Genomic DNA, 243,793 nt, shown 5'->3' with positions numbered 1-243,793 from the left:
ACTTGGAAGGTACCACAGATGGCCTGTTGTTCTGAAAAGGGACCCCAGTATATCTGTAGGTATAATGTGTTTGAAACAGACACTGTTTTGTGTGGACTACAGGGAGAGAAAGCACAGAATTCATCATCGTCATGCCTGGTGAGGCTGACCACATGGAAGACTCCGATGGAGAGGGTGACCTATGCTGGAAGGAACCAATTTTGCGTGGTTACCAACCAAAAGAGGTACCAGTATGGTCCCTTGGAGTGTCCTGTCACAGAGCCAAATTTCTGTTTTACCCCAAAGCAACCCACGGTAATAGGAAATCAAGTTATTTCCCCTATTCCTATTTTTGAGAACATTACCATTATTCAGTCTAACCCTGATTACCAGAATTTAACTATTCAAAGTACATCTACTTTTCTGGCTTATATTCCACCATTAGGGTTGCAACTGAAATCCTTAATGACTCGTAAAGAGACTCACCTCATTCAAATTACTAACAATATGGATGAAGCCCAACAAGTTATTACCCAATTAATGAATGAAGGGAATGAGCCTGCAACAACTTCTAAAGAAAAATTCGGATTAGAAGTATGGATAATTATCCAAGGAATTGGGATTGTGATTAATTTCCTTATGTTAGGTTATATGCTGTATAAACGCAACAAACCCAAGCCAAAAACTAGGCAGAGACCTAGACAGACACCCAAACAATCACCTAAACAAATGCACAGACGAGCACCATCTGGGGATAAAGATGAATATATATACATGGTGCCCATTCCTGATACCTACCAAAATTTGCCCAGGTATGAAACTAAAAAGGGCCCCACAGATGTTAAGTCCTAGGTGACGGGGTTTCTTTATGTAAACCACCCCGTCAAAGGGGGGCGTGTAGCCCTGAGGATTAATCTGTTGGTCTGTATAAAATGTCTTTTTGATAAAAGTGTGTAGGCTGCATAGATTAATAGAATTTGCAATAGCTGTAAACGCAAGATACCTAGAAGCTTCTAAACCAGACATCCTGGCCTATTTCCTCTGTGATGCTGAAAGCAACCTTTAAGACCCTTACTCAGAAAAGTGATAATAGGAAACAAACCTACGCAAATTGTCTAGGGACTTTCTGAATATCTGCTAACCTTTCACCTAGTTAGGTGCAAAAGGACCTAACAAGTACACCACAAGATACGTAGATAGTTGTCATTAATACGTATACAAAGGTCAGCCTATGAAAACAGGTACCCTCACCTTTCCATGGGGAAAGCCAAATTTGGGCGTAAGAGGAAGGATTTCTCCCTATAAAAGGTGTGATAATCCACCATTAGGGCAGGCGATACACCCATCCTTCTATTCTCCATCGCCTCACCCTGCCTACACCTACGAAAGCTGTCAACTAATGATAAGTCGTAGTGTTCTGTCCTTTCACAGCTGTAAGTATGAAATAATTCTTAATTTCTACTTCACCTCTAAAGCATCTATGCTAAGAAGGGTTTAATTCATAACCAGTTTCTTTATAACTATACTTCCTCTAGCAGAGGTGTGAAATTCACTCTAGTACTATTTGCTGCAAAGTGCATTAGATATCATATATCATATCATATCTCTTAAAGAACTGTGATATTTTGTAACTTTGTAATCAAACTGCTTTTAACATTTTACATTTACTTCTTGTTTTATTGGTTTTAAATAAAAGGTCTTGTTTGACTAATTCTGTCTCAGTATAGTTTTTCTGTCACATAACCCAATCTCCTTGTATAAATTCTGTGAAGCCTGATTCAAGACGAACTTTTATCTTCTGATCACACATATTGGCGAGCCATACCCATATTATTAATACTTATCACTTATTACTAACATTATTAATTAATTAGAAAATTAATTATTAAATACAACTAAATTAAGTGGATAAATTCCACTGTCCCTACTAACCCTCCCCAAATCAGGCAACACTGCTTCGCCTCAGAATGGCTACTGCCCAGTCATGCTCTAGCCCCAGCTCCAGGGACAGACTGCAGTATCCGCCTTCTCATCACAGGCAAAGGGGTTTGGACCTGGTGCTCTTCCTACCCCTGGGTCGCCCCTTGCAACCCCCAGTACCTGTGGCCTACCGCTAGGCTGCAGCCTGGGGTTCTTCTGGCTTGAGCTCCCCAGCTCCCTAGCCTGTTCCCAGCCCTGCTTCACCCAGGTACTTTAGCTCTGCTCATAAGCAGCCAGGCCCATCCCTCTCTGAAGGCAGAGAGAGACTGTCTGGGCTCTGGCTTCCCTGCCTTCTTATAAGCCCCAGGGCTTCAGTTTGGGGCGTGGCCCCAGCTGTGGCCACTTCCTTACTCAGCCCAGCTTCCAGATCCACCCCTCTCAAGCCCTGGCAGGCAGCTTTTCAAGCCCCTCTGGGCAGGAGCAGGGTCCACCCTGCTACATTCCCATTATTTTCTTTAACCCTGACATTCCCAGGATAACGTAGATAAAATAATACTAATAAGTGTCATCCATTCATTTACTGTCTGATACCTGTCTCCACTGGAGAAACTGCAAAGGAGCCAATTTATGACATGCAGATGATCCATACACTATTCACACATGTATGAAGCTCACTACTCATTACGTAAATATGCGAACAACTCTACTGCTGTATAGCTCTTCATTTAGTGGTCATTGCTGATGTATGCCCATATGTTTCTGTAAGGGGTGGTGGTGAAATTAATGCTTATTTAATAATAAAAATAACTATGTTTAAAGGAAAACACTGTCCAATTTGTTTATAGTGCCTGAAAAGCAATGCCAAAGCTCTTTGGGACCTAATGGGGACTTCCACTCACAACTGTCTAATCTTTCTATCACAGGGATATTGTTTGGCCCTGTAACAGTCCGGTGCGGGGGCTCGGCCCTCTCAGGTGCGGCTGGGAGCCAGGCCGACTCACTACACGGCCTAAGTTCGTTATCAGTCTCCGAAGGTCCAAGGGTTCCGCCCCTCAGGCGGGCTGAACAAAAGGCAAGCAGTCAATAAGGCCCACGCCCTCCGTCAGGGCGGGGCAGCAAATAACAGTTCAAGGGGCTCAGGTCCTTACAGCAGGAGCTGAGCAATAACACAGTCAGAAAGCCCAGGCCCTCAGTCAGGGCGGGGCAACAAACAGCAGTTCTAGCCCAGATCCTTACAGCAGGAGCTGAGTAACCAGAGTCAGAGGTTTAAGCTCCAAGCCCTCAGTCAGGGCAGGGCAACAACCAGCAGTTCTAGCTCAGACCCTCAGGCAGGGGCTGAGCAGACAGCATTAGTCCAGGGCTCAGGTCCTTGGAGCAGGAGCTGAGCAAGCCACAGGTAAGTGTAGGCTTCTATGCCGGAGCGCTGGTTTGAGGGGGAGGCTGCCACCCGTGAGTGGGGTGGCAGGGGGGACACAGGCCCACCCACTCCACTGTGTCCCAGCCCGGGGCCCTAGCAGCGGCTATCACTGCCGCTGGTCAGTGGGGTCCTGACCGCTCCCTACAGTCAATGGCTGGGTGCACTGCAAAGGGGGGGACCCAGGCCCGCCCTCTACTCTGGGTCCCGGCCCAGAGACCCTCTGGCATCAGCCTCGCTGTCCTTCTCTCCCCTTCCGCTGTCTGTTTCCCTGGGCCGCTTCCCCTACGGCCCCTTGCACCCGCTAGGCCCTTCCCTTCAGGGGCCTGCAGCCTGGCAGGCTACGGGTTCAAGCTCCTTAGCCTCCCTGAGCCTGGCCAGCACTGCGCTGTCCGCGGTGCTAGTCTCCTCCCTTGGAGACTGACCTTCCCCTGTCAAAGGCCTGGGACAGACTGACTGTTCCTGCTCTGGGCAGCCTTTATATACCTCTGAGCCTGGCCCTGATTGGCTGGCTCTAAACTGGGCCCTGATTGGCTCACAATAAGCCCCTCTCTGATTGGCTCACAATAAGCCTTGTCTGCACAGGCACCCTGGCCTGCCACAGCCCATTCTCACAGGGAGTGGGGCAATCCACCCCACTACAGGCCCCCATTACCATCATATTTAAGCACATCACAATCATTAATGTATTTATCCTCACAGCTCCTCTGTGAGGTACCCTGAGGAACTGAGACACAGAGGGTAAGATTCACAAGCTTTTACATGTCCTGCTGAGGACAGACTAGATGATCATAATGGTCCCTTCTGACCTTAAAGTCTATGAGTCTATGAGGTGCCCATGCTCCCTATACAATGCATAGGGTGAGTTATGTACCAAAAACAGGGATTCACAAAAGCCAGCACACTGAGTGGGGAGCCATCTAAGCTAGCCAATAGGAAATGTTGATGAGATGGGGCTTAAAACCAACCCCTTAAAGAGATTTAGGTGCCCAACTCTGGGCACGAAGGAGGTGTCCATCTCTGCTTGACATTCACAGCCATGAATCTTCTCCTAGGGTTAGGTGCTTGTGATGCATGGCCAGACAGGGTTAAACATCCTGCAGGATGAATGACTCAGATTCAATCCTTAAAGACATATGGGGAGACAATGTTTGTTTTTTTGTGTATTTACATATACAGTATATGGGTAGTGGTCAACAATGTAATCAACAGTCCCTGTCTATGCTGTAGTCTGTTAATTCAGAGATCAAAAGAATATCCGAGCATTTACATGAATTGTAAACACAGGATGTGACGGGTTGGATCGCAAAACCCCCCTTGGGAGCTGCCACCTGCTGTGCCAAGACTACTTCTGCCCCCGCTTTCCTGCCCCGTCAGCTTAGGATGTCAGTGCCCTGCCTGGTTTAAGCCAGACTCACTAACCTGCTGCAAACCCAGACCCAGGTCTGAATCATGTCCTCTAACTGCTGTAGGCTTACCTGAAAGCAGCTAACAGAAGTGTTCTTGTCTTTAACACTCAGATGCCCAACTCCCAATGGGGTCTAAACCCAAATAAATCCGTTTTACCCTGTATAAAGCTTATACAGGGTAAACTCAAATTGTTCGCCCTCTGTAACACCGATAGAGAGATATGCACAGCTGTTTGCCTACCCAGGTATTAACACATACTCTGAGTTAATTAATAAGTAAAAAGTTATTTTATTAAATACAGAAAGTAGGATTTAAGTGGTTCCAAGTAGTAACAGACAGAACAAAGTAAGTCACCAAGCAAAATAAAATAAAATACACAAATCTATGTCTAATCAAACTGAATACAGATAATCTCACCCTTAGGGATGCTTCAGTAAGTTTTTAATCTCAGATTGGACACTTTCCAGGCCTGGGCACAATTCTTTCTCTGTAGCATTTCAAGTGTAGACAAGCCCTCAGTTATCCTACTAAGGCTTCCTTCTGAACAAGATTGGGAAACGCTACCACTGGTGTTTGGAGCTTGCTCCATTGATTCCTGTGTTGTACCTGCTCTATGGATAACTGGAGGGATACAGGCCTAAAGTTGTTCAAAAGTTCTCTCTTATTCTAGGTGCCCAATTTGAGACATCTGGGCCCAGTTCCTCAAACATATTTAGTAACCTAACTACGTTTGAGGATCTGGGCCCTATTGCCTCATTTACAGAGCTGTTGAACATGGGAGTTGCAGGTGCTCAGCGCCTCTGAAAATTAAACCCTAGATGACTCAAGCTGGGTATTCAAAAAGTAAGTCACCCAAAATGAGACCTTATTTTTAAAAATGTTGGCCTTGGTATCTAGGATTGTTAGACATCATTCACAAGAACTAAAGTCACTAGTTTTTTTTTAAAAATCATGTACTGTGGTTGTGATTCACCCCACTGGAAATAGCACAAAGAATAGTTTGTATCACAAAAGTCCATAGGAATATGGAGCACTGTGGAGAAGGGAAAGAATTAAAGACTAATTTGAATGTTTGTATAGCAAATGGCAGGATTGTGCACACATACTATAGTCATCAACAGTAATTGAACCTGGAATCTCCTGTACCAAGAACACAAAAGCCTATTGTTTGAGCTAAAGAAATGTATTCATTAAATGCCAAGGTAGAAAATTCCAATCCCACTTGGATATAGCAAACCACACACACTAAGGCCCTGGACCTGCAATGAGCTTTATCCTACAAGTAAGACCCCTGTGCCCAAGGACTCCCCCATTGATTTTGCTGAGGCTCTGCACAGGCACAGTGGACTGCTCACACAATATTCCTTGCAGAATCAATGGCTCTGTCAGTGTACTATATCCTTTTGTAATGTAATGTTGGTGCCAAGAAGATTCTATCTTTAATCATCTAACTTGGTAAAGTGTAAACACATATAGACTAGTAAGTACTAGTAACTACAGCTAAACTGCATGGCCCCAGTCCTGCAAGCTCTTATCTAAGTGAGAAGTCTCACTGAAGTCAGTAGGACAATTCCCACATATGTCTTAGAGTCTGATTTACCATAACTTATTTAGGTTTCCAATAATAAAGTTCAGCATTCAGATAATAATAGTTCTATACTTTCAATTATACAACTAATGGATCAGAAGTAACAGCCATATTCTATGAGTCCTTACAAAACTATAACTAAGTGCTATTATTTCTTCCCATCTATGACCTTTGTCACCTGTAAAATAGGTCTTAGAACAAAAATTCTTAGAACAAAGTTGATTAATCAACAGGCAACAATACCAAACATGTAGGGTCGGATTTTCAAAAGTGGTCAGAGTTGGCCTAACTCTTTTCACCTTGTAGTCTAGAAGGATTGTATCATTGCATGTCAAGTACTGACAAGGATTTATTCTCATCATTATCAAGAGGAAAGGCCAAAATAAGTTCAGAAAAAAACAAAACCAGCCTGAACCTTCACCTGTACCTCAAACTTAATCCTTTCTTCAGATCAGATAAATCTGTAGTTCCAAATGAGTTTCTTGGATCCCTTCCTGGCACCTCCCACCTTTGCAGATATGTGGGCAGGGCCTCTTCTTCTTTAAATGTCTGATGGATCTTCTGGGAGAAGTGTCTCCTTTCACCCTTTAGCCAATTAGCAAAATCTTCAATGCTGCGTGGCCCCTCTCCTATGCATCCTTGGGGGGAGACCGCTTTAACAAGGGCAGCTGGTCAAGTGGCACAGCCCAACAGTTTGAAGGCCTCGCTGCTGCTCTCTTTCATATTTGGCCTGGTTTGGAGCTCCCCCTTGAGTTATACCCCAGTATGCATGGCACACATTTGAGAAGTTCTATAGTGCGTAAGGTCCCTGCTCTGAAAGATTTTCCCCATGAAAGCTGTTAATCTCATAAAATGGCAGGGACCTTATGAGCTCTAGGTTCCTAGAGATAGGTCATGCACCTTGGAAGAAAGTGTCTTATAACATCATCTGATGTAAAACTGAGCATTGTTTCAGCAGAAACAGTGATACTGTACCACCAGCAGCAGCACAAGAATTCATAATGTTTCTGGGTTTTTTTTTTAAATCTGAATACAGATGGAGGAGTTGGCTGTTCTCCACTGAGTGGCAAGTAACTAATTTTTTCTGTGCTGATTGACTGCTCTATAATGTTGTGGTCTTATTTTTTTTCCAGATTATTGCTGGCGAAAAGGTCTTCTTTACCAACAACAAGTTGTGTTGTCTTGGTATTAACCTGATTATTGTGGTATTAGCATGACAATTTTATACTTCCTCTTCCAATTTTTGCTAACCTTTAATTTTGTTGGAGATAATTTCTAATATGTATATATTAAAATATTTTAATTACATTTCTTTAAAGTCAATTAAGAAAGGAAATTTGAGCATCAGTGCAATGCAAAAATATAGTGCTTCCTTTCTGTACTGCAGAAACGGTATCCATCTTGAGCCTAACTGGCATGTAGAAGGATGAGAGAAAAAACCTTCAATGCACAAACATGATTCGCTATTTATGAAGTGTAGGTATAATTTGTGCTAGATGCCAGAATTAGGGGTTCCTCTTTCATTCAGCATTCAGATTTCCCAACAGAACTTTTGTGACAAAGAAATAACTTAATAATCAAGCAAATTGCTATGCTTTTCCAAAGTGATCTCTGCTAACTAAACTGCTTCCTTATATAAGCTACACAGCAATGTTCACATTTATTACTTGGTCCAATTCTGTTTTTTCTTCTTTTGTTTCTTTCATTATTGATTTAACATTTGCTACTCTATATTTCATAGTACTAGTAGGAACTAATATTCTGTTATCTTTAGTTCTCATCAGTATAGACATATTGACCCTGAAACTCTCCCCACTCAGATAAAATTTTCCAATTTTAGTTTGAATAACCTTCAAAAATCTTTCAGTCATAGCTGCAATAACTGAAATTAAAAAAAAAACTTTGAAAGCATATTTTGTTTTTTTAATAACATCAGAGCTTTGTCAATCTGAAATAATGTGATATGTACAAGTCATTTAGGGCCAAGAATGGGGATGAGGGCAGGACTGGACCTGTATTTTCTGGAATTATTTAATAGGTAAACATTTTTACTAGAGCTATGAAATGTACAACAAAGAGAAAAAAGAATTAAAATCCATGTTGCTGACATCACAAGCAGCAGAGTTCCATAACTCACACAGTGACTTTGCTTTTCTGCAGTCATCTCTGTTCTTGTATAATAAAAAACAAAGTGGAAAAGCCTTATACTACTAACTTTTATAGAGCAACAAAATCATTTAAAATCTCTTCAGTACTAATCTAAATTCTGTTCAAGCAAGGAATTATCTCTCTGCATTGCACAGAAACCTGTTCATTGATAATATAGACTGAGTTCACATACTAGTGTAACATGGCACAGTTCCATTCACTTAAATGGAACTTACACCAGCAGTGAATTTGGCCCTCTGTTTGTTAAGTTACAAAGGCCCCAGCTCTGCAAAGATAAATGCATGTTCTTAAATTTAAGAACATGAATAATCCACCTGACATCAATGGGACTACTCACATACTTAATGTTAAGCATATGTGTAGGCTTTCTATCTCCTTGCAACCCCTATGGAGCCCACTGACTTCAATGGGACTCCCAACAAACAAGATTCCTCTATAACAGTGGTTTTCAACCTTTTTTCATTTGCAGGCCACTACGTATTTTCAAATGGTGGTATGGACCCCTTTGGAAATCTTAGGTATCGTCTGTGGACCCCAGGTTGAAAATCACTGTTCTATAGTATCGACAACGTTTTACGCACCCCAGACAGTCAGCAGATCCCCCAGGGGTCTGGAGACCACAGGTTGAAAACCACTGACCTATAATGGATCCACTTGCTGGATTGGGGCCTATGCTGTACATTGAAAATGAGCCATGACACTTGCCATGGCCTCTCATCACTTACCACATCACTGACTGAGACTAAACAGATGACCAGATGACAGAACTAAAACAGAATTCAAAGGACTGGAAATGGCCACAGAGTGAGTGAAGGCCTGTACAAAAAGCTGCAATGAGCAGAGCAAGGCTTGGAGAAAGCCAGGATGCCTCCTAAAAGTTAGCAGCACTTTTTAAACAATAAGCCTTAACTACACGTATATTTCTAAGGCCCGGCTTCACCCGTAGGTTTCCCTACAAGACGGACTCGAGGAGTCTGTCTCACATGGCAGGCGCCCCAACTTTAAGCTGTGCCAAGTGATGCCAGACACCACAGAGCGCTGGGGGGAGAGGGGGGCGCTGTCTGTGGAGAGTTACACATCCAAGGGGGCGGAGATCCACCCCCGCCCGACCCTCTCCTCCCCCCGGGGCAGGTGCACGCCCGGCGGGCTGCCAGCGGGCCCCCCGCAGCTCGGCGGCGCGAGGCGCTAGGGACCATGCCCGGGGCTGCCTGGTGCAGCCGCAGCTCCCCGCCCCGCCTCCTGGCCGCCGGTGCCCTGCCCCCTCCTCCCCCCGCCGTGCGGCGGGCGGCTCGCAGGGAGGCAGCGTGAGCAGCGAGCGAGCGAGCGAGCGGGCGGGGGTTAAAGGTGCCGCTGGAAGGGAAGTTTGGAGAAGGTCGTGCGGTGTCTGTGCGCTCCGGCAGCATCATGGCGGAGCCCAGCGACTCGCCTGTCCACCTCCAGCAGCCCCCGCCGCCGGCCGCTCCCGCCGCCTGGCCCATCTGCAGGGACGCCTACGAGCTGCAGGAGGTTATCGGTCAGTGGGGCTGGGGGCCGGGGTGGGGGGCCGGCCCGCCCTGGGGAGGGGGCGGGCAGGGGGGATGCGCCGGCTGCGGGGCCTACCGGCGTTTGCTCTCCGCAGGCTTCTCTCACTGCGGCGGGCGCGCCCGGCACTGCAGCGGCTGCAAACTTTATTTCCGAGGCGCCGGCTGGGGCTGGCTGCCCCGCTCTCCCCACGCGCGGGGGGCGGGGGGCGTCCCTCCGTGGCTGCCCCGCTCTCCCCACGCGCGGGGGGCGGCGGCTCCTGGTGGGGGTGCAGTGGCAGCTGCCCCAGCCCTTCTGCGGGGCCGTGGGGGTGGGGATGAGCCCCTAAGCATCGGTGGTGAGCCGCGAACTGTAATTAACCATTGGCCTTTCCTCATCTCTGCTCTCGCCTGCTGTAACGGTGCACCCCGTGTCTTGCTCTATCCGTTCAGATTAGTCTGCATCTTTCCGGTGGTTTTCTGGGGGAGGAGGGATTAAATCTCCCCATCTGCGGCTTGGGCTGATTTCCTTTTTGAAAGCCTTCATTTCCTTTTGCCCCCTCTGCATCGCTTTAATTTTTCCCCATCTCTTTTCACCCTCCCCATCACTCTACTTTCCTATACACTATTCTCTTACCGCTGTTGTGATTATGGCTTAATTTCATTGGTGCAAACCTTCCCCTTCGGTTTAAGGTTTAATACCCCTCCCCCAAACATACAGGCAGTGTGTGTTGTGCTTGTGCATGTAACAGTTAATTGCCATCAAAATGTGGCTGACTTAGTTTTCCTCCAATCTGTGTGAATCAGATCATCATGAATCTTGCAAGGTGAAAAGATGACCAATGGTAACAATATGTATAATGGAAAGCTCTACTCCTTTCTGATCCAGATGCTATTTATTGCTAGTTAATCAGTTCAAGAATACTCATTCTTGTGGTTTTATTTTTATCTATATCTATATCTATGTGTGTGTATATATAGATATATAGACATTTAAAAAAAAAACACAATAAACCTGCAGAAACTAAAGGCCAAGTCCAACATTGCAATTGTTACTCCTTGAGGTTTAGGCTACAATTCAGTTACCTCAAAAATTCCTGTAGATTTGCTTTGCGTTGCTCTTGTAATTAGTGGTGCTTTTAACATTGCTCACCAATTGGTGATTACTGTGACAGATGACATTTTTAATCAGGGTTGTAAATCATGTACATTCAGCTTTGTTTCTGAGGCTATTTAGTTTCCACAGTCTGAAACTAAGCGTTGCCAAGGAGAAAAAACTTGTCCCTTCACTCAAGTTTTACCAGGCTTCTGTTTTACTCATATTCTTTCCCCTTTTATTCCCCATTCCTCCACTTGAACTGCACTAAAATGGAGAAGGCTGAGGCCTGGTCTATTTACATAGCTATGCCAGCAAAACTTTTAAATGTGGAGTGTATTGGAGGGGAATCACACTTTTAACTGTGACATAGCTGTGCTGCTGAAAGTGCTAGTATGGATGCAGGCCTCTTGCCAGTATACCAACAGAACTTGAAATAAGCTATACCAGAAAAAGAGTTGTTTTGCTGATACATTCCCAGTAGCTGGGTCTGCTGGTAAATTATACCCAGAGATCCTTTCTGCTGTAGAAAAGGCCTGAGAAAGGTGTTAATCTAATCCTTATCTGCTGTTGCAATGGGAGTCTGTAGTATATTTCTTATTTAAGTACTGGTTGTCCTCCATTGGTGCAGTTGTAGAATGGCTGAAAATTAGGGCTAGTCTACACTGGCAACGCTAAAGTGCTGCCGTAGCACCGCTTAAATGTGGCTTGTGTGGTTGCGGCAGAGCGCTGGGGGAAAAAAACACCTTCACGAGCGGCATAGCTACCAGTGCTGGTGCACTGTCTACACTGGTTCTTTACAGTGCTGAAACTTGCTGCGCTCAGGGGGGCGATTTTTCACCCCCCTGAGCGAGAAAGTTGCAGCACTGTACATTGCCAGTGTAGACAAGCCCATAGGGCTTGGAGGGGGAAAGAGTGTTTACTTCTCAAAAAAGCAGTTTAGAAAGAGTCTAGAGTGTTCAAAAATGTTAACTAGGTATAGTTTATCTATTTATTGATACAAATGTTTCAAGTGCCCATAATTGCAAAGATGAGACATTCTTGTGTAGATAGTATTCAATTACCACAGTAAAGTGACAGGTCAGTTTCTTGTAGCATAAGAATCACTACTTCTGAGTGTCTGGCTACACTTAGCGCTTCAAAGCGCTGCCGCGGCAGCGCTTTGAAGCGCTAAGTGTAGTCAAAGCGCTAGCGCTGGGAGAGAGCTCTCCCAGCGCTGTCCGTACTCCACCTCCCTGTGGGGAATAACGGACAGCGCTGGGAGCCGCGCTCCCAGCGCTGGGGCTTTGATCACACTGGCGCTTTGCAGCGCCGCAATTTGCAGCGCTGGAGAGGGTGTGTTTTCACACCCTGCTGCAGCGCTGCAAATTTGTAAGTGTAGCCAAGCCCTTAGTGAGAAAGGTAGAGTTCTACTGGAACGTGATCCAGTAAGGTGCAGAGTGCTTTCGTGGATGTGCTGAGTATCCTCAACTTCCATTAAATTATCATTACATTTAGTTTAGGCACAGTGACTTTTTTCTAAATGCCACAAGAAATATTTCCTATCCGCAAAATAGCCTTTTATTTATAGCCTCTCAAATACAGCAATATATTGGGGGGGGGGGGGGTTGTCTGAAGTGGCGGACTGCTATGACATTTTCCCTAAATGACTAAAGTAGATATAATGAATGTTTTTAAAATGTTTATTTTGCATGAAAATTCTGTGCAAATGAGTAAATATGGATATAATTTTAGAGTTGCAGGATCAATGCAATATTACATAACATCTTCAAATGAACTTAGTTATGTAGGGTTGCTTTTGTATACCTTAATCTTAGTATCCAGGGGAAAATAATAAAGTTCCAGTGTCTGACTGCCACTCCTGTTCAGTCAGCAGCATTTAATCACTGAAGCTCTTAAAGTTTAATCACTTCATGAACACGAATACTACCACTTATTAAAATAAACTTTCCACAGGTGACTAGTTTTAAGTACACACAAAGCTATCTACAGGATAGGAGCCTGAAGGGATATGTTTTGTTCTAATAGTCCTTTGCCAGCTAAACCAGGAAAAGTACAATATATTGAGGCATCTGAGTGGGATTTTTAAGAAGAAAGACATACCAGTCTTCTTTAGCACAGACTTTCATAGGCTTACATAGTATGGAATATTTCTCAATGTAACTAAAGTCACCTTCTATCTGTAGACTAAATCTAATGTCTTAAGAGAGATTTCAGGGTTTATTAGTGATAGCCATATTGCTGAAAAGTACAATAACCTACTTTTTGGAACTGGTCATGTTTGATTTAATATGGTGAGAGGGTAATCGGTTTCCATCCTGCTCTTGTAGGGTAAGCAACTGGAAATGGTGCCACTGTTTTTAATCAAATCTCTGCTTACTGTTAAACCACTTCCTACCTTAATGGCAATTTAAAAACGGCCTTTGAGCTTCCATATAGCCCGTGTCATAAATAATGTTTTTTCACCAATCATGTAGCTGTGGCTAGCTGAAGGCCCAAATGCCCAGTAGGGGAAAAATTGGTAATTAAGATATGAGAAGCACTGTTTCCTCTAGGAACCTTAACAACAAACAAAAAAAAACCTGCCCATTTTGCTAAACAAAATAACTTTTCTTGTAAGGTTGTGTCAGCACTTTCATTGCAAATTCCTACTGTCATGAGTTGTTAACTTCATTAAAAAATAATTGTGGGTTGAAACCTGGTATGTAGATTCTTGAAACAGAAGGAAATAGCTTTTATCTGTACCATGAACATATTCAATTAAACTGTCTGGTGGATTTGGTCATATTTGAAGATTTTATTGTTCTTGCAAGTCTTGGTATAGTTTGAGATTTACGAAAGGCTACTGATTATAAGCAAATTATCTTTAATAGAAGTAAATAAGATTCAATATTCTTGTCAAATTGGGCTCTTTCATTGTGGATTGGCTCTGAATAAGATGACTGAAATAAGATGACATCTGATTTTTCTGTCACTTACTAAAACTTCTACATATCTTCCTTTTTAACATATAAGAGAATTTGCTTTAAGGATTTGCTAACTGAATTTCCTTGCTTTTGTTTCTACAACATTTTTATATAATTCTGTATCTGCTTAGTTGTATTGAGTCTTATATCAAATGGATGAGATGCTACCAAAGATAAAGCAATGTTATGAGGAGCGTGATAAGACTTTCTGAATGCTTTTGAGCAAATTGCTTAAGACTCCGTGCCTCAATTTCCCTATTTGTAAGTGAAAGGCTAGTTCTGTCCTCCTTCCTGGCTATTTTGAGCGCCTTGGATGGAAGGTTCTGACCAAGCTTGAGTTACTTTGAAAGGAAAGGATTGTGTCTACAGAGTTTGAAGAGAATTGAAGCATATTTTATGTTACAGATCATTTTAAAAGGTCTCATTTGACTTTGGTCTAACATTGCCCTGTCACCCTCCAGCTCAAAAAACTTGTGACATGTAACACCGAACTTCCAGTGTAGCTAATTTCCTCTAACTCATGGACTCTAACTTCTGCATAAAGCAGATAATTTAGCAAAACCTATCCATTTTTGTTGTGGATGGTTTTGTGGACAACATGCTCCTGATGGTAGGGTCTTTGGTGCTCCCCCTTCCTCCCCGCCTCCCTTGTGCCAGTGACTTCACTGGAAGCAGGGCCATTTACTCAGTGTCTATCTAGTGTCCTGTTTTAGCTGAGAGAGAATGAGCACTTCTGTAGATTTGAGCTAATGGAGATCTTCATTTAACTCAATGTTACAGGCACGTGTTACAGGGAAGTGAAGGACTGAGGTTCCAGTGGTGCATCTGCAAGTGTTTGCTGTCTTATAATGGAGAGAGGAAAGAATTTTTTGATAGTTGTGGATGTAATTGCAGTGCCTTTTTTTTTTCATTGTCCTTCCTATAACTAAGAGGGTATAATCACTGACTACCAGAATACCTTAGAAAACTTTGGTTAAACCTGAGCAAGTACTCATTGAGATGAAAATATTCAAAGGGCTTCTTTTTGAAGTGGTAATGCAAAGAAACACTAGCCACTTCCAATCTGCTCAACAAAATGTTACACCACAATATTTGAAGCCCAGGTAGATCTTGACACTAGCTCTTGCAAGAGGCTGTTCAAATACATGAATTGTAAAATGTTTAAGAAACTGCATTATTTGAGAACCATTATTTGAGAATAGTGATGGTCATGTTTAGAATTTTTCTGTCCCCAGAAATGTTAACTTTAAGTATAAAGAAATGTATATCTTACTACAACCTTAACTCTGATCCAAATCAAGTAGTGTACTTTCACCACTAAATCTCAAACAACACTGCACCTTTAAACATGAAAACTATATAATGCCACTGATCAGCCTAAACTGAAGTCCACATAAATAACTTTCTTGTCTGTAAGTTTCTTTTCTTTTAAGCTACATGTTTCTCAGGAAACAGTTACAAATACTTTTCCAAAAATTTCTGTCAATTGATAGAACTTCCCATTTAACAGTTTGACTTCTCATTTCTTAAAATAGAAAATACATAATACAGAGGAGGGGAAAAGACTAAAATTAATGACAGGGCTGGCTCTAGGTTTTTTGCTGCCGCAAGCAAAGAAATTTTTGGCTGTCCCCACCCCAGCCCTGGGCTCTTCTTCCCCCCCCCCCCCCCCCCCCCGCCCCGTGCTGCCCCAGCTCTGGGCTCTTTCCCACTCTCCTTCCGCCCCAGCCCTGGGTCACTGGTAACTTGCTCCCAGGGCTGGGAAATGTAGTTCTTTCCCTGCTCCAGGGCTGGCTCTATAGGCAAGGAGCTAACCAAGGAACTACAGCTCCCAGGGCCCCCTGATGGTTCTCAGCTCCCAGGCTGGATCCCTGTGGGCTGCCGCCCCTGCAAATGGGCTGCCTCAAGCACCTGCTTGCTTTGTTGGTGCCTAGAGCCGCCCCTGCCCAGCATTCGCTTGGCCGCTATCAACAGGAAAGGGAAGGGGAGGGAGTATGGTAGCTGAAATCTCATGCTGCAGCTTGCTGTGAATGGAGAGCTCACTGCTAGAGTGGGGTGGCACTGTGAATGGGGAACAAGTATGCCCAAGGAGTAGAAGGCTTTGGCCCAGATATCCCCTTCAAAAGACATCCCCAGACTGGATTAGGGATACTGGTGTGACCTCACCTTGCAGCCCTCAAAGAAGGAATTGGGTGGACTAAATGGACAGTGCCCCTCTCTATCTGAAGCCTAGCAAGGGAGGTATGTGGATCCCACTAGAATTTAAACTGAAAAGTAAGGGAGGGGAGGCTATGCTAGGGGACTTCGGCAGCTTTAGATACAGCACCAGGCACATAGGAGGATTTCCACTTCTGAGCCATGGAAGCAGAAATTGACTTTTCCTTTCCAGATTTAGCTAATATCCAGAAAGAGAATCTAGCACCTGCCTTCCAGATTTGAACACCTCAAAATTCAGGAGTGCTCAAGCTCAATTTGGGCAGCTGTTACTTCATTTCTCCCAAATCAAATATACTGATCCACTGTAACTTGCTGCAGAAAAAGTAAGATAAAATTGAGCAAGAAATGCTTCCCAGTGGTTTTTAGGACTGGAATGGCTATTTTCAACAGCCATTGCCTTTTTAGTTTTATTTGTTGAAAAGGAACACAGTGATATTGCATTTGCAAATTCCCCATAGAAACGAAGAGTGGAACAAAAGAATAATAAAGGCACCTCAACTTTTCCTCATTTATGTAGGACAGTCTTATAATATGCATCCAGATATCCTCCAATCACACAAGCTGAATTGTTCCACTTTACTGCAGTTCTGTAACCATATGGGAACCAATCCTGTCTGTGTTCTGTGCACATCCAAAATTCCCTCTGAATGACCCACCCTGGGAGCAAGTTACCAGTGACCCAGGGCTGGGGCAGAAGGAGGGTGCAGGTGAGCGGGGGCAGGGGGTGTGGGTGGAGGGGGCAGAGCCCAGGGCTTGGGCGGCAGGGTGTGTGTGGGTGGGCAGGCACTGGTGGGGAGGGGAAGGGGGTTCAGAGCTGGGGCAGCATGGGGTGTGTGTGGGGGGAGAGCCCAGGACTGGGATGGCAGGGGGGTGCGGGTCAGGGTGGGGGAGAACCCAGGGCTGGGGCAGCAGGGGAAATGGGGGGGCAGCCAAAATTTTTTTTTTGCTTGGGGCGGCAAAAAACCTAGAGCCGGCCCTGATGCTGGGAAACATAGTTCTTTCCCTGCTCCAGGGTTGGCTCTATCGGCAGGGAGCTAACCAAGGAACTACAGCTCCCAGGGCCCCCTGTTGGTGCTCAGCTCCCAGGCTGGATCCCTGTGGGCTGCCACCCCTGCAAATGGGCTGCCCCAAGCACCTGCTTGCTTTGCTGGTGCCTAGAGCCGTCCCTGATTAATGAGTCATAGTCAAGGTGGCTCTATTGTGATGAAACTTGTTTCTTTATAATTTGGTGGTGGTTACATGGGCATGTAGGGTTCTGGTCTATAATCGAAAGTCTTACTGGTATAGCTATTTTGGTTAGGGGTACAATTAATTAACCAAAATAGTTATATTGATAAAACAGTCAATTGCAGACGAGGTCTTGGTTATTGTTGCTGTCTTACATCTAAGTTATGAGTTTTGTAAGTGATGTGGTTATTAATTCACCATTACTTAGCAAACTTGTGTAACTGTTTTTTTTTGTTTGCTAGAATATCCTAGAGTGATATCCCCTCCAATTCAAAAAAACTTGTAAAGCTTCGCACCAGAAATCTGAAGGCTATGAAAGTAGCCAAAAATTAATGCTCAAGAAGAGAAGGAACAAACTAAAAACTGGATTCCCTACATATTGATAGTAGCAAAACCAAGGTGAATAAAGCCTGGTAACTTCAAACTAATCTAACTCTTAAACTGGAAGTCAAAGGTGTATAAAATGTTCGACATGCTGTGTGTTCACCTGGTGCTGTGTAACGATAACTTGCAGAGAATTACATGCCCCAGTTTTCCCCTCTCTCCAAACTGCTGTGCAGCTACTCAGCCAGCTCCCATGCCACTTTATCACTCATTCCCAAGGGTTCCTTGAACTCTGAGGTGCAACAGCTCGGCGATCTGAACAGGTTTAGCTCTGGGTGTGTGTGTGGTGGTGGTGGGGGGGAGGGCATGTGCTTTGAGAGGAGCTGTTGTGCAGGGCAGTGTTGGGAGTAGAAGAAGTCTGGGAGTCAAGAGTAGGTACTCGTTTGAGTGTTAGAAAAAGCTGTATTGAAAATGTATTAAAATTGTAATTGTAAAATTTATATTTCCACAGTTTTACCCTGGTCCTGCTTTCAGGCTATGGGCCTCTAGGGAAGTATGCAAACTGGGCCTAGCAGAATGAGTGTGCAGCCAGCCTAGAGTTAAGTGTGGTGAGTTCAGCCTCTCTGTTTTAGGGAGCAGCCTGCTTTGTGTATCTGTTTTTGGGTTCTTGTGTTATGAATTCCAATAAATAAAGTAGGGTTACACTGCAACCTTCCAGAAAGAGCATTTTTATATTTATCTAACTTCTGTGAATATGCTATGTAACAATGCTTGATGAGGACCTATTGTGAAGACCCTAGAAGAAATTCCATTAGAACTCTTCTACGGGTCTCTTTTTTTTTTTTTTTTTAAACTACTGGAGAGCCACTTGCCCAAGGAACTGGTAGGCCAGCAGACAAATTGCATTGATCCAAAGTCTCCTTGCCATGTGGAACCAGAAACTCTTTGAAATTAGAACCATCCCCTCACTCACTTAGTGGAAGTAGCTAGTTACACAAGGGAAGAAGCAGGTGGTTATTACACAGCAATGCCTGCTTTGGCCTCTGCAACAGCTCCGTGTGCAGCGCTGACTCTGAGACCCAACTTCATGTTTTAAAATGCTGACTTTGGCTGTGACCCCTCTTCAGCATGACTTTTGGGATGGAAAGGGGTAGATGTCTTAGCCTTCAGAACTGAATGGCCGTGGCTTTAAGTTTTATTTTTTTTTGTCATGTTTTAAATAAATTCTCAGTTCTTAGGCTTTTAGTGTCTTTAAGCCTCACCATTTTACAGGAGTTTCCCTTGGTGACCACCAAAGCTTGCTGGAGGCATTAGGAAACCTATAAGCAGCAATGGAGGCATGGGTGCAATCTGCCTGCAGAGATAGGAAGATAACCATGGCATTGGTTTACCCTTTTGGTTTAACTTTTGGAAGCAAATCTTCACTATCAGAAGAGCTGGAAACTTGTTTACTTTAATAGAAAGCATACATTCTGTGGAGGTTGCTGGCATTTACTCCTAGCAAGCAGTAAATATTTTTTGTTTGGGTTTTCTGTATTTGTTTTTTAAGTCTGGTTTATAGCACTGGCTAGCAAACTGAAGAATTGACAACTCCATTAGATTGTGGGTTTTTTTTTGTTTTGTTTTTTTTGGGGTTTTTTTTTTTGAGGTTTTGGAGTGCTAATGCAGGGGTAGGCAACCTATGGCACGCGTGCGAAAGGCGGCACGTGAGCTGATTTTTCAGTGGCACTCACACTGCCCGGTCCTGGCCACCGATCTGCATTTTAATTTAATTTTAAATGAAGCTTCCTAAACACTTTCAAAACCTTCTTTATTTTACATACAACAATAGTTTAGTTATATATTATAGACTTCTAAAAACATTAAAATGTATTACTGGCATGCAAAACCTTAAATTAGAGTGAATAAATGAAGACTCGGCACACCACTTCTGAAAGGTTACCGACCCCTGTACTAGTGTATGATTTATCTTCTGGAAAATATTATTGCTTAGTGTCAAGACTATTTTAATGCAAGATAAAACAAGCTGCCATGGTCATGGTTTGTAAGTATGAATCTCCTATGGTGATTGAGGTGAGGTGGCAAAATAGTGTAGGGGTGATGTGAAATAGCCTTAAAGCAGCTTCTTTGCTTAGCACTTGTGGAGCTGTAGAGCAATGGATAGCTGAAAATCTTATTGGGAGGATCTAGGCAAGTTCACTACTGTAACCATGAGGATGTGTTTCTGAGTACTGTGGAGTTCTGCGTAACTGATTGGTTGCTGACTTACAAGGGGGTGTATTCTATGTTGGTGCTGACAGCCCAAGGACTGAAATGAGCAGACATTCTATTCTGTGTTCAGTCAACTAAGGCTTACTTGTATCTTGTATTTCATAGTCTTTTATATACTGATCAGCCAAAAGTGTTCGTATATCCTCTTTCCCCCTATTCCCCCCCCCCCCCCAGCCTGTCCTGGGATTATTCCCTGCCAGCTCTTTCTCTGAAGCACTACAGGCAATTGAGGAGGGGAGGGGAGGCAAGGAGGAGGCAGAGCTGGGAGTTCTCTGCTGAGAGAGAAGCAGGTGTCAGGGAGTGAGATGTAGGAATGACCTGCTGAGAAGTCTGCACCTGAGAGGTAATTGTTAATGAAGGGGAGAAGCCAGTGGAGAAACAGGTCAAACTCATGGGGACGGAAGGGAGTAGAGCCACTGAGGAAAAAGATGGGGAAGATGCCTGGTGTTAGAAAAGGGATGCTTTTTCTTGGGTCTGATTTCAGATAAGCCAGAGAGCTGTGGAGTTTGGTGAATTTTAGGTAGTTCTCTGCACTCATCCCTCCTCCTCCTCTTGAAGAAGAAAGTAGTCAAAAACCAACTTCCTCTGGGATCTTAGTAGCTCCAAGACTTCTGGATTACATGGTGAAACAGGGTCTCTGACTGAAGTCTTGGGATATTGACAAGTACCTTAAAGCCTGGAGGATTTTTAGGATCCCCCTTTTTTTGGTCTGTTTTCCTTTTTAGAGAAATATTCAATAGATGCTGGCAGTGTCATACCTTTCAGGGATGTTCTCAAAGGTGCCTCAGTGAAAAGATTTAATCATCAGCATTACTCAGTAATGAATTATTAATTTTTATGGAATCAGTGGGGTTAATATTTCCAACCTTTGGTCCCTAGATGTTTGACCTAATTTAACTAGTCAGTGGGCTTCTGAAAGCCTAATATAATAATCAACATTGATTAATTCTTTTATGGTTAACAATATGAATGACTCACTTTGTTAGACTAATTATTCTTCAAAACACGGTGGATCACTGATGCATGGGCTTCCTGATCAGAAGTAAAATTCTGCTGGGAGTTGGGTGTCATGAAAAGCTGGCTTACTATGGACACAGGTATGCCACCAGTTAGGCGCTACATAGAACGTCTAAAAGGAGACAGGTAGTGTAGAAATAGAAAATTGAAAGGAGAAGAGGTAGTAGGCAGTCTTGTCTGATCATGGCTACTGTGGATGATGTGGGTTTTTTTTATTTTTTAAATGGATCTGGTCACATGCTCAGTTGTGTGAAGCTTTGTTCATTGATCTTAACTTTAGAGATCATATGTTTGGTTCAAAGTTGGGGTTGATGCATTTTACCTGGACCAATACATTTTTAGTATAGCTGCAAGTAGTGTGTGTGCATATGCATTTTATGATGAGGATAAAAACATGGCTCTGTCATTTAATAGGCCAGAAAAGTATAGGGCTTGTATATTGCAAAATGTGCTCTGATATTTTCATTTGTGGGTATTGCTTCCTATTTTGTAAGGAAAAAGTAGGCAAAGCACATGGTCTTGCTGCCATAACTAGTTCTGAGGAATAACATACAGTAACTCCTCACTTAACGTTCTAGTTATGTTCCTGAAAAATGCTACTTTAAGCGAAACGATGTTAAGCGATTCCAGTTTCCCCCATAAGAATTGGGGGGGGGGGGAAGGGAGAAGGTTCCAGCGACATTTTTTTTTCACCAGAGAAAAGACATTGTATACATATACAGTATAAGTTTTAAATAATTTTAAACAAACTAATACTGTATTCACCAATGATAATTGCGAAGCTTGGTTGGGGGGGGGCATAGTGGGGTCAGGGTGCAGGGGCTTGCCCCACTCTGCCTGTCCGGTGCTCCTGCCGGGGAGTGGGGTTGGAGGCTTTCCCATTCCCTGGCTGAAGTGGGGTAAGCCCCCGTGCCCCGACCCTGCTCCCTAGCTGGAACGCCAGGTGAGCAGAACGGGGCAAGCTCCCAGTCCCTGACCCTGCTCTCCGGCTGGAACGAAGGGCGGGCAGAGTGGGGCAAGGCCCCCACGCCCCGACCCCGTTCCCTGTTAGGAGCACCAGGTGGACGGAATGGGGCAAGCCAAACAACCTTATAACGGAACGTTGCATGACTTTAAATGAGTATGTTCTCTAAAAGATCAGCAACTTAATAACAAAACAATGTTAACTGGGACGACTTTAAGTGAGGAGTTACTGTAGCTTAATTATAGCACATTGGGGTCTAGGCCTAGGCCCCATGGTCATAGTGCAACTAATAAAGATGCTTTCTCCTAATGTATTTCCATCTGCACCCTAAAAAGACTTAAATTACATTATGCTGAATTTATAATTAGATACTCACTCTTGCGTATTGCTGTCTAACATGCTTGATCTTTCTGAGGATAGACAGAAATGGCCTTACTACTATCTTAAGGCCACTTAAGGGCAATTTAGCAAAGAGGAAAGTGAAAGCTGCTTGTAACTTTTTTTTTTTTTAATTGTAAGAACAATGCCTAAAAATTTCGTTTTTTCCTCCTTTGTTGTTAGTCTTCTGGGGATCATTGTAAGGAGTAATTTGTTGCTAATGTCCTGTCATGACAGATTCTAACTTTTTATATTTAAAAAATAAATAAATAAAAAAGCTAACTGGAGTAGTGGGAGCTGGCTGAAGATGCTCTGTAGTTCAACATTCCAGCATTAACTGGAGACATTGGTGTCAGGACAGCAGCAATGTCACACACTTCAGTTGAAGGCCTGTGGCTGGCCTCTGTCAGCTGACTCAAGCTCACTGCATCTCAGGATGAGGGGCTATAAAATGGCAGTGTGAGAGTCTGGGCTCAGGCTGAAGCCCAGGTTCTGGGACCTTCCCTCACTCCATTTATTTCCTGAGCTCGGAGAGCCTGAGTCTCCTGACACAGGCCAGCCGGGGGTATTTAATTGTAGTGTAGACCTATCCTTTTTTTTTTTTTTTTAAATGAGCTGCTCTTAGTTTGGTGCACTCAGCAGTGACAGTCAGAAGACTCTGAAAATGCTACATTGATGTTTCTGTGCAGCTATAATTGTTTTAAAATGTTTACTTCCAAACTGAAGGAAGAGCAGGGAAAACATGCCTAGTAATTAAATCAACATCACAATTTTTCTCTATTTATGATGCTGCTTTAAAGGTAAGCTGTAATGCTTCCCAAAAGCTTGTTTCTAGGCAGTGTCTTTCTGTATAACTTTTTAAACTATCTGTAATGTAACAACCTGAGAAGTGGGGCTGGTGGAAGTAGGGCTTGGGACTTGATCCTGCATAAGCATTTGATATTGTAGCTATGCAAGATAAGGGCCTTAGATGTCAATCGCTTGTATGGCTTCCTCATTCCGCATGCTAATGAGGGAGAATAAAGCATTTTGGAATTCAACGTTGTTTTTCTAAAGGCACTCTTAAAATGTATATTTTTCAAAGGAAAACTCCAGAGGCTAGTTACATTTTAAGTAACTAATTGTTTAGCCATGTACGAAAATAATATAATTCCTCTTAAGCATCTTCTTCAGTAAAGGGTCTGTGGTCTCTGGGGGTGCCATTTGAATGATACTGCCCAGCAGGGATTTGGGTCTGAAAACTGGCTTTCCTGTGTTAGAATACTGGAAACCAGAAGGTTTCAAAGTTGCTGTAAGTTCTGAGACTTGTAAAGAAAACCAGCATATATTTTTCGTGGATTTGTGTAGTAGTTGACTTAACCAGAATATTTTTGCTTCCTAATCTCCTCTGCCCCCGAGGATTTAGAAAAGATGACTATTTTATCTTTTTTTTTTTTTTTTTTTTAAATCTCTGTTGCACTAACAATCCTTTCTCAAATCAGCAGTTTGCTGGTCTCCCCCCACGTTTTTTCCCTTTGTGCCTTAGACCCTGATTCTTCAAAATGTAAGCAATTGCATATGCACTGATCATACTGTTACTTAAGCCATTAGAATATTTTTGCAGTTTCACTAAAGCTTTTAAACTCAAGGCCAGCTGTAAGCACAAGTGCTGCAAAGATCTGATTGGAGCCTTGCCCTTTCAAAGGCCATGTGTCATACTAATTCTGCAACTTGGTCTTGTCTCCCTTGTCAGTAGTGGGAACTGATTTGGAGGCAATTCATAGGGTGTGAACTATGTCAATATCTTCCTCTTTCCAGAATTTTGGGAGTTCTATTCAAATAAGTTGCTCCTTTTTTTTTTTTTTTTTTTTTGATTTGTCAGCTTTGTCTTTTAATGCTTTCAGATTTGCTTGTCTATGGTTCTGTTTTCTCTTTAACCTATTCTTTTTCCAACATCTCTCTTGCCCATGAATAAGAATTTTCAGTCAAAATTATTTATTACATTGTTGGCAGTTTTGTGTTTCAAAGATAACATGTTAAGATTTTCCCATAAAACTCTTCTGTGGGCTATTTTATATGGAGTAACTCTTTAGACCTTGGAAACAATGAATTCTGCATCAGCATTTTTAAGGGAGGCTTGAACACCATTTACCATTTCTGTCTTGGATTGAACCACTCTAAAACTAATCATGATGTACGTACCGTCTGCCATTCTTTTGACTTGGAGCCAGGTGCTTTTGTAGAAGTTTGAGTTAGCTGAATTTGAATAAATGCTAAAACATCTAGTTTAGATGATGTACTCCTCTGTGTGTGTGTGTGTGTGTGTGTGTGTGTGTGTGTGTGTGTGTGGGCATTTATATTATTCTGTGCTCCAGGTCAGTGGCAAAAAGACAGAATGCTTCCTCTGGCAAGCTTCCTGGATGTCTAATTAGATAGAGGAGGAATTTGTAGATTACTAGCAGAAAAGTAGAGAAGGAGAAAATATTTCCCTTGAGGATGGTGTGGACGGGGAAAGAACTACACTGGAAGCAATTATCTTATTGTGGAATTAAACTTGCCAAATAAGAGCTCAATCCCTTTTTGAGCCACCTTAGGTTTTTAAGTTTCCTAGTCTTTGAATGCAATGCAAGAATGCTGGACTTCAGGCACCCAAAAATCATAAAATTGTCCTAAATCATGAGATGTCACAAATAACTTTGGGGTTCTCTTTGCTTGCCTAATAGTGTCTTGAACCAATAGGGTTCATATTTTCTGACAAGAGCAAAATGAATTTTGTTAAACTCAGGAGGTATTTATACTAATAAGGGATTGTCTACACGAGGAAACTGACCAGCAGAATTATAGCAATATGTTGCTATAGAATAGCTCTGCTGGCCAGCTTCCCCGTTAGACCAGTACTTAAGTGTGTTAGTTGTAAAATTTCTGAAGATGGTCTGTTAACACTTCCTTACAGTCATTAATTTTGCCCCAGACTCTTAGGATTGTAGAACAGGCTAGCATTCCTTTCTCTCTCCAGGGCACTGCTATATCCTTGGTGTAAATTGATTGGTGTACTTAGCATATGTTCTTCCCACACTTCATCTATGCAGAATTTGAAAAATGCACTACTTGGCTGCCTGTTAGGGTGACCAGACAGCAAGTGTGAAAAATCGGGACAGGGGGTGGGGGTAAGAAGAGCCTATATAAGAGAGAGACCCAAAAATCGGGACATCTGGTACCCTGCTGACTGTTAGAGTAAACATTCTACCACTATGGCTTTTTATGAAGACGGGGGACACCCCTTCTGAGGTTCAGGGGCAGTGGTCTGGTGATAAGCCTAATGCCCATTGCCCTGACTCACAGCACCTGGGGAAGGGAGAGTGTTGCGATTTCTACAGGGGTGAACGTGGAGATTTTGTATCACTTCTGTAACAAGTCCACACATTCCTTATACTATAGCATGTAATGAGTACTGTTGATGGCGCAAGAAACCTACCCTTCAGCTTGGAATGCATCTCCTAATGCGGTTATATTATTCCTGGGAACTCCATTACTAACCTATATATCCTTATTGCAGTAGTGCTATCTAGGATATGGCCTTGTTGATGGATGAGATTTCTGGTGGGGTGAAAAATGACTTGGTTCATATAATGACAGTGTAATAGGAATATCAGTATTGGGAAATACTTCATTAATGTAGGTACCCAAAATGTACTAGGCACTGTACAGAGGTATTGGAAACAAGAGCTTATGATATACTCCACTTTTACCCATCTTTATAAGATACAAGCAACTAGTTAAGGTGGTGATTGGAATACGTCTTAGTTCCATTGCTTTTTTGCAATTATATAAGAATTGCCCCTTAATGTACTATTTTCTTTATTTAATAAGAATGACTTAAGTTTCTCCACAATTCTTGACATTGGCCATTGAAAAGGCTGGGAAATTGTTTTGTCCTGTGCAATAGGAATCTTAGCTATGTCTTCTGTTGTTTCTGATGTCTTGTTAAGGACTATTTTTTGTCTTCTGTACTACTAGAACATATTCTGTACTAAACATAGGATGACATAAATTACATAGCAGAATTTCAAATGGGACAAACTATATGAGAGCTGTGGTGTTGGTTTGCTTATTGACGTGTTTTCAGAGGCATAATTGTTTTCTGTAAACCTCAGGTGAGTCTTCTGTGTGTAGAATATATTCCTTGGTAGTTTTGCACTGACGTATCTTTATTTCCAATTGGTACCAATAGGAAGCATGACCCTAAATCACCAATACTAGTTCAGGATTCATCCCTGCTATATAAACCGGGGGCATGTCTCATAGTGTGTTTGTTTGTTTGTTTGTTTGCTTTCTTTAAACTAGAAGGAAGGGAAAAAATAAAACCAAGGGTAAAAACCTCTCTTCCACCGTAGATGTGTGTGATGACTGGACTTCTCTCCATCCCTTGTAGGAAAGCTATCTCATCTCATACTTTTGGAGAGGCTATAACTAGGTGGAGTAAATAGAAGCTAGTCCTTGCTGGGAGTACTAAGGCAGCAAAGTCAGACATTATGCCATTGGGAGAGGAGGAATGACACTTTGCTTTTTCCCTCCACTCTTCTATCATGGAGCGGAGGAAGATGGAAAGGTAAAAGGTGACTATTACACTCCATGGGAATTAATTGAAGTCACTGACTCGAATCATAATTTATATGAACAAGCAGGAAACCTTGTTTTAAATGTATTGTAATACTGTTCTGCAATTGTACTTAGTTGCTTTCCTAAAGAAAGGTTTATTCTGATTGGTAGATATAACCATTAAAATATGTTGGCTTACAACTTAATACAGCCTTTGCACAATTTGGTGGTACTTTTTTGCTAACCAGGACAATACTATATCCATACACACTTATTTAAGCAATTAACTTACCCTAATTCAGATTCTTAACCATTTTCTAACATAATACAAATGTATAAGTTTAGTTAAAAAATTCTTGTAATTTGAGGCAAGCTCTACTTGGATGCAAACTTAAAATGAAAAATGTACAAACCCAGCATTTTAACTTTATTAGTGAAAACACCTTTAAATAATTTTAAATGCAAAACTTGTTTAGATAAGAAAAAAAAGTGTTGTTATCTGTAACTAAGGTTGCCAGGCATCTGGTTTTTGACTGGAATGCCCGGTTGAAAGGGGACCCTGGTGGCTCCGGTCAGCATAGCTGACCAGGCTGCTAAAAGTCCAGTTGACTGCAGTAGGGTAGGCAGGCTCTGTATTGCTCCTGGGAGGTGGATGGCATGTCCCTCTGGCTCCTAGGTGGAGGGGCAGCCAGAGGGGCTCCATGCGCTGGCCCACCTGCAGATGCTGCCCTGAGCCCTGGGAATTGCAGCCAACGGGAGCTGTGGGGACGGTGCCTGTGATGGGGGCAGCGTGTGGAGTCCCCTGGCTGCCCCTCCATCTAGGAGCTTGAGAAACATGCTGCCTGGGAGCTGCGCAGACTTCCTCCGTCCCCAGGAAATGCCGGGACTGCCTGAGGTCAGTGCCTCCTGGAGTCTGCACCCCTGCCTCATCCCTGAGGCCCTCCCATACTCTGAATTCCTCAGCCCCAGCCTGGAGCCCTCTCCTACATCCTGAGCCCACACCCCTAGCCGGAACCCTCACCCCATCCCACATCCCAACCCCTGCCCCAGCCCGGTGAAAATGAACAAGTGAGTGAGGTGTCGGAGAGCCAGTGGAGGAGGGGATGGAGTGAGCGGGAGGGTGGGGCCTTGGGAAGGGATGGGGCAAGGGTTTTTGGTTTTCTGCAATTAGAAAATTGGCAACCCTATCTGTAACAAATTAATTGAGCTGATAGATTCTAAAATCTTGAACAATGTTTTGACTAGAAACAATTTTTTTTTATTCAGGGATTATAAGAGGAAAACAAAGTTCTTCCTTTCCTTTTCAACTGTTGGTTCAAAGTTAAACAAACTTGTAATTGAACTTTGTGAAAAAACTGAAATGAAGAAAATATTCTCTCTGCATTGGTGGAAGAGGCAACTATTGTCAAAAACTAGTTTAGCATTTGGACAAACACTGGTTCCAGGTTCTTAGCCAGTGATTTCCACCAGTTCAGTAGCTTGATTTTCTTTAAAAGACCCTGGCAACAAACATCTACTTCTTAAATTAAAAAACATTAATTGAAATGATTAATAGATTACAGTACATTTTGGCCTTAACATATTTTCTCAAAATTTACTTTAAATACATTTGTTTTAAAAATAACCTTTTTTTAAAAATTGATTTTATCAACCCTGGGATTAGCATAGTGGAATGTGCTTACCACAGTCACTATTTGCTATTAGCAGAATGAAAGTGCAAAGAAACAATAGAGAGAACTGTATATGTATTGTCTTTAAAGTCAGCAATACTAAAACTCTCCTTTATAGTTATCTGGTGCGTAGATACTAATTGGTACAGGATGCTGGCTTTGTGCATGGGCTTTTGCTGGAGAAGATGATGTAGTCCTAAACTTCGGGTTTGAAAACACCACTTCAAACCCGACATGGTTATGTCAGCTCTTCATTCCAAGGCAGATGCATTTCTAATGATCTTTGTAAGAATAGAGATCTGTCCAGGGTCCTTAGCCAAAAGTTTTTCTTCCCCATAATGCAGGTTGCTACTTTCTACCATAGAGGAGGCTGCATTTTAGAGGTGGTGAAATATGTAATTTCTAAAGTACATGATGCTTTTCACCCCAAGGGTTCCCAGAGTAACATAAAATACATCAACAATACCACCACTGTTTGAATGATATAATAGAGGAGATGGATGGTTTATCTAAACTTTATATGGATGGCTGAAAAACACAACCTTGGGCATTTGGCTGAAGAATGAATATGCCTCATTTCTACTTCTGCCCTCTCCTTCCTTAAAATATTGACTTCATCTCCTGGACTAATGATGTGTTAAAAGAGCTCTAACTCTACCTCTTCCTGTACCCCTTTAACAAGAATACAATTTTAAACTAAGCAGACTCCTGCATTTGTGTTCTATAAAACAAGATACATGTGAAATGTTTAAAGGACAAGCAAAATTTCCAACACAATGAGGGATAGAAAATGACAGAATGGGTGCAACTTACTCTTAGTGAAACACAGTATGCCAGTGTTCTATTGTCTTTTAATGTGGCTGGCACTATGATCCCTAAAACATTTACTTGTGCCTTGGAGATACACCCAGTTCTATCAGTAAATATATGTCAAAAGAAGTATTGTATAATGATACCTCCACTGTGATATTTCTTCCCTCTTCTCTCTTCTGTGCCGTGCCCCGCTCCCCCTCAGGTAACCGTACAGTTATGCCTTTACAGTCTGATTCTCTCAGCCCATAGGCAGACTGGTTGGTTTTCTTTTTGTTTTGTTTTTTGTTTTCCCAGTCTGACACATGCTGTAAGAACTTGTCTCTTCCAGTGAATCCCTAACAGCTCTGTGGACTTGCTCAATCCTGCCTCTCTGAGTATCCACCTACTCTCCTGTTTCAGACTTTGCTGATCTTTGTCTCTTGTCTGCCCCGTCTCATCTCTCTCTCTTTTCAGTGAGGATTGACCTTTCACTCACAGTCACCTATATTTGGAATTCTTGTCTCTTTCTTATTCTTCTCATCTGCCTTAAAAAATGATTGTCACTTCTTTGAATCTTACTATTTCTATATCTCCTTTACCTTTTTGAATAATTCCCTTCTTACTATGTTCTGTAATACAGTATTGGATGGATGCTATATAAAATCAAATTGTGTTCTTTAACTGAGAGGCAGCATGATGCCAGATTGACTCATGGCACTTCAGTAGATTCTTATCAGGGTCACAAATTTTGATGTGTTGCATGTGAGACCATGATGCATTATTCATCCTGAAGGTACAGCCACTTCAAGCAAATATACTGATGTTGGTGTCAACACAATGGCTGGTTGCATCATCGTAGTACCACTGCCCTTGCAGTGATGTGGTAGGTATAGAAATGAGGTTCACGTACAGTACTCTTCAATGTCAAAAAAATCCTTTGATACTGATCCATAAAACTCATTTTACCTAGGATAGGATTTATTGCAGAGTGAATAAGGGCTGTTTTGGGCAAAATGTCATGGCCAACTGGGTCAGGCAGGAATTTCTTCATACTTCTACCGCTCTGGGCCCCTTGTGCAGGAGAAGTAAGCTGTTGAGAAAGAAGGCAGGGAGCGAGAAGAACGGTGTGTAGGAAGGCCGCATAACTGGGGGTGTTCCTTGAGATACTTGGCTGTGCAAGCACAAAAATTAAAATAGTGAGTATGGGGAGAGAACACTAAGGTTGGGGGATTAAAGGGGTGGCCAACTCTGTGAGTCAGAGTGAGTAGATCTAAAGGCAAGGATGCCAGTTTTAATAGGAAGGAGCAAAGGTGAGGAGGAAAGCAGAGTGCTATGTCAAAGGCTAAATGGGTAGATGAAGAAAATAGTTTATTATAAACTTGTGTTACACTGACCACCCAGAGATCTCAATCAGGATCATAGCCCCGGTGTGCTAGGCACTGTACAAAGGCACAGCCAATACTTGCCCAAAGAGCATATTACCCCCTTATTGGGTTGCCCCACAAGGACAACAGTGATGGGAGCATGTAATTACATAGAATAGCTCACTACATAGTCAGATGGCTTAGTCATTAAATCTCTTAATTTTGAAGGTTAGTGAAATGATGGGAGAGTAAGCAAGACTAAAGGAGAGCAAATGGACAGAAGCAAAACTCAGCTGTGTGTGTAAGAAACAGAGCAGTGTTGGTAAAGTCATATCATATGGTAGCAATTCGGTAAGGGAGTTGGACCAAAACTGGGGCATGAATGAGGCTGTTAGTGAGCAGTGAAACTTGGAGGGTCATTAAGGTGGAAACTGAAGTTGTCATCAGTCTCCCCTTTCCCTTCTAAGAAAGGTGAGAGACTTTGTGGGTGAGTTGGTAGGAGAGGCAGGAGCTGCCCTAGCCATCTTGTTGGCTCAGTTGGGAAAGATTTTCTGCCTCCTTTCCAAAAGGCTGAGCCATGCTGTGCTCTTGCCCCCCTTCTCCTCCCCAAAATAGCTGGCCAACCAGAGCTGAGATTTTTCTTTTATTATAATAATAATAATAATAATAATAATAATAATAAAGAAAAGTCAGGCAGGACAGTGGCCAGGCAGCCTGTAGAAGTTGGCATCCAGGGCAACAGACCTGCTCGCTCGCCTGCCTCAGAAGCAGCACTGAGATTAGGAAGAACGTGGGGGAGAAAGGAAGGCTGCTAGAGTTGCAACATGGAGGGAGAACAGGAACCTGGGCAAAAGTCAAAAATCTGAAGTCTGACCCAGAAAATGTTTGCAACAGCAAAATACTGAAAAGTTTTGGGAGTATTTCCACCCTCGGAGCAAGGTGAAAATGACAGGTAAGATGAAGAGGCCTGCCTTACAACTGGAACCGCTGAGTCAGGAATGAGAGGCCAAGCTGAGACCCATGACAGAAGCTGAGACACTGGGAGAGACCCAGGTTCAGGTGTCTACAGGAACTGAGATAGAAGTCATGGAAATTGGCAACTTCAGTGGGAAAAAGACAAAGGAAGGCCAATATACTGGATTGTCAGGATTAGTTGTCAGTTTGCAGAGGAGAGGACAGGCATTTGGGTTAGAAGGAGATGTCACCAGAGATGACAGAGAGGCAAGGAATGATGTGGAAAGAAGTGACTATTTCCATGCAACAATATCTTTCCATCATAGATGGGATGCAGCTGAAACTTTGGAATGCAAATTTGAGGTTGCATTACTAGAAAAGGTAATGCAAGGAATTGGTCTGAGGCATTGCCAACTTCTGTTATATGAAGATGTCTGTCTGTCAAGACTAATGAGCTCTGGGCTAAAGACTATTCCAATTTTCCATGTATGTAAGGCTGATGCAGTTATTATAAAGTCTCTACCCATCTCTTCCTAAAAATATTGCTGTTCAGTACAGCACTTTGAGATCATTGGAAAGTGTTAGTGCAAAGAATTGTCCATTTGATTCTTTAGCTTTCTGTTACGCTTGTCTCAGCTTCTTAAGTTTCATGCAGCACTGTGTTGAGTCCCTGTTGTGGCCTCTGTCCATCATAGCCTGGAGATTTTTTTCAAATGTTTTGGCATTTCGTCTATTGGAACGGAGTTCTGATAGAACAGATTCATCTCCCCATACAGAGCTCAGATTCAGTATCTCCCATACAGTCCATGCTGGAGCTCTTTTTTGATTTCTGGGACTGCATGGTCACCTGTGCTGATCAGCTCTCCACACTGGGCAAACAAGAAATGAAATTCAAAAGTTCGCTGGGCTTTTCCTGTCTACCTGGCCAGTGCATCCGAGTTCAGATTGCTGTCCGGAGCGGTCACAATGGTGCACTGTGGGATAGCTCCCGGAGGCCAATACCATCAAATTGCAGCCACACTAACCCTAATTTGAAATGGCAATACCGATTTGAGCGCTACTCCCCTCGTCGGGGAGGAGTACAGATATCGATATTAGCCCTTTATATCGAAATAAAGGGCTTCGTTGTGTGGACGGGTGCAAGGTTAATTTGGTGTAACGCTGCTAAATTCGAGATAAACTCATAGTGTAGACCAGGCCTAAGACAAGGGACTAATCTATGCCTTCCCAGCCTGTGTGGTTCTGTTTTACTTTGTCTTTGAGTGCTCCCCCTGCCTCTGCTCAGTCTTCCCCAGGAGTAGTAGCAGCATCTTACAATTGATTCTGGATGGGCTTATAGCTGGATTCTGAATAGCAGAAGTGAAACCAATCAGAATCTTGTTAATCTTACTCTGCTTGGCAAAACTCCTGAGCAGCAGTAGAGACGTGACCTGAGTAGTCTGTCTCCAACCTCCAGCACAGCATTAGCTTGTACTAGTGTTCTCATTTGGAAGGCTGTCTCTGCAGCCCAGGAGGGCTAGAATCTTAACTTTTGATTTCTACTCCCTCAGCTTTGCAGATGATTTCCTGTTTTCTCTTCCTATTCCCTTCTGGTGAATTAAGATTGTTCTTTAGTGGTCCTCTTGCTCTTCCCCTCCCCATCCCACACGTTGGATGTGATATCCTCTTGCAGGAGTATTCCTGGCCCCGCCTTGGATTTCGAGCATTTTAGAGACCTACACCTGTGTGACACACCTTACAGAGCTCTTCCCTAGTCAGTGAATGAACATGAATGATTTTTTTAAAATAGCATTTTCACATTCAGTATACAAATCATTTTGACATATGCATCCTGCATGCATTTTTGATGCCTTTCATGCACATCATTGGAGCAGTTTTGCTTTAATTGATAAGTAGAAATAGCAAACTCCCAAATATTCTGCATGTTTATTTTGCTACTGCAAACTTTTAAAATTAGACTTCAGATGTTTACTATTTGAATCTTATCCATATCATTTGATGTCTGTAGTAAAAAAGTTGTTTACATGTTGAGGTGTGATGTTTTGGGACTGTTTTGCACTTCTCCTCCTCCTCCTCCTCCTTCTCCTATCTTTGAAAAGGTCAACTGAAATTATCCACAAGGAAACTGAGGTTCTGGCTTGGAAGTTTAGGTCTGGAACACAATAACCTCTTATCTCTAATAGGGAGGGTTTTTGAAAGTTGCTGAGACAAAATACACTCGTCCAAAAATTTAGCTTTGGAGTAGTCTTTAAATTGATGTAGTAAGCATAACTATATTTCATGGTCAATTTCTTGTCTTCTACATTCCAGATTGAGAGAGTCTGCTTCAAAGATACTAACAGAGTATTTGGTTTAGGGCTTTTTTGTTTCTAAATTCTGCAAGGAATTTTTAAATTTTTTTGTAGAGCACTGAATTTAGAGTGCAACTTAACATTTCTGACAAAAATAGGTAGGAGGAAGTGGTGGTGTCCAATGGCTAGTATTAGTGACTAGGTGTCCAGCCTCCTGGAATTTTGTTTCTGGCCATACTACTGACTCAAGCAATTTAAGCTATCCCTGCTTCCATTTTTCTAGCTGTGAAATAGAAAATATGGTGGTGGGGGTAAGCAAGTGTTAAATGCTTTAATTGAAATATTTATGTATTTAAAGGTTGAGGGAATTGGCTAGCACGTTCCAAAGGAATTAGACTAGAGCTCAGTTAACTCCAGAGCACAAGACTTCACTATTATGATTTTAATACATATGAATATCTTTTTTGTCTTAGAATGCTGATGTGATGCAGTCCGAAGAGAACCCTCTCTTCTTACTTTCAAATTTCAGGTCTCAAAAAGAATCTGATGCATGTATAAATGTTGTTATAAGTACAGAATGTTGGTCTTGTGGTTGGTGATCACCATGGTGTAGCGTTACTTCCTCTTAAGTCATATTGTTGGGAATAAACGTCCCATTTTCAGTGTTTGTTTGCTTTTTACTAGGTGCCAGCAAAAGTGACACAAGCTTGCATTCTTCTCCTGTAGGTGTGGGGGGCAGGGAGAAGGAAATGTATTGAAGATTGATGTTGGCTTGTCTGCACTTATACAACCTCCTGTAGTGCTTTACTGAAGACACTACCTGTGCCGATGGGGAAAAGCCTTTGTTGGCGTAGGTACTCCACCTCCCCAAGAGATGGTAGCTATGATGATAGGAGAAGCCCTCTCCAGTGTAGTGCTCTCTACACGAGGAGTTAGGTCGGTATAAATGCATTGCTCATGGATGTGGATTTTCCACCCCTGTGCAACATAGTTATACTGACATGAGTTTGTAGTGTCGACCAGGGCTGAGGGACAGGTTGTCTTTAATTAATTGAAAACCTAGTTTTAATTACAAATACTGATCAAAACAGTATCCTACTTCCTGTTGATGGCTCCTTGTTTGACAGGCACACTCAGATTTTCACATATCTGTTTCACTTAAGAAAAATGCCAAAGATGTAGAAGAATTAGATTCAGAGATGTGGGGAGAGGGGGATGACTTGTAGGAGTTGTTTCTTTTGCCAAGTGTAGGATTTAGATGTATATCTGTGACTAATTTATACTACTTTAGAACCATGGATTTCCCTTAACTACCATACATAAGGTTTGATTTTTAAGCTTAGTTTTGCTGACTGTGGTAGAAGCTATATGGAATCTTAACTTACTGAGATTTGGAATTATATTTGCTACAGAGTTCATTAATATATTAGACTGCAAATGCTCTTAAAAGTAGATTGTAATTGACCTAGGCTGCACAAAGGTGGAAAAGTTTCTATTTTGCATTCTCTAAGATTCATACTTTCCAATATGTTTTACATGCACATCATATTTGAAAGAATTTCAGACATGGGAGCAATTTTCCTGGTATTTAATGCAAAAAACTAAGTTAAGAGAACACTTAAGGTTACCCATTTAATTGCTCATAATCCAGAAAACAGTACAGCTGCAGTTGTATGTGTAACTTTAACATGTTCTTTGAGCTGATTCCCAATGTAAATTACAGGAAACTCTGTTGAACTCAGTGGACTTAAACCAATATTAAAATGGTATAAGCAAAGTCAGTCAAGCCCAGAATCTTAATTAAAAGATCTCCCTAATTCTGAAATAATAAAATATATATATCCTAAATCCTGCTCTCACTCTCTCTTTTAGAGGGAGAGCAAATACTGGGCCCATAGCCTGATGTCTTCTACAACTTCCTTGCCTACCGTATGCAGATCATGTCCAGCTCTGCCATTTCATCCTCCCCCGACTGATAGATGCAACCTTTTTCTTCACAAACAGCTAAAACTTTCCAGTGCTGTCATCACTATCTGTTTTGACTTCTGTAACTTCCCTGGTGTGGCTTCCCAAACATCTACGTCACCCTCATTCAGTACATTGAAAACACAGCAAGTGGGTCCATTGGTGGTCTATAAGTGGGGTGGGATAGGAAGGTGGTCACAATAAGTCTGACAGTATAGTTCTTTGCATTACATCAATGTTGCCAGAGATCACTTGCTCTCTAACAGCTTCCAGTGTAGATCTTGGGCCGACTAGCTTAAGATTTCTAATACTTTTTTTGTTTTTTTTTTTTTGTTTTTTTTTTTACAGCCACTTCTGTATTTATTCACTCCTATTTAAAAAAAAATCCCACAATGCCATCTTTTTGGTGTTTTATATTAAATAGTCCATCATGAAAACCATAGGGTTTAATGCCAGACGGGACCACTAGGTCATCTGGTCTGACCTACTGTATATTGCAGGCCATTACATTTCACCCAGTTATCCTATATTGCTCCTAATAACTTGTTCTTGGATAAGGCATATTCTTGATTTGAAGACTTGGAGAATCCACCACTTCCAATGACTGATAATACTGCGGGGAAAATTTGTGCCTAATTTCTAATTTGAATATGTCTCGCTTCAGCTTCCTGCCACTGGTTCTTGTTAAGCCTTTCTCCCCAGGTGAAAGAGCTCTTTAGAACCCTAGTGTCTTTGACTCTTGTGACAGCTGTGACTAACAAATGTCTAATTTCCTCAGAAGCAAGGCAAGTAGTTTTTATGGTAGAGTAGTTGAATAGTATCGCAACATTCACAGATAGCTGGTAAAGTAGTCTTCTTTCCCTCTAAGAATGGGCTTAGCTTCTGTATTCTCCTTTTGTTTGTTTTGTGGTCACTACCCAAATAATTTGTTTTTTGTGATGGGCAGTTGTTTCATGTTAGACTAAGTGACTTCCTAGTCCCATGTGCTTTTGGGGGAACAGAATGTGTGCAGTTCGTTATCCTATTCTGCAGACTTTTATAGGGGCTGGCAGCAGGGGAGTTGTGACACGATTGCAATGTTCCTTGGTGAAAGTGGAAAATATCTTAGTTCTGTAATCTCTTATCGCTTAATAAATATCAGACATGGCTAATCTTCATCATAATTCTTGACGATGGTGCCTGGAAATAATGACTCTCTTCTGCAGTTGAGGGCTAGAACCTTCGTCTTTTCTAATTTTGGTAAATGTAGGGGTTTTTTATTGCTGATCCATTTTTCTTTTCCTCTCCTCTAAGAATGGTGAATTTTTGTCCAATACCCACACTTCCCATCAGATTTTTCTGCCACTCTTCTGTCCTTATAGCACATGCTTGTTTAAAACATTAGAAACTCCTCATGAAGGTTTTTTTAACAGTATTTTAGTTATGGAGAGAGGGATGCATGTTCCTTATCTAGGACTGTAGTGGGATTAAGAGAATATTTAATTAGAATATTTCAAATTTGAACTCATTAGGGTTCTTCTGGATTGCATATATAGAAAATAGAGCATAGTAATATTGCTAAATTGCAGAGATTTGTGTCTAACACATTCTTCACTCAGCTATGTAAAAGCAAAAATTAATCACCCAGTGGTGTCACTTTTTCATGGCAATTGACATTTGGAATTATTGCAAGTAGGAATTATCTCATCTCAATTGCTTCCATATGGCCATTCTGAAGCTACTCTGTCACTTGAAATGTTTGTGTTTTGATCTATTGCATGAATCTAGAAAAGAGAAATCAGGAGTTTTCTGTCAAGATGCTTAAACTTTAAATAGGATTTTTAGAGATGGGGTCATTTTGGTCTACATGTAAAGTCCAGAACTTGACTTATATCTATTGTGGAAGGAAATGGGTAACTAAAATTGAAAGCACTCCTATGTATGATAGGACTGAAAAAAGTCCTGAACAAGGATTCTTTGACTACATTCAGCCTCTTATTTCTTTAAATTGGAGTTACCTACCAAATGGGCTCTTTGTGTTTTGAGCATCACAATCATTAGCTGGATGTGTGACACAATAAGGTACTGAATAACTTCTAGTACATTAACATTTCCATAGTTATTCCACAATCAGTTGGAGGACTAGACAGTTTCTAACAGTGATGTGACCATTAGAACTTATAGAGCAAATACATTTTATGACCCTGATTTGGACTTGAGCCAGCCTACATTTGCATAGGCAGAGTCTCTGACCAGAGTCACTTGGGTTTGCTAATGATTTGCAAACAATCCTTTGGACACAGAGTATTCATATTGCACTTGCAGGTGGGGGTATGTGGATGTGAGGGGGTCAGGGGAGAGAGAATAGTGTACATGAGTCGCATTTTGAAAAGAGGGATCTATAAACTGAGACAGGGTAACTAAAAATATTTAAGAAGTCAAAGTGCATCTCCTCCATCTCTACAGATTTTGCTCAGCCTGTGAAAAACAGTAGTTCATCTGACTGTAATATAATCTGATATTGAAGGAAAATTTTCTCTATTCAGAGATGCATAATGTCACTGATACGATCTGTGGCTGCATGTGGATTTTTTTGTTTATGATAACCGTAACCAATTAAAATCCAATGGGCAGTATCACTTCTCTAGTGCAGTGCTTTTCAACCTTGTTTCATTTGCAGTCCCCTAAAAAATTTCAGATGGAGGTGTGGACCCCTTTGGAAACTTTAAACATAGTCTGCAGACCCCCTGCAGGGTTAAAACATCCTAAATTGTATGTGTTTACAATTTGCCAGTTTTGCCAAAAATTTCAGTACCTTCCTAGTGGCTAATAGGCATACACACATGAATACACAACACATCATTCCTCAACAGACTTGCATGTACGCTCCTCTCTCTCACCCCCTGTGCATTCACTTATTTCTGTTCTCACACACCACCCTGCCATTCATTTACTCCCCAGGGGTCAGGAATACACACCAAGGCTCTGTCACTTCCTGTGATAAATGAAGGGGGAGGGGTAGCTCCCTTTTATGGACACCTAGCCAGCCAGTTAGCTATGAAGTCCCTCTTGGTGGCTGTTCTCTGCTTGCTTTACCTGTAAAGGGTTAACAAAGTCCCCCAGGTAAAAGAAAGGGAGTGGACACCTGACCAATAGAGCCAATGGGAAGGCTAGAACTCTTTAAAACTGGGAGGGAAAAGCTTTCCCTTGTCTGAAGAGACAGGGGCAGCAGGAATGCTGTGTAAAGTTTGAACCAGGTATGAACAATTATCTTCCATACCTAGAAGGAGTCACTGGGACAGGGAATGTTTAGATAGATACAGTCAGGTTTATTTCTTTATTTTGGCTTGTGCATTTCCTCTGTGCTAAACTCAGGTATTTTTGTTTTCTTTTGTAATGTTAAGCTGGACCCCAGGGAGCCATTCCTGGTGTTTTAACCCCTTTTCAGTTGCTTTATAACATGTAGCCATAGCCTGATTTTCCAGATGTTTCCTTTCTTCTTTTTAATAAAATTTACTTACAAAAACAACCAGGTTTTTTTTTTGTCTTAAAAGGTCTGTGCATATGTTTTTCAGTTAGCTGGTGTCAACAGCTGGGTTTCCCTTTTGTTTGTTTTCTTTCTCGGCTTCCCCGAGGGGCTTCAGGGAAGTGAGTTTTTTCCGGGGTTCGCAAGAGGCAGTTTTTCACTTGAGTGGTGGCAGCGTTTACCAAGCCAAGGTCAGAGAGAAGCTGTAACCTTGGGAGTTTAATACAAGCCTGGAGTGGCCAGTATTAATTTTTAGAATCTATGCGGGCCCCCACCTTCTGCACTCAAAGTGCCAGAGTGGGGAATCAGCCTTGACACTTTCTTATTCATTCACCCAGGGTTTAATTATTTTTCCTGCCCCTGCTGAAGTCATCAATTCTTTTTCCTCCCCTCTTTCTGTCCCCTCAAACTTTAAAATGAATCCATCTCAGTCCATGTCAGTATCCCCTCCATTCCCATTTGATGACAAGTAAAACAGACATTTAGAAAGAGTGTTAAGCAGTTAATCCTGTCTTGTGCTGCCATCCGTCACTGTGGTATCTGAGCTTGTTACACAACTCATAAAAAGTTGAATTGAAGCAAAATGACAGCCCATTCCTCCCTTTAGCCAGGTGGTTCCTTTAGGGCTCCATACTGTGCATTCCACACTCCTCCAGCTTTCAGCATTTTTAAGTGTTCTGCCTAGTACCTTCAGTTATTTAGTTTTGTGCAGTGTAGAAAACTGAGTGAAAAGCTGTGATTATTGGTCACCGTACCATGTTTTATCTATCATGAAGTGACAATAGTCACCACCTTCCTGAAGAAGAGCAAGTGTTAAGTTGGAATATTTGCATTGAGCTAGAATTGAAGATTCAGTGATTTATTTGTAAGTGTCTTTATATATGAAAGCCAGCTCTTGTAAAAACACTAGTATTTGTCAAGGATTTATTAAGCCTAATTTGATAACTTCATTAAAGCTAATCTAAATCTGATGCAAACAGATCTAGCTTTTTAAACTCCTATTTGGGTTCTGTGTAAAATCAGCCTTAAAGTCCCAGCCTGCTGTTTGCAGGGAGTAGGGCACTCGATCTGCAAAGCCATCAACTTCTCCTGAATTTATGTTTTTATTTAATTTAGCCTTTGTTAGCAAAGAAGTCCTTGAAATGCAAACTGAGCGCAATCGATGCCCGTCAGGTAGATGATAGCAGCTGTTGCCATAATAGGGTCAGGCCTTGCTAAGCAAGCAGAGGAGCAGCTGCAGTGGCCCACACTGAATCCTCTGGGCTCAGAGGAGAAGTGACAATTAGCATCTCCTCCAGGCTCTCCCTCCACAGAGCCAGACCTTTTTCTAATCCTCCCTCATGGCCAGCAGACACCAGGCACAGAGCTGTCCTGTCCTGTAGTTCCCACATCAGCAGGCACTAGCCTCTTTCTAAGGAAGGAGAAGAGAAGATACATGCTCCTTAATCTAATGCACCTTTAGGGAGGGGCCTAGGATCCCGGTATAGCCCTCTTGGGGTGCTGGCACGTACAAGGTGCACAAAGGGGCATGCACGGTCCCGAAAGAGAAATAAGCGTTTCATTAAAGATAACTTTGGAGTAATCCAGTAGGTCTATCAGCAGGTGTGACAAGACTTTCAACAATGACCCTTTTACGTTTGAGTTAAAGTGCCTCCAAGGTCAAGAAGATCCCTAGGGCCTCCAAACGGTTAAGGACATGATGTGGCAAGTGGAGAAGTGAGGCACCTGCCATCAGAGAACAGGTGCTGATATGACCTCTGGAACTTGCAAAAGATGCTGCTGAAAGGCAATAGTTTGGTGGGACAGGGCAGAGAACTGTCTTGTTTCACTGTAAATTATGCAAGTGACCAGTGGCAATTTGAAAACTCTCCATTCTACACCTCAGTGAGTCCCTGTGCCGACCAAAGCTGTCATGAGGGAACTTGCCCTCTCTCTTAACCCTTTTCACCTCCCCTTCCAACAATGGAAGAAAATCACTCTGGACTTGTCTACATGGGGACATTCAGGAAAGTAAATTTAACTAAAAGGTATCATTGGGATTTAAAGTAGTTCAGTTAAACTGCATTAAACCCCTGTGTGGACACTCTTTCAGAACTAGGGCAGGTCTGTGCTTAAAATGCTGCATCGGCACAGCTGTGTCATAGCACTTAAGTGAAGACGCTCCTATGCTGATGGGAGAGCTTCTCCCATTGGTGTAGTTTAATGAACCTTTGCAAGATGGGGAAAAGCCCTCCTGCTGACACATCCCCCTCTGTAAACAGTGCTAGGTCAGTATAACTACGTTGCTCAGTGGTGTGGATTTTTCACACCCTTGAGTGACATAGTTATACTGATATAGGTGTGTAGTATAGACCTGGCCTTGGTGTCCAGACAGGTTTAATGCAGTTTAACTAAGCCACTTTAAATTCCCACCTGTTTAGGGCTTGCCTACACAGTGCAGTGCACTCTACAGAGGTGTAAATTGTAGTGCATGGTAACATTGCAGTCTAAGTGCCCTGTGTAGAGCCTGCTGGCATGAGCTAAAAGGTACCCAGTGCTCATTGATGTAGTCACCAGGGCTGGCTCCAGGTTTTGGGCTGCTTGGGGCGGCAGGGGGGGGGGGGGAAAGCCGCGGCAGTGCGATTGCTCCACTCTTTGGCGGCTAGTCCCTCTCGGAGCAAAGGACCCGGACGTGCCGCCCCAATAGCGGCCGGAGTGCCACCCCTTGGTATTGGCCGCCCCAAGCACCTGCTGCTTTATCTGGTGCCTGGAGCCGGCCCTGGTAGTCACATATGAAATGAGACCACGTAATCTGCTAGGTGCTGAACTGTCTTGATGAGCTGGCCATATAGCATCTAAACACTGTGAGGGCGCTGTGCCTCTCCCTGAAAATGGAAAGGAAACTAAAAATAGTTAGCAGAAATGGTGGTGGATTTGTTTTATTCTAAACACAGAAGGCCACCTGAGCAATTGTCACTATATATCATGGATAACTTTTGTCTCTGGCATGCTGCTGAAGGAGACCACAAGTGGTCAGTGGCTGGTAATTTTGGTTTGTGCTGGAAACGGTGATATAAGAAGTTCTTAAACTGGACTTCAAAGAAAGTTCCTTAAGGAACTTGCATCAAATACTAGTTCAGTAGGCACAGGGCAGGAGAAGTCTTCTAATCATGCATAATGCAGAGGATTGGATTGGAGTTGTGGGGTCGGGGGGCCTCCAAACAATCACTGTATACTCTTGGGATCCAATCCTGCAAAGACTTAAATTAAGCACATGCTTTATACACACGACTACTTCTGGTGAAATCAATTATATAATTCCCATAGCTAAGCACATGACATGCATAAATCTTTACAGGATTAAGACCTGGGTCTATAATTGGGAACAACAAACCTGGATATCATGCTCCCTAATTTTTTCTCAGCAAGTTTAAAGAGAGAAACAACTAAATCAAATTCAGGTTTAAATTAGAGTAAATGGTGGATTCTCTGTAACTTGAAATCTTTAAGTCATGGTTTGAGGACTTCCGTAATTCAGCCAGAGGTTATGGGTCTATTTCTGGAGTGGGTGGGTGAGGTTTTGTGGCCTGTGATGTGCAGGAGGTCAGACTAGATGATCACAGTGGTCCCTTCTGGCCTTGAAGCCTATGAGAAAAGGAAGGGGAGAGAGTGAGTAGCACCCAAAAGGGGTGGTGGGGGAGGAGGGAGTAGTTGGAGGTGGTAGGGGTAGATGGGCGCTCTTGAGTTGTCAGCATCCAATAAAACTGGTCATATCCTGGTCCCAGTGTAGTCAGTGGGAGTTGTGCTGCTGACATTAGTGGGGCCAGGATTTTACCCTTGGAATCTTCACCTAGCAGGAAAGTGCAGATTTGGGTAGCTTCCCTCACTACAAATTAACTAAATTCCTGGCATAGGAAAAGCTACATAAAGGGCAAGCTTTTTCTTTAGTTCCTGTAGCCTGGCTTCATTCTGCAGCAACTCTTCCAGTACGTAGCTGAAATATAATGACACACGTTGTGTACTGATGTTCATTGAAAAAAATTAACAAAAACCTATCAAACTTGGCCTTTGGGGGTTGGCCTTTCATTTCCTGGGGTGTCTATTTAATATCACTTAATTCTTCTGCTGGATGCCATTGCAGGAACAGCTTAAAGACATGTTTTTTTCCCCCAAGTTGACAGAGCAGATTGCAACAATATTTGTCAAAGGCCACGTCCTGCAAAAGCACTTCTGACTTGTCCTGTTGCAGGTTTTTTTTTGTTTGTTTTTTTGAGATCAGCTTTATTTTGTAACCAAGTAGATGCACTGAGCTAAAAGCTTTTGTTTTGAAGCATGATGTGAACAAAATTATACCAATAAACAATACATCTAAATAAGTAAACATCATTATAACATACACAGTAACTTCTAGTCATGTGGTATTGTGTCAGTTCTGTTTTCAGATAGGAGGAGGAAGTTCCCTATTGTTCTTAAGCCAGCTGGTAACTGACACCACATTTTATGGAACATAGTAACAAAAGGCTTTTGTTCACAATTTGTATTCCTCTAGAACATACCAATTTCAAAGCCTAAGTAGAACATAATGTATGAGCAGGCCAATTTGAATAGAACAATCTGGTGAGTTCAATGAGTTGGTACAAATCCATAATTTTAAATTAAAATAAAAAATGGGACTACAGGTAGTAGTTACTCAAGAGGATTACAGTTTGCAACATGAATGGACAAAATGCTCCCATCACATCTTGCTCCTCCTGTATAAGGGCTCACTCTGATCTCTTTCTCTCTGAGCGGGGGTTGAAAGGAATACATTAATTTAGAAACAACTGAAATTGCAACTGAGGTGTCCACTTGAGGGCAAACAAGCCCAGAGAGCTCTTGGTAAAGGAAGCAATGGTACTGTCTAATCCTTCTGACAAAACAAAACACTTCCTGAAAACAAAATAGTGTTACTCCATGCAAAATACCATTGGTCACTTCTAATACAGTATTGCTGTGTATGAGAACTAAAAATGGTTTAGCCATGCTCAACTCAGTTGAGACTTAAGTCCAGTTTTTCTGTAGCCTAGATATGCCTAATTAGGATCCTCACAGGGAAGCAGTATTTTGTCCTAATGTGCTGCTCCCCAAAGTCAGACCTCACTATTGAGTGCTCATCCACCTCACTGTTAACAAGCAGGAACACACAGAAAACTGCAGAAGTTTTGGCGCACTCAGTTGTATTTGAATGTCCCTCAGTTCATTACATTGCATGGACAAAATCCTAAGAAGTTTGGACTGTCCTGAAACAATTGAGGGAAGTAACATTTTGTAAAAAAAATATATATATATTTTGGTTTTCTTTGTAGTAATGGAAGGTTTAAATTCTTGATTTGTAACTGACATGTTCCAGGATGAGGCCCCCATCTTCTTAATTTATGTTGTTTAGGTGACTCCATAGTTAGGTTGTGGTCATCCCATTTTATAAATGTGGAAGATGAGAGAGAACTGTTTCTAGAAATTAGAATTTATGAAAAAATTAAGATTTAAAAAAAAAAAAGTGAGCCCTTTCTCACTGAGAGTCTGTTCATTTTTGGAATGTCCAAATTGACACACAAGTAGATGCCAACTTTCTAAACAAAAGTTATTTTCTTCAAACTTCTTAGCTACTGACTAGCACTTGATTCTTACGCGTGGCACTTTTTAAAAATTAACTGTAAACTTGTGGTGTTTATATATGTAAGCATGTATTCCAATTCTGTTCTTTTTCAGGTAGTGGTGCTACAGCAGTAGTCCAGGCAGCACTATGCAACCCCAGGCAAGAACGTGTAGCAATAAAGCGAATCAACTTAGAAAAATGCCAGACCAGTATGGATGAATTGCTTGTAAGTAAATTCAAAGAGGAAAAATGTTGGTGGGCAGCTCTTCTTTTGCCTGATATGAGATTTTTATGTAGAAAACAGGATAAAAAGGGTCTGGGAGACATGTGCCACTGCACTAACAAATGAACTGTATCCAGATCATCCAGTAACTATACTACCGTACAATATTTCAAATGTGCAAAAACAAGACATGCAAAGATCGGATATTTCAGGACTGTATGTGTTGAGGCCTTTGAAAGAGCTACTCTAAGCCTTAGCCATTTCTTACAAGTGACCCTGTCTTCAGGAGTTTGAAACTTGACCATAAAAATGTTTTGAACTTCATATGTTAAGACTACTCACAAAAAGAAAGTCATGTCTAAATCAAAACTGTGTGTGTGTGTGTGTGTGTGTGTGTGGGTGTGTGTGTGTGTACACACTATTTGGGTTAAAAATCCCAATGAAGAATGGCAGCATTTGGTATCTTTTTAAACAAACAAAAAGCCCATTGAAGTTGCAAGTTTTGGGGGAAAAAAGTCTATATTTGGTGTTAAAATGAATTACAGCACACTTAAGAGCATATCTTTTCACATATCAGGATTTTCATATCACAGACCTAATATGGGTTTGTGCCATTTAGCTTTAATCCAATAGACCATACCAACTGCTTTAGAAACTCTTGTTTGGATCACTGATCAAAGGAATACAGACTCATTTTTTTTTAAAGTGGGTTTTTATACAATAGCCACTTTAGAATAGTAGGAGTTTATCAGGTTAATGCGCCAGTGATGGCAGTCTATCAGGTTAATTTTCAGAGTAGCAGCCGTGTTAGTCTGTATCCGCAAAAAGAATAGGAGTACTTATGGCACCTTAGAGACTAACACATTTATTTCAGCATAAGCTTTCGTGGGCTACAGCTCACTTCTTCGGATGCGTAGAATGGAACACACAGACAGGAGATGTATAAATATCTCCTGTCTGTGTATTCCATTCTACGCATCCGAAGAAGTGAGCTGTAGCCCACGAAAGCTTATGCTGAAATAAATGTGTTAGTCTCTAAGGTGCCACAAGTACTCCTGTTCTTTTATCAGGTTAGTGAGTTACTGAGAACTCTTTTAGCAGACTTTCATAACTCTTCTTCTAGTCTTATAAGACCAATCACCATGCTATCTAGGCAGCATGACAAGAATCCAAGGATGCAAAATGATTCCAAAAGAGAGAGTGCTACTTTCTGCTTCTCAGGTTGCTGTTACTGGGAGGGGGTGTATTTATTTTCTAATGAAGAAACTTGTTGTTCTTCAAATGCTGTTCCCTATGTATGTTCCACTGTGGGGTATGCATATGCTCAGTATGCTGGCGGTTCTTCAAGATGTGGTCCGCAGGGCTGGCTCCAGGCATCAGCTAAGGAAGCAGGTGCTTGGGGCGGCCAATATCAAGGGGCGGCATGTCCAGCCGCTACTGTGGCGGCACATCCGGGTCTTCGGCGGCAGTTTGTCAGTGGGTCCCTCAGTCCCTGTCGGAACAAAGGACCTGTCGCCGAATTGCTACCGAACAGTGGAGCAGCGCGATTGTGCTGCCGCAGCTGCTTTTTTTTGGCCGCTTGGGGCGGCAGAAAACCTGGAGCCGGCCCTGGTGCTCCACTACATGCCCTCCTTCCTTTCTGCTTCGGATTATTCTCTGATTTGTGGTGGAGAAGGAACTGGAGAGACGGGTGGTCCGCCCTGCCTTTTATCCCTTGGTCAGGGGCACGAGGTGATCAAGAGATACTGCTTTCAAAGTTTTCTGGCTCCAGGCTCATGGAGTGCTTGCCTACCCACAGTGGAATGCAGATAGAGACCACCTATCTTGAAGAACCTCCAGTTACTATAAGGTAAGTTAAATTTCTCTTCCAAGAGAAATTGTCTCCTTGATGTGGAAATGCCAAGCTAAAGGTGGCTTGAATTTTGCCCTTGATACTGAGGGCTTGGCTACGCTTGCAAGTTACAGCGCAATAAAGGAGCTCCGGACGCACTAGCTCACTCCCCGTCCACACTGGCAAGGCCTGTAAAGCGCTCTCACTCTGCGGCTACAGTGCTGCTGGTACTCCACCTCAGTGAGAGGAATAACGTTTGCTGCGCCTTGGCTACAACGCTTGGGTGTCAGTTTGAACGAGGTGTTGAGTTACTGTGCTCTGATCGGCATCCGGAAATGTGCCATAATCCCCGTAAATCAAGTGGCCACTCTTGTTGTTGTTTTGAACTCCTGTAGGAATGCAGAAATGCCCTTTCAAAGCTACGTTTCAGACAGCCGGCATCAAGCCATTACTGTGGAATGCTGAGAGAGAGGCAGAGGGGAGGGGGTCTGAACTTACAAGACAGCATGCTGACATGCTCTCAGCCCCGCAAAAACCCTCTCTTCCCGCCCCCCCCAATACACACAACACGCTCCCTGTCACACCTCAACCCCACCCCACCCCATTTGAAAAGCACATTGCAGTCACTTGCATACTGGGATAGCTGCCCATAATGACCACTTCCAATGCCACTGCAAGTGCCGCTTGAATGTGGCCACACCAGTGTGCTTGAAGCTGTCAGTGTGGACAGACTGCAGCGCTTTCCCTACTGCGCTCTACGAAGGCTGGTTTAACTCACAGTGCTCTACATCTGCAAGTGTAGCCATGCCCTCACACAAGTTGGGCTCAGCCATCTTCCTTCTGATAGTATATCCTGTAGCCTTGGGCTCTCCACTGCAAATGTTCTTCATCTGGTTCTTGATGGCCTTCCCCTTGGGATTATATAGTGCAGAGGTGGGCAAACTATGTCCCGGGGGCCGCATCTGTCCCTTCAGATGTTTTAAACTGGCCCATGAGCTCCTGTTGAGGAGCAGGGTCCACGGCTTGCCCCGCTCTGGTGCTCCAGTCGGGGAGCGGGGTTGGGGGCTTGCCCTGCTCCATGCATGCTGTGGCTCCGCATGGCTCCTGGAAGTAGAAGCATGTCTTCCCTCCAGCTCCTACACATAGGGGCAGTCAGGGGGCTCCACATGCTGCCCCTTGCCCCAAGCACTGCCACTGCAGCTCCTATTGGCCGGGAACTGCGGCCAATGGGAGCTGTGGGGGTGGCACCTGTGGACGGGGTAGCGAGCAGAGCTGCCTGGCCATGCCTCCGCATAGGAGCCAGAGGGGGGACATGCAACTGCTTCTGGAAGCTGCTTGACATAAGTGCCACCCAGAGCCTGACCCTCTCCTGCGCCCAAACCCTCTGCCCCAGCCCTGATGCTCCTCCTGCCCTCCAAACCCCTTGGTCCCAGCCCAGAGCACTCTCCTGCATCCCCAGCCCCACCTCAGAGCCTGCACCCCCGCCTGGAGCCCCCGCTCCCTGACTTGCTCATTTCTGGCTCTACCCCAGAGCCTGCATCCCCAGCCAGAGCCCTCACCCCCTCCCACACCTCAACCCCTAATTTCATGAGCATTCATGGCCCACCATACAATTTCCATACCCAGATGTGGCCCTTGGGCCAGAAGGTTTGCCCACCCCGATACAGTGTGATGTCTCAACCAATTTTAGCTGTTTTCAAGAGGATTGTGGTAGAGGAGTTGTCTTCTGAGACAGCTTAGTTCCAATGTGTTTGGGCTCTGTAGATAATCAGAGCCTTGAACTACACTTGGGGTGGGGAAAAGACTCCACTGGAATGTAGTGTGATGTGTTAGCACATGTCTGCTACTCCACCCAACCCCTCCCCAAACTGCTATTTTAAAAAGTGCTAAGAGACTTTATTTTAAAGTAATATGAAACAATCTTACTGAAACTGGCTCTAGAGGCAACTCAGAGGGAAAGGGTTAAACAATCCCAATTTTGTCCAAAGGGATTAGTGCCTTCTCTTAAGGGCTACCTTTTTGTAAAACAGTCTCTGTCAGACCTTGAGGTATCCAAATGTCTGTCTGTCAGTGCTAAGATGTCTTGCCTGTCTGCCAAAACAGAGGCAGTTTATCTGGACTTTTGATGCCATATTGACTTCTTCCTTCCCCATACTTTTACTATATTAATGATGGTAATTCTGCCTTTATGTGCAAACAGCTTATTTCTCCTTCTGCTACTGTTCTACTTGAGCCAGAAATTCCCTCCCACACAGGGTTCCTGTGGCTACACGTGACTGTTGTCCTCCCGTGTTGACTCTTCCAAGTGCATGTTTATAATCTGTTTGAGAGTCTTTAGCCAAATACATTAAAAGGCAGAGGACCCTGATAATTGTTAGCTCTGTTCGAGCATTGTGACTTCACGGTTTCAAAACAAGATATATATTCTCATTCTCTCTCTCACACACACCCTTTATTCCTAAACTATTTGATTGCATCTGTACAAGTACTTGTATTTCTATGTATAGCACTTTGAATATATTTTCCAAGCATTCTATGAGAGCTCTCCTTTTTGAGAATACTGATTGTGTTAAACACTGTACTCTCCTAACAATGCAATTCTTCATAATGTCATACAATAACTATGATAAATATTTTCTATAGGATGGTAGTGGCTTTCATAATGGGCGAGCACAGAACTGCATTTAATAAGTAACTCATTAGGTAGCTCAAGAATTAAATACTTCTGTTTACAGTGTGTTCTTTACTTTCTAATATTACATTGTACTTTGAATTTCTTTTGTGCTAAATGTCCACTTCATTTTGCAAAGTAAGCTCAATTAACAATCTTAAGCTACTGCATTTTAGAAAAAGACTTGATGTGCAGATAGAGATCTTATGTCACTGCTGGTGTCTGCAGAATTGTCTACTACCCTGTGAATCCAGCTGTTTGCTACCAAATGTCCATGCCAGGGGGTCCTTGTCTTCATCAGTTCAGGCAATATCTACATTATAAGGACTATAGGAGCACAGCTACAGCACCATGGCTGTGCCGCCATAACCCTGTTGCATAGACACACCCTACAGGGACGGAAGGGTTTTTTTCCATCACTGTAGGAACTCCAGCTCCCTGAGTGACAACAGCTAGGTCAACCAAAAGCATTATTCCATTGACCTAGTTGTGTCTGCATGTGGGGTTAGGTTGGCGTAGCTACAGCGCTCACCCCTGAGCAATGGTAGCTATGTTGACCTAAGTTTTAAGTGTAGACCAGGCTTCAGTCTCAGCCAGGGAAACAAAATTTCTATAGGCATATTAAATGTCCAGAATCGCTGCGAAAATGTTATCAGTAGTGGTTTGATCATAAAACTGTTACATCAAGGAAACTGCTCATGTGTAAGTAGGAACATTCACATTAGTAAGGAGTACTTGTGTGAGTAATGACGTGAAAGTTCTGTACTTAATGGCCAGACTTCCTGAAGAACCTATTCAGTCAAGTGAGTAACTTTAAACACGGTGTCAAGTATCAGAGGGGTAGCCATGTTAGTCTGTATCCACAAAAACAACAAGGAGTCCAGTGGCACCTTAAAGACTAACATCTGTAGAAGTGGGTTTTTTACCCACGAAAGCTTATGCCCAAATAAATCTGTTAGTCTTTAAGGTGCCATCAGACTCCTTGTTGTTTTAAATACGGTGAAAGTTGCCATTACTGTTTTGAATAAGAAGAATATTCCTAAATCAAGTTCTTACCAAATGCTACAAGGTAAGTCAAACTTTGGCTCATAATGATTCTGTGAAGTGAAGAAGCATGGTCTACTGGAGGAGTCACTGGACTCAGATCTGGATTCAGTTCCCTTTTCTGCCACAGACTACCTGTGTGACCTAGGGCAAGTCATCTGATCTACCCTGTGCTTCAAGGAAGAAGAGAAACGTTTACAATTTCTTGAGTACACATGGGTTTGAACTACTTTTAATATATGGGGTCAGCTTGCTGTTTGTTTTTTGCACTTCTGTATTCTTACCTGGCTACTAGCTGTCGTAACAGAGTCATTACGCCCAGTTAATGGAAACTCTCTTTTGTACTCATTCTGGAGCTTAGATCATTTGCCTGATGGAATGGAGTGGCTCTATCTGAATAAATATATAGTTATCCAATGGACTTCTGTGGCATTAGGACAAACCTATAAAAAGAGGATCTCCAACAAAAGGGACACAACCATCTGGAAACCAATTTATTAAACAAGTTTAAAAGTACCTTCAGTATAACACCTGCTCTGAGTCCTCTCTGCCAATTTTTGTAACTTTAGTCATATTATTTAAAAAACAAACACAAGCCAAAAAACCTCCACCAAAACCCTCAAGTGTTTGTGTGGTAGACCTGTAGAAACAAGAAAAATATCTACCCATTTAGACTCAGTGCTGTGAAAATAACTTGGTAAGCAGATTTGAAAAAAAAAAAAATTAAAAATCCTTTTGCTCATCCACTTAATCCTTCTAAGTGTTGTACCAAAGGTGGTTTAAAATGATTTTTTAATGCACTTTGAAAAAAGTTGTTGATATCCCATTAGGTGAACCTCCCCACTCCTAGCCCTAGGACTGTGGTGCAGTGTGGGGAAAAACTTTACTGCCTGCCCTTCACATTACAGAAAGTTTGAACAGCCTGCCAAACTCTTTGCAAACCCAGCAGGCACTCTGATCGTATGCTTGCAGATCTGTGATTAGAAGAGAATGGGTTAATGCTGACCTAAGCTGCTGCCATTCACCATGGTAGGGGTGAGGGGGTGGTGGCTTCTGTTTTCAATAGAGTGGATTGCAGATTTTTGGGATAGAAGATTAAGGAAGTTGTCCCATGGAATTGTGGGATAACTCATGGGGCACAAATTAAACGGGGCAGCGTCTACACTGCAAAGTAATAGGGCTCAGACTCTGGATCCTGGCTAGGCTTGAGCTTGGACGCTCTAGCCCTGCAGGGTCCCGGGACCCTGGGTCCAAGCCCTGAGTTAGTGCAGTTGCAGTGTGGACGCAAGGGAGGGGTTAGGTTTGAGCCTGGGCTCAAACAGAGGCTTACGTTGCAGTGTAGACATACCATTAGAGGCCTTCATGGTGACGAAAATGAAGTGTGGAAGCCAGACATAAGCTAAAAACTACATTTTCTTGCTTTTTAAAGAACAGAAATAGCTCCTATGTGTAACTGTCTGGGAGGCACTGTAAGAAATACTCTTAAAATCTTAAGTTAAAAATAAGAAAATAACCTTGGAAAAGGAGGTCTGGGGCTTAAGATTCTAGTTACCTTCATGAATGTGTACAACTGTCTTCCCTGCAACCTATTGCAGACTGTATGACTTGGTAGTGCTGCTGCTTCTGGCCACATCATCTGCTCACTGCTGATGTACTTGTCTACTAAGTCATTTCCTTTGACTTGTTTTCTTTAGCTGTGAGCCTTCTTCCTCCACTCACTTGGCTATGTAGTCTCTACCTTGAGCCCCACACTTTACTCCCCTTTCACCCCTCTTCCTCTCTGTCTAATGCATTTTCCAATCCTAGAGTTTCTTTACATCAGTTTTCTCTGTTCCTGTGCTGCCAAGGGCCTTTTGAGAAAAACAGGGAGGGTACAGGCTCATTATTCTACAGTGGGTTTGTTCTTTCGTTTTAATTCCAACTTGCATGCCAAACCTGTTCTTTTCTGTGATCTACTCCCATGCCTTCTACCTTGTATATGGTCCACCATTGCTCCCTGTGGGATCATGACTCTGACAATTCCCTCCCTCCAGAAGAAAAGATTGGCATCATGGTATCAATCTCCTGGCCAGCCTCCCCTTAATATTCCCCATCTTCAAAACAGGTTCCGTTGCCCAAGGTTTATGTAAATTGTAAACTTTTGTGTGTGTAAACTATTCTAGTCTCGTATTTCACTTGGGAAGTTATTAATAACATAAAAATGATATAGCAAAATAGAACTGCTGTCTTTCTAGACTGTCCTGTTTTGCTTTTCTTATAGAAAGAAATTCAAGCCATGAGTCAATGCAATCATCCCAATATAGTGACCTATTACACGTCTTTTGTGGTTAAGGATGAACTCTGGCTGGTTATGAAGTTACTGAGTGGAGGTAAGTTCCTGATTTTTTTTTTTGCTTGAGCTTGTTTAACTTCAAGATGATGTATTTGCATATGCACATTCTTTGTATTAATTCATCCAGTCCAAATACCTCCTTTTGTGGGGAAGAGGAAAGTAGAGGAACACACCGGCTCAATGGCATAACAGGGATGCTGCTTTTTTAATGTACATTATTCAGGCTGTGTGAGTAAACATGCACTTTTGCCAGATCTAATCAGTTCTATTGTCATTTTTTTTCTTGAGCATTAAATTCATTTAATTATCTAAAATAAGAGTAAACAAGCCACTGCAGATTCTATTTCCCTCATCCTGTCCCTCACCAAGAGAAGGACCAATACTATTTCATGCATATTAGGCCTGTAGCGAAAGTTGTCTGTTTTCTCTGCTGTATCACTTTTTTTTTGGACTGGATGTTTAAAAAGATTCCCACAGCTTGCATGATTATTGTGGACAATATGAAAACTTAATCATAGTCATCTTTGGGAGGGGAAAAGACAGAAAACTCCATGTATTTGCAGTTGGGAAACCAATTTTTTCCTTGCTGGCAAATAATTTACTATATCCTCTTGTGTTACATTTAGTAACACAAGATCTCCAAGATCTGTTCTGATGGCAGCAGATGACTAGTGCACATCTATGGTCAGAAAACAAATGTGGAAAATCTGCCTAAAATAACAGTTTACTTGGGCTTCACTGAAATGGAGAAAATATAAGCAATAATATGAAATATCTTTGTTGGCCAACAGTTAATGACTAGCTAGAGCAGCTGAGGACACAAAATGAAGCCAAATGATCATTAATACCCTAGCTAGTCACTGTCAGGAAATGCCTAGCTGAAAAGACAATGTCGCTATTGAAAACTGTTGACATTAATTAAAAACAAAAGCTTTGTTTTGAAAAGTGATACATCACAGTGCATGTTGCTGAGGCCGCAGCGCTCTCCTTAGAATACTTTTCATTACTATGCACAATTTTCATTTCCAGTTCTGCAGCTGGATTGCTGTAGGCATGGGATTTGGCCCACATGGATCTGAGTTCAGAATTGGGACCTTGGATGGAAACTCTTGAGGGCAGGAAACATGTTCTAGTCTGTTTTGTGAAGTGTTTGTGTAAACGTTCAATGTATTGAAATGTATACCAACAATAGGGTAATAAATCAGTAAGCAGAAAGTTGAATGTTCGCTTTTTTTTAAACCAAATGATGTTTTTGAGCAATGTGTGCACTTTATTCAAACAGCTGGTAGTTGAGGGTCTCTGTGCGAGCATACAAAGATTTTTTAAATTGAAGCAGAATAGCTTAATAGGAGTAAAGAAGTGTAAATATTAAAATGTAGGAACTAATAGAGACCAGATTTTCTGATATCTCAGTAATCACTGTGGTAAGACTGCTCAAACAGGTTGTTTGACTTGTTTTCCCTCCCCTTCACCTCGCCCCTGTGGAAATCCGGCTTTTCAATTTAGGTTCAATGCTGGATATAATAAAGTATATCATCAACAGAGGGGAACACAAGAATGGTGTCCTTGAAGAATCTATCATAGCAACAATTCTTAAAGAAGTTTTGGAAGGCTTAGATTATCTACACAGGAATGGGCAAATTCACAGGTAGGAGCATGTATACAGTGAATTGTATTCTTAATTTGCATTAATAGTCTTCACTAGGGCTGACACTGGTCAATCCTAATAGGTTGGTTAATTGATGCTTTCCTCCAAATACACCTCTACCTTGGTATAATGCTGTTCTTGGGAGCCAAAAAATCTTACGGCATTATAGGTGAAACCATGTTATATTGAACTTATTTTGATCCACCGGAGTGCATAGCCCCACCCCCCCAGAGCACTGCTTTACTGCGTTTATATCCAAATTCGTGTTATATCGGGTGGCGTTATATCGAGGTAGTGGTGTATTAAAGGACTATGTTCGATAATTCTTGGTGGCAGATAGCACTGTTTAGGCAGCTGGTGTACCTTGACTGGCTTATCATTGTTATCTTGTACTGTGTGTCTGTATCCAACTGTTGTCTTCTCTTCTCTTCTACATAAATTGCAAGTTCTTTGGGGCTTTGACCCTCTTCTTGTTATGTTTGCATGGTGCATAGCGCAATAGAGGCCTGATTTGGGCCCCCTCTGACTTAATATAAACCTACTTTGAAGGACCCATGAACACCTTTTGGACTTGTTTTAAAAAAAATAAAAATAAAAAAATTGTATCTTAGTAAATGCCCACTTTTCATTGACTCCTAAGGTATAGATCACATGTAATTTTATATTTCTTCCATTCACTCAGACTACTCTATATGACTGCTATAGTGATATACACCTCTGCCCTGATAAAACGCGACCCGATATAATATGAATTCTGCTATAACGTGGAAAAGCAGTGCGCTGGGGGGGGTGTGCACTCCGGTGGATCAAAGCAAATTCGATATAACGCGGTTTCACCTATAATGTGGTAAGATTTTTTTTTTTTTTTGGCTCCCAAGGACAGCGTTATATTGAGGTAGAGCTGTACCGGTTATTTCCATGACTTGGAGTTTTGGTGTCAGAAGCACTATATCAGGCATTGGCAACCTTTCAGAAGTGGTGTGCCGAGGTCTTCATTTATTCCCTCTAATTTAAGGTTTTGTGTGCCAGTAAAATATTTTAATGTTTTTAGAAGCTCTCTTCCTATAAATCTATAATAGTTTAGTTATATATTGTATGTAAGGTAAATAAGATTTTTTTAAATGTTTAAGAAGCTTCATTTAAAATTAAATAAAAATGCAGAGCCCTCGGATCGTGGCCAGGACCCAGGCAGTGTGACTGCTACTGAAAATCAGCTTGCGTGTCGCCTTTGGCATGCATGCCATAGGTTGCCTACCCCTGCACTATATGTTGACCTCATGAGTATTGTTGGTTAAGACAAGGTTGGCTTTAAGGATGATACTTTGAACCGTTTCTTTGCTTCATCCAGTAGTGTCTTTATTCTTTTAATTGTTTGCTTTCAAAAGGTGATCAATTAATACTGTAAACAAATGCCCTAAAATGGTACAGCACAGGCCCAATGCAAGATTAGGTTGTTACTCTTAAGTAGCATGTTTCATCTTCAAACTGCTTTTTACAAATAAGCCCCATCTTGTCAAATTAAGACACATTTTCCTCACCTAGAACCCATGTTTCTTGAATTCCAGTCTAGACCTTCAAAGGATGTGCCACAAACCTTAATTTGTTGCCCATGCTAACAGAGGAAGAGTCATTACAGTCTAATGCTCGCCTTTTCCTCCGGATTAGGAAGAGATTTTTCTCAGCTCTTTTTGTAATGGAATATAAGAAGCTTGAGAAGAGCTATTTGTTTGAGTCTCATTACAAAACTGAGTTGAGAAATAATTCTCTTAACTCATACAGCAGCAGCATGGAAGCATTGTTTACAGTAGAATCTTTTACATTCTTCTTGCCCAAATGGGTTATCACTGATTTTCCCTAGTAGACACTAAATTAAACAACTGAAGTTGCTGCTTCCAAAATGGCTAGAGTGTTTTTTGTTTTTTCCCTTCACCACCACTTGCTTCACTATTAAAATATATCAGTGAGAAAAGTTAGTCAGTGACAGCAAATGCCAATTCTTTTCAGTAGATCCTAGGAAGATGTACGATTCAGATTCTTAATTTTTTTACTGTATGGTTATTGAAAGGAACATGTATTCTGTGCAGTTTAAATGGGTATAAATCTGTCATTTAAAAAATGCCCAATCCTATGAAGACTTAGGCACATGCTTTTGTTTTTAATTTTAAGAGTATGAATAGTGCCACTAGTTGTGTGAATAAACTCACTGAATTCAACGTGAAGCATGAGTAGATGTCTTTGTAGGAGTGAGTTACAGAGTTTGATCTAGTCTGGCCTCCTGTATATCACAGGCCACCAGCACCAGCTACATTAACCCTAATAACCAAAATGAGACCAAAGTATTACAGCCCATCTAAGAACCTTTGTAAACCACCTACGCAGCACATTAGTCAGGTGTAAATTTACAGTAAACTATTTAATCTATTCCCATAAATTGGGTTAGAGCATTTTACAGAAGATTAAAGAAAGCAGTTTTATTTATTTAAATTATTGGTGCAGTTAGGGCAGTTCCTCACTGTAGAATTTTTTGAAAAGTTTCATTGGATTGTTAGGATGGAGACATCTAGGGCCAGCCTCTGCAGTGCTGTTAAGGTGCAGCTCCCTTGAGGTCATTGGAGTTGCGTCCATTTACATCAAAGCTGAATTTGGGTCCTTAGTTTCCATTCGAAATGGCTTTGGCTTGTGTTCTTACTGGTAAGATAAACTGTTCCCTTGCAGATAGGAAATTGTATCTAGGGGAGGTGGTGGATTTGCTGTCACTTGGAGTATTTAAGACTAGATTTTTTCCTAAAAATATGATTTAATCCAGTTTCTGGGGGAAACTCTATGCACTGTGCAGAGGGGTTGGGCTCGATTGCCTCCTTAGTCTCTTCTGGCTTTGAAATCTGAGAATCCGCCTATCCCCTTCCTTCATGGGGCCCTAGGGAGAATAGGATTGCCTACCTTGCCTCAAGCTCAATTATTGCAGTTCTGCATTAAGATAATGACTTGTGCTCCAGCCAGTTGCCTGCATGAGTCAGGAAGGAATTTTTTTCCTGATGCACAACTAGCTAGATGTGTTCTGGGGTTTTTCCTGCTGTCCTCTGAAGCATCGGAGATTGGCCTCAGCTGGAGGTGGGATGAACTGGTGCTCTGGGGTTGTACAGAGCAGTCTTCTCTTAGATGAATGGCTGGTGTGTCTTTCTCTCATGGTCAGGGTTAAACTGATCTCCAGAGTTGGGATTGGGAAGGAATTTTCCCTCAAATCAAATTGGCAGGAACTTTGCAGGTTTTTTGCCTTCTGCTGCAGCATGGGCTTGCCTGCTAGCATTCATCTGGGTCTCTCTCACCTAATCACTTCTCTGCTATTGCTCTCCTGTTCTCTGCCTGTGGCATGCAACAGTTTAATCTCATGAGGACTGAAATGCTTTAGTCTAAAGTCATTGAGCTCAGTATGGGGGTATTTGAGTGAAATTTTATATCTCATACACTGGACATAGACCTAAATGGGTCCTTCTGGCATTAGACTCTGAAAGAATACAAGCTCAGTTTTTCATGTCTATTTGCTTTTATGTAAGCTAACAAAATCATGTCCCTTCCTTTTCCCCCCACACCTGCCTTTTATTTTAAACGTCAGTGGAGCATCTTTGCTACCTAGTTTCAGATCAGATAATCAACATATTTTGAGTGGTTGAACCTTTTACTAATTTTACATTTGTCTTATGAAGCTTTCTGTACAATAGCTATAATCACACATGAAATTTATTCAAAAAGTTAACTCTCTTCTTGTGCATTATAGGGATTTGAAAGCTGGCAATATCCTTTTGGGTGAAGATGGCTCAGTACAAATAGCAGGTAATGATTATGACTGAGGCCTAACAGTTAGTTAGTCAAGGGGAAATGGAAATGAAGCTAAGTGATACCTTTTGAGATCTTCCCCCCCCCCAGAAATGCTGTAGTATCTCTTGGGCTACCAACTTCATAATGTGGGGGTGTCAGCTAAAAAATGTGGTGCAATAGCCCAGTTTGAGACTACATGATCTCCAAAGCAACAATAAAGCATCTGAGCAGCATATATCCTAGTTGCCTTACAAGCCATACCAACAGTGTCCAAAAACCTATTTCCTTTTTTCCCAGCATCTTGTAACTATCCACATGCATGGGAGAATTTGTTACCCAGACTTAGCAATTCATGTTGATGTCCTCTGCATTATGTCATGAACTGTATTTCTGTAAATTATTCTAATACATCACGGTGACTCTAAAGTCTACACTAAAATACAATGGAGATGTTTTTACAGTGACCTTGGCCTCAAGTCTCTTCTTGAAGATGTGTAGAGAGATGTTTAAGAGAAAATGCCTCCCTTTCCACTTTTAACATTTCATTATTTCATGATGGACACTCCAATAATCTCTAAGGCCTCTTAATGATCAGGTTATAAAGCATAGTAGTCATCTTAGTGGTAGTCTATCAACCAAATAAGTTGTTAATTTTCATGATTGCTAGCCACTAGGCTGCATAAGTTTAGAAGAAGCTTTGAACATACCATGGGTTGTCCACATGACTTTTTGCATGTTTTTTTGTTTTTGAATAGACGTTTACAAGGGCATTGAAATAACACTGAACAGAGCAGAAACTATTAGTAGATTAGATACTGAGAGCAAGTCACTAATCAGAAAAATGTTAGGTTTCAGTTTGTGAGCAAAAATCTCCTTTGAACTAAATAGAAGTAACAGGTGGAGGTTTGATCTGCCCCCCACCCCCAAATCTAATATTAAAATGAATGGGATATAAGTCTTCTGTGGCTTTTTCTATTAATGTTAAATTGAAATCAGAGGAAATAATAGGGCAGACTTATAGCTGTAGCTGAAATCACATGGCTTGAAGTGTAGGACATAGCAGGCAATTGCTGAGACACTGACTTTTCTAAAACACTAGTTCAAGTATTTGAGATCCACTCGTTTTTATAAAGGAATTACCCCAAACTCCATCCATATGATTGCATTAGATTTTTTTTTTTTTTTTTTTTAAAGTGGTCCCAATTGATTTGTTAACTTTTGGATACTCTGATTATACCTTTTTGATCCTATGAAGGTCAAGCAGTCCCTCTCATTAGTATTACTGTTTCTTACCAGGATTACCATATGTCTCTTTGGACAGTACATTGCTGCTTCTTGCTCTAGTTAGAATCCCTGTGATCAGTTCTGTCCCTTCCTGTCCTTGGCATTACTCTCAGTAAGTCCCTTCACTGTGCTGCAAAGTCATGCAGTACATCCAGAATTAAGGAAACTCCATGACTGTGTGGACATATGGCATGTATCCTGTGGCATGTGGTTTTTATGGCACACTTTCTAGCTAGAAGGCTATTCCACATCTTCACCTGGGGAGAATAATTGAATCTGAACTGTCTTTGCGAGTCCTTGCTGGCTCGGGCAGTTCGTACGATGTGATTTGTTGTAAATCCAGCAATAAATGAAAGCAGATATGCAAGATGAAAACATTTAAGAGACTGAGTCATCAATTTTGATTTTTTTACAGTCTATTTAAAAAAAAACTTATTCTATTTTTTCAACGTTGTGGGTGCTCTGTATTTTCAGTTTGTACGTATTTTTTTTCTTTTAAAGTTATAAAAGGACACAATCAAAAATTGCTTTTCATTGAACACTTTTTATGCCTCCCTTTGTTAACAGTTACACCTCTGAGTACTATAATTAAAGGATTAGTTCCTGACCACAGTATTGGTGGCTTTGCATAATAAAATTCAGTTCAAAATGAGAAATATACAAAGACAAAATGGTTTATTGTTAAATGTTGTAAAGAATAATATTTGAAAGTGCAATTGCCCTTCAATAGTCTCGCTTTTTGCAAAGTGCTAACAAATATTGACATTCATTTGTGTGTGACAAATAAGAAACAGAATCTATATGGACTTAATAGTGTGTTTAATTATTTAAGTAGGCTCAGTCCACTAGAATCTTCAAAGAAATTGAAGTGCGGAAAGAGATGTCTAGCCACAGACCCTGGGGTAGCGGAACAGAGGTGGCTAGGGGGAATATAGCAAACCTTTTGTTGTGTGGTTTGGAATTTAAAAAAAGCCCCAAACTTTTTTTTTTCCTCTTTCACTTCTCCTTTGTAGTGAATAGAAAGTTTTTCATCCTAGTTTTAACTAAATGGTTTTAAAATCATTACTGGCCCACAGTCCTATAGCCTATTAAATACCAATAAGATTGTAACATCTAGTGCCTTGTGCAAGAGATAATTGGTACTTCATCAATGTTTCAGCCTTCTAGGCTTGACTTGCCTAGAGAATATAAAAAAGCCATGAACTAAGTGAAGGAACAGAAAACCAAGTCGAGATAAGGAGCACACAGTAATGAACAATCCTCTCTTGTTATCACAATTGGAGACTGAGGGGGAACTGAAAGAAGGTATGGGCTATTTGGTAAAGTTTTTACTTTAGTCAGTAAAAGTGACAGTTCTGTTGTTCTCTTAGAGCATGCAGCTTTAGTAATCTAGGGAGAAGGTTTTTCATTTCCATTTCATACGTAGCTGTGGGTGCAAAACCTTTACATTTCACCAGGCAGCCCCTTCACTGTTCATCGATGTGGCTGTGAATGACCACAGAACAGGTCGTGTTTAACCAGACCTTTTTCAGATGCTTTTGAGGCTGCCTCTTTTCAAAAATTTCAAAACAAAGGTACTTTTAGGCCCTATTCAATATTAATCTTAGTTCTAAGCCTGGGAAAGTAGCTGGGTCATGCAGAGTGTTGTGAAGGTTTCCATCTTTATTAAAAAGAAAAGGGTTAAAACTTGCCACCTAACTTTGATTTTAGAGAAGACTTCAGCCAAAACAGCATAGTTTAGAGCTCTGAGTACAATAGACACCATGACCCCTACATTCACCAGCATTTTACTACAGAGTAACCTCCTCTCAATTCAGGGAAATATTGGGATATTGGATACCACAGTGTAGTAAAAGTTGGCAAGTACAGATTTAGTACAGATGACTCCCTCCCATCATCTACTATATAATAGAAATGTCTAACAAATCTTTTTTATTTGCAAGAAAGAATATAAAGTAGGTTTGCCTCTTGCTTTCTAACCTTAATCAGAAGGTTATGTTCTTCTAAAAGAACATAGTACACAAAAAACCTGTCTTTCTTACCAATCCATCTCAGTCCTGACCTCTGTCACTCCTGCTATCCTAGTCCTGAGGCTCTCATGACTTAAGGCTGGCAAATTGTGCCATATGGGCAACTGTTTATGAAGCATTAGATTGAGATGGCTGAACTATTTTCCTGTGTGACACAGATCACGTTCAATCTATTTCCTTTTTTCCAGAATAAACATTTCAAAAGCTCCCAAGTATGTCTCTCTCTCCAAAGTGACTTGGGCACATGAGCTTAATGCCTGTTGACTTTCTCCCTGCACTGTACTCAGTGAGACTTGGGGTCATCCATGCATATGCTGCTTTTGAAAATTGACTCCTCCTAAGTCACTTAAATACTTTGGAAAACCTTGTCACTAATGTATTAACTCACTGTATGTGTGAGGCTGTCCCAGTCCCACCATTCTTTCCACTTGCAAGGCTCTTAAGAAGCTTCATAAACATCAATAGTTAACTTCTCTTCCTTGGCAACTGCTTGTACATTGCTACTGTCTCTTACCACGAATGTGTAACAGTTTGCTATCTAACTTCTTCAGTTTTGCCCACTTCCCTTTTCCCATTTGGTTAAGCGGCCTAACAATATAGGAAAATGTCAACGCTAAAGGCACATTATTGGGTTAGGACATGGAAAGTTAAACCTCTCTGAACCTTTGAGTAAACAAACGGTATGTTTTGAAGGCTCTATTACTGAGATACAAAGCTACTCAGTGAAGGAACGCTTTTTGTTATGACTTCTGGTCTTCTAGTTTCTCATCTATATATGACTTGTCAAACACTGCAGTCTCCTGCTAGTTTAATATACATTTGAAAGTCATTGATATCTGTGAAGTCATAAAATACACTTATCTATTTGGCAGTATTTGGGTGATTATTATGAAGCTTTTGATTCTGGGTATTTTGTCTCTTGCCTTTGCCATTTGTAGAACATTGCAAAATATAAAATATGTATTAATAACGAGGCAGTAAATACAAATAGATGCATATAAATAAAATAAATTTTTTAAAATAGGTGGTACACAGACTTGAAGATAAAAACAAATGTGGCCTGAAAAACAAAACGAAAACTCTCTCTCATCTGGATAACTCACTTCATGAAAAGTTAACGAATAAACCTAGAACTGAAATATAGATAACATCGTTCTTCATATTTCAGTACTCAGTGCGGAATTGCCTGGTTAGACAGAAGGACTGTGTTCAGAAGACATTACCTATTACAGAATATTGACAAGTCCCAAAGCAGCAACTCCTAACCTACAATGTTTTATATAAAACAAAAGTGCTTCATGCAGCAGGCCCAGATTCTCAAGGATCTTCCTTTAATCCTTACCAAACAAGTTGCAGGTCAGGTCCCTGAAAACATATTTAGATGGCAAACTTAAATGCATTGTTTTTTCTGTGTGTGGAGATATAGGAGGGAACCAAAAAAGACAATCTACTTGTAATCTACTTACTGGCGGGACACTTGATAATAGCTTTGTGGAGAGTAATGACAAAGTATCAATGATCAAACTCTAATTCCATTTTAAACCAAAGGTAAAATCCTAAATGCTGATCCCATCAAGGTTAGTGGGGAAATGAATGTGAGTGGGTCCAGGTTTGGTTCTGTAATGTCTCAAAGACCTACTTTAGTTATGCTGTTGTGAAAGCACAAAAATGCACAGCCACGTGCTGAGAAGACTGGGCTCAAGTGTGAGTAAACTCTTAAATTAAGGAGTGCATTCAAGTCCTATGAATCAATTTTAAAAAAGTAATTGTTAGGACAAGTTAAGAATTGCATGCTTAAAAAGGGGAATGCATAAGAAGCTGTGGTGTTAGCAGCAAGAAGCCCTTTAATGTTCTCTGTTCAAAAATGGTGTCTAACTGCAGGGTATATTAAGATACAGAACTCTGCAGTCCAGCATGAGAGCATCAAATGTTGTACTGATTTCACAAACTGTACGGATAATATAAAAATCCCAAATACTTGTAGGGAAAAAGACTGAACAATACAGCAGAAACAATCATGTTTATGTTCTGTTGCTGGTTTCTGACCAAGAATATAGCTTTTTATTGCCCATGTTGCCTTACTTCATTCATGATTTTAATTGTGTTCTTTGCTGTGGTCTCCAGAGGTCTTTGCAGATGAGTTTTCCCCCCCCCTTTTTTTTAAACTTTATTAACAATGAACAAGACCAGGAAGAAATGATAAATCAACAAGCCCAGAAAAAGTAAGGAACCTTAGAAGTAGGGTACAATGATCCAAAAAATACAAAATTGAAAACTTGGTGGCTCAATTCCCTTTGAAGGCAAATGGAATGTAATCTAATACTCTTCATATATGCCAAAATTACTGGGCCAGTTGGAAATACTGCAGTCTTTTAAGATAAGAACAGCCATACTGGGTTAGACCAATGGCCCATCTAGCCCAGTATCCTGTCTTCTGATAGTGGACAGTGCCAGATGCTTCAGAGGGAATGAACAGAACGGGCAATTTTGAATGATCTCAAAATGTTGTCCACTCCCATCTATTGGCAGTTTGGAGGTTTAGGAACACCCAGAGCATGTGTCCCTCACCATCTTGGCTAAACTGCCATTGATGGACTTATCCAGTTCTTTTTTTGAACTCGGTTATACTTCTGGCCTTCACAACATCCCATGGCAATAAATTCCCCATGTTGACGGTGTGTTGTGTGTTTGTTTTTTAACCTGATGTCTATTAACAGAAGAATGTGAACTGAGGAAGATAAGGCGGCTGTTCTGTGTGTCTAACATTTTTGTGTAGTTTTGCCAGCTGTGAAAAGATAACTCTTCAGCTAAATTTAGTTATACAAAAGATTTTATAATTGGACTCCTATTTGAAAATATACATTTTTTTTTCTGTTTAATTTTGGTATGGGGGGGGAAGGGTGAAATTTTAATTTAATTTTTTTAAAATATGTGTTCCAGATTTTGGTGTTAGTGCCTTCTTAGCGACAGGAGGTGATGTTACCCGTAACAAAGTAAGAAAAACCTTTGTTGGTACCCCATGTTGGATGGCACCTGAAGTCATGGAACAGGTATCTTTATGACTAATTAAATGCACTTGTATCTTATGACTTTACATTTTAAAACACCACACTAAAACTTCTTTTTTTGCCCTGCAATAGGTGAGAGGTTATGATTTCAAGGCCGATATGTGGAGTTTTGGAATAACTGCCATTGAATTAGCAACAGGAGCTGCACCTTACCACAAATATCCTCCTATGAAAGTAATTACCCTTGGAAATTATGTATAATTTAGTGTTGCATAAGTAACATTCAGGTCTTTACATTAAAAGAGAAATGCTAGAAATTTCCTCAATCACTTGGGATTGCTCTACTTTTAGCTTATTAATAAACAGTCTTGTGTAGATTAAATGGGAGAGACAAGATTGTCCAGACCATAGAACTGGAAGATGGGATCTCTGTATTGTTCCTTGCCCTGGTTCTGTGTGATTATGAGCAAGTTGTCATGTGCAGTTATCTGGAAAGTGGCTATGTCGTCGTAGAGCTCCATGTGGTAGTGCCTCTCTGACTTTAGATCAGATTTTGTTCAGATCACAAGTAATATATTTTTCTCTACAACTTCCAGCCCTTTGGGCACACCTGGTATGTAATGGTCAAATTCTGCATTTTTTGGCTTGCACATTCTCACCAGTAACAAAGATTCTCCAACCAGAAGTTAGCTAACCGTTCTGTTGAGGTGTGACCAGAAGAGGATTCACATTGCTTTTACCATAGCAGTAAAAAGTAGTTTTATCTTGGAAGCATGTTGATGCTAAAGTAATTGGTGTGTTCAGAGTCACTGCCTCAAGTGTGCATCTGATGGAAGTAGAAGGGTGCCATTTTTAGTCACTTTTCTGATCATACTTTGTCAATTGTAAAATTAGGAAGATGGGGGGGGGGGAGAGGGGCTTTGTAAGGTTCAGGGCATGTAAAGCACTCTGAAGTCATCAAATGAATGACGGTATGGAATTGCAAATTCATTATTCTCAAAAATGGCAGAAAGCTGCAATAACTGACATTTTTGGCAAATGTAAGATTTTATGTGCTGACCTTAGAGTTCACTAAAAAATAATCTTAAATTGAGGGCTGCTCTGACACACATTCTCCACTACCTTTCATTCATAGAATCATAAGACTGGAAGGGACCTCGAGAGGTCATTTAGTCCAGTCCTCTGCACTCGTGGCAGGACTAAGTATTATCTAGACCATCCCTGACAGGTGTTTGTTTAATCTTCTCTTAGAAATTTCCAATAATGGAGGTTCCACAACCTCCCTGGGCAATTTATTCCAGTCCTTAACCACCCTGACAGGAAGTTTTTCTTAGTGTCCAACCTAAATCACCCTTGCTGCAATTTAAGCCCATTGCTTCTTGTCCTACTCTCAGAGGTTGATGATGATTTTTTCTCCCTCCTCCTTAGAACAACCTTTTATGTACTTGAAAACTGTTATCATGTCCTCTCTCAGTCGTCTCTTCTCCGGACTAAACAAACCCAATTTTTTCAATCTTACCTCACTGGTCATGTTTTCTAGACCATTAATAATTTTTGTTGCTCTTCTCTGGACTTTCACCAATTTGTCCACATCTTTCCTGAAATGTGGCACCGAGAACTGGACACAATACTCCAGTTGAGGCCCAATCAGCACAGAGTAGACTGGAAGAATTACTTCTTGTGTCTTGCTTACAACACTCCTTGTAATACTTCCCAGGATGATGTTTTCTTTTATTGCAACAGTGTTATACTGTTAACTCATATTTAGCTTGCGATCCACTATGACCCTCAGATCCCTTTCTGCAGTACTCCTTCCTGGGCAGTCATTTCCCATTTTGTTTCCCTTTTCCCATTTTATTAAATAGCATCACCATCCCTGAGCTTTACGTCAAAAGATTAAGAAGTCTTGAAGGTAGCTTGATCTTTGCTTTTCTGGGAAACGTTCTAGGGTGAATTTTAGGGAACATTTTAAAAAGGAACATTTCTCAGATGAAAACTGAGGTAGTTACTGCTGTTTCATATTCTCCTTTAAAATTGCTAAATTACTTTTTAAATTCTTAAATGTTAATGTTCTGAACTTAGAGAAACTTTATAATTTCATTTCATTTGTTTTTAATATGCTTAAATTACAGCAACTGCTGAACATAGCAGTATTCCTACACAACCCTCTCAGATTGAAACATTTCTATCCAAAGTGTTACAAGAGTTAGAGTACCATGGCATTTCAAAAGAGGAATGTGGTGGTTTTTCCCCCAGTTTCCCCCCCTCGCTTTTTTTGAACTCTGTAAACACTAGTTGATTGCTTGTAGCAACTTCACTGTTATGACTCTTCTCTCATTTTACCAGAATTAAACTGACTAATCCTGATGTGAAGGCCTAGCAGAAACCTTTTTCAGTATTTTACAGTACTGCTGTGGATTTTGGTTCTTGTTTTTTTCCCCCTTGTCTCCTTGGTGAATAGTAAATTGTCTTTTATTCTCTTGTCAAGTATACTTGTCATTGGTCTAAGAGGGTTGTGTGAGAATGCTTACATGTGGCTGTAGATGTTAGTACAGATTTATGTATTTATGAGGCTCATGTTAAGAGTTTGATTTTTTTTAACTAAACAACTTTCATTTTAGTGAAACTGTCTCATTCAAGTACTGATACAACATAAAAGTCCATTACAGTATATGAAGAACGCATTAGCTGAGCCTGACCTTTGTTACCCTTTGTATTAAATTTCTGTTCAAGTAGTCCATGTTTTGATGTTTATAATGCACTTCTCTCTGATAACAAACTTTTTCTATTCACTTGTTTCTGCTAATTCCAGGTAGCTTTCTTGGTTTAATGTTTTGTTAGCTCACCTCTTTTTCCCCCACTCATCTCTCTGCCTGTTACTTGATCAAGGTCTTCATTATCCTTTCCTGGAGTTAAAACAAGCTGATCCAAGTTGCATGGCCTCATCCTTCAAAAATAAATTGCTTCCTTTTTTCCCTCACCCCCTTTTCCATCCCATGCTTTTCCTGTGTGCATAGCTACCAACAACAACAAACTTCCTATGTAAGTATTTTAGCACCGGTCACTTGCAGAATAATATAGAAATAATTCTCTCTGCCTTCCGTAAACTTTTACAAGGTGTCCAGATGCAATTTATCTGGGAGAAAGGCCATCCTAGGGATACTTCCAGACCTTTGTCTTCACAAATTGATGGCTTTAGCTATATGCTATCTATATGTCCTCCACGGTCAGATGTGTGGCATTGTGAGTGATGTGTCACAGGCTTGGTTACAGGTAGGGGGAGAACTGGTTTCAGTATTGCCTGTCAGCCTTTACAAAACACTGTGGAAAAAACCTATGCCATCCCAGACTTGCCACTCAACTTTTTTTTCATTCTTTTTAGAATGGCTTTCCTGTTTCTTTTGGAATCTTATGATAGACTGGAGCCATGTGGTCTTCAGGACTGTTAAATTATTTCTGAAGACCACCAACTCAAAACTAAGAAGTGGGTTTCATAGTATGTCTGTCTGAACATCACACAGTATCAGAAATAGATGGAGCAAAGTGAAGGTCTGATAGGTGAATGAACCCCATAAATGTGAGAGTAATGTGTAATTTATTACCCTGGTAAGCACTCTGTGATACCTCAAGGTGTTTTAAACATGAATGTTCTATGTTTTGTGGAATATTTGTATCCTAGTTCATCTATTATGATGTTGTAATTTCATTGAGACACACTTATGTCACTTTTTGGTTTTACTATAGGTGTTAATGCTGACATTACAAAATGACCCTCCCACTTTAGAGACGGGTGTAGAGGACAAAGAAATGATGAAAAAGTATGGCAAATCCTTTAGAAAACTGATTTCACTATGTCTTCAAAAAGACCCTTCCAAAAGGTATGGCTTTTTTGTTGTGTAAAATGGAATTAGTCCAAAATTCAGTGAAGACTACTTTACTTAACTTGAAATATCCTTGATACGGATTTTTTCTTAAATATTGATTTGGAAAATCCTTGACTTTCCTAAATATTAGGTCTTTGGTTTGGGGAGAAGGAGTTGGCTGTTAAGCAACTTGTTGAAACTTGATAATTAACTTGGTGTACTAGTATCCAAATATTCTAATTCTGTTGCACAGAACACTTCTTGAACATTTTGAAAAACCATGGTCCCTACCCTGAAGAGCTTATAGTCTCTAATTTGAAACAAAACCAAAAAAAACCTTCTTGCAAGCCCATGTTAAAGATTATGACCATGCTGATCAAGCTGAGCTTTTACTGTCTGAACATACTGACTGCTTGAGCCTAAACCAGAAAATGCTGTTGGCCTTCTTTTTTTCCTGAGATGAGCTTATTTCTAATTCTACATTGTCATTTGTGCTGTGTGACAATACTATCTCGAGAGGGTTAAGGTGTTTTTTATGTTGGGGATAAATAGTGTAAACAACTGAATGGCTCTGAGCTAACTTGAAAATTAGATATTCCCTCTTTCTTCTGTTTTATTCTGAATCATACATTTCTGCTCTATTTTTGTGACTGAAATACTCCAGATAATTACACTTTGTTCCAAAACTGTTGGTAAAGTCCCACAATGATGTCTCCCATTATCCTTTTGATAATTATTTCTATGTAAACCCATTTTGTATGTTTCTCTTGCTTGGACTCCGTGGGAGGCACATTCTGTAATTAACATGTTTTCGTAGTGTATTTAATAAATCACTTATCTGTTTTAGAAGTTACAGTGCTAGTGGTACAAAACAATTCTCCTTGTCTGAGTCACCTGACTCACTGCTCTCTTTTATCTTATTTTCATGATGTAATTTGAGTTTTTAGTGGTGTTACAATAGTGTAAAATTAGAGTAATATGGTTGTGAGTCAGACTTAGCCTGCTGTAAATCAGGGTAAATATGGTCAGAATAATAAGGCTTAGGAACTGAGAGCAGAGATAATAGATAGATCAAGAATAGTTAAGAAATAATAAGTGCAAAAAAGAGACCCTTTTTAATTTCCCAGAACCCCTCAGAATTCGTCCTCTTGGCTCAGGGGATCATTTGTGTAGTATCTTGAGATTCCCCAGACCTTTATAGTCTGTCTCATTAACTTTAAGTCCCCAGAGTCTGGTTATGCTTTAAGCATAGTCCTACAACTTGCAGACTGCTTAAATACATGTTAGTGTTTTCTTTAGATTAAAACATGTTCTGGGAAAAAACAACTTTTATTATGGTTACAAATTATTGTAGAAATGGCCAAATCTTTTTGGGGCAGGATTAAACTGGTGCATAAATATGATTGTCCCTAGCAAGTTAGCAATTGCAGTAGTTTTCCCTGTCTCTCTGTATGTGGTAGAATCTGCTGCACACACTTGATTCCTCGCAGTGCAGTTCCCAGGGTTAGTTGTAGGTTGTTGTGTGTGGTTTTTTTTGTTTGGGGGGGGGTTGTTTGTTTCAGCACAAATTAAAAAACAAATATTTCATGTCTTTCGGTTGAAAGTGTGTAACCATCCGGGTATTAACATTTCTGGTGACTTTCTGCTTTTTTTAGTGTAAACTACAGTGCTAGTGCCCACGCCTGGCTTCCTGCTGTTAGATCTCACTACAATGGATCTTTCAGTTTTTTCTTTTAAAGCTTCCATTAGTTTGCCCATTTTGAAAAGGAAGCTTCTAGGTATGTCACCTAGTCACATATCCAAGTGCTGTGGATATTCTGGATGTGAAAAATGGTCTATAAAACTTTGTTGTCTATCTCTAAATTGGATAATATTTTCCTTGATGGCAGGAGCTCACTCGCGCGCTCTTTCTCTCTTCCTCCCCTCCCCCCAACCCCACCATGTGTGGAGCATGTGAACTGGGCTTACTTAAATAATATCTTTCTTCCTGGTCTCTTCTTCCCTTTCTCTCCAAAACCTTATACCACATCAAATAAGAGTGGCAAATTAACAAGCTAAGCAAGCTTTTAATCAACATAGAATTTGCAACTTTGTTTGGACACTCCATCTACATTGGGTTATAATCACATCTTTTCTTAAACCTGTGTAACTTCTGTGTGGAGACAAGCCCTTGTGACCTTCTTGTTCTCATAGACAAATGCAGTGAGGCATTAATTGGTCTTTGTTTTGGTTTCCGTTCAGTCCTCTTTATCCTCTGCAGTAGGGATGATAGAACTTTATTTTTCTGTTGAAAGTCCACTCTTCCATTGAAAATTAAACATTAATTTGTGAAAAAGTGTCTGTATTTTGTGCAAAGTTAGAATTTTTCTTTCCTTCCCTCCATTGGAAAAAACTGAATGCCCAAAGACCAAAATACTCTGATTCAGATATGCCACCACGGTGCTCATGGGATTTGTGGTTTGGTTCCCTCATATCCCCAGTCCCTTCTATGGGCCATGCTTCCCAGCTAGAATACATCTCCTATAATGCACCCTGGCCAGGGATTCCCATGATGTACCACCTCCCCTCACCAAGAAGGGGACAGTGGTGCATCATGGGAAACTGAGCCCAGTCTATAATGAAGAAAAGGAACATCAGGTACTTGAAATACAACTCCCCTGGGGCACCACAGCAGCATTTTCAAATCAGTGTTTGTAGGTTGTTATGGTTTTTTTGGGGGGGGGGTGTTTGTTTCAGCACAAATTAAAAAACAAATATTTCATGTCTTTCGGTTGAAATTTTCTGTGGAGGGTGGGGAACCCAATTTCTGATCAGCTCTGCTTGACAGTCAGACAAATATATTCATAGGTCCTCTGCTGTACCTCTAGGCAAAAGTGGGCGAATGTTGCTCCTCCTCATTCAGAAATATAGCATATCATTAGGGTAAACATAACCTTGCAACCAGATTGTTATTGACTTCAACTGCTGCAAACTTCAAAAGTATAAATTCAGGGGGGTCTGGGAGGAAGAGCGCCAAACAGATAACACGTCTTCGTATCACTGAAACAAATGGCAATTGGCACTTACCTCACTATTGGGAAAATTTTAAATGATCCTTTCATCTGTATAAGCTGATTGTTGTTGAGCAGGGGTAGTCAATAGGTGGACCATGGGCCAAATCTGGGCCACCAGACACTTTTGAACGGACTCCAAAAAATTTTTATTTATTATCGCTGTTGTTTTTTATTATTTTCTCTGGAGTCTGGACCTTGACAAGAAATTTGGACCTTGACAAAAAATAATTGACTACTCCTGTGTCTGGAGTATTGTTTAGACACATGGGCAGGGTCATCTAGGGAAGCATGCATTGTCTTTTTAATGGGTAAATGGAGGTTGTAGGTCTTGGCTTTTTAATTCACAAACACTAAATTCATTTTAAAGGGAAAAAAATGGCCAATCAAGGACAAGATATTGATTATATCCAGTGCTTTCACCATCTAGGAACCTCATCTCACAATGTGTATAGTGAATGAATATGTATATCATTGTGGATTTTAAAATTAATTTTGCAGCTGACATTGCTGTTCATTCAGCAGTAATTCAAAAGTATCATGTCATTTCATGGATGTCCTGTACAGTATTCATTAGGAGGGATCTTTGTTTCTGCTCTAATTTATTATTGATCTTTCAGGCCCACAGCAGCGGAACTTTTAAAATGCAAATTCTTCCAGAAAGCCAAGGTAAAATACTTAACCCTACATGTAAATCTGCTCTGTCTTGCAATCTATGTGAATCTCCTGTTTTCCTTATATTGGGTTTAACTGTCTAAATGTTGGTTTTTCAGAATAGAGAATACCTGATAGAAAAGCTTCTGACTAGAACACCTGATATAGCACAAAGAGCAAAAAAGGTAAGGTTCTTCACACTTTTTTCTCTAGCCAATAGGCTATTGTCCAGAGACCAGTATGGGGGAGAAACTCAGTATGTTGATTTTTTTTAACTGTCAGAGTGTAGCAATTCTCTTGCTAACCCCCTCGCAGATGGTGACTGTTTAAAATGACTGGCTTTTGAGGTTGAGCTTTCTCCAAAAAGTCTTAGGTCATTTTGACTTCCTTCCTTATTGTGCCTTGCCAAGATGGGGGGTGGGGGGGGGAGAGAGAGAGAGATTTATTCTTTACATTTTTAGTTAGAAAGCTATAAAAGCAGGAAATTTCTTAGTAGTTAGGAGGTACAGAAAATGGTGAGCATATAGAGCCACAGAGGAAATGAAGTAATAAATTCAGGACATAAAATACAGTGTTAAGAGCTCAACAAACAATATTTACGAAGGATTACCTGGTTAGTATGCATTTCCATATAATTATTATAAGCCACAAAGACTTCAGTAAAAGTTGTTCGGTTCGGTTAGGAAGAAGCTGGCAGCAGGGCACTTCCAGAGAGGAATACTTGTTCTCTTCTCTGGCCCAACAGACTGAGCCCTTGTTGAGCCATGTGCTGCAAGGCTTCGCTCTTCTCTTGGGCTTTCTGAGAGGTTGGCTTGACTGAGATTTCAAAGGGCTAAGGTGGGAACTTTCTTCAGGAGTCTTGTGGCTATTGACCCAATGTAATTTGCAAGAACGAGGGTTTTTTAAAAATAGAACTATATTGTAGAAGCCTCTAGAGTTCAGAAAAGATATTTTTCAATGAACTCAAAAATATATACTTGAAGCTACTCGCTCTTGATTTTTTTGTTCCCCAATAAATAAAGGGCAGTGCTGGGACATAGAGGTCTTCTCGGGTCTAACTTTTTAAAACCAGACCCAAACCTGACTACACTGCAGTCATTCCTGAGCCTGAGAGCATAGAATTGTTTCTAGACCTGACCCAACTCTGACAATTGTAGGGCATTAATTGTGCTCAGGGAGCTTTGGGCACAGCACTGGGGTTACTGCCTGCAGGCTCAGGTGAGGTGTTCCATGCCCAGAGGATCAGTGGGATTTTTGCCCCCATGGAGGTTGGGGCCTGCAGGAAGTGATGATGAGTTCAGCCCTGCTCACTGGAAAAGCTGCCTTGTCTGCAGGTACCAGCAGGCCAGCAGTGGTTTGCTCAGACACCCCATCTCCGCGATCAGGCCAAGCAGCTGGAGCATCTGCTACCTAGCAGTGCAGGCCGAGGACTCGGACTGCTGTGTGCAGGCCCAGGGTTTTTTTCCCCTTTTTGTTCCTTCTTGTGAGGTGGGGAGAAGGGCACTCGCCCCTGAGCAGGCTCAACCTGCCAGCAGCATTGTGACACTTCCACTCACCTGGGCAACAGCAGCACCACTGCAGCCACCGCTCTCCTTAGAATCCGTCCTTGTCCTGCTTCCGGGAGTTTGAATCCTGTGGCTCCACCAAAGTCATTCCTGCTTGGGGTATGGTACTATCAGAGGGGGGACAATAGGGTCCTGGTCAGATGGGCTGGGGAGCGAAGAGGATGTTGAGAGGAGGGGGAAGGTATAGGAGAAAAGGGGAGGAGAACAGAGGATCATGGGGCTGGGGGAATTGTGGAGAGAGTGGGCCTGAGGAAAGCAGTGTAGGGCCTGGGGAAAGGGGTGGGAGTGGGGAGGTGAAGGGCTGGAAGGCGGCACAGGGGAGGGAAAGGAAACCTGATGAGAGCTTTAGGAAGTTGGAACCATGTGTGTGTACACACTCAAAAAAATGACCTGACCCAAGCCTGAGAGTGTCGGATAGTTTTCATACCTGACCCAACACATATAGTCAGTTCCCATTGGGTTACAGGATTCTACTGGAAATCAGTGACAGGCAATAGGGATCTGTGGCACGGTGGGGGGTGGTAATATTCTAGAGGAGGAGGAGGAGAAGCAGTTCTGGAAATAGTGTTTGGGTAGAAGTGTTAGAGATAGAAAGAAGAAGCAGAAGGGCCCAGAGGTGGATTGAGTAAATGGACTCCTTTATTGCAGTAGTTGTTCCCCTCGACCCAATTGTCGAGTGCCACATCACACTCTTTTATCTAAGTTAATATATAAATGCCTACATTTACTACAACCCCCCAAAACCTTTATTTGATAATATGAATGCCCATATAATGAATTTTAATAGCTATATACTGAATGTAATTATACCGGCCCCTGTTTACTGTTTACCGCATTAAGCCTATTATATAGACTTTTTTACCTTGAAGATACATTTCTCTGCAGTAATTGTAGCCACAAGTTCCCTTAATCAGCAGTTCACAGGGGAGGGAGGAAGGGGCCATGACCCCAAGCTCGTTTATGTAGCTGGGAGAAGAAGCGGGGGGAAATAACACTTCTTCACACAAAGGGTATCCTTCAGACAACCATATTCCTCATTCAGCGCAATGCTTATCTATCCTTATCAAGCAGAAGGGAAGGGAAAAGGATGGCAACTTTATCTATCAAGCGAAGAAATAGTGCTTGCCTGTGCCTCACTCTCTATTACCATGATAGCGGTTACCCCAGTCGTTACTTAACCCTTACGTATCCTAGCAGGCAGGAGGAATGGAAGACTTGGAAGGGGGCACAGTGAGCACCACATCTCTTTGCCCGTGTGGTGACAGCAACATGTGTTGGAAGGAGTTTGTGTAATTTGACTTTAAAAGGGAAAAAATAGGATTTTTCACTTTTATACCACAGTGGGAATCACCATAATCTTCTATCTTCGAAGACCGGTTTCTAAACCTTTATAGCATGGACCACATTTTAAATAGTTTGTCTCCTGACCATGCAGACCAGCCTCCTTTCTCATTCATAATCCCATAATATCTGAGTCAGCTGCAGCAAATTCTCATTATGAGATAAAGTTACATTTAATACTTTCCTAAAGTAACTTTTCATTTGGAAATGAGAAGCCAGCACAATGCTATCTTTCCGTGGACCACCATCAAGTACTCCTGAGACCACAATTTGGGCACCTCTGCTCTCAGATTCAGGATAAAACCCAGCACTTCCCCCACCCCCTGAGGATTGCGAAGAAAAAGGACAGTCTTGAGAGAGCTGTAAATGCCATCGTGTACTAAAAATACCAATAGAGTAAACATCTGCCAACTGCAGTATAAACTGAAAACTGTTAAGTTTTCAGCTAGTGAAGACATTAAATGATTTAAAAGTTTTTAAAAGCCTCAATAATTAATATTCATTGGAAATTTAAGCTTTAATTCACTTACAATTTTCAGTTGGCTGCTATTTTAAAATGCTATAAAATATAAATCTATTTCAATATTGAATTGATAAAATATTTTATAAATAGAACTTGAGCAATTAAACTTATGCAACATGTGAAATGTCAGTCAGAAATCACTTTTCAAAGAACCCATTTGTTGGGAAGGTGGGGAAGGCAATTGGGGTCATCAGTACTTTAAAATATATTTTAATATGGCATTTGGCGTTAAGAGCCTGTAATTGACACCCATGCCAATCCTGCTAGTACAGGTATAGTAATGTCATTTCTGTTGCATCTAAGAGTATGTCTACACTACAGGATTACTCCAATTTTACAGAATTTGCATTTTGGCAACAGATTATATAAAGTAGAGTGCATGTGGCCACACTAAGCACGTTAATTTGGTGGTGTGCGTCCATAGTACCGAGGCTAGACTTGAGTGTTGCACTGTGGGTAGCTATCCCATAGTTCCCACAGTCTCTGCCGCCCACTGGAATTCTGGGTTGAGATCTCAATGCATGATGGGGCAAAAAACATTCTCACGGGTGGTTCTGGGTACATGTTGTCAGGCCCCACTCTCCCTTCCTCCGTGAAAGCAATGGTAGACAACCATTTTGCGCCTTTTTTCCTGGGTTACCTGTGCAGACGCCATACCACGGCAAGCATGGAGCCCGCACAGCTGACCATCACTGTAAGTCTCCTGGGTGCTGGGAGACATGGGACTGCATTGCCACACAGCAGCAGCTCATTGCCTTTTTTCAGCAGATGGTGCATTAGGACTGAAAGCTATCGTCATCATACAGAGATGGGAGTGACTCAGCCAGGTCACTTCCCATTTTCTGCCGAGCGCCCAGGAGATGTTGAGGGCTAGCAGTCATAATGCGGCATCTTCTGGCGAGTAGCCAGGAGATGATGCTGGCTTGCAATCTTAATGCAGCATCTTCTGCTAAGCACCCTGGAGATGACGATGGCTAGCAGTCATACTGCACCGTCTGCTGCCAGCCTAAGATGTAAAAGAAGATGGAGTGGATCAAAACAAGAAATAGACCAGATCTGTTTTGTATTCATTTTCTCCCCCCTCCCTCCGTGAAATCAACAGCTTGCTAAACCCAGGCTTTTGAGTTCAATCCTTGAGGGGGCCATTCTGTGTGACAGTTGTTTGTGTTTCTCCTTGATGCAAAGCCTCTGCCTTGGTGGAATTCAATTCCCTGTAAGCCATGTCGTCAGTCATCCCTCCCTCCATCAGAGCAACGGCAGACAATCGTTTCGCGCCTTTTTTCAGTGCAGACGCCATACCACGGCCAGCATGGAGCCTGCTCAGCTCAACACAGCAGTCAAGAACATTGTAAACACCTTGCGCATTATTATGCAGTTTTTGCTGAACCAGAACCTGCAAAACCAGGCGAGGAGGAGGCGATGGCAGCACGGCGACGAGAGTGATGAGGACATGGACACAGAATTCTCTCAAACCGCAGGCCCTGGTGCTTTGGAGATCATGGTGTTAATGGGGCAGGTTCATGCCGCGGAACGCTGATTCTGGGCCCGGGAAACAAGCACAGACTGGTGGGACCGCATAGTGTTGCAAGTGTGGAACGATTCCCAGTGGCTGCAAAACTTTTGCATGCGTAAGGGCACTTTCATGGAACTTTGTGACTTGCTTCCCCCTGCCCTGAAGCGCCAGAATACCAAGATGAGAGCAGCCCTCACAGTTGAGAAGCGAGTGGCGATAGCCCTGTGGAAGCTTGCAACGCCAGAGAGCTACCGGTCAGTCAGGAATCAATTGGAGTGGGTAAATCTACTGTAGGGGCTGCTGTGATGCAAGTAGCCAAAGCAATCACTGAGCTGCTGCTACAAAAGATTACTTGCTACTAGCATGGCGTGGTAAAGTGTCCTACCATGGAGGACGGAATAAGGCTGCCCTGCCCAGAAACCTCCTGCAAAGGCTTTTGGAGTACCTCCAGGAGAGCTTCATGGAGATGTCCCTGGAGGATTTCCGCTCCATCCCCAGACATGTTAACAGACTTTTCCAGTAGCTCTACTGGCCACAAATGCATCCCAAGTCCTCAGAGCAAATTAATCATTAAAAAATGGTTGCTTTTAAACCATGTTTTATATTTACAAAGGTACACTCACCAGAGGTCCCTTCTCTGGCTTCATGGATACTGCCTTGGGAGGGTTGGGAGGCTATTTCAGTCAGGCTGAGGAAAAGATCCTGGCTGTTGGGGAGAACGATGTGCTGCGTGCTCTCCACAAGCTCGTCGTCGTCGTCCTCCTCATCTTCCTCGTCCGCAAAATCCTCAGGCATGGCCGAGAGTACCCATTCCTCGGAATCCACGGTCAGGGGTGGGGTAGTGGGGGCAGCCCCCCTCGCCCCTAGAATTGCATTCAGCTCAGTGTAGAAGTGGCATGTCTGTGGCTCTGCCCCGGAGCGTCCGTTTGCTTCTTTGGTTTTCTGGTAGGCTTGTCTGAGCTCCTTAACTTTCATGCAGCACTGTAGTGAGTCCCTATTGTGGCCTCTCTCCATCATGCCCTTTGAGATTTTTTTTCAAATGTTTTGGCATTTCGTCTTTTGGAATGTAGTTCTGTTAGCACAGAATCATCTCCCCATACAGCCAGGGGCAGCTCTAGCCATTTCGCCGCCCCAAGCACGGCAGCACGCCGTGGGGGCCGGTCGCCGGTCCTGCGGCTCCGGTGGACCTCCCGCAGATGTGCCTGCGGGAGGTCCACCAGAGCCACCCTCCTGGCGACCGGCAGAGCGCCCCCCACGGCGTGCTGCCCCAAGCATGCGCTTGGCGTGCCGGGGCCTGGAACCGCCTCTGCATACAGCAATCAGATCCAGTACCTCCCGTATGGTCCATGCTGGAGCTCTTTTTCAATTCTTGGACTGCATGGTTACCTGCGCTGATCAGTTCCCCATGCTGGGCAAACAAGAAATGAAATTCAAAAGTTCATGGGGCTTTTCTTATTTACCTGGCCAGTGCATCCGAGTTCAGATTGCTGTGCAGAGCGGTCACAATGGTGCACTGTGGGATAGCTCCCGGAGGCCAATACCGTCGAATTGCGTCCACACTAACCCTAATTCAAACCGGCAATGTCGATTTCAGCGCTGCTCCCCTCATTGGGGAGGAGTACAGAAATCAATTTTAAGAGCTCTTTATGTCGAAGTAAATGGCTTCATTGTGTGGACGGATGCAGGGCTAATTCGATTTTAATGCCAGTAAATTTGACCTAAACTCTTAGTGTAGACCAGGCCTAAGATATATGTGTGATTAGTTTGCCTCACTGCCCAAAACTCCAGCCTTATTCCACTTAACCTTTTTCTCTTTACCTAATGTCCTCTTTTTTTATTGCGCTGCTGCTGTGCTGCGTCAGCGCTATTTATGCCTATTCCTTTATTTTAAACCTGGTTCTCATCAGTTTGGTATAGTCCTAAAGATACCATATTTAAACAGCAGCTTAAATGATTGGGGAAAATGTGTGAGGCTGTAACAAGTGTAACATTACAAAATTGGGATTTTCAATAGATATCTACTCCCCAATCATATGCCTCCTTTTTTTTTGTTAATTTACTAATTCTAGATTACGTGTTTTCTACAGAGTTAACTTTGCATTTTGAAATCATCTCCTCCCTCCTGAGACTTTCAGCCATAGTAATGGTAGCCAGACACTTTCTGCATTTGATCGTGTGAGAGGAGTGTGACTTATCTTCCACCCTTTCCCCCCCCCCCCAAACTTAGTTTAATATATATTAGTACTGATTTTCTTGGCAGTAGCATAATACTAGGAAACTTCTTGTTGGCATTCCAACTCAATGTAAATACATTTATAACAATACTGTGTATCTTGAAGTCCTGTTGCATTTTGTAATGTAGAACACAAATGTATTGTTAGAGGTCACAGTGGAAAATAAAGCGACATCTAAAGAGCCAGGGATTGGTGAACACAGGAATCTTTAGGCATTGGCCCTCTTCCTGAGGGTAGGAAACATTTTCAAATAGTAACTGGAGGAAGGGTGAATGCTAAGGTCAGATTTTGGATGGTCATCTATTCCTCCCAGCCCAGCCATCTCCCTTTCTCCACGGGCCCCAAGAGTTTATCTTTTCAGATTTTACAGTGGTGAAGAAGTCAGTAGGATAGGGAGTTGATCAGCCTTGCCCTGTTCAGAGCAGGCCTACCAAGTGCTCAGAGAAACAAGATGGAGAGTGGAACCATCCATTCTGAAACATAAGAGCTGAGTAGGGGGTTGGATGAGGCTACAGCTACCAGACTACTTTTCCTTTTTTAAAATCCTGGGGACTGCTGCGTCAGGAGGCTTGAGGGCTGGGGAAGACCGTTTAAGTGGAGAAATAGGCACAATAAGGAAATTCTTGTCTTAAGCAAGAATGTGGTTTCTATTATGACTTTAGTTAAAGATTATTTGGTCTAATTTTTTGTCCTTTCCATGGGTTATTATTTTAAGATAGGTTCCACCTTATTTTTTTTTCAGGCTTATTAGTATTGTACCTGAAACTTGCATTTCCCATATATATAACTGCGTCCAGTTTATGAGCAGAAGTACGCTGTAGAACTTGGGACCTCATCCTGATCACACTGGAGTGAAGTCAATATCAGTACTTCAATGAGGATAGGATTTTATCCTCAGTTTAAATAAAATACAACTCCAAGGAAAGAGTCTTGATTCCTTTGTGGCTAGACTGACTGTATTATGCTAAAAGGGGAAAAAAATACATTATAAGGTGCTATCAAATGTAATACTGAAAGCAAACTTTATTACTAAACAAATTCTTTTAAAAGAAAAAAAAATCCATGCAACCAGAATATTAGCTTCTGATTGTGTCTGAATTAACAAGTGGATTGAAATTGAATGAGATCACTGCAACACAAGTTCAAAGTTGATAAACTTTGTCCTGACCTGGCAATTTTAGGAAGAGGATTGCTGTAAGCCATGCTGACCTTGGGACATGTATGAAATAAACTCCTGTCATAAGATATGTGGAAACCAAAACAGTGAGGTGTTTTGTTTTGTTTTTTCCCCAATATGGCACTTACACTGTCAATGGAAGCCTTGGAACACTTGTGGGCGTTGAGCCTGAATCCTCTCCAATCCTGAACTTGCAGAATCAAACCAATCTTATAAACAAACCCTAGAATTTTGAAACTACCCACCACCAATGTTGGTGCCGGAGATGGTCCACTTAAAGTTCAAGTGACTTTATATCCTACAGCAATTAAGTGGCAACCATTGTTTACTGTTCATCAATATTTAAAAGCACCTACATGTTTATCTTTGTCATAAGAACCTATAGGTGATGTTTTTCAAACTTAACTTCAGTGAAACAGTGAGTGTCTCTTGAGTGCCAGCGTTGAGCTGATGGTTTTGTTTAGATGTTTCTAGCAGTAGCTCTGACTCCAGGGTTATTTGAGTCTTTCTGATTGAAACAAAGAACTGATGGGCATGTAAACTGACACAAACATGTACTTTAATCCTTAACTATTGCTGATTTCATTATTTTTCTTCAATTTTAACATGAATCTTATGATAGTTGAAGACGACTTTTACAACCCCAGTTCCTGAAATTAAACAATTGCTGGAGAATAAGTGTGTGTGGTGTGGTGTGGTTTTTTTGTTTTTTTTTTAAGTTTCTAGCCCTTGTAGTTGCAGAGAAGGCCATAATCCTAAACTGTGTGCACTCTAAAGGCTCAAGCCTGACCAGGCAAATAAGACCCCACTTATTTTTAAATCTTGCATTATTTTTAAACCAATCTCATGCTACCATTGGGCCTGACTCATTACTTTAGAATGCTTAGCATTGGCTGTATTTTGGGTTAATCTGTTAAAATCATGACAATGAACATGTGTTCTAATATCAGAAATGCATTGTGTAGTCTGATGGCACAAAGTGTTAAATTAATTTTGTGGTGCTGGAAAGTTCTGGAATGAGAATTGTTGAAACAAGCCTTTTCTTTTCAGAAGGGGTTGATTCTAGGCAGTGGTAGTGCAAGCTTCTTGTTATCTGTCTTAGTTCAGAGAGGGCTCCTAGCCTAAGGGGAGAGCTAATTTTCCATGACTATTCAGTCCCTGGCCTCCTGCCTGTGAAAGGTGCCAGTTGTGGTGGGGTTTCTATATGTGGATACTTTCCTGCTAAAGAACTGGATTGAAACCACCAACTCCTCTTGTGTAGGCCACCAAACACCAGTGTGAGGTGTTGACTGTCACTAGCTGTGCTGGATTTGAGCCCATTAGTCCTTTCTGGAGTCATACAGCCCTCAATCCCTTCAATCTAGAAGAGGCCAAACTGAACAGACATTGCTCAGAATGCACATACACAGTTGACATGGAGGGTTATCTCTTTGTAAGTTGTCTCCAACTACTGTTTTCCTAATATGCTGTGAAACATGGTGGAGGAGTAGGTCTTTGTGCCTGCTTAACTTGGTATGGGGATGGTCAAAGAACCCCCATTCATTCCAAAAAGTAATCTGTGCGAACATTTGGAAATGAAGAGGTTGGGAAGCATGAGAAGTGGTCTGTGTGGTGGTTTTTTGTTTTTGTTAAACTGGCAAGAGGCTTGGGCAATGTAGATTAGCTCCAGAAGGGATTGCAGTTGAATTTGCAGGATGAATCAGAAGCAGCGTTGCCTGTACTCACTATTTTATTGCAAGTCTCAGAGTGTATGTATGTATATAATAATTGAAAGCTCCAGCTTCTGGAGTTAAGTAATAATGAGAGCAGAGATTTTTACATAAAAACAAATGAAATAGGTTTCTAATGCTCACGGTTGTAGAGAAGCTTGGAAAGGTTACCCAAGTACACCTTAAAGGCTCAGAAACCAAAAGAAGGCAAAAAAACTCCATTTTTATTTAAAAACAAACAAAACTTGACTTCTTGAGACTGACTGGTGCAGCTGGAGATGCTGTAGGAGCTACTGGGGACTGCTTCTCATGTGGGAAGTGGAACTGGGCATTATGGGAATAAAATAGCCAGAGGTAGAATTTATGGGAGAATGGATATAACTGAAAAATATTCCTGGCTCAAGAACTGAAAAACCTAGTATGGGGCTGAACATTTGGGGGTTGATGGGAACAAGCCCTTAAAGTAGGTGCTTCTAGAAGAGCAGAAGACGAATTGGGACACGCTGGAATAATGGGTATGTAAATATTGGGTGAAAGCTCTGTTTGAGGCTTGGGAAGAAAACAGTTGCTGGGCTAGGTGTATTCAAAATGTACATGCGCAGATGCATATAGAATATGAAGTCCAATCAAAAAAGCAAATAAACAGCTCTGAGGTTTAAAAGGTTTGGATTTCTAACCATATAGTTTAGTAATCGCGTCCAGCAGAGGGCAGCAGTATATTTGTATTACATTGATTTAAGTGCAAAGTAAGAATGAAGTGTATTCTGCTTTCTACATTGACATGGCAATAATTATAGTTACAGAAAATATTAAGTTAGAAAAAGCTTTGGTTCTGGGGTGTTAAACACTATTGCACTCATCAGAATACAGGTTTCTTTTTGATAGTTAATTCAAACGCATTCAGTACGCAAACTGTTTGAGTCTCCATGTTTATTTTCAGGTACTGTGAAAATGTCAGATTTCAAAATTGTACTAGAGCTTTCATTTTGAATAGGCTTATAAAAATAAAAAAGGTATTTGAAGAATGAACTTTGACAAACCTTATCAAATTCATGTAGAGATGCTGAACTCAAATTTGAGAACTCTTGTCAAGTACGCAAGAGGGAGTAGAGACCTTTCATTTTGCTATTTTAATAGCAAAGGGAGGAATTCAAGTGTGACCCCCTAATGCAGCATTCTCTAACCTTTTGAGTTTTAGTGTAACTTTTTATGTTAGTGGAAGTTATAGTTAAGATTGCATTCTACTATCATCCTAGCCCTTATTTTTTAGGGTCTGATCCTAAGTGACACGTGACTGGGCATAGTGCTTGTGGTCAGTTGTAGTACTTACTGTAGTAAGCACTTTATCTTGTAGAGCCCTATTGAAGTCAATGGGGGTTGTATCATTAACTTAATTGGTGCCAGGATTATACTTGTATTCTGCTAGGATCAGGGCCTTAGAAAGCAATTGTTCAGAAGTGGAAAGCATTCAACTTCAATCATTATATATTGTCTGAGAAAGTGGTTGGTTGGTCACTTAGGCATACTCTGAAGGGTAACACATGGTGAAGGGAATCCAAAAAATTTTAACATTTCCAATTACTTCTCAAATAAAAATCTTTGATAGTGATTCGCCTTCACTCTGATTATCCATATGAGTGGCTAGGAAATGGATCTCTAAAGCTACTACGTCTAGGTCTGTACATCTTCGGCTGAATTATCTGTTTCAGCAATTAGATAACCCTTTAATTTGGTTTCTTTCCACTCCTGCCTTTAACTGCTGGGCTGTAGTACTTTACTTTGAGCTGCGGAAAAACAAATGAATGACTCTGGTCTCATGTCTGAATTAGCCATTAGGGGGTGCCATATGAATAGCTTGTTTGGGATTCCTGTGTTCAGGCTGTGTCTTTATTTTATTTTTTTTTTCTTTCCAGAGAAGCATTCAATCTCCACTACCCTAAGGACTTAAACTTCCAATTCCTCTTCTATACAGCTGCACATTTGTGCCTAAAAGATTAAATATTTCAATGAAACACTATGAATTGGAGAGATGTGGATGACTTACTGTTTTTAAAAATCACAATAATGGAATTTTATGTAGTTGAACTAACAATTGGAGAAATATTTATTTGAAAAAATAAAATCAGTACTGAATTACTATTGGTGCACACTTCAAATAACATGACAGTAACAGAAAACAAGATCAGATTTTTGGATCCCTAAGCTTGTTTAGGTTGAGTATAAACACATCTGGCTTAATTCTGCTTTCCAAAACAAAGCATGCATTACAAATATTGTGGGAAACATTTCGTTCTTGTTACATGCAAGCTATGCAAGGTGGCGTAACATGGAGCCTCAAGTCTGAACTTGGATTGCTCAAAGAAGCATTATTTTTGTGAGAAGACGAGTTGGGGACAGAGTAGGAGGGTGGATTGAGGAAAGACCTTAGAAAGGAAAAGGCGGGAAAGCTGGACAGCCATTTGTAGAGAAAACAAAGGGGACCAATGGCAATCTCTTGTTGGTACTAATATTACCTACAAAGGTTCCTTAGTCTTACCATTAATATCGTGATTCAACGTTTCCTTGTTTACTAGGGGGAAACACTAACCTCTTCTGCGGTACTTTAATGTTTGTAAAGCTATTGGCTGTGAAGTGCTTTGTTGTGGTGCAGATGAGCAGAAAGGCGCATGGTTGCAACAGGTAAATTCTTCATTAGTAGTAATCTGGTGATCACTACTTCTGCGAGTAGTGAAACCAGCGATGCAAACTTTTTAAAAACAGTGTCCTTGCAGCACACTAGATGTGAGTGCTTCGTTAGTGTTCACCCCAAAGGGGGACACTCTGGGCTGTCTACCTGTTGATAATGGGAGAGTGCCACTCAGCAGAGTGTGCCACTGACTATGACTCAGTGTTTGTTTCTGCTTGTAGCTAACTTTGTTCAACGCCCAGGGGTGAAAGTAACTCTGAAGACTCACTGGTATGGGGGCCGGGGCCGGCTCTGGCCCCCGGAAGGGGCGGGGCCTCAGGCAGAAGGGGTGGGGCTGGGGGGCTCAGCTTCCCTCAGCCAGCCCTTCCACACTGCCTGGCCCATGCTGCCCGGGGCTCCAGTGGCAATTCAAAGGGCTCCAGCCGCTGGAGCTTTAATGTTGCTACCCCTTTTGCCCCCCCTCACCCTCCCCGGTCAGCAGGGCTACCGATGGGGGTGCACAGCAACATTAAAGCACTGCTGCAGCAAAGGACCCTCCTTAAAGCGCTTTAACTTCCCTGCCCCTTCTGCCTCCCTTGTCGGCCGCCCTGCCAGTAGGGTCCGTACCGGCAGGGCCGCGGACAGAGAAGGGGCAGTGATGTTAAAGCACTGCCGCAGACAGACCGGTACCAGCTTCGGACCGGTATGCCATACCGGCCCGTACTGGCTCACTTTCACCCTGTCGACGCCATTTCAGAATTCTCAGGCCTTCCCTATTTAGTGAGGTTTACAGTACTGACTCTAAGTGCCCTGTAGCACAGCACAGCAAGTAGTTAGAATTCTTAAATTTGAAGGTAGGGCTTAGGACATTAAACATTGGGTCGCTTCAGTTACTTGCGAAAGCTCCCTCATTTGGAAGCCTCCTCTACTATGAAAGGAGACGTGTGAATCTCTTGGAAGCTTGAAGTCTTGCAAATCATTTATGGAGACTGATGAAAGAAGTTTGTTCATGAAGTTACAACCAGTTAAACTGGGTTTTTTTTTGTTTTCCTAGGGCAAGGTGAACAGTGATTGATTGATTGATTTATTTAAGCTCTCTGTTCCTCCTAAAGATAACCCGCCCTCCTCCGCCAATATGTTCATCTATGCCAGTCTGTCATATGTCTGTCTTCAGAAAAATAAAAACCTAACTACCCCCACATGTCCTGTTCTTAGGGCAGGTCTACATTACAAAACAACGCCCATGGGTGTGAAAAATCCACACATTTGAGCAACGTAGTTATACCCACCTACGCGCATTTTAAGTGTAGACCTGTCCTTATTCTCTTTGTTTTCCTGGGTATTTTTTCTCCCCTTACAGACCCTACCTACTCTCTTGCTCCACTTTGTTATTACAGTGTCCCCCATGTGGAGTATGAAAATGATAATGTCCATGTTTGAGTGGCTGCTAAAGATCTTCCACCTTCAATCATTTTAATTAGATGTAAATGCTGTCTTGCCTTATTCCTGCTGCAAGAGTCATAATCCTTCTCACTCTCACGTTGCTGCCACCCTTTGTTATGGTGCTAAGTGTTCCATCTTTCTTGGGGAATGCATGTGAAATGTTTTTGCTTAGCAGAATAGTATATTACCATGTTGACCTACTCCTGTGACCGCTGGAAACTGAACTGGGAGCAGGGTGAAAAAGAGCTGTTGAGGGTAAAATATGCTGTCAGTTAAGGAGCAAAGGAAGTGAGAAGATCGGAAATGCGAGCACCCTGGAGAGCCGGAAAGAGGAGCAAGTAGATGGTTGTAAAGGTGATTCAGAATCAGTATGAAAAATTAGAGTTCACCTGTTTACCTCCTCTTCCTATTTATTTCTTTGGGGTCCCTTTCTCTCCTGGTTCCAGCCTGTCCATGTCTTCCCTTATTCCTGCCAGTCCATTCACCCACCATCTTACACTGCAAGAACTCAGAAATACAACTTCTTAGGCAAGTGTACACCCTCAGTAGCCCTTTAAATTCTAGTTTTTCTCCTAATTCCCTTAATTAAATCCAGAGTAATATAAATATTTTATAAACATCTTTGTGGCTATTAACTTTTAAATTAAGATTTAACAATGAATATTTGATTTGAGAGGCTGTGTAATCAGGAACATACATTTTAATCCCCAAACAGGTGTTAGTAGCTTAAATTACTAATATTGTAGGACCAGAAACAAAGGGTGGTTTTATTTTTAATAAATAAAATAAAATTATTTTTTAAATAATTTGTAAGCACTTCTGAGTAAAAGAAATATCTTCAACTATCTTTTTGTAAAAATTAAGTTCAAAATAAAAAGAATGAAAGTCTCTCCTAACATTGTCATATGTTACAGTGCCATTGGTAGTTACCATGATAAAAGATGTGATCTTTCAGTATGGGTGCACATATCTGACACCTAACTGTATTCTCAGACACTCTGACTTAGATAGAACGGGATAGGCATTGACTCAGTCCATGGGAGATACAGTTTTCTCATCAACTTGCCTGCTCATCTGGAACTCTCTCCTAGAAGAGATTATGGTGATCATGCATCTCACTGCCTTCAGAGCAAACGCAGAGACTAGTTCTTTGATTTAGACTGTCCACAAAGGAAAATAACCCCACCACTAAAGAAATTTAAGTCCCTCAATACTGGAGGATGAAAGGGATGTAATTTCGTGCAAGCCCAATATTTTCCCTAGACACACAGATCTTCATGGAGTAAGATATTCCTACCCCACCCCCCAGTAAAGTACACATGGAGAACTTGTTCCCCAGGCGTGTGAGCTGCACCCTGAGAGACCACAGAAAACTCTGAGGTCACCCCTCTGGAACTCAGACACTGGGGAGCCCCAAATAGGGTTCTGGAGCACTTAGGAAAAGATGAATAAATTTAATGCTGAGTGCGTGAGCATTAACTCATCAAATTCCTTAGGGTTGAGGATGTAGAGGGCTGCCTGTGTGGCCAGCCCTGCACAGTGCAGGATTTTCCTCACAGAAAGTCTTTGATAAAGGTGGGGTAAAGAGAGAATGATGCAGTAGAGGCAGCTCTCCACTGAATCACCATATCCCATGCTCACAGAAGAGGGTGTGATATGGCCCCATGTGATGCTGGTTTATGCCATAAACCTCCTACCTCAGATGAAAACCATACTTCGTGCTGTGTGCTGAGAGGTGCGTGGTTCTAATACAATATTTTTCATTTATGCCCAGAGGTAGTGCTTGCTTTCCATCTCAGTTCTGGTTTATTACTAATAAAGCGCATGGACCTCTATGCTCCCTGCTCCTGCCTGCACAGAAATGTGGAAGTGTTGGCTGGATCTCTGCTTTAAAAAATGGACAGGGGGGAGAGGACAAGCTATGAGGCATTAAAAGGAAAAGAGAAAGAGGTGTTTTTCCATATGGCCATATTTGTGATTTGCAGCTAATCATCCTGAGTTATGCCACAGTGACCAAGGGGACTAATTTAGTACTCCAAGGGGGGGAGAAAATACCAAGTAATTTAAATACCCTAGCACAGGGGTCAGCAACCTTTCAGACGTAGCGTGCCAAGTCTTCATTTATTCACTCTCATTTAAGGTTTTGCGTGCCAATAATACATTTTAACGTTTTTATAAAGTCTCTTTCTATAAGTCTATAATATATAACTAAACTATTGCTGTATGTAAGGTAAATAAGGTTTTTAAATGTTTAAGAAGCTTCATTTAAAATTAAATTAAAATGCAGAGCCCCCGCCCCCCCAGACCGGTGGCCAGGACCTGGGCAGTGTGAGTGCCACTGAAAATCAGCTCTTGTGCTGCCTTTGGCACGTGTGCCATAGGTTGCCTACCCCTGCCCTAGCATAATTCCTAGAAGATGGAAGCTAAGATCTCCATCCCTCTCTCCTTTCCTTTCCATTCCTTTTCTTTTTTGTTATCCTAGCACTATACTTTAGTCAGAGATGTATATATGTGTTACTCCTAAAGGGCAAATGTGTGCCCCTTACTGATGGGAGTCCAGGTATTTATGCCCTTATTTGTGGTGGTGGTATATATCATTAGCAATGGACTAACTCAAAAGAAAAAACTTTGCCCTCAGAGCATGTCTCCCATTAGCATCGGAGAGTGCTGTGTGAGGGTCTGGAAATTGTTCTAAGGAGTGGTTGACTTGAAATGGAATTGGACAACGATGGTGTTCGACTGATTCCAGTGAGAAGAACATAAACTTGTATTGGCAGGTATTAAATACTTGCATGTCTTTATCTTTCCTGAATATCTTACTAAAATGCTCACATTTGTATAATAACCTTTTTAAACTAATGGCAAAGATCAAAAGTCATGGAACAAACTGGGAGATGTGTATCTTTCTGTAAAATAGTTAACATAACAAATAATGGGTATATTATCACATCAGATTCCAACGATGAGCTCTTTCATGATTTTTGGGTAAAGATAAATCTCTCAAATTGACCAAATTGGTACAGAATTGATAATTTCTAAATGACTAAGACTCTGCAGTTCTTGGCCAGATTTATCACATATTCAAGCTGTCCTGACTATAATCAGCTATGTAAATTCCCACCTAAAATGTGTAGAGAACAGCTAGTCCCTAGGATTGTGCATCTTACATATAAATATTTTAATGAAGAGAGGCAGAATAAAGACCATTTTACAATTAAACAGACAAAGGAAAGCATTATTGCAGGAATGACCTTGGCAGATCTCCTGGTGGTCATTCTATAAAGTTCAAAAGTCATAAATATTGAAATATCTGAATTCTTTTTGTGTCCCATTGGTCACCAGCTAACTTCAGAAAATCATCTCACACAGGGTTTGGCCTATTGGCTATCAATTACCATAGCATGCATTTTAAATCTTAATTCAATTTGCATAGTTGTATAATCTTTCTGAGAGCAGGTAGGATGTCTGCCACTTCCTGAATAATTAGTGCATCAAAGAGCTGGTGGTCCCTTTTTATAATCCCAGGATTTATGTACACACTTCGTCAAGCCAGACTTACCTTTGAAATTTGGCATACATGCACAAACATCATTCTGCCAAGACTCTTCATTGCTGTGCCAATTAGGTGATGCTGCATCATGGGATCTGTTTGAACATGCCAGCAATGAGACAGTGAATGTGCCATTTACCTCAAGTGTCATTCACCCTTTTCTGAACTGCAAATTACCTTCAGTGAGCTACCAGCGTTAATAGATCACAGGGATGCTACAAACACCCTGCCTTACGACAATGAACTGTACACCAAATCTTCTATTAAATGTAGGCTTCTATTCTCAACTTAACGAAGGCCTCTCATTACATTGCTGGGGCATTAGTGTAACTGAGATTGTGCCCACAATTGTCAAAGTAGAACTAGTTCCATAACAAGGTGAATACCCTCACATAGGAAGAGGAAGCATTCATTGGAGTGATGATGCTGTGGCAAGACCCTGATGCAAAAGCCATGAATACAAAAATTGAGTAGGCAAGTCATGCAATGATCTTTATGCAACAGGCTTTTCAGAGATTAACCCCTAGGTGGGTACTTAATCATGAGTGATTTTTTTTTCCCCTATAATTTCTTGAGTGTCTTGCTGGGCAGCAGCACTTTCTTTTCAGTACTATTTATTGATGTATAATGTCTTTCCGACCGAGAATCCTAACACACTTTCTGTAGATTCTAAATCAAAAGGTTAAAGATACATGTTTATAGAAAATCTTCTCTTTCTAAAATGAATTTAGTAATGGTGAAAAATGCTTCACTGTCAAGCCTGCAAAGTGAAATTCACCACCACTGAAGAAGTGTGGCAGAGGTGGCTTTCAGCGTAAGCTTTCCTTTGTAGTAACTATCCATGAGCCATATTGTTCTGGAGAGATTGCTGTTGTGTCTGAGACGTAGGATAGCCCAGATATAGTCATGGACCAAGGGCATGTTTTGAATGGACTTTTGAACAATGAGGGATGAAACAGGAGCATTTTATTACTTGGAGGAAGCTGTGGCCTAATTTCCTTCCACACTCTACTTTCCAATAAGAGTTGGTATTTTTTTCTAGGCCTCAGAGCTCACAAGGTATTGGACTTTTAAAACTGCTACATTATGACTTAGTCTTATAGCTTTTGCTATAGTTTTTGAATCTTCTGCAAACTTAGTTTCTCTCCTTCCAAGACACACAGTGTAAATATTGTGGTAAAATAACATATTAAGTATAGTACAAGGTGTAGAACAAGTAATGTGATGACATTAAGAAAGGGTAAATTTACAGCAAGATCTATACAAGCGTGGAACAGTTGTCAGAAAGATGGAAATCTTGTTGCTAGAGACTCTTAAAACTGGATGGGGCAAAGCACTAGGAATTATACTGTGCTATAGGGAATAGGCCTGCAAACTGGCAGCAGTTCTGTTTGTCAGTCACATAGATGAACATAATTTGTTGGGGAAGAGTCAACATGGTTTTTGTAAAGGGAAATCACGTCTTACCAATCTACTACAATTCTTTGAGGGGGTCAACAAGCATGTGGACAAGGGGTTCCAGTGGATATGGTGTACTAAGCTTTCAGAAAGCCTTTGACAAGGTCCATCACCATTACTTAAGCAAAGTAAGCTGTCACTGGATAAGAGGGAAGGTCCTTTCATGGATTGGTAACTGGTGAAAAGATAGGAAACAAAGGGTAGGAATAAATGGTCAGTTTTCAGAATGGAGAGAGGTGACTAGTGGTGTCCCACATGGGGTCTGTACTGGGACCAGTCCTATTCAACATATTCATAAATAATCTGGAAAAAGGGGTAAACAGTGAGGTGTCAAAATTTGCAGATGATACAAAATTGCTCAAGATCATTAAGTCCCAGGCAGACTGCGAAGAGCTACGAAAGGATCTCTCAAAACTGGGTGACTGGGCAACAAAATGGCAGATGAAATTCAGTGCTGATAAATACAAAGTGATGCACATTGGAAAACATAATCCCAACAATACATATAAAATGATGGAGTCTAAATTGGCTGTTACCTCTCAAGAAAGAGATTTTTGCAGTCATTGTGGATAGTTCTCTGAAAAATCCACTCAATGCACAGCGGCAGTCAAAAAAGCAAACAGAATGTTGGGAATCATTAATTAAGGGATAGATAATAAGACAGAAAATATGCTGCATGCAGATGTGGTTATCCCATCTCAAAAAAGATGTATTGAAATTGGAAAAGGGTTCGGAAAAGGGCAACAAAAATGATCAGGTGTATGGAGCAGATGCCATATGAGGAGAGATTGATAAGACTGGGACGTTTCAGCTTGGAAAAGAGACAGCTAAGGGGGGATATGATAGAGCTATATACAGTCATGACTGGTGTGGAGAAAGTAAATAAGTGTTATTTACTCCTTCTCATAACACAAGAACCAGTGGTCACCAAATGAAATGAATAGGCAGCAGGTTTAAAACAAACGGAAGTATTTTTTCACACAATGCACAGTCAATCTGTGGAACTCTTTGCCAGAGGATGTTGTGAAGGCCAAGACTATAACAGGATTCAAAAGAGAACTAGATAAATTCATAGAGGATAGGTCCATCAATGTCTATTAACCAGGATGGGCAGGGATGGTGTTCCTAGCCTCTGTTTGCCAGAAGCTGGGAATGGGTGACAGGGGATGGATCCCTTGATGATTACCTGTTCTGTTCATGCCCTCAGGGGCACTGGGCTTTGGTCACTGTCAGAAGAAAGGATACTAGGATAGAGGGACCTTGGGTCAGACCCAGTTTGGCTGTTATGTTTATCTAAATAGATGTGATATAAGCATGGTATAAATGCAAATAGCTCTGATCTCCTACTTCAGTATGCCCAAAGAATTCTTGCTTTTTCTGTGGCAGTGGTGCCTCTGGTTGATCACATGGTATCATACTCTTAAGAATCAGGCCCACAATAATAACCTTCCAATGGTTTCTGCACTTGATTGACAGAATTGCCTATGAAATGTAGGTGCAGAATGATACAGTAGTTGCATCAGTGTAGAAAATTTGCACAAACAGCCTTACGTACAAAGCCTTGTTGCTTTTCTGAGCTCATGTTTCTTACCTACACCCACCACTGTTGCAATACTATAAAGTTCTGTTTGTTTTTACTTTATAACTGTGCTGGCCAGTTTGTAAGGGCAGGCCCTAAGAAACAGAGCACTCCATGCCTTTCATGGAAATTTTGAGTGACTGTATCTGAGGGTATGTTAACACTGCAAAAAAACAAAGAAAGAAAGAAACCTGCAGCAGGATGTCTCAGAGCCTGGGTTAACTGACTCAGGCTTGTGCTTTGGGGATAAGAATAGCCATATGGATGTTTGGGCTTGGACTCTGAAACCCAACAAAGGTTGTATGTTTCAGGTCTGGGCTCCAGCCTGAGCCCAAACATCTGTGTTGCTATTTTGAGCCCCAAGTGCTAGCCTTGTGAGCCTGGGTCAGTTGACCCAGGCTTTGAGACTCATTGCTGCTACTCTTTTTTGCAGTGTAGACATACCCTAAGTGTCTCGAGGCAGAGAGACCGTAAAGGTCATTCTTTTCAGCCTCCCGGACAGGTCTGGGCTCTTTATAGAATGGGCTACAGTGAGTGGCAAAGAGGAGCTATTAAATGATCAACATGTTACTCCTGCTCTCTGGGATCTTGAATATTTTGAATAATATAGTGGTAGATGCAGTGGAGAAGGGCATCAATAGGAGTGTGTTTGAAAGCCATTTTCTGTCTCCTGTTAGGCTGTGCAGGAGCAACACAGCTGGTTGATTGATAGCATGCAGTGCTTCCATAATGGTCTAAGAACAGATAGTCCTTCTGTAGATTGGTGCAGGTCACAGAACAGTGTAGGCTGTCCTCCAATTAAAAGGGTATAGGGAACAGTGCTTGGTGTTCCAGGCAGATCTGGCAGGAGTTGTTAATTGGGTCTTCCTATATATCAGCCCCTTCCTACGAATACAGGGGCTTTAACTGGAGTTGAGATATAAATTTCCTATGTATCAAGACAATATTACTCTGTCTCTGAAATGTTTAATGATCATCACCATCTGTTTCACTTGCACAAAAATCTCATTGAAAATGCTGTCTCCTTTTTAATTCTGTCCCCATAATATGAGAACAAATGGTCACTTGAGGAAATTTATAACAAACAAAGGATAGGCTTATATCTCAGAAGGGATGATTCTGCAAATTGACCCTCATGAGTAATCTTGACTCTCACATTTCAATTGAAATAAGTGAGATAACTTCTGCATCTGGGGACTGTGACAATAAGAATTGTACAAATGCCTGAGATACGTGGGTGACCTAGGAGCATTGAGTTTGGGGCCATAGTGCCTAGTCAGCCTGTAGTTTGTGGTTGGAGATCAAGGTTAAGAACTGTACCTGCATATTAACAAGGGCTGAATAATTTTGTGACCAATTATATTTATATCTGTTCCCTTTACATCAAAGAATGTTTTGCGCTTTTGTACATAAGCGCACTGCTGCAGGAGCCAGGAAGGAGTCCCCTATCCCCTGTACAGGGTTACATAACTGGTTTGGTGTACTTCAGGAACTTCCACCATCCCTGAAACAATGAATCACAGCCACAGATGGGATACCAGACGTACTGAACCACTGTGATGTTTTGGGGTTCAGCCCAGACCAGTAATGGGTTGTCATCACCTGCCCTGCAACTTTGTGTGCCTTTAAATGGTGTGCTGCTGTGGCTCACAGCCTGAACACCAACAGCCCACATATAAGCAGAAGGGCATCTGGAGTTGCTGGGCAGGTAGTGACACAACCACTTACTGGTCTGGGTTGAACCCCAAGCATCACATTGGCTTAGTTAAACAGGATTTACATGCACCTTGCTCTTTAACTGAGGTTTACACATTAAGCACTGGTAAAATAGCTTGTGATTCTCAAGTGAGAAGTCTGGGAACAATTAAAGGTTATAATTTTATTATTTTCCATTTATTTTGGGAAGGAAATAGAGCAAAGGGAAGTGTAAAGATGAGTAAGTAGCAGAAAAGGCAGGAGGAGCTGAGCTGAGCTCATCAAGAAGCAATTAGAAGAGCTGTGTGTACAGTGGTCTGTCAGCAGCCACTCAGGAAATCTGAGTGTGGTGGTCATGCTATGGGGCACTTGCTCCAAATGGGGGTCAGAGGGGATCCATTTTTCTCCTGCAAGGTATGCAGGAGACCAAGAAGATGGCTTCCCTAGATGCCTCAGAAATGGAGAAAGGTCCAGAGCTGTGGAGGCTGGCGTGGAAAAGGCTGCTAGGGGAAGCGAGATGGGTAGACCTGGAGGCCAGGTGTCAGTGGCAATAGCGCTGGAGCAATCTGACCAGGACAGATGTAGCCAGCTTGAACAGAACAGGGTCAAGTCATACCCGTGGCACCCAGGAGGAAGGACATAATGGTGCGCCTGATCGGATACTAGCAGACGAACAGATGTGGGTGTGATAGATCCCATTGTTCTGCCTGTAGCAGGAGTCATTATGGACACTAAAGGTTCTTCTGGGTTCTGACTGGGGAAATGTCTTTTCTTGGTGTGTTTTCTGTAATAATGTAACAAGTTTGAGCCCAAGGGCTCAGGTACAAGTTTGCAATACCCAGACTCAGTGGTCAAGGAGGTAAACCCTCACTGGGGAAACTGAGTCAGTGTTGAGTGGGGCTGTGGCCAGGGTTTGCTAGGAGCAGTGGGACTCTAGCACAACTAGCAAAGCAGAGGGGGAAAAGTAGGGAAACTGAGCCACAGCTGGAAGGTGCTGTGGTCCAAAAAATTGTGTATGGAGAGCGTCTGGCACAGCTACGGGCCAGAACTCCACTAGGAGCAGGGCAGATGCAGGGTGGTAAGTAGGGTGACCAGCTGTCCCGATTTTATAGGGACAGTCCCGATATTTGGGGCTTTGTCATATGTAGGCGCCTATTACCCCCCTCCCCCATCCCGATTTTTCACACTTGCTGTCTGGTCACGCTAGTGGTAACACCTCTAGCGTTCTGGCACTTCGGTTATTGGCCTGGGTGACCCAGATGGGTACTATGTCAATGGCAGGGGGGAAGGCGTGACAGAGGCCCATTTATGGTTAATTACTGTGTCAGTAACACTTGTCGGGCCTGACATGCTACACCTAACACACTGTTGATATAATCTGTATCTAAAACTTGTCATGTAAGGCATCCTATACAAACTGCTATCATGCTAGTCCTGAAACATCTTGTGTGATGTATGTATGGGGTGTATACAAAGATTTACTAGGTTAGAATTCCTCACATAGAGTTAATGCATAAATTTCACAGTGCTATTAATCACCAGTGTGTCCCAGGCTTTCATAAAAGACCTTACTCAATGTACTTTTATAGTACAGTAATACTGTACACGATCAGAAATTGCTTATCATTTGATGTTCAGACCCACTGTCTTTATAATCCAGAGGCTGTCTCCCTCATTTGCTAGTTGGATGGCTTTATTTACTTCACATGTATGTGTCCCCTTATTGTGTCTGCCTGACAACCATGCTGGTCAGACAAGCAAATACACAGTCCATTGTCTAAGGCAGACTGCTGATGCGTTCCTTGCCCAACATATTTTAAGAATATCATTCGAGCACATATCCATAACTGTGTACACACCCCGTATATACATCTCACAAGAATTTTTGGCAGTTAGCTGTTTGTATATTATACAGATTATGATAACAGTGTGTTAGATGCCGTGAGTGTGTCAGGCCTGACGAGTTACTGACACAGAGTAGTGAACCACTAAGGGACCTCTGTGTCACAACCACAGACCAGCCTGTATGGCAAATCTTATGTTCCTATGTAGAATATGTATCCTGAGGAAGCAGAAATAAGTGCCTGATGTTGTAGTTTATGATGGGCACAGTGAGTGCCAGCTCTCTTAATTTAATGATAGATCCTTTAACTTGATTGATGAGCACCTAAAACCCTCTTTAAAAGGAAACAAAAACAGAGATATGCCAAAACCACCCTTCTGTGATTGGCAGACAGGACAAGATGCATGGCATTTTTTTCAGTACCAGAATGACTTCTGTTCATAATGTGATCTTGATCATGTCACATCACATTTAAATTACACAGAAGGCAATGTATTTTTACTTTCTGTATGTATACTCTAGTTCTCCATATTTTCATATGTATCTTATCAATGGAAATCTAAATGAAAGACTGTAAATGTGTCAAAAGAGATTTTTTATTTTTTTTTACTGGTTTGGATAGCTATTAGTAGTAAGTGCGCAAATAACTTATTGAGGAAATGCTCCCCCCCTTTTTTTAATAGAAAAACAGTGTTCAGTAATCAGACCCCCTGTTTAATAGAGATCTACATACTGCAGTTCTATCTAGCCTTAGACTGCCTAGTGAAAATTAAGTATTGACTATCTCTTGTGCTGATATTCTACCTATCACCAGGTCTCTGTAGTTTGTGTGCAGCTTTCATTTAATGATACTGGAATTCTTGCTGCATTATTTAGTGGGTTTGGGTTACCTCATTTGGTGGGGTTAGTTTCTGACAAGTTCCAAAGATCATAGTAGTGCTTTTTGCATGCAGTCCTTGTTTATCTTTGTGTGCAATCTCATTTGCCTGAATGCTTTATGTGGATCTCTGCATATTGGGTATATTAATCTTCTGAGTTTATTAAATTGTTTTTATAAAAATTATTTGCTATCACCTCTTTTTTTAATTTTTAAATCCCTTTCCAACCCTGGTGTGTATTGTTAGAATAAGTACTTTACCTTTGGCTACCAAAAGCATGCACAGGAGGGCCAATCTCTGCAGAAACTTCTTGTAATTGTTCCTTTGGATAATTTGACTTCTAATATTTTTTTGTCATAGTCATGATTTTTTTCACTCTCTAATTTGTCCAAGCATTCTCAGTTCCAGCTGACATTCATATTGTCTTCCTTCCTTCCGCAGCTGTGGTGATGTTGGCAGCAGCTTGTTAATCTTTTCCTCTCCCACAAACTGCTTTCGGTTGCAGATTACAATGTGCTGAGCTGCTTTTGTGTTGGGTACAGTTTAAATGCCAGCCATTCAAATTCATTTTTATTCCCTACACACTCTTCTGATTCATGTGAAACAAGTTTCCTAATACATGTTAATTTGTCGTTGTAAGACTGAAGGGTCTCATTGTTTTCTTTATTAGCTAAAGTTACAAAACAGTTTGCCTCCTGTACTGCAAAAGGCTTTTATTCTTTGAAGACAATAGAACCCAAATTGGAATCTCCTCTTCTTCTTTTTGCTGTTTTCCATCTTCCTCTTTGTCCCTGCCAGCAGGTATATGGGATCTTGGGGAGCAATTACCACACGGGTGGGGTGCAAAATAAACTTTATTAAGAAAATGCAAAAACAGGGAAAATTTAATAGTGAGGGGTGTGGGGTTTGTTAAGGTAGACAATTGGGGAGGGGTTTCTTTTGGTGAACAGTATAGGGGGTTTCAATAGTGGGGTACAATACAGTTGGTAAACAATTAACACTGAGGTATAAATTCCTCAGTGTTAATGAGGTAGCTAACAATTCCTATGTAAAAAGGTGTGTCACAGCAGCATATAACCAACTAACAGTAATGGAAAAATATGTTAAATAACAAACAATTTTACAGGTAGGAATGTGTCACAGTGGGGTAAATGTAGAATGTGTGGTGTATCAGAGAGAAAAAGGTAACCAATGGGGTTTTATGCTAGATTGGGATGGGGGAAGAGGAGCACATGGTGGAGCAGAGGGCGATTTAAACTTAGAGAGAGACAGAGAACAGACAGACTGTAAGGAGTCAGAGGGACACAAAGAAGCTGGGGGGGGGGGGGTTTGCAGTGGGAAGACAGACTTAACCACAATTATACAAAACACAGCAAAATCTTATCTATGATCTAACTTAACCAAGACTACACAAATTAGCAAGTAACAAAACACAATGCAACAATTCTCTAAGCCTAATTTACAGAGTATAATGCTAAACCTAACTTAACCTAATGAGTGCACCTTATACTAGGAATGGTTCTCCAAGGGTGTGGCTGCAGCAGTGGAGCAACTGCAAGTGAGCTGCCCAGGATAGAATCCAGGGAGGCACAGGTTTTTTTTCTAGCAGCAAAGGAGCTGCAGAACCAGAAACAGATAACTCCTTGGTCTGCATCTGTAAACTTGGGTCTGTCTGTTGGGGAAAGAAAGCCAGCAGCTAGAACAGGGAGGGTCTGCAAGAGAGAGTTCTTACCAATCCCCAGGACAACAGCAGAGGCAGGCACAGCAGCAGCATCAGAGGACACAGAGAGGACTCAATTTGTTCACAATAATCAGGAGATCTCCAGGCAAAATTCGTTGTTCGTGGGAGGGGAGTTTAAAAACGGGGGTACGCTCAAAAACAAACGAGAGCGGGGAGAGGGCCTCCCAAAGACCCCTAGCTGATCAGACCAGGTGGCAAAGCAAGGACCTTCTCCGAGGTCTGCTTAGAAAATGTCTGGTTATATAGGCAAACTTAGGCAGTTTCCCGCCAGTAACTTTGATTGGTTCCCCTTGTTAGAGGGGAGGAGAGAAAGCAGGGAAAAGACTTCAGGTGAGTACAGACGTGTCTGGGCTAGTCCTAAGTCACAGGCATGACTTACATGCTCAGCTATGTGGCCATATAAGGTCTTGCATTCTTGGGCAGCGCCCCCTACACCGAGCCCAGGTCTGAACAAAGGAGGCAGGGGCCCACCCCCACCTGAGCAGAGCAATGGCTCCGGTTAGTCTGCAAAGGCCATTCCACTGAGCAGGGCCAGGCTATGACTTTTGCTAGCCCCATGGCCGGGAGGGGCGGCCACACAGAGAGGAAAACAAAAAGGAATGCAGCAGGGAGGCAGCTGCAACAGACACTCTTTCCCTCAGTTTAAGTAATGTTGCTCTGAGATATACCAACCTTGCATAAGGGCAAACTGTTAATACAGCATGTTTTACCCAATACAGACCTATAAATTATTAGGTTTTTATACATATTTAAAGAATTTTCCATGATCTTTTAGAGAGGACTTGAGAGATCTGAGTTCAGTTCTCTGCTCCCCCATAGATTTCGTATCTGACCTTGGGAAAGTCACTTATTCTGTCCATGCCTCCATTCCCCATCTGTAAAATGGGGAGAGCGCTACTTTATCTTACTGAGGTGTGATGAGGAGAAATACATTGTGAGATGCTACAATAATGGGGGCAAACAGGAGATTATAGCATTCTCTTTTTATAGCACATTCTGATAGTAGACTTCTAAATTAACAGTTCTATAGTGTGATCTCAAACCACACACTTCTCTGCTCATTTAGGGTACATCTGCACAGCACACTAAGCCCGGGTCTTTGTGACCTGCATCTGCAAACTCAGTGTTTCCAAAGTCCATGCCTGAGCAGCCACGCTGAATTGGAAACCTGGGCTTCACAACTATGCTGACAGGTCCAGGCTGCTCTACACAGACCTAAGTCTCAACTTCAGCTTCTGTGGGCATACGCTATTGTATCCCAGGGTCCCTACAATCTTCATCAACTGTAGCCGCTTTAGGGTGCGTTTCATAGTGGGTTGCGGGAGAACTTATCTGTCCATCCAGCTGACGTTGACGAGAAGCGTTTGAGTGGTTTTAGCATGCCAACGCATCCAGCTGTCCGTTTTGTGTCCACATGCTCCTACTAAGCAGAACCATCAAAACATTCTTAAACCCAATGGAAGAACTTCTACATCTCATTTCTTTCAGTCCTGTTTTGGGAAACAGGTGGCACATCTGTGAGATGCTGGTGGACATGTCAGGGGCAGTTTTTGAATTGTCAAAGACACTTCTTGGATGGGATTGCTGAGATGCCAGCTGTGACCCAGCTGATGCTGCTCATGTCTGTTGTCTTAGCTACATGTTCTTCCTGTGCAGACCAGCACTTCTGGAGTGGGGCCATAAGCACAGACTGGTGGGATTGCATCATTATGCAGACCTGGCATGACCAACTGTGGGTCCAGAATTTTTCCACAAAGAAGCAGTTGTTTCTGGAAGCTTTATCTCTTGCCCCTACCCTCCAGCATCAAGGCACCCACCTAAGGGTGTCCGTGCCAGTCCAGAAGCAGGTCACTATAGCCACCTTGAAGGTGGCTACCTCAGACTGCTACAGATCCATGGCTAATCAGTTTGGAGTTGGCAAATCAACTGTGGGATTGATTGTGGCAGAGGTTTGTGAGATGATCAGGACTGTGGTGCACCCAGAGATGGTGGTCATAGCAAAAGTTCCTGAAATTATTGCTGGATCTCAGAGAATGGGCTTTCCAAAGTGCGCTGGGGCCATTCATGGGAGTCGTGCCTATAGTTTGCCCTCCACAAAGAGCACATTCATGGCCACAAACATAGGATGCACTGGCAGGGTGCATGATGCCAGGATTTTCCAGAGCTTGAAACTTTAGCTTCATGGAGAAGCTGGGACATTATTCCCACCCAATGACACTGTTATAAAGGGAGTCACCGTCCCCACTGTCGTCCTAGAGGACGCCGCTTACCCCTTGTTGCCATGGCTATGAAACAATATAGTGGTTTCAGAGAACCTGGCAAAAGAAGGTTCAGCTACACACTCAGTAGCTGTAGGATGGTGGTGGAATGTGCATTTAGCAGATTGAAATCCTGTTGTCACAGCCTTCTAAATCATTTAGATGGCAGTGTCATCAATGTAGTCCACATTATTGTGGCTTCTTGTATTCTGCACCATGTCTGCCAAAAAATGGGGAGGGGGAACGTTTTTACCAGGAGTGGATTCAAGACACTGCTGGATTTCTGAACAGATATGCAAAGCACAGCCAGATTGGGCACTTGTCATGACTGGGGTTGGATCCACATGCGCAACAGAAATCTGGGATGCTTTGTGCTCCCACATAATGAGTTTGCATGGTCCCATGCATGAAGAGCAATGAAATGGTATTTGAGGCTTTGCTGTGTAGGGTATGGGGCAGCTGTGGGAAGATATTTGTCAATGTGTTATATTAGAGAGTGTGAATTTTGTAAACATTTACATAAAATGCATAACATCGACACTTTTCATCAGTACTGGCCATGGACTACAAGTCACAGTTATGGATTATTGTGATGACAGTTTGTGTGTTGTGAGCGTTACTGAGAATGGATGTGTAATGACATTCATTAAAATCTATGCCACCTCTAACATTACAATAGCAAATTTTATTATATGTAGCCTTGAAAGGGCCAGCTATTCCTGGGTGTCCGTTGTCCGTCTCTCTCCTCGGGCTTTCTGGTCATTTTGTATGTGTGGGCTGCAACTGTATTAGTGTATGAATGCACAGGGAACATTTATCTGTTCCATTTGCTATTGTTCATTGCCCTTGACATGATCCAGCCACCCTCTGAGTTGTCCAAACGATGCATAGCCTGCAGGGCATGATAGAGTGGAGGGGACTCTCTGTGGGGCAGGAGCTGAAGGTGGCACTGGAGCCTGCAGCCTGGTAGTGATGAGTGCAAATAACTACTCAAACAGTTCCTGCTGTGCTGTCTTCCTCCCTCAACCAGCAGTCATGCTCCAGGAATTAGTCCATCAATTTCTCCTCGCACTTTGTAGCCTCTTTCTCTCCTCCCATCTCTGGGTGCACCACAGTCCTGATTATCTCACAAACCTCTGCCACAATCAATCCCACAGTTGATTTGCCAACTCCAAACTGATTAGCCATGGATCTGTAGCAGTCTGAGGTAGCCACCTTCAAGGTGGCTATAGTGACCTGCTTCTGGACTGGTATGGACACCCTTAGGTGGGTGCCTTGATGCTGGAGGGTAGGGGCAAGAGATAAAGCTTCCAGAAACAACTGCTTCTTTGTGGAAAAATTCTCCCATGAGCTCATCTGATTCTTTCTCCTTGCTTGCAGTAGGTTGGCCCACACTTCCAGGCTACTGATGCCGTGTGTTTGCCCTGTGTGGAGGCGGAAGGCCTTGAAAGGAAGGGAGGGGTAGGGGGAAGAGAGCACATTGTCTGACCGTGGTTTTTTTTTTTTTTTTTTTAATGTACATTTCCCACTGCATTAAAGGGGCTGCTTTAATTAAAGGTAAAAAATGATACTTTATCAATGGGCTGTATTTTATTCACACACCACGCTGGAGACTTCAGCCTTCTGGAATAGGTAGGAGGAAAAATAGCACAATAAAGATAATGGATTTCAAGAAGGCAGACTTTAGCAAATTCATGGAGTTAGTAGGTAAGCCCCCATGGGAAGCAAGTCTAAGGGGAAAAACAGTTCAAGAGAGTTGGTAGTTTTTCAGAGAGACATTAGTAAGGGCATAAGAGCAAACTATCCCACTGCTGAGGAAAGATAGGAAGTATGACAAGAGACTACCCTGGCTTAACCTAGGCGATCTTCAATTATCTGAAACTCAAAAAAGTTTGAGTGGAAACTTGTCCTTTAACCTAATATATACACAAACACACGTATGTAGGTACAAAATTAGAAAGGTCAAGGCACAAAATGAGATTAAACTTGCCAGAGACATAAAGGGTAACAAACATTCTACAAATACATTGGAAGCAAGAGGAAAACCAAGGACAGGGTATTCCCATTACTCAATGAGGGAGAAGAAACAATAACCGAAAATGTGGAAATAGCAGAAATGCCAAATGACATTTTTGTTTCCATTTTCACCAAAAAGGTTGGTGGTGATTGGACATCTAACATAGTGCATGTCAGTGAAAATGAGGTAGGATCAGAATAGAGAGAGAACAAGTGAAAACTTACTTAGACAAGGTTGATGTCTTCAGATCACCAAGGCCTGATGAAATATACCCTAGAATACTCAAGGAGCTGACTGAGGAGATATCTGAGCCATTAGCAATTATCTTCAAGAAGTCACTGAAGATGAGAGAGATTCCAGAGGATTAGAAAAACGGCAAATATAGTGCCCCTCTGTAAACAGGGAAATAAGGACAACCCAGGGAACTACAGATAAGTTACTTTAACTGCAGTACCTGGAAAGATAATGGAGCAAATAATTAAGCAATCGATTTGCAAACACCGAGAAGATAAGATGTAAACTAACAGTCAGCATGGATTTGTCAAGAACAAATTGTGTCAAATCAACCTGCTAGTTTTCATTGATAGGGCAACAAGCCTTGTGGCTGGGGGGAAGCAGTAGTTGTGGTGTATCTTGATTTTAGTAAGGCTTTTGATACTGTGTCTCGTGACCTCATAAACAAGCTAGGGAAATACCTTATAGTAGCTCCATCTAGGTTGTATGTGCTTAACTGATTGGAAAACTATTCCCTGAGAGTAGTTATCAGTGGCTCATGGTGAAGCTGGAAGGGCCTATTGAATGGGGTCCCACAGAAATCAGTTCGGGGTCCGGTTCTGTTCAATATCTTCATCAATGATTTAGATTTGAATTTTGTTCTGCTGTTCTGTCTTGTAAATGTTAATTTTCCATAATTTGCAAGTGGTTAAATGTTAGTTTGAATGTTCACATCAGCCTCAATATACTTGTTTAAATGTATTTTGTGCATATGTGTACAAATGAGTAACGTGAATGAGCCAATTCAGGAATACTAGAAAACCGAAGAAGATGTGGGGGCTGCACAATGTTAAGGCTATATTTCAAGATAGATAATGTTCCTACTGCAACGAGCATTTCCAGTTAGCATAGTTCTGACCCGTCTGATATTGCCAGTTGTAAGGTTGTGTGAAAGATGGAAACAAGAGTGCAGCTCTTCCCCACCTCCCTACCCCTGCCATTGCTTTGCCATTAACTTCCTTCTCCCCAGTCTAGCCTACTTAAACAAGTTCTCTGGTACCTGTTGACAGTATGCAGATTAAGATGACTGTGCTTTAAACTAAAACTGAGCTAGGATTGACTCAGTGCAAGCTATCTCATAGAACTGGAAGGGTCCTTGAAAGGTCATCAAGTCCAGTCCCCTGCCTTCACTAGCAGGACCAAGTACTGTCCCTGAGGGTGTTTGTTTTTTCCGCTCACTCCAGATTCCTAAATGGCCCCCTCAAGGATTGAACTTACAACCTTGGGTTTAGCAGGCCAACGCTCACCCTGGCAAACACAAGTTGTTCAAAATCCTGTTGCGGAGAACATAAATGTCAAGCTCTCGTGGCAAATAAAAATGTTTTGTGCAGAATTTCTGCACAGTTGCAGTCCTTGGAGGTGACTTATTGTTCACTGGCTTGGGGTTTTTGGTGCAGCTGAGGTTCCTATTTTCCTTCACGTAAACGTGTTCTGTGGCCTTTCACATCCAGCTGATCCCTACTAGCCTAGATTTGTGCTTATTCTGCCTTCAGATAACTTTCAAAAAAATTACTCAGTTGAACACCATATTTTGATGTTGACAATATTTTTCCTTGAGGCATTTGTTTATTGCTTCTTCCAAGGCAATTGGTTTAAAAACTTAAAGCACACTCATTCTTCGTCAGTAAGGCTTTCTCTTCAGCTCTTTGCCAGCACCATTAAACTCCATTAAAATAACTATATTAGAAGAAGTCTTCCGAATGACTGAAAATATAGGTGTAAGTGTCTGCACTGAGCACAAAAGGTGTAGTGCATGAGCGTGTCAGACTCTAAAGGTTTATAGATGTTGAAAATACAAAACAAGTACATTTTGGCTAGTGACTGGTGTAATTTCAGAGTTTTCAGTGCAGCTGTTAAAGAATAATAGTTGTGGTGTTTTGTTTGTCTAATTCGATGCCTATATTTAAAATAGAAGCAGCAAAGAATCCTGTGGCACCTTATAGACTAACAGACGTTTTGCAGCATGAGCTTTCATGGGTGAATACCCACTTCTTCGGATGCAAGCAGTGGACACCCACGAAAGCTCATGCTGCAAAACGTCTGTTAGTCTATAAGGTGCCACAGGATTCTTTGCTGCTTCTACAGAACCAGACTAACACGGCTACCCCTCTGATATATTTAAAATAGGTTGCAGAACAGCTTTTTGCATTGTATTAATAGTATTGCATAGTTCTTTAGAAGCTGGTGTTTTAAACCTCTTTGGTTTGGTTTCTCATTTTCAAGTCAAATAGGTACTATATGTGGTGTGACGTTAGAGTGCAATGGTCACACTCCAATATTTTTAAAATCCCCTGCAGCCTACCTTGTGCTATGTAGCTCCCGAGCTAGCAGTAAGCAGCTACTGGAGAGTAACCACCATTGCATGGATTCTGCAAGTTTAGCTCTCCATGTAGATTTTAATCTATTTAAAAAGCAAAACCAAAAATTCTCTATCCTGTCTGAGTGGGAATTTGCGCGCGCTCTCTCTTTCTCCCCCCCCCCCTTCCAGGGTTCCAGAATAGCACCTCTCATGGTGGTGACTTCTTTGTCTTCCCTTCACAGTAGTGACCATTATCATGGTAGGATTAAATAAACAAATGAACTTCAGAGCAGGGGACACCTAGTTTTGGACTTCGGTTTCTTCTGATAAATGGTACAAATAAAACCAAACCTGGATCAAACTGTCATCTTTTTGTAAGAGCCTAGAAAATGTTGTGTAGACCTCTGAGCTACTCTACCCTTTTTAACCTTTTGAGGATAACTATCTACACCTGATGAAGGAAGTAATAACTACAAAGGATTATTACTATTTTTAAAGAAAACTTTAAAAGGTATCTGGCATTTCTCATTGTACAGAAAACTGTTTCTATGCATCATTCTATCATGACTCTACGGGTCTCAAACTTGGGGCCACAGGGTTCCTGTTGACTGACATTGTCCTGCTCTTAGCAGCTTGCTACCAACTGACCAAGTAGAGAGACTGTGAAACCTGAAGCTACATCTTGAAGGCTTCCATTGGGCCCTGATTGGAGGAATGCCAGGACCTATTTAAATAGGGCTTTCTATTTAAACCCAAAGAAGGAGTGAGACAAGAAGTTGTCCACATAACTGGGTGAATTCCTGTCTGGCAGCTACATCGGACTGTGCCTTCTCGCCTAGCTCCTGAACCCTGCCTTCCTGACTTGTCCCTGGATCCTACTTCCCTGCCTGGCTCCTGGTTCCTACTTTCCTGATCTTTTCCTGCCTTGTTCCAGTTTCCTGTCCTTGGTCTCTGACCCTTGGCTCGACTCTGACTCTGAGCACCCAATCCCCAGTCATGACAAGTCCCCATTACGTATTAATGGCTAGTACCATACAACTGTTCATAGTCCCCTTTTTCCTGTTGCAATGTGTTTTGATTTTTTTTTTCAAATGAGAATTTTTCCATTTTATACTTTTAGTACAATGGGCCATATTTTTAAAAAGGCATCCTCTTGAGTTTAACTGCAAAGGCATTTAAAGTTCTGCACTGTGGACTACTTCTTGTTTCTTGTTTCATTTGAAATAATTAAGGAAACTGATTATAATCAAACACCAGTGTGGCTGCTGATTATCATGCTGTGCTTCTAGCAATCTCATGAGTCTCATAAATGCTTTCCAAGGTGTGTTAAGAGTAGTCTGATTCTGTTTTGTTTTGCTCAAGTAGGTTGAGCAGAATCCTGGGAAAACAGGCATGATGTCAGGTTCTGAGAGAGAGCAAGATGGCAACAGAAGGGTATTTGATTTTTTTAATTTAGGAGTTAGCTGCTGGATGCTCCTGGTGTGTGCTTCATTAGGCTGCCTAATATACATACATTTGCCCAGTCTGCAACGTGCTACGTGCATGCCTCCTGTTTTCGTAATCATGCCTGAATGCGTTTTACTGAGTTATTTATAAAGATCCAAACTTACTTTAAAGGTCAGACGTGTTTAATAGGTTTTCACTACATTTTTGTGCTTGTCAGGGTTCTTTTGCTTTCAGAGCTTTTTCTCCATCCATATTAAATCTGTTCCATGTCGACAGCAACACATTTTTTTTAGGGATCGTATCGCGTGGGTCAGAAAGAGGTGGAACTTTATTTTAATCCAGCAATTTAACATCAACTAACATTTCTGCATAAACACTTCAAAAGTCCAAATGCTTAAGGCTCATATCCGATAAACAATAGTATGTATAACTTTAACCTTGAATAGTACCATGAACGGTCTGTCCCATTTAAGAGAGAGGGGCTACTCACAGTAGTGAGCGCTATGTACAGTAATTGCTTGCAGGTAGTTGTGGTTCTCAAAAGATGGTCTATAAATCGCCATTAGTCCAAGGAGCCCTTCCTGATGGCACACACAATTTAAATGTTTTTTAAAAGCCCAAGTATTAACAGGAGAGGTGATCCGTGGAAAGACCTCTCTCCTGAATCAAACTATGGAATGAAAGCATTGGAGAACAACTGATGTATACTGTAACTGTCTACTTAGTTACCAGAATGCAAGTAAGGCTTTTGAAGTACAAGAACTGAACATCTATTGTTTCATTTTTCATAGGTTAGACGAGTACCTGGCTCTAGTGGCCATCTTCATAAGACGGAAGATGGGGACTGGGAGTGGAGTGATGATGAGATGGATGAAAAGAGTGAAGAAGGCAAAGCTGCATTTTCTCAAGAAAAGGTAAGTTGTTTTCTACTAACTGCTGATACACTAGCAAAGTAATGTAGTGTGTTCATTTTTTTTTTCATGAAGTGTTTCTACAGTATAAAATAAACGACAACAGCTAATATCTAACTACTTCTTCTACAGTCAAGAAGAGTAAAAGAAGAGGAGAATACAGAGGTAAATCATCCTTTACTTTACTGCCCACCCCCAATAGCTTGGATAGGAGGAAATATTGTGATAGCTTCCAATTCTTATATTTATAAAAATTGGGATAAAATTGTAGGGGCCTGATTCTGCAGCCTTTCTGCCGAGTAGTAAATAATTTTGAGTAGGGGTTGAGTGTGAAGATTATGAAGGTGGGCCTGGAGCGATTAACTTATAGCACTCACAGGGTAAAACAGCTAGGAAATTCAAGCAGATTCTGCTCGTGCTTTCTAGCTTTGAAGTCTAGTAAAAAATATTGATTAAAATGAGCAATTTGGCTATTTTTAATGAATCTTCAAAACTGGATCACACTAATTACTACCTTTTCCCTCACACTAATGATGGCTGTTTCTCTGTAGCTGAAATGTCTCCAAAGAATTTTCAGCCTTTTATATTCTGTATTGGTACTGTGCATAACTGGTAATTAGAATGGTTCATACCATATGCAGTATAATGGTTCAGTACAGTGCTACAATAGAATAGATTGATTCAGTCACCCATAAACACAAAAGAAATACCATATTAAATGCCGCCATCTTATGCAGAGAGTAGGAAGGATTCCTGCCATGTATAAATGGAATAATAGGATTTCTGGTTTACTGTCAGAGTCCTATTTAGATGCTTATTTATTGGATGTATGAAATGGATACATTCTTCACCTGTAGCTTTGGATCCTCCAATCCCAACTGATGTGTTGCCGAGTCCTACATAGAGGCTGATAGTCTGCAAAAGTTTTGGTACCACAGGATTCTCTGAATTCTGTGCTTGTTCTTTCTCTGACCCCACTGTTCTTCCTTGACATACAAAAGAAATCTTTCAGATTCTTCCTGCCTGAATCTCTCAAACATGGAACCAGTTAACATGTGGTATGCCCATCCCTTTGGAAGTGGCTCTTAAGATCTGAGACGCTTTGTGGTGCTGTTCAGTGAACTCCTTGCTGCTTTTTTAGATCAGTCTTCAGAGCTGGAGGTGACCTTCAGAATAAAAATATTTATTGTTTGAATAGATCAGAGATTTGACACATTCTTTCCCCTCCTTAAAGGATTTGAAAGTTGTATCATCTGCCGAGTAAATCCCAGAGTTCATAGATTTAATAGATTGGATCCTTGCTAGTGGATCAAGAATCTGGAACTTCTGAAAACAGTCTACTTAGAGATTTCTTTATCTGGGTGATTAGTGAAGTAGTTGGCCCACCCTTCTGGACTAATGTGTGTGTTTAATTTTTTTTAAGCAGAGGGTCTGTAGTTAAGCTTCTGTCTTCAAAGGGGCCAAATTGGATTCTGCCTAAATATTTTTCTTCTGAAGGATTTGCCATTTTTATAAAGTAGTTGCCAAAGACACAGGTTCTTGTCCCATTTCTCAAAAAATTCCCAAGTTGTTCCATGGGAAATTACTGCCATTGAAAGAGGAAGGAAGCCTGATAAGGTGGCAGTCTTCTGCCTGTGACTATCCCTTCATCAGCTATCTGTGATGCAAAGAAAACTTGATTAATTTTCATCTAGTATAATTGCACTAGTTGTGCAGATTTCCTGTGGAAAAGTCTAACCTGTGTCTGGGACAGCACATCTATGGCTAGTGTAGTTATAGTCAAAGGGGTACAGGAGGAAATTTCTCCCTTAAAATTTCCTGAATGAAATAAGTAAACCAGGCCCTGAAGTCCTTGGAGTTATCATCTGCCCTGTAGAGTCTTCATTTATGCATTCCATGTGGTAAGACTTCTCTTCTCTTGGAGTAGCTAAGGGACCCAAAGCTTCCCTATCTACAAAATCAAATGGTTTAACATCTGCTTTGTGATTAATTTCCTGTTTCTTCATTGACGTCTCCACATCTTGCAGTAAGGTCATTTTCATCTTTGGCAGGAGAGCTTTGTCATGAAGGTTATCACAAAACCTTAGACAAAAAGGCTGTCACAAAAATCTTAAAGTAGAGCTCTCTTCCTTTTATTGGGGAATGGTGGTTTTGGAAATCCTCTTAATCAGGAACATACTCAGCCAGTGAGGGAGCCAGGCATTCTGTCTTTGCAAGATCTGTGTTTCAGAAAAGTTGAGGTTTAACAGAGCTAGAACCAAACCATCAGGTAACTCATCTGACTATCCCAGGCCCATCTCAAATCCTGCAAAGATCTAGGAAGTCAGTGCTCTTATGGCTTATTCAGTTTGCTTTGTGGTTACAGATTGGATATTAAATGAAGTTGGATCTTAAGTGTTATTTGTAGAAAGGAAGAAATACAAAACTCTGTAGACAAAGGCAGCCTAGTTCTGATATCTGGTCCATGAGACCCCCCTGGTATTTATAGATGCATAGGTGTTGTATCTCCCAGAAACGGTTATGAGTCTCCGTATCTGAAACTTTCCCTGCAAAATGCTATTTTCCATTACTGTTCTCCCTTTCCAGGGTAACATACAATTAATATTAAAATAATAAATCTTATGGATGATTACATCTGGGATGATGGGTGGAAGTGGAAAGGTTCACCATAAATAATGTGCTTTGTGCTTTATCCAAGTACTCTCAGGAAGGGCCTGTGATCTTCCAGACCATCCTGGTCCTTTTGGCAATGCCCCTGTGAGCCCACACCCCCTTTTGATATGTCTGATATTTAATAGAGGAAAGCAGCACCTGACAGTAAGGTCATGCCACCTAGAAGCGAAGCTGCTCATGTTCAATAAGTAGACTCATCTGCTTGATTGCCATTCTACCTTGGTTTAAACATTCCAAGTGTGGCTTGCTCATTTCTGTTTGTTCTCTGAGAATACTGGAGAGTTTAAAGAAAATGGTCTCACCCTGGAGATGCTCTGGTTCTGTAGTGGACGCTGATCCTATGTCCCGGAAGTTGATATGTTGTTTCCTTTGGGTTCCACAAGGTCTAGCAGCTACATCCTTGTTCTGCTCTCTGATGCATGCTTTTCCAGCTTTACACACTGTGGCCTCCTATTTCCTGCTCCCAGATTTAACCAAATCCCTCCTATCTCAGCCAGTCAAATTTCTTTGCCAGTTACTTAGCCTACTCCAGAGGTCAGATGTGGAAGGCCACAGTGGACTTCATTAGTAAGGCAGTAGTTTCTTCACAGCTTTGATGTCTCTCCAAGTATAATCTGGGCATCCGTTCTCTAAGCAGTGGTCTCTATTTAAATCTCTCTTTTGCTGTGTGAAGGTGGGATTACCAGACAGTTCCTTTCATTCCAGATTCATCATTCTGAATGTACGTGTAAACATCTGATACGTCAGACATGCAGAATCGTCCACTCTGTTAAATCAGTAATTAGTTCCTAGGACAAGAGTTGTGGGGTTTTATAAAGTTTCCTTGCTAGTTAGGAATTGGTTACTGTTTAGGTTAGAAATGTGGAGGAAATGTTCTTATTCTTCTGTTAATCTCTGTACATCTCTAAATGCTGTAGGATATTGCCTTGGATCAGAGGTCAGAGTAAGATGTGCAAAATACGTGGAGTATGTCATTGGTGCTGTGTGCCTGTCAGGGTTTCCCATCCCCATGAAGACTATCATTTTGAATGGTGTATCTATAGTAGATGTAGAAACACCATGTAAAAAGATTGTAGTCTTACTATAGACATAAATTAGTTAATCTAAAGCAGGGGTCGGCAACCGGTGGCTCGCGGCTCGCCAGGGTAAGCACCCTGGCGGGCCGGCCCGGTTTGTTTATCTGCCGCGTTGGCAAGTTCGGCCGATCGCGGCTCCCACTGGCCGCGGTTTGCGGTCCCAGGCCAGTGCGGGAGGCAGGAAGCGGCGCGAGCCGAGGGATGTTCTGGCCGCGGCTTCCTGCCTCCCGCATTGGCCTGGGACCACGAACCGCGGCCAGTGGGAGCCGCGTTCGGCTGAACTTGCCGACGCGGCAGATAAACAAACCGGGCCGGCCCGCCAGGGTGCTTACCCTGGCGAGCCGCGAGCCACCGGTTACTTACCCCTGATCTAAAGCATTCTTTTTTTTAACTCTTGCTGACCAAGGATTCTTAGTCTTTAAGGTGCCACAAGTACTCCTGTTTAATTTCAGTAAATGCTAAATTTGTGCCCATACAGTATTTAAATTGGCATGTTAAAATGACTCCTTTTATGAATCTCAAATGTGTGGTGTCTTTTTTTTTTTTTCTTAATAAGTATGCCTTAACTGGCATCACTGTCCAAAAACAAGCATTCAAAAAACTGTTTCCGTGGTGTGTGGATTTTTTTAAAAATCGCTTTTCATAAAGATTTTATCATAATATTTTAACAGATTTCCATGAATGCCACTAATATCCCAGAACAGATCCAGAATCTATCTATACAAGACCTTCAGGTACTGTCAATTGTTATAGTTTATAGGGTTTTTTTTAAATTTTTTGGAGATTTCAGGGAAGTACAAATTCTTATATAGAGGGGGTGGAGGGAAAAGGATAACATGAAGATGGAGGCAGAAATAACGAATATGGATTCCAATATAAAGATTTGGTAAAGCTGGTGAGGTCAATCATGGTAGACTCTTAATTCTCCACCTACAGCTAGAAACAAGATTTAACTAGAAATAAGACTAGAAACTTAGTGCTGTGTGAAAACAACTGACGAATGGCCCAGTATTCTAACTCCATAATTATTACTTAATAGATTATCAGAATTTGATGCTGAGTGGAGAAAAATCCAGTGCCCTAATTTAAGCTCCATGATTTGTGGTTCTGTAATCTATTAATACACAGACTGTTCTGCAGGTTTCACTTGCACTTTAGACCTAGCACTTTAATAAAGCCCTTAAAAGGTGCTTAAGAGTCAGGGTACATGTTAAATATTTTATGCTTGCATCAAACCTATAACAGGGAAACTACTTAACATTTCTGTCTGGCATCCATTGTAACTTACATGCTGCTTTTTTCTTTAATAGTCCCTGCCTACTGTTAGTAATGAATATACTGAAGTTCCACATGCAGTGAATCTTGTTCTAAGATTAAGGTAAAGGATTCATCTATTTATTTTAGCGTTCCTTTTTTGTCAACTGTGTTATTCCTGATCTCCCTCATTAAACTTCCATAATATTAGCATAAAATAAAAATGTTAACCTCTTTAATCTCCCAGTATGACCAGTATGAATTGTGCTCCCATGACTAATTGGTGTCTTTTAATTGCTTACTAAAATAGAGGAAAATGAAAAGCAGAATATGAATGTGGCTTTAGGCTACGTATACCCTTCATTAAGTATTTTCTTTTTTTCCTTGCAATGCAGGATCACAGTCAGTGATTTTTAATGAGTTTCTTTCACACTTCAGCAGTCAGCCTCTGACAGAAATAAACCATGGCTGTATTACAAGTTGCCTGCTCAAAACATTTTTCACTAGCAGGTTTGATCAACCACTGTGGAGAAATGACAGATATCTTTTGAAAGAACATTTAGTCTTTTAGGAAATGGAGACAAATGTGATGTCTGACTTCATAGTTTTTATTCAGTAGAAGAAAGTCAGTTTATATTTTAATAAAAACAGTTTATAGCTTATTATAAAATGCCTTGATAAGTATCAAGTGTTATTCTTGGAGAAAACTCTTTTTTCACAAAAAAGTAGTTAGCTTTCTATGTATTTTTCATAGGGTTTCTCCTTAAATGGCTAATTTATTTAAAGTAATTTACAGGGGAACACAACTTCAAAACTTGTCATCCTTCTGCTCATGCAGATAACGAAGTGATAATCTCTTCCACAGGCATGGGGGGGGAAGGGTATTATGACATTATACTTAATTAGCACAAATACATATGAAGGGAGTACAAGTGGCCTTTTTATAGCCAAATGTTTTTTAATAGTTGTCGACTCGAAGCCAGAAACAAAACAGCTATGTATAAAGTACAGCATGTGATTTTCCTGAAGGCAATAAACATTTAAAACTCCTTTATTAGAAATCAGTAAAATATCTGCATGATTAATCCAGAAAGCTAAATATCCTATGTTAATCCAGAAAGCCATCCTCCTCCTCTTGTGACATCTACAAGAGATTGCCTAATCAACAATGGCTGCGTTGCGTGGGAGTCAGGGATAAGTGACTTTGTTTAAAAAAAGTCTTTAAAGTGATTTGGAATCAAGTTGTGCAGCAGTCAAGCTATGTAACATTGTTACCCTTCACCTTTCCATCTGCCCCTCGACTATTTCATACTCATTTTCATCTTATCTCCACTTAGATCATAAGGATCTTCTCATGTATTTGTAGTGTGTAACGCAGTGTGATCATGATCTTTATTGGGGACTCTGGGTGGAATTCCCATAATGATTTATTGACCAATTGGGGTAGTTACTTGAAACACAAACCTTGAATATTGCACCTAGGGAAGATGGTGACTAATGTTCTAAAAATAATAATAAAATAAAATTTAAAAAAATAAACCACTAGAACAGATGTAATTGGAAATACTAGCTGGGGGCCATGTTTTGGAATGTGCAATCAAAATCCCTTTGATTTTACTTTCATATCAACAAAATAGAATACAAGTGAATTCAAGAATTCTTTGTGTAGATTATATTTTAAAAGCAAAGCAAGAAATTATTGACTGCTTTTTACTAGATTAACAAAACATGGGCTCTTAGGTTTTTTTTTTTCCCCAGAATCACTCACACTGAATCAAGCTTTGAGAAGCAGTAAGGTAGAATGTGTGAGGAGGTTAATTTCTGAACATAAATACTGAGATTTAGTGGAAGAGAGGAATTCTGTTTGGGTTTTTGTTGGTGAAGTGTGTGTGTGTGTGTGTGTGTGGTATTGCCAAAAGAGTTACTTTGTGCTTGGGGTGGGACAGGAGGATGAGGGGGTGGCTGACAACAGACAAAACCCCTTCTGAAGTGATGAGATGTAGGAGGTTACCGTTTGTTTTCTATATCTCTTGGGGTTGTGGTGAAGGATGCAGCGGCGGCTCCAGGCACCAGCACTCCAAGCATGTGCCTGGGGCGGCAAGCCGCGGGGGGTAGGGGGGAGCGCCCTGCCAGTCCCTGCGAGGGCAGCAGTCAGGCAGCCTTCGGCAGCTTGCCTGCGGGAGGTCCGCCGGTCCCGTGGCTTCGGCGGCAATTCGGCGGCGCGTACGCCGAAGCCGCAGGACTGGCGGACCTCCCACAGGCAAGCCACTGAATCTGCAGGACCTGGCACCTCCCGCAGGCAAGCTGCTGAAGGCTGCCTGACTGCCGTGCTTGGGGCAGCACAAAAGCTAGAGCCGCCCCTGGAAGGATGAGGCAGATTTACAAACTGGCTTCTAAAAATGATCTAGGATCTGATCTTTCAAAACCTTATTTATGTGACTAGTTCTTGCTCATGCAAATATTGACTCATGAGTCAAGTTTGCTGGAAGTCCATAATGGGTAACTGGACTCTTTGGCTACAAGTATGTGGTAGGTGCAAATAGTTCCTTGGCAGGGGAGGGGAATAAAGAATCTTGTTTTCTATAAAGCAGAAAGATCCATAAATGCAAATAGACTTCTTGTGTCTTGACAAAGAGCCTTTGTTTCTGAGGCACTGACAGACAACTGGCTGTTAGCAGCTGGCTGAAATGAAGCTTCTAATATTTTTCATTTTGCTTAGTTAATTTTCTTAACTAAACTTAGGCTTATAATAGCTAGGAACTTTGTCTTTATTTATGGCCTATACAAAATAAGCGTTGCCTCTATTAAGCTGCCTGCTGTGGGTTGTGTAGACTTTTTAAATTGGGACAACCTCTGGCTAATCCTCCATTGTGACGATTGACTTTTGACTGGAGGGCAGGCAAAGTAGGAATGAGAACTACTTGAGCTGTCAATCAAAGGCAAAGGAGCTGCATTTCCTCTTCACTAATGAGGCCGAAAAGGAAAGTGGGTATGGGCCAGTTTGGACACGGCAGGAGCTGCGTTACCTATGGGGAATGAGGCTTTGTTACACTACCACTTAACACTTGGTTTGTGTGTTTTGGGTCTTTGATTCTTATTTACTAAATTAACTCATCTATAATTTAGCAATCTATTAGAGCTAGTTAAAAATACTGATTTTTTTTTTCTTTTAAATAAAATTTTATTGGCCAGACTTTCAACCAGTTCTAAAACCAGTCTAGTGTATCTTGGGTGTTTGTAGAACATCAGTGTCTAGGCTCATTGGTCCTGCAGTATACCCTGTTTTTTAAATTAAATTGTGTGCTTTGCTTTTAATCTCGTTATAGGTACGCAAATAGTGGCTGCTGTGGTCTGGTGGTGAAGGGACTGGGAAACAGACTCCTGGGTTCTGTTCTCCATTCTGTTGTTGATTTGAAATGTGACTGTGGGCACGTTCGCTTGAGCAGAATTTGTGCTGGAGAAATTGCAAGTTCTTTACATGTAAAAGGAGGTTCAGGCTTCACTGGGCATATATTTATAATCAGTTTATAGTTTAATATTTTATAATAATAATTGCTTATTAAGTATCCAGTTTTATTCGGATACCTGGACCTGGGTCTCTGAGTATTCTGGAGGTGGAGAGGGTGGCAAATCATCCCAAATTAGTGCTAATAAAAGCCTCAGACCATACCATGAAGTGTTCCTTTATCACACGTTACAGAAAAACTATTTTGGGGAAGAGGTTTTAATCTTTAGATCTACTTCTTGTCAGTCTATCTGTGAAACCAAGTGCTTTTTGTTACTTGGACCCCAACTGAACAGAGCTCAGAGAGCATCAAAATGTTTAAAAATGACTTCACTTAGCTGGGGCCCTGCATCACTACAAGCAAGTCCAGGGTCACACTGGAAGGGGGGAACTTTCCCTCAGTCTTCAGTGGCATAAGACTCTCCTTTCTACTGGCAGCCTGAGATAATGGACCTTAAAGTTGTTACATTTCTATGTATAGAAAAAGCTGCTTCTGGGTCAGAACTGTGTGTGTCTGCTTATGTTATAATTAACATATATTACGTCAATTTTTTAATTCCGTAGTGGAAAAGTACACTAATTCTTCAATCCTACAGTTGCAGCTAATAAAAACTCTGTGCATGATATAGTCAATATGCATAATATTGTACTAAGTATATCTCACTGTTGCTTCCATCACCTCTGCATTCAAAGTGGAGGAGAAAAGCACTTGTCTTCTGCACATAAGGTGACTTTGGTCAGTAGTTTGCTTTGCAACATGCTACATTCAGTTGGGATTACAAAATGGTACGCAGCGAGAATGCTCCTTAGGATTTCTACCTTTATCTGCCGCCTCTGCTGATTTTTTTTTTTAAACTCATTTAATATTTCCTGCTGAGATGCTCATTAAGTCTTTTTATGGCCAATACAGATTTGAATACCTCGGAGAATTTTTGTTGGAATTGTTAGAATGATCCATAAAGGTGAGAGCCAGCGTTAGCATGGAGTAGCTACCAACTACAGTATATTAAAAAGAAACACATTCTCCTAATATGCCACATGCTACTGTCCTAAACCTTTAAAAGAAAACATATATTCAAATAAGCTTTGTGAGTTGAGCTCTGAATAGCAGAACTGAGAACTTTAAAACATGCTTCTTAATCCAAAATGTTGAAAACTCTTCTTAAAATGAAAGTTCACTCTTCAAGCACTCATGGCATTAAGCCCACTAGAGGACATTCACAAGGTTCAAAACAAAATGACTCAGAGTGTGTCATTAGTAGTTTGCAGCAAGTACCTTTTTAAAAAATTAAAAAATCCTTAGAACTTGCTGGAAAAAATGCAAATATTTACCAGCAGAATACACACAGGAATTAATTAGCTGTAATCTATAATTGCAAGACTGTCCAAAGTGTTCATGTAGACCAGTCACCACTTAGTCTCCAGCAAACAGAGCTGCAGAGGGAGTTTCTTAAAGACCTATGCTGAAATAAGCAGTGGTGTAACACAAAAATAACTTTTACTTGTTGTTAGTGACCACAGCAGAATAAAAGTGCAGAGCTACATCCCAGATTGATTCTCCCAAAAGAAAATTCATATTAGGGGGTCTCTTGGTTCCTTTCTAGGCCAAATGCCTCAAAGCCATGCTGCTTTGTGATAGTCCTGTTGGATTTCACAAGCTAAAGAAGGTTTAGCTGGGTCAGTAGTTTAATGGACATATCCCAGATTGATGATTTTCAGTCTTCTGGGTTGGGGCGTACTATTTGTTGCTAGAGATGCTGCCTCTTGGATAAGCTACACAAATATTCAAATAGCCATCATTAAAAATTCCCTGGAACTTGTTATAAGAATCTGAGTATTGAGCTCTGCTGGTCTGGTGAGCTTCAATTTGAGTAGCTGATTTTTGCCATCCTTAACTTGTATTTAGTGAGTAGTCTTGTCAATGGGACTACTGTGGAGGAAGATGCTTCTCAGTGTGAGCAAGGGTAGCATTACTGAGTCTTAAGTAATTACATTCTGTCTAGTTAGATTCTCTATTGCAGTTTTTAGTTGTTCATTTCCTGCCCCTAGAAAGATTGTTGTATGGTATTGCTATGCACTGTAAAATAGCTAGTGCATGTCACCCCTGAGGTGTTGATTTAAAGTAATCCCTGTATATAACTTATCAAATTGCTTTGAAATCCTTTAGTATTAAATATTTACTGTATACCAATGGTATTTGTAAAGTCAAATTCCATTCAAGAGACTACATTGCCAGCATTATTCAGTGGCCTGAAAATAAAGGTTGTCTATACTTTGTGTGCAGTATAGCTACACCTATTTGACAGCATTAGAATTTTAAAGTACTTACATGTTAATATGTTTCTCCCTTACCTACAATCATTAGTGTTTCTTTGGTACCCTCTTGTCATGAGAAAATAACTCATAATTCAAGTGTCCTCAAAGCCATCATTATGAGTAACTACATAGAAACATACCTTACTTCCTCTCCACAGAAGGCTAAAATATGGTGTTTTACCTCCAATTTTAAAGAGCAGGAAAAAAGGAATGATGACCCTCCCAGACTGCAGGAGGTCCTTGATACGCATACTGTGGGTGGATTTTGAAAGGGTCTGTATGGTATTCTGGCCACACAGCAATGATCTTGGTAGGATATAAGGAATAAAGGATTAACTGACACTGTCCCAAGACTAATTCAGTATATTGGTAGTTCTTGTGAACCAGATGAATTAATCCTGTGGAAAGACAAGAGGGGTAAGTACTTTCCACTTGCACTTGCAAATGGGGTAGTTTTGTTGTATAACTGCATATTTTATTTAGAAAGTTGAATGTGGAGATGATGTTAAAAAATAAGAACTGTTTGCACTTATTTATCCATAAATATTGTGAATTATCATTTTTACTAAACTAAAAGTCCATTTCCTAGAGTAAAATAAACAGTTTTATAATGGTTATAATAGTATGTGATTTGATCCTTTCTAAAGAATGTATCTGCTTTTTAGCTTCCGAAGAATCTTCCTCTTCTATAGCTTGGAAAAAAGTCCAAGGAGTAGATAATACTAGATATCCTACAATAAGTGCCATAATGTCGTTGATCAGATATACAGTTCAAAGGTGGTCCTTTAAGATGAAGTTAAAATGCAAATCCTCCTGCTTTACTGTAAGGATTGTCTGTAGAACGTATTTTTCTGTGGAGAATTATATACAAAACTATGAAACTCTTTGTGTGTGTGAATTAACTGTCTTCTGTGCTAGCAAGACTTGTCATAGTGTGCATCTTGAATACAAGTGTCTGCAGTAGGTTAAAATTTAGATCGTACAACATGTAGGTAGCCTCTAGATAAATGGTTCATAGCCAACTAATTTATCCCCAACTAAAGGTAATTGGCTTATCTGCAGGCTATTCTAGTGCAAGCTATTCCACCAGCTTCAGTTCAGGTCATGGGGCCTTCAAAACACAGCAGATTTCCTAAGTATAGGTCTCCCTAGATCAGTAGCTATTGAATCTGCAGTCAGAAAGCCATTCTCTTTAAAGTTCAGAGTGCTCAACTAGTGGTGACTCAGCAAGTTTTGTGCTCAAGTTAAAAACAGGTCCTGATTCTTAGACAGAGAGGTACAATACCTTTTGTGGTAACCTTTATTCATGGACTCAGACCACTTAAAATATTAAAGAAGTATTGGGTCTGATATTATCACTACTGGTAAAGTACACCCTTTATGTAGCTTCAGTCATTAGAGGAAACTGAGTTAATGGTACCCAAGTAACTCTTCCCCTACCGTTCTTGGCAGTATAGTGTTTGATAATGTGTAGGGAGGTGGGAGGGTCTGCTTCTCTTAGGGTATGTCTACACTGGCAAGTTTCTGCAGCACAACTTGTACCTCTTTTATTAAAACACTGGACTTAAACCGCTGTTGCGTGTCCACACTGTGCTCCTTGTGATGCAGAAGCGCATCCACATTAGCAGCTCTTGCAACGGCAAAGACAGCAGTGCATTGTGGTAGCTATCTCACTGTGCAACTGGCCACCTGGTGCTTTGGGAAGGGTTTGCGATGCCTCATGGGGCAGGCACAGTGTCACATGATGCAGGTTTCCCAATCCCATTGTTCCATGGGCATCCGACTACATTGCTAGCTGTTTTTTCATCTGAAGTGAGGGAGGGAGAGTATGCGACAGGGATTGTGTGTGTGTGTATGGAGGTGGGAAGGGGAACAGTGTGTGTTAGCATGTTGTCTTGTAAGTTCAGATAGCAGCAGGAAGCACCCAGTCCTGAGGCAGGGGGAGGGAGAAACCCCAACATCAGCCCCTGCCTCCCTCCCTGGGAGCAGATCAGCACAACACACAATGGTTGTCAGAAATGGTGCTTTGAAATGGGAGGGGCGCATGTCTCCAGGGCGGACAAGTTCAAAACAATGAGCAGAGCGGTCACTTGAGGCATTATGGGACTGCTCCGCAGGCCAATTACAGGGCGGAAAGCAATCCAGTGTCTACACTGGCAATAGAGCACTGGAGCCTCTCTGCTAGGGTGACCAGATGTCCGGTTTTTAAAGGGGCAGTCGAGTTTTATGGGACTTTTTCTTATAGGTGCCTATTACCTCCTATCCCCTGTCTTGTTTTTTCACCGTTGCTATCTGGTAACCCTACTCTGCACAAATAGCCTTATGACTCTCTTCGAGGTGGTTTTTTTTTTGCAGTGCTGCAACTGAGGAGCTTCTGCGCACAAAGTGGCTTGGCAGTGTGGACATGTCAGCAGTTCAAGCACAAAAAGTTGCTATACTGTGCAGAAACTTGCCAGTGTAGACAAGCCCTTGGCATTTAAAACACTTTTTTCCTTTCCAGTCCTTTTTTGTAAGGCATGTCCGAGGATTTGTCCTGTTTATCAAATGCAAACACCTGGTTACTATGTTTTTGAGAATGATTTTAGTTCTTGGTTTCCAGTGCCCTGGAGACATTGAATGGTAAAAGTCGTGTATACAACTCTCAATGCTTGAAAGTTTTAAAACTGGACAGTGACACAGGCTTTCTTTTTGTCAGTCTCCTTCTTACAGTGAAGGAGAAAGTAGGTCCTCCACATTTTCTGCAGTATTTTGTCATATGGTCTAAAGCACTAAATGTTTCTTAGCAGTTATAAAGATGAATACAATTGGGACTGCTGTACTAAGTACTGTCCTCCTCCAACACACATTCTGGCATCTGCAGACTTTGAACCAAATTCTGTCCTTGCAGATACATATTACCTTTCACTGATTACTCAGAGTGCTCTGCCTATGGGAGACTAGCCCCCGTCTGGAAAAGTTGATGTACCCTTCTAAGGGTAGGTCTATACTTACCTGCCGGGTCGACGCGTAGCGTTCGACTTCTCGGAGTTCGAACTATCGCGTCTAATCTAGACGCGATAGTTCGAACTCCGAACGCGCTCCCGTCAACTCCGGAACCCCACCACCGCAAACGGCGGTGGCGGAGTCAACGGGGGAGCCGCAGACTTCGATCCCGCGGCGTCTGGACAGGTAAGAAGTTTGAACTAAGGTAGTTCGACTTCAGCTACGCGAATAGCGTAGCTGAAGTCGCGTACCTTAGTTCGACCCCCCCAACCCTAGTGTAGACCAGGCCTAAGAGAGATCTTAAGCTGTTTTGAGTAGCAATATTTTTTTTACCTTCACTACTAGAATACTTCAAACTCTCTCCTTGATCAGCTAGTCAAGTCATACCCATCAACATTAGACAGATGCTAATCAGACAGTATCATGGTTTTTGACAAAGGGGTCAGTTGGGAAAGCTAGCAACTTATTCTGTTCCAGTTCAACTAGATTCAACTCAGATCAACTCTTTGGTTGTTATCTTAGCATGTTGATACAACATCAGAGGTGAAAAATTTCGCCTCCCATTTAAAGGGGCACACACATTCAGGAAAGCTTTGATAAAGCAACGTAAGTTGTCTGGAATTTTAACAAGCATGTTTTGCTCCTGCCTAAGCCTAAAGTATCTTTTAGGCCTCTTCAAAAGCCCCTTTTGCACACTAAAGGAATTTCTCCTCAAGAAATGCATGTTCCTTTTAGAACTTGCCACAAGGCTTTTGTTTTGATTGAATAAATGAAATCACTGTCCAGAACCAACCCTTTTGTGATGGACTAATCCCACTCTCCTTCTGAAGAATTGTAGTGTTGCTTTAGGTAGCTTGGTCACTTCACAGTTCTGTACTTGGGGAATATGTCTATATGCTGATATGTTGTCTCTTTTGTGCAAGGTATACAGAAGCCCAGAACGGCTTTAAATGTTGAATCTGAAATTCGTGCTCTTGTTCCCCTTTGTTAGTCAAGAAGATGCAATGTCTCACCTTAGTTAAGTAACAGCTAATGTGGATTTGACTCCTTCAACTGGGTGCATTGAGCTATTCCTTCATGGTATATTTTATCACAGAGCGACAAATCCCTTTCATACGGATACTTCACAGCAGGGTGGGGAGATTAGTTAACTTGTTGACAGAATCAGAAAGTCATCTACAGCCACAGTATGCAGGGCAAGGATATTTTGCGCCCTAGGCGAAACTTCCATCTTTCACCCCCCCGGCACATTGGTTCATTGAGGGGCAACTCCCAATAAGCCTTTATAGACTCCGGGGCCAGCCGTGCCCAAGGGCTGCTCCCCAGACCAGGTTCTCCTATCCCTGCCCCCTGAACTCCCCTGGAGGGTGCACAGCCCCCCCATGAGCCTTCCCCACCCCACCCAGGCAGCTCCCACCCCGAGTCCACTCACTGGCTTTGCCGGACTTGGGCTGCTGCAGCAGCTCGCCAGGGAGGAGCTGCCTTCTGGGGGCTCCTGCAGCAGATGCATGCGGGCAGAGGCCCCCGTGTGCCCCCCCAATTCCCCCCTCGCCACGCTCGGGCTCTGTGGCTCCCGGGAGTGTGAGCCGCCGCTGCCCCTCCCGGAGCAGGCTCAGGGCCCCATGCCCCGGCGGCAGCTCACATGCCCAGTGGTCGCAGAGCCCGAGCGTGGCGAGGGGAGAGCTGGGGGGCGCACTGGGGCCTCTGCCCGCATGCATCTGCTGCAGCCTGCAGGAGCTCTCCAGGGAGGCGCCAGGCCGCAGCCTGGGCAGGAGGAGCGGGGGGCACGGCTGCTCCCCACTAACGGTGCCACCGCCACCTTTGCAGAGACTCCCTCACGCAGAATGGACATGCAGAAGGTACCTAATTAAAAGCACTAAACTTGGGTATAAAAAATGTCAGTCACAGGTTTTTTGATATGCCCTGAAGTTTGTCAGACATTTATTTGCAAAAACTTTGTAGTAAGGGTGAGTCAGCTGTCTTGCTGAATACAACATTAAATATTATGGAATACATGATGCAGCTCTTCTTTGTTTTACATTTTCTTAATCAGTATTTTAAATATACTCTAAAGCCTTCATAAAGTAATCATTCCAGATTACTACATATTTAACTCACTGAAACAGACATTATTTTAAATTAATCAGTCACAGAGGTTTAGTGTGTTCATAACAATGTTCATTGCTTTTAGAAAAAGGGAACACTAATTTACTGTGTGTGATCTCCATAACAATACACGTTTATGAAATTTCACCAACTTTTTAAAAATGTTTCCAAAGATTTTAGGCATAACAAAGGATTTTATATCTTACTAAGGTACCAATTTTGCTTAAAACTAGTTCATCAGATAGTCAGAAGTAAAGAAAGGGAAACCCTTTGTCCAGCTATCTGGAAGCAAAGGGCTGTTGCTTCCTTCAGTGGGGGAGTTGGGGAGGGTGAAGGGAGAAATGGATGGACAGAAAGGACAGGAAGACTTTGGAAGTAAGTTTTTTTTTTTTACTATAGTAATTAAAATGTGTATTTTAGATAAGGGTGGTCTTTTGAATAATTTATTTTAAAAACCATATGTCTGAAGATCCAAGCATTTAAGGCTAAAGATGATTGTGCACCTAAAAATCTATGCAAGGATTTTTTGGAGATGTGATTTTTATAATCTTCATCAACTCACTAATGAAATATTTTTAAAGCAAATTTTAAACTAAGGTCATGTAGACTGACATGTTCTGAGGAAATATTACAATTGTATTTTTACCATTGCTTTTCTTTGTTACTACACTCCAAGAATAACGTCTAAAAAACCGCACCAAACCTTATATGCTGTCCTGTAGGAAAGAAAATGTTGTAGAGAAATGGATACAAACACTGAGAGAAATATAGAAATCTGCAGATAGCATATAAGTGAAGCTTTAACTGAATATTGCTTTTCAATGTAACGAGGTACATAGCCTATGCTCCTCTCACTAGCCAAAGAACTGAATTCCCAGGGAGATCCATGCAGGCTGGGTCAGACTGATGGAGCTGTCCATTCCAGAAAGGAAATAACAAGTAAACAGACTGTCCATTTTGCAACTTGCCGGTCCATGACTTAACAAGACATAGTGACCAGTAAGGAAAATTAGACTTTTTTTCTCTCATTCTGTCTCCTTACTATCTTGCTACTCATATCTCCATCCTTGTAAAGGCTCTTTGGTTTAAGAGCCGCCACCTGCAGCACCTTAAGAACTAAAAGTGCATTTCTAGCATTTTTCATTGTCAAGATAGCCTTGATGTTAAACAAGCAGCTTGGCTCCACATGTGCAGTGGGAGCCTTTTTTCACTCACTCACATGCACGCACACCTTAGAATGAGCCAGCTAATTTGGGGCTGTCTCTATGCAAAGTGGTGGATAAAGGACAGGATTTGGTTTGAGGTTGTTTAGGTGGGAGTGGGAATTGCAAACACTGTTTTGCAGGCCTGCTCTGGTTTTAGTGTATTACAGCTCATCATCAGCCTAAATCTGTGTATATTTATCACACACCAATGAGCATTTGAGGCATTAGTGAATGTAATCTCAGCAATTTATGAGCTAAATCATAAATCTCATCCCTATACCCCATTCATTGGAATGATTCTCATCTTATACCTATGACTGATGTAATCCTTTTTTATAAAGCCTAACATGTTGATGTTTCATTTTAGCTTGGGGTTGGTCAGCTGTGGAGGGGTTGTCTTAAATTTGCTCTTCACCTGGCAAGTTGTTTTCCAGTTGTTATCCATTGGTGGCTACCTAACACTTTGTACCGATTAATTAAATGATGGTGGTAGCAATCCAATGAGCTCCAGTGGCTGTAGCTTTTGCAGCAGGTGTGAAAAGATAGGTTTGTATAGAGACTAAGTGATTGGGCTCTCACAAAACTAAGTGATTGGGCAACAAAATGGCAAATGAAATTTAATGTGGATAAATGTAAAGTAATGCACGTTGGGAAAAAATAACCCCAACTATACATACAACATGATGGGGGGCTAATTTAGCTACAACGAGTCAGGAAAAAGATCTTGGAGTCATCGTGGATAGTTCTCTGAAGATGTCCACGCAGTGTGCAGAGGTGGTCACAAAAGCAAACAGGATGTTAGGAATCATTAAAAAGGGGATAGAGAATAAGACTGAGAATATATTATTGCCCTTATATAAATCCATGGTACGCCCACATCTCGAATACTGTGTACAGATGTGGTCTCCTCACCTCAAAAAAGATATTCTAGCACTAGAAAAGGTTCAGAAAAGGGCAACTAAAATGATTAGGTGTTTAGAGAGGGTCCCATACGAGGAAAGATTAAAGGGGCTAGGACTCTTCAGCTTGGAAAAGAGAAGACTAAGGGGGGACATGATAGAGGTATATAAAATCATGAGTGATGTTGAGAAAGTGGATAAGGAAAAGTTATTTACTTATTCCCATAATACAAGAACTAGGGGTCACCAAATGAAATTAATAGGCAGCAGGTTTAAAACAAATAAAAGGAAGTTCTTCTTCACGCAGCACACAGTCAACTTGTGGAACTCCTTACCTGAGGAGGTTGTGAAGGCTAGGACTATAACAATGTTTAAAAGGGGACTGGATAAATTCATGGTGGCTAAGTCCATAAATGGCTATTAGCCAGGATGGGTAAGAATGGTGTCCCTAGCCTCTGTTAGTCAGAGGATGGAGATGGATGGCAGGAGAGAGATCTGTTGCCTGTTAGGTTCACTCCCTCTGGGGCACCTGGCATTGGTCACTGTCGGTAGACAGATACTGGGCTAGATGGACCTTTGGTCTTATGTTCTTATGACTGGCAGCAGGAACAATCCATAGAGAAATTAAAAACGTCCAAAAACAAGCTCCAGCAATGTAGGAAGTGAATGAAAGTGCTTCATTAAGATATGAACTGAACTATTTATTGTACCTTTCTAAAGTATATTTGGTAGGTACAGACCATAAAATGTGTTTAATTACATTTCATATTGCCCCTTAAAACTTGCCATTTTGCTCCATGAAAAATAGCCCATGCTTCAGTAAGGAGGAAAAAGTACATTTTCGTTTTAGCTATGGCGCAGTGGTATAAAATGTACACCATGATTAATTAAAACACTTTCTCCAGCCTTCAGGCACTTCCGAGATATCTGTTCTGAAATGAAAAATGTTTTCTGCCCTTGTATTCTAGAATGCTTCTAAAACACCACTCTCTCGTTCTGTGATTGCCTAGCTTGATTATACTTTCTCTTGGCAATATATGATCAGAAAACTTAGTAGAATATTTATATTGAAGAAAGGAAGGTCTGCCCTGGGACCAGTGCCAGAAACCAGTACTAAATATTCTATTTTCATTTTTAAAAACCCTTCAGACTCTGAGGATTCCTAAAACTGCAGGCTAAAAACAATTGTTCTCCTAGAATAGCAGGTACCTAATGTTTGTAGGGCAGAGGAACTTACAAGTATGCCTGTATGGCCCGATTCAAAGCCTATTGAAATAGGTGGGAAAACTCCCAGTACTTTCAATGGGCTTTGGATGAGGCCCATATTTACTTACAAAGAACCAGCTCCTGGTCCCATTGGAGCTGATGGAAGTCTTGTCACTGACTTCAATGGCAGCAGGCTCAAGTCCTCAGCACCCAATTTGTTTATGCCAAAAATTGTATTGAGTTAAAGCAGGAGTGACCCTGCATTCGACAATGACCGGGAATTATAGCAAACATATTCAGAGGGACTGTCTCTCTGTTTTGTTTTTCAAAAAGTAACTGAAAAACAGAGGATAACAATGCAGAATGGGAAGATGTCCCGTTCACACAGAGTGAATCCTCAAGAAGCTACTTTTCAGGAAACTTTTTTTTTTTCTCCAACCAGTTTGCATGCGTGGAGAATCTCTTATTTTTAATACAAGAACATTAACGCACTGATTCACAAAAGCATTAGAGCACATGTGTGAAGTTAAGCAAGGGCTTTGGTGTGCTTCCTGAATAAGGATGTTAGTGTTCTGTCAGCTGGGCTAGACAGACAGCCAGGTAGGAGCCTGGATGTTCATATCTGATGATGGGAGGATGAAGCACCGCACATGACTTTCAAGTACTATTCTGTAGCAGGTGCATAGGGCACCATGTCTAACTCCACTCCACCAGTTGGAATGTGACATGGGGCCACAGAATGAGGATAAATAAAGTAGAAACAGGGTACCTCAAAGGATTCCTCCTGTTTTCCCTCTTAAAGTAATAGTAATAATCATCCCAGTACTCCAAAAATGTGAAGTTACAGCTATACACACATTAAAATATTTCATTCCAGTTTATGTATATTGATATTTATAAATACCATCTGTATCTAAAGTTGCAGTAACTACAGTAGAGTCCTCTAACAACTTGATAGAGACACAATAGAAACAGATAAAAATACTTTTTTCTATATTTTTCAGTCCATTTTCAGTTGATCTTTTTTTTTTTTAAAGTACTATTTTTATTCAAATATATAAGCATTTTGTCAAGGCTTCCTTTAACACCAAAATTAAATCAAACCTTGATAACATATCTTACAGTAAAATTGACTTTGTGCCACTGTATCAGTAAATCACCTTCCACAGGGATAGTAAACTCATTATAGTAGCCTTGGAATGGAAGCAGCCCATTGGAAGAACAGTGATAGATAGATGAAAAAATTCTCCCCCCCCCTCCTTTCTTGGGGAAACTTGCTTGAAATGCAAGGCTTACCTGTGGTACATACAGCTGACCCCACACATGTTAGGTGACAAAGGGAACCATATTTAACTGGTTTACTGCTTAATAAGGAGTTGCAACTTTTAATATTAAACATACAAAAATGCATCCAAGGATGCAGAAATGAGCCAAGGTTAACCAATTCTTTGACAGGAAAAGCACTGAAAGGAACTGTGGTTCTAAATCATTCTAATTTTTGTCTTAATTTTATTTATCCGGCTATTTCAAACACAAATGCATAAACAGGAAGGGAAAACTAATGGGATGCCAAATGAGATCTCGCCTGGTGAACTAGAATGAAAATTAGAAATGGGTAAAGATTAATACAACTCTGTGATATACAGCATATAGCTATGGCTCTGATTACTGATTCAGCCAGTGTAGTTATGATCTAAACTTCTGCCTTCTGAGAAATCTAAATGAGCGAGGTCCTTTGTATTCCTTTATTTTTAATTATGGCAGCTACTGCAGTGAGTGCAAATATTGTACAGTAATTCCTTGTTTTTTAGGCTGTTGTGCTTTGGGTGGATTGTTTTTGTTTTTTTTAAAAAATGAGTTGGCGGCATCAGTGATGGTATAAATAAATTTCAACTTTTAGAGAAGTGTTTCTGATGTTAATTCTAGATAAATATGTCTTAGACAAGGCTCTGGTTATGGTGGAAATTCCCTGCTTTGTAGGAATGGGATTGGTGTATGTGACATGCCCCAATTGTTTATAAGAACGGCCATATTGGGTCAGATCAAAGGTCCATCTAGCCCCGTATCCTGTCTTTCGACACTGGCCAATGCCAGGTGCCCCAGAGGGAAAGAACAGAACAGGTAATCAGGCGATCCATTCCCTGTCGCCCATTCCCAGCTTCTGGCAAACAGAGGCTAGGAACACGGTCCCTGCCCGTCCTGGCCAAAGCCATTGATATAGTGACCAGTGAAGGTGAAAGGCTGATTCATGTTGCCAAATGATGCCATCCAGGCTCTGTCTCTATGCCCAGATGCTGGGGATATATGATTTAAGGACTTGTCTGCACAAGGACATCCAGGGAAGTTAATATGATTTAACTAAAACTTTGGATTTGAAGTGGATTACTTAAACCATGTTAAATCCCTTTGTGAACATCCTCATTCAGAATTAAAATGTCCTTAATTTGGTATAATTAAGTCACTCTCAAAATGAATTAAACTAAACTGAATTAAAGCTGCTTTAATTCTGATTAAATCCCGGCATGGATGCTGTTAATGCAGTTTAACTATTTCAAATTCACACCTTTTAATTAATTTGGATTAATTTTTCAGGTTGTCCCTCTGTAAACAAACCCTTAGTTGCAAACAATCTCACTAGTGGTCCCCAAAGAAGAAAGAATAGTTCATAAAGAGGAGTTTATTAAATTGGTGGGTTTGTTGTTTTGTTTTGTTTTTTTATCTTCAGTTCTATTTGCCCAGACTCCTTTGGGTGGGCTACGTTTGTAGAGCTTTAGAACTCTTAATTTTAGAGAGTGGAGATTTAATAGTATCTCCTAGAGCATGGACCAACATTATAATTAGTACCCAAGAATGCTGGGTCTCAAATTGGCTCTTTTGTCCTAGTGGAGCATTCAAGAGAGAAGAGAGGGCTTCTCTTATCTCCTGAGAGATGCCGTCCTGCTCTTCATTCATGATTCCCTTAATTGGGTATTGATCCTCTACCTGGCTGCTCAGTTGCTGAAGGTGCACAGAGGCTTTTATTATGACAAATGACCCAAGAGAAGAGAGGATGTGGAGAAATCAAAGAGTGGGTGTGGGGAATCCTTCCTCAGGTCAGGGCTGCTGCAGCTACCTGTGTATGTCTGGCTTAGTTAAGACCGAGTGAAACCAGGTTGCAGCTGGGTGAGAGTGAGTATTCTGGCACCAGCACAGCTTAGTTTCTTGCTATTGCTGTCTGTCTGAATATAGAATATCCCCCTGTGTGTTAAGGGTGGTCTGAGATAGCTAGAGTACAGAAAACAGATGTACAGGTAATGAATACAGACGTCCCTGTTGCATGCTTTTATGTAGAAGTGTTCCAAGCCTAGTTCTTAGAAGCCCACTTTAGTGTTCCCTCCCCCTTCCCGTTAAAACAAAAAACATTAGCTTACTGTGTCGTGTGGATTCATAATGGTTACTTCTTTCCCCCTTCCACTGTGAAAGAGAAACTCTTTTCTGTCTTCTCAAGCTTAACAAGGTAGGCAGGATAATATGGCTATACTCCTATCTGGAATAGTTTTTCATCTACAGCATGCATATGGCTTTTAGACAAGCTGGATCATTTTAAGGCAGATGAGAAAATAGGGGTGGATGAGCCAGCCTGTATAAAACAAAAACCAACATTTCATCCAGATCTTGAGCTGAACATAAATTCCACTTTTTTTCTTTTAATTTTTTAATTTGTTTTTTGTATGCATGTCTGCTAACCAACTTTTTCAGGCATGAAACTGGCAGTAGCCCTGGAATAACCTTTCGTGTCATTTCATGCTAGATCAAAATAGATGTACAAGCTGATTTTTTTTTTCCCCTTGTCAACCTGTCCTTTCTTGGGAAGGAGGCAGAAAAGGGAGGTCTTGGAGTCTCATTTTGGAAAATAGTGTTGCTTGTGTTCCTCATGAAGAGTATTCAGTGAACAGTCATATGAAACTTCCGTATCTGTACAAAATATCATTTTGTACAGATTCTGGTATTTCAGAACAATAAATATATGAAATCACAAACTTCTTTTAAGTTGAAATTGATAAATAAGAAGCACTGTATCCATTTTCTTTAGAAAGTGGGCTAAAAGCAAAACAATTTGTTTTCAGTAGCTTTACTGCTCCATTTAAAAAAAACGGTTTTGGTATAATATTAAAAAGAAATCCATGGAGACTTGCTACTTGTCATCTATCCCGGCTAGCTCAACTTGATTTGAACTATAGTCTGTCTAGTTTTCAGACACCTATTTCACTATGGTCTCATTCATATCAGCATTTAGAGATCTAGCTGATGGACACTTTACAAATAAAAAATAAAAAGATGTACTCTCATTTAATATCTGTTGAACTTACAATTGCAAAAACATAGTGTCCTATCTTAATCTTCAACCATATATGGTAGTCAGTAATGGTAGATTCTTTGTAGCTAGCCTGTGGAACATGGTTACGTGACCATAGCCGGAGTATAGTTAGGTAATTATTTGTAAAACTACTTAATGTGTTTTTTAAATGTGGGTGCATGAAATTATACTGTCTTCATGTCTCATGCTCCCCCCCACCCAAACAATCAAGTTCATTTTGCAGCTTCAGTGGTTGTATTTCCCACAGTCATTGCTTTTAAAGCAGAATTTTTGTTTTGTAGAGAGACATACACACACTTACTTACTTACTTCTATTTTGGCCTTTGGGTCATCTTCTAAAAGAGGAAAGGCCAGGTTCAGAAAGACTAGTGACTAAATGGGCAACCACCTTGCTTTGGTTTCTGTATGAAAACGCAGTGCTTATCAAACCAGAAAGTGGGATACCTTAGCTGTTTAACATCTGCATCACATGGTAACAATGAAAGCAAAAAATCAGTGAAGGATTTAAAAATGTCTGTCATAAAGTGCAGGGTTTAAATACCAAAGTCACATTGCAAGGGTGATGCCTGCCAAAATGTTGTGGTATGATTAAATAGTCATTCATTATGTTTTGGTGAGGGCTAAGGGGTGATTTAAAGTGGCTCTGTAGAACTTTGGCACCTGGAAGTGACTAATGTGCCTATTAGCTATCAAAAAAGCAGTTTTGGAAAATTAACTCCAGTTAATGTGCTTTAGTGTAAGCTGCTCTACTGCAGGAAAAAAGCTGGGAAATCTCCCCAAACTACCATAATTAAGGTGCCCCAGGCTACAGTGCTTCTGAAGGAGCAAGAAGCATAGCTGCCAAATAAGCATGACGAGGGACTGCAAAAGTGTGTGTGTGTTTTTCAAAGAGTAGAGTATCAGAGGGGTAGCCGTGTTAGTCTGGTTCTGTAGAAGCAGCAAAGAATCCTGTGGCACCTTATAGACTAACAGACGTCTATTAGTCTATAAGGTGCCACAGGATTCTTTGCTGCTTCAAAGAGTAGAGTTTCACAGATATATTAGAGAGAGTAGTAGTACTAGAAGAAAGTAGGAGCTGTTAAATAATGAAGGAGATTAAATTAACGACTAAGGTACTGAATTCCTTTCTTCTAACATTTCTATCTAACAAAAATACATGGAATCAGTTTGAACAACTAACTAATGAAAAGTAACTATACCTTACAAAATAGGAACTGCTTTTTAAAAAAAAAAAAAGGAAAGGAATACCTGGGAAATCTACATACAAATTAGCTAGTCCACAGGACCTACGTCCAAGTGTATCAAGGGAATTAACAAGTTAATTTATTGTATCACTTACACTAATTAGCCCTGGAGAGATATCTAAAGGCCAGAAAAGTAAAGGCAGTTTACACCAAAAGAAAGAAGTGATGCTCTGAACTCCCGAAACCCAAGTGTAGCTTTTATCCGGCCTTCTTAAAATGCGACAAATAATTTAAAGAAAACATTAAATGTCTAGAGGATAATGGGACTGTAAGCAATAAGCATTGTGGATTTCTAGAAAATGGGTCTTGCCTAACAAAATACTTGCTTTGTTTGATTGTTGCACAATGGATGAAGGGAATGCAGCAGGCAATTGTTCTGAGTTTAATAAAACATCTGATAGTCTCATGAAATCCTGTTTCTAAAATTAATTCAAATGAGCTCAAACACTAATACTGTCACCTGGATTGAAAACTGGCTGGAATTCCATAAAAGATAATGACAATCAGCAATAGTGTTGGGTGAAAGAATGCCACCAAACTTCCCTTGGCTATGCACTCGAATAATAAAAAAGCAAAGGAATTGGCTATAGTTATGGCTTTGTGCTCACTTTCATTGAATATTTCTGCAAACAAATTCACAGAAACAGTGAATTTGAAAAGTGTGTGTGTATATATGTGTGTGTGTGTATGTATGTATATATATAATGAAAATGTTTACAGCAAACAGTGAATCCTCAAATACCAGTATTTGTGCTGATGATAATCACATTCTAAGAATTTGGCAGCTCCAGTCACGGGACAAATATTGGAGCCTGATCTGTATGTCCAACACCAGATAACACAGTTCACATATCAAATGCTAGAAGTGGGCTTGCAAAAAATCTCTAAGGTTAACTCTTCTGAAAAGAACTTTTAAATAGCAAATGCACTATAGAAAATTATAAGCTGCTTGCAGACAATGTGTGAACATAAAAGGCTTAATTAGCCTAAGGCCTGGCCTGTAACTGAAACGTAGTTTAGTTAAGCTATCCTAAGCCCCATTGTAGACACTGCTAGGATGGCAGATGCCCTGTGCTGAGGGGCTGAATTTACTACAGCGACTGGAAAAACCCCTTCCGTCACTGTAGTAAGTGTCTAAACTACAATGCCAGATCTGCCATGCTACAGCTGTGCCACTGTAGCACTTCTACCATAAACACATACCCTACATTATTTGGAAAATTATTTAGTCATTTCTATTTGGTAGCATGTGGGGAAGGTGCTCACTGGGATGACATGTGGATCAGTAGGCTGAAAAGGGGGATAAGGGATATCATAGGTGCTGGAACTAAAAGTGTTGTATCCCTAGTTTGATATGATTTCCATCATATACAGCAGGGGTCCCCAATGCGGTGCCTGCTGGCACCATGGTGTCTAAGTGCGCCCGCGTACTGGCCAGCAGACGAGCATCCGCTGAAATGCTGCCGACAAGCGGCGTCATCCAGAGGTGATTTTCGGTGGCATTTCGGCGGCAACGCCTCTGGATGACGCTGCTTGTCGGTGGCAACGCCTATTGATGTTGCCGCTTGTCAGCGGCATTTTGGCGGATGCTCGTCCGCCATCACGGTCCTCCGTGGCTCGTCCAGACGAAAAAGGTTGGGGACCACTGATATACAGAGTTTACAGTTTGGTTCAATGGCTCTCAGCACCCCCACTCTACAAACTGTCACAGCACCCTGTCTGTAGCTGTCCAAAGGAAGAGGTGGAAGCCCCTAAACTCATGTCTTGTAACATGTTCAATCTAGTTTTTTTAAAATTGTACTGTTGGGGGCAGTCCTGCATTTGGTAGGGAGAGAGACTGAATGACATACTAGACCTCTTTTCATCTCTAAATGTTTTAAGATATATATCCTGGACTGTCTCCTCAAAGTGTATTCTGTGGTACAGAAGTGCCTAGCTGTAGATAACTGATTTCTTGGTGAGTTTGGGGTGATTACTGGATTTGGAAAGGTAGGTGTGGTGATCTCTGGGTTTCTTGTATATAGTTGTCTGTAGGGTTTCATTACTGAAGCTGATGCTAGTGTGAAAACGTTTGAGAGAGTGTTTAATGGATGGATGTTGGTTGTTGTGATTATGGTGGAAATCTGAGGGAGTTTAGGTTGTCTGTCCAGAAGATGAAAGTATCATCAATGTATCTCAGATATCTCATTGGTTTGTTGATGCATTTGTCCACAAATTCTTCTTCAGGGTTGCCCGTGAAGAGGGGAAGTGGTCCGTCAGAGAATCTGTAAGGAGTAGTCCACATCATGAAACAATTGTATCCTGTCTTTGAAAGTTGCACTCTCAAACTACATGTAGCATGACCAATAAGCATTACAAAACGTTTTAGCTATTTTTGTGGTATCCTGAGTCCTGTGGCTTGTATCTTGGTGCAGTGAAAGTTATGTCATAATTTTAGTCTTTCTGTTGTAAAATGCCACAGTCCAAAAAAGTCATCAACCCCAAACTCCAGACTATAGCAGTCCTTTCACTTCCCTGGGAAGCAAACTGCATACAATGAAACGATGCAGTTCCCTTTTATAACTGCTAAAATGTGTTTTGCATACATGCTGCTCTGAAAGTCAGAAGGAGCATTTAAAAGTTGCTTATTAGTAACTTGCATCAAATAGTATATAATACTTTAATGTCTTGTTATATACTGTATTTTCCAGCTGGGAAAACTTATTCTGCAGTTGCTAGACACACAGCCCTCAGAATAGTACAAATTGATATAATGTTCCCAAGTGCTGCATTTTGGATTTCTCAGTTTCCCAGAGAAAACACACATAGCCTGGACAATTCAGCGTTGTCTACAAGTCTGAGGGAGTGACAGTCTACTGTTCATCCCAATAAAGGCATGGAGTAAAGATTTGGTGCTCCTGTTGCACTAGCTTCAAAAGGCAGTATGCAGATACCGAGTGCCAGGAGATGCCGCCTGCATTTGGTGAAACAATGTCCTGTTTAAGGGGGATGTTAGACATTTGGCTCACTTTGCTTTTTCAAGAATGGGTGTTTAATGTGAAGTTCACTGTCAGCCCTCTGCTGAAGGAATTATTCCACATATTTTTGTGAATCTGATATTGGAAGTAAGCTCAAAGAATGAAAGAGCTTTTTCTTTTCTTGGTAAGGATACTTGAAAGCCAGAGCCTCCCTGGTTTTTCCAGAGAGAAACATCATTTTATACTATAATTCTCTGCTGATTAATGGATGTGGACTTAATGGCAGAAGCAAATGAGCTTAATAAAAGGCTGTATGTTACTAATCAGATAACTGCATAGTTGCATTATCTATGTCTTTTTATTAGATTATACCAAATTTCCTATTGGTATCTGTTTTGCTAGAATAAAGTGCCAGATAACTCAAAGTTGAAATAATTTTCAAGTGTCTGGTATATTCAGTAGGTGGATACTTTTCATTATAAACATTGCATGTAGCTTTGTAATATTTCAATATCTTCTAGCTCATTCTAGTAAGGTGAGGTATCCGTTTGTTATGTTTTGCTGTTTCCTGACTATATAATGTTTCTAGCAAGTGATGATAGATCTCAGTCATGGCTGAATGTGTCTGTCTGTTGGATTTAGGTTTCCCACAGTAAGACTTTATGGCCTGGTACACTGAAATTTGAACCTGCTTATAGTTCCCTTACTGAAGAGAAGAATAATGGACTGAAGAACACATTCTACTGCTGTTAGCTTTTCAAGTATATTGAGCTATTCATTAGAAAAAAGAGTGTGCTACAGCAATTAAGTTAGTCTCTGGGCTTAGCCCGCTTACTGTTTCCAAAAATGAGATGATTTCTATTTTGCAAATGAACAAATGTTTTATTGATGATGAAAATTATTAACTAATACCAAAATTGGAAATCTGAACGGAAAGGAGATTTTTGCAGCACAATCCCTGTAGAATCTTAAAGAAATTCTTTAGGATGTATAGGAAACATACAGTGGCTTTGTTGCATGCTGAACTGGCTGAAATGCTTTTTTCCTGGTATATATGAAGGCAGCAGTTTTTAGGCTTGAATTCTATACCATCTATATAAGCAGTCTGATCTCGTATTCGTGGGAAGAACCTCTGAGTGGAAAAAGTACTGGAAAAAGGAACTGTTTGCATTAAAGTAGTTTTATAAACATTGCTACAGCTAGAATGGGGGGAAAACGCCTATGCTTTCCTGTATTAAAGCAGTGCTATAATTATGGTTGATGAAGCACTTTAATTATAAGCCTGTTTCCACGCATTCTTACATTTCTTGAATAGTTTGTTCTCAGATGAAAACTTCATTGAGCCGCCCAAATGAATTTTTTTGTTTTTTCTAAAAAGCTGTGTTAAAAATTGGATTGGCTCTTGCTAAGCTATTGGAGCAGGTGAATGACAGGTGAATGATGTCTTACACATTTCAGATAGTATTCAGAAGTTTATTTTACACTTGGACCACTCAAGCATATTTTATAGCTATAAACTAACCTCCAGTTTTAGTCCCCAATAAGTACTAGTAGCTTGGACATATTTAGAGAACTTGTATATAGAAATAAGTTATTTAAATTGTTGTTAAATCCATATTGTGGGTGAAATTCACCTCACCCTGACGAAAACCAAGCTTTGCACAGAGACCAAAGCGAGGACAACGTGACAACACTATGGGCAGGGTGCAGGCCTGCAATGCAGGCACTCTTCTAACTGAACTAACAGCCACAATCGCATCCCACCTCCTTTGTCACAGTTCCTAGCCACTTGGTCCATGTTGAGGGTTGTGTCGCTGCCCTCTTCCGCCAGCAATCACCACCCTGCCCCACCCCCAACGTTGGTTTCTGTGCCAGCCTGTTTCTGTCCACAACACACACTCATCTAGTATGTAGGGATGCAGTTCACTCACGTGCACTTACATGCAGCTTTCTTATGGAGCTATATCACCATATTGATCACTGTATACCCTCCCCACTAGGGTACAGTGCGTGGATTTTTGCCATGGTTAAACTAAGTCATGGAGCTCAAAGATGCATGGTCTATACCTATAATACAGCTTTCAACAAATGCCTAAATCCTTCAGGATCAGGGAAGGAAAAGTGATCCAAGATGAGAGCATCCAGTGACTGCAAAGGGCAGGTCAGACCATGTGGGCCCCTAACTTTTTAGATACTTGCATTAACAAAGGTATCTTGCCACTGGCTACCATCTTCTCTCATGCTAAACCTGAATCCATGCTGTAGGTTGGGCTGGTTGGAAGGAGTGCACGTTGTGTTAACAATGACAACACGTTAGTTGGCATAGAATCATAGAATATTAGGGTTGGAAGGGACCTCAGGAGGTCATCTAGTCCAACCCCCTGCTAAAAGCAGGACCAATCCCAACTAAATCATCCCAGCCAGGGCTTTGTCAAGCCTGGCCTTAAAAACCTCTAAGGAAGGAGATTCCACCATCTCCCTAGGTAACCCATTCCAGTGCTTCACCACCCTCCTAGTGAAAACGTTTTTTTCCTAATATCCAACCTAAATCTCCCCCACTGCAATTCCTGAGGAGAGGATGTGGAGAAGAGAGAGTACGGGGACCGAAGTAGTTTGCACGCTTTATATGTTATACCAATAGAATAAAAACCAGCAGGATCTTATTAAGAGGGATAAGGCAAAGATGCCACATTTATTGTAAATATAGTAATAAAGCAAAAGATAAAAGTAAACAACGTTGTTTAACTACTTATTCCTATCACTACTTATTCCTTATACATGTGTGTGTGTGTGTGTGTGTGTGTGTGTATAAAATCATTCACACATTCATTCAAGTTCTGTATAGGTGTTATAGTTACCAGCCTAGAAGTTGCTCATGCCAAGTTACTGGCCAGGTATCTTGGTCATGAGGATGGAGCCGAGTGTGTCAGATGCACCTGATGCTCCTGGAGGTTGGCAGCAGAACCAGAGACTCAAAATCCTCAGTCTTTAGAGTCCATTCTTATAGGAATTAATTCCTATGTTAGTTTATGGGAACTGTTTCATCCTGCTGTTGCTGACTCAATCAGCAGATGGCACATTCCTGGTGGCTCCACACTGTCCAAAGTTTGTGTTTCTCATCCTTTCAGGTGTTGGGGTGGATCCCAGTTTACCCTCCAGGGGTTGTCTGGAGGTCCACTTGACACATTCTTCGGCCGATGGATACTCCCTTTCTAGGCTGGCACCTCCCTAACCATTCATGTACATCAAGCATTCATCGACATACATTCCATATCTTAACCATATTTTAATTTACTGTCTCCACCACTTTTGGAGTGTGTGCTAATTTATTTGAGACTCCCGGCCCTTTAATCACAGAGGGTGGGGGTCTGTTCCTAGGAGCCGATGCTGTTACAATGAAGTGAAAGTCACTTAATGGCTTATAGCGGTTGTTTACATTGTATCTATTACAGCTTAAGGCTCACAGAAGGGGTGGTAGCCTAGTGTTCACTTTAAGAACAAAGTCAATTAACTTGTTTGTAAATTATTACTATGTAGAGAGTATCTTTCACAGGACAGATACAGTCAATGGTTTCTGCAGACAGTAGCTTACAAGTTTTAACAGAAGACCGAAGGGATTTTTGTACTTGGTGAAACTGTGGGATTTTTAAAGTGTGGGGGACAAATTATGGGGGGGCCACTGTCACTTGAGGGAATCACTGTTAGTACCTTCTTTAATATCCCTACATATACCAAGCATCAACTCCTACCATTGGCTGGAATGTTGTCTATTATTCCGACTGTGTGTTCTTGAGTCCCGGGACTCTTTTATGTGTAGAGACAGCCTAGCATACTGTGGGTGCTGCTGCAGGGTGAGTGCTAAATAATAAGTGCACACTGTATTAAACTGAATATCTGATTAAATATCATGTCTCTATGAAAACATACCTGACTGTAACACCTTATGCCAAATCACATTAAATTGTGAGAATGGCTTTAAACACAGAAGTCAAATGTAAAATGTATAGTCATGGTTCCCAGAGGAACAATAATGTGCTTTCAGTTAAAAATGCCAAGTTGGAGTCTGAAGATGTTTCTTTGATACTTGACCGTCAGTAGCTATATCCAATTTGGCATTTTGCAAACTATATATCACCTCAATGGGACAAGACTACTACTTACAATTAATCACATCTTGTTTTACTCTAGAAAGTATATTGAATGTAGGTTCCTAAAGAATGAATAGACTATGTGGCGTACTTGAACTACATAAAATAAGTGTTCGGGTGTGTATATTACCAATGAAATCTTGAAAAGTTTTCCAACCAATTTTATTAAACATTATAGAGCAGTTGTGGGCAACCAGTTGCCTGCGGGCCGCACGCACCTTGTCAGGATAATCCGCTGGTGGATCGTGGGACAGTTTGTTTACGTTGACCGTCCACAGGCACAGCTGCCTGCAGCTCCCAGTGGCTGCGGTTTGCCGTTCCCAGCCAATGGGCACTGCAGGAAGTGGCGGCCAGCACGTGAAACCAAAAAGTAGGGTTCTTATTGGGTTGCTTATAGTTTTGAATTCCCAAGACTTCCTTGTTTTGTACTGTTTCTCATTAACTGTCAGGCAAGGAGGGGAAAAACAAAAGAAACCATTTTTCTTGCTCTGTATTTCTGTCCTCGCTGGAAGGTGGTTGGTATAGAGATGATTTGCTTCTGATGTTATAGTAAATATACATTTATATAACTTTATGCTGGGAGACTTTTGTCTTTCAAAACATTGCTGTATTATGTTTTTTGTTTCACTTGAAAACTAACATTATTAGGGTTATATACAGAGTCTGATGTTTATTTTGTATTCATTTTCTGGGTTTATTCTAGCGTGTGGGTCCCTGAAATTTTCTGGCTGTAAATGGTATGGCCAAGATTGTTTGTTTAAATCTAAAAAAAAATCTAAATATAATCCACCACAATCACCAACGTATTCTTGTTTCATTGTACAGAGTTTTATTAAGATTTTATATGTCAAGTACTGAAAATTTGAAGTACCATACTGAAATACTACAGCAATGATTATCCCAACAACTTTAAAGTATGAGCTGTTCCTGTACTAGAGAACTGGAGCTGGGTTCCCCCCCCCCCAACCCCATAATAAAAGTTTGCTTTACTGGATCGGATGCCACTTTTTTTTTAAATACTTTAAAATACATAATTCTGTTGGTTGCCCTTATAAGACCAGTATTGTTAAATTTCCCTGGGATTTTCACTTATTTATGTCTGCTTGTATTTTATACTCCAGTTGGGTAACAGTAGAACATAAAACTGTGAAATGCTTTTTATATATTAACAGCAACTTATTTATAAAGTTGAATACACTTGTAATGAAGCACAGCTTATTCAAACTTATTTTAATGTTTGCACTGAATGTTTTTCAGGAACTCTAGAAAGGAACTTAATGACATACGATTTGAGTTTACTCCAGGCAGAGGTAAGCCGACCTTTAATTAAAATAATTCTTTTAGTGCTCAAAAGGGTATTTCAAAATTATATTAACCATAAACAGTAACAAAATTACCACTCTGAAGTGTTTCCTAGTATGCAAAGGTTTTATATTACATTATTTAAACCAAACAAAAATAGTGCAGAATATGTAAATTCTAGTGACAAGGTTATATCTTGTACAGTATATAGATACAGAATAGACTTTGTTTCACTTTTTAATCTAGTGAAATATACAGTATATAGAAAGGTCACTTTGCAAGGTGACATGAGTTACAGCATGTACATTTTTATGGTGTAACAATAAACTGATAGAAAGTAGAGTAAGTTATCCCTGAAAGCACGTGTGGTTATAGTCTGAAATAGTACTCTGAAAATGGCATTGTGGGGGTCCACATTTGAGTTTCTTTTGGCTTCCATATAAAATTTGCCCAGTTTTACAAGTGAGAAGTGTTTGCCAATTCTGCAAACTCCACCTTTTTCTGAAAGTTAGCTGTATTTCTGGCTTGTGTATCATCACTAATAATTAAATTATTGTAATTGGAACTTTAGAATCCAGCTCACTTTTCCAGCTGTATTTGCTTTCTATTGCTAATAGTTGTAAGCAGCCCTAAAACTGTATTTTTGCAGGTATTATTGGTTAAAACACACAGCTGATAGGTTGGGTAAGAAGATACTGTCCACTTAGCCAACATTTGGGCAATAACCGTACTTCAAATTTCACAGCAACAGAGTTTTCTAAATTGAATACATACTAAGAGTGCTGCTGCCTACAAAGGAATCTAAATTGGAAGGGAAATTATGATTACACCTCTACCCCAATATAACGCGACCCAATATAACACGGTAAAGCAGTGCTCGGGGGGGCTGCGCACTCCGGTGGATCAAAGCAAGTTCAATATAACACGGTTCACCCATAACGCAGTAAAATTTTTTGGCTCCCGAGGACAGCATTATATCGAGGTAGAGGTGTACTTAAAATAGATGTATTTTTCTTGGACATAGGAAGGTGTGTGTGTGTGTTTTCTTCTGGGTAAAATATACCTATAGTGCAGTTGATGGGATATATAGGGCTATATGCTCTCCTCTCTTATTAATTTAATTTATTTATATAGTGGGCTTTTTGCGATGGTTTGTTTTAATATAAGTACACAAACATACCCCCTATCACTGGCAGTCATTAAGGAGATCAGCCTCTAGATGATCCTCCAAACAGATCTTCATCTACCTGGATTTCTTACTGATTGTTGGGATAAAAAGAAAGAGAACAAGGGCTGACCAGGAGACAGTGCCCTGTTCTGACAGACAGGTAGACACCATGATTCAGGCTTTTGTGACCTCCAGGCTGTATTACTGCAACTCTCTCTAAGCCTGGGAATGAGTACACAAACCATGGGAAATGTCCAAATGATCAAAAATATAGCAGCCTGCCTACTAAGAAACACCATTAGGCAGGATCCCATCACCCCAGGGTTCTGGTCAGTGATCTGACCTCCCATTTACAGACAACATTGAGAACAAGGTTGTAGGTCTAAGCTTTGCAGGAGTGGGGATTGGGCTATTTTAGGCACACTCTCTCTCCTTCCTTAGCCCTGGCTTTCTACAAGAATTGCATCCTTCAGGAATGAAGGAGCTGTACACAGAGTAAGACATGAGAATTGAAGATGGTGCTCTTAGTGTCTACTCCACAGCTGTGGAACTGCCTGATCAGAATGACCTTGAAAATTACAACCTTGAAATCCAAATGAAAGGGCCCATCTCTTCAATGTAGCTCTTTCTTCATAACAATAATAAAGCAAGCTCAACAAGAGAGCTTAAGGTGATTACCTTTTCTGCCGTGGGAGGAAGAGAGTGAGAATCACACAGCAACAACCCCCGTCTTATTTTCTTGTAAGGTGCTCAGATATTACAGTGATGAGTGCAATATAAAATATCTAGTTAGGTAATAGGGGAGAGATGTCAATGCCAGGGAATGATCTTTATGGGCTTCATGAAGAATCAAAATGTTATCTTGTTTCTTGCTGTGCAGAGTATGATGGGCTAATAATCAATGGGAAATTATGGTACCCTTTCTTATCTTTTTCTAATAAAGACAGTTTTGAATTCAAGCACACTTAGCTGGGTGTTTGAAGCTGAAATATGTTTTCTTAAATTGCATTGGATTGATTTTTATTTTATGGCCACTAATACGTATTCATTTCACCTTTTGAACAGACACGGCAGATGGCGTTTCTCAAGAGCTGTTTTCTGCAGGCCTGGTAGATGGTCACGATGTAGTTATAGGTAAATTACACTTAGTTTACAATCATGCTCTTGCTAAAACTTGTGCTAAATGGATGTGCTTCTGCATCTTTTTATACAAAATGCATTCTCGACTTTGCTTTCCTTTTCATATATGCACAAGAGAGCCAGTAGTTCACTTTGATATAAATCCTTCCATTATCTCTGGAAGTCAGAACTACTGATTTAACATAGGTTTTAATTTCACCAGGCTGTCTTTCCTGCTGTTATTTTCCAAGCAGTAAGTCATAACTTTTGTGCTAATTCCAATTTTTGTTCAATAGAAAACTGACTTTTGAATTAGCTAGTTAGGATTTATGGATGAGATTTTTCAAAAGGGCTCAGCATTGGCCTAATTCTGCTCCCACAGAAGTCCATAGTAAATCTCCCATTGAATTCATGGAAAGAGAGAGAGGAATTTAGACCAGTCCTGAAAGATTTTAAAAATCCCACCTGATATCTTCAAGCAATTTCTAGTGAAAAGGGAGAATCTCAAAGTGGTTAGGGTCTTTGGTGAATGCTTCTAAAATATTATACTTGGCAAAACATGTTTGGCTAGAAACGTCTCTTTTCTCTGCAACTTGGCTCCTCAAAAATTGGATGCAAGAGTCCAGTAGCTTCCTCTTTTTACCAGAATAAAGGAATTGTTGAAGAGCACAACAAAGGACACTTGTGACTGGAACATCATTAAAAAATATTAGAGGCTTACCTCTCACATGATGATGTATATTTGGTACTGGTAACACTATGTAGAATTGAATTACTGCACCAGTGTCAGAATCAAAGCAGTCAAGGAACATTCACACCCATCACATATTGGTTCAGATGAGTAGCTTGTCCAGGTTACCTAGTGGGTTCAACTCCTGGTCCTTGCATTGCTGTCCTTCCTCATCACGTTGGTCCACTTGGTTGGATCCCTGTACCCTCCATGATCCAATTTCCTACATCTAAGTACAAAAAAGTTCTGCTTGAAGGTTTTTAGCCTCATCACCTACCTAAAAGAGGTTACTCAGATACTTTATCAAAATGTAACTCGCTGAAGTATTTTAGGAAGGAAACTGATATTCCAATGCTATTGTATAAACAAAGTCCATGTTTGTTTTGGCTGGGACTGGGAAGCTAAAAAAGAAGCCATAACCACTTTACATATAAACAGACAATTTCAGTCTCCATAGCTGTCAACCAGGAGTATGATTCCTGTCTGACTCAGTCCCCAAATGCAGCTGCCACTCCCTGTTTTTTCTCCAACAGGCAGTGTCACCCAGCTCTTTTCCTCATTTTTCTCACAGCAGAAGTGAGAGGTTGTCAGAATTGCAGCCATTTCTCTCTGCATGCAAAGTCTCAAGCTTAATATTGCAACTTGGCCCCATGTAAAAGAATCCCTTGCCTTTTAGCCCTCCCCTTTGCTTTAGAGATGGCATATGGATAGGATGGAGAAAACTACAGATCTTGGGGACAGGAAGGAGTATTTGAAAATCGGTAAGATCAAACTTGCACCTGGGTAAGCTGGAAGCTGGCTCCTCTTACCTGGTGTGCTGGCTGCACTCACTGGTGCTCCTTTTCTTGGATCTCAGCAACACAGACTAAATTTAGGCCTCCCAGTCCCTGAAAACTGGATCCTGAGGTATCACAGGGGCTGCAGGGCTGGGCCTTGTACCCCTGAACAAATGCTAAATTCACAACTTTAAATATTCAATCAACTTGTTGTTACTCTTTGGATAAATAGAGAGATTATCCAGCTAGTCAGTAATAAAAATATATTATCGTGTTTTAACCTTATTTTGGATTGCACCAAAGTTTGATATTTTTAATACATTGGGGATCTTGATCTTTATTGTTCTCCCTATCTATATGATTGTTTCTTGGTATACCATAGTCTGTCTCATATTGGAGAGGAAAGCCATTTGTGTAGCTGTTGGACATTTTATGACTGTACTAAAATCCTGTACAATTGCATTAATTCCAGTAATTCCAAGTACCAGTATGTCTGTATGGTAAAACTAAAGCAAGTCCTTACCTTGAATCCTGCAGATGTTGATCTTTGCGCTACATTTTTTTTATTTTGCATATAGTATTTCATAATGTCTGCTCATTTGTGCAGCATTTCAACATTCCAGAAATTTGTAGACAGAACAGTATTCTTCTGGAATGTGGCTTACTCTTTTCATATCTCACTGATGCACACACATCCTGCAAACTTTGTTTTGCTTCTGCACAAAAATATAAAAATTAAATTTGAGTTAGATTAAGGTCCATTTACCTCCTCCAAAAATAACCAAACCAAAAACTATCCCGGATGCAGATATCCAAATATATAAAGCAGATATCTGGAGATTTGGATCCACATTGATCCATAAAAATGGTCCGTGGGTATCCGGATGTGGATATTCACAGATTTGCAGGGCTCTAAAAATTTTCATCTCACTGAGATTTTATAGCATGGGGGGAAAGGTCCTGTAAATAGTGATGGTAGATGGAAAAGAACAGTGGATGTTATACCCATTACTAGAAGCAATAGTGAATGTAATACTGGATCCAGAGAAACTTGGACTTCAGGTTTCATGCCCTGATGTTATGTATATTTCAATCCATTCTTTAACCAAGCTTTAAAGGGATTGTCCAGTCTTGTCCAAAAAATATAGACAGGAGCACAAACTGAGTGTTCTGCTTGTACACCTGAATAATAGATTTACCACGGGTCTTTTAACTGCCATACCTCCTGTAAGAAAATAAAAAACAGCTTTAAATCATTTGAACTGGGAACTGAAAAATTGATTTCCTAGAGTCAGTTAAAAGAAATTGAGCAAAACTTGTTCCACTAACTTGAATACTGGATGAATTAATTTAACCCATTTGGGTTTTAAAAACAAGCTAAAATCCTGATGGGAAGATGGTCCTAAACATGTAAATCTGTTTAGGAAGCTCATTTGTTGTGCATGTCTTGATATTGCCTTGATTATTTCAAAATAAAAGGTTTAAAGTGTGTGGGGGGGGGGGCGCTATGGCAGGGATATTAGTTCAGTTAACCTTGCTTCAGCAGAGGACTTGGTTCCATTAGCTTCCAGATTGAATGCAGCTGATAAATTGCGTTTCACTTTTTAGCTGAAGCATGCACAAATTCGGCCTGTAAATGTGCATGAAAACAATGCTGAGTTCTGTGAAAGCCTTGTGAAACTTGATCTTTTCATAGCTCCTTTTTATAAATCTAAGGAGCTGTAGAGATGGAAAGTCAGGGACACCTGTGATTAGTATCAGGCAAGACAGTTTCTTGGCATAACCTGTTCCTGAAGGATTGTTGGAACTGTGCTCATCAAAGACTGTTGCAGAAAACGTGGTAACTGCATGTGAGTAAAAGCTGTTACTGGGGTTCGTTTGGCATGTACCCTTTCACAGCATTTGCTGTTAAGTCTCAACATTTTTCACCTCCTGAATGCTACTGGATTTGCTTCAGTTAACATGGGCTTCAGAGGAAGATTTTGAACTGAGATAAGGGTGTCAAGGATAAGATGCTGCACTGGCAATAGGCGGAGAAGAGCAGACCCCAGTGGCTGAGAAGGAGAAGCCCCCTGCCCCCAAGGCTTGGATGCTCATACTACCACACCTAAGAGAAGGAGATGCAAGGTGGTGGAGAGTATCACGGAGGTATCCATCTGCTGACCTAACATCTTGGGAAGTGTGCTGCCTGCTCGGAGCCCTCATCCAAGACATCACAGAGTGGTTGCTGAGGCTCATTGGACCTCTGACCACTACCTCATGTTCAACCATGTGGGCACTCAGGATACTGCCTGGTATGACCCAAAGCAGATGAGTAGGATGAGATTAAGGGCCCAGGCAAGAATATGTATCCTAGAGATGAATGCATTGCTATGCAGGAGGTACTGACAGAAGGTTTTGGCTTCCTAGACCTTGGGATGCTGTTCCAGGAAAGAGGATTACTGGGAAGAGATGAGGCCCACCTGACCAGGAAGGGAAAGAGCCCCTTCAGGCACTGGCTCACCAACCTAGTGAGGAGGGATTTAAATTAGGTTCAAAGGGGGCAGCTGACAAAAGCCTATGGGTAAGTATGAAAAAGGTGACCTTAGAGGGCTAGATGTTGGGATGGGCCAGGGAGGAGAGGAATGGAAAATAGGAGCATCAAGAGAGAAAACAGTGGGGGAATCTGCACAACATATTAGATGTCTGTGTACACAAGCAAAGCGTATGGGGGATAAACAGGGAGAACTAGAAGTATTAGTACATAAGCTAAATTATGACTTAATTGGCATCAGAGAGACTTAGTGGGATAAAGTTAATGACTGGAATATCCGCATAGTTCAGGAAGGACAAGTAATGAAAAAGGAGGTGTTGCATATATATATATATAAAGAATATATACACTTGTTGTTGGAGTGATGGTCTCTGTGTTTATTCCACACATGGGCACGTATATGTGCCATGGAGCTCAGTCCAGAGATCGTAGGTCAAGATGACCCTCTTGAGAAACATTCCACCATCAGCCTCTGCTCGAGCAGCAGAGGGTTCACGGGTCTCAATTTTCAGTCCCCGCTAATACTGTGACCTCTACCTGTTTCTAGTCAAGAACCACCCACTGTTACTGATGCCAAACACTTCTATCCCTCCCCAATCTTTGGGGTAATCTCTCACTTTTTGCCCACAAATTGGACTCTGTCATGATAGACAGTTGAGTTCTAGAAATTATCAACTGTGATTACTCCATTGAATTTCTCTCCCTTCCTCCACACAAACCACCTTCCCTCTTCCTCTTCAGGGACCACTCACCAGGAGATTCTTTGGCAGGAATAGATTCCCTCTGCAGGGACCAATAGAACAAGGGCCAGCTCAGTTTCAAGAGAGAATTCTATTCCCCATACTTCTTAATCCACCCCCAAAAATGGAGGATGGAGACCCATTCTAGACATTCAACAGTTGAACATCTTCATTTGAAAGTCAAAATTCAGGAAGTCAAAATATACTAGCATCAATAATTCCCTCCCTAGAGGAGGGAATCTGATTCATGCCTCTCAACATGGCTGCCTATATTTGTATAGACATTCATCTATCCCCTAAAATTTTTCTCCAGTTCCTGGTAGGTCAGGAACACTATCAGTTCAGAGTCTTTCCCTTTGGATTCGCCACAGCACACAGGATATTCATAAGGGTTTTCTCTGTGGTGGCCATCCAAATGAGATGTCACGATTACAGAATTTTCCCATATTTGGACAATTGGCTCCTAATAGGTCTCTAACCACAAGGTTAGATCAGTGACTTTGTTCCTGCTCCATCTTCTAGCAGCACTGGGTGTTGGCGTGAACAAATAAAAGTCCATTTTGACACACACACCCCCCCAAACAGGCAAACTTTACTGAGGCAATGCTGGACTCAATTTCAGCGAAATCTTTTCTCCCCACAGAAAGATTTCAGTGAGAAGTCTGATAACACAGGCTACTTGCAGACCAAAGACTATAGTGAAAATATGCTTTTCTCTAGTAGGCCATTTGTCTTCATGTACTTATGTGACCCCATTCACCAGACTTCATCTGTGCTGCCTGCAGGCCTTTCTCTGGTCTGTCTGCTCACCAGACAAAGACCGTATGTCATTACCTCTCTTACCTGGTGGTCAAACCCAAAACAAGTGTGAGTAGGAGTCACATTCAGTGCTCCCATCCCCAGTGCCACCACCACAACAGACACATCCCTTCTGGGTTGTGACACTCACCTGAATGATCATACTGTACAGGGCATTTGGACCCCAGGGGAGGCCAGACTGCACGTCAACTTGCTAGAACTGAGTGTGGTCCACCTGGCCAGCAGGTCTTTCACCTGCTTATAGTCACTCTATATCCAAGTAATATTGGACAACATCACCACGTTCTTTATATAAACAAGCAGGGTGGAGCAAGATCCCTTCCCCTTTGCCTGGAAGCAGTCAGGCTTCAGAATTGATGCATCAGAAACCACATCACTGGATAGCCAGGTACCTACCAAGTGTTCACTATTCTTTAGCAGACAACCTAGTTAGGCACTTCTGTGCAGATCACAAGTGGGAAATACACATCTCTGTCCTGAGTGATATGTTCACTCTGGGGGGAAATACCTCAATGGGTTCTCTTAGCATCCCAAACAAACTGGAAATTTCCCCTGTACCTCTCCAGAGCAGCTATGGGCCATGACTCCCAAGGTGACGCTTTCCTGTTGACATGGACAGACCAACTCCAATATGCCTTTCCACCCACTCTCCTGCTACCACAGGTCTTGAGAAAGATTTGTCATGCCTGGGTCAGAGTCATTCTCATAGCACTCAACTGCCCCAGACAATTTTGGTTCCCAGAACTTTTGAGAATATCAGCCTGTCCTCCTCTCAGGGTCTGTCCCTTCTGAGATCACCTAACTCAGGAAGATTGCAAAATCAGACACTCCAATTCAGATCCACTTCACCTGATGGCCTGGCATTTGGATGTGCATCAGATCTAGAATGCTCATGTTCAGAGGCCATTCAAGCCATTTTTACTCAGAGTAAGAAAGATTCAATTAGGAACTGCTCCCTAGCTAAACGGAAACATTTCTCTACCTGGGCACAGTGCAATCAGTCTTCTTCAGACTCTGAAGATATCTCAGTCAATTTAGATTATGTTCTGTCATTGAAGAACTCGGGTCTTTTCTTTAGCTCGTTGCGGGTCTATCTTGCAGTAATCAGTGCTTTCTTCCCTCTAGTAGACAGGGTTCTGTGTTTACTCACCCAACTCAGAAATCAGAGTTAGGAGCAAGATGTAGGGCCAAGGTAGAGAACAGTGATGTGTTACCGATTCACTACAATAGAGGCTTTCAAAAAGGACTCGATCAAAGCTCACCAACAAACTGTTAATGCATGCCAGCAGGGTCCACTCAGTCTGCAGCAGGTTAGTGTTGTGTAGAGTCATACCCCAGCTTGCCGCAAACTAAATGGTTGAGTAGAAGAGCCGTAAGTCATTAAAGCTTGCCATATGCCATTCAACTGATTTTAGCTTGGACAGTAGGCCAGCTTGCTACTTGGATATATTTAGCCAAACTAAACTTTTAAGCTATTGGCTTGACGATGGTCAAGCAGCTCAAATAAGAGTAAGCTTTGTGGCAATTTCTAATTTATAAAAAAAAGCAACTCAATTCAAAAACACATTTGGCACTATTTGTCAATCTATAGTCCCCCCCATCTATTATTGTGGTTAAAAAGAGAGTAAATTCCAAGCTTTGCCTATCCTACACATTTTTTAAGGGAATGTTTTGTCTTATATGAAGCCAGTGGAATTATATATTTCTGCAACAGCTCAAAGGTGTACTACTTTATGTGCTAGAGACTAGCTTCAATTAAATCCCCCAAAGTCAAGATGCTCTTACAGTCATTAACATGTCCCTTTCCACCCACCAGAAATGAAACAAAACCAAAACACCCTGATAAGAGCTTGGTGATGAGATATACAATTGTGCATCAGTGTGTTAATGACACAATCCTGTGTTCAGAAATGATTGCCAAGAGACCTCCATATAGATTTTGAACAGCATAGAGGGAGAGGATAGTCTGATACATATCAGATATTTTGATGCACTTGTTCACTACCACTGGTTTGACTCCTATATGCCAGATATTATAATCAGAGCCAAGCAACATCACTTAGTCACCAGAGCAACAACTTTTGTTAAATAATATCAAAAATTTCTCACTGAGCAGTCTACTATGTCAGAAAGAGCCAACTGAGTAATATGTAAATAATATTTGGAATGGGTAACACTAATCATTTCTTTATCTACGTCTATTACATTCTCGTGTAAGAAGTTTGAAGCCATTTGGAGAGTATTGTTTGAATCTCATTTCTACACCTACCCTTTCATTATACTTAAAATATCACAACTTAAAATATCTTCATAACTTAAAATATCACAATTTGGCTGGTTTCTTTTTCACTTGGGTGCTGATTCACATTCAACAAAGGCGGTAAGGACTGCTGCAATAAGTAGGTGAGGTTGAAAGCCTCACATCTATAGTAAAGATTGTTGGATTCAAAGACAAGTGGCCACACCAAAGAATGGCTGCTGGACCAACTTCATAGTGGCTTCGCCATAAGAAATACTGAGCAATAAATAATAGTATTGATGGCTCTCTATTAACCTTAGTGTCATAGAAATTAGAAAATGAAAAGACTAGTGGTCTCCCCACTTCTACTGATATTATTCCCTACAATATTTTACTGTTTGTGTTTAATTTTATTTACTTTTGTCCAGTCTAGTTTCAGATGTCTCACATGCTAAAGCTTCTGCTTCTTCCCTTTTGAATAGTTTATGCATTTTTTTTCAGAATTTCCCCTCCCTCCTTTGCTTACCTCCTTTTCTACCCACTGACTTCTGGTTAATAGTCCCTTATGCTCAGGTGAATAATTCCTCTCTCCTTTGTGTTTATTCCATCATTCAAGTATCTGAAGCTAGTTCTAGGTAGCATAAGACCTAGGGATTCAGGTGAGGTTGGTGGCAGCCATGACTACCCTTTGTCTTGGTTTTTTGCTCAGCTCTACTGTTATGCATTAAGGTCTAAAATGGAGGATAGTGCATATGACAGGCCAAGCACTGAGGCTGCAAGGCACACTAGAGAACACCAAAGTGAAGCGGAGAAAAAGCTGTCCCCATCTTTGCTCCAGCTATCTCCATTCAACAATTCTGTTACTTTCTTCTTCCATGACTTAATGCTTCAGAGCTTGCAGCCTAAAATCTGATCAGCTTTTTTTTGTACCATATCATATTGCAAACTCATATCTAACTATTTGACCGATCATCACAAGTTTCACTCTTAGATTCATTGCACTGAGACTCATTCATTCATTTTGTTTGCAAGTCAGTCTTCTGTGATACATCTGCCATACCACTAGAGCTATTTTTTGTCATGAAATTCTGTCCAGAGAATTGCTCTCTTAGTAAATGAATAGTGAGTTTGCTTGTTTGTCTGGAGAGGTAAAAGCAGAAGTGTTCATGTTAATCCACATGTGATTTTTTTGTTTGTTTGTTTTTTTGAAGAAGGAAAGGTTGTTAGTTTTGAGATGCGTAGACCACATGATGCATAAAGACTTTGTATAGTACTTTAGGCAGCTTGATCACTCACTAGAATGATACGGCTTTGAAAGATATCAAAAAGTAGAGTCTTCTCTTCGTTCAAGAATCCTGTAGGGATTCATTTGTAACTTATCTTGTGATTATGCGTGTTTGCTTCAACCAAAGGATCCAAAAGTGAAAGTTCAGTATGTTAACTTTACTCTTCTTAACACCTTCCTATAACAGCATGTAGGCACAGGAAAATGCCACACAGTTCCTTGTGGCTTGCCCTTTTAGCTTCTATAGGGTTTTTTTTGTTGTTTTTTGTTTTGTTTCCCCCCCCCCCTTTGGCTTTGTTTATCCCCATCTTCATCTTTAAAAAAAAATCTACTTATCAGCTGAACTTAGTGATGCTTTTTGTTCACATAATTCTAGCCTATCACCTTTCTTTCCGTAATCAGAAAAGTTATTTTGCTGAAAGTAAGTATATTGCAGTTATTTATGAAAAGCTACAACATTGCTAGAAATACCTAATTTGAGTAGCATTACTTTCTGAAAGCCTGAAGCTTCACAGGTTCTTCATTAATATCTTCAGTGCATCTCAAGTCCCTGCTAATTTTGGTAGTCTTGAGGACTTTGTTGAAGTTTTGTTAAATCTTTTTTTGTTGCTGTTCAAGCTTTATACTAGTATAGAGTAAAGCTGTAATATCAGTTCCATTCCTCAATTCTCCTGCCACTGTGTAGTACCTATCAAATATATAGATACTCCATCAGGATCCTAGTAACAGACCAAAGAAACTCAATCGCTAGAAAATTGGTTTTAATCTCTGTTTCTGGTCGGAACAGACTGTTCTGTAGAGCAGTCTTATTTATCTCTCTCCTGACCTACAACTAATTTTACTTAAGCTATTTTATGGTAAGTATTGTCATCTCGACACAGTCACGTAACTCCCATTAGCTTTAATAAGAGACGCGCACACTTTATTGATAGATTAGCCCCTAAGGATAGATAACTAGGAGCTTAAATATTTCAACACATCCAGCTCATTTAGATCCTAACACACTGAAGGGTGACTCATAATGACTAGACTCTTGGGGATTCAGAGAGCATCAAATACAGCCTTAGGTGGTCAAACCTTGCATCTAATTGCTCCTTCAAAGAAGAAAAATCTGAATATTATGCCTTTTTAATCATGTAAGCTGTGTATAAAATGTCTTTGATACTGAAGAACTTTATGTTCATTGAAATATGTTCTGCTGTATTAATTTCAAGGGTCAAAAGAGTTCAGGGTGTTAAACTCATTGTCCAACATAAAAATAGTGATACTATGAATTCTGGGGGGGTTTCCTATAGAGACCCTAGCTTACTCAATTTCTTGGTAAACATGCAAAAGCATTTGTTCTAAAGTTGAAAGACAAGAAAGAACAAGAAATTAAAACAAGTGTTTATATTGAAACTGAAACTGAGTGATTAGGCAAAACAAAATTAAACCTTTAAAGCCCGTCTCCTTTTTAGATATAAAATATTAGCCTCTTATTTTCAGAACCTTTCTGATGAAAAGGCAAGAGTTAATTTTACTTACAGTTCTTATGTCTAAAGGATATTCACTTTTCCTGTTTATAACCGACAGACTGACCCAAGGTGAAGGAGAGAGGGGATGGGAAAGGTGGGGGAAATATGGCTTTTGGTGATGTCTTTAGAACACTAAATGGCTGGTCAGTCACGAATGGATACTTTGCCTGACAGGTCAACCACAGTACCTATTGCAAGGGCCCTGGTTCACATTCTGGTCAGGGACGTCATGTGGTTGGACCTTTTCTCCTTAAGTACAGCAGGATTGTGGTCATCTCATCTCACTGTGCTGACGCAATGCAGTTTATTTCAGCTTTTGATGAAAAGTCAATAAAATAAGAGGAAGGAAGGAAGGGGAGAAAGTAACACAAAAGGAATGGAACAGAACAGGATCTTATGTGCCTTTACAGTACTGGCAATTAGGTATCCACACTGGTGGGCTGAGGAATGGATGTCAGGATAATAGGATTTTCAGGACTCACAAGTGAAAAAGAAAGTTCCTTGAAGAAGAGCAAAGCTTAATAGCCTTCTCTCAGGAAGAAAGTCTTTCAGGCTCATTTTCTGCTCCTGTTTTGGGGTCAAGGAAAATAGGATGAGACAAGATGAGCTGGGATGTCAAATGGGACAGAAGAGAGGAGCATGGTTGTTTTTTTTCTTTTTCTTTTAAAGTCTCTTTTTAAGAAATCCAAAAAGGGAAAAGTAGGCTGTTCATCATTATTTTGTCTACCAGTTATGCCCAATAGCCAACATACCAATTTTGGTTCACTAACTTCTGGCTACACATTTCCTGGTTTTTAACCAGCATAATTTTAACACTGTCACAGCCAGGCTGTGGGCAACCAGACCAAGCAGTCAGAGCCAGGGACTGTGGTCGCAGGTCAGAAGTCAGCTGGATCAGGATATCAGGGGGTCAGAAGTAGGAGACAAACTGGAGAATAGAACCATGAATTAGATGCCAGGGGTTATGCCAGGCCAGGATGTCAGAAAATCAAGCCGGGGCACAGGAAAAGGAAGCACAAGGCACACAGTTCAGAATAGGGTGGAGCCCAGTTGTTCAGACAGCTTCTTGTTCCTCCTGCTGGCTCAAGTAGGGGCAGCAGGCCAGTCAGCTGCTCTGGGACTCCACCAATAGGACTGAAGGGGCAGAGCCTCAAACTAGAGCTGGGCTTCATAGTCCCAGGTATGCAAGTGTCAGCAGGCTGGGGCGTGGCTACGCCTATAAATTGTGAAAACCCAGGTTTGAGACCAATGTTCACAACAAACGCAGTTCTTGAATCATATTACTAAGCCGTTCTTGGTTGTTCTTATTCTTTTCTTTTGTTTCCCCTTTCTCTGCGCAATCACTGGCAAATGATATGTTCAACCTTGAGCCCTGGCTCAAGTTCTCTGTCTGGGTAATTCATATGCTACTTTAATCACAGGTTGATTACTTTACCTCAGCCTTGTCAAAATGCTACAGGTATCAGTGTTTTACAATAGGTCTAAAATATTGAGAGTGACCTACCGAGGAGCATGAGGCTTAGAAGTCATTAAAGTGTCTCTTTCAAACTTCTGCTCCTCAACTACAGTGTCAGAATTCTTGGGTTTGAATATATAATCATGGACAACCAAAATCTTGTTGAGACTTTTAATTTCTGAAGTGTCTATTGGTATTCTCCACACTAACCCACATGTGTGTTCTTGATTCTGTTACAGAAAAAAATATATGAATTTTCTCTAGAAACTGCTCTGGTTAATGTATTAACATCGGGTTCTGTAACACTTGATTTTAAACTTGCGGTGGCTGTCTGGCTTTTCTCCTGAGATCAGGTTTTTGTGTTTCAAAGTATCTTCCTAAATCTGATTTTTCTAAAGTTTCTGGAAAAATAGTAAATTGCTAGTTGTGAATATCTTAATTTTTAAATCAGTGAAAACAATTGTCACAATTTGAATCTGTTTGTTTTGCTTATAGTATGAGGAATACATTGTTATGAGTCACTGGCATCAGATATTACTTACTCGATACTTAATCTTGAGTATTTTTTTGTTTTTGACCTCCTAACAGATACCACGTTGCTGGAATTGCTTGAACACTAGGTATAGTTCTAGCACCAAAATTATTTCATGTTCACATTTGATATAATGTTCCTATTCAATGGAATATACTCTGTTCTCAGTAGATGGAAAACTTTCTGGCAGCTATTGCTTGCCATACTACTTTGGTTCAGTCCTGAGTTCACGTCTTTCTGCCTGCTACCTCTGGGTATTAAGGAATTTGAGGACTACCATCTTTATATAATCTCTAGATTTTATGCAGTTCAAGTGGGGATGAATATTTCATAGGTTCCTATCTGTCAGAACTGTCTTTAAGCAATGCAAACATGGATTTGCAACCTTCCTACTACATAAGGCTGGCAAGAATTCAACATTTTTATCCTGCCATTTCCTGTTTAAGGAGACTTAATGTCAATATCTCTTTCCAACAGGACCAGATTCAAACCTCCCCTTACAGTCTGCGACTAGGATGTGTGTTTGGGTTATAGATTGTTTCAGCATTTAATCTTTTGGAGACTTGATATCTCTCTCTCTCTCTCTCTCTCTCTCTCTCCAAACGCCAGTGAAATTAATGCTCTCTAGAAAATGCCAGCATTTTAAGGATTAAACATCACAGACAAACATTTTTCATCCATACCATATCTCCAAAACCATAAATTTTAATCTGATGATAATTGTGTTGAACTTTATTCACTTGGAGTTTAGCATTTTAGTTGCTGGGGCTGCTGCTGTCTTTCCTGTATTGACTTCAGCTCATGCAACATCTAAGCCTGGTCTACACTACGCGTTTAAACCGGTATCCCACAGTGCACCACTGACCGCTCTGGACAGCAATCTGAACTCGGATGCAGTGGCCAGGTAGACAGGAAAAGCCAGCACCCTGTGAATAGCATACAGCTCATAATTTCTGCAGGATCTGACACAGAGCAGCTGTGCTCTCTGGACGTACCCCTAGTTGCGCCTCTTAGACTTCTTGGAGAGGAAAAAAAAAAAACCACTATCACAAAGTCCATTGGCTCCTTGTCATACAGCACACTGATTTTAGGATGTTTTTCCCCCACTGTTTAGCTGGACTGCTCCTCTATTTGTCTGTTTTGACCTCAAAGCTTTCATGAGTCAGCTTCTCAAAAAAAAATGTAGTGCACCTAATGTGAAGCTGTCTACTAGTAGTGGCACAGTGTTCTAATCTGCTAAATTTTGGAATAGATACATTGAGATATGCATTAAAAACAAACTGAAAGGCCAGAAATGTAACTTTAAGGAAGAAGTGTGTATAGCAGTGTTTCCATGAATATTTTGAAATATCACTGAAAGCTATTTTATCAAGTAAACATTCCTCTGCACTGTTTGCAACGCAGCTGTTACAGCATTGTTTTAATGCATGAAAACCTAAAAGTGAAATTGATTGGAAATTTAATCAAAACTATAAGTGAAACTCACTTGATAGTTCCTTTATTCACATAAAAATGCATAAAGGAAACAAATATAAAGTAAATTAGATTTTTATCAGTAGCATAAGTAACTTTTTAATGTCTTTAAATGAAAGGATTCCATTTTAAATGTATCCCGTTAGATTCCTATTATACAAAACACTCTGCTGTCTTTAAAACAACCTTTCATTGCAATAAATAAAATAAAATTGAATTAATTTACCTCTGTACACTTTCTGCAGAAAATGCTGTGGATCTGGCCCATAACCTGGCAAGTTGTCTAAACTGCATAACAGTTTGAACTAGTATCTCCTCACTTTAAGTGTGGCAGATTTCTGTGTCCCCCAGTGCCTTACAATTATTAGAATATTCACAACTTTGCTTCCTGTCTGATGAATGTTTTATGATATTTCATCTAAGTATGTGTGTAATAAAATTGCACCTTCCTGCCTCATTGCTTTAATTTCCCCACCACTCTCCTCTTAGCAGGGCCAGTGCAACCACTAGGCGAACTAAGCAGCCGCCTAGGGCCAGGGCCGGCTCCAGGGGTTTTGCTGCCCCAAGCAGCCCCCCCCCAAAAAAAAAAAGTCGCAATCTGTGGCAATTCAGCGGGCGGCCCTTTGCTCCGAGTGGGAGTGAGGGACCCTCTGCCGAATTGCCGCCAAATAGCTGGACGTGCTGCCCCTGTCCGGAGTGGCCGCCCCAAGCACCCGCTTGCTAAGCGGGTGCCTGGAGCTGGCCCTGCCTAGGGCGCCTAGTGGTAAGGGCGCCTAAAAGCCCGCTCAGGCAAGGAGGTGGACTGGAGGTGATCTGGGGCTGGGGGGCGCAGGGAGGGCTGCCCGCAGTAACGGGGGATACACAGGGGAACCGCTCCCCACCGCAGATCACCTCCACTCTGCCACCTCCGCTGAACACACAGCCCCCGCTCTAATTCTCCTCCAGTCAGTGCCACAAGCCTGTGAGGGGAGGAGAATTAGAGTGGTGCCGGCGTGCTCAGCGGAGGAGGCGGAGCGGAGGTGAGCTGGGGTGGGCTCCCCGGGCGGGGTTAGCTGCGTGGAGGGCTGCTCCCCGGGCGGGGTTAGCTGCAGAGGGGGAGGTAGCTGCTGCTTCCCAGGTGGCGGGCTGGGTTAGCTGCCGCGGTGGTCGGGGTTAGCTGCTGCGGGGGGGGCTCCTCTGGTGAGGGGGCGGGTGGGCGTGGTTAGCTGCCATGGAGGGCGGGGGTGGGGTTAGGTGGGTTGGGGGGTGGCGCAAGGTGGAAGTTTCACCTAGGGCGCAAAACTTCCTTGCCCTGGCCCTGCCTCTTAGGGGCAGAAGGGCTCAGCTAGAATGGCTCTGGCCCAGCCTGTGCTGGTGAGGCTTGTGGGGCTGGAGTTGGTGCAGGTTAGGGACAAGGTTTTTTGTTTTGAAAACAAATTGGGGGCGGGAAATTAGTGTGCAGCTTTGAGGTATAGAGGCTTTTGGATAGGTGATGGTAGCAAGCAGGAATATGCGGGTTCGCTAATCTTGCTTAATGGCCTTTATAATTGTCCCTTGAAGTACCCAGCGGTGGCCTTTGCATTACTGTGTTAGGGTGGCTGAGACAGTTGACTGTTGTAGAGGCAAGAGGCCCATGGAAGGGTTGGTGATTGGGTGTCTTGATCCCTTTCATACTGGGTAGAGAAAGATATGTAAATTGTTAACCTGTTCAGGGCAAGGATTGTGTTGTCTTCTCATTGGAAATTGCCTAGCTCAAAAGCTTTATAAAAGTTTTGGGGGAAAGATATCCAAACAAATCCACTTTTGTAAAGGTCCAGGAGTTCACGATGGAAGCTCATAGAGGGGGCTGTATATGGACATGGACATTAGTTTCAGTACACTAGCATGTTAGCTAGGATTTAAAATGTTCCAAAGGTTCTGTTCCCCTCCCTTGGGCTTGCTTGAAGAGATCAGGAAGGAATGTCTCTGTCTCTCTTCTTACCCTCCCTGCTATGGTGTAAGATTGCATGGTTAGCCAGGTGTATTAAGTTTTTGGCTTCTTTTGAAACAGGATACCAGACTTGATTAGTCTGCCCTGGGTTGGCTAGTTTCTAAGAATTTTTTCTAAAGATGAAGATGGGGATAAACAAATCCAAAGGAAAAAAACTATAGAAGCTAAAAGGGCAAGCCACAAGGAACTGTGTGGCATTTTCCTGTGCCTACATGCTGTTATAGGAAAGTGTTAAGAAGAGTAAAGTTAACATACTGAACTTTCACTTTTGGATCCTTTGGTTGAAGCAGACATGCATAATCACAAGGTAAGTTACAAATGAATCCCTACATGATTCTTTAACGAAGAGAAGATTCTACTTTTTGATATCGTTCAAAGCCGTATCATTCTAGTGAGTGATCAAGCTGCCTAAAGTACTATACAAAGTCTTTATGCATCATGTGGTCTACGCATCTCAAAACTAACAACCTTTCCTTCTTCAAAAAAACAAACAACAAAAAAATCACATGTGGATTAACATGAACACTTCTGCTTTTACCTCTCCAGACAAACAAGCCAAACCCACGATTCATTTACTAAGAGAGCAATTCCCTGGACAGAATTTCATGACAAAAAATAGCTCTAGTGGTATGGCAGATGCATCCTGCATTTCATAGTGGCCAGGCTTCACTTCCAGTTCATGGCATTACCCTTTGGCCTGTCTTCGATCCCAGGGTGTTAATGAAATGCGTGGCGCCGGTAGCGGCTTAGCTGGGATGTTGGTGGGTCCATTTTTTCCCGTATCTTGATGACTGGCTCATCAAGGGCAGGTTTCTGGATCAGGTCCGCCAAACCCTCAAGCTGGTGCAATCCATCTCCAATGATCTGGGCCTGTTAATAAATACAGAAAAGTCCATATTAACGCCGGTCCAACTCAGAGTTTATTGGAGCAGGTCTCGACTCTACATGAGCCAGGGCCTTACTTCCGGAAGCACATTTCCAGGCCATGTCAGACTTGATTGACCATGTGGAGAGCCATCCGCTTACCACAGCCCACATGTGTCTGTGACTGATGGGCCACATGGCTGCGTGCACATACATGGTCAACCATTCCCGTCGTCATCTATGATCTCTCCAGGCATGGCTGGCCTCGGTCTATACCCCCAGCAGGCTTGCCCTGGACCGAGTGTTCATGGTGCTGAGCCACATCCTCTTGTCCTTGGACTGGTGGCTGGATCCAGAGTTGGTGCTGCAAGTGGTTCCCTTTGTGACCCTGTCTCCATCGCTTACCCTGGTCTCGGACGCGTCGGACCTGGAGTGGGAAGTCCATCTGGGTGAGTTCAACACCCAGGGCCGCTGGCTACACAGTGATCTGACCCTATCAACGTCAAAGCAGTTTGCCTGGCCTACCAGGTGTTCTTGCCACACCTGAAGGGCAGGGTGGTGCACATCCTGACAGACAATACTGTGATGTATTACATCAACAGGCAGGGCAGAGCCAGGTCTTGGGCCCTTTGTCGGGAAGCTCAGCCTCTGGGACTTTTGTGTGCCATTAATCTGGCAGCCACCCACCTGCCCGGAGACAAGAACATCCTGACAGATCGCCTTAGCAGGACCTTCTCATCTTGCCACGAATGGTCACTCCATCCGAGCTGGGCAGCCTAATCTTCCGCAGGTGGGGGGCTCCCCAGTTGGACCTGTTTGCATCCAGACAGAACAGAAAGTGCCACATGTTCTGTTCTCTGCGGGACAGGGACAAGGACTCCCTGTTGGAAGCCTTCCTGATTCCGTGGTCAGGAGCTCTGATATACGCCTTCCTGCCAGTGCCGCTAATCCACAGAATCTGCTCAAGGTAAAGCAAGACAAAGCAACGATCAGCCTCATAGTCCCGGCGTGGTCTCATTAACACTGTTTCAGCATGCTGCTGAGTCTCTCGGTAGCCACCCCACTGCAGCTACCTCTTTGGTTGGATCTGCTGTCACAGAATCACGGCAACCTGCTGCACCCGAACCTGGAGTCGCTGCACTTCACTGCTTGGCTGCTGCGTGGTTGTGTGTGGTCCAACGGGGGTGTTCCGCTGGTGTCCAGCAGGTCCTGCTGGGCAGCAGAAAACCATCCACTAGGGCTACATATGTGACAAAGTGGAAATGGTTCATGTGTTGGGCTGTGGACCGACACATTCATGTGGATGAGGCCCTGCTGCAGCACACCATGGTACTTAAGATGCAGTAAATAGTCCAGTGTCTATCACTATCTTTGATCAAGGTACACTTGGCAGCCATTTTGGCGTTCCACCCTCCGCTTCAAGGCCGCCCATCCCAAAATGGGGCATTCCCCCTTCAAACCCTTGGCTTCCTGCTCCCTTCTGCTTCTCTCCTGGAAGGTCGCCTTCTGGGTCTCTATAACTTCGGCTTGTAGGGTGTCCGAGATCCAGGCTCTCACGTCGGAGCCACCCTATATGGTCTTCTATAGGGACAAGGTCCAGCTGCATCCGCACTCAGCCTTTCTGCCCAAGATTATCTCCCAGTTCCACGCTGGTCAAGACATTTACTTAGCAGTCCTTTGCCCAAAGCCTCATGCAATGGATGAGGAGCGCAGGCTGCATACCCTGGACATCAGATGTGCGCTGGCCTTCTACATTGATAGAACAAAGCCATTCCATAAGTCAACACAGATGTTCATTGCTGTCGCTGACAGGATCAAAGGTTGCCCAGTGTCAACCCAGACAATCTTGTCTTGGATCACGGCCTGCATCCTCTACTGCTACGAGCTGGCAAAGGTGCCCCCACCGGCAATCATGACTGCTCATTCAGCTAGGATGCAGGCATCATCATCGGCCTTCCTGGTGCAGGTGCCAATCCAATAGCCAAGACCTGGTCATCTGTCCACCTGTTCGCATCGCACTACGTGCTGACCCAGCAGGCTTGAGACGATGCTGGCTTTGGCAGATCAGTGCTGCAAGCTGTGAGACTGTGAACTCCGAGCCCACCTCTGTTGATTCTGCTTGTGAGTCACCTCGAATGGAATTGACATGAGCAAGCACTCAGAGAAAAAACAGTTACGTACCGTTCGTAGTGGCTGTTCTTTGAGATGTTGCTCATGTCCATTCCATTACCCACCCTCCTGCCCCCTGTCAGAGTTGTTGGCAAGAAGGAACAGAGAGGGCGTAGGGCCGGCACTGCTTGATATACCGCGGTATGCGTGCATCACTCCAGAGGGCACCACATCTGGCCCTATGGGTACAGCTAAGGCAAAAATCTCCAAAGGCTGCACATTTGGGTGCGCACACCTAGAATGGAGTGGACGTGAGCAACACATCTCAAAGAACAACAGTTAAGAAAGGTAGGTAACAGTTTGTTTTTTCTTGTCCTTCTAGCCAGCTGAGAATATGGTTCTCCTTAAACCGTGTATTCTGAAGTTCCAAATCAATTTGTTGCACAAGAGAGTATCACATGCTGAAATCCAGATAAATCTCGCCTGCTGTTTTTATCTTTATCTACCGATTCAGCAATGTACTTTGAGAATTCAAACAAATTTGTGAAGCTTAATCTTTCTTTGAATTCCTGATGACAGCCCCTTTATAAATAATGCATTTCAAAATGTTTTTCCTTATCAATGTGTCCGATATCTTCCTCACAATAGAAGTCAGACTTACAGCTCTGTTGATCTCTGTATCTTTTATTCCTTTCTTATAAGAAATGTCAGCTACCGTCCAGTCCTCTGAATACCCACTCCTTAGTGAGCAATCACAGATCATCTCCAAATGCTGTAATAGTTCTCTGGCTGCTTTTCTTAAACAGCTTCTGATAAAAGGGGCTTTTGACTGTTCTCTTGAATGTCTGCACTAAGGGAGTAACTCCAGGCATTTATAAATCTTTTCTTAACCCATGTTGAAGAAAACTTGAACTTCATTTAATAGCACCTTAGTTTCTCATACGAACAATTCTGGCTGTTCATTACAATACTAGGAGCAAATGTAGAAGCAGAGAAACATTTATGTAACCCAAGTTCACAAACTTCCATGTTTTGGGATTGGATAGGTGTACAGATTAAGACACTTGCCCAGGGAGAAGAATTCAGTTACATAATGGATAAACCAGAAATGAAATGCTGTCTAAGCATGCTGTAAAACTTAGAATTTTGCATTTGACACAGTCTTGCAAATGTGGTGCAGTACTGCCCAATCTAAGACATCAGTGGATATACAGCCCAGCAAACACCTTATGACAAACTACCACCACAAGAATATATAGATTAAATACAGTTCTTTGAGCAGTTGAGTTTTCAAGAGCTCATTATTCCACTGGAGAGTGTTCTATCAATCCAACAGTCCCATTTCTCTCTAATATCAGTAAAAAGGGGAAGCAAAATGAATTCTGAAGCCAGCAGATCCCCAAGGCAGTTACCATTTCATGTAGTAATCTGCGTATCAAATGAAAGTGCCAAAGTCACTGCCTACACGTAGGGAAATAAGGTTCAAAATGAAAAGGCCAATCTGGTGAGACTGAGCACACACAGGAAACTTGGAGGGATTGTGTCCCACTACGTACAGGCTGTGTTTTGCTGCCTCCAAACAGGATTACCCACAGAACAATCAGCTGGAAAATGAAGCTGTCATTACTACTTCTCCTTTGGACTCCATGGTAGAAATATATACATATTTGGGAGAATTTAACTAGCTCTCAGTTAGCTGCTGAAGGTATCACTAACCAAACTATCTAGCCTAAAATGTAATGATACAGTATATGAATACAGTTATTTTCACTGTTTAAAAAATAGCTTATTTCAGAATCTAGCCTAGCATTTCTCTTCTCAGTGCCAGCAACCGTACCCTAGAGAGGTTTGGGCGGGAGGGACAGGGTTACCAAATGGTGAATCACTTTTTAAATGTTAGGAAGCCAGGAAGATTAATCAAAGGCTCCCCATCCATCTGAAAATGGAGAGGTGCATGAAAATGTTACTTTCCGGAGTGGGCCACAAAGTAATGTCTCAAACCTCTGGATTCTGTCTTGTGCTTTGTGTTTATGCCAGACGGATCTGCCTCAGCTGACTGACTTGGCATTGTAGTTGAAAAGCATTATTCATATTACTGTATTTACCATCTCATTAATTTTTTATTTTTCCGGAGATTTTCCCTATTCAGAAGTCATTAGGGTTAAAACTCCTGTGTGGAGAATTTCAACTAACCAGCCACAAGATTCTGTGACACTAGAAGAATAGAACTGCAATTTGAGACTGATGAAAATGCAGTTAGGCAAACTTTTTGTAATCCTGGAGATTGAATTGCCATTTACTTTTGTTTGTTTGTTTGTTGTGTTGTCTGTAACTTGAATTAGATGGCTGGTTATTTTTACAAAACTAAGATCTGATTTATCAGCTTGAAGCCTTGTATGGAAAATAGTAATTTGTATCTGCAGCCTAAATAAATATATGCAATTTCATAGAGGTGCAAAGTTTTTGTTTATTTTTTTTCTTGTTACATCTGTCCTGAATTAGAGCAGTCCATGCTGTGTTTGCATAAACATTGAGTTGCAGTAACATTATCAGGTTGACAGAGTGGCACAGCCATTTGTAACTAAGCAAAGCCTTACAGTGGTATCTAGAATGAATTGTGGCCCCCAAGTCAAATATATATCACTTAGAAACACAAAGGAATCTTTAAAAAAAACAAAAAAAAAACCCTCATTCACTGGTGTAAACAACATAAAACCTATTGTACTAAAAAAATGCTGGTAACATTTGGAGAAAATTTTGATTCTGAGAAATACCATCAAGTACTCTTCTCCCCCCCCCCCTTTCCCCCCTCCCTGGATATTGCTGGCACAGATTTTTATCCTTAATTTTATTAATCTACCACTTACTCACATTTACACTCTCTAACCTTATGGGAACGTGACAATAACACCTAAAGGATATCAGAAACCAAAATAAAGTTGAGACCCTCCAGCAACACAGGGTGCTGGGAGAGCTAGGAATTCCCACCAGGAATTTCAGATTGGCAGTCACCACTGCCTGCAGTCAAACTAATATAATCTGTATATGCAAGGTAGTGTTTATCCCAGAATTTTAAAGCACATTACATAAACTTCATATCACCCCAGTGAGGTAAAATAGCCTTATAACCATCTTACAGATGTGGTCAACTGAAACACACACACACGTATGGTTTTCTTTGCCCCCACGTCTTCAAATATCTCAGCTGGAGAAAGTTAACTCATAGCTGAGTCTCTCCACTACACTTATCTCTCTGGAAATTTTGAATATTGCAAGAAATGAGAGAAGTACTGCTTATCTCATATAGGATTCCTCAAAGCACTAGACACATAAAATAGACTTTGCATCCGTTGACTTTTGCAATAGAAATACTGTTGGTGTGTGTCTTTTATTACTTCTCCCTCAATTTTGGATGAAGATCGTTTAATTTATTTTATTCGTTTGTCTGCTCACTTGCCCCAAGCAAGTAAAGATAGAGCATAATGTTTCTTAGATGGTCAGTGAAATCTTCACTCAACTTCATTCTTCTGGTTTTTCCAACTAACAAAGGTGCCAAATCAGTAGATACTTTATTGATGAAGAGATGAGTCCTAGGTAGCAGTACCACTTACAAGAACTGCTCTTCTCCATTTCTTGCCTGATGCTATCAATAATTCTAGTAAGGGTGACCACTAGCAGCAACTGTAGTTAAGTTTATTGCACGATGCCATTATAAACTGCTCATTTTCACTGGCTTCTGGCCCTGTGATTGGTGTGGATTTCTCCCTCTTCCATTTTCCTTAATTACAACTACCAGGAAATAAAACAATTTTTAACTTAAACCCACAAAGACAAAAAAATTCCTTGTTAAATTTTAAATGCAATATTTTATATCCGCTTTGCTGTGTCTAGGTATTGTGAGGAAAACATGGAATGATTTTATATTGGCTATGTTCTATGATGTTATGTCACACCTTAAATATAGAATTATAGCTGTCATAGTTGAAGAGACTGTCAGGAAATCACTTAAGCTGTCTTCCTGAATGAATGACAAGCCTGCTTTAATTGCTGCTAAACCATCTGAGGCCACATCTCTAGAGTGTATGCTTCTGCTTTCTCTTTTTGTCACTTAACTGAAACAATATTTCTGAAGGGATATAATTTGGACTAAACGTCTAAAACAGTCGGCAGCAGATCATTGGCTGGTGCTATTCGTTAATGTGGTTGTTTTACATCATGCCCAAAGGATGCTAGGAACTTTCCAGATTGCCTCCCCACCCCCAAATCCCTACTAGCAGATTAAGCCAGGATCTTCACATTTGGATGCTTAAAGTTAGGCACATAGGCCTGGTCTACACTAAGGGGGGGGTCGAACTAGGGTACGCAAGTTCAGCTACGCGAATAGCGTAGCTGAACTCGAAGTACCCTAGTTCGAACTACTTACCCGTCCAGACGCCGCGGGATCGAAGTCCGCGGCTCCAAGGTCGACTCCCCACTGCCGTTCACAGTGGTGGAGTTCCAGAGTCGACCGGAGCGCGTGGGGAGTTCGAACTATCACGTCTTGATTAGACGCGATAGTTCGAACTCCGAGAAGTCGAACTCACCGCGTCGACCCGCGCGGTAAGTATAGACCTACCCTGAGGTTTCATCTTAAGAATCCAAACAACTGGCCTGATTAACTTTTGTTTTAAATGTGCACTATATTTTGACTGGGTAGAATGTGGACTTTAGAGGCTAGAATAAGATTGATCTGTGGTTTAGAGATGTGAGTTGTCTGATTAAAACAAAAGCTATAGATGAGTAGAATAAAAAAGTCAATGGAATTTTAAATAAGAAAAACACTTTAATTGGAAATGAATTAATCCAATTTTACAAGCAAACTTCTTGCCATTTTCACAATTTACCTTACAGAATTTGTTAGAATTTGTTTGGCCTTGAAGTTTCACGCACCCTTTCTACTATTTCTAGATTCCTTTTCTAGCTAGAGGGTCAAGTTCTTTCCCAGGTTTCTGCATGCCACCCCTACCAAAGACCATGGTAATGGTGAGCACATACCTTAAGGTAGAAATGAAGCCCAATTTTTTTCAGGTTTGGCATGGTTACATGGAAGCTAAATTATCTAAAATGTGTACCTTTTTTTTAATAAGTTACCAAATTAAATAACTCTAGTTCCTTATCTGGGACAAAATCCCACCCTAGGATGTATAGTAAATTCTACTAGGACAATGCACATTTACCCCAGGGTGGAATTTGGACCACGGTGACTACCAATAGTAATTAGATTTCTGTTTCTTCAGTCAGTTCTGAGTGTGGTTCTTCTAAAATGTATACCTAGTGGCAGGGAAACCAGGGATTTTAAGAAGTGTCAACATGCGAACCAATAAACCATGGTATGCTTTCTGCATTTTTATACAATCGACAGAAAGGAAGCCTGTAGAAGAAAACATTGCTTTAGTAAAACACTTGATTTCTTCATTCTCCATTTTGCTGCACTAATCTGTCCAATGTATTCAGAAATCTTGAGTACCCTTGTTGTGCTCTATTGACGAGTGCATATGGACTCTGCAGCTCTGCTGAGACCAGAGCCTCTCTCTCATGGTGATGTCCTAGCAATGGTACTCACGCTCATAAGACAGCATTGAACAGAGGCTGACAGTGATTCATTCTGAACTAGCTAGTGCAGAATCCTATAATGTTCTAAGTTTGTGCAGAGTAGGTTTAACAAACCAGTGAACATGAAAACAGTCAAATGAATCTGCCAAGGTTAACATCTAAATAGATTGATTAATAGACAAGTCAAGTACTTTCATTGAAAAGGGATTTAAAGTTTTTCTTTGTCATCCCTTATTTTTAAAAAGGCAGAAATAGTTCTAATACCACTCCCATTGGTAGCATATTGACTGATTATTGAGTTTCTAACTCTTGTCATGAGGCTGAAAATATTGGTGACAGTATTTGGTTTCTGTGCTGATTCATTTAAATTAGTAGTTTTAGGTCACAAAACGTCATTTAATAAAATATATGGAGATATACCTATATCTCATAGAACTGGAAGGGACCCTGAAGGGTCATTGAGTCCAGCCCCTGCCTTCACTAGCAGGACCACGTACTGATTTTCACCCCAGATCCCTAAGTGGCCCCCTCAAGGATTGATCTTACAATCTTGGGTTTAGCAGGCCACTGCTCAAACCACTCAGCTATCCCTCCCTCCTTTGTCTGTACTTTCCTGGTGTGCACAGACCCGGTACATGCTTTTTGAATATTTCTTTTTCTCTTCAGTTTCAAGAGCAAAACTTGCCAGAGTATTTGAATTGGCCATGTTGGCCAGACAGTTTCCTTACACCCTCTGAATACCTATAATCTTCCAGGGTAGATACGCCATTGCACTCAATATGTACTCTAACACAGCAGCAACGGTTACCATAGAGAGAGAGATCTAACAGTGGGCTAACAAAAGGCCAGATGAATGGAAAAATGTATTATTGCCCCCATAAACATTCCCCTCTCCACTTTCCTGGAAATTAAAGATTGTACACTGTAATGTACATAATAGATTCTAGACTTGTGTGCTGCTCTGTTAATATCCGTAGCACTCTTTTTAGCCCAACAGAAATGTATGTGTGCTAGTGGACTGCATACTCCCATCTGAATCAGTGTCTTGAAAGAGAACTGTATTTCATGCTATTTTCTACGTATGTTACTTTTCACAATTTGTTTTACAGTTGCTGCTAATTTACAGAAGATAGTAGATGATCCTCAGGCCTTGAAAACATTGACTTTTAAATTGGTAAGTAAAAGGTTCTTGGTGACAAAACAATACACACAGAAAATAATTACTAATATTTTAAGCAAACATTTTTTAGCTTCTGATCTGTTATTGGCTCTTCTTCTGTACAGAACATTTACATTTTTGAATAGTGTACAAACTAACAGGAAAATAGAAAGCAGCCCTCTCTTCAGCTGAAAAAGCATTGCAACAAACCACTGTTTGGAATGCTATGATCTGGTAATGCCTGGAAAATATGTTCCATTGGAACACATAACTGTCCTGGGTGTTTTGCAATTGCTGGTGGTAGTAGCTCAGGAGTGGGCAAAGTAGGGCCTGTGGGCCGTATCTCTCCCGTCAGACCTTTTAATCTGGCCCTCGAGCTCCCGTCGGGGGCTTGCCCCACTCTGCGCTCCAGCCAGGGAGTGAGGTTGAGGGATTGCCCTGCTCTGCATATGCCATGGGTCTGCACGTCTCCTGGAAGCAGCGGCATGTCCCCGCTCTGGCTCCTACATGTAGGGGCAGCCAGGGTGCTCTGCACGCTGCTCCCGCCCCAAGCGCCAGCCCTGCAGCTCCCATTGGCCAGGAACTGTGGCCAATGGGAGCTGCAGGGGCGGCGCTTGTGGATGGGGCAGCCCGCAGAGCCGCCTGTCCGCCACTGCACCTCTGCGTAGGAGCTGGAGTGGGGACATGCTGCTGCTGCTTCTGGGAGCTGCTTGAGGTAAGTGCTGCCTGGAACCTGCACCCATGACCACCTCCCATGTCTCACCTCCCTGCCCCAGCCCTGATCCCCCTCCTGCCCTCCAAACTTCTTGGTCCCAGCCCGGAGCACCCTTCTGCACCCCAAACCCTTCACCCCCAGCTGCAGCCCTCACCCCCCACCATCTGCCCCAGTCCAGAGCCCACACACCCAGCTGGAGCCCTCTCCCCCTCCTATGCCCCACCCCCAATTTTGTGAGCATTCATGGCCCGCCACACAATTTCCATACCCAGATGTGGCCCTCAGGCCAAAAAGTTTGCCCAACCCTGCACTAGCTTGTTGGAAAGAATTGGACAAAGTTTTTACCTTGGTCCAGTTGAATCAGTACAATGCTTGAGGGTTCTGATCTACATTGGGAGAAAGCCATTGAATTCAGTCCTCTAAATCCATTCCTCAGTGCAATACTTTGTGGTTGAAAACTACCGAGAAGTCCCTGCAGGAGGTCCCAGAATGCATTCCTATAACTGTGGCTATAAGGCAGGTTGTGTATGGATGTCTCAGTCTGGTTGTTAGTTAAAAACCAAGTTGCTGTGTGGATAGGCCATGCTACTGGAAGAGAAAACGAGAGAAACCATTATACAATCTCTGTCCCTGCAATGGTTTGTTCACTGAATGTAGGAGAACTCAGTGAAGGGCCCCCTGCTACAGTATTACACTCTTGGTACTCTTTAAGTAAAACAAGTTGGGAATCTTGGTGCAAACAATCATTTTACTGACCTCTGGCAATGTATCTGAACCATGTTCATGAATTAAAGTGAATTCAAAGCTACACTCTCCTAATAAAGCTTTCCTGTGGAGCCAAGTACTCAAACCTGTAGGGGGGAGAGAGCACATCGTACAAGGTGAATATATAAAGGTCTAATGTGACTGGGAGCTATTGCAGAGGCGCTCAAGTGAAAGCCTAATGAACAAGAAGTAACACTAACTCCAACCATCAAATCACAGTAATGGGCTCTAATGGACAGGCATATTTTAATGGCATACTCACACCAGTAAATAATGACTGTAGTCTTTGGTGTGCCTGTGAAATAGCGTGATGGGAATGGCATTCAGGTCACTCAAAATAAACATGAAGTCGAGATGTAGCAAATAGTTGTCATAGCATAATCCAGGTTTTATCTCACTCACTGCTATTTTGCTGCTTTTAATAAAAGTTGACTAAAATGATCATCTTAGATATACAAATCTATAGGTTCCTGAAGTCAATGTCAAAACAATACAAGATGTATTAATATAAATTTTAAATTTACATTGCAAAGACTTACTTCAAAATTGCCTGCATTGATGTGCTATATTTGCATTTTTTCAAAATTAAGTAGAAAATGTGTATAGCCAAAGCTGTTGACTTATTAGTTATGTAAATATTATTGCTACCAATTAACTTTCTAGCTTTTAGCGCTCTTAGCTGAGAATGACTGTGCTGTATATGAAAGGATAGAATAAATGTCTCTCAGACAAGAGACCCTCCAGAGAGGTGCTTTCTTTATAAAATAAGCTACTTCATGATGGGTTATAGTCTAGATTGGATTTGTAGAGAGAAGACCTAATAGATCACCTAGAACATCCACTTGTCAGTGTGGGATTGTTCCCTCTCTGTCATTTTAAAATTACATCATCAATGGGGTTTCCACCCCTTCCCTTGTGAGACTGTTCCATAGAACCAGCCATTCAGGAAAAAGTGTTAAAGTAGGTTTAAAACTTCCCTTTGCTTGATTTCATACCATTAATCCCATGCCCTAAACTGTTTCTATTTCTATGTCATTTACCCTCTAAGTATAGTCTTTTTTGTCTTTCCCCTTTGTTGTTGTTTAGCCAGGCTAGCTACATAGCATTCAGTTAGTTTAATAGCTCATCAAAAAACAATCCACTTGACACGTTTTCTTGCATTTTTCTGACATCCCTTCAGTTTCTCTACTATGTTTCTGGTACTGAGGCACACGCAGTGGCATATGATATTCTAAATGCCTGTACGGAAGGGGTATCACTCTCCTGGTCTGTGAAGAGAGGCCTTTTTATACATGGTCCAAAATGGTGGTGTTTCTCTTTGGGTAGGAGAGGTGCCAGATCATAATTAAATCTAATTTTCTATGCCCAGTCAACCTAAATTTTTTTCAGCATTACCCCTTTCTAAAGTGCAGTTCTATCTCCTGTTGACATCAGCAGGCATTGGATTGGACCCTGTGTGTCATCTTCTGAGGGAATATCTTCTATTTGGATAGTTCTCCCACAGATGTTCTTTGTTAGGTAGCATTTTCCAAGAGTGAATCTAATTCCAGTTGCTATTTCTAACCTCCTAAGTTTCTCTTCTATTTCCCTATCCTCTGACTTTTTAATACCTCCCAGTTTAGTATTATCCTTCAGTATATTTCATATGTGATCTTATTCCTCCTGCTCCTAGGGCGTGGAATAGATGCCAAATAAAATAGTGCCTAACACTGAACTTTATCAACCACACACTCTCCTCTCTCAGTGGAGCTACATGAAACTTTTAACATAGGGTATCAGTGATATCTAAGGCCTATTCAATACTCTGCACTGAGAGAGAAGACAAGGCCTCATCATCCGTTTCTATAATAGAAATAAAATTGTTTTCTGACTCCGAAACAAAAATAGAAGAGAAGAAACTGATGAAATACTTTTACTGTATCTGGCCTTTAAGAGTGAGCAACTCAGCATGGCTCTTGCAAACACCCAATTAGTTTTCCTTGTCAGTGATGAAAAACCATTGGTGAAAAATGTCAGTGATAATGTATGCACTTTATACACATGTTCTGTGGCTCTTTTTTCTTGCTGTTACAGATATACACACTAACTTGTAAGCAAGACATAAAAGGATTAAGAGAATTTTTCATAGGGGGAGACTAAGTGTTGTAACAGTTTATGGGAGCTGTGCCAAGTAGAGTCAAAAGGTATCTTTCAGTGTAATGTACCACTAGCGACATTATTTCTTATAATCAGATGTATGTACCAAAGAGAGATCCAGTTCCTAGCAACTTGATGAGGACTTCTGTGAAAATGTAGTCACCATTCAGCTACAGACACCAATTTTGTATTTAAAAAGAACAATTACAATATGTAGACTAAACAAATTGCACTTGTTAAACTTAGTTTTGAAGCAGCAGTTCCTTCCTGGAAAATCTGACTTATACTTCCACTATTATTTGTGAAAATCATTTACCCCTTAAATGCATATATTACATTGTGCCATTCACATGCTGCAAAACACATTAATAAAGAAGCACCTCTGATTGCTAGTACTAGATTGTAGAGTATGTCAAAAGGAGAAATCCCTTAGTACTTTCCCAAATAATAGCACAGACTCCCCAAAAATGTCCTTATTCTTATTTTAAAATTTCCTGGCCAAATATTCTAAAACAGATTTGAAATCAGTAATTGTAATCTGGTGGCATATATTTTTTGTGTATGCAGCAGAATGTATTATACAAATCAGATCACTACTGTGCATATAGCTGTCCTGTTTCTCACACATTTAGAAGGCAGACTTGGGCTCCTCTGGAAAAATCATTTGCTTTTGTGTTTTTTAAAGGTGCCAGTTTTGGATGACTGCAAACTTTTTTTCTGGAAGTATGGCCACAAATATTTGTTTTTCACAACTTTTTTTAATTAGCCATATTGATTTAAACATTTTGTACCTTGATATAAGTGTGCAGTTGACAAACAGTGATAGAGGATAGTCCTAACTATCTAGACACTTCATTGTTAAACTGAATAACGCATTTTGTTACTAGTGTGGCAGTACAGGGAACTATAGAATTATAGAATGGCTGTCAAACATTATAATGAATGTCTGTTTTCTTCTTCCAGGCTTCTGGTTGTGATGGCACTGAGATCCCTGATGAGGTGAAACTGATTGGGTTTGCTCAGTTAAGTGTCAGCTGATGTCTGTCTCTCGACCCCCAGCAGAATTGTGAGTTTGTGAGGAGGCCAGCTTAGATGCGAAGAAAATTAAAGCACCCACACTGAGTTCTGCTTCATTCTCTAGCAATTCACAAAGTCAGAAGACGCAAATCCCTCAGCTGCACCGCTGCTGCTAACATTCAAAATGCTACTAAATGTCTCTTAACAATTTGGATTTCCCCTATGTGAAAAGCATATGGAAATGCACTCAGGTGGCTGTATTTATTGGTTACAAAAGGAATTTTCTATCAAATTTATTTCAGCTTTCATAAAATTTCAGTGATATTATTTTAATTATGTACTTCTGATTGACAATACCACCTCTCTTCTGTTGTATTTAGAAATTAATATACTTATAAAAGTTAACATGTATTAGCCAAACTTGAATTCTAGTTTTAAAACTGACTGTGAATTTTATTTTTCATATATTTATGCATTACACATCCTAGCTATAAGAAAATGATTGAGCTGATTATGTGCTACTTGCAGTTAATCGCCTGTTGAAACAAAAAAGTTTCAGGTATATCTTGGAAGTATTTGTAACTTCTAGTTTTTGAAATGATTTAATTATGAGTTTAGGAGGCTTTTGTTGGTTTGTGTGTCTAAAAACCAATCCACAATCTGATTGTCAAGGGTGTGGGAGGTGCCTTGCAGACATTGATGTTTTGAAAATGTGCCTGAGGCTGCTTAAATCTAGAATAGTCTCAGTTCTAGAAGCACCGTATATATTTGTCGGAGTTAGAAGGGGATATACTGTAGCAAAGACTTTAGACAAGTTTGGCCTAAACTATGCTTTGTTGGGGAGTCTACAAGCAAGAATTATAAAATGTTGCCATTAAGCTAGACTGCTTACTGTGCCCATGTCTGATTTGGCTTATCCTTAAGCGATAGAAATTATTTTGTAAAGGTGAGAACTTGAACAGAATCTGAGCTTTACTTGAAATTCTGCAAAATACCAAGGTGGAGTGAAAATAATAAAGGGGTTTGTGCAATGACTGAAAGGTAACATTTTGTTTAAAAAACAAAAACACTTCTGACCCAAGTATCCTTATGCTTAACCTGTGACATAGCTATTATGGAGCTAGTAAACTTTAGAAAGATTCTGAAATTTGGAGCATATGTTCAAGGAGGTATATTTCTTGGATGTTACCATTTTAAACTACGTCCTAGCTAAAACTAGATAAATGGAAGCTCTTTAATGTACTGAAAATGGCAAATATATATTATTAAGAAAAAGTTATTTATAACTCCTTGTCATAATTGTTGGGGTGTTCTAGAGCCAATTGCATAAAACTCAGTGTAATTTCATTCCATTTTATTGTTTACACGATTATTCAAAGATGACTGCAAAGGTAAAAGGAAAATAAAAGTGTTGCACAAATAGGCTGTGTAATGAGTTTCCTTGGGGGGAGGGATAGCTCCAGTGGTTTGAGCATTGGCCTGCTAAACCCAGGGTTGTGAGTTCAATCCTTAAGGGGGTCTTTTAGGGACCTGGGGTAAACATCTGGCAGGGGATTGGTCCTGCTTTGAGCAGGGGGTTGGACTAGATGACCTCCTGAGGTCCCTTCCAACTCTAATATTCTATGATCTGTGTATTTTGTGCATTACTGTTGTAATATGGCAAATAACACTCTCTTATAAGATCACCTGCAATTACCAACACTTGTATTCTTTACTTGGCTCATTGAAAATGCCACCTGGAAAGGAAACCTGGTTCATAAAGGTCAGAAGAAGAAATGGAAACCCTCTTCCCTCCCCCCCCAATTATATTTTCCTGTCCATTTGCCTGTAGTGAAGGATTGTTCCCTACCACTCACTGTTCAGTGCTTTGTCAAATCTAGTGTTAAAAGTCCCAAGTGTTGAGGCAATAGTTGTGAAGGAGGCAATGGTGAGAGCAGAACTGGAACTGTGGAACTATTTTCTCAAACTGTTTAGAATGAGAATAAGGAAACTGCTCGCCTGCCCAAATTAGGGGAGAAGGTGCAATTTGACAGGCGATGTAATTAAGAAGTATCAGTTAGGGAGAAAAAGGCTCTATTGAAATAAGAGTAAACTAAAAGGGGAAATTATAAACCCATCTGGCTCCTGATAAAGCACTTCACATGCTTGTAATGCTGTGAACAGATCATTAGTCACTAAGCAAGAGGGAAAGTATTTAAGTGCATGAGCTTTGATTGCATTTAATGATTCCTGGCACATACAGCATCTTGGATTTTTAAAGCACTGTACAATTATTAAATAATTGTCCTGTGAAAATAGGTGGGTAACTTTCACTTTACAGAAAAGTGATGTTCAGAGAGGCTTGCTGCTTGCCCAAGGCTACACGAGAAATCGGGATTAGAATTTAGAAATTCCATGCTGCACTAAAGAAGCCAGGAAAAAGGCTGGGAAGCCAAAAGTGCTCAGATACCACAGTAGTTGGGGGGTATACAAGTACCTAGATAGAGAGAACACAATCTATTGATGAAGTAGTCAACAATACCCTATTATAGTGCTGCTCATTAGTGATATGCTGTAGAAGCATGAAAACACTGTAAAGGTTTTCCTGGATACAAAGAAAGAGCTGGTCTTCACTACAGGAAATAGTTCTTTGCTTTATTACAGTTGCATTAAAGTGCTTTTTGCAAGTACCAAAGCACTGTATGTAAAGTAGAACCCACAACAAGAAAATGAATTTAGAAGGAAAGTAACTCAGGCGGGGGAGCGGAAATAACAGCTTCAGCTTTAAATTTAGTAAATATTACTCTGAGGCAGATTATGCCACCAAACTATCAGTATAGACAAAGATTTGATACTCAAAGTTGGCAAACAAAAAAAACCCAATAGCTTAACATGCAGACCAGTGTGCAGCTTCTGTGTAGGAATATAAACAGAAAGCACAATGGCATTCCAGAGTGAAGAACCTTTTAAATGCTGCATTCAGATACTTCAACTGAATATGGAGAGGAAAAGAAAACCAGTGACTGTTACATGAGCAATTTTGCATGAGAAATAACCAAAACATGGATGCACTTCACACTGAGATGGTGTGTGGCCCCAGAGTAGTCCTGGGTGCTATTTATTTTGCAGGAGTTGATCAGACAATGGTGTGGTGTCTAGTAAGGGATGGAGAACACCTGGTTACATTCAAAAGGAGAAATGTCTAGTTAATTAGATGAACCTGGAACAGGTGAGGTACTGTATAGCCATCTGTGAGCCCAGGGAATACAGCTTGTTGGAGAAATCTCTGGTATTTTTACAGCAATGATTATATGCCATTGCTTACAGTTTTGCACTTGTAGAAGTTATTAATTAATGTCAATATCTGTGGAACCAGCCTTTTCAGTACATTTTTATTTCCAGTGTGTTGAAAGCAGCCCTTCATTTTGGGCAGAGGTTGAAGCCGATAGATGGGAAAACAAATTGTGGGTCTGCCCACTGCTGTAAAAGAATAAGCATATAACCCAGCTCAGCACTAAACTGACCTGCTACAATGTCTGCTGAGCAGTTGTTAGCTGATGTTCAGTTAAGAAAATACAAGCAGGGTGTACGGGGCAGGGTCCAATGTTCATCCTCTTAACTCTCAGGACATGAAATCTTCAATATATTTAACCTTAGGCCAAGTAAAGTTGGCTTCCATCTCTCTTCTTTGTGCCCCTTCCCAGCAGTTCTTCCCCCATGTTCTTATTATTCCCTCTTCTTGATGTTGAATGAGACAGACCTTCCCAATTCCCTGACCCTCCGTTTACAAGAGGTTCTGCCCAGCTTCCTGGCATATGACTCCAATATATACTACGGTTCTGGGTCCCAAGGCAACTGCTTTCTGCCCCACCCCTGCACTGTGCGGGTACTTCTACCAGAAGCCCTCTGCTGCTTCCTGTAAGGACATCCAGAAAGGGTGGGGGGTGGGGGTGTTTAACAGGGGCAGTAAGAGGATGTGCTAGAAGAGAGGGAGGGAAATCCTGACCAATATCTACAATCCCTTCCTCCTCCTGCCACCATATCCACTGGAACCGCGACTGCCTTTGGGAAACTGGCTAGTCCTGATGGTATTTGACATCCTAGAGCAAGAGTCTCTAGGGGTATTCCCTGAACAGATCCTGCTTTTATTCCCCTAGGATTGGAGATGAAGAGGCTCCTCTGCAAAATGCTTTTAAATAACATTATCTTCCTAAGAAATGGATCACTCAGTATAATTTGTAAATAGCCCTTTCTTCCCCAGACCCACTTTTCTTGCCTAATCAGAGGCTTGTTTTCCTTTCCACCAGCTAGACTTGCATACTGATGTTGGATGTGAGATTGGCCTGTGCCTGAAATCAGTCATAATGATGATGAGTCTGACACAGACCTAAAAAAAAAAAAAATCTGCTAATTAAGTGTGGTGAAAATACAGGTTCTGTTTAGGAGCGAGGAGTTTTCTCTTTAGGGTTCTTCAAAGCAGCAGAAAATGTGAGACCTTGTTAGTAATTAATAATATTCATCATAATGAGCAGTTCAGTTTTTCTTTAGCTCAGTTCCAGTGCATGTTAGGTTGATTGTGGAGATTTTTTCCCAGCATCAGGTGACCAGCTCACCAAGCATCTTACAGTGTTTCCATACCCAGGCATGACCAGACTGTGGTAGTAATTTTAGAGAGAAGTTGGCAGATGAGCAGGAGCCAACATCTCTGATCTCCCTTCTGCTAATGAACTGACAGAGCAACTAGATTTGCTCACACCAGCAAAAATCCCCACCAGCAAAATCTCTCCCTCTTTTACTTGCATTTTATTACACGATGGTCCAATTGATTAAATATCCAGACTTAATAGCTGAGCATTGTGACATGTTAGTAATTCATTTTGTCACTGTGAATAAACCCAACATTACAGTGTACATAAAACTGTGGTTTTATGGCTGCTTTATGATTGTTAGACGGCTGCTTGTCAAACTGTTTGCATAGTGAAAGTAATCTGAGGCGCTGAATCAAACTCAGTAGCTGAGAAGCAAAGAACTTCATAATCTTCATAGGCAGTGCTGCATGGAGCAGCCGAGATATTAAAGGGAGTTATCCATAAAGAGTTATGGCCATGAGCAAGAAGATTTAGTTTTTGCTGCATGGACCAAATGAGAGGCAATAATGTGCTTCTCAGGAAGCAAGTCCACGTAGTATCTTGCCATCCAATCTACAAACATGAATATGAAAGACTGTGGGGTAGAGAAAACCATTATGGCAGATGGATGTGTTTATGTGGGGAAACAGTTAAGGCATTTTTATTCAACGTCAATTCCCCATATTAATTTCTCTCCTCTATCCCTCTCCTTTTTTTAATGTGCACATTTTATGAATAAAAGGTGTCTGCATCCTTTCCACCTGCCAAAGACCTGTAACTGGAAAGGTCTTCAAGGACTGAGTTGTTTGGTTCTTTCCTGTTATAAGAGAAAAGTGTAATTCACGAGGTAGGGACTATGCTAATATATGGAAAGGTTTATTAAATAGAGAGTGCTTTTATTTTTAGTCTCAATTACTGTGTCTGTGGCTAAATGGTTTCATTCTGCCTTTCCTGATGTACCTGCTCAAAACATTGTAGTTACTTAATAGAGCGCACAGGTTTATCTCTACTTGCTAATTTTCTGGAGGATAAATGAGGTATAGCTTCTCCAGAGTTAAAGGGATTTAAGGTACTCGTGAGATAATATCTAGTCTTGGCTCTCAGAAAAACAGCTAACTTCATTGTCATCTGAAATGAAATGTTAACAAGAGCCAGGGGTACTGGTGTGGCCCAGTGGTTGTGGATGGGAAGCATCAGTGTTTCTTAAATTGCTTTCGGTGGATTAATAGGCACAACGATCTTGTATCCCAGTTGCAAAACATTTTGTGGGAGCTGAAAAAATTAGAGCTAAAATTGGAATATGGGTCTAAGCAAGATATCTGCATCTTCAGAATTTAAAAAGCTTGAGAAAGCTCTTTGAGTCCCTCTGTACAGGAATTTGGAAGAGTCCTACATGTGCAGTCTACTGCCTTTAGATATTAAGGATGATGTGTTTTGATGTTAAATCCAATACCTGTACTATTATATAACCGAAAGGAGAGATTATACAGGGGGTAGTTTTACAAGATTAGCACCTGAAAAGTCTCTCTGGATCCATAAATCACTATCATTCACAAGACAATGAAAACATTTGAGTGACCTGAAAATGTTGAAAATTCTTCTTTAATCTTTATTATGTTGGGCGTTATATGACATAAGCTGCTGAATAGTTTTGACAAAGAAACAGGAATATTCTGTAAATGTCCTGTATTGTCAATTGGCCGCATAGAACAAACTACACACTGCAACAATAAATGAAATGTAAAACAAAGTGGTTACGAAATAGCATGTGTTAGCTCTTACAAAAGCAGAGGTGAGTTAGCTCTGATGCCCTGACAAAATTCCAGTGTTGGCAATTATGTTTGGCTTCCTAAGTTTCCCTGCCATTGAGTTTGGATAGGGCATTCTTCACTTTCCATCCTAAATTGTTGCACAATATCTGCTACAGTGTTACAAGGCTGATGCCTTCTCCCCCGCCCCCCGAGATCACTTCATTTCAGCACTGGTGTAGTGATCTTTGCCATGACTGTGTATATCTCTGTATAAAAACCTTGCAAAATTATATACTAATAGGGAAAGTAACTTTATTAGACTATATTATATTAAGACAGAAGAATAGATTTTTATACCTAGACTGGTAAATGGATATGACAACTTTTCAAGGATGTTGTGTTTGTAAAGTTCTTTGGGTGATCTGAAAACTGTATTCTTGACAATGTAAGTCATTACAATGGTTGGCAATATATAGACATGTTTTATCAATGAAACTAAAAACATTCACAACCACTTTTTTTTATTAACTTCAGTCATATGTGACTTTATGTATTTAGTTCATTTTAAAATAAAGGCATAAATGTGGACACATGATTAGAGTTACTAAAGCTGGAACAAATACAGCACCTTAAACATTCCTCGTTAGCTTCAGCAACCAAACTCCACAGGAAGAGGAAGAGTTTGAGGAGAGATGTGTTGGACCTGACTACAACCCACTGACTTCAACATGATTTTTGTTTTGAGTAAAGAGTCCCTATATGAAAGTCAAATGATTGGGTTCAAATAGAACATTTATTGTCTATTATGTAGCTATAGAAACAGAACAAAAAAATCCCATTAGAATAGTTGATTCAAAACTATTGATGAAATCCTGGACCCAACAGAAGTCAATGAGCATTTATATATTGACTTCAATGAGGTCAGGTTTTCACCCCATGTTTCTCAATTAAGAATTCCGCAGCATGCTTTTGGGGGCTATAAAGTAAATAATAATGACCCCACCACTGCTTGAATTTGTTTTTGATTTGAATGAAAGGTGGTTAATAAAATATCCCAAACATCTTCCACTTCTCTCCGTGCAGCAACCTTTTCCTTTTTTAATAGCACATCATATTCAGTGAAGCAGAGAATGATCTGACAGACAGCTTTCCAGTTGTTTATGGTTGATTTCAGTGCTAACACTATAAGACTGTCCATCAGACATTGCACAGCTTTGTCATCCATAAACATGAAGTCCCTCAAAAGAATTAAAGAAACAAAGTGACAAAAGTTTGTACCCTCATAGACTTTAAGGTCAGACGGGACCATTATGATTGTCTAGTCTGACCTCCTGCACAACACAGGCCATAGAATCTCACCCATCCACTCCTGTAATAAACCCCTAACCTTTGTCTGAGCTATTGAAGTCCTCAAATCATGGTTTAAAGACTTCAAGGTGCAGAGAATCCTCCAGCAAGTGACCCGTGCCCCATGCTGCAGAGGAAGGCGAAAACCCCCCAGGGCCTCTGCCAATGTGCCCTGGAGGAAAATTCCTTCCTGATCCCAAATATGGCAATCAGCTAAACCCTGAGCATGTAGGCAAGACTCACCAGCCAGACACCCAGGAAAGAATTCTCTGTAGTAACTCAGATCCCACTCCATCTAAAATCCCATCACAGGCCATTGGGCATATTTACCGCTAATAGTCAAAGATCAATTGCCAAAATTAGGCTATCCCATCATACCATCCCCTCTATAAACTTATAAAGCTTAGTCTTGAAGCCAGATATGTCTTTTGCCCCCAGTGCTCCCCTTGGAAGGCTGTTCCAGACCTTCACTCCTCTGATGGTTAGAAACCTTCATCTAATTTCAAGTCTACATTTCCTGATGGCCAGTTTATATCCATTTATTCTTGTGTCCACATTGGTACTGAGCTTTAATTCCTCTCCCTCCCTGGTATTTATCCCTCTGATATATTTATAGAGAGCAATCGTATCTCCCCTCAGCCTTCTTTTGGTTAGGCTAAACAAGCCAAGCTCTTTGAGTCTCCTTTCATAAGACATGATGTTAGATACATGTTTTTTCTACCTAGAACTTTAAAAATATGAAAAAATACTAATTCAGAGCCATGGATGAAAGCTATTTAAATACAATTTAGCATTGTATAATCATTATGATTCTAAATTACCTTTTCAGACATTCATATGGCATGTGTGACAATGTTCCTTTGTTGGATTTACAAGACCAACAAACATCTGAATCTCTGAGATCTACTATATTCATTGTTACTATCATCCAAAAGATTGCTCTATAGAATCTAAAACAAGCTTGTGTTCACGCAGATGAGCTAAAAGCCTTGTTCATTCTTCCCCATCTCCCCCCTGCCTTTTAATATCAAAATATTCTGTTTTCAACATAATCATGGTTTTGATCTTTTGAGGGAGTAATTGATTTTATTGCAATTAAAATCATTACAGGATATTCAACCACAGGCATTTGTTAATACCAAACAATGTGAAATTTCACCGTAGCCGTATGATGATTTGTGATCAGTCTGAATATATTTGTTCTAGTCTTGCTGGAGTTGGTTGAGGAATTTACATCTTTGCTATAATATTTAGGCAACATAAGAGCTGATGCTAACAGAAAATATATACTGGAGTTTAGCTGTGAGGAGTAAGATATATTTAGTCCATGGTAACATTTTTGACTTTTATTAATTGCAATATGCATTTTGTTGCATTTATGTATTTGTACATGTCTGGGGCTATTCCTTATGGCATAAAAATGACATCTCTTGAATGATATTGATGAGAACTTGAAACCAAGCTAGGAAGTTTTGGATTAAGTACCGCCAATGCATTTACATAGATCAAGTTACCATAAATCACTCATTTCTTTCCTTCACCCCATTCCCCCACCATCCCCACTCCCAGAATGTTTATTCTCTCTACATTTATTTCCACACACTAGTTGTAGTGAGAACATCCTGATCTGATTCTATGTTGCACTAGAAAGTAAACTGTTTTCCTCACCAATCAGTAATATTATTTAGTGCAGTTCTATTAAAAAAAAAGATTGCAAAATAACATATTGGTGGGGAGGGGTGTCAACGTTTATTGTTTTGCAATAATTGTATTACATTTACTTAATGTACAAGCAAGAAGACTTTTCTGTCTTCTAATGTACAGCCCTGCAAATTTAACCTGGGACTTGTGAATCAAACTGTGTTCATTCCTTTTTGTGCATCATCACCAGTGATAGAGGTTTTGCAAGCCAAGTTGTGCTCTCAGTGATACCAGTGCAACCCATTGCCTTCAATGGGCTTCTAATAGATGTAATCTTTTGGACCCTAGGTTAAAATTCTTAATTTGTTGTTGACAAACAGAAATGAACAGAACCCATTTAACTTCATCTTCACTGCGTTGGTTTTGCAGGATGAACAGAATTAAAAAGAAAAAGTTACTTACAAGTAAACCCAAAGATCTGTTAGGTAAGCAGGTATCACTTTTATATCATCACTTTTTCAGAACACAATTTAAAGAATGGCAGAGGACACTTTTGGCAGATATAATCTCTGAAGAATTTTGAAAAATCCAAAATGATTGAGATAATGCTGAAGATATTTTGAGTGGATCAGAATATTGATTTAAATGACCAGCCCCTCAGATGCATTAGAGCGTTTCTCCACTGCTCTCCTGCCGGTGAAAAGCTACCTTAGCTGTCCCACAACACATGTCCTAAATCCTTGGGTAACACAGGGCTGCCATAATGACTCCTGCACTACTCCGCAGCTGGTGTATGTGGATGGCTGTGGGAGAGTGGGAAGGCTCTAGAACCAGCCAATTGGAATTTTAGGAAATCAGCACAACTTAAGTATGAGAGCCCAGTTTCAGGGGCATGCAAAGTCACCTTACAGCCTCTTTCCCCCCACAGTCCTTTCATGGGGCAACTTAACTGTTTCATTAGAACCCCAGCATTTCAAATCTGTTTTGATGCTAACTAAAATATAAAGGAAGATGGATTTGTGCATATGGTCCATACTGTTCCTTTATTCTAGCCTTCTTGAAACTTAGGAACAGTGATATAAAATTAGTTTTATTTACCTGCTTTACATGATACCTAGATGGGTTTCTTTTTAACCTTTTGGAATTGACACTAAAAAGTTTTCAGCGTATTTCACTAAGAAATAGAAATTGTCAGTAACCCTTATTTCTGGGCTTGGAACTTTTGAATGAGCAGGAAAGAATTTGGCATCAGAACATTTTTTGTCAAGAAACCTTGAGTTCTGGAATCAGACAATCTTTTAAATCAACTACTAAATAATCCCTCGAGGATTCTGAAACAAAATGAATGATTGGATTGAATTGAATATGCCATCCCCACCCAAGTTTCCTATACAACCATCCTTGAGCTCTAAATATTCTGATTTTTATAAACATATGCTGTTGTAATCATGTTATATATAATGCTTTATAACATAGCTGAAAGCTGAGACACAGGAATATTTTATCAGAATGCATGTTACAAGAATGAACTATGGAAAGAAGATGGAGAGATGATCCCCGAAAATGATGCATTACATCATCCTGTGGGACCTGTAGCAGATAAGTATCTATGAAATAGTATTTTGGGGTCATTGTTGGTAGGCATTTTGAGAAGTATTACTGTATAAGTTTGTAGATGATAGCCCATACAGTTGGGCATCCCACAAATGATGTTGCCACATGCATCATGAATTACTGCTGTGGAGCATGCACTGCATGGCTCAACATAACTTGAAAATAAACTTATAAACCACAATCAATGATGGCGCTGGAAGATTTTTATGTTCTGAAATTTCCCTAAAGTCCTTGTTCATTATTTTGTTCCATTTTTAAACACACAAATATTTTTGTCTTCTCTTTGTGTGTGTCACTCCCACTAATATTTATGTAGTCTAGTTAGGTTCTTAAGAATTATAGCAGGATTTTATTTCAGTGTATCATCATTGTATAGAATGTATCTGTCCTTCAAAGCAGCAGGTTTATTTCCACAGCTTAAATATCTTGCCAAATTGTGTTGAGTTACCCATACTAGGAAGCAGCATTATGTCACTTAGCCATCAATGGTTTCTTGTCCATTTAGTCTTCAGGGCAGCGTTCAGGATTTTTCATGCACATCAACCTAATCTCGCTGACTTCATTTCTTCCTGTTCTTCAATCAGCATGTTCCTGCTCCTTAAATATCAAATATTTATTTCTGCTCCCCTCTTCTCATCCCATGTCAGTAGATCAGTCTTCAGTGCTGTTTTCATACCTGGAGTAGCCTTCCCTGCCTGTCTGCACTTAAATAGCTCCTAGGCTCTTTTCATATGCCATACACAAAGCTTGACTGCCTGTTCTTGTCCTTACTTTCTAAACCTTGCTCCGAAACACAGAAAATCCTAATCCCCGAGTCTTCCTAGTTCCCTGTGCACATTCTACTTAAAACTGGGGCTTTTAATTTTTTTCAGCATCTCAGTAGATTGAGAGCTAGAGAACATCTCTCCTTCTATTTCGTAGACCATTCCATCCCATGGACACCTCCAATCTCACAGCATCCTTATGGTGACTACAGCAACTGCCTATATGGAAAAGTGCTACTGTAGAGCAGTAGTATCTAGAGCTGACTGGAAAATGCTAAGAACTTGCTGAGAAAAACCTCAAAAGCAATGCACAGTTGTCAGCTTTCTAAAAGAAATATTAATGGAAACCTTCAATTTTCATTTTCTCCAAAAAATGTTTGCATTTCATGGTCCTTTGCTTTTCAAGACATGATGCTCAGTCACTTGGTCCTATTCTTTCCCTGTTCCATTTGACAGACTCCCTTGCTGCCTAGTGTTTTGCATCCCTGGACATTCCTCTCCTGCTAGTAGCTGGAACTTGCAGTTCTGACTGGTGGCTCTGGTTCTTGAGTGCATCTCCTGTTTTCTCTCTTCCTCCTCCTGAGTAGCAACGTCTCCTATTATAGGCAGCTGTGCTGACTTTTTCCTCATTTCCCTCTGCCCCTGCAGGCCTCCAACAATGAACACTCTAGATATAGGGTAGAAATAGTTAGAAACCAGGGGAAAAGCCCGCAACAGATGACCATCCGTGTCTCCATAGACTACCAGCGATCCAAGAAGCCCAATTTGGGAATGACTGCCTTTATATTTGGCCACTGTATGCTGCTTCACCCTTACCTTACCACACCACAGATGCTGTTTGTATTTTATACATTGTAACCTATCTGGTCTATATGTGTAAGTGGAAAATAATCACGTGATATTCTCCATGATTCGTTTGTTTGAAAGGTATTATACAACTTACTTTAAAGTTCACTTTTTAAGCAGTATTCAGCCTAGTTGGCACCAGAGATGTTTAGTTAAAGTAAACAAATCTCCTGTTCTGTGATTTTTGAATTGGAGGGGGTGGAAACAGAGAAGAGTGATACAGTGTCTGATTGATTGTTCTATATCTGAGCTGGAAAGGGAAAACATGACCAGATGGCAGTAGTTAACACTGAAAATCCATAAGGATTTTACTTTGCTTACTGATGTGGCGGGTTCAGCAGCCAAGTCACACTATCAGCTGGTCGAAATAATCTGGTGTACTTATATGAGCTGGTTGTGTTGTGGGGTTTAACAGAAAATAAAACTGTGAGCTTGTTTCACATGACACTTCCTACATCACAGTGCTCCCACAGTAGAAAAATAATGAAGTGTTTCTTCACCTGAAATGCCAAGAAAACAAGCCATCTCCATTATGAATAGGCAGTGGTGTTGTCTATCACATGGTTATTCTCATGACAAAGCATAGGTGCCCAAACCCTTTGAAGTTACTTTGAGCCTTTTGTATTTTAGTCTCTTAGGTGAAACTTTTTTTAATGGACCACCATGTTCCTGCCATGGCTAACACAATTGCTGACTCTTTCTTGCTCTTGAGGAGGACAGACTAGATAACTAGAACCTGAAGTGCACCAGGAGCCAATACGCCATGAAGGTTTGGTGCATGGTAGTTTGGGGACATATGGAGTGATTCATTACCCTTAGATGGCATCTTGAGAGGTTCCTTATAACTGGATACGATAGGTCATATAGCCCCAGATTCAGTAAATTTTGCATTTTTGGAAGCATACTGGACTAGGCAATTTATGATCTGTTCCCCAAACCCACATCATACTATTGCTTGTGACTATGTGGGGACTTATTTATCCACCACTGCATCACCCTTTGTGGTGTTTTTTTGTCTCACGGGGAAATGGAACCTGACTTTGTGCTGGAGTTTCATAAAACTGAATGTGGCTGTATTGCCATTTTACCTGAGGAATGCATTCCACTGTTTCTATGCTTCTAAGGCTGTCTTTTCCCACAGATATGGGCCCTCCCTTGCTAACATCCGCAGGACTCTCACTCTCCTAGCATTGCACCCATGTGAAGATAGTGCCCATCCCTTACACGTTGGCGCTGCTATGTCACCCACTGATGGCCTCCCACATGATGTAGGCGAGGCCATCGCCAAATGGTTCTTAGGGTGCTTCCAAGTGAATTTAGTCAAATGCCATCATCATACAGAGAAGGGGCAATAAGAAGTAGGTACTTGTAATCTCAATGTTATAATTTTTTTAACATTTTAGAGGGGAGCCTGCAATAATTACTTTGCACTAAGTTGGCTGGATCATTCTCTACATAAATTATTCTGGACATGCATCTGTGTCTGCTGCTTTGTATTTGTGCATTCCCACTCCCCAGAGACTGAGTACTTTTACTCTATTTCTATTTAATGGGCTAGGGGAATGTGTGCGAAGGGCATGAGTTGGTATGTTAAAATGAACAGCCAATAACTATTTTTGCCAAATACTGGCTTCTCTTCAGTTTGTTTTTCTTCCGATAAAATACAATATTTCCTTTGTACAATGCTTAAAAAGTCTCACCAAAATCTGTGAATCATTATGTAATACATTGCACTTAATTGACACAAGCTAATACTTTTTATAAGTAATTAAATCAGTTGAAAGTGTTGCACAACTCTCCCATCTGTTTGAAGCAACCACTAAATTGCAGTACTATACAAATTAAAATATATACTGCTTACCTCCTGCTTTTGTAAATACGTGCCAAGACTTGCATTATATATATGGGTGTGTGTATTTGTATATAAAACAAACAATTTAAATTACACACAGTGGGCTGATCCATTAGTTTTATTCTCAAGTGTGGAAATGCTGAATCCCAGGAACAAGGCACTAAACAATACTGGCTTTTAATGGCCAATTTAAGCAGCCATGGCATCAGCTGAACTTGTAACTCTGAGGTGCTGTAATTGGTTAGAATAAAATAGTGCTTTGGAAGTATGTCTACAAATGGATCCTGAGATATACAACATAATCTCACAATGTTTGCCATCTGCAACATGTTGCAGAGGGCCATCAACTCAGCTGGAGTAAACAACCAGGAAAACAGCAAATGGTGGAATTAGCAGGTGGTGGTGGTAGAAATGTATACATCCATTGAAGAAGTCGCAAATTGTATATTAATATTAACCAGTTGGATCGATGGCTGATTATATTTCTTTTTATAATGCAGACCACAGTCTTGCTTAGCTCATAGTTCTGCCAGTATTAAAAGGATCAAAAGCTAAGGTATGGCTAAAAGAGAAAAAATAAACACTTTAAAAACCAATCTTATACTTCTATTCTTCTTTGAACAGTAAATTTAAACTTTCTTTACAGAATCAAAACACTGGACTTTTTTTTCATGAGTATGTTTCTCTTAGATGGTTGGAAGCAATGCTTGACCATATACAGAAAGACCTGTGAGTGTAGCAAACCTTTGATATGGCTTCACTGAACCAGTGATTCACTAACAAAGTCTACAACAATGATATAACTATTGGCACTTGTTCCTGCACCTATAAATGTCAGAAATACGTTAAATATAGTCCACATAGAAAATACAGACCAATACTTATATAAAAACCCGAAGAAGAGCTTTGTATAGATTGAAAGCTTGTCTCTTTCACCAGCAGAAGTTGGTCCAATAAGATATCACCTCACCCACCTTGTTGCACTATCTTGGGACCAACATGGCTACAACAATGCAAACAGTAGTTATACAGTGCAGATTTCTCCTTCAACATTGTAGCCTTCTGCAGAGAGGCGTTTCTCTATTGTTAGAGTGATTTATATAATATGGGGCAGAAACACCGACACCCTCCTCAACTTTGCACCTCTTCCCAGAGGAGATGGGCACAATGCTACAGGGCAGGGCTGGTACTGCTTCGTGCTAGTCCCAATGCCAGAACTAGACATTTGCAAGGGGCTGGGGAGGGCTGGAGGGAGGCAGAGGTCTATTCTCCCTTCACTCTGACCAGTCTCTTTCCACAATCTCCCACACTGCATCTTGGGTTCCTGAAGACGAAATCTAGTCCTTCAGGTCTATTTAGTTCTTTGTACATTGTGTCCTTTTTCTTGCACAAGGACCATGGAAGGCTTTTATCTGTAAGTATATCCACCTGTCACTAGGGATTGAATTTTTGCATACATATGTTTGCCATCACTTTGTTGTTGTCAACTTACTACCCACTTTTCCTTCACAGACTTATGGCTGCTGCCATTGATGTAGTTGATCGTAAGGTGCTGTGGACTTGTCTGAGGCATTTTGCAGGAATGGAGGATGAGGTTGACTGTAAGTAGCACCACTCTTTCCTTTGAACATAAGAACAGTCAGACCAAAGGTCCATCTAGCCCAGTATCCTGTCTACCGACAGTGGCCAATGCCAGATGCCCCAGAGGGAATGAACAGAACAGATAATTATCAAGTGATCCATCCCCTGTCGCCCATTCCCAGCTTCTGGCAAATAGAGGCTAGGGACACCATTCCTGCCCATCCTGGCTAATAGCCATTGATAGACCTATCCTCCATGAACTTATCTAGTTCTTTTTTCAAACACTGTTATAGTCTTGGCCTTCACAACATACTCTGGCAAGGAGTTCCACAGGTTGACTGTGCGTTGTGTGAAAAAATAGTTCCTTTTGTTTGTTTTAAACCTGCTGCCTATTAATTTCATTAATCATTTGGTGACTCCTAGTTTTTGTGTTATGAGATGGAATAAATAACACTTCTTTATTGACTTTTTCACACCAGTCATGATTTTATAGAACTCTACTATATCCCCCCTTCATCATCTCTTTGACAAGATGAAAAGTCCCAGTCTTATTAATCCCTTGTCATATGAAGCCATTCCATACCCCTAATAATTTTTGTTGCCCTTTTCTGAACCTTTTCCAATTCCAATATATCTTTTTTGAGATGAGACGACCACATCTGCATGCAGTATTCAAGATGTGGGTGTACCATGGATTTGTATAAAGGCAATATTATATTTTCTGTCTTATTTATCCCTTTCTTAATGATTCCCAACATTCTGCTAGTTTTTTTGACTGCCGCTGCACATTGAGTGGATGTTTTCAGAGAACTAGCCACAATGATTCCAAGATCTTTCTTGAGTGGTAACAGCCAATTTAGACCCCATCATTTTATATGTATAGTTGGGATTGTGTTTTCCAATGTACATTACTTTGCACTGATCAACATTGAATTTCATCTACCATTTTGTTGCCCAGTCACCCAGTTTCATGAGATCCTTTTGTAGCTCTTCGCAGTCTGCTTGGGACTTAAGTATCTTGAGTAGTTTTGTGTCATCTGCGGATTTTGACGCCTCACTATTTACCCCTTTTTCCAGATCATTTATGAATATGTTGAATAGGACTGGTCCCAGTACAGACCCCATGGGGGACACCACTATTTACTGCTCTCTATTCTGAAAACTGACCATTTATTCCTACCCTTTGTTTCCTTTCTTTTAACTAGCTACCAATCCATGACAGAACCTTCCCTCTTATCCCGTGATAGCTTACTTTGATTAAGAGTAGGGCTGTCAAGCAATTGAAAAAAAATCAATGCAATTAATTGCACAATTAATTGTGCTGTTAATAAATGGTATTCTATTATTGTTTTAAATATTTTCGGCTATTTTCTACATTTTGAAATACACTGATTTCAATTACAACACAGAATACAAAGTGTACAGTGCTCACTTTATATTTATTTCTTATTACAAATATTTGCATTGTAAAAAACAAAATAAATAGTATTTTTCAATTCACCTAATACAAGTACTGTAGAGCAATCTCTTTATCATGAAAGTTGAACTTACAAATGTAGAATTATGTACAAAAAAACTGCATTCAAAAATAAAACAGTGTAAAGCTTTAGAGCTTACAAGTGCACTCAGTCCTACTTCTTGTTCAGCCAATTGCTCAGACAAACAAATTTGTTTACATTTGCAGGAGATAATGCTGCCTGCTTCTTGTTTACAATGTCACCTCAAAGTGAGAACAGGTGTTCTCATGGCACTGTTGTAGCTGGCGTCACAAGATATTTACGTGCCAGATGCACTAAAGATTCATATGTCCCTTCATGCTTCAACCACCATTCCAGAGGACGTGTGTCCATGCTGATGATGGGTTCTGCTCAATAACAATACAAAACAGTGTGGACTGACATGTTCATTTTCACCATCTGAATTAGATGCCCCCAGCAGAAGGTTGATTTTCTTTTTTGGTAGTTTGGATTCTGTAGCTTTTGCATCAGAGTGTTGCTCTTTTAAGACTTCTGAAAGCATGCACCACACCTCATCCCTCTCAGATTTTGGAAGGCCCTTCAGATTCTTAAACCTTGGGTAGAGTGCTGTAGCTATCTTTAAAAATCTCACATTGGTACCTGCTTTGAATTTTGTCAAATCTGCAGTGAAAGTGTTATTAAAATGAATAACATGTGCTGGGTCATCATACAAGACTGCTATAGCATGGAATATATGGCAGAATGCATGTTAAACAGAATAGGAGACATACAATTCTCCCCCCAAGGAGTTCAGTCACAAATTTAATTAATGCATTATTTTTAATAAGTGTCATCAGCATGGAAGCAAGTCCTCTGGAATGGTGGTCAAAGCATAAAGGGGCATACAAATGTTTAGGATACCTGGCATGTAAATATCTTGCAATGCCAGCTACAAAGGTGCCATGTGAATGCCTGTTCTCACTTTCAGGTGACATTGTAAATAAGAATCAGGCAGCATTATCTCCCATAAATGTAAACACACTTCTTTCTCTTAGCGATTGGCTGAACAAGAAATAGGAGTGAGCGGATTTGTGGTGGGCAACCTGCAGCCTCTCAGGGTAATCCGCTGGCGGGCTGTGAGATAGTTTGTTTAAACTGACTGTCCGCAGGCATAGCCACCTGCAGCTCCCAGTGTCCCCAGTTCACTGCTCCCGGCCAATGGGAGCTGCGGGAAGTGGCACGGGCCACTGAGAGATGCTGGCGGCCACTTCCCGTAGCTCTCATTGGCTTATATTTATATTTAAGTTGAGCCTCCATTATGGTGTCTTTAAAACGGTTTCCATGCAGCATGCAGGGATTTCACTTTTGGCGCTGTACCTTTTGATTTCTGTTTAACTAACCTCTTCATTTTTGTGTAGTCCCCCTTTCTGAAATTAAATGCTACAGTGTTGGGCCGCTGTGGTATTTTCCCCGCCACAGGGATGTTAAATTTAATTATATTATGGTTGCTATTACCAAGCGGTCCAGCTATATCACCTCTTGGACCTGATCCTGTACTCCACTTAGGACTAAATCAAGAATTGCCTCTCCTCTTGTGGGTTCCAGGACTAGCTGCTCCAAGAACCAGTCATTTAAGGTGTCAAGAAACTTTATTTCTGCATCATATCCTGAGGTGACATGTACCTAGTCAATATGGGGATCATTGAAATCCCCCATTATTATTGAGTTTTTTTATTTTTTTTGCCTCTCTAATCTCCCTGAGCATTTCACAGTCTACTGCTGTATTCTTATTATTCAAGCACAGAATTACTATCCATAGAGATTCTGTAGTACAGTTTGGTTCATTTAAGATTTTTGCTTCATTTGATTCTAGGTTTTCTTTCACATATACTGCCACTCCCCCATCAGCATGACCTGTTCAGTCCTTCTGATATATTTTGTACCTTGGTATTATTGTGTCCCATTGATTATTCTCATTCCACCAAGTTTCTGTGATGCCCATTGTATCAATATCCTCATTTAATACAAGGCACCGTAGTTCACTCATCTTATTATTTAGACTTCTAGCATTGGTATATAAGCACTTGAAAAACTTGTCACTTTTTAGCTGTCTGCCATTACATGATGTAATTGAATGGGACTCTTTTTCATTTGACTTTTTCTCATCAGGTCCTACCCGTATTTTATCATCTTCCATCTTCTCCTCTTTACTAGGACATAGAGAATCTCCATTAATAGATCCTCCCCTAAAGGATGCCTCTGTCTGAATCATATGCTCCTCCACATCTTTCAGCTTTCCCCCAGCCCTTAGTTTAAAAACTGCTCTGTGACCTTTTTAATTTTAAGTGCCAGCAATCTGGTTTCATTTTGGTTTAGGTGGAGCCCCATGCTTCCTGTATAGGCTCCCCATTTCCCAAAAGTTTCCCCAGTTCCTAATAAATCTAAACCCTCCTTCCTACACCATTGTCTCATCCATGCATTGAGACCCTGTAGTTCTGCCTGTCTAACTGGCCCTGTGAGCGGAATTGGAAGCATTTGATAGAATGCTACCATGGAGGTCCTGGACTTCAAATTTAGGCTGCTAGGTAAGAGATTGGACTTCAGGACCTCTCTCTCTCCTTCCCTATGTCATTGGTACCTACATGTACTACGACCACTAGCTGCTCCCCAGCACTACACATAAGCCTATCTAGCTTTCTCGAGAGATCCGCAACCTTTGAACCAGGCAGGCAAGTCACCATGCAGTTCTCCCGGTCATCGCAAACCTAGCTATCTATGTTTCTAATCTGATCTCCCATAACTATTACATGTCTCTTCCTAATAACTGGAGTTCCCTCCCCTGGGGAGTTATCCTCAGTGTGAGAGGATACCATGACATCATCTGGACAGAGGATCCCAACTAGGGGATCATTTCCCTCTGTTCCAGTTGGATGTTCTCCTTCCCTGAGATTTTCATCCCCCTCAACATCAGAAAGGCTGTCAGACAAGGGGTGGGGCCATTTTACTGTGTCCAGGAAAGCGTCATCTATGTACACTATGTACCTATCTCCCTTAGCTCCTCCAGGTCAGCCATTCTGGTCTCCAAAGCCCATACAGGGTCTCTGAGGGCCAGGAGCTCCTTGCACCGAATGCACACATACGCCACCTGCCCATAGGGTAGGTAATCCTACATGCTGCATTGGGTGCAATAAACTGGTAGCCCCCACTCTGGTTTTCTTTTTTTTTTTTTTTTTTTTTACTTCTGCAGCTTGTTCCTTTGTTGATGTTTCATTTTTATCAGAGTTTTTTTTTTGGCTTTAAGTTTAAAGAATGTTAAGTGTATCTAGCCCACTGTCACACTCCCGCTCTAAACTCCCTCGCAAAACTCCCCCATTAGCCACTACTGTTCACATCCTTTGAGGGGAAAACCCTAAGGGTTGTGATGAACAAATGCTCATCTCCTCAAGAGTTCTTGATGAGGTGTCCTACAAGATTCCCCTCTTGTTCACCATGTAGGAGTGTCTGTGAGGGGAGATTGAGAGATGTCATGCTTTGTTTCCTTCTATGTGAAAGCAGATTCTGCAGCCTTTTTGCTTTCCAGCTGCCCAGGGGAGGGATGAAAGCTACCTGCCTGATGCTTAGTGAGGGTGCAGTGACTTTGATTTGTGTCAATTGTTGGCAGCCATTCATTTTAATTTTTTAATGTATCCAAATTATAACTATGCATGAAATGTAATTAATTAAAATAAATACTATATCCATGGCAAACAACCCAAACTCCAGATAATTAATAACCTGGAATGCAGTAATGCTGGGAGAATAGTAGGGGTGATTCTAGACAGAGGATTAGACATGAGTTTTTAATTTGATATGGCAGCAAAAAATGTCAATGGGATTTTGTATTGCATAAACAAAGGCACAACAGGGAGATAACAGTCACATTCTGCACAGCCCTGGTGCAACTGTGCCTTTGATATTAGTTCAGTTCTGGGTACCTTGCTATTACCAGGATATTGACAAACTTGAGACAATTCACAGAACAGAAGCTAAAAAGATTAAAATGCTGAAATGATTTATGAAGAAAGATATTTCTAATCTGGCTAAATGGATAACAGGCTGTGTGTTCTGAAGGGTCTGAAATGGTATTGAATATAAGTAATTATTTACAGTGATGCAAGACAATTCGACAGCAATAACGAGAAGAAAATGAAGAAATGTAAAGTTCCGACTGACTTTCAGTAAAAACTTCCTGACAGTGGAAGCTATCAGGCTGTGGAATAATCTCCCCAGAGAGGTGATGAAAGCCCATCATGTGATGCTTTTAAAATTAGATTGGACAAAGCAAAAGAAAATGTACTGTATGGAACCTGGACCCTGATCCTGTATTGGGAGGGCAGCTGCAACCCTGCTAAGATTCCTTGAATTCACTCTGCTTGGGCACCAGGCAGGATCAGAGCCCTAACTTGTAAATTCTTCAGGAGATGGACTGTGTCTCCATGTGCAAAATAGGGATAATAACACTTCTGCCTTCATGGGGACAGTGTGAGGATAAATTAATTCATGTTGGTAAGGTGTTCAGGTTCCATTGTGATGGGGAGCTATGGAACCACCTAGATCAGTGGTCCCCAACGCAGTGTGCGCAGGCGCCATGGTGCCCACCGGGGCATTTATGTGCACCCACCTAGTGCTCAGCAGGGGAAAGAAGCCGCGGCCCTGCGGTTGCCAGGGACAGAGAACTCCAGGGCTGTGGGCGCTGGTGCTCTCTGTCCCCCGCAGGCGTGGGGCCCACCTAGTGTCCAGCAGGGGAGAGATGCCAGGGCCCCCCGCCTGCTGGGGACAGAGTACTCCGGGGTTGCAGGCTGCGCAGCTTCTCTCAGGCTTCTCGCTGCACTGCCCAGAACTGCCGCCAAAAAAAGCCAACAAAAAAACGCTCCACCTCTGCGGAATGGACCGAATGCTGCCCTGTAGCATGTGCTGACACAGGCACCTGCTTGCTCCACTGGTGCCTGGAGCCAGCCCTGTATGTGAGTATTCTTCCTGCACTGATACTGCTGTTTTCTTGTGCTTTGAAATTTATTATTTTTTTAACATTTTGCTCCAAAATGAGTGGTTCAAATAAGAGACAATGTACGTATTATTTCAACCCAGAGTGGGAAGAATATTAAATATGTTTTTCATATTATTTAATGTACAAATACAAAATAATCCTTGAAAAATTGTTGGCGCCCGCCACATTCTTCTGAAAACATGAATGCGCTACTGGCCACAAAAAGGTTGGGGACCACTGACCTAGATAAATAGAAAGGATGTTAGCCAGCTAGAAGAGACAGTATTCGACAAGGGTGAAGATGGAAGGAAACCAAGGAAAGGAGAAAAGAGAGATGGAAGCAAATCAAGGCAAAGATTCAAAAGTCATGAGCCAGAACCCCAAAAATCATGAGACTTGCCAAAAAATCATGGTGTTTTTTAAGATTATATTGTAGTTTTGGGCTGTCTTTTGATTCTTGAATTTCCCCTGCTCTCCAACTCCCTGCCCCCCATCTGTACTATTTCTGTACAGACCAGGGAGGTCCTTGGCCACTCTTTCTGTCCACACAGTGTATTTTTCTCATTGACACAGTAATTCACATTAAGAGCCTTTAGGTCTTGGTCAACATTATCCCTTCATCTTCTTGGTCAGCCATGAGGTTGGACACCACAAGGCTGACTTTGCAAGAGACGCTTAGCTGCAGTCTCTTCTCTGATTCTAACTGCATGCCTGACCCACAGGAGTCATGGGGATTTCACTACAATTACTATACTTGGTTTACCATAGACCTCCCACAGTTCCCTATTAGATCTTCTCCACACATTCTCCCTTATTGGCTCCCAAATTCATCTCAACCCTTTATTTTCAAAGGATTTTAGCTGTCTTTCTGACGTGTGTGTGTGTGTGTGTGAGTGTGAGTGAGTGAGCGAGAGAGAGAGAATTAATGTTGCCAATGCTTCCAGATTTATTAAGGTGATTTTGGCCCTGCTGCAGGAGCTTTTACCCCACATCTGCCCATCTCCTGCCCAGGATTTAATTCTGACCCAACCCAGCCCCCACATCAGTTCTGCCCCCACAGCCTCACCTCTACTCCTGACCCACCCACCCAGTCTCTGAGGGGGACTGCAGCGGGGTCCCCTTCTCCATCTTCCAGGCTAGAGGGGCAGCTCCAGGGGCTCTTTGCCCACCCTTCCCAGGCCAGGTACTGAAGGGAGGGAGAGGAAGGGGAAGGAGCAGAGGAGCTGTCCTGTTGCTCACGGGAGGGATGGAGGGAGTGGAGTTGTCCCTTATGCTGGTCTCTTTCTGCTCATGTGGGAGGAGGGAGTGGGTCACCTTGAGCAGCTGGGCTCTTTCTGCTCCCTGCACTATCCTCCCATCATACAAGATTTGTGTAAAGAACCCAGTCTGATTCCCGCAGCAGCCATATCTGGCTGCTCTTCCCCATGAGGTGGGGCTGTGGGTCAGCTTGGGTTTTCCCTCAGGCAGGGTTGAATTTTGGGAGAGGGCTGGAGCTTCAGGCCTCATTGTGAGACTTTCTCTGGTCTCAGCCAAACTCATGTGACTTGCAAAGAAGTCACAGGAGCTGGAACACTGTAAAAGTGAAAATGAAACAATAGACAGGACAGATGCATGTTAAAAATGAGAGAGAATGAAAGTAGGAAAAGGGAGAAGAGAGATGGATACAGAAATGGAGAAAAAGAGAAGGCACACAACTCTAACCTGAGTAGTTTTGTGTTCATTCTTGGGCCTGGTCTACACTGGGGGGCGGGGTTGAACTAAGGTACGCAAGTTCAGCTACGCGAATAGCGTAGCTGAACTTGAACTACCTTAGTTCGAACTACTTACCCGTCCAGACGCCACGGGATCGAAGTCCGCAGCTCCCCCCGTCGACTCCGCCACCGCCGTTTGCGGTGGTGGAGTTCCGGAGTCGACGGGAGCGTGTTCGGAGTTCGAACTATCACGTCTAGATTAGACGCGATAGTTCGAACTCCGAGAAGTCGAACGCTACCCGTTGACCCGGCCGGTAAGTATAGACGTACCCTTGGGGGTAACAGGGTGGTCCATCCCTTTTAAGGGTGGTGGGGGCCCTAGACGAGCCAACACTGTTCCATGGCATGGTCCTCTTAAGAACAGGTAGCTAAGGGACAAAATCAGGCCTGCTAGGAAGTGGGATGGTGGCAACTCTCCACAACTCCTAGGCCGAAGACCTGGGAGAGAGAGAGAGAGACCTGCAAGTAGCTGGAACTGTAGAGGGATAAGCCTCTGCTGAGGGACTTGCATGCAACAGGAATCTGCTGGGTGAGAAGCCCAGCTATGATGGCTGTATAGGAATGCGAGCCTGGAGGGAGGTGGCATTGATACCGGAAGCCTTTATAAACGTACAGAATTAACTGAGTCTGGAGAAGAGGGCTGGAAGGTTTTGAGTGTTATTTTATGGTAATAAATGCACCCAGGAGGAAGCAGTATTATGAAAACACCAGTTGTGTGGTGGGTTGTTTGATGCATGACAGAAGGTAAACTGAGGAAGTGGCATGGCCTAAAGCCAGACTGGGTTACACTACGGTTAATTTGATACATTTCTCTGTATAGAGGGGTCAGTAAGGAAGGGAGTTTAGGAGATGTGGAGAATTATCATTGTGCTACCACTTTTATTTTTTCAGTGCAAGAACTGCATAAATAAAAGCAGAGTGAGAAATTAGAAAGATGTTTGTACAACTAGAAAAGATAATTAGACAGGCATGTGTTTTGTTTTGCTGCCAGATAGGGTTTCAATTAACAGAAAGCAGCAAGTCCCTGAGTTCCCAGGGAGCCAGAAGGTGATGGATAGATACCTCTTTATATAACCCCTCCTGTCAAGAGAAAATGTATTATACTATGCCTCTCACTACACAATACCCAATACAGACTGTGAACTCATAGATATCCATATTCTACTTTACTCGATGACCCAGGTAATTATAGACCTGTCAGTCTGCCATTGATCCTGGGCAAAATAATGGAACAGCTCATACAAGACTTGATTAATAAAGAATTATAAGAGAGTAATTTAATTAATGCAAAGCAACATGGGTTAATGGAAAATAAATTATATCAAATTCATTTGATATCTTTGTTCTATGAGATTAAAAGTTTTGTAGCTAAAGGTAATACTGTTGATGTAATATACTTAGATTTCTGTAAGGCATTTGACTTGGTACCGCATGATATTTTGATTAAGAACTAGAAAAAGGTAAAACTAACAAAGCACACATTTAATGGATTAAAAACTGGATAACTGATAGGTCTCAAAATGTGATTGTAAATGGGGACTCATCATCAAGCATGTATGTTTTCATTCAGGTCCAAAAGGGATTGGTTCTTGGCCCTATGCTATTTTATATTTTTATCAGTGACCTTGAAGCTAAACCTAAAATAATCACTGATAAAGTTTGCAGATGACACACAAATTGGGGGAGTGATAAATAATGAAAAGGACACGTCACTGATTCAGAGCAATCTGGATTGCTTGATGAATTGAGCTCAGACACACACTATGCATTTTAATACAGCTAAATGTAAATATATACACCTAGGAACAAAGGCCATACTTACAGAATGGAGGACTCTATTTTGGAAAGCAGTGACTCTGAAAACGATTTGTGGGGGGGGTTATGGTGAATAATCAGCTGAATGTGAGCTCCCACTGTGATGCTGTGGCCAAAAGAGCGAATGCAATCCTGGGATGTATAAACAGGGGAATCTTGAGTAGGAGCAAAGAGGTTATTTTACCTCTGTATTTGGCACTGGTGCAACCCCTGCTGGAATACTGTGTCCAGTTCTGGTGCCCACAATTCAATAAGGATGTTGATAAATTGGAGAGGGTTCAGAGAAGAGCCATGAGAATGATTAAAGGATTAGAAAACATGCCTTATAGTGACAGATTCAAAGAGCTCAATCTATTTAGCTTAACAAAAAGAAGGCTCACGGTGACTTGATTACAGTCTATAAGTATCTACATGGAGAACACACATTTAATAATAGACTCTTCAGTCTAGCAGAGAAAGGTATAACATGATCCAAGAACTGGAAGTTGAAGATAGATAAATTCGGACTGGAAATAAGATGTAAATTTTTAACGGTGAGAGAAAATAACCAGTCATTTACTCAGATACGTGGTGGGGTCTCCATCACTGACAATTTTTAAATCAAGGTTGGCTGTTTTTCTGAAAGATGTTCTCTAGGAATTATCTTGGGGAAGTTCTGTTGCCTGTGTTATACAGAAGGCCAAACTAGATGATCACATTGATCCCTTCTGGCCTTGGAATTATGTATCTATATAGTGAACATGTTTAATTCAAACTGGAGTGTACAGATTTCTATTTACTTGACTTTCCCCTCTGGTATTCTTAATATCAAACAGTTATTTGTTACTTGTTAAGTGCTGTATCGTATATAGACTAAGAGGTGGTCTCTGCCACAAGGGGCCTTGCAATTCAAGAACCTGGCCAAGCTCCCATTGACTGTATGGGGAGCAGGAGCAGGGCCAAAATTAGACTCAGGGAATCAACAGATATGAGTCCCACTGAAATTGATGGGAATTGCAGCTGGTTAACCCAGTTCTGAATTCAGCTTTTATTGTTCTGTCCAAACATTATCTGCAACATACCAGATAAAGTACAGTGGCTGCAGACCATAGTTTCGTTCAATAGGTTTTATTTAAGTTGTCTTTAAGAATATGTGAACGAAATCATGCAACCCCTGAAAAGCCTTGCAACAGAGAGGTGTTTGAGGTGGGTTTTAGAGGTGGAGAGGGATTTTGTGGCTGAATAAATAATCAGACATTTTAAGATCTGCCAGCTTCCTTGTGTCTTTCTCTGTTCTTCTCCTTCTCATTTGCACACACTCCTTTTAAAGATGTTCTCCTAACTGAACCGTGACAAGCATGAGGTGACGTGACGGCAAGGTCAAAGACACACTGGTTAGTACACAGGGACTGTAGAGCATACCCACTGTCAGTCATTTAGCCTTCTCCCATTTACCTAAACCCCCTACCAGTGCCAGAAGATGGTGCCACACAATATAATCTTATGCTTCTTGCTTGCTAGCACTTCCCTGCATGGCATTTAACAGTCTTGACCTGGCTAGAGAGACTGCTCTTTACCCAGGAAATAAAGGAATTCCCAGATGATATGCATCAGGGGACTTGGTTACTGTTACTTATTTTGAACCTGACCAGCTAGTCAAATTTCAGGCCCTGGGGATGTTCCAACTGGGAATAGAAATTAATGTTGGAGCCTGGTATTTTCTTTGATGCAATCTTGTTTATTTACAAGAAATGTACAAGTCCATGAAGGAACCAAAAAACAGGGGACCATAGAATCAAACATGTGGGGCTGGAAGGGACCTTGAGAAGCCATCAAGTCCAGCCTCCTGCCCTGGTGAAGGCCCAAGTAAACCTAGACCATCCCTGACAGGTGTTTGTCCAACCTGTTCTTAAAACCCCCCAGTGATGGGGATTCCACAGCCTTCCTTGGAAGCCTAGACCTATTACGAGAACTACTCTTTTATTTAGAATTTTTTTTCTAATATCTAACATAAATCTCCCTTGCTGCAGATTAAGCCCATTACTTCTTGTCCTACCTTTGGTGGACATGGAGAACAATTGATTACCAGCCTTTTTATAATGGCTTATAAGGCCGTATGGGTCTCATTCCCAAGCCTGTAGAACTACTGGGAAGCAAACACCTCCATGCTGCCACCCAGCAACACCAGTAACCAGGTCACACTCTGCTACCCACCCAGGACCCACTCTGGACACAGACCATGGGAAGTTCCACCTAAAGGAGTCTGACTGGCAGCCTCCCCATGTCTCCTGCCCTGTATAAGTCCAAGGGAAGTGTCTGAGCAAGAGTGTGGCTCTCCTCTATCTACCAAGACCATTCCTGCTCTTGAACTCCTGGCTTTGACCTTGGCTTTATTTGGACTTTGCCTCCTGACCTGAACCCCGAAATCTGACAAGCTCTTTCTCCTTGCTATCTAAGCTGGCCTGATATTGACTATTAACTCCTCCACTACTCTCAGCCTCAGGTTTGACCCTGTTCTGACCTTTGATCCTGACTGACCTTATCAGGATTCTGACACAGCCCTTAACATATTTGAAGACTGTTATCAGATGCCCCTCAGTCTTCTTTCCTCAAGGCCGAACGTGCCCAGTTTTTTAAATTGTTTCTCTTAGGTCAGGTTTCTAAACCTTTTGTCATTTTTGTTGCTCTACTCTGGACTCCCTCAAATTTATTCACTTTTTTTTAAAAACATTTTCCAGGGTAGTTTTGAATTCTAATCCTGTCATCCAAAGTGCTTGCAACCTCTCCCAGCTTTGTGTTATATCTGCAAATGTTACAAGCATACTCCCCACTCCATTATTAAAATATTGAATAGTGCAGGACCCAGGACTGACCCTTGTGGGACTCCACTAGATACATCCTCCCAGTTTCATACCTAACCATCTAACTATTCAGTGAGTATGGTCTTCCATTCAGTTCTGCACCCATTTTATAGCGATTTCTTTCTAGACCCATTTCCCTAGTTGGCTTATGAGACTGCCATGTGGAAATGTGTTAAAAGCCTTACTAAAATCAAGATATGTCATTTCTAATATATTATTTCTACAGCTTCGCCCCTATCCATTAGGCCAGTAGTCTTGTCAAAGAAGGAAATTAGATTGGTTTGTCATGATTTGTTCTTGACAAATCCATGCTGGCTATTCCTTATAACCCTATTATACTCTAGATGCTAACAAACTGATTGTTTAATCATTTGTTCTGGTATCTTTCCAGGTATCAAAATTAGGCTGACTGGTCTATAATTCACTGGGTCATCTTTGTTCCCCTTTTTAAAGACAGGCACTATGTTTGCCCTTCATCTATCCTTTAGGACTTCACCTGTCCTCCATGAGTTCTCAAAGATTGCTTCAGCTAGTTTCTCAAGTATCCTAGGATAAATTTCATCAGGCCCTGCCAACGTGTATACATCTAACTTTTATCTAAATATTCCTTAACCTGTTCTTTCTCTATTTTGGCTTGTTCTTCCTGCTGCTTGTTAATATTAATTGGGTTGATTATTTGGTCACCATTAATCTTTGTAGCGAAGACTGAAGCAAAATAGGCATTAAAAACCTCAGCCTTCTTGATGTCAACAGTGATTAGTTCTTCCCTTCTGAGTACCTACACATCCCTTTGTCTCTCTCTTGTTCCTAATGTATTTAAAAACCATCATCTTATTACCTTTAATGTCCCCTAGGTGTAACTTTTTTTTCCCCTTAGTTTCTTTACTTACAGCCCTAGACCTCCTTAGTCAGCAGCAGACCCAGCTCCTTCCTCTAGATTTATCAAGGTCACAATGTCCTTATAGGCTGCTGCTTTCTTTCTTTCTTTTGGCCTCTGAGTCTTTCCATCAGTTCTTTGTCTGTCCCCTTCTCCTCCCCACCTCCACATTAGCCTTTTCCACACCCACAGACACATTCAAACCTGGTCAGAACAATATCCAGTGGAACCCTCCACCCACATGGTGCTATTTTCTGGGCAGACTCTATTCAGCCTTGTTTTAGGTGTGGCCCCTTAACTGTGTCTTCCAGGTATCTTACATAAAGGGCATGCTCACACATCAGTTTCAGCGAGAATTTAACTCACTCCATAACAAGGTTTAACGCAGCTCATAACACTACCATAGTTTCCAAGGGGTTAATGAAAGCAATACTTAGCTCAGACTAGATGATCTCAGTGATCCCTTCTGGCCTTATCTATTAAAACAAAACTGCAATTTCTGGTAATCTCAGATACATAACCCACAGAGGGATTTGCTGTATGGGGTTTGCTCACCTCAAATTGGTGATTTTTAGCTGGTTCCCTAGTAAAGGACAGTCTTCTTCACAAAATCACTACTCATAATTCTGTACAAGAACACATGTAACCAGGGCCGGCTCCAGGCACCAACACAGCAAGCTGGTGCTTGGGGCGGCCCATGGAAGGGGGTGGCACATCCAGGTCTTCGGCGGCAATTTGGCGGCGGGTCTCTCAGGATCGGCCACTGAATTGTCGCCGAAGAATGAAGCGATGCGGGAGAGCAGCCGCTGATCTCAGCTTTATATATTGTGATGGGGCAAGGCCAGATGGCTACAGTAAAGTAGTGAGGAACAGGTATGTTAGCCCCAGGCTAAACAAATCCCTGGTACCATGGTAACCAAACGGCAGTTGCTCCAGGTTAATCAAGACACCTGGGGCCAATTAAGATCCTTCTAGAAGGCAGTGGAGATAGCTACATTGATTGGGACACCAGAAGCCAATCAAGGGCTGGCTGGAACTAGTTAAAAGCCTCCCAGTTAGTCAGTGAGGTGAGGGTGTCAGGAGCTATAGGAGGGAGTTGTGCTGTTGGAGGAACAAAGCAGTACAAATCCATATCAGGTGTAAGGAAAGAGGCCCTGAGTTAATGGTGAAGGAGATATTGAGTGGGGGGCTGCTGTGGGGAAGTGGCCCAGGGAATTGTACACATCTTATTTCCAAAAAGTCAGCTACCATAGCTGCTAATTTTAGGGTCCCCGTGCTGGAGCCCGGAGTAGAGGGTGGGCCCAGGTTCCCCCCCTTCCCTCCCTGATTAATCACTGAGACTGGGAGACAACAGAGACTGTGCGAGGGAGGATTGCTTCTCCTCACCTCCATTGTTGGCTTATGATGAAAATGGCTCAGTAAGCTGTGACCCTTGCCTCTAGAGAGAGGGGGGCTGCGTGGAGGGTCACAGGGAGCCTCTGAGGCTAGCAAAAATCCACCAGGAAACTCAGGACCCACAGAGTCAAGGACAGAACTCTCTCTCTCTCTCTCTCTCTCTCTCTACATATATATATATGCATTTTTTTTTCTCTTCGCCTCTTGGGGCAGCAAAAAAGCTGGAGCCGGCCCTGCATGTAACACTGGCTCTGCTGAGAAAATCTCCCCTGGAGAATAAATCGCATTTCATTCTTGGGCTCCTCCAGGAGATGGCTGAGGTCATTGCAAGAGGCATGATATAGAGCCAACATACTGAACAGAACTAAGAGATTTTATAAGGAAAACTAAATGGAATTTTTTTTCTTGTAGACTAGGCACATCCACCAGAGGAGACAGTTGAGCTGACTTGATTATAGATGCAGTTGAATCAATGAGACTTATTTATTCTTCTCTAGATGCCTCTTTTCCCATTTCATAAATTAATATTTTTAACAAGAGAAAGGTAAGCAGATATTATTCAGGACAATGTTTTATGCCATATGGATCTTTTCTGGTACATTGTTCTCTTCAATAGGCAAGTTTCAGCACTTTTTTAATATATTGGTTTCTCTTACAGCAGTGTGAATTCATTTGGAAATCTATGACAATCAATTAAGTAAATGAGAAAATAGAATGCTTTTAATTGAGATAATCAAGCTATATGAAACCCACCCTGCTAGTATTAATATTCATATATTTTAAGATGTACATTAATTATATGCAGTGTAATAGGTACAATTAGATTTAGACTGCTGTTGTAAAAATAGGAGAAATCTGACAGTAAGATGAGAGGTTTCTAAAACATGAAACTGTCAGTTGCTTTAAAACAGGTCATTATCCCTTTTAAGGTGCAGCTGTTGCTGGGGACACTTAGGCTGGTCTACACTATGTGGGGGGGATCGATCTAAGTTACGCAACTTCAGCTACGTGAATACTGTAGCTGAAGTCACGGTATTTAGATTGACTTACCACGGTGAAGACACCACGGTAAGTCAACTTCTGCCTGCGCCTCTCACGGCGGTGGAGTATAGGAGTCGCTCGGGGGTCGATTTATCTAGACTAGACGCAATAAATCAACCCCCGCTGGATTGGTAGGTAGTGTAGACATACCCTTAGAGACACTTCCAGGGGGCCTGACAATGCTATGTCTGAATTAGAGAGTCTAAGGAGATGTCGACAGTTTCTGAAACTGATGACACAAGCAGCAATGCATTTTTGATTTGTGAAAGCCGGAGTTTCTCCTAGGAGAGGGTGAAAGAACCTCTCCCTTAATTTCTGGGAATAGAAGGAACTTTGGGTTACTGAAGCCAAAGGTTACTGAAGGCCTAAAACCAAAGTTCAATAATCTGGGACTGTTCCGACTGTGCTTCTTTGAAGCAAAGGATAACCCAGTTTATTGACTGTTGATTGGTTGGGTCTCTAGGAAGCCTATAGAGGTGTTGTCTGACATGCCTCTGTCATAGAGGGTCAAATAGTATTCAGATACATAGGGGACTCCACTTTCCCTCTATTTCAATACATTCCTTTACAAATTCCTAGCTGCTTCAGTATGGGTTCGTTTTCTCCAAGTTCATTGAGACTGTATTTGGCTCTGGCATAAATTGGATCAAATTGTGATTTCTTAGACTGCAACTGGCTCTTGTATTGGTGTAAAAGGGACAATGTCACAAGGGGACTCTCTCCACTCTACCCATGGGCCAATGGCATTTGTAGTTCTTCCTAGCATCTCGGGGGTTCAAGCCACCCAAATGATTGTGGGAAGAAGCAGGGCCATGGCCCCTCTCACAGCCCTCGCTGGCTAGCACCAAAGAGAGAAGTGCTTTACCATAGAGCTCTTGGAGGAGCTGTGCCTTGCTGAAGCAGCATACCTGGGGCAGTTGGGCTGCACCCCATCTTCAGCTCAGATCTGCATAGCCTGGCTGCTTAACAACATGAGCTGGGATTGTCAAAGGAGCTGAAATGAGCTAGGCACCCAATAGCCCCCTTTGAAAAAGCCCAGCTCTTGTCAGGTTTGTTTTAAAATTGACTCTTCAGGGTAAAAAACCATTGTACATTTGAATAATGTGTACATTAGCTTGAGGAAATCAATACAGAAATGATGAACAAATACAATAATTTCTCCTTTTGTTTATTTTTCCCAATGTTTAAAAAAAATCATCTTTTACAGAACAATGCTCTTTCTCATGGCAGATATGCCTATACGTTAGCATCGTGCTTTCTGATAATAGTTTACATGTTGAGAAAGAGAGAGGTGAAGAAACGAACTGTACATTGACACTGTCAGTTTTTCATTTGTTTGTTCCATTTTTTTTAATTTGACATTTATACAAAAAATAGTATCTTGATTAGCAGCTTGACTGGCAACCCCACAAAACCCTAAATAATACTTTGAAAAAATTCACTTATACAGACACTTACAGTAGATAAAACAATATATACAATTTTGACAAATAAATACATAAGTACAGCCATTCATATATAATAATACACTTAAAGTTCAGTTGCTATCAACACGATTTTCTAATTAATTACTTCCTTCATTTAGAAATTGCCCTTGCCTTCTATGCTTTAAAAATAATCCCCATAAAGAATCAATATCTGCACTGAATCTAAATATTAGGAAAGATGGAAAATGAATCTTGAGTACTCACTGAAGTATTCCCAAGTCAGCTGACAGGAAAAGCTACAGTGAAAAATGACTCCAAAAGAGAAATTTCCACCTCCCCTGTGCCCCACTCCCCCTCCAGCTTCTTGGTACCATGTGCTTTGTTCAGCTACAATTCAATCAAAACTAAATATGACTGTATTCATATTTTGATTTAAATGATTTAAAAATCCAGCACTCTTAAATTGTCATTTGCCCTGTTCTTAATAAAACAAAATGACCTTTAATGCAAATATTTGTTTTGATTAAAGGAGGCCCAGTGCAAACATTGCTTGTTGCTATTTAACCTTATTCAGTCCAACACACATACTTTTGGGTTAGAGGGACAGTGTGCCGGTTTTAGGACCATACATATCCCTTTCCAGGTGTGACTTGCATATTCTATTTTTTGAGTGATGAGAAAATATAACTTAGATAATATTTTTACTTCAAGGTCCCAGAGACACAGACAAGGTTTTCATCTCGAAGCCAAAAGACCAAAAACATCAAGACACTTGATCACGGCCTTGGATAGGCCAAGAGACTACTTACACTTGATCTTAGCTCATTACTAAATCCATATCATGGTCGTAAAAAGCTAGTGAAGTACAGTATCAGAAAATTAATAAAAATAGAAAATTAGTTCATGTTTTATTTCACCTGACGTAAAAAAGTCTCGTATATTCAAAAATTAGGGCACACATGCTTAAGGCTCTTGAAGCACTGGACAAACATAATGCCTAACCCAGCTCCATGCATAACAGAATATTACATCGCAAGCAGACTCTACATATATACAGCTGAATACAGAAGAAAATGCCTTCAAAATATATGTACGAGTTCCATGATGAATATTTACATTTCTGTCGAAAAACTATTTATATATAAACACCAGGAAATATTATTTTCAAGATGTACTTGCTAATCATTAATGCAATTTTTACGCTGTCTGAGGCAGTTTGCTCATAAAGGAGGAAATTCAAGGCCCTCCAAGCTCAAGTCCTGTGATGATGGGAATAGGAGCCCTGTGACCCTCATGGGCTACAGAGGGGTGGGGTCTCTGCTGCCCCCAAATAGGTTCAGCAGAGTGTGAATGGCTAGAGGTAAGGTCACAGGATTTATGAGTTTTTAGATCCAGGGCCCAATACCCCCACACAGTGTGTGCGAAGATACAGCAGAGGCTATTCCAGCTTATTGGTTGGAACAGTTACATTAAGTGTCCATGGAGAGACTGCATTGCAGTCTGTGGTTTACCCATGAGCTGGGGGTGAATTCCATCTTTCACCCTCCATTTAGTTACCGGCACATAGTTGGCCTTGTGTGTGAAAGGATGAAATTCACTCTGTGTGTGTGTGTGTCTGTCTGTCTCTCTCTCTGTATAAAATGCATACGTGCAAACAATTGAACTTTGTTTTCTTAGAGTTCTGAGTTTGGCAGGAAGCAAGAATAACTTTATCAAGGGCAGCTGAGAAGGATATACCCGGTATCTTGATTTCATTGTAGCAAATTCTGTGTTCATAGGAACATTTCTGCCTTTTTTTCTAAGGATATACATGCTACTGTAGTTATAAATTAGCAGCAACTATTGGGCTAACTACTGTGTAGCTTCACTTCTAACTCTGAAGTAAAGCTCCATGCCTATTGTTTTCATTCACTGCACTATATAGTGTGGTTTAAAGGCCAAATCCTCCTCACCTGATTTATACAAGCAGTTCCCTTGAAATCAATAATGCTGCTATGTGAATAAGGTTAGCAGGATTTTTCACTAGCATGTAAGCTCCTTGGTGGAGGAAAGCTTGCTTACTTGTTTGTAAAGTGCTATGTACACCTATGGCATGATATTAACAACAGATAAGATTAAAGGCAAAATTACTTCAGAGATTTCACTTAAACAATGAATCAATAATTTCATACTGCTTCCCCATGGATATCCTGAATGACATATGGACTAAATATCCTTCTGCACTTACACAACACTGGACACCAGCGATTGCTTAATAATCCATAGCTATAACTTTTATGATGAATTTTGCCTCTTTCAGTTTGCAAACTGTGAACATGCAGCAATATTTTTGAATTCTTTTTGCTGAAATTATTCAGAAAATAATTTCAGCACGTAATTCTTGGATTGTATTGTGAATACAGTTGGCTGAAATTTTTCAGACAAAACTCGTCATGCAATGATGGCCTTTTTCAAAAATGATTTTTTTTTGTGAAAAAATGTCAGTTGTCAATTTTGTTTTTATGAAAAATGCTGTGCTGCTTTAATTTTTTAAGAAAATATGTTGCGTGTTGTCAAAATGGTTATAGAAATGTTCACTTTCTTAAAATAACTTCAGAACATGAACATTTTAGATAACTATTTTGAAAAATTATGAATATTTTACAAAGAATGAGTAATAGTTTCATTTTGAGCACATCAAAACACAAACAAGATCATCATTTTGAATTTTTTTACAAAATTATTTTTGGATTTTTTTGACCATCTCCAACTGTAAATATTTAATATTTGAAATTTGAGTTGTTTTGATTGGACATTTAGGTCACCTGGATGAATGAGGATATCTGTTACTATCAGATTTTGAGTGAGAATTGTCATGTTTACTAGGTGAAAATTCAATTTCTCTACTATACTATACACTATTTGTTTAAATCTGTTTGTTCCAGTGAACATCCTGCAAGAATATTAACAGAAAGCACACTTGTGTGAAGGCAGTGAAAGCACATTGCTTTAATGATTCACACAGAAAATATTTTTCAGTAATCTTGCTCCACTAGTATCCATAAAGGTTGGAGAGATGTGCTTCTGGGATCTATTGTCCTCTCATTATATGCACAGGCCTGAGACAGGAGTAGAGAGAGGAAGCAGGTTATGCTGTAGGAAGAGGCCAGGGAAGGAAAGGGAATCCTAAAGGGGAAAGGCATTTGTACCTAGAGGGGAAAATTTAAATTTGTAGTCTGAAGACCAAATTCTGCTCTGGGATCTGTGTGCCCAACTCCCAGGCCCTGATTCAGGAAAGCACTTAAGAATGTTCTTAACGTTGAAGAATGTTCTTGAGTCCCATTGACTTCAGTCCTATACTTAAAGTTAAGTGTGTGCTTAAGGGCTGTCCTGAGTTGAGATGCTTTCCTGAATTGAGCCTCAGTGACTTCTTGGTTTAATAATGACTTCACTGGTAGCTCCACGTATGAAACAAAGACTAGAATTTGGCTTATGTTGCTTCTAAATATTCTTGATTTTGCTGTGAGGATCTATTCTCCCCTTGAGAGATCCACGTAACTGCTTTTATACTTTCCTTCTGTTGCCCGAGAAGGAATTGACTAAGTATTTTTTGTGTTGTCCAAATTCTCCTCTGCTACACTGGTATAAATCTTGAGTAATTACATTTTCTGTAATGGGTGCACTGTGGTAAAAAGCAGAATTTACCTCCAAGAAAGCAAAATGCTTTAAGTACCATATGTTGTGTTTAATTTTAATGATATACTGAGTGATGTGGAGACGGTAAACTTGCTTCTAGTCAGTAAGACAGTAGGAAAGGATTGTTTTACTGATATTTTTCCATTATTCAGTAAAATTACATATTTGCTATGGCAGACACTATAATTTATGAAAATTCCATTGGTGATAATACTGTCTAGTCCAATAATACTGTACCAAAATAGTATTGCTGTTAGTGCATATATATCTCTACAAGTCCTAAGTAGTACCAAGGAGATATGCTGCGCTTGTTTTAAAAAGAAAATGTTAAAGTATGTTAAGTACCTTTATCCTGAATATACATTTGATTTTATTTTTAGTTTTTGTTGCACACATTTTCTTTGTCTTGTATTTCACACACAAATTATATTTCATTGTAAGATTATATTAGATAGGGCTCTTTTAGTCAGGGGGAGTTATGTGGTTTTATTAAATCTAAATAAATGCCACCTTTTGGGGGCTTGTATTTTATCTTTGGGCAGGTAATGTTTCTAAGACCTACAGTATTTTGATTTTCAATGTTATATTCACACTTGTTTAAATTCTGCCTTTCTGCCAGGAATAAACTGATTTTTAAACTGCACATACTGTACAGTAAAATGTACATGCCAATACAGGTGTATAAAATCAGTGCAAAGATAGCACTCAAGCTGTAAATACACACACTTAATTTTTTTTTATATTTGTGTGTATATTTATGAATAGAGCCCTAAAAAAGACACTTATAGCTTGTGAGGATGAGATAAAGATGTTAACATGATTCTTCATTTTTTAGGGCCAGACTCTCATCTCAGATTTATGGGCTCTGTTATGCAGCTCTGGTTAGCTACTACTGTTCTTATGCATACAGGTGCAAGAGCTGATTTTTTAAAATGTTGTTATAGGGAGCAATGACTCTGAGATTTGACTATGGCCCCTTTACGTTGCGTAATGTCTTTTATGAATAGAGTCTGAAGAGTGCAAACCAGGACTCAAGAGAAGAATGCAAAATCAGTTATTAAAACCCTCCTCAAAGTTAATTTTCCTATAAATTATCCAATTCCTTTCTGGCCAAATAATAAAAAAAGTATTTACATCTGTGAAAATCTTAACATCTGAGATGCTTCTTGCTTGACATGTCATTCCAAATTCTGTGCATTTCTTCTGGAGTTATCTGATGCACTGTGATCACTCTGCGATATCTACACAAGCTGTAGGCCATCTTCCAGTGATTGAAGCCACTGTTTTGGAAAGGGTGAATGCCAAGCTTCCGAAGACAGAGTCCCACGTACACATCTTCCAGATGAAGAAGTCTGGTATGGAGGGAGGTTTTGTAAATCAGTTCTGCTACATCAGCTGAAAAAATGTAGCCAGTGCCTGAACAGAATGGTGGATAATTGCTGTCAGGGTACAAATCTCTGGGCATGTACCATTTACTGCGGACATCCCTTATTGGTCCTCCATTGATGACATAACCAGTAAAGTACCTTCTCCTTGGCTTGGTATTGGGTTTGAGCAGTTTATAAATAAGGTTATCCATATTTACAAAAATATCACTGTCTGTCTTCATAACATACTTTGCTTTTGAACAAAATGTGGCCACCCACCTCATACCCATTAACGTTTTAAGAGTAAGGTTATGATAAGAGTCAATGAAGTCCTCAACAATAATGTCGTGAAAAATTTGACTTTCTTGCTCTACCATCTGATTTAATACAGGATCTGCATTCTTCCCAAGAAGGAAGAGAGTGGCAATTTTAATGCCTTTAAAGTTGTTTTCGTCTCCCCAAGTCTCTCGAATTGCTTGTCTTGCATCAAATTCTTTGTGAGTCGTGCTGATCAAAATGACTAGGAAAGGGATACTCTTCTCACACTTATTAGGCTCATTTATAAGGAAATCAAATGAATGTGGATTTATAGGTCGAGTTCTTATATTACCAAAAGAGACATTTTTCCTGGCTATCGATATGGTATTGAAGTGTCTGTGGCCAGTGTAGGAAGAAGTAGGACGAGTTATACTTAAATACCAAAGAGCACTTGCCCAACAAACTACTGTCAGAACATATAAACATGAGACCTTTGAAGCCATTGTTTCTGTAGCTCCTCTATTCAGTATAGTGAATAAATAGCCTTCTTACCATTAGCATCTCTGTGTCCCGCAAAGGCAGCATATTATTAACAAACCTTAAAGTTCGATATAGAAAAATAACTGTGTAATTGTTCATGGATCTCAGATGGAGGATATTAACCCTGAAGATACTTTTTTTCTTTCTTTCTTTGTATAGTAGCAGCTTCTATTTCTTGAAATTTTCATTTATCTCTGAAAAATATGAGAAAAAGATTTCCATTGCTATGTCATATATTTTTATGATATAAGATTTATCATTCTCCTAAATTTTATTTCATGAAGTCCTTTGATACAACACACTGTACTGGAATATACCCATCCTGGAAGAACATGTTTATGAAATATACAGGCTAATAATTCATCTTGTATTATATCCAATCGAAAAGACTGTTACTGTATTTTAGGTCATCAGTAAAATTTAAAAGGGATTTGCTGGGAATTCATCTCCTTCTTTTGGACTACCACAATCTAGCATAATATTTTAAGATAAATTATAAAGCATTATACATTAAAATTTAAGATAAAATATAATTAAGTAAATGAAATATTAAAATATACATATAAATTAATATTTGCTTACAGTCTTCTTTAATAAGGCACACAAGTCTAACAAGAGTTAGTGGAGTATGCGTATGGATATCTACAAACCCAGTTTTAATACAAATTGTACTAATATGTGTCCTGGCAACAATTAAAATTAAATTAAGCAGGTTTGGACTAGAATCCTGTTCCTAAGCACAATAACCATAATAGGGAAGAATATGCTGTTGTAAAACAACCCATAATAAATCCATGTAAAGATCTGAATACAAATCTAGTAGAGACAATGGTAGGAAGATGTGATTATAGTTCTTTTCTAAACAAACAGTGCAGTTGCTTTCTGCAGCATTGCTCTAGCTAATAATGTGCCTCATCTACAATAAATATTGCCCTAGTGTATGCTTATGGTGATTGTATTTTCAAAACAATAAACTGAGACGCTATCATGGTAAAAAATTTTGAAAGGTTCCAAAATACTCATGCAAAAGTACACTTTTTTTTTAAAAAGTGCTGGTTTTGCTCCTCTCAGTTACTGACTCAACAGACACGTGCATATTTTCTGGAGGGGAGAATTTTTCCTGCAATATAGGCTATTCTACAATTACAGGTGCATGTAGACTACAGACACTACACATGTAGCTACATGCCACAGGGAGGCAGGCTGTGTCCACACTTGTCACTGTGATGTGTAGCTACATGCCACAGGGAAAGACTTCAGCAGTGGAGACCTGCAGGAGCCTTTCCTTGCTGTGTGTAGCTAAACGTAAGTGTAAACTAGGCTGACGAGATAGGAAGTGTGAGAAATTGGGTCGGGGGTAATAGGAGCCTATATAAGAAAAAGCCCCAAATATCGGGACTGTCCCTATAAAATCGAGACATCTGGTCACCCTAGTGTAAACACAGCCTGCCTGCCTGTGGCGTGTAGCTACTTGTGTACTGTCTCCCCACTGCCGGAGCCTTTTACTGCAGTGGGAAAAGACTCAGGCAGTGGGGAGACGGTGGGACACTAAACTGAAGGCACAGTTCTGGCATGTAGAGAGCTGCGTAGGAATATATACCTTAGGGCCAGGGCCGGCTCCAGACCCCAGCGCGCCAAGCGCGCGCGTGGGGCGGCATTTTGCCAGCAGCCGGCTCCGGCGGACCTTCCGCAGTCATGCCTGTGGGAGGTCCTCCGGAGCCGCGGCTTCGGGGGACCTCCCACAGGCATGACTGCGGAGGGTTCGCTGGTCCCGCGGCTTGGGTGGACCTCCCGCAGACGTGCCTGCGGAAGCTCCACCGGAGCCGCGGGACCAGCGGAAGCTCCGCAGGCATGTCTGCCAGAGGTCCCCCGGAGCCGCGGGACCGGCACCGCCAGAGCGCGCCCCGCGGCGCGCCGCCCTGCTTGGGGCGGCGGGATTCTTAGAGCCGCCCCTGCTTAGGGCAGGGGTTCTCAACCTTTTTTCTTTCTGAGGACTCCCTCAACATGCTAGAACAACTCCAGGGCCCAGCGGGGGATGGGGGGACTCAGGGCTGCAGGCCAAGGTGAGAACCCTTGGGCATAGATGTAGTTTGCCTTCAATTTTTTTGGGTGGGGGGCAAGGGCTGGCGGGGCTCTGGCCAGCTCTGCACAGTGGGGTCCAGGGAGGGAGCGCCACCTCCACCCCCTGACTCACCTCAGCAAGCCACCCACCTATCTGGGGCTGTGTGCCGGTGGCTGCTTCCCCAGGACTCTGCTGGGCCGGAGCCACCCAGGCAGCTCTGACTGGCTGCGTGAGCAGCCAAAGGGGGTTGGGAGCTGAGGAGCAGCCACAACCCTGGTGGGCACAAGCAGCGGATAGGGGAATGCCACGGCTGCCCACTCTGTGGCACTGCCAGCCAGAGGAGCTGCTGCCTTGCACTGCTGGCTCCGGCTTCCCGCCTAGGACCTGGCTGGGGGAAGGAGGAGTGGAGCTTCCCCTGGGACTGCCCCACTCTGGGTAAGGCACTGCAGTTTGGGGGGCAACATCCTTGTGCTCCCTCAACTTTGCCCATGGGTTCAAGGTTTCTGCCGGCATTGTGGTTTCAGCCCCGCCCCGCTCCTGGTGGCAGCTGGTGGGGAGAACTCAGGGTTTCAGCCCCAGCCTGCTCCTGGCTGCAGCAGGAGGGAGCTCGGTGTTTCAGGCCTGCTCGGTCTCAGATGCAGCTGGCGAGGGGACAGGGAGAGCTCGGGGTTTCAGCCCCACAGGGTGAGGGGGCACTGGGACTTGGGGCTGAAACCACACGCTGCTCCGCATGTCTGGCCTGGGGGGGCGGGCCTCAGGGCACCAGGTTTCAGCTGCGGGGCCCTATGGACCCCCTGAAAAGGCTTGTGGACCCCGGTTGAGAACCACTGCCGTAGGGCTCAGGCTTATAGGGCACTCTAGACTACTCTACTCACCTGAGCAGTGCTTCACCATCTACACTGCTAACTGGATGTTCATGACTGTACTCTATACACCACCAGAAATGTAGATGTAGTCTGTGTTTTGAATGAATGTATCATAGAACACTGAATAAGTGCTGTTAACATTCATTTTGAGCAAAAGAACAGCTTTAATAGTGTCTATGCTCATTTTGGGTGCCCAGAAAGAAGGTTCCAGGAAAACTGGGCTCATGTGCTACTGAATTCAAAATTTTGCCCTCTGATGCACAGGTGCAGCTGTGTTTGAAGTAAACTGAGGCTGTGTGCATATTAACTGTGTGGCAAAAAAAAACCCTGATGGACTTTCCTAAAAGAAGCAGATCGATACAGCAAAAAGAGGAAAAATGTCACTCTAACCTTATCTCCAGATTAGGAAATTTCTTTTAACCAGGAAGTGGAAACAAAGGCTTTATTGCCATGCCTTACAGGGTTATTTCTATAGACTACACATGGGTAAGTGAAAGGTTAACAGAAGCCTGAGAGACCAATTAGCCCACCTGCTTACACCTGGAAACTGTGTCAGACTCAATTTCTTATCAAACCCAGCTGGGGAGGAGGTAAAGGAAGGAGCTCAGAGTGGGAGGAGAGACCCATGAGAAGAGGGGGTTTGAGTTCCCTATCTAAGCAAAAGGAACCAGGGGGAAGTTACAGCAATAGAGCTAGCCTGGTGGTGAGCACAGAAACAGGGGCAAGGCCCCTGGGAGGTCACCCTTTGGGTTGCTATTCTGGAAGAGGAATAAGGAGCTGGGGAGAACCAGAGAGCCCAGGGGGTGGTGGCATGGAAAGCAGTGGCCTAAGTTTGTTTTATTTGGGAAGTTTAAGTTCTGCTGAGAGATGCTGGGCAGAGAGCCCAGAAACCCCTGATTCTGAGAAGAGTGGGATTGAAGAGGAGCCCAGGAGGGCTGGAAGATTTCAAATTGATGACTAGTACTGTGAAGGACACAGTTTATTTGGGATACTGATACACCAGAAGGGGTGAAGAAGTACGTAACTTGGCTCTAGGGCTGAGTCCCTAGAAGAACCAGACCACCACAGGACCGCAATGGTCATTGGAAGGAGGGGACTGAAGGGAAGGTCCTGTAATGCTGCATCCAGCCATGAAGGGATATGCTGATTGGTGAGTTCTCTCTTCTATGCAGATACAAAAACATCCACATTAGAAAGTGTTTTTTGTAATCCAAGATCATTTATTTGTTCAAGTTATGCAGTGAGTTAAGGAAGGAGTGGCAGGCTCAAATTGGAATGTACTTTGTTTAAGCCCAACTTCTAGTATTTTAATATTAGGTTTTGCCTTTTCTATTACTGATATTTTGTTTTTTATAATAAAACACAACTTTTGTACTGTGCATGGGAAATAAAAATGGTAACACATTGAGAAAACATTAACAGTGTTATTGACTGGCTTGGCTAGAGTGTAATGTATCACTGGAGGGACGCTGTCTTTTCTCAAGTGCTCAGCCTGTATGTTCAAGCCTGTTCCAAAGCCCATTGATTTTAATGGGTTTTAGAGCACAAGGGCGAACATTCTGAATAGTCGTGTTGTGCAGCATAGCAGCAATCCTGACTCCATGAGGAGCCTTGGATTTGTCACAATATTCAGGATCTTCCCTTATTAATCAATAATCTAAGTATACAGGCACAATCTTTTAAAATATGGCCTCTGTTTTGTGCATATGAAGCTGTGCACCACAATCATTTGGGCATGCAATTTTTTGAGCACCCCCACTGGTGAATGCAGGTAGAGTTTACATGCATGAATTCCACAGTGGCATTGGTGAGAGTTAGCCCCTCCACTCTCACTAGTTTAAATTCAGTAGAATTGTTGGAGCCCATACAAAACTGAAAAAATAAATCCCTAATCCAGCAAGATTTCTCAGAACTTTTAACCAGCTCTGGTTGAATTGGGATCAATAGGCAACAATGACAATTTATTATTTTTTTTAAAAAAAAGTGTGTATTAACTGCCACTTTGAGACCAACATACAATTCAAATTAGGATACGTGATGCTGTGTTGTGATATAAAAATTTTATAAGTGTGAATTTGGGATGCCATGAGTGAGCTATATAGTTCAGTGTAGGTCAGCTGTGAAATCATGATACATAAAATCTTTATATTGTACCATACCAGGCAGTACTCTGTATATGCTACAGAAAGTGGTTTAGGACATTTTATAGTGGATTGGGTTGTGGCTTTCCTTATCCCTTCCCTAATAAATATAGGCACATTAGTTACCACACATAGCTGTACAGATTTCTGAGGGAGAAGAAAATTAACTAATACATTTTAGAAACTGTAAAATTGCATAAAATAGATTTTTCAATCCACTTATATTGTGATTTTAAGGTCCCATATATCTCATGATCTAGCAGTGCTAGAAACTACAAATGTCTCATACGAGTAGGAAGAAAGATTCCTAGCTTTCTCGTTGGGGTAAAATTTTCATTAAAGAGCAGATCTTAAAGCCATCACTCATCCAAGAATGATTATTTCCCATCCTGGCCCTTGGGCTCATGTAACTCAAAATGAAATTCCACAGTTTTCTGGTACACAGTATTTTTAAATAAAAATGGTTGTGACCCAAGGACCTCTTAGTGCCAATGGGCTGAGGGCACAGGGAATGCATAGGCTTTTATAGGGATCTTCTGGGCCAGATATTTGCGTAATAGTTCACCAGTGGGTGAGGTCTCTACCAAGAGCCAGAAGCCCACTGGTCATCATAATCATTGTGAAATGTATGTACAGTAATATGTGAGGAGTTGTGTGTGTGTATGTATGTATGTATGTATACTGAAAATTATGTTCTTAAGGTCTGGGAGTAAGGCAGGTCACCAGGAGGTGACACTGGTTGGAGATGTTCCTTTCAGGCAGGAGGTGGCAGATGCCTATCTCCCAGTCAGGGGCGGCTCTAGATATTTTGCCGCCCCAAGCAGGGCGGTATGTCACGGGGGGAGCATGAGCACCCCCCGCGACATGCTGCCCCAAGCACGCGCTTGGCGTGCTGGGGCCTGGAGCCGCCCCTGCTCCCAGTCTGGTTTTTTGTGTAGGGTATGCCTCTCACTGTATGCCTATTTGTATAATGAGTCAAGGGTGGAATGAAGGACTGCAAAATTGACAAGAGGAAATTTACAGGATGAAATAAACAGCAGGAAGATGTGCTGTTTATGAATAAAGACCAAGTATTGTTCTGGTGTATCTTGGGGTGCAGGGGAATGCACACAGTCTTTCACATAGGAGGTAAGCTGACAGTTTGCTTATCTCATGAAAAGTGTCTGTCTATAAAGTACTGCAAGGATTATGGGTGAGCAATACTCTACAAGACAGGAGAGTATTTTGTTAATTAATCTAGGCTTTAGAAAGAATGTTATGATTTTATTTTATATATTTGCTACTATTTAAATCTCTGGGCTTTGTTAAATAAACTTACACTTGTTTTCACTATAAACATATCTAAGTGCTGTGGGCTGAGCAGAGCAGTGATCTGAGGTGGAAGCAGTAAGCTGGGGTGTATTGTTTCTGTGGAAGTAGCAGATCTGTGAATACTACAAGTGTCCAGTGGAACAGGAACTGGACACACCAGGAGGATGCTCAGAGGACTTGGCTATTGGAGTGTGCCTGTTGCTAACATGTACAGTGACATCAGGGCCTGCAAGGCCTAGAGGGGGGATGACCTGTGTTGCCCATGGCCAGTGGAGATGGAGAGCTGACCCTCTAAAGGTACAGACATGGCTTCCGATGCTAAGAGCAAGTGGTAGTGAGGTGCCTCCCAACCTTGGGTACCCCAAAGGAGTGTCACAATGACTGTTTGAAAGCTGGTCCTAGGTTTGGAATATTAAACATAGCCCTAGTAGTGAGCTTTATGTCCAGAACTCAGGTGAGGTGTTCAAAGGTACATGATAAATACAACTTATCACATGGTTCTGTGGGTTCGCCTGATTTAGAAATATCTCCTAGAGATCACCATCCCATATGTAGGGGGGGGGTGTAACATGTATAATGTGTGTGCATGTACTTTAAAAGCTTCATTGGTTTCCTTTGTAAACATAGATTTTCTTAGTTTTATGATGACAATAGTAAAAACACACACAAAATAACCCCCCCTCCAAACACATAGCAATGACTTATTTAATCACCCAGCAATATCAGTAGCTCTCTGTGTGTTCCTAGTTTGTTAGAAAAGAAAATAGGAGGATTGTTGAGAATTGAGAGAATGAACGACTGAATTGACATCCCACAAATTGCAACAGGATGTGGAAGAGTACTTAAGATTTAATATCTGATACAAACATGGATTTTAATTTTTTTTAAAGAATGTGTGAATGCTGTATTAACACACATTCTTTGATACAAATAGAGATTTGAAATTATTTTTTAAAGTGGGAGGTAGAATATAGCATTTGACTTTGATAGCCAATTCATTACTTGCTTCCAGAGTATGTCAGGTCAAGTTTCATATCAAGAATATTAGTACTGCATGCACAGCAAATATTAAAGCTTTGTTCAGAATACTAGATCTTGAATTTTCTTTCTCTTACAGAAAGTTTTTAAAATGCCACTGTACATATTAGCTTTAAGTTACCAGAATCTCATTATTAAAGATCTCCATTATCCATTCAGGATCTGATGGCATTTTAAGCTAATAGTTTTTTAGATAACCTTTCTGATTTGAGGGTAAACCCACAGCATCCTGCATATAACAGATAATTGGTATAAGGTAGCTATATTCATAGTACAATAGACTTGGGCAAACACAGTTCTTTTTGTGTTTGGTTGTGGTGCTAAAATAAATGTTCCAGGTTTTCTATTTATTACCTTTTTTGTGTTAAGCATTTGACAGGATATGTCAATATGCTCTACTTAGCACTTTCAGAATGATTGCAATGATGGAGTCTTAATACTGGTGCCTCGGTATACACAAATACTTCAGGCTCTTTGCAAGTTTTTAGAAGCAGTACACATGCTTTCTCTTGACAAGACAGGACATAAGTCTTGTAGCATAGTGTCCCATGAAACAGTTAATCACATATAGCATTGTCAGTTCAGATGCTTGTAGTAATATTTTAATAACTTTAGTTTTGTATCTTGAATATGTAGTCTTAAATACAGTATGAAAACTTCTTAAAAATATATTTCTAATATGGCTAATTGTACCAATCAGTCATGTGCTGTCAATATCTTCACAAGGGAGCTCATGTATACAAACTGTTTCCTTTGTCCTGTCCTGTCAGAGAGGAGGACTGAGGGACTGAGAAATCTATTCAACTGTGTGGCGATTTAAATAGGAGGCAACAGCACTAGGCAAACATTTATATTAAGGGAATCTGCTGTAGAAGTCTCTATTTTATACAGTAACTCTTCACTAAAAGTCATCCCAGTTAACGTTGTTTCATTGTTACGTTGCTGATCAATTATGGAACATGCTCATTTAAAGTTGTGCAATGCTCCCTTCTAACCGTCGCAGCCGCCTGCTTTGTCCACTGCTGGCAGGAAGAGCAGTCCGTTGCAGCCAGCTGGTGGAGGTTTGTAACCAGGGTGGACCAGTAGCCCCCCACTCCCCTAAGTTCCCTGTGCTGCAGCTGCACAGCAGGCTATCAATAAGCAGTTTAGCTTAGTTTAGCTTAGTTTAGTCCCCAGAGACTCTTGCTTGCTGTGCAGGCGGGGTGAGGTAATGTCAGGGTGTCCCCCTCCCCCCTACTCCTGCACCCCGCTTACCCCTTCTCCATATAGCTCAGGAAGGGGACACTGATGGAGAGAGACTGAGAGCTTGGGCCAGCAGCTGCTATATCCACTTAAAAAGACAATGCACTTAAGAGTGGGTCAGCTTACTTAAAGGGGCAGTGTATAGCTCTCTCTCTGGCTCTCCCCCATACACACAAGGTGTGTCTGTCTCTGTCTTCTATGCTATCTCCCCTCCTTCGTGTTCGTGCTGCCTTCTGTAAGAGGCTACATTAACAATGTGTTAACCCTTGAGGGCTCAGCCAAGCGCTAGTTCATCATTTAGCAGCAAGGCATTCAGCCCTCTTCCACCCTCTAACTTCACCACCTCAACCAAGCTTCACAATCATCACAGCTGTGAACAATATTAAATTGTTTGTTTAAAATGTATACTGTGTGTTTATCTATATAATATAATTCTTTGGTGGAAAAAAAATTCTCTGGAACCTAACCCCCCCTGTTTACATTAATTCTTTTGGGGAAATTGGATTTGCTTAACATAGTTTTGCTTAATCACAGTTTTCGGGACTACAATGTTAAGCGGGGAGTTACTGTACTTAAAAAAAAAAAAGTGTGAAATATATACTGAGTACAGAAGTGCATTCAAGCTTTTGTATTTTTAAATGGCTGGATGTGTATGAGTTGGGGGATGGGGAGACAGAGAAAAGGGATAGACCCACATGTAGGGAGAGTCTGGAAAAGTGGGGTGGGGGTTTGTTTTTGTTTAATGTCTGAAACTGCTTTCCAAAGGTAAACGATTTGAGTATTTTTCTGTGCTAAATAATTTTAGCAATATTCAGGGCAGGGGAGAACATACAGAGTGGTGGAATTCTAGGGCCTGCTTTAGCACATCAATTGTAGGATCAGTCACTTTTTTTGGTTGGCTAATGGACAAAAGATTACATCACCGACTTCCTGTAACGCTCAACTTGCACAGTAATTCCATTAATGCTGCTGTTGCACAGTGGTATGAAGCTGGTGTCACAATAATGTATGGATTTATTGGGCAGGGGAATATAGATTTTTTTTCTGAGAGAAAATAAGCCAGTAATTGAGAATGTCAAAGGTTGCTAAGTACTTACATTAAATATGGTTCTGATTCAGCCAGGTACATGGCTTTGACATTAGTAGGTCCAATTGTGTGCTTAGTATTAGGCATGTGATTGAGTTGCTTGCATGATCATTGACAGTAGCCAAGGTCCTTTGTAATGTGCTGCAGACTGGACCTAGATTCAGCATCAATGACACACACACCCCGGCAGCACAGCTGCATTTTTGAGGCATTTCAAGTATATTTAACATTTTTATGACTCTGCCTTAAAATATGAAAATGAATAATCAATCATCACAGTATTCTTTATGATTATATTGAATCCAACTAAAGAGAGAGATAACGTTGTGTGACTTCTTTGACTAACTGATTTAGGACAAACTGAGGTTCATTGAGAATATTTTCATGAACTGTCTGCACAACATAATGTATTTGATAGATAATTAATACATTTGAGAATTTTGCCAACTGTTCCTAGACAATTCTAAGGCAGATGTTGTTCATTAGTTGTAATATCTGCCAGTTTTTCAGAGTGCTTCTCATTCTTTCTTTTTTTTTAATCAAGATCATCTAAATCTTCTCTGCATTAAGCCTAATCAGATGGTTTCCCTCAATTCTAGATGAATTCTTGCAATGGGGTAACTGGAAATAGCAGTGTCTGCACAGGGGTATGATAGGCATCCCCAACTCTGTAAGCCTGGAATAAGCCTGTAAACCTCTCATCTCACTCTCCCCTCAGGGCTTTACACAGATGTTGAATAGGAGTGGTGACAACCACTGAGCCCTATGAAACACCAGAGATCAGAGCCCTCCCCAGCCCCGCCCCCTCACTGCCCTATTGGATCCCTCCCCAAATCCCCACCCTGGTCCTGCCTCTTCCCCAAGCAGGCCACATTCCTCCTCCTCACCCCTCCCTCCCAGGCTTGTGCTATTCAGCTGTATGGCTGCGCAAGCACTGGAGGGAGGGGGGAGAAACAGGATGTGGAAGCCAGCTCAGGTGAGGTGGAGGCAGAGCGAAGGCGAGCTGGGGGGGAGGGGCAGGGCGTGGAGCTGCTGGTGGGTGCTCAGCCCACCAGCAATTTTTCCTATGCTCCGGCGGCTCTTGGATTTTTTTTTTGTATTTGTTTTTTTTCCTCAGCCGCCAGCTCTTGGGGGTTTTTTGTTTTTGTTGCTCCGCTGGCAACCCCCCCCATCCCGATATTTCACATCCCTTTCATCTGGTCACCCTAATCAGCTTTCCCTGAAGAGAGGTCTTTGCAAGAGTTTTCTCTGATCATAGCTTTCATTTGTGTACAGACCAAGACACTGAAATTTCTCTACCATTTATGCAGATTTGAAGTTACTCAAGTAAGTTTGTCATCTTTTGAGAAGATAATTATTCAGCACATTAAGAATTCAGCTACAAAGAATTCCAGGGAAACTATTATGTTTTTGGCACTATACTTGTAGAGTAATTTATTGAGGAAATTCTGGACAGATGGTATAGGCGAAGTTACAGGAGATTGCAAGCTATTCTCCTGCAGCTTTATGTGATGGTTTGTTAAACATTCCAAATGTTTTGTAGTCCCTGAGTGAAATTGCAGTTGTACTCCAACATCTAACAGTGTCAGTTCTAAATCATTTTCTTTTTCTAGACCATATATAGAATTGAATTATTAAATTGTAGAAAAATCCAAAGTCCAGAGTGGAAGAAGTACACGGGTATTCAGTTTAGGACCAGAGTTTCCAAACATTTGGTTGTGGTATTTTTTTTAGGTGCCTCAATTTTTGGTTGGTTGATCTGAGACACCTAACTAGAGGACTGGTGTTTCTTCCCACCTGAAAGTTTTTATAACTGCAACTGAACATAAAATATTTTTCTGCTGTCTTTTTTTTTTTAAAGCATAACATTTTTGGATTAAAAAAATCTGCTTATGTATATTTTTCCTTTATCTTCCACTTTAGTGCCCCAGCATAAATTTGTGCAGCCTTCAGCTCTGCTTTGCATAGTCTGTCAATGGCCCCGAGCGAGTCTAGAGATGCCCTGGCCGAGCTTCCTTTCCCATGCTATACTCCCGGAGAAGAGAGGCATAGGAGCCACTATGCTGAGGCTGACCAGACTGTGGATGCTTAGCCAACAAAATTTAGCAGCCTCAAATTCAAAGGTAATTTCAAAGGTCTAGCAATAACCAGGAATGGTTCCCATCCAGGTCCAGTTTTATCAAACTCCCATAAAATGTTGGCCTGTGGTGAGTACAGATATGTAGTTCTGGTTTGGGCACATTTCTATTTGAAGATGGTTTATTCTGGGCCTGGATCTGGTCTTGCTGGAGTTAATTGTAGCTTTGCCATTGGCTTCAGTAGTAGCAGAATCAAGATCTTTTATGCAAATATACTTAGTGCTAACTAAAAGGAGAGGAATGAAGTGAAGAAAATAAACATATGAGCAGAATAATTTCTTAGCAAAATGCTTTTCAAAGTTTCCCAGGAGATGTCAAGTGTCAAATCCATGTACTTTTTCCTCCTGAATGCCTTTTAGAAACAATTTAAAAAATACTCTTGACTTCATGTTGTGATAGGTCATTTGTGCTTACATCAATCATGTCCTCTTACAGCAGTAATGTGTAAATTGCATCTTGGCAGGGTTATAAACTGATGCAAATAACACAGTTCGCCTTGGGTTACCATAGCCACAGCCATTATTTTCGATAGGTATTGTACTGTATTCTATTGTGAAATTTCACAGCAAGGTTCTTTACCTCATGTCACTGCCAAATTGGTTACAATACTGTGTGTCTAATGAAAAGTTTAGGACCAAAAAAGGACCCTTCATGAGTTCTCAAACTGTTTTTCAGCAGGAAAATCTTTACTGGCTCTTTAAGAAAATCTTTATTACCCACATAACTTAACCTATTTACTCCAGTAGTAAATAATCTTCAATTAATAGTCAGTATTTCAAAGCATTCACTAGTCCTGTCTTAATCTTGCTAAGACCTCCCCACCCCCTATTTCTTTTCCTTCGTATTTATAAAGATGCCCGTGATGTGGCAACAGGGAGTGTGACTGTAAGAACAGATGACAGTGGCTTTGATTTATATAGAGGCCTGTCCTGACAATACTGCCATTCTCAATCTGTGTCAGGAAAAAGGGCTAACAATAATGTGGAGACTAGAACATCTGAAATCATACCCAGTTCAGTAAATGCAACTAATGAATCAGCTTCCCATAAGTCTCAAGCTAGCAGGAGGAGCACATTGAAGCAAAACTACAAACCATTAAAACTTGGGGATTTACTGGGTAAAGTTGAAAAAGTGTTTCAAACTTCACCCTTTATGGTACCCATCACAATACGTCAGGTAGTTTTATTGCCTAACTTTATAAATTGGGGTCACTATTATGTGGAAAGATTTAATTCTTGGCATGGCATATAAACGTGTTATACCCTGCCATCAGTCAGACCCATAAGAAAACAGTAGGTCAGTAATTGCCTCTTTTCTTATGTAAACTATAATTGTGTTCTTTTGTTTAAAAATTGCATACCTGTTTACTGTATTAAATGCAAAATACCTGCATTATGCAAGGTTAAGGACTACAGTCTTATAATTGTGAAATGTTGCAAATCATGCAGAGGTTGCATTGGTGGCGGCTGCTACTGCTTCTTCTCTCTCTCAAGAAAAAATAATCCAGAGTTGGCAGATTGCTTACTCTGGATGTAATCAACTTGTAGAGCTTACAAGGGCCTTCCACGTAACTATTTGACTTGCAGACTTCAGAAATTCCACCAGCAGTCAGGGACGACGAGGGCGGGGGAGAAGCCAGTACAAACTACCAAGGCCTGGTGGTCCAGAAGGGGGCCCGGGGCCCGGCTTCCCTGGCTTCATTGGCCCTGTTTAGCTGGTCTGCCCTTGCTGGGGGGCCTGGACAAATTTTTTCACTGGGGCCCGAACCTGCTCTCAATGGCCCTGCCAGCTGTTGTACATTCCACAGAAGTTGTGTGCCAAACACCTATATCTCTGAAGGAACATCTTGTGCCCTAGCTCAAAGCATTAGTAACCAGACTGCGCTGGCCTATTCATGAGGGCTGGGGAAAGATTCCACTCCATTGCCTGAAGGAGAGGAATGACAGCAGAACCACCCCAGAGTCACAGCTACAAGGTTGTGGCAGTCCTCTTCCATGGAATGGCTGCTGTGCAGCAACCCCAAGCATCAAAAAAACATGAGTGGTTTAAAATCATGAGACTTTAAAAAATACATTGGATGTTTATTTGCTTTTGGGTTTTTGAGTCTTTAAGGTTCATGGTTGCAAGCTTTTTTCTATAACCATGAAAACTAGACACTTTTACAAATGAAAGCAGAGATTATTATGTAATCACTTGGCTCCAGCAGCTGGGACTTTAAGAAAGCCACTAAATTTCATGAGCTTTGGGGGAGTGAGAGGGGGAGGGTTAGAGCTGGCAACCCTGCATCTAGCAGCAGATGAAACACTCCCTCTCTTCTTTCGACCTTATTAGGGCTGCTCAGAGGTTTTTGTGGGCCTGGGGCAAAATCTGAAAAGGCGGTTTCCCCACCCTTTCAAAAAAAAAAATACTACTGAGGGGAGGCACTGGGTCGGAGGGAGCTTAGAGAGTGAGCCTGCACAGCATTCAGGCAGGGGCTCAGCTCCCCACTCTGGGAAGTGTTGCATAGAGTCGGTGTCACTCAGGTTTGGCCAGGGGCGGCTCTAGGTTTTTGGCCGCCCCAAGCAGTCATGCCCGGGAGGCGCCCCCGAGCCGCGGGAGCAGCGGACCTCCCGCGGGCATGACTGCAGAGGGTCCACTGGTCGCGCGGCTCGGCTGGACCTCCCGCAGCTGCGGGCGGTTCGCAGGTCCGGCGGCTCCGGTTGAGCTGCCGCAGGCATGCCTGCGGGAGGTCCAGCCGAGCCGCGGGACCAGCGAACCGTCCGCAGTCATGCCTGCGGGAGGTCCACTGGAGCCGCCGGCCGAGCGTCCCCTCCGCAGTCATGCCTGCGGCAGGTCCGCGGCTCCGGTGGACCTCCCGCAGGCATGACTGCGGCAGGTCCGCCGGCCCAGCCTGCCGCCCCCCCGGGAAAGGGCCGCCCCAGGCAGGGGCTTGCCCCGCTGGGCTCTGGAGCCGGCCCTGGGTTTGGCCTAGCTTCCCCTTCGTCACTGGAACAAACCCAAGAGGCATTGTAACCCTACATGCCAGATCAGACCACCACTTGGTTTGGGGGTCTTCTCAAATGGGGGCCTGGGTCAAACTGATCCTTTTGCTCCTCCCTCTGGGTGGCCCTGCCCACTATTCCCCTCCAAACTCCCAGAAACACCCTACCTAGTGGGAGACAGAGCTGTGAAGTATAAAAGGGAGGGGCTCCCAAAATCATGCAGTACCTGTGCAGGAACTGATCGTGTGCAGGTTTGTCTGTGTTTTGAAGTAGGGGCAAACAGGTTTGAAGTTTCTAAATCCCACCTATGACGTGGTGGTGGTACAAGAAAAGCAAGTTGTTGCTGTCAAAATTCCATCTCTTTATTGCAGTCTTTATTTATTTATTTTTTTTGAAAAAATAAAAAAATAAAGAGAGATGGCTATTTTAATCATCAGATTCCAACCTAGAAAATCTGGGGACTACTTTCAACCAGATGATGTGCCCTCAAATAAGTGAGATTTCAGTCCCTCTCACACAGGCACCTCTCTTTGCAATTGACTGCATTACTGAGGCTCCCCAGTTTAAAGGAATTTTCCTGAAATGTGTTTCCTGATAGCTGGCCCTTTTAAATATGTCAGAGAGAAATAGAGGCAGCTCTAAAATAGCCATTTGGTGGCTGCCTACAGATGGCTGCATCTCCCTCCTTTCCAGCTTGCAAATATCCCAGTATGCTTTCCCTTGTTCTTCTCATAGTCGAGATAATTCAGAGTCTGCTGTGCTGTTACCCTGCCAAAAGAACAGTGGCCAGAATTATTTTTAAATGGGGGGGGGGGGATTCTCTTATTTGTGGAGTGGAGCTGGGCTCCCTGGTGACCTGAATCATTCCCTGGCTACTCTTATATGTGAGGAGTCACATTCCAATACCAAGGAGCAGATCTTCAGCTGGTATAAATTCTTAGCTCCACTGAAGTCAATAGAGCTCTATTGCCAGTTGACTTAAATGGAGCTGGGACAGTTCACTCCAGCTGAGGATCTTCTCCACTGCCCCCATGGCTGCAAGTGCTTTATAATTACCCAGATTAAAAACTGCACATATGTTACCCTGCCATAATTCAAATGGCTGATAGTCTTCTGCTTGGACTTAAAAAAACACAACCTACTTTTGCTGGATATTAAGCATGAAAAATTTTAACCCAAAAGATGAACATGTCAGAAAGCTGTGAGCATGTAAAAGCAAGTGGTCACAATGGAAACTGTTCTGCAATCTTTAACGTAAAACTTATTACCAGAGCAACTACAAACATGTATATGGGATTGTTTAAAATGGACTCTTATGTGAACTTAGAGAATCAAGATGTTTCATGCCAGTCCCAGACTCTGAGCCAGTGGATATAACAGAATCTCACAGAAAGGCCAGCCAGTCTGCTGGTATCATCAGTGGTATATATAGAATTTGCAATTGAAGACACGTATGTGGTACATTACATCTGCATATTCACATAACATGTAGCCAGATCAGGGCCCAAAGTTTCAGCAGAGCTTCAAAAATACATGTACAGTAACTGTAGGCACATCTATTTGCACATGCAACCCTGCTTTTGCATATACAAACCAGATAATTGAATGCATATGTTGATTTGCATAATACATGCCTTTGTGCGTCCAAATGAGTAATTTTGGCCTCCTAGTGCCCATATATTAAAAAAAAAACGCAACAAATTGTGCCCCAGGATAAGCCCCTGCTAGATGATTTCTTTTAAGGTGATTCTTGTAAGTCCAAAAGTGCAATATACTCATCAACTTACATTTGGTAGCTCCACAGTTGTACAGCACATAGGGAGACTAGTCTAAGATCACTGTTTGTAATCTCAAATGACCAAAATAGACTACTGCATCCTTAGCTGAATTATAAAAATGTTAGAGAATCAGCATGACAACATTGTCCATCCCTTCCCCATAATCTAGGATCTGTTAATTTCTCTGGCCACTGTTTCTCACTCTTTGCTTTGCTGGGTACAAGGCTGTGAAGTTATATATTTATTTAAGACAATTGAATTTCTACTAATCAACAGGAAGTTTACATTAATCTTTGGGAAGGGGTGAATGAATAGTTTCCTACTTTTTTTTTCCATTCTATGGTTAGTTCAGGGATTAACTGGGTCCCTCTGGAAGTTTCTGCAGACAAAAATAGTGTGAGCATTCTCAAACTATATTCTCCCGTTAATGAAACCTGGATAGAGTATAGCTGATAATCTCTAGAATCTAATAAAGCTGCTGGCAAAAATGTATTCTGGTAAAGAGTGAGATCAGAGTTCTTACTCCATCTCATTTGTATTCACTGTATCATTAGAGAGACTCCTCAATATAGACTTTGTTTTCACTGGGGAGCATCCGTTCAAAATCCTGAAGAACAGTACAAGTGGTCAGGAGTGCCAGTCCAAATTTCTTACATCTTTGTCTCTTTTGAGTCTGCCCAGTTAGGAACACTGCTATAGCTGGTGACTAGAAAAATAACCAATTGAACTGCCTCCCGCCCCGTGTCTCTCCCCTTGTACCTAACGTAGGGAATGGCACTGTGTGTCCTCATTAGGCTGCCAGCACATTTTACTTGCGGTCTTTTTTTTTAATATGGTGGCTATAGAAGCGTGACCAATGCAATTGCTCCTTCTCAGTATAATTGTAGATTGTAGGGCTGCCCTACCTGTAATCTCATGGTTCCACATGAGCTGATGTAGGTGTAAATGTAGACTCGTTGTCTTTACTGCAGGATTTTTCAAACATGCAAAGCAATGTTGTATAACTATGGCCTAACACAGGAGCAGACAAGTACAATACATATGTGCATAGAATAAGACAACCTAATTTAATTTGCATCTTACTTCTACCCTATTTATGGGGCACATCTTTACATTGCTATGGCAGGGTGCGTTGTGCAGCATCTGCTACCCTGCACTGTCCAGTGCTTTTTTGCCCATCATTCCTGAAAGTACTGCTTTGGTGAGCCACACTTAGCAATGATGAAATACAACATGCCTGCCTGCACTGGTTCAAAGGTAGGTCACGTTTACAAAATCCTACTCTTTCCACCCTCACCTTTTTCTGGAAGGGGTTGTTACAGCCTGAATAGTTGTTTAGCCCATGTGTGAGATAATGCCATGCCTGAGCTGACTTCAGAGTCAGGGTCAGCTCCACGCATTCAGCTATTTATCACTTTATATCGTTATTTTCTATTGTATTAAATGGATGTATGGTTTGTCTATGTGCCCAAGGGGAGTTAATACCATGCCTTACTTCACCTTGACTTATCCATATTCACGTGTTCAGAGTTAGTCCTTTAAAGAGAGGGGTGCTAATGTACACTGATGTAAAAATTCAATTTTCATCTCTGTTGTTAATGCTTCAATAATGCTCTCCCTCTGTGGATCTCCATGAGCTTTACAAATATGAGTTTACTGAGCATCTGTATATCCCTGTGAGGCAGGTAATGCAGTCATAATATCTGCCAAGCAACACGAGTGTATAAATAACATGAACTCAGACCTTCTCAGGAGGAAGGTGTTTGGCTCATGGAGTGTGTGGGAACAATAGGAGTTCCCTTGCAAATGTTTAAATGCCGTGCAGTTCTCCCTCAATATCCTATAGCCTTCTCTCTCTTTGGGAGCTCTCCTTTCAGCATTATTGAAATCTGAGAGATCTCTTGAACAAAAAAGCTTTTAAAACCCCCACCTATGCTGTAATCTGTAACTCCATTCCTTTTCCAGCTACTCTGATATCAAAAGCAGCATGAGGCAAAAGCAACACACAATTCAGCAAAGCAGCTGGCAGACCAACTGGTGGGGTGGATCACAGAGGCCACAAGAAAAACACAGCTTTGCTGGGTGACTGTATGTTACATGTGGAAATCCACAAGACTTGACCATCAGTGCTCCTCACACTGGGGAGGAAAATGTGCTCCAAATTACTCCCCTCATATGAAAAACCATGAGGAAACTTGAGGATTGTTGCAAAATTGGTAGTGCTTTGCACTGCTATTCAGGAGAATGGAGTTCAGTTCCTGCCTCTCTTACTTATGGCAGGGTTGAGTGCTACAGAGGCAGTGAATGCAACTTCTAGGAGAGTGGGATGGGGAGAGGGAGAGACTGCACCATGCTGGCTGAATAATGAATGGCAGCGAATCCTGTTCAGGGTGAAATTCTAGCCCCAGTGAAGTCAATTGCAAAATCCCTAACGATTTAAGTGGAGCCATATTTCACCCATAATGTCTGATGGGAGCAGGGGATGGGAGAACAGCTGTGTGTGCACAACTGCATGTTACTATCTAAAAGTCTTTCTCGCTACCCATGGAATAAAATGTAATACTCTGAGAAGGAAAGCAGATGATTGTAGTGGACTTTCTTGACTGCATGGTCTTAGGAGCTGTCCTAAGCATCCCACACTTTAAAAGAAAGTTTCAGTTTTTCTTTTTTAGTGCCTGTGCTTCCTCTTCGTAAGAAAAGCCATATCTGTCTTTATTTAAACAAATTAATTTCCCCATCTATGAGCTCAATGCACATGTACTTTGTAGAGATGTTGACATCTGCCAGTGGCTTTACTTCTAAGCTGTGATCGTGGACAGACACATTGCAGGGAAAAAGAAGCCAGGAAGAAAAGCATTTGAGTTCATTTTCACTTTTCTTAAATAGAAGTGGGATCAGTTCCAGAGCCTGGCACTGAGTCTCGCTTATGTGCCAACTGCAAGTCATCTTTATACAAGGTATTAATTATCTTCCTGCAACAATGTGCACATGTTGAGGGAAGGAATTCCATAACCCTTCCAACTCCCATCCCTTCCTATTTTCACCCATCCTTCCCCTCCCTCCCCCCAATACATTTATCCACTCAGAAAGCAATCCCACTGGGGAGGACAGCCATATAATTTCTTAGCCTTCATCACCTTTCCCCCACAGAAAGCATTGCATCATCTTATATACTACCCCTCCAGAGAGTCACGTCTTTCTAGTGTGTAGAACGTCACACTTTCTGCTTATGGAAGTGACTGATGGTGATGGCCCTAAAGGCCATATGCTGCTGTCATAGCGTACACCAGACTCTAGCTGCTTTATGATGCCCACCTCCCTCTATTTAAAGACCCTGCTATTTTACTTAATTTTAAAAGTTTTCTCTTTCAGCTGCGGCAGATAAATTTGTAAAGTGTTGCAATTATCCAAGTTTAACATTATATGTTAATATGATGGTAGAGTAAGGTCATGATTCTGCCATCATTACCCAGCTTACCTAAAAATAGTATTTCACTTTGAGAACTCCCATTGATTTCAAGTAAGGTACTACTCAGTGTGGTGGAAGATAGCAAAACCGTGTTTTGTTTCTTTAAACAGGTGTTCTCTGAAGGTGGTGTATTTGTATTACATGCATGCTACTATTACTAATATAATTTAGTGGCAACTTTTTCAAAAGTATGTGGCAATGAAAAAGCACAACTTCAGTTTCATGTGCATAGAATTTCCTGAGGACTGTACAATTGTAGCCGTGTTAGCTTTTCCAGATTCCAATGGCATAGACTCTATTTAATACTTTGAATATCCAGTATTTGAACACAGAACAAAATCATGCCATGTGGTGCTCAGATGCACTGGGTGGAACACTGGAGGGGAAGAGTGTGGTGGTTTCACCCTCAGCTCACCTAGCAAAGTGGGTTTCCTACCATTCAAGGAAAAGGGACCTAAGAGAGTGGGAGTAGAGTAATTCACTAGCCTCTGAATGTTGCCATTCATATGCTGGTTAGAAGGAACATAGGGAATTTCTGTAGGTGACAGCTAACAGATCTGCCATTAGATCAAGTTGAAGAGTTATATGTTTTGCAGCCTCTGGAACAGTCTCAGCTCAGTAGGTGTGTGAAGTTGCAACCAGTCTCATTTAAAGGTGATTTGATCCACCATATATCCCTTAACAAAATCCTCATGCTTTTAAATATGCAGGGGTAAGTTTAAGTGACTACTGGAATATTTTGGAAATTGATTTTAAGTACTCTTTGAGATTCAAAAAACTTTTTTCTGTTCTCCATATTTTAGTCTCTAATGCATCTTTGTATCCTTACATCTGCTGAAATCACTTCGGAACTTAAAATCTGACCCCTTGGTAGGTTTTAATATTAACTTGGTTCTTGCAAGAGGCAGTTTTCAAGGGCATGAAAAGTAAAATGTTTGAGAAACTGCTACTATTTGAAAACTAGGAATGATTTTCTGTTAAAGCAGCTTATTGAGAAGTAAAAAGCAATGGTGTCATGGACTGGTATATTTGTCACAAACTTTTGAACCTACCAAGGCTACCTTTCAAAAGTGAAAGACAACTTCAGGCTCTGGACGACTGGCCTAGGAAGAATGTGCATGTGTCTGTTTTCCAGATGGGGTAACTTAGGAATTGTGTGTTTGTAGCTTGCCAGAGGTTACATAATATTGTGGTGGAGCTGAGAACAGAACCCCGGGCTCTCAAAGTATGTCTACACTGCACGTTGGAGTGTGCTTCCCAGTGTAGGTAGCCAGACATCCACTAGCTCTGCTCCAGCTAGTGTGCTAAAAATGGCTGTGTAGCCTGGGCTAGCCCAGGCAGCAGTTTGGACTAGCTGCCTGAGTTGCCACCCACGCTCCCCCCACCTGCACTGCTATTTTAGCACACTGTCTTGAGCAGAGATAGTGCATGTCTGTCCATCAACACTGGGAAGCCCACTCTGAGCTGCAGTGTAGACATTCTGTTAGGTAGCAGATCAATAGCCTTCAAATTACATTTCTTCCAGTTACTTTGCTTGTAGAAAGCCAGCACCTCTATTACAGAGACTGTGTTCATTAACTCACTGTGAAGCAGACAAAATGTTAGCTTACTATCTTCTGTTAGTTACCACTGGTGATCCTAAAAGCCATTTTATTGTGCTCTGTTTATAATAGACTAGGTAGACCTAACTAAGGATAAGATTTTTGACATGGATTCCATGACTTTCAGAGACCTCTGTGACACTTTCTGCTTCAGCTCTGTGCCACAGGGCAGCAGGGCCGGAGTTGTCAGCTGGTGGGGGCCCCAGAGTGTTGAACTGCTGCGTCTTCCATGAATTTGTTTGCCCATGACCTGTCTGTGACTTTTATTAAAAATAACTGTGAGAAAATCTTACCCTTAGGCATAACCATGGAGAGGGACAGAACAGGGTATTCAATATCACATAGCAATTTCTATATATTTCCAACTGACAGCTTTTATGAAAAGTACATGTGCCAAGATTGTTAATGACACTGCCTGCCTTTACTGTATTCAGCAAGACCTGGCTTACGTGTTCTCTCCAATGGCTCAATAAAATTTGCTGAGCTGCTACTTCTGAAAAACCATGAGGAGAGTGAGATCTTATTAACATTCACCCAAACAGCTTCCCAATCTTCAAATTACTTTCTAATTATTTTTTCCCATTTAGACTTAATACTGATGGTGAAAGGATATAATGTGGAATTGAGTCATGTTACCTAGAAAATAGCTGTCTAAATCAAACTTCCTAAAAACTTCTTACAGAAAGGAGGGACTTGAAACTTGCTGTTCAGAGCTGAGATGTACAATACTTGTAGCACACATTGCAACTGCAAAAAAAAAGTGCAAGTTTGCAGGAGAATATTACATAAAAGAAACATGCAATCTCATTATTAACCACAAGGGATCAAATTCTGCTTTGTTACAGTAGTGTAAATTCAGGACATAACATTGGTTATTCTTAAATTTACACCTCAGTAACTGAAAGCAGAATTTGGCCTTAGATTATGAGCTCGGATAGTGGTCTTAATTTTTCCTGTATGCACTATCACATTCTACTGATCAGTTTAAAATCTAAATTTTTCTAAGCAAGTAACTGAAGATTGGGACATCTGGATATTGTAATCATTCAGGGTCAACATGCCCCAGGAGACAGCAAAGACTGGATTTTTTTTTTCCAATCCACATAAAGCAAAATCTGAAAGTGGAAGCAGCTAAATCTTCCTTTATCATGAACCATGAAGGCATGTAATCATTCTCCAAAAATAAGAATTGATTTAAAGACAGTTGAAAAGTCAATCGCGAGTAGTTTTATTAGTTCAGCATGGCTGTAAAAAGTATGGATGAACTTTTCAGCATCTATGAACCAGAGGAGGAGCAGTGGTTCTGTGAGTGAGGAAACATTTCAGTGACCTGGATGTTATATTATGACAACCAAAAGATTTCTCTTCCCCGACCCAACCCCAAATTATTATCCCAGCTGGCAGGAACCAACCCCTAAGTTATAGCCGTGTCTGGCTGGTATGAAAGAAAATCCATCAGAAGGAATTGTATATAAAGAATGAATTCTATGGTTGTCTTGATCCAGTAAATGAAAATGTAGACATATCATTTTAAATTGGGGTGAGAGGGAACCAACAACAAAACTGCGGGCATCTAAAAGGAGACAAATTTGAATTGAGGGCTGGATAAATTATCAACCACCCCAGTAGACAGCACAGGAAACAAAAACAAACACACACCTTTCAGCACACAATTTAAGATATGGACCAAATTTCCTTCAGTTACACCAGTGTAAATCTGGAATAATTCCATTACCTTCAGTGAGCTGAAGTGTAAGGGAACAAATATGATAATACCTTAGCAAAGAAATACAAACAACAAAATAGATCACTTCCTGGGCCCATGCTGAAGACTAGCTCCCCTTTATAAGACTGGACCAAGTTGGCAAAGTAAAATTAATCCATGACCAGGGGCTTGAGTCTGCTATTTCTCACAAATGTTTGACACCCAGGTGACTCCACTAGCTTCGGTGGTGTTTACTCCTGTTTTACAAGAATATAAATGAGATCAGGAGCAGAATGTCTATGATAAATTCTTCAAGAGAAGATTATCTACAACATCAAAAGATTAAAAAACAACTCCAGAGGAAATGATGAAAGATCAGTTCCCCATGATATAGACAATATCAACCTTAACCAATGAGGGTAATTACCACATTGTGAGAGATACCAAGTTCGGGGTTGAAAATGGTCTGTGTGTAAAATCCTACCTGGGCCATTGGAATAGTTTGAACCTGGGTTCTTCAGACAGAGTTTAAAGGATTACATCCATTACATGGTAGATTATTGGTTTTTGTGGACCAGCCGCTAGAGAGGAACAAAGCTCCATACTGTGGTGTTGTAGATTACATATACAATAAACATAAAACTACAGCTTATTTGAAATACATTTGTATTTTTAATAGACATTTTGTTTCTTTTTTCAGTCTACGTTGGAGCATGTATTGTATTAAAGGGTCAAAGTATTAAGGATTGTTTGGTCTCTGTAATGATTAAGCAGCAAAGTTGGATTCCAGTTTATCAGTGGTTGGGCAAAGCTTTATAGCCTGAATTCTTGCCAAACAGGCCTGATTTGAAATAGTGTAACTATTCATTCCTTGCATTCCTAGTAGAGAGTATGCTGCACCAATACCCTATGATTGCTCTTGGGTTCAAGGCAAAATTTAAGGTAATGAAAGGGCAATTCAACCTAGTCTAAAAGCAGCAAGGGCACATTCATGACACTGACAAGTATGGTCTCTGCTTCAAAGGAAGGTTGAATCTAGAGTGGAATCTTTTTAGAATGGCATTAGTGTCTGATGCTCTTGGAACTGAATAGCCACCACTTTCTTGATCAGCTTTTCCCAAAGGGTAGCTCAAGAGTGGGTGAATGATAAATAGCAAGGACTCCATTGTTAGAAGATCCAATATAGGAGTACACATAACTTCAATGTAAATTTCTACTTTCAACACAACACAACATACAAGACTAGGTTGAAGACAGATACACTTTTATGTATCTGGAGACTGGCATCATATAGAATCTGTTTACTTTACCATATCATTACTGAATTATAGCAATAAACCTGAGACATTGGTTATTTGGTCTCTTAAGCATATTTCATAATGAACCAAAGTGTGGTCAAGCAATTGACTATGCAAGGTTGTTTAATCAAAAGCATACTGGCATTCCAGAATCAATTAAATATGGCCATGATGTAACTTCATTTAAACATAAAAGTTTGCAGTACATCCAAAGTTTCTCTTTCAGCTTCTAGCATTTCATCTAAAATGGTGATAGGAAAGGATGCAACTAAAACCATTCACAAGTGTTATGGATGATTTTTGCTTTAAAGTTCCACTCTTCTAATTACAGCAGATACAAACCCATCAATGCTAGTTTGAGGAGACAGAACACTTGGAAAACTTTCACAATTGTTTTTCTTAAATCTGATGCATTTTATTCAAATACTTTTGCAAATTCCATTGGACAAAACACTTACAGAAAACAACTTCTTTATATGGTCACAATAACCTGCATGATCACTTTAATTGGACATGAATGCCTTTTTATTGCAGAATAAAAGATGCCTTTTACTGCTACCTGCTGTGTAATAGACCACTGCAGCTTGCATCTGCTTCACAGATTTTTTTTCTTGGTGCCTTATAATAGTGAGGGTATTACAAAGAACTGTATAGTGGGGTGTGACTGTCTAAGAAGAAGAGTGGAACCAGTAATGATTTGAGTGATCAAAGTAAAAGGTTACTAGCAATGCATTGCTTGTGGGTGGCATGGAATAAAGCAGAGTCAGCATGTATTACCAAGACGCTGTATATTCTGAGGCTGGCTCTAAACCAGGCAGCAGTTCTTGTCATTTTATATTCCAGTCATGTGCACCGAGTATTGGCTGAGAGTAATATCAGATATCTTGAACATCAGATACTTGAAATCCCAAAGCAGAACCACACTGTTGGATTTCCCTAGTAGATCAACCATTAAATATGCAGGGAGAATTCCAGAGGAGTTCAGCGAGTTCATCTTAGCCATGACATTGAATTTACTAGAGACGAGGTGGGTGAGATAGTATTTTATTGGACCAGCTTCTGTCAGTGAGAGAAAACAGGTCTGAAGAACTTTTTTTTTACTAACGGAAGTTATTACCTCACCCACCTTGTCTCTCTAATATCCTGGGACCAATATGGTTCCAATGACACTGCATACACTGAAGTTGTTGTCATTTTTTTCTTGTTTGGCTTGGGCAGGACTTGTATCCAGTTGTTTTCAAGCTCTAGTCATGTTTGGAATTTTTAACAGCTCTGCCTACAGTAAGTATGACCACAGGCTGGATCTGATCTCATTGGGCATAGTATTCAAATGAGAAAAGAAGCTGGATTTAGGATAACATTTATGCTAAGATTTCAAGATTTTTGGGTTTCCAAGTCAAGACACATCTAGTCTGACCCCTTGTACAACACAGGCCGTAGAACTTCCCCAAAATAATTCCTAGTGCTTATATTTTTAGAAGAACATCCAATCTTGATTTAAAAATTGCTAGTGATAGAAAATCTACCATGACCCTTGATAAATTGCTCCAATGGTTAATTACTCTCACTATTAAAAATTTGCATCCTATTTTCCAGTCAGAATTTGCCTAGCTTCATCTTCCAGCTATTGGATCATGCTACACCTTTCTCTGCTAGATTAAAGGGCCCCTTATCAAATATTTGTTCCCCTTGCAGGTAGGTACAGACTGCAATCAAGTCACGCGTAACCATCTCTGTGTTAAACCTAATGGATTGAGCTCCTTCAGTCTACCTTTATTAGGCATGCTTTCTAATTCTTTAGCCCTGGGCTACACTATGAGTTTAGGTCGAATTTAGCAGTGTTAGATCGATTTAACTCTGCACCCATCCACACAATGAAGCCATTTTTGTCAACTTACAGGGCTCTTAAAATCGATTTCTGTACTCCTCCCTGACGAGGGGATTAGTGCTGAAATCGACCTTGCTGGGTCAAATTGGGGGTAGTGTGGATGCAATTTGATGGTATTGGCCTCTGGGAGCTATCCCAGAGTGCTCCATTGTGACCGCTCTGGACAGCACTCTCAACTCGGATTCACTGGCCAGGTAGACAGGAAAAGCCCCATGAACTTTTGAATTTCATTTCCTGTTTGGCCAGCGTAGTGAGCTCATCAGCACAGGTGACCATGCAGAGCTCATCAGCACAGGTGACCATGGAGTCCCAGAATCGCAAAAGAGCTCCAGCATGGACTGAACAGGAGGTACTGCATCTGATCACTGTACGGGGAGATGAATTCGTGCTATCCGAACTCCGTTCCAAAAGACGAAATGCCGGAATATTTGAAAAAAATCTCCAAGGGCATGAAGGACAGAGGTTATAGTAGGGACCTGCAGCAGTGCCGTGTGAAGCCTACCAAAGAACCAGAGAGGCAAACGGCCACTCTGGGTCAGAGCCCCAGACATTCCACTTCTATGATGAGTTGCATGCCATTCTAGGGGGTGCCCCTACAACTAGCCCACCCCATGATTCCCTCCTCCCCCACCCCTCCTGGGCTACCTAGGCAGTTATCCCCCCATTTGTGTGATGAATTAATAAAGAATGCATGAATTTGAAACACCAATGACTTTATTGCCTCTGCAAGCAGAGATCAAAGGGGGGAGGCGAGGGCGGTTGGCTTACAGGGAAGTAGAGTGAACCAAGGGGGCAGGTTTTCATCAAGAAGAAACAAACAGAACTTTCACACCATAGTCTGGCCAGTCATTAAACTGGTTTTCAAAGCTTCTACTGTAAAAGTTGGCAATGTTGAGATGAATCCATAGGTCTTATGGGCACCATCTATTCATCCCCTGACTCATGAGCCTGAATGATTTCTCAAATATGTCCCTGTGAAAGTCACGGTTGGGAGCTCCCTCTTCTCACAATTGTGGCATAGATAGTTTAGATCAGCGGTTCTCAAACTGTGGGTCAGGACCCCAAAGTGGGCTGTGACCCATTTTTAATGGGGTCTCCAGGTTTGGCTTAGACTTGCTGGGGCCCAGGTCCGAAGCCCCAGCCTCACCACCCAAGGCCGAAGCCTGAGGGTTTCAGCCCTGAGTGTTGGGATTCAGGCCCTTAGACTTCAGCTTGTCTGCCCCCCACCCAGTATAATGAGGCTTGGGTAGACTCAGGCTTCAGTCCCCGTCCCACCCTCCTTGGATCACGTAGTAATTTTTATTGTCAGAAGAGGGTTGCAGTCAATGAAGCTTGAGAACCCTGCTTTAAATATTCTGGCAGTTTCTCCTAGGACTCCTTATCCTCCTCCCTTTTGCTTCTCCTCACAGTTCTTGTTCTTCTTTTGCTTCTCCAAGTCCATGTGATTTTTTTTCCAGTTGGATGGGGAAGTTTTTTTTATGCATCACATTGTCATCTCCGGTCCTCTGTTGCTTTGACCTCAAGTTCCGAAGGCTTTCACTGACAGTGGTCTCCTAGTTGGCCTACCATCCCTGGAGGAGGCTAACTTAGTATTGACAAAGGCCGGGGGGGGGGGCCTATAATTTCATACTCGTACACAACTAAAACCACAAAATAGCTTTTTTATCTCAAGGGTGCCATTTACTTTGCCGATTCTCTCACCCCACAAACTTCTGCCTGTTAAGTTTTGTAGAAGAGTTTTCTCAGGAAAAGTAATGGTGAGTTGATTTTTACCTTCCAGCTCTCCCAAATATTTTATTTATTTGTATACACTCCTTTGCCAAAAAAGTAAATAAAGTCCTGGGAGACCGAGCAGCAATGATGATTCTATTAAGCCTATTTCAGGGGGCTGCAACCATACAAGATGTCCCCCTGCAGATTCTGTAATGGAAGAAGGACCAGATATTCCAGGTCTCAAGGAGGAAACAAACCATGTACGCAAGGGAAATCTTTCCATGCCTTGTGACAGATGAAATAAGTGACTGAACAGGCACTGAAAATTACAACACTGGCAGAGGGAGGATTGCCTTACTAAGGAATCTTAGAGGCCACCTGGAATATTTACTGAGTGAAAATATCTTCTTACTCTCCAGGAATGGACCAGAATCAGATCAGCAATAAAGCAGCTTCAGTACTAGTGGAAGGGTGCCTTAAAGGAATTACCATCCAAACACTCCTACATGTTAAGTACTATTACAGCAAGTTACATTCTGCCTGAGGTAGCTGTGGCCAAAATGTTTTCTCATTAATGCTTTTCCATTAAAAATGCTACTTCATTCAGCTGCTGTAAGATGCCTGTTTGCAGGGGCAGGGGTTCCCTCTGCTTGTCAGCCATTTAAAGCAGTGTGGCTGGAAGTGTGTGTGATCGGGAATAGGGAATGGGAGGGGTGGCAGGGGCGGCTCTAGGTATTTTGCCGCCCCAAGCACGGCAGGCAGGCTGCCTTCGGCGGCTTGCCTGCGAAAGGTCCCCAGTCCCACGAATTCGACGGCAGCCTGCGGGAGGTCCGCTGAAGCCTCGGACCAGCAGACCCTCCACAGGCATGCCGCCGAAGGCAACCTGCCTGCTGCCCTTGTGGTGACTGGCAGAGCGCCCCCCATGGCTTGCCGCCCCAGGCACGCGCTTGGCGTGCTGGTGCCTGGAGCTGCACCTGAGGGGTGGAGAAACAATGACGCTGAGCCCACCCTCAACTGAAGTGGCATCCAAGTTCTGAACATACACATCTTGGCTCCACAGATGAGTCTGTGGTGAAGTGGAGCTCCATGCTCAGAGCAGTACGCAGAACGTGGGTCTGTTCATTGTAAAATGGAAAAGGGAACATCAGATTTCTTGGCCTTCTGGTACCTCACCTTGAGCCTCTTTTTATCTTTATCCTCTGATACTGTCTGGTCTGCTTGATCTCATGAGCCCAGCAGCTGCTGATACACCACTGTAGAGTCTGAGGCTCCTCTTTGAGGAGTTAGTCATGGAGTTTGCTTGCAAAAGCCAAAAGCTG

General features: G+C 41.4%; 2 protein-coding genes and 1 long non-coding RNA gene across 4 annotated transcripts; 2 read left to right on the top strand and 1 right to left on the bottom strand.

Moving 5' to 3' along the window:
* Positions 1-9,811: 9,811 nt before the first annotated feature.
* On the top strand, positions 9,812-176,095 carry STK39 (serine/threonine kinase 39). 2 transcript variants are annotated; one of them, XM_044978288.1, is made up of 18 exons: positions 9,812-9,993; positions 45,286-45,398; positions 53,202-53,310; positions 54,780-54,921; positions 58,697-58,752; positions 64,992-65,101; positions 65,192-65,293; positions 68,804-68,937; positions 72,593-72,641; positions 72,746-72,811; positions 108,625-108,747; positions 108,877-108,909; positions 113,165-113,227; positions 113,804-113,871; positions 141,930-141,982; positions 144,208-144,276; positions 170,002-170,066; positions 174,631-176,095. In XM_044978288.1, exons 1-18 carry the CDS (start codon positions 9,885-9,887, stop codon positions 174,703-174,705), a joined length of 1,539 nt encoding a protein of 512 aa, XP_044834223.1. In that variant the 5' UTR covers positions 9,812-9,884; the 3' UTR covers positions 174,706-176,095. The 2 variants fall into 2 exon arrangements, with proteins under 2 accessions (XP_044834223.1, XP_044834224.1); XM_044978289.1 differs by lacking the exon at positions 9,812-9,993 and adding an exon at positions 18,335-18,417.
* A 37,043-nt stretch (positions 176,096-213,138) lies between these two features.
* B3GALT1 (beta-1,3-galactosyltransferase 1) lies at positions 213,139-214,119 on the bottom strand. The gene has a single exon (XM_044978546.1). It carries the CDS (start codon positions 214,117-214,119, stop codon positions 213,139-213,141), a length of 981 nt encoding a protein of 326 aa, XP_044834481.1.
* A 3,574-nt stretch (positions 214,120-217,693) lies between these two features.
* On the top strand, positions 217,694-233,237 carry LOC123378853. The gene is made up of 4 exons (XR_006582764.1): positions 217,694-218,234; positions 225,827-226,026; positions 231,927-232,057; positions 232,766-233,237. It is a non-coding gene; the product is annotated as an uncharacterized LOC123378853 (long non-coding RNA).
* The last annotated feature ends 10,556 nt before the right edge of the window (positions 233,238-243,793 follow it).

The sequence above is a fragment of the Mauremys mutica genome, chromosome 10, assembly GCF_020497125.1.
Source record: "Mauremys mutica isolate MM-2020 ecotype Southern chromosome 10, ASM2049712v1, whole genome shotgun sequence".
In the NCBI taxonomy this organism is placed as follows: Eukaryota; Metazoa; Chordata; order Testudines; family Geoemydidae; genus Mauremys; species Mauremys mutica.
The sequence above is the reverse complement of the archived record's forward strand: the minus strand, read 5'-3'. Positions and strand labels throughout refer to the sequence as shown.

Bases quoted from the DNA above. Each gene is read 5' to 3' on its own strand.
- STK39 (XM_044978288.1), top strand. From the start codon at position 9,885: ATGGCGGAGCCCAGCGACTCGCCTGTCCACCTCCAGCAGCCCCCGCCG. The intron at 68,938-72,592 runs GTATGGCTTTTT...TTGATCTTTCAG, and splicing joins CAAAAAGACCCTTCCAAAAG to GCCCACAGCAGCGGAACTTT. The intron at 170,067-174,630 runs GTAAGTAAAAGG...TTCTTCTTCCAG, and splicing joins AAACATTGACTTTTAAATTG to GCTTCTGGTTGTGATGGCAC.
- B3GALT1 (XM_044978546.1), bottom strand. From the start codon at position 214,119: ATGGCTTCAAAGGTCTCATGTTTATATGTTCTGACAGTAGTTTGTTGG.